Source organism: Melanotaenia boesemani, chromosome 24 (genome assembly GCF_017639745.1).
Source record: "Melanotaenia boesemani isolate fMelBoe1 chromosome 24, fMelBoe1.pri, whole genome shotgun sequence".
Classification (NCBI taxonomy): domain Eukaryota; kingdom Metazoa; phylum Chordata; class Actinopteri; order Atheriniformes; family Melanotaeniidae; genus Melanotaenia; species Melanotaenia boesemani.
The window spans coordinates 14,272,384-14,494,406 of NC_055705.1; the positions used below are offsets into that span (position 1 = coordinate 14,272,384).

The 222,023-nt window shown below is 39.1% G+C and overlaps 8 protein-coding genes across 17 annotated transcripts; 4 read left to right on the forward strand and 4 right to left on the reverse strand.

Moving 5' to 3' along the window:
* Positions 1–2,737: 2,737 nt before the first annotated feature.
* On the forward strand, positions 2,738–112,331 carry LOC121635772. Its single transcript, XM_041979097.1, has 5 exons — positions 2,738–2,832; positions 110,704–110,984; positions 111,467–111,733; positions 111,812–111,964; positions 112,044–112,331. The coding sequence occupies exons 2-5, from the start codon at positions 110,723–110,725 to the stop codon at positions 112,208–112,210; spliced, it is 849 nt and encodes a 282-aa protein (XP_041835031.1). The 5' UTR covers positions 2,738–2,832; positions 110,704–110,722; the 3' UTR covers positions 112,211–112,331.
* A 1,458-nt stretch (positions 112,332–113,789) lies between these two features.
* On the forward strand, positions 113,790–125,191 carry gart (phosphoribosylglycinamide formyltransferase). 3 transcript variants are annotated; one of them, XM_041979033.1, is made up of 23 exons: positions 113,791–113,839; positions 114,019–114,132; positions 115,471–115,620; positions 117,478–117,573; positions 117,649–117,823; positions 118,298–118,409; positions 119,389–119,457; positions 119,577–119,702; positions 119,805–119,892; positions 119,979–120,064; positions 120,144–120,312; positions 120,429–120,660; positions 120,760–120,854; positions 121,112–121,221; positions 121,318–121,516; positions 121,606–121,857; positions 122,050–122,202; positions 122,408–122,611; positions 122,698–122,856; positions 123,023–123,153; positions 124,425–124,566; positions 124,652–124,767; positions 124,838–125,191. In XM_041979033.1, exons 3-23 carry the CDS (start codon positions 115,476–115,478, stop codon positions 125,018–125,020), a joined length of 3,042 nt encoding a protein of 1,013 aa, XP_041834967.1. In that variant the 5' UTR covers positions 113,791–113,839; positions 114,019–114,132; positions 115,471–115,475; the 3' UTR covers positions 125,021–125,191. The 3 variants fall into 3 exon arrangements, with proteins under 3 accessions (XP_041834965.1, XP_041834967.1, XP_041834966.1); XM_041979031.1 differs by having other exon boundaries at positions 113,790–113,839; positions 124,652–125,191; XM_041979032.1 differs by lacking the exon at positions 113,791–113,839 and having other exon boundaries at positions 113,873–114,132; positions 124,652–125,191.
* On the reverse strand, positions 124,593–129,333 carry n6amt1 (N-6 adenine-specific DNA methyltransferase 1). Its single transcript, XM_041979035.1, has 8 exons — positions 128,975–129,333; positions 127,692–127,888; positions 127,508–127,594; positions 126,092–126,182; positions 125,929–126,012; positions 125,700–125,841; positions 125,477–125,623; positions 124,593–125,010 (listed from the first exon to the last, which is right to left on the reverse strand). Exons 2-7 carry the CDS (start codon positions 127,826–127,828, stop codon positions 125,508–125,510), a joined length of 657 nt encoding a protein of 218 aa, XP_041834969.1. The 5' UTR covers positions 127,829–127,888; positions 128,975–129,333; the 3' UTR covers positions 124,593–125,010; positions 125,477–125,507.
* A 10,827-nt stretch (positions 129,334–140,160) lies between these two features.
* On the forward strand, positions 140,161–161,878 carry LOC121635907 (vascular endothelial growth factor C-like). Its single transcript, XM_041979320.1, has 8 exons — positions 140,161–141,085; positions 148,301–148,553; positions 150,017–150,207; positions 150,564–150,694; positions 150,781–150,884; positions 155,727–155,861; positions 157,368–157,569; positions 160,449–161,878. The coding sequence occupies exons 1-8, from the start codon at positions 140,984–140,986 to the stop codon at positions 160,552–160,554; spliced, it is 1,224 nt and encodes a 407-aa protein (XP_041835254.1). The 5' UTR covers positions 140,161–140,983; the 3' UTR covers positions 160,555–161,878.
* A 2,583-nt stretch (positions 161,879–164,461) lies between these two features.
* LOC121635687 lies at positions 164,462–176,507 on the reverse strand. Of its 2 annotated transcripts, XM_041978967.1 has the most exons (11): positions 176,319–176,507; positions 174,531–174,676; positions 173,372–173,453; positions 173,024–173,159; positions 172,728–172,930; positions 172,481–172,617; positions 172,155–172,296; positions 171,788–172,069; positions 168,892–171,329; positions 166,028–168,861; positions 164,462–165,841 (listed from the first exon to the last, which is right to left on the reverse strand). In XM_041978967.1, exons 1-11 carry the CDS (start codon positions 176,442–176,444, stop codon positions 165,831–165,833), a joined length of 6,537 nt encoding a protein of 2,178 aa, XP_041834901.1. In that variant the 5' UTR covers positions 176,445–176,507; the 3' UTR covers positions 164,462–165,830. The 2 variants fall into 2 exon arrangements, with proteins under 2 accessions (XP_041834901.1, XP_041834900.1); XM_041978966.1 differs by having other exon boundaries at positions 166,028–171,329.
* Positions 176,508–180,258: 3,751 nt separating this feature from the next.
* LOC121635460 (cystathionine beta-synthase-like) lies at positions 180,259–189,894 on the reverse strand. Its single transcript, XM_041978609.1, has 15 exons — positions 189,796–189,894; positions 185,728–186,031; positions 185,377–185,483; positions 184,993–185,127; positions 184,813–184,892; positions 184,034–184,238; positions 183,776–183,867; positions 183,521–183,646; positions 183,357–183,441; positions 183,147–183,252; positions 182,951–183,028; positions 182,696–182,830; positions 182,448–182,556; positions 181,897–181,981; positions 180,259–181,076 (listed from the first exon to the last, which is right to left on the reverse strand). The coding sequence occupies exons 2-15, from the start codon at positions 186,021–186,023 to the stop codon at positions 180,946–180,948; spliced, it is 1,770 nt and encodes a 589-aa protein (XP_041834543.1). The 5' UTR covers positions 186,024–186,031; positions 189,796–189,894; the 3' UTR covers positions 180,259–180,945.
* A 1,431-nt stretch (positions 189,895–191,325) lies between these two features.
* Positions 191,326–200,800, reverse strand: LOC121635840 (splicing factor U2AF 35 kDa subunit). The gene is made up of 8 exons (XM_041979197.1): positions 200,713–200,800; positions 196,663–196,750; positions 195,979–196,045; positions 194,512–194,561; positions 193,896–193,994; positions 193,675–193,808; positions 191,702–191,794; positions 191,326–191,621 (listed from the first exon to the last, which is right to left on the reverse strand). Exons 1-8 carry the CDS (start codon positions 200,754–200,756, stop codon positions 191,513–191,515), a joined length of 684 nt encoding a protein of 227 aa, XP_041835131.1. The 5' UTR covers positions 200,757–200,800; the 3' UTR covers positions 191,326–191,512.
* An 828-nt stretch (positions 200,801–201,628) lies between these two features.
* On the forward strand, positions 201,629–212,487 carry LOC121635903 (B- and T-lymphocyte attenuator-like). 7 transcript variants are annotated; one of them, XR_006009566.1, is made up of 9 exons: positions 201,629–201,981; positions 205,264–205,584; positions 205,683–205,733; positions 205,822–205,944; positions 206,067–206,101; positions 206,183–208,775; positions 209,929–210,249; positions 210,506–210,577; positions 211,082–211,145. XR_006009566.1 is itself a non-coding variant. In XM_041979307.1 (6 exons), exons 1-6 carry the CDS (start codon positions 201,906–201,908, stop codon positions 206,495–206,497), a joined length of 921 nt encoding a protein of 306 aa, XP_041835241.1. In that variant the 5' UTR covers positions 201,629–201,905; the 3' UTR covers positions 206,498–209,867. The 7 variants fall into 7 exon arrangements, 2 of the variants coding, with proteins under 2 accessions (XP_041835241.1, XP_041835242.1); XR_006009563.1 differs by adding an exon at positions 211,347–211,380 and having other exon boundaries at positions 209,929–211,195; XR_006009565.1 differs by having other exon boundaries at positions 209,929–210,577; positions 211,082–211,152.
* Positions 212,488–222,023: the final 9,536 nt, after the last annotated feature.

Genomic DNA, 222,023 nt, shown 5'->3' on the forward strand with positions numbered 1-222,023 from the left:
ATTACCCAACTTTCCAACCTTAACTCTGCATTCTGGGCTCGTTTGATGGCCTGGGGATATCTATAAATGAATGAATGAATGAAAGTTTGTCTTTGCATCAGGTGCAACAATTTTTTTTTTAGTACAAACCCGTCCAAGAGTAGACAGCAACAACATATAGAACAAACAGGATCAGGCAGACTGAGGCAGCAGCCGCCGTGCAGCACGCCATCTATTATATGCATTTCCAGAGCATCTCTGATCAGCACTGCTCTATATAACTTTTTCTTGTGAGATGCCTCTTAACTGCAGCCAAATTTTGCTTTATGCACTCCATCACATGCTAGCTAGTGGATATAAAAACACGGGCCACTTTGAACAGGCATTGTGGCCCATTTAGCAAAGAAATCAGACATATCAGAGGAAGAGAGAGAAAGAGACAGAGGACAATTTAAAAGAAGAGTTAAAGACTGACTTTTACTGGCTGGAAAGGGCACACAGTACAGGAAGGATGCAAGACAGATGCCGGCTCAGTCGTTGATGGGAGGCGCATCACGGAGAAAATCTGCAAAAGTTCTACTGTGCATCTTTTAGAAGCCTCAGGAAGTTTTAGAAAAATAGTATAAATATAACCTTAAAGTCGACTTTTTTTTTTTTTTTAAACTCCTCCCTTAAGACTCATTTATGCTCATTTATACGTAAGTAAACGTGTACATCTGTTTCAAACGTTGCTGCCCTCATGGATTCTTTATGAACCATGGTTGTTAGGCATCCACCATCCACCAGAGGTCAGGGCAGAGCTCAAAGTTCACCTCTGAGTTCCGACATAAGTTTCAGACAATTGCTAATACGGTGATGGTGGAAGAGATAATGTACATTAGAAAGCGGCATGAAAGGAGGCAGTGCCCTAATCAATGGTTTGTGCAGACAGTAAATGCATCACAGCTGCTGCTCCTTTGGTCCTTTTAAGCTGGTTGCGCATCTGCTATTCTAACACTGCCAACATGGCTTCCAGTGGTACTACTTCAGTTGGCCTTGTTGGGGGACACATATGAAAAAAGCCCAAGAAATGGACCAAGTTGCAGACAAAAACGACGCAGGAGATGGACGAATGGCTCCAGCAGTGTTTTTCAGAGGAACTCATCTGCCTTTCAGGGGCACATATTTCCCTGTAATCCGAAATGACAATGGTTGCCACTTCAGGGCAGCAAAGGTCGGCGAATCCTGCTCCCCCAGTCAGTCTGTGATTGTGTCCTTGGGCAAGACATCGGCATCGCTGGTGTACGAGTATGTATGAATGTTTGGTGGTGCTCTGAGACTCCGTTGCTTCGGATTGGCTGCCATGTTTTCGTCGGTCAGCCTCAGGGCAGCTGTGGTTGCACATGTAGCTGACATCAAGTATAAGTGAGGAGTGAATGAATACAATGTAAAGCTTTTTGGGTACCCAATATAAATCTAATCATAATAAATATATCTATTAGCAACACTGAAACTGAGGAAAGGCATCAAATCAATGAGATGGCCAGCAAACAATCTAGATCTCGTCCTGTTGAAAATCTATGGCTGACATTTAAAACGTCCACCATTGGACCCTGATTCATCTGTCAGGAGGTGCAACAAAGGAATATATATACATAAAAATGAAATTATTCCATACATGAGGAAAAAAATCACAATTGCAACAGTTTCATATTTCTATATTTTGGTCATGTTTTTAAAAAGCCCAAAGATCAGGCTATTTTGCAAAATAGCTTGTAGTTTGTAATGTTTGATACCATTGATTTATAATGCGTCATTTTTAAATAACAAGTGCAACTCATCTATTTAGGATTCAGATATCACGATATTTGGCACCTGAAGGTTGGGGATCTTTTACCATTACATCCTGACTGAGGATGACGGGACACTACATTTAAATCTGAAGTGAAGGGACAGAACCGTTTCAGTGTCCACACCAATGACCTTCCTCAAATGATGATTGATACTGCTCCACTTATCTCATTGTCTCCTTCCTCTGCTGTATCAATCACTTACAAGAAATAATATGAAAAGATGTTCTTTTTGTTGGATAGAGGTTAAATGGAGGAATATGCATCAAGCTGTCTGGAAACCAAAACACACAAGTCTGAGATTAATGGTCAGCTGTAGAAAATGTTTCAACTAAGAATATTTATAGTTTAAAAATGTATGTAATCTAAAGCATCCTAGGCCTGATATCACACAACGTACCATTTAACTATATAAGAGGAGAAATGGGAGTTATATCAGCTGTGAGTAGTCTGACCGGATCATCTCTTCAAAGGAGAAGTTTTCTGTTCTTTGATAGATGAAGGGTTTAGAAATCAGGGCTGCACCCTGCGCTCCAGTATGCTGCGAAGGTTCAGTGATATTTTGATGTGAGGATCAGGAAGGCCATAGACTGCTTCTTTCCTTTATCCTCCTTCCTTCCTTTACTTCTGAGGTTCAAATGCAGAATGGAGGATTGAGTCTAAGATCATCCAACAAAAGTCCTGGTAAGATTTTCACTGACAAACTGGTCTGTGCAGAGGGAGCTAGATCTCTGTATTATCATAAATATTCAAGACTGATTTTAGAAAAATCAGTTTTTGTTAATGCATGCTTCTGTCGGAGGGTAAAAACATCTCCAGCTACCAAAGTCTCAGCAGCACTCCAAGCTTGAATGCTGGTGACAGGGCAAAGCAAACACAACCAAAAGGAGACAGATTCCAGCACCATTTCCGGCATCAACTGAGGAATTTTGACAGTTTTAACACAAGAACTTGTAAGGAGCAGCAATCTCAGCATAAGTTTCACTATTGCAAGGAAGGAGGATGGAAATGCATCAGTATGCAGGTATGTAAAACGCTTTCAGCAAAACTTAATGGAAACAGAGAATATTGTTTGAGGATAGTTTTAAAAAAGCATAAAACAAAATTAAAACGGGGATTAAAGCCCTTACCCCATTAAGGCCCGACCCATGAAAAAATGGTAAGAAAAGTCCCAAAAATTTTTTAATGAGGTCTTTATTTGGCCCTTCAACAAAATGTAACAAAAATTTAACATTCTTTTGGGAGGGATATCTACCATTTATTACCATGTGATATATTAAAAATATTGGGATTTTCCACTTCTGGGTATCTATTAGGGGACAGAAGACAAGTATCGGGTTGTGTTCAACAGGATTTTGAGCAAAGTTTAAACCATAAGTTAAAACAATGTCTCAAACTGTATGTAACATTGTTACGGCCGCTGCTTATTGCAGGCAGCTGCGGCTCGTTCTGCAGGTAAGTGCCTGGCTCAGGAGTGGCTGGCTCCAACGCATCCCTGTCTCCTCCCCTCTGATTGGCTGCACGTTCGGCCAACCAGGCTGCAGTTCTGTGGAAGCCAGGACAGAAAAGGCTTCCACAGTGCTCAGTCGGGAGGGGAAGCTAGAATGGCACAGGCTGCTTCCCCTCACCTTAGTTACTGTGTGTTTGTATTGTAGGAGTGAGGCTGGTCAGCGCAGTTGGCCTCAGCTCCGAGTTTGGCAGACGTTTTGGTGGCATAGCTTACTGGGTGTCTGCTGTGCTATTTGGTGGTCTTGTGTGTGTTGGACTGATCGAGTGTGTGTTCCCCGTGGGGGACGGTAGAGCAGTCCGTTTAGTTTGAACGCACCTTTGTTATACACTCAGTTTAGTTAAAGCTTTGCTACACTTCGGTTTGTGTTCTGCCATTTTGGTTATCTTTTGTTTAGTTTGGTGTTGGGCTAGTTTGGTGTTTTGTTTGTGACAGGCGTCACATTAGTTTATGGAACTGCTGCTCTTTTGTTTGGTTTGGTTTTCACACCGAGTTCTGTATTTTCATTTTGGTTTCACTCGGTGGGTTTTATATAGGGTTTTGTTAATTCCTTTGTGTATTTATTTCAGCAGTTTCACTAACCCCAACACATGTTTTTCCTTTGTTCCAGGTTTTATTCTGTGTTCCATGTTTGTGTAAATAAAATGTGCTGTATTCCCCTTTTACATCCAGACGTAACTTTGTTGCACCCAGTCACACCCCAGATTTGGGTCGTAACAAACATATGTCACGTCGGGCTCTTATGGGTTAAGTCATGTTTTTTTCTGGTGTAGGTGGTAGGTGGTGTACAATTTGTTTTCCACTGTCATCTCTGAAACTAGCCACTCCCCCCCCCCCCCCCCCCCCCCCTCAGTTTGGGCTAATACACAATTAGTTGCAAAACATCTTATCGACTAGTTTTCTCTGTCTTTAGCTTTCTTTTCTTGCATCAGGCGAGTGGTTCACTTCATTTGACCACGTGCAGTGTGAAAGTAAACTCAGTGATTGAATGTTGAATGCTGAAAAAAAAGTGTTAAGATAACAAGGGCTGTCCAGTGCAGCTGTTTTTGCTATTAATCTTGTTTTTATTTGTTTGTTCTTTTGGTGCTTTGTCATGAAATCACTAGTTAGCCAAGCTTAAGTTTTATGGGAAACTAAAATTTAGTAATATGTACGACATGGGTGAAAAAGAACTAGACAACTGGTTTCCTTTTTTCCTTCAATTTTTAGCAAATTTTATGTAATTTCTCCAAGATGCTGTGGCTGCCATGCATTGATTAGGTTAATGGTGATTTTATCTTTATTTATACAAGTTACAATTTTGCAGTTCTTTTAACAGTATTAAAATGTTCATGAAAGGCAGATTTGCAGGTGTCGTTTCACTGCTGATACTTGAGCTGTTGGACTAACGATATAACTACATTATCCCATCATTACATGAATTTACCTTCAGATATACTCCAGTCGTACACAGCACATGTAAAGGGAGATTTTTCTTACATCATTTGTAGAACAGACACTGGTGTCACCGAATCCTCGCTCACAGCCGACCTGCATATGCGGCAAGATGAATGTAGCCCATCACCTTTTAGTGTGCGGCGAAGGTAAAATGACATTTGAGTGCTGTGCCAAATGTGAGTGCAGTCTCCACTCATGTGCCGCTGTCAGGAGTGATCACTGTTATTTCAGTCGCCTGTCCAAATAGGGTTCCGATGGCTTACCTCTGTCATTGCGTTCAGGTAGTCGAGATAGGAGCCCTGCATTTGGCTGCACTCAGTAAATCTGATTAGAGAGGCTGTAATAGCAGGTGGTGTCAGAGAAAGCACTATGGAGTATTAGGAGAGGACAAAACAAACACCAGCCCCCCTCCACTCTTTGCTGGTCTCTATTCAAAACAACATAAAAGTGTATCATGGAGTTTCTTGCTGTCACCTTGGGATGTGACGAAAAATAAACTGGACTACTCAACAGACCACTAAATTAACTCACTTTAATTTAGGGCAGAAGGACACACACACATCACTTCATATGTTGGATGGATCCTGCTTCAAAATGGCATGTCCACCCTCTGAAGGAGGTGACAGATGCTATTTGAGAGTAATTGCTGATGCGCTACACAAACAGTGGTTGTGTATGTTTAAATTCCCACGAATCATTCGAGTGCAGCCAAATCAGAACAGATGGAGCCAGTTCTTCTATGCCTCACAGGTCTCTAAAGCTACTTATCATTTCCATTTTTACATTTAAATCCTAATGAAATCCTCCTTTGCTATAGTTGAATAACATCCACAAATACGACAGCAAATCAGCCGAAGCTGAACGTGTTAAATCTGCCATCATTTTTAGCTTCAATCACAAAAACAAGTCATTTTGCTAAAATGCTGTAAAGCTTAAACTCCTTACCTCTTAAATAAAATCTTCCATAAGAAAACTAACCTCAGTCTTTCATGTGGTGGTGAACATAACTCTACTAGAGCTGAGTGTGCTTTCCAGATGAGCTGCTGCTGTGTGAAACATCTGTCATACCTTTCCCACTTTATTTCAGAGACCCCTCAGGGTAATGACACAAGTGGTATTTCTAATACATTTTTTAATATGACAGAATTCAGAAGAAATAATGGCTGTTGAGTCACTTAAGCCTTTAAAGCACCTATGGATATATGAGACAATGGCAGCTTTTTATAATGTAGATTGAATCCGCCTGGTTAACTTTATAGAATTGGCCCCTCATACTTCTTGAAACCATATAAGACCTGCTGCCTACAAATGTGAAATAGCTCATCTCCAACTTTCTGCTTGTATCATATTTTAAGACTACCAGGTCTCACATAAACTGCCACCAATCAAAAACATGGCTGACATTACAAAGGTCATAAAAACAAGCCAAAATGGCCTTTTTTTCTGACAGCGGACTCTCCCTTTGGGATTCAGTGGGAAGCTCACTCAGAGGGAAAGGGTTCAACGTAGAGGAGCTACTCTGATGCATCATGCAGCCCAGTCAGGACGCTTTCCAGGTGCCTTCTAGGGAAGGTGTTAGACATGTTCCACTAGCCTTGGGACAGACCTGGAAAACGCTGGAGAGACAACGTTTGACTGGTGTGAGAATAGTTTAGGCACCTTGGAAATATTGGAGGTTATTTCTAAGGAAATGGAGGTCTGAGGATCTCTGACTGTCGGCCCTGCAAGCCATTCCTGGAAAGGCAGCGGAAAATGGATGGATAGAGATTTTAGCATTTCCTGGCCCTCTCCCCATTGTTATGCTTTGTCAGATCTGTAATATAAAACCATTACCTCCTTGAAATGTTAATATAATAATGTAAATTCAACACCGCTCTGCTTCCACAAAGCATGTGTGCAGCCCTCTGGAGCACATCCATCAGTTCAAGACATCTCCATGATGCAAAGGAAAAAAAGACATGCTCTTTTTGGAGCATGGTTAAAGGCACAGTTTGGCATTCTGGGAAATATTTGTCTTTTAGTCAGAAGGTTGAAGATTACTTCTACCATCAGAGAAGCAGCCGGTCAGCACAGAAGGTACAAAACAGTAACTCAATGAAAAACAGCAACAGTCACGGCTTCAATATGCCTGAACTTGATTAGTTCAAATGCTGGTATAATAAAGCTACGTGTGTGTGTCCAGTTCTTTGCTGAAATGGAAGCTTAGTGGATATAATGGAAATAAAGCTTTGTGGATATAAGGCTCCTCTGTTCTTTATTTTGGTAATTGCTAGATTACTTGTTGATGCTGGACCTGACAAGAAGAGACAAAGGAAGGGGAGCTTGAGGAGCATGATCAGGGACAAAATGGATTAAAATTTTCCCAAAAAATATTCAAATTATTCCTAAAGCCTATGTATACAAATCTGTCATAAGATTTTGGAAACGGAAACATGTTAAAGTTCAGGCTCCTAGGTGCATATTTTTTGTTTTATAATTGCATCTTTAGTGGACCTGAACTAGAAATTTTTGAACACCATCAGCACAAAGAAATGAGTATGAAATCATTTTTAATTTATCTTCTTACCCGTTTCTTAGTACTTTCAGTTGTGTATGATTTTTGAAATTAATATGACTACCTTTTTAAAGTTCAGTTCAGTTTTTACAGAATAACCAATAAGACCTTGGAGGTTTTCTTTAGAAATTACCATTGTTACACTATAAACTTCAACAGCAGGTCTTATGTGGCAAATAGGTCCGACTGGCTCTGAATTCCAGATCTAAACATTTTTATTTAGGCTGAAATAAAAATGTTTGTCCTGTATTCTCATTTGAAATGTAGATTTCACAACTCTCATCAGTCCCCACAAGGGAATCAAGGTGTCATTAAGTATTCATTTGCTGTAAACACAGATTTCTTCTACCTGCCCACCACATTGCTAAAATCACATTTAACCATGAGACCTTTTCTAAATAACCTCTTGTGAGAGCAAGTCATCAAATCAGCGTACAACATCTGCTTCAGCTGGCTGCCAACCAGCGCTTGCTGAGGAAGATGCATGCTTCAAACCCCTCTTTCCTTGCTGTCCAGTAGTGTCTTGTCATGAATGCCATCCTCTCCGGCTCATTTCCCACCCCGATCTCCACGCCAAACGCTTCTCAGGCCTCTTGGTACAGACAGCAGTCTGCCATGCCACCCTGGGGTCACCCATGTTCACGGCTAATGTGACAAAGCCAGCTGCTCATCGCTGCCTAACCAGCCTCTCACCAGCTGTGATTGGATGTAAGGGGTCGCTCAACTGGTCCGCCGGGGCCCTTTTATAGAGCAGATCATCCATGTCCTCTACACAGATAAATGAGCTGAACTATGTAGCTGATGAGGAATCTGTACTGAAAGCTTTGCACAGAAAAGTGAAGTCCATGTGATCTGTCTCTGCCGCATGAAAGCAGATCAGAGAATAAAAAAAATATGATAAGGAGTAGAGACTAAAAAGGAAAGGTCAGCTCTTTGCAAGCAGCTAAAGAATTGCAAGGTAGTAAAAGGATAACATCTTAGAAATGGGAAAAAAAGATCTTTCAAAGAAGACATCTGATTACTGCCTTATTATTTGAGTACATTTTTTTTCCTTTTGAACCTCTAAATGACAAAATGAAGTCATGCAATAAAGCTCCACAAGTTCTATCTGCTGAAAGCATGAATATTACAATAAAATACATTCAATTTTAAAGTTACAAAGAACGTATATTTGTTCTCATTGCTTCAGTAGCTCCTTTCACATACCTTTTCTGTCAAGGAGTGATGCGCCTTCATTTAGAGAGCAAAAGCAGAAAATTAACACACCTCCTGATATGCCTTTGAGCCAGTACGGGAGGTAGTAACAGAGGCAAGACCAACATACATACTAACACGGGCAGAAACCATACAGTAAAGTGTTATGAAGGATCCTAAACCCAACTGCTTTTACCCATTCACATATGAAGTTGTTTTCCATGCTTTCATCTGCTTGGCCATGGAGAAGCTCAATGGAAGAACCAAATTGTTGGAGATACTGGGTAAATGAACTCATGGATAAATGAATCTATGCCATTATTGCTGTTTTTTTTAAATAAAGTACTAGTTTGGATGCATTTTTCTGATAAATATATTAAGAAAATGTGTCAACTTTTCGCTGGTACTATATTTAATTTGAGAACTTGTGTCCAAACTTTAAATATATACTCATTATACTCAAAATAACAGATGGTTTTAGAGGAAAAAATAGCCTAAATAAACATAAATATATACAATGATGCATAGTTTATGTTTAGAGCACAAAGAGAACATAAGAGTTCCAGATCTAGCCCAAGTCCAGTAGTACCAGTACCTCAAAATCACACCATAGAACTGTAAGAAAAGATAAAATCCTATTAAATTAACAAAGCTACATTTGCATTAACAATGCCAACAAACATTAAATAGATAAACAAAATAAACATGAAATTACATCAAATATAATAATAAAGAAAAAAGCCATGTGTAATATCTGAACATCATTTTCTGTCAAACTTGAGCTTGGGGCAAAATTTAACACAACAAACGACCAGAACATTGGTGGGTGGTAATTATGTTCATCATAATAAATATTAGTTTTGTATTATTTTAAACGGGAAAACTTCGTTCCTATTGTAACAGACTGACATGTTACATGTAACTATCATGCTAAGATTGTAACCATGCTCACAACTTCTGTTCAGCTAAGATAAAAATATAGTGTCGTCATTGTTCTTGAACATGTCAAAAGCTTAACCAAGGCAGTGAACGAGGACGTGTCTAATTTAAAATCTCTGGCTGCTAGTCAAGGGGGCTGGTTCTCTTCATGCTTTTTCTGTGTGTAAAGAAAAAGGAAGGTGTGAGCCGGTACTCCATCCTGATGTGACAGCTGTTGGTGGCTAGTAGCAGAGCTCTTTTGTTTTTTTTTGTTTTTGGTGTAGTTTTGGTCTACAGTAGTCTGTCTTCCTGTTAATAAATTGTCAACGACACTGGATCACACTTTCCCATTCAGAAGGTTGTAAAGTTTGTAACTTATGCCGCGATAACGATTAATCATGAGCCTGATTTGTGTGCCCTACATTGTGTGTGATGCATGTGGTGGGAGCCGAATGACTATTAGTGTGTTCAGTTTGAAGGAGGTCCGTTTTTAGAATGACCTCATATTCTAGCTAAAAGTATTCTTGTTGACTAAAGGCCCATTTATGCCCCCTTACATGCATAAATAGTGACGTCCGTTTTAAACTTTGTCATGTGTTGCAGTCCTCATACTTCCATGCGGGTAGTGTTATGTTCAGAGTTCCCTCCCATGCATTGACGTCTGTTTCAGACACGTTAGGCAGCGGTAATGCGTCGCTATAAAGTTGTTCCCAACCGCCCAACACACCCTAAACATTTGCATATAATCTTTTTTTTTTTTTTCCAAAAGCTTGTGCAATTTCTACAGTTGTTCTCATCTTCATTCTGCTTTTTGGTTCCCTTCCTGATTCTTTTCTTCTTCTCTGATTATTCTCTGGTTATTCTGCTCAGCACTGCCCCCACGACTTCCAGTGGTATTGCTCCATGTTCTACGTCATGCGGCGGATGGCTAAGCTCCCTGAAAATCAACCAAATTATGTGTGTAAGCGATGCAGAGGACGGATAGTTTCATCCATCTTCTGCGTAGAGCATAAATGGACATTAAATCGTAAAATTTGCAAAACCAATATGGAAACTTTGTTTTGTTTGCATTGTCTCTTTACAGATTTATTGAACCAGTATGTGAAAAATATCACATAATATGAAAGACATCAAAGGTGAACCTTGACTTCATTGTATTCTGTGAGGAAAATTGTGAACGTGTGCTATGATATTTTGATGTAGTTTCTCACGTGTGTAACTTGTTTTTGTTTAGTGTAGATCGTTTATGCAGGTATAAACTGTTTTGATGGGCAGACACCTTTTACTGGATGAAGTCGGGTCGGCGAGTTTGCCCCGACTTTCCGAGTCATGTATCCAACTTCAAGGGGCATTCAGTTTGTATTTCTGATGGGGGAACTCAGAAAATCTGACTTCAAACGCATCATATGAGCCTGAAAAAGTCATGTGAATGAACACAAACATTTGAAATGAAGGATTTATGAACAACTGTTTTTTGTTATTTGTTTTTTTGTTGTGGTTTTTTTACATTTCAAAATAACAATATTTTTTAGTTTGGATGTCATTTCTTTTCATATATACCAATAGTTTTAGTTTGTCTCCTTGGAAAACTTGCAGACCTAGACACTACTTTGGCCCAGATTTCCCTTCTAGCAGTAACAATCAGTATAAAAGACAACAGATAAACAACCTCAGCTGCCTGGGATTGAAGCTCAAAACAACCCCAACAACAAAAGCAAAAGAAAGGCCCCTCACCAGCACTAATTGTTAATAAGGGGTTTTGGCATAATTAATTTTTCTTTCATTCAGTTCCCAATTTGCTCCTGCTGAGATGGCATTTGTGTCCTACGGGTCTAATCTAATATTTCTGTTTGAACCTACAAACTGTTGCCTTGGGGAGGAGGAGGGGGTAAACTATAGTTGCTTGTCAGCCTTGATAAACCAGATGTAATCCATATGGAAATGTCAGGGAGCCTCCGAGTCACATGGTGAAGATGGAAATGTCGACTGCTGTGGAGGCTTGTTGTCTTGGCTCAGCATGGGTTCAGCTGTCATCCTGTACTCGCTGTTTAAAATTAAATAGTACTACAGGTAGTCACTTAAAAAATTAGGTTAGGATCAGTTAGCAGCAGTCATAGATATCAGCCGCCTGGGGTTGCTTCAAGTTTTTAAAAGCCCATGATATGCATAATATGTGCTTATCAGCTGCTTGTTCTTATATTTTACCTTAATGGTGTGCAGCGGGAAATTTTATTTTTGCATTAATGAGCTTCTCCAAACAGCCTTTGAATGCAATGAAATCAAATTCAAAGGAATATTTAATCTGGAAACAAATGTGCAAGTTGCACTGATGTTGACATCTTTGACTGCAAAATGCTTTTACAGTTTCACATCCTCACTCAGAATCAGATGAGATAGATCTGTTAATGCCAATTATTTTTCTTTCTAAGGCCATTGTAGTTTTTGGTATAACAGATTTCTTCTTTTTTTATCATTTCCCCTCGGTATAAAAAGGCTAAAAAAAAAGTCCCAAATGTTTTTTATTAGAGTTTGAGGGTAAAATGTAGCCGAATGCATCTTTAAACCTGGGCTGGATTGCGCTTGAATTCTTTGATAGCACCACAACAGATAAGGCTACTTATCTCAGAGCTGCCACACATAAACAAGCCCAGCTGTGCCATCTGGCCTTGCTTTGGTTTATCTGAGTATCACATGAGTGAGTTATTTGGAAATTAAACTGCGCAAACCTCATTTTTTCCCCCCATCATTTCAGCTATGTTTATCCTGCACCGTTTCCTTACATCTGTTGTTCAAAAATATTTAAAAAGCATATGCTGTTGGAAGAGAAAATATGGGATTTAGTTACTGATACATAAGTGTGTATCCCTGAGCTGCAAGTTTTAACACCTGCTGTGGTGTAAGCATGCTGAATTGCAGTGCATGTATTTGAAATATATCATTACCCTGCAGCTTAACCTGCACTTGAATAGCCTGAATTATTTGAGTAATTTAACTGAATCATGCCTTGTAATTACAATAAACGCTAATTACCATTGCAATTATCACACTATCAGATAATGTAATTGGGTCCTGGAATTAAAGGAATTACTCATGGTGTTGTGACTTAAATGAGCATATGAACACTTCGGGTCTCAACAGTGACTTTAATGTCCTGAATGGATTTTTATTTCCGGCGAGACAAGGACACAGACATGGATGTCAGCTCTGATGCTGATGTTTTTGCCTTGACAAATTGCAGCTTAGAAACATACTGACGAGACTGTTACTAATAAAAAGAAGCCCTTCATATTCAATTTTTAAATCCACCAAGTATTATTGGAATCAAGACAACAGGATAACTCATTGTGAGTTATCACTTAATAAAAGGCTTTCATATTCAGTGGTTTTTGGGGGGCTTTTTAATGGCACGGACGAATACACCATCCAGCACATTATAGGTTGAACAGAGGGGAAAGTGTCCATGGAGATCTTGTCTCTCAAACACCAAATACAATGTGTACTTCTAACTGAAATCTCATTTAGTTGTACAGGAATAATAACAAATTTTCAATGTATTTAAAGAGAACCAGGATACTTATGGCTTTGCACCTTTTATTCCTCAATACTTTGTAAGTGGGCTGCTCTAGTGGGGAAGTGGTGTCCTGAAAATGAGGATTTAGGGGAGGTGTTGTTCTGATAAATCAAAGTCAGGGGCAGGACAGGGGGGGTGATGGTGACAGATGAATATGCATTACCCCAGCTGTCAGTCGGGAAGCTACAACCACTCAAAAAGGAAAAATTTTGCCAAACTTATTCCCCTGTTCAATACCTGAAATCCAGCTGTGTATTTAAGGCAGAAGTGGCTCCAGAATATGAAGGTGGACAGCAAGATGAACCCTGAGCTGCAGACTACCTGGACAAAGTGGGGTGGGTGAACAGCAGATGGTAGCCAGGAATTGGCCTGAGCACCCATAGCTGCTGCTGCCTACTTGCTGGCAGCCATGTCTGGGCAGATTTCGACTAGCGCCCACTCAGTAGGACCCGGTCCTGGCAACTGTTAGCACCTGCTTGTTCAGCCCACTGCTGTCCACCGGTTGCCATCGTTCATGGCTTCTCATATTCAGTCATTTCATCAATTTTCTCACAGCACACGCTAAATAGCCATACAGACCCACCCTGCAATAGTCAGGACTCATCCATAAAACTACTAAAATTGTTTTAAATATTACCTATTTCTAAAAGTTGATACATTTTTACTATAATCTCAAATTTTAATTTGTTCCAAAGTTGTTTAAAGGTCCCATTCTATGCAAAATTCACTTTTTTAAGGTTTTCTAACAGTCATATGTCAATGACAAAATTCTATCTCCTCTCCCACTTGCTTGCTCCACTTTTTAGCGAATATGTGCTCAAACGGGTGAGTCTGAGATCTTTCTCTTTGTGACCTCACAAAGGGAAATAACCACTGCCCCCGGTAGTGGATACTGTCATTGAACCGCCACCCCAGCTAGCTGAGCCTGCCCTCCAAAATCACAGAGCGGGCATCAGCAAAAGCCAGATCCTCTCCCAGAGAGGGGCGTGGACAGACACCACTAATGAACATTTAAAGGTTCAGACACAGAAACAGCCAATTCTCAGTAGAGCTCACTAGAGCCACATTTGGAATGACTGAAATCAATGACAAAAGTTGAATTTGAGCTAATACACTTTAAAAAAAAGTTGTTGGACCTCTGACACCCATATGAAATTGTTGAAACAATGTATAATATGGGACCTTTAAAACCTTGAGGTTTTAGTGATTTGAGAAATGCAACAGCAACATGTAGTAGTTCTAAATGAAACTGAGAAAACAGAGCAGCAGCTTTAAACACTGTCGTGGGAGGAAGAATAAGAGATGGAACTGTCAATTTAATGCAAAAGAAAAAAATGACCTGACGTGACATAGCAGTGCAAGTGACCAGTTCACTTCAAATAAAGATGGTGCAGTGTGAGTACACGCAGGAGGAAATGGAAATCTTTTTTAAAATAAAGTAAAAAATATTGTCGATAGCAAACAACGGCAAAATGCAGAGTTTTACAAAGATTTAGGAATCCCTATCCTCAAAGTGGAGTCTTGTGAGATGAGATTTTTACGAGAATAATGGCTAATGTGCTAAACACCGTTTGAATGGAAACACCTGCAAGTCGCAACTGCACTTTTTCAAAATGTTAGAAATATCGCTTTTATTTTGTTAAAAACTGTAGTGAAAATGCAGCTACTGTTAATGACCAGAAGCAGCTATTAAAAACAAGAGCAAGATTACTCATTAAGACAAATGTTTAACATTATTGTGGTCTTGATTTCAGAGTTTTAGATAAAAAGCTTCAGAAGTCATCTTAAAAATGGTTCTAAATGTATTATTGGCATCTGTAATGCACCGTGGTGGGAGTTTTATGGTTTTGGGTTGGTTTGGATCCCACTGGCCATCTCTAACTACACATTTCAGCCTAGAGGAGTTTTGTTCCCTTTTAGTTTGACTTCTCCGCTCTTTCATTTGTCTTCAATGAGTCCACATTGAATAACTGAATCTGTTCATTGTAAATGTTTAATAAACCTGATTAGCACTTATTCATGAACACGGGAGCACAGTGTTTTTCAGACATATATTTTAGTTGAATTAATACCAAGTCAAAGTGCAAATGATTCCAGTACTGTTGAAATGAATGAATAATCATTAAAGAGAATAAAAAAGGGGGGCAGAATCTGACGCTCTTCCTGCCTGTGAAGATATAAAACATAACAAAACAAAATAAAAACAAATGCTTCCCTCATGAGCTGATCTCCAGGGAGCTCGTTACTCACCTGCACCCTGTAAAATGAAGGTCAACAACCAGTTTAGGAAGACTGAGCACCCTGTTGTGAGCTCATGTTGCCAGAACGCCTAACTTGATTTTCTTTCCCTTTTTTTCCCCTTATTATTCTACCAACCTTTACAATAAATAATAAGAAGTCTCATAGGATAAAACAAATCACCATTACTAGTCAGTTTGCAAATCTTTGATCTATTTACATTTAATTACACGATTAATTCAAAGGAATCAACCAGAAAGGACATAATGTTGACAACTGACACAATCAGAAAAACAGCCGTTGACATGTACAGTCATGGACAAAATTGTTGGTACCCTTCGGTTAATGAAAGAAAATATCACAATGGTCACAGAAATAACTTGAATCTGACAAAAGTAATAATAAATAAAAATTCTATGAAATTTAACCAATGAAAATCAGGCACTGCTTTTCAACCATGTTTCAACAGAATTATTTAAAAAAATAAACTCATGAAACAGGCCTGGACAAAAATGATGGTACCCTTAACTTAATATTTTGTTGCACAACCTTTTGAGGCAATCACTGGAATCAAACAATTCCTGTAACTGTCAGTGAGACTTCTGCACCTCTCAGCAGGTATTTTGGTCCACTCCTCATAAGCAAACTGCTCCAGTTGTCTCAGGTTTGAAGGGAGCCTTTTCCAGACGGCATGTTTCAGCTCCTCCCAAAGATGCTCAATACGATTTAGGTCAGGGCTCATAGAAGGCCACTTTAGAATAGTCCAATGTTTCGTTCTTAGCCATTCTTGGGTGATTTTAGCTGTGTTTTGGGTCATTGTCCTGTTGCAAGACCCATAACCTGCGACTGAGACCAAGCTTTCTGACACTGGCCAGCACATTTCTCTCTAGAATCTCTTGATAGTCTTGAGATTTCATTGTACCGGCACAGATTCAAGACACCCTGTGCCAGATGCAGCAAAGCAGCCCCAGAACATAACAGAGCCTCCTCCATGTTTCAAAGTAGGGACGGTGTTCTTTTCTTCATATGCTTCATTTTTCCATCTGTAAACATAGAGCTGATGAGCCTTGGCAAAAAGTTCCATTTTTGTCTCATCTGTCCATAGGACATTCTCCCAGAAGCTTTGTGGCTTGTCAACATGTAGTTTGGCTTTTTTATGATTTGTTTTCAACAATGGTGTCCTCCTTGGTCGTCTCCCATTAAGTCCACTTTGGCTCAAACGACGACGGATGGTGCGATCTGACACTGATGTTCCTTGAGCTTGAAGTTGACCTTTATTCTCTTTAAAAGTTTTTCTGGGCTCTTTTGTTACCGTTCGTATTATCCGTCTGTTTGATTTGTCATCAGTTTTCCTCCTGCGGCCACGTCCAGGGAGGTTGGCTACAGTCCCATGGATCTTAAATTTCTGAATAATATGTACAACTGTAGTCACAGGAACATCAAGCTGCTTGGAGATGGTCTTATAGCCTTTACCTTTAACATGCTTATCTATAATTTTCTTTCTAATCTCCTGAGACAACTCTTTCCTTTGCTTCCTCTGGTCCATATTGAGTGTGGTACACACCATGTCACCAAACAGCACAGTGACTACCTGTAGCTTATATATAGGCCCATTGACTGGTTACAAGATCGTAGACACCTGTAATGCTAATTAGTGGACACACCTTGGATTAACACGTCCCTTTGGTCACATTATTTTCAGTCTTTTGTAGGGGTACCATCATTTTTGTCCAGGCCTGTTTCATGAGTTTATTTTTTTAAATAATTCTGTTGAAACATGGTTGAAAAGCAATGTCTGACTTTCATTGGTTAAATTTCATAGAATTTTTATTTATTATTACTTTTGTCAGATTCAAGTTATTTCTGTGACCATTGTGATATTTTCTTTCATTAACCGAAGGGTACCAACAATTTTGTCCATGACTGTATGTAAATGAGGAAACGGATTTAAAGGAGCAACCTCTGATGCCCTTTTCTTCACAAGTCATTTTAATAATACATAATGCATTTACTTTACATGCAGTCGAAGTTTTTAAGAGCATGACTTAGCAGCATGTTGTCAATTTAAATAATTTTTAAGGAATAAAATTGCCTCTTTTTCTTTCTCATACCTGTAATTAAAAGCTGCTTCTGATTACCAAAACTAACCTGACACAGCAGATGGTTTATTACTCAGACCCATCTAGCATGTCCACTCTAGAAACTGGTTTTAAAAGAGCAGGCATGCTTAAAAAATATTCGGTGGGCTATTGGTAGAATAAGAGATCACCCAGTTGAACCAATCTACCAACAGAAGCCACCATTGACAGCACATAAAACTCAACCCGTAGCTGATGGTGTGGTGCACCGATTGCTCTATACGTTTGATTTTTAGCAACATACTGATACCTTGCAGCCTGTGAAGATGGATTCTCTCATGAGTGAACTCACAAATCTTGTAAGAGTGCAGCCATATTTGGAAAGCTAACTGTGAGAGAGCATGTATAAATTTGATCAATGCATATTTAAAGTTAAAATCACTTAAGTTTTAATTATTTTGCTAAACTCGATTTGACAATCCATTTACTTTCTCTCATAAATTATTCATATCTCACCACCTTATCATTTTGGATTTTTTATTTAACCATCTGCAAGACAATCTGAGGTCCCATCTGCTGTCATGACAGCTGACATTTCTTGGCTGTGCTCCTTACAGTCACTCTGTGATTCAGTGTTCCTGTTTATGTCCACAATCCTTGCTTGTACCTGTTTCATGAGCAGATGTGTGGGCTGGTGAGGGTTTGTCCTTTCTGCAGAAATGTATGCTACTTTACATTTTGTGGGCATGTGCAGCTCTTCCTCACATTTCTAACCCTCCTGCCATGATGTGCCTCAGAAGTAAAGCTGAAGAAAAAGACTGAAAACTGGGGTATTGTCCTTCCACTTGAAGCAAACCTTAGGCTGAAAAGGTTTAAGATTGTTGCATGCTAAGGCTAGTAATTTATTTATATATTTTTTATTTTTTTTGTTAAGCTGTTAGAAACGTGTACAAGTCTGGGAGACTATAGTTCTGGGGGTGGTCAACAATTTCCCCGAGAGCCATACTGACTTGGCTAATAGCCACAAAATGAGTTTAAATTAAACATACAATGTGTAATCTGCCTCTAGTCTTTCAATGATTCATAATTGGAGAAAAGACTTACTTGTTTTGCTTGTATGACAGCATGGAGCTAACCTTTGCTTAGATGGTTGACTGCTTTGTCAAACAGTACTGCCTTGTGGCTTTGTTAGAAGAAAGTTTGAGGGTTTTTACTTCCAATTCTGACAAGATTGTAAAACACTTAACATGCTTGGGAACAAAATGGTCTCATGATGTTGTACTCCTTTTATTAAAGCAATACTTTCTCATCAAATAAAATGAGAGAACACATTCCACTTTTGGCTTAAAAGATGCAGCATGTAGTCATTTTATTATCTTTTCTGAAGTATTCATCATTAAGCTGGTTCTGTTAGCGTTGCTGCTGATCTTGCTAACCTGGCAGAGGAAAACCCTTATAGTTCAAAATGTAGAGTTCTGCTGGAACTTATTAGCTTGCAATTGATCAGTGTTCTGACATGGATTATGTTAAATTGTAAAACATTGAGACTGTGGTCTTTCTGTTAAATAATATGAATATTGCTTTTGAGTATTTGGGGAAAAGACAAATGTTTCCAATTTGGTGAAATATGGAGGGGTAAATTTTTGAACTTTAGAACTTTCGCTCTTCAAATCTTCTTTGTATCGTCCCGTCTAGCACTGAAGTAAAACATCTCTTCATGCTCAGTTATCTCAAACAGCAACCTGGACCTGTTGAAGTCCCACACGTTCCCTCTCCAACTGCTGTAATGTATCTTGTGCTGTTAGCCAACAGCTGTTTAACTAAAAAAAAAAAAAAAAACTACTTCTGGTCACCAGCGCTGCCAAATGTGCTTCTCTAATTTGGTCCAAGAAACATTTATGTCCACACTGCTGCCATATGTCTCCCAGACCACTTCTAATTGTTGTTTAAACGACTGGATCTGAAAGCATCCTGAATGTAATGAAGTCGAATTGCACCTGCACTTCATGCACCTGGGAGCACTTCAACCATGATTCATGTCAGTATTGTTGTTAAGCTTTAAAGTTTAAAAGAGATGGATTTGTTTGACTCATTAGGAATTAATTGACTAAACAAAACTTCTTTTTGTCAGACAGCATCTCCAGTTGTCTTCCCTCTTGAACAATATGCTTTGTACTTGTTCCTTTTCTCTCACGGTTCCTGTCTTGGTGATTGATTCTTGTCGTCATAAATAAAAAATGATCAAAAGGTGACTGCTAACAAATTGTGGTAAATGCTGTCTCTTACTGTAATGCTGTGATAGGAGTGATGTTTCTGCATAAAGTGTGAATAAAAAATGTGCGTACATTACTCATCAAATGGTTTTGAATTTCTGCAAATATGCAGAATTTTGTGCTCCTTGATTAACCAAAACAGATTTTTTTATTCCAATCTGCGAAATTAAACTGTTAATAGATTACACTAAATGCAATGCAAAATCTATATAGAAAATTAATTCAACAACTTCTCATGAAGTATTCATTCTTATGTTAAAGTATTTAATCAAGGCAAGTTTATTTTTATGTCATTTCATGTTCAAGACAATTTAAAGTTCTTTACATAAATTATTAAAAGCATCACAACATGGTGCAGAACAAGCCTTAAAGTACATTAAAAACAAACTTTAAAAAGAAAAGAAAGAGAAAAAGCTTAAATAGAGTAAGATAAAATGCAGAATAATATAAGCTGCTGTGAGGAATTAATGGTTATGATAAAAGGCAGAAAATAAAAAAGTTTTTAACCCTGATGTAAAACTGCTGAGTCAGCAGACCTGCAGTTTTCTGGGAGTTTGTTTCACATGTGAGGAGCGTAAAAACTAAACACTGCCTCTCCACGTTTAGTTCGAGCTCTGGGAACAGAAAGTAGACTTGACAAATAGGAAGCCAGTGTAAACATCTGAGGACTGCAGTTATATGATCCACTTTCCTGGTCTTAGTGAGGACCCAAGCAGCAGCGTTCTGGACTAACTGCAGCTGTCTGGACTTTTTAGGGAGGCCTGTAAGGACGGTGTTACAGTGTTCTACTACTTTTGTAAATCCTGCTGAGACACAAGTCCATGACTATTTACAGATAGTTTGGTTGTTGTTTTTTAATATCACTGTTTGAAGCTGAGTGCTGACTTTTAATTCTTCTTTTGTAGCTCCAAAGATTATTTCAGTTTTGTCTTCATTTAACTGAAGGACATTCTGGCACATCCAAACTTTAACTTGATCAATGCGATTATATCAGTGTTTGCATTGGGCTATGGTCTTCTGGTGAAATGAAATGGTTACATAGATTTGCGTATCAGCAGTTTTTTTATAATTTGAGCAACTGGCAGCATGTAGATGTTGAACAGCAGTGGGCCCAAGATGGAGCCTTGGGGAACTTCACTGGTTATTTTTGTTCTGTCAGATTCATACTTACCTAGATACAAAGTAGTCCCTGCCTTTCAAATAGGACTCAAACCAATTAATAGCAATGCAGGAAAGTCCAACCCAGTATTTTAGTTGGTCTGGTAAGATGTTGTGGTTGGCGCTGTCAAATGCAGCGCTGAGATTCAGTAGTACCATAACAGTAAAGTTGCTGCTACCTGTCTTTAGGCAGATGTCATTGAAGACCTTAACTACAGCAGTCTGTGCTGTGGTTTGGCCAAAACTTTGATCACCTTCGTGTGATGGTATATGAGAGGCTGGTTTCAGCCGACCTGAGCTGGTGTGTTGATATCCAGTGGCCTGTGTGTAACGCAGGGCTGTAAAGCAAAATTCAGCCGTCATGATGCTCTGGAGTGGAAAAAAGTTGTGATATGCAGTTTCTCAGCCTTTGGGTGCTGCAGGGGCCCAGGAATGTTTATAATGAATGTCAGTATGTCATCAAAATGAGTCAGAAGCACAGAATTTAAAGGTTGGAAACTTATCTAGCATAGCATTGCTGGATGATGGTATACGTTTCAACACCCACATACAAAGAATTGCAATAATTAGTTGATGTAATAATGAATTTTTTTCTTTCTTAATTTGTGAAACACATGGAGTTTTACCTTCCCTGCTATACCTAACTAAAGAAGTGTAACAGGGTCATGGGGTGAATTCACATCAGGATGGTTTAAGGGACTCAGTTTGATTGGGCAATGAATTCCCCTAAAAAAAATTACACCTTCCTTTGATTTGGTTTGTGTTTACTTTAAGTAAACAATGGAACAACATCAAGTTTGTGCAGTTTTGGAGTTTCTGTTTTTACTTTGGTATTAAAACGGACTTTCCACAATAATCTGTCCCGTATGAGTAGCAGGTGAGGCAGCAATCTTATCCAAATGCTGCAGTACGATGCACTCTGTCACTTCAGAGTTTGTTTAAAGAATAAGAATAATAAGAAATAAAGTAGTGTTGTAATCAAATAGTTGTGGAGCTAAGCAGCTGACCATGACCCAGATCAAGACTCTTTCCTGCTTCATTCTTTGCTTTCAGACTCACTCTTTCATCGCTACCAAAGTAAAGACGGTCAACAATTCTGGGATTTTCCTGCGATTAATTTAGGATATAGGCATCAAATGGAATTAACTGCTGGAAGCATCAGCTGGATGAGGATGCAATGTTTGTACAATTCTTCCCATTTCTAGAAATAATGGGAAGTGAATGGATTAGATGTGGATAATGTAGCTCTTGACTTTATCTTTCAGCACCCTCCAAGTTTCATTAACACCCCCGAAACATATCAGCACTGGTGCAGACTGTAGTGCCTGAGGATTTATTAAGAAGAAATCCAAATGCTGTTCTCTGGAAAATCACCAGAACAGACGTCACCGTTTATCATGTTTGATAACAAGTTTTTATTTTTTATTTATTTTTGTATGTTTGTTTTTTTGTTTGGTTTTTTTCTAGCAACATTCATTTTAAATGTTTTGTCCTTCAGTGATGTCTCAGGCAGCTTTTAGATTTTTATATTTAATTTATTTTTCTGATGAATGAAAAGAGGTTGCTATAGAAACTTGGCAGACAGGTGGCATGTTGAATGGTCAAAGTAGGTTTAACCTGGAGTAGCATCAATAAAGAGCCATTAGTCTTGTTTTAGCTTTAGCAAGATGACTCAACAGTCAGTGAGTTTGTTTTTTTTTTTTTCTTCTTCTTCTTCTTTTGTAACTGCCTCTAAAAACCAGGCATGCTGAAGCCAAACATCTGTTGATGAGAAATTTGAAGTGGGGTGTTTTCTGCATCTGGATAAAGTTAGTTTTTATTATAAAGGAGACATCAGCAGCAATCTAACAGCACCATGTGCTTTTCAATACAGCTGCTCCTTTTTCTCTGAATGTGCATCATCAGTTTGCAAATGAGCCAATTATACAACATAACATGCTGCTGTTGTAAAAACGAAGCCAGCCAAAGCCCTCCTATTGCAGTCTATTCACCTCTCGTTAAGGCTCAGCAGGGGTCTTTGCAGCTCCGAAGTGTTGCCCCATTCGTGGAGCTGATCATCCACTGTGTGGATTTTCTCACAGCTAAACGCAGCTAAGCCCCTTCGTCTGAGCAGAGAAAGACTGGGCTTTATAATTTCTTCTTTTTTTTTTTTTTTCCTGTTGCCTTGCTTGTGATCTGGGGTGCTAGTAAGACCCAAGCCAGGGCTTAGCCTTTCTGTGTTCTATTACAGAAAATGTAATCACACTTGGGCCAGATGGGGCAAAAGGGAGATCCCATCCATCCCTTCATCAGGGGCCAAGGGGTGCAAGCAATGCCCACTGACCTTCTGGAGTCCATTTCCCATTGGTGGACTCACTCCTATGATCATTTTCTTTTTAAGTTACCATGGTGCACTGACCAGACCACACAGCTGATGTTGTTACCTGCCATGAATAAATAAAATGACCAGATGTGACACATAAACAGAAGCAGTGATAGAAAGTAATTAAGTAAACTTGGGATGCATTGAGAACGAAATATCTCCACTATCGCCAGTCTTGATTGCTGTGTAAACTGTATGACCACATTATGACAGCCTGCTTATTGAGTTGTCACAGTTCAGCATAACTTCATTACCTTTTTTAAAACATATGAGTGTTTAGTATCTTGAAAAGGAAAAGAATTTAGCTATTCAGTGCTCTGCTTTAGTTGGGTTCCACCCCTCATGTCTTTGTATTTTTTGTCTGCAGCTAGACTTTCTGTAATCTTACAAAATGCAGGCTTTTTTCTTTGTTTTTCTTTAGATGTTTGGTGCTTTTCTACTCATTTTCAGACTAGTCTAGTGAATCATTCAATCTTCAAACACCTAATCTCAAGAGATGCATTAATTTTCTGTCTACACAGGAGACATCTTTGTGAAGAACATTTTGTAAATTCCAAGATTGCAACAAAATCTAATAAAACAATGACAAAACATAAAATGTATAATTTAAAAATGGTTTATATTGGTATTTAATCACGTTACTAAAAAAAAGTTGTTTTATTTTCTTAGAATGAGCCATTTACAGTATAGCTACTTGCTGTGGGTCCATGGCAGCTGCCATGTGCTACCATTTTACTACGGTGTCTCAGAATGGACAAACTGTGTGTAAAGTGACAACCTTTAGCTTTAAAACTGCAGTACCAGCCTTCTTTGATAGATACTAGAGCACCATTCGGTAGAGGGCAGTACACGTACACAATTTTGAAGTAATTAGTGCAGTCATCCCTGCACCTGTGGAGACTGGATTCACTCAGATGATAACATGTTTGTCTAAAAGAAGTTTGGCCACTGTCTGTGGTTTGCATTTTAAGTCATTAATTCTTGCACACTGAACTTTTAAACTATACCTTTAGAGCACTATTAGCCTAAAACTTGGCATAACGTTGCGTCCAGTGTCCTTAAAACATTTGAGGAAGTGTCTAATCAGAAATTGTCTCCATTGAAAAATTAAACATGCCAAATGACTCAAACTAGGTTTAATATCAGTGTCAACAGGTTGTATGAAGTGATGAATCCTCCTAGATCTCAGAATTACAGAATCAGTGTGGGATCGTGCTGACAGAAGAAAAGGCAGCCAAATCCAAAAATGAGTTTTTGAAATGTCCTTCAAGAAGTCTGAGTCATTCCTGAAGACTTCTTAAAAAATTCAAGAAAGTTTGTCTGTCTTATATCATATTTCCCTTTATGACTGCACTTGCCTGTAAATTTTTAAGGTATTTGGTGGTGTCTCAAGACTATTACACAGCCTCAGTAACTTTGTCTCATTCTCTGTGGCAGGCAGGATTAGAGCCTCCAAGGAATGAATTTATCTCTCAGTAATCTGCGTTCAACCCCACGAATGGTACTGATAGAACATTTAGCCACATTTTTTTGTCATTTATCTTGTTAGCATCTCAGCTAGCAATGCAGCTGGCAGCATCAGTGAGATATATTTTTACATTTGAACTCCATTTCTGTTGCAGCAATGTAGTAATTAGGCTCTAACTACTATCTGTGGATGACCTATAGATCAGTGCCTGAATGACTCATGAACACAAACACTAGAGCTGCTGCATGGTTGTCTCTGCAGGTGCCTCCATCTAGATAGATAGATAGATAGATAGATACTTTATTGATCCCGAGGGAAATTCAAGCATCCAGTAGCATATACATACATTAAAGGTTAGTACTTGACATTAGGGGTTAGTACTTAAGCATAACTAGACTAATTTAAAATTAAATAGAGGCAACGGTAGATAAAGAAGACCATTATTATGGTCTATGTACATATATACTGTACAGGTGATCAAGTATGTACATATGTTGACGGTGGTAGCCAAACAAGGTGCATGAGTGAAAAAGTGCAGGATGTGCAAAAACTGCTGAGACAGTGTTAACAGAATGGGATAAGAGCAAATGTGCTTCCAAATGAGAAAAAGGCACATGTCCATAAAAACTATTCAGACTATGGTTGTGGTTGTGACCCCTGCGCCCTCAGCGAGATGTTGTACAGCCGGATGGCCCGGGGTACGAAAGAGTTTTTGAGTCTGTTGGTGGAGCAGGTCAGGGACAGTAGTCTGGGGCTGAACACACTCCTCTGCCTGCTCAGAGTTCTATGCAGAGGGTGAGAGGAGGAGTCCAGGATGGTCAGGATCTTGTCCAAGGTCCTTTTTTCTGCCACTGAGACCAAAGAGTCCAGCTCTGTGCCCACCACAGATCCTGCCCTTCGGATCACTCTATCCAGCCGTGCTGCGTCCCTTTTCTTTATGCTGCCTCCCCAACACACCACAGCATAGAAAAGGACACTGGCCACCACAGTCTGGTAGAACATCAGCAGCAGTTTCTTGCAGATGTTGAAGGACCTCAGCCTCCTTAGAAAGTACAGACGGCTCTGTCCTTTCTTGTGGATGGCGTTGATGGTCTCTGACCAGTCCAGTCTGTCATCAAGCTGCAGTCCCAGGTACTTATATGAACTGACCGACTCCACCTCCACACCCTCTATGGAGACGGGCCTCAGGTCTGATCTGTTCCTCCTGAAGTCCACCACCAGCTCCTTGGTTTTGGAAGTGTTCAGCTTCAGGTGGTTCGCCCTGCACCAGCCAACAAAGTCTTCCACCAAACTCCTGTACTCCTCCTCCTGTCCATCCTTAATACATCCAACTATGGCAGTGTCGTCTGAGTACTTCTGCATGTGGCAGAGCTCAGACTCATACTGGAAGTCTGATGTGTAGATTGTGAACAGGACAGGGGAGAGCACAGTGCCCTGTGGTGCTCCGGTGCTGCTGACCACAGTGTCAGATGTGCAGCCACCCAGCCTAACGTACTGTGGTCTCTCTGAGAGGTAGTCCACAATCCAGGAGACCAGATGTGAGTCCGCTCCCATGTTATGCAGCTTGTCTCTCAGAAGAGTGGGCTGGATGGTGTTGAAGGCGCTGGAGAAGTCGAAGAACATGACCCTCACAGCGCCGCTGCCACTGTCCAAGTGAGTGTGTGCCCGGTGAAGGAGGTACAGGATGGCGTCATCCACCCCCACCTTTGCCTGGTAGGCAAACTGCAGGGGGTCCTGGGCGTGTTGAACCTGGGGTCTGAGGTGGTGGAGCATCAGCCGTTCCAGGGTCTTCATCACATGTGATGTTAGAGCCACCGGCCTGAAGTCTGGTTGACTCGCGTGTGGCTTCTTGGGGACTGGGACGAGACAGGATGTCTTCCACAGGGTTGGAACTTTCCCCAGACTGATGCTCATGTTGAAGACCCGCTGGAGGGGATCCCCCAGCTCAGCAGCACAGGCCTTGAGTAATCTCGGGCACACCTTGTCCGGACCTGCTGCCTTACCAGGGCGAAGCCGCTTCATCTCTCTGCTGACTTGCTGACCCGTGATGGTGATGGGTGCTGTGGCGCTGCCTGTGTCCTCCTGCTGGCTGATGATGATAGGTGGTGGGCGGGTTGGGAGAGAGGGGGCGTTGTTGAAGAACTGGTTGAACTGATTTGCTCTCTCTGTGTCCCCTTCTGCTGTGCTGCGGTTCTTCTTGCAGCCTGTGATGGTCTTCATCCCTTCCCAGACCTCCCTCATGTTGTTCTGCTGCAGCTTCTGCTCCACCTTCCTGCTGTAGGACTCCTTGGCCTCCCGCAGGCGAATCTTGAGCTCCCTCTGTACCTGCTTCATCTCCTCCCTGTTTCCATCTTTGAACGCCCTCTTCTTTCTGTTGAGGACCTCCTTGATGTCGCTGGTAATCCAGGGCTTGTTGTTGGGGAAACAGCGCACAGTCTTAATAGGGAGAACAGTATCCCTGCAGAAGTTCACATAGTCTGTGAAACAGTGAGTAACCCCCTCAATGTCCTCACTGTGTGGCTCAATGAGTACATTCCAATCTGTGGAGTTGAAACAGTCCCTCAGAGCCTCCTCTGCCTCAGGGGTCCACTTCCTGAAGGAGCGGGTGGTTGTAGGCTGCCTCTGTACTTTTGGCTTGTACTGAGACTGGAGATAGACCAAGTTGTGGTCGGACTTTCCCAGTGGGGGGAGGGGTATGGCGGTGTATGCATCCTTAGTGTTTGCATACAGGAGGTCTATTGTCCGGTTCTGCCTGGTGGGGCAGTTTACAAACTGATAAAAGTCCTGCAATGTATTGTCCAGTGTGACATGGTTAAAGTCCCCAGATATTAGGACGAACGCGTCTGGATGTTGTGTTTGCAGCCTGGCAACGACGGACTGAATGACGTCACACGCGGTGTCAGCGTGTGCCCGTGGAGGAACGTAAACAACAATGGCGATGGTGTGGGAGAACTCCCGTGGCATGTAGTATGGTCGGAGACTCACCGCTAAAAGCTCCGTGTCCTGGTTGCAGACAGTCTCCTTCACCGTAACATGCCCAGGGTGGCACCATCTGTTGTTCACATACAGTGCGAGTCCCCCTCCTTTCCTCTTGCCACTGAGCTTACAGTCCCGGTCCGCTCTCACCAGGTAAAATCCAGGTAGTTCCACGGTGGTATCGGGCGTGCTGCTGCTCAGCCATGTTTCAGAGAAACACACTACACTGCACTCTCTGTAGGTCCTCTGGGTCTTAACGAGGGCGGCCAGCTCGTCGATCTTGTTTGACACAGAGTTTACGTTCCCCATAACTATCGAAGGAACTGCGGGCTTGTATTTCCACCGCTTTGCCTGTAGCTTGGCCTTTAGCTTCGCTCCAGCTCGGCAGCCGCGATACGGGCGGCGCAGCTCTGCAGGTATGGGGTGAACAATGCCGGCTCGCCCTATTGTCCATAGTTCGAGTAGCTTCTCCTTAGAATAAACAAGGATTCTACTACAACTTTGCCTCTCCAAATACTCCATATCCTTAGGATATAATATAAATACACAGCAGACGCGTGTAGAAAGAAAAGGAAAGGGTAGAAAAGTGCAAAAAAACACTTAAATAAGGAGAAAGAAGACGGAGCTACTGGCGAGGCCGCCGACTTCCGTCAGCGCCATTTTAACATTTTAACATCTATAGCAGAGATCAACAACTGCGGTCCTCGAGGGCCGGTGTCCTGCAGGTATCGGATGTTTCCCTTCAGCAACACACCTGATTTAAATGAAAAAAGCCTTAACAGACTTGTGCAGAACTTGACAACAAGCTGTTGAAGATTTTTTTATTTAATCAGGTGTGTTGCAATGAGAAACATTGAACACATGCAGGACACCGGCCCTCGAGGACCGGAGTTAGTGATCCCTGATCAAGAGAATCTACCTTTTTATCTGTAATGTCATCAAAATGAGTTCTTCTTCAACCTGAAAAACCAGTAAAATCCTGCTTATATATTATTATACTGGTCTAATGCTACTTACGGAGAGCATTGCAGTGGGAGTAATCTTTTCTTTAATGTTGTGCATGCATTACTATAATTTTTAATGCAGTGTCCAAGGGGTGTATCAATATGTTTAACACTTTGTGAACCTAAAGCGATAATCATCCTTTAGGCCTGCTTGTTGTTAAGCATCTTGATTATCTTCAAAGCCAGAAATATGTTGGATTTCTTTTTTCTTCTTTTCTTTTTTTTTTTTCTTCCCCCTGTTTATATCTTGAATCGCCGTGCATTCAGACAACAGATGGGCATGAAGCAGGAAAAATAAAACAGCCTTTAAAATTTCCTTTTTTGGCAGCTTCAGAACATGAGCCAGACCTTGAGATCTTATCAGGATTAAATTCATTTTACGTGATGTTCTAATTACTATACAGTTTGTCTCTTTTTAAGCCATGATTCCACTCCAATCCAAGCAAAAATAACATTTCCAATTAGATGCTGTTGTGTCTTTGCAGTTTGATCTGATTCAATTTGAGAGTGTTTAGTTTTTGAGGAATTATCCTCACATGCTGAAAAGAAGAGGCTTAGAAAATTATTAATCAAAGAAAGCGCCTCTGAATGTCTCATGAGGGGGAACTGAGCCTTGTTTGTTCAGTTTTAAACTCCTCAGGCACATTTAAATTATTGATAGTATGTGCTTTAACATCGTGATTTAATTGTTGGTTGTTTCCAAAATGTAAGATATAATCCTTAAGCAAATTGTAAGAAAGAAATTGGTGCTTTTTTTTCCATATCTTGGATTTTCTCATTACTCAAGCATCAGTAATTTGTAATCTTCCAATCAGGCTGGCAGGCTTGGTTCATTCAGTTGGATTTCTTCTGTAATTATTATCCCATCTTGTCCGACAAGACGCCTCGTGCCTGTCACCCTTCTTGATCTGTGATTACTGGGTGCATTTGTGTGCAGCAGTATCGAATGTCATAATATCAGGGTAAGAAATCAGTAGCCAGTTGCTGCATCGTAGATTTGAATCTTGGCATGTGTGCATTGAGCTTTCTTAGAGATATGAGACGAATGAACAGCAACTGGAGCAAATGGGTACGGTTCAAACTTCCAGAACAGTGTGTAAAGTTGGTCTTGCTTCATCACAGTCATCACATCATGCAGCCCAGCTCTTTAGGGAATCAATTAGAAAGCCTTTGGGAGGCTTTGATACTATGGAAGATAGAAATCCCCGACTCAGCCACAGTGTTTATGATGTATAGTCGAAAACGGCACTTAGAAGCCTGCACATCCTTCCCAGTGGATCAACGTCACAGAAGTTGGTTTGGTTTAAAAAAAAAAAGAAGAAAATTAACAATTTGTGCTGCAAATATTAGCTATTTCCAAAGGAGTAGTTTGTCTGACAACATTCACTGTGAAATTGATTTAGATGGAGAACCTAAGTGACGCCGAGTGTTTGGCCTCCCTCATGTAAGTCATATTATTAGCCAGTTCAGTGGACTGGTTAATGACATAGAGCTCTGTTACACTCATGTCTGTAAACAGAGGCGCATGTTGCTGGTTCCAAAGATCTGTCCATCATAAGTTTCAGTTAATGTCAGTTTCCTTAAAAAGCTGTGAGCTTGTTTCCATTAATGGATGGTTTGGTTTATCAAAGCCCAGCTTTATAAAACTGTTTAAATTTCATGCAAATCCAAATGTTCAGTTTCTGTAAAAACGCCTGATTGTTTCACTGAAAGCAAACAAAAAGTTGTACACACTTTCATGGCAGCAAACTTGAATAAAACAGATTTTTCTTAAGTTCTGTTTTCTTCTTTCTGCTTTTTTATTTTGAACATGTGCAAATAACATAAAGGAGTAAACTGAAAAAAACAAGACAATCAAAACATGAATAAATATATAACACAAAGAAGATAATACAATAATCAATTATATATAAAACCAACATGTCCGAAAAGGAGTAGGTTGAAGCATAAGCTTATTTATACATATCCCAAAGTTTGTGTAAAGTTTATTTAGCTGGAAATTTTAGACTTATTCCTTGTCATAGGAAACTCTTCAAACTTTCTCAAAGGTTTTACTGCAGGGCTAAAAGCTGCTGTAACACGTAAAAAGTTATTCTGCTTTAAAAGATTTCTAGAAGGTGGATGAAATGGAGCCATCCTCTTGATTTGTAGAGGTTTTATAAAAAATTATGGATAAATTTTTCATCATGCTGATCATGTTAGGAAATGTATTGAAACACATCAGTGGTGTGACCTGCCCTCTCAATCAGTTCAAACTGCAATTAGCCATTCAAATGGTTTTGATTTTCAAGGTTTCACACAGTGATAAAGTTCACCACAGCTGTCACGACCTGGCTCGGCTAGGGGTGAAAGGAAGTAACATAGAGGTGCTCAGATGTAAAGATGAGTAACAGTGAGTTAATTGTCCCAAGTTCAATTTAAACCATGTAACAGGAGGGATGGGTGGGTGGCTCAAATCTGGGAAACAAAGTAGAAGGGACTTACTATGTGAAAAAACAAAGTTAAAGAAAGAAAACCTGACTGAGCTGTCAAACACAGCTGCCACTGAACAAAGGGATGTCACGCCCTTTTATCCCAGCACAGCAGCAGCTTTAGCAATGATTGGTCCAGAGGGCAGCAAACCAGGGAGCAGGTGTAGAAGGTGTGGCGATGTGGAGTCAATCCCAGCCAGGTGATGAAACATGGCAATGTCCATACAACATGAGAGGGAACAATAAGGCCAATGGGTGAAAGCCATATGGTACAATAAAGTGTCATATCTAAGTCCTTAGAGTCCATTTTTATTAAAGAAAAACATTGCCATAAAAATGCATATTGGTCATTTGAGATGTTAGTGGTGAAAATGTTGCTTTTCTGCTTGTTTCAGCTGGCTGATCAGTTGGAGTGGCAAAGAACTTTTACTGCTTATGTATAATTTGTTGCACTAACAGAAAGGAACCCAACTGTTGTCGGCTCCTAGAATAAAACATTAATTTTAATCTATTAATTTTCTTCACATCTGAGTGCGTCAGCAAAGCTGCACCTGTAGCTTGACCTGAAGTGTTGAATAAGCATTAAGAGGTTTCCACAGAAACAGAGAAAAAATATTCCACAGAAACAGAGAAAAAATACTCCATGGTTTAGCCAGCCACAAGCCTCATAAGGAAGGAGTGGGGTGGAAAAGTGCCGCAATTTCACCCTTAACATCCAGTTGCTCTCATGACCACTAGAGGTTGCATATTCTTTAGATGTAATTATAATCTGTATTGGGCTGTTTACAGCAGATCTGGACATTTTGACTTCGATCTATGACAGCATCAACACAACTCAGCAGTTAATGCATCACCAAGACTGCCCCCAAGTGGCAACAAAACACTTAAACGTAGACATGCAGCTGCAGGACCTGCTTAAAAAAAAAACAACCTCTGAAAGATAGTTGGGTCTTTGGGCGCTGCATCTGATAATAGTAAGGAAGGTTGCTATGAGGCTTGGACATGATTATTCATTGGCATGGTCCATCAGATTTCCCTGAAAAGCAGGATTTACTCATGTTCATTTCTAAAAGCAGTAAAAGGTAAAATGTCTGATCAAGTCACAACTTATTATAGAGGTGATGGGGATGCTGACTCAGACGAAGTCAAGACGTTCAGTTAACCAAAAGCTCTGTGTGTGTGTGTGTGTGTGAGAACATGGCTGTTATCAACTGACTGCAAGATTGAGGTCATCGTGGTGTCTCAGTTCGTACTGTAAAGACCTGATCCTCAACATCTGAATTAAAACAACTGCTTTAGAGGTTTTAGAATTGCAGCTGTCCATCTAGTTTTGTAAGTGGTATCTCCTTATTTGTAAATGTAACAACTATACGTGTACAAATTAAATCCACAAGTATGGATTAATTCTGCAAGTCAGAAAATACAGGTAAACAAGCAAATACATCACAAGTACATTTACTTGTATTTTCAAACTTGCAAAATTGATCTGTATTTGTAGATTTGATTAATACCTTTTTAAACATTAGCTTCAAATATGATGTTGCAAAACGTATGCCCCTCTACCTCCATCCATAAAGGCATAAAATGCCAAAGCATCCCTAAATGTACATCTACTATGTGATTATGTGTAGAAACTAAAAAAGATTTTCCATTTTGAAAAGATTAAACATTGACTTTCTGGAAAAGCAAAGACAGTGTTTTGATAAGCTCCACATTTTCAGTTTATTCTGTTCCAAGATGCAATTTTCTTTCTGTATTTGCAGTTGAACATCATTGTGAGGGAAGAGGCAGAAATTAAAGCCTAATGCTTCTGTTCTCTGCAAGGGCATGCATGCTGTTTTGTACCAAAACCCAACAAGAAAGCTGCTTTTAAAAGCAGATTCTCAGCAAGTTTTCCTTAAACAGAACACTGTGCTCTAAAGTGTTCCAGAATAAATGACTTTGGAAAGACTATTATCATGCTGTTTCTGCTTTATTAGATAGTTCACAGTGAAAGGAGGATGAAAAGACCAAAAGTAACAACCAGTAAAGGTCTTCGCTGGTTTAAAAGCGGAAAATGTAATTTATGTGCTTGTTTCAGAATGACAAAACTCTCCTTGAAGGTCTCATTTTGCAGAAAGTGTCTGAAATCATAAAGGAATAGCCTCGTGAAATGCACCACAAGTCATGGGCCTGTTAAGCTCTTTTGTAGTTGGACCCTCTCTAAAAGCTACATAATGTAAAATCTCTCCAGCTGCTCTTAATTTACAGTAAATTTTATTGTGGTTTGCTTGCCGTTTGCGATTCGTTGAGCCATTTTAAAAACTGTATCTTTCACAATGCTGGTGATCTATCACTTTAGCCTCATTTTTTAATCCCAGGTGACTGAAACATCAGTCAGGATGACTGAATGTCGATAGAGCAGTACAGCAGGGAGAGGGGAAGTGGAGAGAAAGGAGGAGGGGATGCAGATCCAGCCAGGACTGATGACTGGGAGACAGCCAGAACGTCATTTAGATACGATGAGCATCACTCAACAGCAAGCTTGTGTGTGTGGAAGACAGGAGGACATAAACTTCATACAACATAAATAGATACTCATTTTTCTGTCAAAGGGATGTTTTTGTCATGCTGCATGTATCCGAGTGGCACCAACAACCCTTCTGGGGATGGTGTGGGATAAAGAAATGGTCAACTTAAAGCTGTAGGACAGAAAAACCCTCCATGGTGCATTTAAGAGCAGCTGTACAAGACATTCCTCTCCTTTTAACAGAGGTTATCAGATAGTCATGGACTTAATTAAACAAAGGCAGGCTGTGTTCAGTCCCACAGTACTTCTAAGCTCTCTAATTCATTACCTGTCCTCTTTACTGCAGCAGGCTGAAGAATGATTATGTGGTTTTATCTGTTTGAACCGCATGCTGAGGTAAGAATTTTTAAATTTTAACCAGAGCAAAGGTTACAAAGAAGATGGGAATGTGCCCCTTCTCATGGACAAGACAATCCAAACACGGTTGTAACCAGGGTTTATCTGCCTCCTCCTGTACCAGCTAGCAGTTGTTTCCTACGTTTTGTTCTGCTCTCCCTTTTTCTGTCTAGTCTTTCCCCATTTCTCCTCTACCCACCTTTTCCTATTTCTCCGCTGTGGTCCAGCAGTTATGAGAAGAACTTGCAAGAAATATATTTATGAAATTCAATAATAAGAAGAAGAAATTAATGATAATAAAGAATTAAAAGTAATAATAAAATAATAATAATAATAATAATAATAATAATAATAATAATAATAATAATAATAATAATAATAATAATAATAAAGAATAAAATTTAAGATTCAAGGGAAGCCCTATATCCAAAAAGTGGCTCTTCAGTACAACACGACAGTCAGATCCTCATTCTGCTTTCACAATGCTGGATATGATGGGTTAAAAGGAAGAAAAAAAGTTGTCTTGACCATGTCTACATGCATAATGCATGTGATTGACTGTTTAGCTAGTTGTGTTATCAAGCAACTGAGCAGGTTACCTCTCTGAATGTACACCAATCAGCTATAACACCATGGCCTATGCTGAGTAGGATTTCATCATACCCTCAAGGGTTCATGTCAAATTTCAATGCAATAAATTGTATTTATTAATATGTACACTGATCCATAGTAAAATATGCAGCAATGTGGCAAAAATATTATTCTATTAATGACATTTATCTGGCAACAAAATATTGATGGTCATGACTAGAAATACAATTCTAGGCATGTAAAGGCTGAATTATACCAGGTGTGTGTGCATCACGTTATGGCTGCACTGCGGCCTCCGCTGCTATTCGCAGCCATTTTAGTCAATGGTTTGTTTTATGCGCCGCGGCACAAATCCGCTGCGTCCCAGAAACACTTTGTCGCGGCACGCCGCTAAATTTACACGGTGTGTCTATTTTTGATGCTTCATGCCCCGAGAATGCGTCAGTTCTGCTGTTCAAATAGGGCAGACAGGTAATCAGACACGGGAGCAGTGTAAAAGCTTCTGGTATTTTTCAAAATAAAAGCCCCTGTGCAGATTTGCGCTGCTGAACCATGAAAATATTACGTGTTTAACAGGTCTGGGGGTCGTTTTTTTTTTTTTTTTTTTGTCATTATAGACGACGAGACGTTTATCCTGGAAGTGGAAAATGACAAGATTCTCCACTTCTCCTGTGATTTCGTGATCTCGAGGATCCTGCTTGGTAGACTGCACTCAACTGGCGTCCTTTTTGTCATATCCCACACAGATGAATTTATACTGGTCACAGTTCCTCATACATGACCTGATACATCGCCTGACATAAAGCTACCTACCAAAGCATTATTTCATCATTTCTAAGCCAGGATTATTAAACTACTACATGTTACTCAACCTCTTCTGTTTAGCTCTTCCTGTTGAGGCTGGGCCGGACCTAGACTCTCTGATTCTTAATGTTAACAATAGGTCTGCTGGTTCCTGTGAGTTTTGTTATTGTGTTTGCTACCAGTCAGATGGGATCTGAATTAAGCAGAGTTTTGAGGTTAGATGAATACAGACTGTTTTGTTTGCAGGTTTGACTGCTGTCCTGCCCAGAAATGCTGTCACGTGAGGTGTTTGTCCACAATAACTTAAGTTTTTTTTGTTTGTTTTTGGTCAGTGTTGTCAGAACTCTTGCCCAGTCAGATTAGGATTTGGATTATGAATCTACTTCTCTCTAATGTTCAAAGCAGGTTGACTTTTAATAGTAAAATAGGAAGCGTTTCTGTGGAGGTCCTAGTGATAGTGAAGGCTTTTTACCTTCAGTTATTACATAGAGATTATAACTTTTGCACCTGTAAATACCTGTGTAAAGTGTTTTCTTTTGACAGTTTTGAACTTTTTTTTTTCAGTTTGCATCAGTTTCAAGGTGAACAAGCACATTTTCACAGCAGAGGTATTTCAGTTCTTTGAGGCTGGAAATTTAGAGGTCCAACTGTCGGATTTCTCTAAGAATGCAGTAACAGCTGTAAAACGAGTTCATTTCCTCTTGAAGAGTGATAATATGCAGTCAGTTGGTGCATAAAGACCCACATACAATAAACCTGTGTATGTGCAACTACAGCTTCATCCTCATTACAAACTATTGGAGACCTGCTAGGGGTTTGGTGACCACTACCCTGAATGGTTAAGGAAACTAATTAACCTACAATATATGATTTATTTTTTTGTGATGCATATTTTCAATAAAACATGACTTGGATGATTAATAGTTTTGAACTATCTGTTCCTGTAATATAAAAACCTTTTAACTTGAGGTACGTCTTCCTATCTGACCTGGTACAAGCTGAGCTGCACTTTTTTAGATTCATTTCTAATTGATGCTTGCACACCTGTGTGTGTCTGGTACATAATTTTTCGGTAAAACGGAATCAACTCGAGTCAAACTGTTGAATAGAAGTGTCACAAAACCAATTTGCTTTGTCAAAATGAAAAAACACCCAAAGAGAAAAACTGAAATTACACAGTCTGACATTGCAATAACCTGCTCGCCCTCACTATATCTGTGTAAATGCTTGCATAATTGATAAATATCCATAATTGCTAATACATAATAGATCATAATTGGCTACACGGAGGCCTTTAGCAGTCTTTGTAACTTGACTGTTGGATTGTACAGGCTTCAAATGCAAAGAATCAGAGCACTGAAGCCATAGTTAAAGAGGAAAAAATGACATTTCAAAGGTGCCAATTCCTATTATCAGTGCACTGGATTTTTTTTTTTATCTCATAGCTCCGATTAATAAAAAAAAAAAAAAAAAAAAACACTAATACAGCATAAAAAAATCACAGATCTGTACACAAGCATTTATTTTTGCTCCAAATTTAGAGAAATGCAAAAATCTACAAATGTTCAATGAGCACGTTCATATTAATTTATCTAAGAAAAATGTATAAGGTATAGGTACAGTGTTTAAATCTGAGCAGCATGTGCTACATTAGCGATGGAAGAAATCTTTGTTTACATGGCTGCACGCTGATCTCACGGGGTGAAAGGGTCAGTATCGTGAGGGCAAGGATTTAAAAAACGAAGCCTTTTGGAGGTTTAGGTATCAAAAAACTCAAGACTGCATTATTCTTTTGGGTCACTTTCCAGTAAAAATCCCAATAAACCAGAGTAGCAGTTTTACTGGTTTTAGCAAAACCAAACGGGCTGCTGCTCACGGCCCCATGCAGCTTACAAGAGTTGTTAAAAATCCTAATAAAGGTGAGAGATATATGCCGCCTGGGTGTTTAAGCAGCCAACCTGGACAGCCACCTGCATCTATTCCTGTCTTCTTTTGCTTAATTAAGATACAGATGTCAGTTAATGAGAGAGGACGCCACTAATGAGTGATGCTAAATTCAGAGGGTCACAGTTGGCAGGACCACATGTGCAGCTTTTGATCATGCTGGCTGGCATCTTTGTGCCTCTGGAATTGTACTGATATTATTCTTGGCTTAGGCTAATTATTTACTGATTTCTATTTTCTGTTTGTCTTGTTGCATTTGCCTCCATGTCTTTTTTTTCTCATATTTCCTACATTTTATGCTCTTAAATCACAGCTATTTGCCATTTTCAGATTTTTAAGACCATTTAAAGTAATTATGTCTTCACCAGAACTCCTCTCCCTGCACAGCCACAGTGGAGCAGCTTCCTATGACAGGATGGAAAACTCATTTCACCTCTCACACTCATCAGAATTAAATGATTTTTTCTCTTTTAGAGCGTGGCACAGCACTTTTTCCCTGCTGCTTCCTCTTTCACTTGTGTATTACCTTCTTTTGAATGGAGCACAGTAAAGATGATGCAAGTATTGCATTAAATTGCCTGTAAATAAATGTGGAACTGCGGGAGGCCAAGTCCCATGCCATTCGAAGGTGAGCAGATGATGAATACATTTATGAGAAGGGGGAGAGCTGACCGTCTGCAAACTTCTCTGCATTCCAGCCACATCCATGCAAGATGGCATCACTTTTCACATTCACCACAACACAAAAATACACACAACTCTCTCTAGGATAAAGAGTTCTGGCTAATCCAAGACCTTCATAAAGCATGTGTTGGGCCTTAGCGACACATCTGTCATTCTGACGTCTGCTAGCATGGTCTGGACTGCCGGCGTCTAATCCATCTGTGCTCTGCAGAGACAGTCTGCTGCCAACTGGATCTTTGCTAAGCCTTTAGAGAAGCTGACCAAATGGCACCTCCTGCCAGCTTCCTGAAAGTTTTCATTCTTATACCACCATTTATTTCAAGACTGGATTTCCTTGTTTTCAAGGCTTTCCGATTTAAATATACAATATATGTTGACAAATGTTTTTCTCTGATTTTAGATGTTTGTGCTTTTTGCTTTAATGCTGCCATGCGATCAGGAGTCCATGGAAAAAGGGTAACTTTAATCCCAAGCACCAAAGGCAGAATAAGGCCAATGACTTTGATCTTCATGCAAAAAAAAAACAGTAATTTTTCGGTGCAGTGCCACCATGCTGGTAATATTGGATTAAAAATTCCCCTCTTCTGCTGTCCACTCATGTATGGCCTTAGGTGTGGACGAGGTCTGTGAGTGACGCTTCGACAAACTGCACAAAAGAGATAAAGAGCGGAGGGGAAACAGGCAGCTCGGTGCAGCCAAACCTTTTCACAAGGGTGAAAGAACTGCAGTTTACTGATGGACAGCCACTTTAAGCTCTACCTGTTTGCATGCATCAGGCTACTGGTAAATAATAAAATAGCAAGCCAAATGTAACAATTCATGTGTTCCCTCAGGCACAAGTGCAGCATATTCAAGCTGGGTTTCTAAAAGGGCAATACTGGCGGTTTGCTCAAGCAATCAGAGGTCAGCATGCTCGTCACAGCCACTCGGATTCATGTGAAATGGCTGCATCAATTATGCAGCAGGGAAGTTGTCAGCTGGAGTAGTGTGAAGTTCAGATAATGAGTCATTACCAAACATTAACAGCCGTGCAGATGGGCGATTTAATAGCAGATGATAGAGCCATTAATGGGGTTTCAAAAGTGTTAATATTGTTAAAAACTAAAAGTTTTTCTGTTTCTAAACCTCAAAACTGATCTTCCAGTAAACAAGTTTTCTAGCTCTTTTCTGATTGTATGGATAAATAAACATTGGATGTTGTTGCCAGATGGCAAAGTTTCTAACTACAAATTGTTTTTCTTTTGTACTCCGCTCATGTTGACAGAAAATGCTGAAAACACTTAGTCTTTTTTGCATATGTACCGATGTAAAAAGAGAGTAAATAAATTGGATATATGGGTTTAAACATTGCAGTACTTGGGGAGAAAATAGCAGACCACTACCATTATCCGATGAAGTGGATCATATTATGCTGTCTACATGATTGCTTGAATTGTCTGATAACTCCAGAAATCAGATTTTTGGTGTGTATGTTAACTGGAAACTGGGTGTACCAGGAAACTGCTTGAGGGGGGACCTTTTTCATTGCTTCTCTGCTAAACATGCAGCATAGCACTTGTTACTGGAAATACCGACCGACAAAAATGGACAAAGTTCCGAGAAGTGAAGCTGAAATTCAACATAACTTTTCCTGAAAAAAGGAGCCATGTGTTTCCTGGAGATACTTTGATTTTAAAGGTTAGAGTGGACCAAACAACTATTTATTGCAAATGCTATTGAGATAAAATTGTCACCGAAGATGGCAACAGAAGCAAATGTGCTGCAGCACCTTAAGGCCTGTACATGTAGAACAGAGAAATGTGTTCTCCCTCCCAGGCCTGCAAGAACAGAGTGGCATGTTTTTTCCCTCACAGTCCCGGTTTGGGAGTTCCAGCAGTCTGTTATTGACACATCACCTGAACAGAAGGTTTTTCTACTGTGGTGTCTGGCAAACGTTATGTGATTGGTCAGCAATTTGCGGTGGATGTTGTCATTTCTGAAAGGTTCAACAAAGTTGGATAGTTTTAAGGGACAGCTGGCCGAGTCAGCGAGGAATTATGAGAATATACAAGATGTGTAAGGCATATGAAGACATGGAAACCACCCCATACTAACCACAGATGTTTCTCATGCAGTATAAAATAAGTGCGCCAGAACAAACTTCGTTCCTGTTCCCTTAAGAAATTAAATTTCTCTTCTATTGTGGAGGATATAACAAGTTTTTACTACAAATGTTCTTTGGATTAACAAGAATGTATGAAACTACTATAAAATCAGCATACTGTACATCCTAAGGAAAAAACTGGAAGACTCTAGAGTCAAATGTCAATTTTAGACACGTTTGCTAGAGGTACTAGTAAGGGTAAAGGTACAAAGTACTTAGAACAAAAGAAACAAGCAGAAGACATGGTTCCACTAATTACTGTGGAGAACTATGGAATTATGAGCAAGACATTGTGGATATCTACAGTCACTCTACATATCTACATATCAAAATTAGTTTTTTTTTGTTTTTATTTTTGTGCAACTCAAATTATACAATATAATTACAATAATTCTTCTCTCAATCAAGAGAAAATGTGATTAAAATCCAGTCATACATGGAAAACCCAGCAGTTACAATTACACCTAGTTTTTGTTTTTGTCCATTCAGACACCGTAATGCAAAAGGTGGCACAAATATGGCAGCTGCCATGTATGTGGACCCACGGAAAGTAAAAAAAAAAGTACTCATTTTAAGAGAATAACACAAGTTATTTTAGTAAAATGATTAGAAACTTTTAGAAGTCTTTTGATATTTATGAATTTTTCTGTTACTGACCATTGATTTTGTGTCTAGCTGCACCTTTAAGATTCAGTTCTGTTTAATTTGTACATGTCAACTCACAACAAAGTCATCTTAAGGCACTTTAGACATAATCGGTTCAATGATCCAATTTATAATAACTATGTTGATACAAGTCAATTTATAAAAGGCTAACTAAACAGCTGAGGAAAACCAACAGATTGCATCGAATCTTGTCTTTGATTCAATCCCCCAGCTTGAGCGTATAGTGGGCGGTAGGTTCAGCTGACGGCTGACAGGTTCAGCCTGGTTGCAGGCGTTGAGGACAGGACCTGCAGCCCAAAAGCAAAGTGCTCTGCTGGGAAAAGTATGGAACTATGAGATCTTCGATATACAATAGAGCTTGGTCATGTAGACGTTTACGTCTGTTTCCATGAGGTTTCCTTTGGGTCTTTCAGAATCTCAATGCAGACCTATAATACTGAGGCTTTTCTGTGTTTTTAAGCTGTTTGTTTTGGTTTTTAAACCACAAATTCCCTGCTCTGATTCGGTGCTACTCTCATCTGGATTTTCTTCAGTTAGAGACCAAAAAGGAGCTAAAGAGTTTTGAAAGAAGCTGCAATAAAATGTCCTGAACTTAGAATTTTGCTTTTGGGAGCATCAGTTTAATCTTGTAAACAATGAGTAAAGAAAATAAAAAAAAACTGGAGAATAAAAATGCCCAGTTCCAGATTTTCATAACTAAAGGAAATCACACAGAAATCTCTTTAAAAAAATGTCAAATGGATTAGAATTAATTCAATTATGTATCAGACACATTAGACAAACAGCAGGTATTCAGTAGCCGAAATAACCTTCTCTCTGTAAAAGCTTAAAGTTGGAGATTGAAGAAACCATCCCCACACAAAATAAATCAACATATAAAAAAAGATCAAGAATAAAATGCTCCCTGCTGCATGCTGAGTTTATGAAATGATTTGTTTCACTCATTTCCTTTTTACACCACCCCCTTACCTTAGCATGTGATTTCCTTCATGTTTTTCAACATTAACTCTTTGAAGACAGGAATCTGCAAATGTTAAGACTTTTCCCCTGAATGAAGGTTGTAGGTATCATTCAAGTCCAATTTTTATCATCGTCTCATTTCCTAGAATTAGATGGGTCTAGATCAGATTTTGGTATCAAAACCACAAACATGCACACACACAACAAGGTAAATAATAATAATAAAAATAACATCATGCATGCACGTTCCAGCAGGAGCAGATGGAGATCCAGCAGAAGAAAGTTCTTTGTGTTTACGTAACGAGGCACAAATGTACATACTTCTGGTGAAATAAAACTTAGCTTCAAGATCAGGAATTCAAAGCATGTCTTGTACTTTTGAATTTCTCCCAAAGAGAGTGTTGCAGCATCAGGAGGAGCTGAGCAATCTCTGGTTTTTAGATTAAATTTAGAAAAAACAAGTGCAAAGAGGGAATTAGTGGGAAAATATCTGTAGAGATATAGCAGGAAAAGATGGAAAGGAAATTTGAAATGAGATCAGATCCTATTTTTATATGTGTGGACAGTGCAAAGGCCACAAAGAGACATGAAGGATGTTACTCCACAACCTAAATGAGATGTTAGTTTGTGAACACTATATTCCCTGTGTGGTGGCAAAGCATCACCTTACACTCTCATCATCATCACTGTGCATGTGCTTACGCGTGTATAGCATCCATTAGTATGTGTGTTAACAAATTAGTTGACCTCATTCACAGTTCTACGTATGACAGTGTAAGAGGATATTTGTTTACCGTGAGTCTGTGTGGGATTAATTATAAGAAGTAAAGAGAAGTTAATGAAAGTGGAAATGCTGCAGAAAGCAGCTCTCATATTTGGTTCACATCTATAAATCTAAACATTGCAGCAAATAATTAAAACAATGGGCATTTTATTCATGAATTCATGCATTAAACAGAAAGCTTTCCCTCATTAAGGAAAAGGTTCTTCGCAAATGATTGAAAATGTTTGTGCACTTTGATCGTCTTCTCTGATCTTAGACCAGAAAATAATTTGCACACTTGTACGTGATTTTCTTTTATATAACATTAGCTTCAACTGTCATGCATGCAAATTCTTTTTCATTCATTGTTTTTAATTATTTCTTCTTGAATCCTTTTGTGTTGTGCAAAATTTCTGACTTTGTTTCCACCTATTTGTTTAATCACAAAAAGCATCCTGTCAGAGTTGTGTGCCGGGATGGGATGTATCTCACTGCTGCAGCCTCATCTGTGTCATGCAAAAATGTTTTCAATGGCTGGAGAGGTTGTTCCCAAAATAACAAAAAAATCACACACTGTTGAAACAATATTAATAAAAATTATTAAAATCTCCCCTCTATTGTACAGCATGTCACTGCCCTGGTTACATGATCACATTTACTATTACCCTCATACCATTATTATATTAGGTTATACCACTCTACACTACAATTAATTGTAAGCACATATGTGTCCATAAAACAGTCACAGTTCATCATATTAATATAATATATAATATATATGGATATAGTAAATGTATAGTTTAGTAGATAAAAGTGTTGGCTTACTAATGTGGAATTTGGGGGTTGAATATCTCCATGCAGGCATTATGATTTTTGTCAATTTCCTCCTGGGGATTAATAAATTATCTCTGATCTAATGTTATGATACAATGTAGTTACAATATAATCTCTAGAGAAAACACTACATTGTTAAACTAATTCTATGGTCACATTTTTTTTGTCAGACAGCCACAGTGACAAATTACATGGTTTAGGTAAAAGCTGTCCGTTTTAAACACTGTGGTTAGCAGGTGGCTTCTTGTGCACATGAAGCCTCAAGAAATTAACTATCATCTGACCATTGCTAGGTGTGTACTTTTGGACCAAAATTATACATCACAAATTTATACATTTCCATAAGAAAATACTTGATAAAGATAGTGTTTTTAACAGTGTTTTCATAGTGCTTTAATATAAGCTTAGCTAACTTGGTTGATGCTGTAGCTGACCCAATGGCACAGCTAAAATGGATGGAATTTGTGCTTTGGTGCCCTGTTAAATTTAGCAGGTTATGTATTACATATTCTTTATATCAGCATGCACTGAATTCTAACATTCATACCACCACCATTTGGGACATGTGCTGTAAAGCTTTAATGAGAACTAGATGTCCACCAGTCCAGATAGCCATTCAGTCCATGTGTACTGTCCAATGGAACAATGTTCTTTTAGTTTTTAAAGGTTACAAAGAATCATGCTAAGCAAAGGACAAATTGGTTTCAGTCTACCGTCATGTTGTATTAAAACATTGACTGTTTGACATGTAGACATAGATAAGTCTTTTAAAACAGAGTTAGCACATTATTGCTACTGAATTGGCCATATGCATTAAACAGATGGTTTGTTAGCCTGTTAGCTAATTTGTTTCTTCAACTTCTTGACATGCATACATCACAAGGGTTGACATTTTTTTTTTAATTGAAGCTAATTGTGGAGCAAAAAATAGGAAGAGTTTTTTGGATTCCTTTACCAAACTGTTAGATTACTAGCATTTGTATTATCTTGTCTCATAGAGGATGTTCTTATGTTTCCTTCACTGAAAGAGATCGGCTCCCATCATCACTGCAGTTTGGGCACTTCTGGATTCTTCTTCTCAGTTTAGAACCATTTTAAGCTCTCATACATATCCCGTTAGGACAATAAAAACTGCCACTTTCTTTAGGAGGTCAATATTTTCTCTGTAGCTTCAACCAGATGGGCATAAATGACATGCAACCTGACAAGATTTGCAAAGGCCATAATAACATGAAATGTCCTCATGTTTGTCAGTATTTTCCTGCAAATCTTGAAAGTTTCTACAACTACTTCAGAACTCAGCAGCACAACGACGTGCTGTCCTTTTATAAATCTCTTAGTGGTCTTGGGCTTTCTTATTTACCTGACCTACTTTTAAATTATGAGCCCCTGTGTACCCTAAGGTTCTCAGGCTGTTCTTAAAGTCAGGGCTAAAACTTACAGTGCGGCCTCTGTCCACCCCTATGGCCCTCGTCTATACTTATTCATGTACTTACAGGGATTGATAACCTAGTGGTTCTAGAGGTGGGCTTGGGTCTGGAGAACCTGGGTTCGAGTCCCCGTGCTGTCCCCGAAGAAACCACTGTGGGTCCCCGAGCAAGACCCTTAGCCCCCAACTGCTGGGTGCTGAATCTGGCAGCCCACTGCTCCTAGTGTAACTAGTGATGAGTTAAAAGCAGAGGAAGAATTTCTGTGTGTTTCACAAGATATGTACTGACAAATAAAGTTAACTTTATTTAAAAACCACCTGTTTTTGGCCCCAGCTTGCCTGGGCCTGGTCTGTCCCTGTGGTGGCAGCCTCTGTGGTCATGGTGGCTCTTGGTGTGGACTGATCCCCAAGAGATTGTTTTTGTGTGCATTTTATTATCTAAAAGCTTTGTGCTACTTGTGTATGAAAAGTGCTTTATAAATAAAATTTGAATTATATGCAACAACACATCTGTCCCCATCAATCATTGGATTATGTCCACATCCTGACTTAAAGATGAATTAATTCACTGTCCTTGGACCCTTTGGGATTTGGTATGGTCCTTACCACATGTAAGAAAATGACTGTTATGGCGTGTTCACACAGGTATCCCTACTTCATGTCTCTTCTTTCAATGAATCTTTATAATGCTCTGCAGTCCTGTGCATCCTGAGGAGAAAAGACGGTGTTGATAGTTTTCTGAGCAGTGTCTTGATGCTTTAACTTGGCTGCCTTTCTTCTTCGCTGCAGCCGGATTGGCAACAACGAGAGGCAATTTGCTGGTGAGCAGCAGGTGGTTGGGTTAATTGCCCGCAGTCCTGGCTGGAGAGAAAGTGTCTTGCTGAGAATGGAGTGCCTTCTGCAAAGGCAGAGCTCAAGTCCGGATAGAGAACAGCAGTAAGCATATTGTCATCTCCCACCTTGCCACCCTAATCAGTACTGCTATGCACTCCCATTGTTCAACTGAACTGGCTCGCTTCCTGGAAGATTTCGTTCTTTCTCTTGATGTTTTCTTCTTTGCCACTGCCACCCACCATGCACATCGTCTTCTTTTCACTGCCTTTCATTATCGAATTCTCTTCCTTTGCTTTCTCTTTGCTAATTCCGCTCGATCTTTTTCCCTCCCTCATGTTTAGCATCAAATTCATTTCTCTGGATCAATCCTCCCCATCTGCCCCTCAGCATAATGCCTCTCCTCCTTCATTCTGCCTCTCTATGCAACCTTTTCTAATTTCCTGATATGTATACCCCACCTGATGGTTTCCCTTTCTTCCTCCATCTCTCCTCCCTCTCCTTTATCAGTCCCTTCTTTCATTTTTCTCTTGTAGTAGCTGTATTGATGTAAACACACACAGAGCTTTGAGTGGTTCCTAAGCTGCTCTGACCGATCTGCAGGCCTCTTTCCATTGTCCCAGCTACTGTAGGAAGAGACTTGATTTCCAATAGGCTTATCCCACCAGTCCTCCTAGTGCCATGTCCATAAAGACATTGTGAGCGGTTTGATTAGATTGCTGTGGGGCTTGGATGGACTGAGCATGCCTGGTTGTCAGTGCTGTGGTTCCACCGTGGTAACGGATCAAAGAGATGTGGGTGTCGGGTGAGAGGCAGAGCTGTAATTAAGTATTTGAGACCATGCTGGCAAAAATAGGACTGTAACTAACAAGTTGGTTATGGAACTGAAGGCTGAAGAAAGCAGCAGGCTGTAGCCTTGCAGAATATGATAAATTAAAGTCAGACTTTGAAAGCTGATTTTATACTGAGGACATAAATAAAGTGGCGGCAAAATGATTATCTGAGAACCTGAAGCAGAGACAATTCTCATATTTCAATCTTAAAAATAGAGGATGTCCTCACAAAAGAAAACGGTCCCTTTGGTGATGAGTTAAAGCTTTTATAGAAAACAATATCCTCCTAGCTTTTTTTTTTTAAACTATGAAACTGCACCAGAAATATTGACAAGCCACTTGGCAGATAGGCTTGCAACAAAATATACTTTCCACTTTACATTTCTGGAAAAAAGTCTATTTTTCACATTTTAAAACCTCCATGATGTCTACAAGATGTTTCTATGTAACACTTTTGGTGCACTGGTAATCTGTTCAATTGAGTCAAGCGTGACATTATTTTTTTTTTTTTTTTTTTTTGGGACACCACATTTAGTCAGTCTCACAGTTTCAAGTCTTGTTTTGAATGCAGAGAATACCCCCAAGCAATATTATATTAGCTTGGAAGCCAGTATAAAAGCTGCAGGGTGCATCACCATGGCAATGTGGAAAGATTTTTTTAGTTTTTTTGCAACTTGTTCATTTGTGCATTTTAGTACTTATCTTTGAAATACAATTTTAAGTACTTTTCCTTCAACAGTAGAAGGCCACAGAGTGACAAAAAAAGAAAAAAAATGAACATGGAAAAATATTGTTGTAGTTGGACTGAAACGCAGGCTTTTTTTAATGCACTTCTGCCTGAGGGTCTGAAGATCATGAGCATTCAGTTTTGACCTTCAGACTTGTCCCATGTGTGGCAGGACGAGGTTAGATACCTTGTCCCCTCTCCTCCCTTAATTGCACCTTCCAGGTATAAGTTATCAGCGTTGATTTGGGGGGCGAATGCCAGTATATTGGACAGGATCTTGTTGAATCAGGGTGCATTCCCTCTTTCTGGGTGGCCCTGATGGACCACTAAGCCGTCATGGCGGGGGTGACTGAACATTCTGCCTGAATATGCCATGCCATGCCTACTTCCCTTTCAGATTTTCTGTTTTTAGAGGTTCATGTGGCTCAATCTTTTGCAACGTTGTGTGCAGCGGATCCCTGCGTACATGTTGCTGTCATTGGCAGCAATGTTTGGGTCAGTTTCTGAGTAGTTCAGTAGCTGATCGAGCTGAAGCCATGGTGGGATTACAAAAGCCTTCTGGCAGTATCCTGTGGCAGTTCAGTTTCTCCCCCTGTGGACAAGGCAGGTATGGATAAAACTGCTGTCTCACTAAGTTATTTTGAGCCCATTGAGGGAACATGATGTGAATTTGTGTGTGTATGTGTGTGTGTTCCCAGTCAAGTTACTGACCTGTTGCCAATTAATGAAATTAGTTGTCAAATGCTCCTTCAGTATTTTTTTTTTTTTTTTAACGTTTACTTTTCCAGCCTTTTGCTGCCCCTCTTGATTCAAAATAAGGAAATATTTTCCATCAACTGGTAGAATATCTCAGTTTCATCATCTGAAACGTTATTTATGTTCTAAACGGGTTAAAATGTGGGTTTGTGAGATTTGCAAATTTTTGCAATAACCTTTTAAACAGTGTCCCAACTTTTTTGGAATTGGGGTTCAAAAAGATGCAGAATATGAGTCTAAAAGAGATTAGGATTAGGTATCATGCAGTAGTAAATGTAAGGTGTAGTTTGGAAACAACCGTCCAGCGCTCCAAGTGTAAGTTACAGGATTCATTTAACAAAGTAAGCTAGTAATGGTGTTATGCATCTTTTCTTGACAGTGAAATGACAATCAAATGAAATTTAATGAAATGTTGCATAATGTATAAAACAAAGAACCGAACATTAAATTATCATTCATTTTAGAAATGTTCAGACACAACACCTACATAGGTTATATATATATTTTGAGACACTGGTACAACTGCCAATTGTTTTGTCTATTAGAATAGTTTAGTTTTTTCTTAAGCGGCATCAGTCAAAGAGACGCTAAGCATACCTTCCTTTTTTAAGGTTTGTAGTCTTAATCATAGTTTTTTATAGCTGTACAGCTGCCTTCTGTAGAAGTTCATTATGATATTTCATCTTCAAACCAGAATTATTTGGTTTGAATAACTTTTGGACCTTTTATCTGAATGTACAATAAAATATTGCGAGTATGAGAGTCGGGGACTTGCAGCCTGCATTTGTAACATTAGCACAAAGAGCAGCAGGTAGCTTCAAGAACTTCACAGTGGTTATTCACTTTTGTATTAAAAGACCCATAAAAGGCCACATCCTGCTAAAAACTATATAGTGTAGACCGGAAATTTATTTCAGCACACCTCCATGGTGACATTACTTTTCACCGCAGATGGAGGTCCATGTCTGTAGTGATGCTTGTGTGTCTGTGATTTCTTTTTCTTTCTTTTTTTTTTTTTCCTTTTTTTTAAGCTCCAACTTGGTATTTTTCTTCCTAACCTTTCTCTTCAAAGTGGCATGAAAGGCACCCGTCATGGCTTGGCGATCAAAGACCAGCAACCAAAGCTCCGTCTCTCTGTTGTGCTGCTGTCGTTTTCACTCTTTTAAACAACAGAACAACGGAGCCCTTCAAAACTCGTGGCTACTCTTGATGAACACACTATAACAATACGGTAGTCTCGGGAGATCTCGACCTTTCTTCATTCTTTCCTTTTAGTGCTTTGTTGGGAACGTGTCACAAAGTTTGACTTGACATCATTTGATGGATAATTTCTTTTAATATGTTTATTTATAATTTCCCCTGAATTTTGAATTGTCTCAGGATGCCATGTCTATTATGAGTTGACAGCAGCTGCAGAATAATATAATAATAATGGAACCTAAATCTTTTTTTTTACTATTTTCGAGAGCTTGAAGGATCCCCACATACATTTAGCTGTGTTACTTAGTCCATAGAAGGACAATTCTTACTATTTATACCTTGTCATAAAGTGGACTAATCAGGCTTCCCATTGATGCATAATACAATACCAGTTGGTAATATTAAAAAGGAGAGATAAACTAAACAGATTTCTTTACTTTCTTTGCAAAGTTTACATATAATTGTATGGGGTGTTTTGTTTTTATGTATACATCTCATTTTTAAAACAAATCTGTCACTTTATGTAATGTTGTGCATGCACAATTTTTAGTTTTGTCTCACATTGTTGCTGTCTTGCACCTCAGGGCCACCATACTCTAGGTCAGCTCAAGAGGCGCTGTGCTGTGGCAATGCAACTCATTACAGGTTGTGGATTAGGCGTGGACAAGGTTGTCAGAAGTGACTCTGTCACTGCAGATGTGGATTTTTGCCTTGGTGAACATGAGTTTTCCATACAGCGAGAACCTAGCCTGTCAGAGACTCATCAGAGAGGGATTGTGTGGCTCTGACGGGGACACAGAAGATAGAGACATGCTTGAAAGGTTGAGGTATTGAATTTTACTTCCTGGCAGCTGAGTGACCTTTCAGCTCTCGAGGGGGACAAGACAGAGATGGATTTTGCAGTCGTCTGCCACTGCTCCTCCCACAGGGTTAAGAATTAATGCTCCTTTCTGCCTTAGTGCAAGAAAACTCAAGTGAACTGCATCACCAAGCACTCAAGCACAGTTTGGTGATACACAAAGAAAAAGGTTATTCTCATGTTAACATCTCAAGAATTTAAAGGAGGATGGTATGAATTAGCTGTACATAAAAGGGAACTGTCTTGTTCATTTGCATTGCACCAGCCTGTGTGAGGATCTTTGCACACCCATTGAACCCAGCAGCATCTGGACAGTTTGAGAAAGAGGGCAGTGCACCCACACAGTAAATTGCACCATATTCCCACCCATGACCTGTTTCTCTCTTTACACCTCAGCAGAACTTCTGTTCATAAATATATGCAGCATGGCTGGTCCAGGTCCCATGCTAATGTGCTGAATTCCAATGAGACCCATCTTGACTCTGACTGCGAGACAGTTCTCTTCTTCTGTGGTGCCTCTAGGCAGAATTCAGTCTCTCATCGCCTTAAGGTGAAAGTTACAAATCAGTTTCATCTGGCGGCCTCTCCAAATCTCAACAGGATTGCTTGCTGTCTGTAGGAGATACAAGATAAGAACACACCTCAATGAGCTATCTCGGATTTAATGCATCTCTTCTTTAAAATGATAGAATGGGCTCCAAGCATGACCCACCCCCTCGCCTTAAAGTTCACTGACTCTCAGCTGTGTTGGTGCTGTTTTGTTCCTGCAGAGTGTGTGTGTGTGTGGGGTGTGTGTGTGTGTGTGTGTGTGTGGGGGGGGGGGGGGGGGGGGGTTCTAGCAGTGCAGAGCTGCTTAAGCGTCACAGTCACGTCCCTCTAGTCTTCTTGGCAAAGTGACCAAGTGCTGAGGATGATGGAGTTAAAATGATGGCGAGTGATTTCATTCCCCATCTGTCTTACAGGGAAACGCATGCAGTGGGCAGTGGCATGGTGACTCTCTATGCCCCATTACTCCAACCAGCTGATGAACCATCTACATGAAGAGCCTCATTGATCCCTCTTTACCCTTGCTTTGTGAAAATATACTGTCAAGTTGAGGTTAAATGCAGATACATCAACAAGGGCTTCTCTGGACAAAGTCAAAAACCAGCTTGTAGAACATCTGCAGAAAATCTCCAATCATGTACTTGCACATTTTCAAGGAGGATTTAATTGGCTGATCATCAGGGTCTAGCTCAGGGACACTTCAGTAGGATGGATGCTTGGCAGCAAAAGCAACTTAGCCCAGATCATTTAGCTGAAAAAAGCAGCTTAAGCTCCACCGAGGCTCCACGCTGTTGCAGTATTTCCTATTCACAGCATTCAGAGCATTTGCTATAAATTCTTTGAGCATGTAAAACATATTGCCATGAAAACGCAGTTCTGTACCACATAGTTTATCTTTCTTTGAAGATCTTGCCTGCTAGAATAAAATAGATGCTACTGGTTTGCTTAGCAACAAACAAATAGTTCAGGAAGTCCTCTGCCTCATTCATATATCAAAAGCTGTGACTTTTGAACTTTTCAGTAATAATGTTTGAGATGCAAAGCATTCATTAGTCGTCATTTCTTTAAAAGCAATTACTGTATGACATTGCTTTTAATTAAGAAATACTACATTAATATATTTCTTTTAGAAATTGTGCTTATTCCTTGGCAAACCATGACTGGATGATGAGTTGGATGGATTCTAAAATCAATGTCATAGATCTTTCACTCTACAAATAAATCACCTATCCAAAGGCAGAGATACTTTTTCCTCATCTTTACTATAGACTGTATAAAAAAAAAGATGGAAGTAGCCACTGTGACATCATCCATCGAGTAGGAAACTAAAGTTCCTACAGTTTTTTTATTTAACTATTACCATGTTAATAACCCTTGTGATCTGTCTTGTACAATTCATTGCCTAACCATCAATATCTGACTCAGTAGAGGGGGGAAAATATTGTTTTAGGTATTTAGAATGGTATTTTTGATATTTAAATACGTTTGTCAGGTATTTAAAAGCAGTAATGACTTCTCCCACCAAGATGCATATTGAAGGTTTCCAGCGAAACACTTGACTGTCTAGGCAGTGACTAAACAGGCGGGTAAAACTGAGCAGAAAGTTCAGGAAACACTGCAGCTGATCATACTTAGTCTTCCCGTGGGAATTTAACACATAACCATAAACTGACAAGTTAAGCCTCATTTATGCTCCTAAAATGTCTGATCCTCAGCATTGCATAGGTTTATAATTGGATTCCCTTAACATTGCATAGGTTATGACTATTGTTGCTGCTGTAAGCAGACTGCCATTTGCTAAGAGTCAGTGAATTCTAGACTCCATGTATAGACAAGGTTATAGGTTCCTAGTAGGGGTCCATATATAGTGTTTTATATTTCCATTTGTAATCCATATATAAGGAGGGTTAATACAGACAGCGACAACCAGGGGGACTCTCGACACTGGCTTACATGGCAAGACAAGAAAATTAATTGGCCTGTTCAGGTACTGCCTATCATTTTAGGTTCGGACAAAAATTTATAACCCCCACCCACCCACTACATTTGTCATAAAAACACTACCTTTTCCAAATCACACTCAAGTACTTTCAGGATTTAAAGAGTTGTAGCATTTGTTCTGTTTCTTTTCTCATTTAATGATTGATGTGATGCTGCTGATCTACTTGTTTAAGTTTTTGGGTAAAGCCAAAGTAGAAGTTAAACCTTTTGCAGGAGTTTTTCCCAGCTTTCACTTCTGGTGATAGAGATAAGGGAACTAGCTGCTTTTCAAAAGTCTGCCCAGGGCACTTCAGTTAGGACTGTGGAGCTTGTGGAGCTTTTATAGCTTTGTTGCAGGTCTTATATTGCACTGCAGTGCCATCATTCTTTTTTGGCAATTGGCAGAAATATCTTTTACCTGCTGTTAAGATATCAACAATTGACAAGAGTAAATAGTACATTCATTGAGGACTGTTGTGCTCAGGATAGTACACATTTGGTAGTACAGAACAGTCATTTTAAACCATTTTGGCTGGTATCTACAACAGTGGCTTTCAAACTTTTTTCAACATGGTACCCCCTGAAGAATAATTTTGCAGCCAAATACGCCCCTAGAGCAGGGCTGTGACTTTACTTTTTTGTTCAAGAGCCATTTACAGAACATTTTTATCTCAAGTGAGCCAGACCAGTAAAATAACATAACCTGTAAATAATGAAAACTGAAAATATTAGGGTGAGTTGTGTTAAGTGATCATGCAAATGCAACAGTACCTCCTCCAAGGATCAGAAGCAAATCGAGAGGGCTCCAAGCCACCACAGAACTGAGACAGGGACAGCCATGCTCCCACCCAGGAGGAAGCAGATGAAAGCCGCAGTCCTCATGACCATGGAGCATGGGCCCCAGGGGACCAGGGACACTAACCCCACCCTACAAGCTTTGACCTACAAGCAGTTCAGTCAGAGAGTAGGAAAAATGCTTCTTTTTTATCAGACTGTTAAAATTGATTCTCACAAAGAAAAAATAAAGAAAAAATTTCTTATTTGGGTAAAATGTTGATGTTGTGATCCCTCAGTTGTATTGGGGTCCGTCATTAGAAAGCAGAATATATGGGACTTAGTGAAAATGAACTGCTGTGCAGTGTGTGTAATGTTAATGAAAGAACGTCCCATCTATTACAATGTTGTCACTCACTGATATGTTTTTAATTGTTTTGTGTTCAGTAATTGAGCTCTGTGGCTCAGAGGAATGAAATATACAAGTTTTAAGCCAAACACACATTGCTGAACACCTAGCAGCACAACGAAGATGGAAAGATGGTGTTAAAGTAAAACATTAAAATGTAATTGAGAAATGTACTGTAGCTTGATTTCAAAGGCAAGAAGATACATCTGGACAACGACTACGCACCAGAAATACAGCGCAGAAGAAGAGAATATGCGGCAGCGAAGACGGTGCTTAAGGAAAATAACATCCGTTTTCAGTCACCGTTTCCGGCCAGGCTGAGGGTGCACTACATCGAGGGAACGGTGACGTACAACACAGCGCATGAGGCAACGGCAGACATGGCGACGCGGGGATTGTCGGTAAACATCGTGAAGGACCGGACCACTCTCTTGGACCAAATCAAACAACAGACTTGGCAAACTGACGTCAACCCAAGAAAGAAGAACCAAGGGAGCACGACTCAAAAGCAGGGCTTCAAGGAACGGCTTCAAGCATTTAGGCACCAGGGTGACTGTGAGTAAAAAGCGTGCAGCTTGCGACGGGACACTATTTTGTAGGTAAACTCAATAATACTTCGGTCTCTACCTCTAAAGGTAATGAAGAACACTGGCTTTGTTTAACTTAGATACATTTTTCTTTTTGATATATTTTTAAGGGCGTATAAGAATAGATGACAGTTAGTCGGGTTATATGCAAAAAAAAAAAAAAAAAAAAAAAGTGAATTGGACGTTAACAGACCAATGTATCTTCGGCCTGCGGGCTGAAGAGGGCGCTCCTCCACAAATTGACAGAGGAGCCCTTCCCTCACCAACCACAGTTAACATAGTGGTCATGTTTTTGGAAGTCAACATGATTATTTGTATTTGTTCTACATTATTCGTTCTAACAAATGTTTATGGTTTTGTCTCCAGGGGTGTACCTTTTTATTTGTTCTTGAAATGTAAAAAGAAACTGTACAAAATAGAATATTTATACAATGCAGAGTGATAAGTCAACCAGAGTAGTATCCTATAATGTGAATGGGTTGGGGAATCCTATTAAGAGGAGCAAAATAATGTCTAAATTAAAAAAAGAAGGAATAGAAGTTGCCCTTTTGCAGGAAACCCATCTATCACAGTTAGAACACGAAAAGCTCAAGAAATGGAAATTTATCCAGTTCTCATCCTCTTGTACTGAGGGCACAAAAAGGGGTGTGGCAATTCTAATCTCAAGCAGGCTTAATTTTGAATGTATTCAAGAGAAAAAGGATAAGGAGGGGAGGTTTGTGCTAGTTAAGGGATATCTGGAGGGTATTTTGACAACATTTTTTAATGTATATGCTCCCCCAGGTTCAGAGTTGAAATTCTATAAACATATTTTTGAACTAATTGCGGTAGAAGCACAAGGCATTCTGATAATGGCAGGTGATTTAAACATTCGACTTAATCCATCCTTGGATTCGTCGAATCCACACAGCTTGGGGCTAAATAAAACAACCAAAAATATTAAAATAATTATAAAGGACTTAGGGCTCCTGGATGTTTGGAGAGAGATGAATCCAACAAAAAGGGACTATACATTTTTCTCTCACCCACATTCATTTTATTCTAGATTGGACTACTTTTTCATATTTCAGAAAGACTTTTACAGAGTGGTTAACTGTAAGTTAGGGGTGATGGACTTATCAGATCACACCCCAGTATACTTAGAAGTGGTATTGAGTAATGAAAAAAGAGATACATTTTGGAGACTAAACACAAGTATTCTACATCCTTTGAGAAAGCAAATTAGAGAGGATATAACAAATTATTTAACTGAAAATGATAATGAAGAAGTTCCCCCAACTGTTCTATGGGACGCTATGAAAGCAGTCCTACGAGGGAAGTTAATAGGCTACAGTTCAAATTTAAAAAAGAAAAGAAATGAGCAACTGAAGACACTCCAGTCACAATTACAAACTTTGGAAGATGCCCATAAAATTGATACAAATGAGAATCTGATGTCAGAAATACTAAAGAAAAAGAACGAAATCAATGAAATTTACTCAAGTGAAATTAAGAAAAACTTGGTATATTTAAAGCAAAGGTATTATGAGGCGGGAGGTAAATCAGCTAAACTATTGGCCTATAAGCTAAAAAAACAACAATTAGAAAATACTATTTACAAAATAAAAGACCCTCAGACAAATAACACTCTTAACAAATTAGAAGATATTCAACAAGCTTTTTTAACATTCTACGAAGAACTATACACACAACCAAAAATAGATGAGGAAAGTATGGTCTCTTTCTTAAATAAATTAACTTTACCTAAAGTGAGCGAGAACCAAAATACAAGTCTGATGACTGAAATTTCTGAACTTGAAATTAAAAAAGCCATTTCAAATTTAAAACCGAACAAAGCACCAGGACCGGACGGATTTCCATCGGAGTGGTATAAGGAAATGAAAGACCTCTTGATTCCTTTAATGAAAACAGTGTTAAACTACATTTTAAAAAACGGAATAATTCCCCCATCATGGAATGAAGCATCTATTTCCCTAATTGCCAAAGAGGGGAAGGATAGGCTTGATTGTGGAAATTATCGTCCCATTAGTGTACTCAATCAAGACTATAAAATATTTACACACATCCTTGCTAAAAGAATTGAAAATATTCTCGCTCAGATAATTAGTTTGGATCAGACTGGCTTCATTAAACAGAGACAGACGCAAGATAATATTCGCCGAACGCTACATATAATTGATCACGTAGTTAAAAATAAGATCTCAATGGTATTGCTAAGTCTTGACGCCGAAAAGGCTTTTGATCGGGTTAATTGGGAATTTTTGTACAAAGTTTTGGGGAAAGTCGGATTTCATCAATCATTTATCGCAGTCATTCAAGAATTATATAAATGCCCAAAGGCGAGAATTAAAGTCAATGGAGCTCTTTCTAAATCCTTTGATCTGAAAAGAGGGACCCGTCAGGGGTGCCCGATAAGTCCTTTACTATTCGCCCTTTTTATCGAGGCTTTGAGCCGAAGCGTAATCCAGAATAATAATATCAGAGGAGTCAAAATTTTTGGTCAGGAACACAAAATCTCTCTATTTGCCGATGACGTTTTGATTTATTTGACAAATCCAAGTACTTCATTTCCTAAATTGCTATCATTTTTGGAGACATTCAGCTCAATATCAGGTTATAAACTTAATATCCCGAAAACTCAGATTTTAACCTTAAATTTCAAACCGACTCAGGAACTGAAATCTTTAGCCAATTTAAGTTGGGAGTTGGAGCAAGTGAAATATCTCGGAATAAACATCCCTTCAGATCTCTCAAAATTATTCGATGTAAATTTTAAACCTTTGTACCTTAAGTTAAATGAAGATATTAAGAGATGGAATTCATTACCAATTTTCAGCTTCGAATCACGTATTGATACAGTTAAGATGAATATTTTGCCTAGGATGCTTTACTTGTTCCAAACACTTCCAGTTGAAATAACCGATAAACAATTTAATGAATGGGACAAATTAATTTCTAGGTTTATTTGGCAGGGAAAAAGACCTAGGGTAAGGTACCAAACTTTACAGCTAGCAAAGGATAAAGGGGGGTTGGCCCTGCCGTGTTTGAAAGATTATTATGTCTCTGCTCAATTTAGGGCTCTAGTGTGTTGTGTAATGAAGATTACCAAGCAAGATGGAAAGAAATAGAATCAGGGGCTTCCAGGGATTGTCCGATTCAGGCAAGATTAGGGGACAAAATACTCATTAAAAAACAAATTGAACTGGGTAATCCATGGATTAACTTACCACTACAGCTTTGGTTACAATATCTAAACAAAAATGATTGGCATGAAGAGGTTAAGATTCTGAGGTGGTGTGCTCATGATCTTGATTTCACTCCTAATAAGTTGGATGGGAAATTTAAAAGCTGGGCAGGACAAGGCTTAACTGCATATTGCACTTTTTATGATAAAGGAACGCTAAGAGATTTTCAATCACTTAAGGGGCAGTATCAGCTTAGTAATACTGACTTTTTTAGGTTTCTTCAAATTCGGCATCATTTACAGAAATCTATACTTCGGTGCAAAGATACTTTTGAAATTCCTTTATTGAAAATTTGTATTATGGCATACCATGCAGACCCTGGTTCTAAGCTAATCTCAAGAATATACAAGGGTATTCAGGAAGTTAAAAATTTTAATACATTTCACATTAAACAAAAATGGGACAGGGAAACAAATGTGGTACTCTCTAATAATATCTGGCTACAACAATGTGCATTTCAGTGGAAAATCTCTAGTTCTAATATATGGAGATGTTTTGGCTGGAAGAGTATATGTAGATACTTTATTACCCCTGCACTATCGTATAAGATAGCTGTCAAAAAGACGTATGCATGATTCTAAGATTTGTAGTCGTATTTTTGTGTTAATAAAAGTTTTGTACACAAATCAAGGCTGTCATATATGTGCGTCTGGTCAATTTTGTGGATTAGGAGTTGTTTTATGTGAGTATGAATCTTAAAGCTGTGAGTGCAAAATCTTGTGAATACAACTCCAATTTCTACGAAGACAAAGTCTCCTATTCTGTGTGGACACGAATTCACGTTTTTGGGTACGAGTAGAAAAGTATTCAGATGACGTCACAAGGGAGGAGTAATCGATCTGCCGATTGTACAAAACACAACAAGCTCCAATTTCAAAGATGGCTGAAGAAATTGCAGCGGGAGGAGCTACCGGCTCAAGTGAAGCATCACAGGTAAGATGTTCAAGCGGTCTTTATTTATATATTAAAGAAAAACATACTATTTTCAATAATATTCTTTGATTTAAAGACGTACTGCTATAGTTTGCCATGTCGGGTAGTGCTAGCATTAGAAGCTGGCTTGTGCTATTAGCATTGATGTAGCGTGGAAACTATAAAATGTTTATTCTTAGACAATGTCGATTGAAATGCGACTTTTATGGATTTATTAATTACGCTATTTAGTCGATCAGTCTGTCCTCGCCAATCCTCTTTTCCATTTACCCCACTCCCTTCGCCCGCCGAAGCTGAGGATAAATCAATCCATGTACCGGTGAATAACCGTATTTATTATATATGTCATGATATGCATATTTATGTAATCTTCTCTGCCATAAACACGATATTGCGGGGGTTGCGGGGGCGTTTGAGTGACGTGACCTGGGACGCCGATGGAGTGAAGAGACTTAATTCCTCCCAGTAGAAAGTTGCAATGGATTTCTTTAACCATCACTATTACTCTGAAGTTGGTTAAGTACCGCGTAAAACCTCATAGGGCAAATATCTGGCATATTTCCTCCCTGAGCATCATCTTTGTCATCTGATCAATCAGCGGAGCACCGTTGCTAGGGACGCCAATGCCCCTAGCAACGGTGCTCCGCTGGTTGAGGAATTAAGTCTTTTCACTCCATCGGCGTCCCAGGTCACGTCACTCAAACGCCCCCGCAACCCCCGCAATATCGTGTTTATGGCAGAGAAGATTACATAAATATGCATATCATGACATATATAATAAATACGGTTATTCACCGGTACATGGATTGATTTATCCTCAGCTTCGGCGGGCGAAGGGAGTGGGGTAAATGGAAAAGAGGATTGGCGAGGACAGACTGATCGACTAAATAGCGTAATTAATAAATCCATAAAAGTCGCATTTCAATCGACATTGTCTAAGAATAAACATTTTATAGTTTCCACGCTACATCAATGCTAATAGCACAAGCCAGCTTCTAATGCTAGCACTACCCGACATGGCAAACTATAGCAGTACGTCTTTAAATCAAAGAATATTATTGAAAATAGTATGTTTTTCTTTAATATATAAATAAAGACCGCTTGAACATCTTACCTGTGATGCTTCACTTGAGCCGGTAGCTCCTCCCGCTGCAATTTCTTCAGCCATCTTTGAAATTGGAGCTTGTTGTGTTTTGTACAATCGGCAGATCGATTACTCCTCCCTTGTGACTTCATCTGAATACTTTTCTACTCGTACCCAAAAACGTGAATTCGTGTCCACACAGAATAGGAGACTTTGTCTTCGTAGAAATTGGAGTTGTATTCACAAGATTTTGCACTCACAGCTTTAAGATTCATACTCACATAAAACAACTCCTAATCCACAAAATTGACCAGACGCACATATATGACAGCCTTGATTTGTGCACAAAACTTTTATTAACACAAAAATACGACTACAAATCTTAGAATCATGCATACGTCTTTTTGACAGCTATCTTATACGATACTGCACAAAGTAAACATTATTCAGGTTTTTCCAGCTGTTGGAGAAACTGTGGGACCCTAGGAGTAAAACATCACCACCTGTTTTGGTCATGTCCTTTGATCAATAATTTTTGGATTTTAATTCAGTCTGAGTTGGAAGCCATGCTAAACATGCAAATCCCTTTTAACTGGGATGAACTTTTCTTTGGACTGTTACATTCAGTGGACACGGACAGAGATACCAGATGCTTGTTTGGTATTCTGAGTCTGGCTGCCCGAAAAGCTATCACGAAGAAATGGTTAAGCTCAAATGCTCCGACTCTTGACGACTGGCACCAGATTGTGTACGGGTTGTTTACTATGGAAAGAATCACATTTGCTAGTAGATTTCAATCTGATAAATTTGACAAGATCTGGGATAAATGGAAAAAATATATTTTGTCAAAGCATCCCGAATTTATATAACCCTCTATACTACTTTGTCTTATATGTAATTTTCTTATTATTATTATGTATATACATCTTTTTCTTTCTATTATTATTATTTATGGAACTGTAGGTACACCCCTTGTCATTTGTTTATTTGTTTATTGTTTTTTTTATTGTCTTGTTTATTTTGTTCTCTGTTTATATTATTGTCTATTTGATTTTATTTTACTTTTGTAATGTCCTTTGAAAAATAAAAAATAAAAAAAAAAAAGAGAAATGTACTGTAGCATGTCATCACTTTATGCTTTTACACCTTAAGTTTTTGATTTATGCGTCAAGCCTACTGTAGGAGGATGTACACTGAGGCTTCACCACTACAGTGGGACAGATGGAGGCACGGCTGCTGCTTGCGTCAAGTAAAACCTTTAAGTAACAGCTCGTCCTCAAAGTAACCTGGCAACCCCTCTGTGACCCGTTTCTTTCCGCACCTTTGACAGCCTCCTTACTCACACCATGAAACATGTCCGATCAAAGGTTAAAAGGACTTGGCAGAAAGATTGACCGTCTGTCCTGGCGAGGGAGGAAAGAAGAGGCGCGAGTGAAAACGTTTAATGGTTGTGTGGGCATAGTAGTGGTCATTAGTTCACTGGGAGCTTGGTTTCCCACAGGTTCAGACATTCGGTGTCATAACCCTGTCTTTGTCACCATTCATGTTGCACTGGCCCTCTGCTGTTCGCCATGTTAAAGCTTTTTTATCATCAGCTCCTGGAACGCTACTGTTATTCTTTAGTCTGATAGGAAAATTCTAAATTTAAGTTTCTCTTCTTATTTAAGTCATAATACAGTCAAGCTTGATGCTCTTGTTTTGTCACTTTTTTGGAGGATTCTACAAAATCAAGACTAAATCTTTGAAAATACGTGAATCCTCTGAAATACATTAATGATCTAGTCTTATAGACAAATGTCATATATTATAAACAGAGCAGTAATGATCAAGAATAATGTGGTGACCTCATGCATGTATTTTGTTTGAGGTAGTGGTGTTCTCACTGTCAGTGGGACCTCATTGTGACAGGAAAGAAAAGTGGAGTAAAACCTTGATAAATATTTGCTTTGTAACACATGGTTTAAATCTATGAAAGCATCCATTTTATCCTACACCACCAGTTATTCCAACACCTAATAAAGTACTAATGTTGCATAACAGTTTAGTCGATCAGACAAAGTACAGAGTTTGCTTCTGAGGCCAGAAATGCACTCACCAGCCCCCTTTTCACTTCAGAACTACTTTAATTCTCAGTGGCAAAGATTCAACAAGGTGTTGGAAACATTCCTCAGAGGTTTTCTCCATATTGACATGACAGCATCACACAGTTGCTGCAGGTTTGTCGGCTGCATCCATGATGAGAATCTCCCGTTCCACCACATCCCAAAGCTGCTCTACTGGACTGAGATCTGGTGGCTGTGGAGGCCGTTGGAGTCCAGTGAACTCATCGTCATGTTCTAGAAAGCAGGTGGAGATGATCTGAGCTTTGTGACATGGTGCATTATCCTGCTGGAAGTAGCATCAGAAGATGCTCCAATGTGGTCATAATGGGATGGACATGGTCAGCAGCAACACTCAGGCAGGCTGTGCTGGTTAAACTATGCTCAACTGGTACTAAGGGGTGAAAAGTGTGCCAAGAAAATATCCTGCACAGCATAACACTCAAAACAATGATACAAGGTATGGATGGATAGATGCTTTAAAGTTAGTTAAATTCTGACCCTACCATCTAAATATTGCAGTTGAAATGGAGACTCATCAGCTCAGGCAACATTTTTCAAATCATCTATTGTCCACTTTTGGTGAGTCTGTCTAAACTGCAGCTGTAGTTTCCTGTTCTTAGCTGACAGCCCTGACCAATTTGGTGCCCTAGGCAAGATTTTAGCTACCACCCCCTTGTGTCGCAATAAATTTCACAATCAGTCTTTATACCCTTACACAGAAGCTTCAAATGTAAATAAAAACGGAATGCAGTGATTTGCAAATCTCATAAACCCATATTTATCCATCCATCCATTATCATGACCGCTTATTCCAATACGGGTCGCCGGTGAGCTGGAGCCTATCCCAGCATTTTAGCAGGTGAGAGGCAGGGTACACCCTGGACAGGTCACCAGTCTGTCGCAAAACCCATATTTATTCCAAATAAAACATGAACAACATATCAGGTATTCCATTTCATGGAAAATATTGACTCATTTCAAATTCAATGGCAGCAAGTTTCAAAAGACTTGGAACAGAGGCAACAACAGGCTGGAAAATTAATTAAAACCAATGAAAAACTGGAGGAACATTTGACAGCTAATCATGTTATTTGGCACCGGATCAGTAACATGACTGGGGTAAAAAAAAAAGGGAGTATTTCAGAGAGGCAGAGTCCCTCAGATGTAAGCTAGGTCAAAGATAGGTGGAGGATTGCCAGTCTGTGGCAAACTATGTCTAAAGTTGAGAAACAATTTCAGAAAAATGTTCCTAAACATAAAATTGTCAAGATTTTCAAGATCTCGCTATCTACACTATATAATATCAAAATGTTTAGAGAACCAGAAGGAATCTCTGTGCACTGGGGAGAATGCTGAAGATCAAAACTGGATGCTCATGATCTTTGGGCCCTCAGGCATCACTACATTAAAACAATGTATGATTCTCTTCTGGAAATCACTGAATGGGAAGACTTCCAGAAATGTGTCTGTGAACACAGTTCACCATGAAATCCATAAATGCAGGTTTATTCTATAATGCAAAAAAGAAGCCACATATAAACACAATCCAGAAACACCACCATCTTCTCTCTAAACTGAAGAAACAAGTGACTTAATTGTACCCATTTACTGTGATTCCAACAGAATAAGTTGCATGTTGATTGTAATATAAAGGCCTCAACAACCCCTCAACTAATTCACTTAACCATATTACTCTTCTAGATTTTCCTCATGCAAAGTTTTTAATGTCATATAACAGCTGTTTTGCAACAATATGGTTGCTGCTTATGATGGAAAGTCCACCAGCTCAGTCTGCTGGTGAATCTCTAAGTCCTGATGCTGTGACTGGGCTGTGCTGAGGTACAGGAGCAAATGATGCTGGGGGTGATGGAAGTATTTCTAAATTATATCTGAAGAAAGAGGAGAAGTAAATAAACTCTTGTAGGCTACATTTTAATAGAGAGGGAGAAAAAAAAGGTCATATAAACTATCAATCAATTATCCATCCAATCATCGAATGAAAGAGTGACTGATAATGTAGATACAACGTATGAATTATATAAGAAAGTTAAGGTGTGAATGAATAACAATAATACACTTTCACACAATCAACCAAAGGCTTACAACAAACCTGTTACTTATAAAGAGGATGGAAAACGGCTAGCATTTTAACTAACAGGGAAAACACAGCCAACAAGTTTAAGGTGAGAGTAACATTAACTTAAGTCGACTCTTGCAATTTGATTATTAATGATGCTACTAGTCCGAAGTAAGCTAGCACATTAGCATTGCTCCAACTACAGTAACTATGAGATCCAGAAACAATTATCTCATTCTTTTCACCACATGGACATTACTCTACCTCTGTCCTTTTCTTCTTCTTTGCTTGTTTAACTTTCCTGGGGGCAGGACTGTTTTACCCTTTTAGACATTTTTCCATCTGGAGAATCCATCAATCTCCAGGTGTTGGGATCGCGTCCGTTCAGATTCTGACAACTCTCCTCTTGACTCACACCCTACCCTCACAGAGGGCAGATAGAGAGCGGCAAGCCAGCCAGCAACCCAGAAAAAAGACCTCCATTATATGACTACAACAGACTACTGCTATTAGGCTTTGTTGATGAATGAATGCTTATTTTGGACACATTAAAAAAATGAAGCAACAGCAAAATGTGTATAAGTCACAAAAAACTCAATTCAACATGCTCAAAAAGAAGTAGGAAGAAGTCTAATTTATTTAATCCTACCCCTTTTAAATATACAAAATCATAAATTGGTTTCCACTGTTTTGTTATAAATACAAATGTGTATATACAGCATATACACATACATTTCTACATCCTATGTACTGTATGTATGTATGTATGTGTGTGTGTACATACATATATATATATATATATATATATATATATATATATATATATATATGTGTGTGTGTGTGTATGTATGTATATGTATGTATATATATGTATATGTATATGTGTGTACATATATATATATATATATATATATATATATATATATATATATATATATATATATATATATATAATTGTTTCTGACCCTAAACATTCTTTGTGCTGTTTGATAGTGCACCATATCTGGATATTTTAGTAAGTAGTAGTAGTAGTAGTTGTTTTGTTTGTTTGTTTGTTTTTAAAGAATAATCAATGCAATGAACTTTTGTAGTTATTACCCCAGACCTCTATGATGAAAAATATGGTGAAAACTGTGGACAGTAAAGAACATGGAAGAACTTACAATTCAAAAGTTGCTTATATGTTTATAATACTAAATTACTCCGTTTAGCATTTACATGTTAAATATGTGGCTTCCAGTTTATTTTGTCATCAGTTATTACTCTAAGACATTTATGGTCATATACTTTTTCAATCTCATCACATTCTATCTGTAACTTAACTTCTATATTTTGAATGCAGTTTCCATATAGCGACATCTTAATGACTGTTCAGAGATGGTATTCTGCTTATATTTGTTGTAACCAGGGATTATTTGAATTAACGTTGGCTTTCTAACTTTTCCCAACCAGTCTGTCCATTCTCCTCTCACCTTGGACATTAAGAAGGCATTTTTGTCCGGACTGGTTATTTTGTCTTCTTCAGATCATTTCTTGGAAATCTTAGAGATGGTTGTGTGTGAAAATCGTAGTAGACCAGCAGTTTCTGAAATACTCAGACCAAACCCTTTGGCATCAAAGAAGATGTCACATTTAGTCTCTGAGTTCCCTTTTCTTCTCCATTGTGATGCTGAGTTTGACCTTGAGTAAGTCATCTTCACCATGTCCACATTACTAAATGCATTGAGTTTCTAACGTGTTGGCTGAGTTATTTGTGTTAACTAGCAATTGAACAGGTATCCAGGTATAGTATAGTGACCAGCCAGAACTGAATCTGATGTTTGTGGCAACACAGAGATTCAAAGGCTCCAAACTAAAAATAAAACTACTAAAAACAGAAACACTGCTGCAGAGGCTTTTTGTATTTTATTTTTTTTTCCTCTACTGTAGGAATTACATTATTTACAGATCATGATTTTCAGTAATCTTTCAATATTAACATAAAATTACACAAAGCTATGTTATGCAAACTTTCTATTGTGCTGAAGGAGAAATGCAATTTTTGGAGAAAGTGGTTAAAAAAATCCCATGATTAAATTTTCTGACTATTGTCTCGCATGACGAATGGTGCTGTCTTTGTTTCTTGAACTCTCCTTTGTGACAAGTTTTCTTTTCTCCCCGAAGCCTTGAAACATCCATAATTACATTTCCCCATCTGTTTCCGAGCACGATCCCCATACATCACCATCACAACAATTCCATTAACTCCCTCTGCGTTAAAGAGGAGGAAAAAGTGGGATGCATTCATAAACAAAATATGATGTTCAGTAGTTTGGAGGAAACATCTGATGAGGTTAATCCCTCACAGCCATTTTGTTGGGAGATGTTTTGAAGGGGGTTTTCAAGAAGGAAAGAATCAGCATTTTAACCTCTACTCCCTCCTCCTCCTCCTTCCTCTGTCTTTGTCTCCATGCCCTTGGCACCAGCAAAATTCCCCCACAAGATGGTGAAGTGTGAAGCAACAGCCACAGGGGAAGTAATTACGGTGAGTTTAAGGCAGGGAAGTGTTCAAATGAGGGAGAAAAAATAAGTTGATTGAGCGACAGAACCAATAATGACCACATTGCTCTAGACACTGATGGGAATCTCTTGACAAATTACCGTCAGGGTTTGTGAGCAGGCAGAGACACTCGCACATAAATATTCACAAGCTGAAAGTAAACAAGCTGTACAGGTCTAGATAAGTGTCTTCGCTTTGCAGATGCCCTGAATCGTAACATCAGAATAACTTAAATGTTAATTTAGCTTTGTTTTAAACCGAGTGAAATTAGGGGAAAAAGATTGGAAATCAAATATTTTCTGCATTTCTGCTTGGATTTACTGAATTGCACAACTTTCTTTAAACTCCCACTGTGGTTTCAGAACTTCTGTTTAGACTTAAAGCATGGTTTGCTTGAATAAGATTATTTTATTGGTTATGATTATGTGCCTGAATGGTGCAGTCATTGCTCATGTGCAAGAGTAGCTGTCTGCAAATCAGAAGGTCTGTGCTTAATACCAAGACATGTCAAATCATTCAAGGCACTGAATATCGTATTTTCGGGACTGTAAGTCACTTCGGAGTATAAGTTGAATCAGTCATAAAATGTGTCATGAAGACAAAAAAACATAAGTCACACTAGACTCAAAGTCACATTCATTTAGAAAATTCATTTCACAAAATCCAAGACCAACGACAACATTTAATCTGGAAAGGCAAGTTATTCAACTACACAACAGCACACGGAACAACAGGTTAAATATATGTCCAATATGTTAAAGTAACACTAGGGTTTCTCCAGGATTTCTTTAAACTGTGAGGGAGAACTAGTCTCCTTATTACACTTAATGAACAGCTAATTAATAAACTGCTGAGAAAGTACAAAAATGTATACATCACCATTTAAAGACACAAATACTGTTGCATGCAGAACTCCGCCCTGCCACCGACAAAGTTTCCATTAAATATCAAACTTCAGCCTACTCACAACAGAGGACACACCCTGGTCTGGTTAAAACCTATGGTCTGTCCATTGGTGTGTCCTCTGTTATTGACCTGGCTGTGTCATCCCACTACTGTTTTTTTTTTTTTTTTAAATATCACCAGTTTTATCAATCAGGAGCCCCCAGTCAGAACTCTGAGGAAGTGACATATAACTCCTGAAGTGGCTGCAAATTTTATTGACATTTTAAACCAAACTTTTGCTCAGATTTTACCTGCTTCATGTTTATGGTAGACTATTTTAACAGCAAACGGAAGTCAGCCATTGATGCTGCAGCTCCACTTAAAACAAAAACTATAAGATCCAAACTCAGACCATCGTGGAGAAATGAAGAAATCAGAAACCTCAAAAGAAATTCCAGGAGAGCAGAGAGGATTAAATTTAACCGTTCATTTTAAGGAACAACTCAAAATTTACAATAAAACAGTTAAACAGGCCAGAACACTCCACTTTTCCAATCATATTTCAGGTAATACAATAATCCCAAATTCCGTTTTAAAACAATACATCTTTTAAGTCCTCTATGACAGCATCAGACGATGTGTGCAAGGACTTTGCAGACTACTTCAGAAGTAAATTCATGCTAATATATTCAGCCTTTTATTGCAACGACATGTTGATTTTAACATACCTGACGCTTTGTTTTTACCCGAGGGAAAACTGGGGGGTTTTGTCCTGGTTGATGCAAAGATGCTTGGTCAAGTTTTCTCCCAACTAAACCCAAAAACTTGCCTTTTAGAGCCAATTCCCACATCACGTTTAAAAACAATTTGTGGTTTCATTGAGCATGAGCTTTTAGACATGGTAAATTACCCCCTTCAGATGGGCATCTTCCCATCTGCCTGTGAAACAGCAGTGGTGAGGCCCCTTCTGAAAAAGAGTAATTGAGACCCAAACATTTATGATAACTACTGACCTGTATCCAACTTATTGTTTTTAAGTAAAATTATAGAGAAAGTTTTTATTCAGTTACACAAGTTTTTTGTGTAACTGAGCTCCTTTAGTTAAACTTTCATATTTGTCATTATTTGTTATTGTTTTTAGGTTTTTTAAATTATCTTCTTTAAAGATTTTTAACTCCAGTGTATTCCTCATGGGAACCCTCCACACTGAAATCATTACCTGCTTGGTCTGCAGGATTGTTGCCATCGGCATGGCTGTGGCTAAGGACCCTGCATTGCTGCCAAAATGGCTGCGGTGTGGGCCCTGGCCCTGCCCTGCCTGTCCCCGTTGTGGCAGCCTCTGTGGTCATGGTGGCTCCTGGTGTGGACGGTTACCCAAGATATTGTTTCCTCACAGTAGTGTCAAGCCAATGATAGTCTTATTATGTTAAGAAATATGTGTGTGTGTGTGTGTGACAGAGAGAGGGAGAGGGAGAGAGAATTGTTTTTGAGAGCATTTTAAAGTAAGCACTTTGTTCTATTTATGTATGAAAAGTGCTTTATAATAAAAAAAATAAAATAAAAAAATGATAAGTGAGTCACTTGTTCATTGAACATAAAGACATAGACTATTATCAATGTCATTCTTTTGGGGGTGATTTTGCTTGTGTTCAGTCTTTCCCAGTTGTCTTAAAGTTGATGTTTTAGTTCATTTCTTCAGTGGTACAGGGGCAGCAAATACTGTCGTTATCACAAGCCCAGAGTGCGCTCTCGCAGTTGTACATGGTAATGTTTACTCCCTGGTTCATGTCAGTCGGTATGAATTAACATTTAAAATCATGTAAAATTTTACATGGCTATAAGTTGCTGGACCAGCCAAACTATGAAAAAAAGTGCAAATTATAGTCCAGAAAATAAAGTACCCTACTTATTCCATTGCATTCATCAGCACTTTCAGTGTTCAACTAGTTTAAAAAAAAGCATTATAATAGTACTCTGCTACTATTCAGACTAGCTGGAATTGTCTACCAATCACCAAGGGCTGTTGCAATTAAGTAAAATCTGGTCTGCCAGCTGCCAATGCTTCACTTCAATGCAGCTAACAATGCAATATCTCTTGGTCTCTACATCCTTCATTTTGTCATGGTCCATTTGTGAAACCCTCAGCAAATCATCTGAGACTGTTTAAGCTTTTTATTTTTGTTATTTAAAAAAAAATAAATGCAGTATAAACAATGACTGATGCACATAAGCACTGATCAGCTGGTTTCACTAAAAGCATTGGTCATAGCTCTCTGTGATGTAGTGTTAAAAGTACAGCATGTAACAAAATGAAAGTTCAACAACAGAATAATTTTAATACAACATTCAAAAACTGCAATAAAAACTGTTTCTATTGGCATCTGATCACTTTACTGGAATAACTGTCATATTTCAGCATGGCTCAGTGGTTAGAGGGGTTGTCCTGTAGCCTAAGGGTTGCCCGTTCGATCCCTGGCTGGAGAGCTCATATCAAGTTGCCCCTGAGCAAGACACCCCTAATTGCTCTTGATGGGTCGTGGTTGAACGCTTTGCATGGCAGCTTCCACCACATAATGTAAAGCGCGTTGGGTAAAAGTGCTATATAAGTACAGACCATTGACTTTGAATGAGCCATTTACATGTACTTGGAATATGGAATATTTGTGCTACCATTTCTACTACGGTGTCTTGGAATGGACAAACAACTCTGTGTGACATGAGAACCCTCTGAGCTGTAAAACTGCAGTACTGGCTTTGTTTGATAGGTGCTAGAGCAATGTTTGGGATAAGTAACACCTTAAAATGCACTTAGAACAAGACAGTACACATGTACCAAAATTTGAAGTAATTACCTGCAGTGTAGTGATCACTGCACCTGAAGCAACTGAACCCTCTTGCAGATAAAGCATCTATATGTCTGGACAAATTTTGGCCACTGATGGCCACTGTCCACTCACAGCTGTGATTAGCATTTGAAGTAATATCCAGACCTGTTTTTTCCTCTAGATGTCAGTCATTGTTACACACAATTCCTAAAAATGTTGCGGTAGTTCTGCAGATTGCTGGGAGACTACACTGACCTCTTGTATTCATGTTTCCTCTTTGAAATAATTAGTATTTTAACCCTTGTTAAAGATTTTTGAGGCTAATTGTGTCTCCAAATTACAAAGTAAGAGCTGACTAACTCAGTTTAGTATAAAAAGGGGAATCCTTTGTTTAAATCTTCATGATTAAATTTTCTCATTTTTGGATCCAATGCATATCTTTACTAAAGCTGACCAACCAAGCAATGCAGAGTTCAGCCACAATTTCTGTAATTTGTCATCCCTTTACTAATTTTGTGACATACTCACCCCATCCTCTGGGTTTTATCACTCCACATGAGCCCCAGCTAAGAAGTCTAACAACTTCGAAGTGTAAAAATCACATCAGTAGGTGCTGCCTAATTAACCGTTGAGTGTAATTTACAATGGCAGAACAGACGTTTAACGCAATAGCTCTGTGTATAAAAATACCCCAATTATGACCCTTCTGTGGTAAATAGTAAATGAAATCTAGGTTTTATACTTTTATAATCCATAACCAAGTTATATAAAATTAAATTCATGGCTGAGTAATGCTTAATTTAAAAAAAAAGAAAAATTGTAGACCCAACCCTAACCCGAGGTGGTCAGCTATTTCTATTTTATATGTTGGAAAATTGTTTATCGTTGTTTTGTACCCATGGGAACATTAACACTTAAAATCAGAGGTAAAATAAATAAATAAATGCATCACACCCACTCAGCCACCCACACACACTCACATGCACAAATGGTGCGTACAGCCTGAAGATGGATAGTTGACTTAACAGAGTGTGCTTTGGACAAGGAGGGATGGGGTACAAATTGGAGACGGATGTACATTCAGAGCCAAAATCAATAATGAAGACTTTCATTTCCAAACAAGATGAGGCGCCTGTAGTTGATGTATAGACATGGAGCTGATGTGTGGACCAGACTCCTAAATGTCTATCATAGAGACAGCAAACCTGACCCGCTGCCAATGCATGACAAATGACTGGGCAAAGCCAATGCTATATTAGATCCATACTGGTTATAAGATAAGATCAGAACTGAGCAAGAGAAATAGTAAACAAAGCGTCTGTAGGAGACTAGCTCAGTGTTTCCTTTATTGTTCAAACGTGACAACTTTCTTTCAGAGATGCTTGCAAAGTTGGTATAATGAAAGTTCAGTCACAGTCGTTTCATAATGTCGCGTATAGCAGACAGGATGATCCCATCTATCCTTGTAGAGTTGCTTTTCTTGGTAGTGATAAAGTAGGCAGTTTAAAAACAGTTTATGACAGCTTTAAGCACACCTTATTGCAGACTGCAGTCTGAGAGTCAGAATGGATGTCTTCCACTGCTTTAACAAGGCCAGGAGCTCATCATCAGCGGTTCTATGCAACTCTGTCACGGCAGCTTGTCATACCATTATGAAATCAGATCAGTCTACAACTTTTCCATTTCACTATTCTGCTCCATGCACATTGTGGTGGTTACCACTGTTGCCTCACAGCAGGAAGGTTCCTGGTTTGGATCTCTAATTTGTCTCTGTGTTGGTCCTGTGGAGGAATGGTGGCCAGTCCATGGTGTATACTACCTCATACCCTCTGGTGGCTGGAATAGGCTCCACCCACCCTCACAAATCCAATACAGTAGATGTGGAAAATTAGTTTATATTTTTTAAAGGTGACTGTAGAAATGCCATTAGTTGTTTTGCTGTGTGGTTATGTTCAGATAGTGAACAGTATGTTTAGGTTTAGGAATGGTAAATTACTTGGTCGTCTTTTTATTTTTTTATTTAATTAAATTTTTTTTCCCCCTCAAGTCAGCAGACTGTTTTGTTGTTGTTGTTGCTGCTGTTGTTTTTTTGGCTTACATTTCTGTCAATTCATTGATGTACTGTAGTCCTGTAGTACTGTAGTGTAGATATAGATACCAACAACAATTCAAATAAACTTACTACTTTGTCTTATTTGGTTTAAATATTTTGCTTGAGATTATGGGATGTTGTATGTCATGTTCACAGGCTACAATGCAGAAATGTGCATGCAAAGGACGCAGAAAATGACAGAAGGTTCTGTCCACATGCATATGCATATTTGATGTAGAGCCTTAACGTTGATGGCTTGCTTGACACAGTCGCAAACATGTGAACATTACTGTTGGGATGCGGGTAAAACACCCTCAGGAATATAGTTTTTTGGGCTTGGTAAGGCATAAGGCCTTTATATTTACTCCATTTACCACTATAAGCTATACAAAGTTATTTAACCATATCAGGTTTACATGTTCCAGTCCATCTGCAAACTGAACAAAAGCCTTCACCTGAAATTTGAATAGTTTTTATTGATGAAACTAAAGATGTCAAATTTGTCCACTGGCGAGAGGACAGAGACTGGGCTGGATTGGCACGGCTCTATACAGCTTCATCTTGTATCAATAAACAATGTACAATAGTTCTCAACACTGCAATCCTCCCCTCAGTAGCTCTTGTACTTTCAGGAAGTATTACCCCCTCTGTGGGGACATTTTAGTGAGAAAAACCACCAGAAAACTTCATTAGCTTCTCTGCTGCATGAAGTGAGCGCCTTAAAAAGCTCGTAGCCCCTGGAGACAGTTTCTGTTGAAGAATCAAGTTCTTCCGCTCCCTTCATTGAAGCTGTGACAGCTGTAACTTTTCATATTGACAGTTGCTGAGTCAGAGTTCTGTTTAGTTGAACTTTGCCTGTGCAGCCTGACAGAAAACTGACGTAATGCGCCGCATCGACTAGTAATGCTGATGCATGACTACAGCTGAAGGTGTGAAAACTCTGTTCATCTGGTTTATACGATAAGCATCTCCAATCAATGCATCACATTATTTCCACAATGCTAGCCTCTTCATACACTCTGTCTCACTGCCTCTGACAGTATGCTTTACTGTCAATTAGCAGGTAAGAAGTCAAAAATGACTTTTAATAAATTAACTGAAGCAATTTGATTCTATAGATGTTAAAACTTCCATTAAAGTAGATAAAAAACTTTTAAGTTATTTGAATTTTTCAGTTATTTTGCAAATGAAAATTAGTTCAGACAAACAATTCATACTCATCTTAATGGGGAATATTCTCAATACTTAATGTAACTGGACTCCAAAACACATTGCAGTCCTCACTTATGGCTGTGAAGTTGCAAAGTGGTTCAAACTTGGTCACGCAGGCTGTCATTTTGCAGGTGTTGGAGTGATTATACACACACACAGGTTAGGCCACAGTTAATAAAGATTAATAAGAATTTCTGCAATTTATGCATTAATTTTCTGCCCAAGAAAATTGGACTCCATTCTATGCATACATCTGTACAAATGCAGCTGCAACCTTTGACCTTCACTGTTTGCAAAGTTTCTCCAGAAATTTTTTATTTGTTGATGAAATTGCCTTTTTATTCAGTTTTTTATCTGGCTTATGATGATTAATTGTTGTGCTTTGCACTTGATTTAAAAACTTAAAGTGGCTCTTCACAATTTAAACACTGGGAATATGAAATTAGATATAAAGAGAGTCCAAGATAAAATGATTGTTGATTAGGTTTTATAGCCATAAGTAGTTGGTTTATGTTACATCTCTTGATTTTATGGAATCATTTTTTACAAAACCACTAAGATGCATACTGTTACGTCCCCCTTTACGTCCAGGGGTCAAAAGGACTGTAACACAGGAATGGCCGGACCAAGGGTAAATGAAATACAATAATGTTTATTAACAAAAATGGGTTCCAAAACACAAACAACCCTTAACCGGCAAATAATACAAAATAAACAACTCAAAGTGTCCCTGTCGGGTATTTAACAATTAGTCTTAACTCTACTTAGTAACAAAACAAACAAACAAACCAAAAATGTCCCCAAAACGGGCTACACGCACACAGGCGGACTAATTAACAAACAAAATGAACACACGCTCTCAGGCGGACTTCTATCAAAACAAAACCAAACTCCTAATAAACTAAACACAAAAACCTCCTTCTTTCAGGCAGGGACGGCACTAAAGCTCAGAACACAAAAAGGTATTTATCACTAAACCAAATCGCTAACTCGCACAGAGAAGTCTCTCAAACCACACAATCCACAATCTTTCTCAAACTGGCAGGCATGTGTCCCACAATCCACAGCTGCCCCGAATGATGGTGATGACTCTGTCTTAAAGGAGGCCTCTTCTCCGGATTGGACAGCTTGTTTGGGAAATGAGTGGTAAGGCGGCCAATCAGGGATCAGGGGAGGCGGGTGCTGGGCATCCTCCACTGTCAGCGCCTCCAGCACGTCCTGCAACTCTCTCCTGGCAGGCTGATAAGCCGGCGGGCGTCACACTCCCCCCCTTAAGACATGGCTTCTTAGACATGTCAGTCTTCACCACCTGCATACACCATTCTTTTTTTTCACACAATGCAAAGTTTAAAGCACACATTTTTCACATTTCTCTAAACCCTGGAGAGGGCATCAGCAAAGAGATTCTCTACTCCCTTTTTGTGATGAATCTCAATGTTGTATTCTTGTACAATCAGTGCCCAGCGCATCAGCCGCTGGTTGTGATTGTACATGCGACTCAGGAAGGTAAGCGGGTTATGATCGGAGAATACGCGGACCGGCACAGGAGAAGATCCCACATAAACCTCGAAGTGCTGAAGCGCCAACACCAATGACAACGTCTCCTTCTCTATTGTAGAATAATGGAGCTGGTGCCGGTTGAACTTCCTCGAGTAGTAACTCACGGGATGGTCAATGCCATCAGGACCGGTCTGAAGAAGCACGGCACCCGCCCCCACAGCACTAGCATCTACATCCAACTTGAAGGGCCGGCCCAAATCCGGCGCCCTTAACACAGGAGCGTGTACTAATAACGCCTTTACACTTTCGAATGCATGTTGACATTCTGGAGTCCACTGGAATTTGCGTTTGGGACTCATCAGCGTGGTTAACGGATCAACCACTGTGGCGTAATTTCTGCAAAACGAGCGGTAATACCCGGTGACACCCAAAAACCTGCGCAACGCTTTACGAGAGTCAGGGACAGGGTAAGCTGCCATAGCTGCTATTTTTGCGGCTATCGGTCGGACCTCCCCTTGTCCCACCTGGCGACCCAAATATGTGACAGTGGCTTTCCCAAATTCACATTTAGCTAAATTCAGGGTCAAAGACGCATCTTGTAACCGTGAAAATATGTCAGTCAGCGTAGCCATATGTTCCTCCCAGGTATCCGTATGAACGACCACGTCGTCTAAATAAGCACTACAATGGGGAACATCTCCAAATAGGGTGTCAACTAAACGCTGAAAGGTGGCTGGGGCGTTGCACATACCGAACGCCATCACAGTGTACTGAAGAAACTGATCCGGGGTCACGAAGGCAGATATCTCCGATGCCCTGTCTGTAAGGGGAACCTGCCAATAACCCTTCAGTAAATCTAACTTGCTCACAAATTGTGCTGAACCTACAGCATCAATACAATCATCTACCCGCGGAAGGGGGTACGCGTCAGGTACGGTTACCGAGTTCACTTTACGGTAATCCGTGATGAACCGGGGTGATCCATCGGGCTTCATCTCTACTAAACAGGGGGAACTCCAAGCGCTATGACTGCGCTTCGCCAAACCGTGTCTTAACAAATACTCAGTTTCATTTTTCATTAATGCGCGTTTAGTTGGATTGGCACGGTACGGATGTTGCTTGATGGGGACAGCACCTTGCACATCAATGTCGTGTTTGACAATGGTGGTTTGTGTTGGTACGTCATTGAACAAACCCGAGTAGTTAGAAACTAGACTTAACACATCGGCCTTTTGTTCTTTAGACAGATGCTGCAGCGCTGCCGGCAAGGCTTTCAGCATCTGGGAATTTGGCAGACGAGGTGTCAACACGGCCTCTACTCGCGAGGGTAGTCCAGCATCCGTTTTAGTTGAACCAGTTACCACTAACGCAACACTATCCGAAATATCACCAGAGTTTCGGTCGCTCACCACTTCTATTTCACGGGACCGGTACGGCTTAAGCATGTTGACATGGCAGACTCTCGTCTTCCGTTTCCGATCGGGAGTCGCTATTATGTAATCAGTGTCACTTAGCTGCTTGCGAATAACATACGGCCCTGAAAAGCGAGCAGACAGGGCAGTACTGGAGAGAGGGAGCAACGCCAAAACCTTCTCCCCTTCTCTTAAATGTCTAGTGACAGCTGTTTTGTCATACTTGCGTTTCATGGTACTTTGTGACTCTTTCAGCGTAGCTGCTGCGAACTCACGAGCGTGAATAAGACGATTGCGGAAGGTTGTCACAAAGTCTAGAACGTTACGGTTCGGAGTTGTTCGTAGATCCAACAACTCCTCCTTGAGGAGTTTGAGGGGTCCACGAAGGCTGTGCCCGAAAACTAACTCGGCAGGACTGAACCCTAAAGATTCCTGCGGGGCCTGACGAGAGGCGAACAACGCGTAAGGGACTCCTTCATCCCAATGTTTGTGGTCGGCACAACAATATTTACGTAACATCGCCTTTAATGTTTGATGCCACCTCTCCAGAGCTCCCTGGCTCTGCGGGTGGTATGCACTAGAGGTTACGTGACGAATGTTTAGCTCACGCAGCACCTGAGTAAACACTTTAGACGTGAAATTAGTCCCCTGGTCGGTCTGGATTACACGCGGGAGCCCAAATGATGAAAAGAACTTTACCAAAGTTTTAGTCACTGATCTAGCAGTTATTCGGCGTAGTGGGATGGCTTCTGGATATCGCGTGGCTGTACACATCAGTGTCAACAGGAAAACATTCCCAGAGCGAGTTTTTGGCAATGGCCCTACACAGTCGATTATCAGTCTTTCAAACGGCTCTCCTATAGCCGGAATCGGGTGCAATGGAGCTCGAGGAACTGGCTGATTAGGTTTACCTGCCACCTGACAGAGGTGACAGCTGTTTATAAATCGCACTACGTCTGCCTTCATGCCCGGCCAGAAGAAATGCTTCAGAACCTTCTGATGGGTCTTACGGATGCCTAAATGCCCCGACCATAGTTCATCATGAGCTAACTGCAAAACACGTTGCCGATACGCCTGCGGAATCACAATCTGTGTTTCTACATTCCAGTCCGCACCAGGAAGCACAACAGGACACCACCGCCTCATTAATATTCCTTCATGCACGTAGAAGGAAACAGTGTCCGCCTCAGCACTCTCAGCACTCACCACCTTGGAGTAGTACGAGCGCAGTGTGGGATCCTCCTCCTGCGCGGTCCTCAGCTGATCACGAGAGAGCGGCAACAGAGGGACAGCAGGGGAGATCAGGGCTTTCCGAGCTTTTATGTCGGGGTCCCTGCTCTCCTCCACTGGCTCTGTCACGGCTTCGTCCGTATCTGTTGGAACAAGAAAGCTGTCAGCGAGATGAATTTCATCATCACGATGGTTACGTTTCTTACGTGATCTTCTCGCTTGTGCGCGTGTTACCACACCAGTCGGTGCTTCCCCCGTTACGGCATGAATTTCCCCTGGATTGCTGATCACCTCTAGGGAAGGCATCACTTGTCCACCTGCAATGTCGTTCCCTAAAAGCAATGTCACATTAGCAACGGGAAGTTCATCACACACTGCCATGGGGAAAACTCCGGTGATTAGATCAGTACTCAAATGTACTCGGTGCACTTCACGGGGAACATAACCCATTTCCACACCTCTCAGCATAACACAATAGCCTTCGGATGAGGCTTCAGAAAACGGCAAAGCACTCGCCAAAATGAGGGTTTGTGACGCTCCAGTGTCACGCAACACCTGCACTTCATTCTCCTCCTCACTCCTGCCATTCAGTGATATTTTTCCGGCCATTATAAATGGCTTAAAACAAGGATCTATGTGGTTACTCCCCCTTTTCACCACTGATTCAGCTTGTTTTATAAAACCAACTTCTTTCTGTACCACGGGGTTTTGTTCTTTCTTAGCCAACAGTCGACAGTTGGCTATTAAATGACCCGGCTTCTGACAGTAAAAGCATTTTCTGTCGTCAGGTTTTCTCACTTTCTCAGTTTCAGTGGTTTTTCTAAATGTGGGTTTGGTTGGAGCCGAAAACACCACTTTGTGAGTGAGCACGTATTCATCGGCTAACGTGGCCGCAGAAGTTATGTTATCCACTCGGTGCTCATTAAGGTGTACCACCAACCCTTCTGGTAAGCGGTTCTTAAACTCTTCAACCAGTATAAGTTCTCTGAGCTTTTCAAAAGTCGTCACATCACAAGACGCACACCAGCGATCGAAGAGCGTGCTCTTCTCTCGCGCATATTCTACAAAAGTTTGAGAAGATTCCTTCTTGTGGGCACGAAACTTCTGTCGGTATGCCTCCGGAACTAGCGCATACGCTTTCAGAACCGTGGCTTTCACGATATCATAATTCTGGCTGGCTGCAAGAGGGAGCGCTGCTACCACCTCCTGAGCTTTACCAGTCAACCGGCATTGTACCAATAATGGCCAGCATTCTTTCGGCCACCGCAGCGCAAGCGCAATGCGCTCAAACGCCGGAAAATAGCAGTCCACATCAGACTCACCAAACACCGGAACAAAAGGAATAAACTTTGCTATGTCATAGGGGGCCGCGGGACTCTGAGACCCTGACGGGGCAGCAGAGATCCACGGCGGGGTGGCCTTGGCCTGGGCATCCAGCTCAACCTGCCGCAAGCGCACAGCTTTGTCGGCTTCAATTTCCAGCTTTCTGATCTCAAACTGGAATTGTCGCTGCTGGGCCTTCTCCTGGGCTTCCATGCGAAGTCTGGCCAGCTTAAGCCTGTGCCGTGCCCCCAACGGGGAAGCACCAGAGCTGCTGTCGAGTGGAAGAGGCTCAAAACGGGGAAGCGTGACAGGTGTCGCAGGCCTATCACCGTCCTCGCTATCCTCCTCCATATCAACCAGATCCAGCTGAGTGCTCTGCTCAGCTTCCTCTCCACCCCCACTGGTGGAGGGAACAGCCTCATCAGGAGAATCCTCCGATTTCCCAGCAACTGCAGGCACCTGAAGCACCTGCCGTTCCACCAAGCCTGCCACCACTAATGACATTAACTCCTTTTTCCGCATTTGTTTCGGCCTTGGAATGTCGTAGTGGTCAGCTACTAAGGCTAAATCATCCTTCCGACACGCCTCCAGACAATCCAGAGTCGGTTCCACTATGAACCGATCCAGATCAAACGGAGTGCGCCGCATAGCCATATCACAAAACTACAATTAACCTTACCTGTACAATGCCAACAAAACTGAGTTCAAAATTACCTACCGTGCCTGAAAAGAGCCACACAAACACGCAGCAGTAAGAGCAACCACTCTCACCACGAGGGGTACTCAAACCACGCGCCACACACACGTATCTAAATCTAATAAAGTGGTATACAATAATATATACTATAATATTACAAAAAAATCTCCCGGACGAGCCCCCACTATGTTACGTCCCCCTTTACGTCCAGGGGTCAAAAGGACTGTAACACAGGAATGGCCGGACCAAGGGTAAATGAAATACAATAATGTTTATTAACAAAAATGGGTTCCAAAACACAAACAACCCTTAACCGGCAAATAATACAAAATAAACAACTCAAAGTGTCCCTGTCGGGTATTTAACAATTAGTCTTAACTCTACTTAGTAACAAAACAAACAAACAAACCAAAAATGTCCCCAAAACGGGCTACACGCACACAGGCGGACTAATTAACAAACAAAATGAACACACGCTCTCAGGCGGACTTCTATCAAAACAAAACCAAACTCCTAATAAACTAAACACAAAAACCTCCTTCTTTCAGGCAGGGACGGCACTAAAGCTCAGAACACAAAAAGGTATTTATCACTAAACCAAATCGCTAACTCGCACAGAGAAGTCTCTCAAACCACACAATCCACAATCTTTCTCAAACTGGCAGGCATGTGTCCCACAATCCACAGCTGCCCCGAATGATGGTGATGACTCTGTCTTAAAGGAGGCCTCTTCTCCGGATTGGACAGCTTGTTTGGGAAATGAGTGGTAAGGCGGCCAATCAGGGATCAGGGGAGGCGGGTGCTGGGCATCCTCCACTGTCAGCGCCTCCAGCACGTCCTGCAACTCTCTCCTGGCAGGCTGATAAGCCGGCGGGCGTCACACATACCATGAATAAATAATTAGTACTGTAAACTAAGACTTAATTATTTTCTAGGGAAGTTTAGTGACATCTAGTGGTAGAGTTGTAGATTGCAACTGATGGGCTAACCCATGCCTCAACTACCCCTACAGCCTTAACTTTTTTGTTTAGCTTTTATGTTTGGAAAGTGAAAAGGATTAAAAGAGCAAACAGAACCAAGTGCACAGAAAAATGATTAAAATGCAACAGCTCCCAGTTTACATTTATCACTCTAGTGAACTCCAATAATCATTTCCAATAACTAAGCTGCTGATTGTAGGAAGTGATGGTTTAGATTCTGTGTCTTGAGATATAGATAGAAGGGGAAGTGCTGAAGGAGAGATAGAGGGAGCTGAATTAGCTGTCAGGAAAAAGAAAGGGAGAAGGTGAGAGTTCGGTGAAAGATGGGAGACAACCTCCCAGAGGTAACAGAGAGCATCGCTGTTATTTTTTGCATACAGACTGTTGTTTTTCAGGCTAACTTTTTTTAATATTTGTTTTATTATAACTTTATATTACAGCACAGTAGTAATATGGTAATAGTGTGGTAACATGATGGTAATACATGAGTAATAACTAGGTAATACCTGTAATTATCAAAGTAATAACCGGGTTATAAATAAAGTTACAGGCTAATAGGAGGCATTGAACCTTAAGCAATGAGAGGGAAACAAATTTAACAATAAAGTAAAACTATTTGGTAGCAGTATGGTAATATTGTTGTAATTATGTGCTAACTGCCTGGAAATGTCCACCAAATGTAAATATATATTTAAAAAAAAGATGTATAATGTGACAGAACTGTCATAATTACCTAATAATAATTAATTCACAAATAGCATTTTTTTTAAAAACTTACAAATCACAATACTTAATAAGCAATTAATATTTCAAGATGCAATTCCCCTTTGATATTTCAACTTAAAACATTTGTCATTTAAAAACACTTTGCAAGTTGATGTTTTTGTATTTGTAAATTAATTGTTCAATATGAAATTATATTTAGCAATCTATATTTTATTTCATGATTAATTACACATCAAAATGCTGTATTGCTATTTTAAAGACCTGTAACTTTAGTTTTAGTGTTTTGTTACCATGATGTACCCAGTGTTACTACCACGATATAACCTGGTTATTAATTTGGTAATTACTTTGTAGTACCCATTTATTGCCTCTGTATTATCATAAATTACTAAATTATGTTGCAATGTAAAGCGTTACGGCTACAAAATAAATAAAAAAGATTAATATCCTGCATTTTACCTCCAACAATTGTTTTAGTTTTAGCAGCAGCTGTATGGCAGTGTCAGGAATACTAGGCTTTGCACATGTAACAAATTCAGTTATACATTTTGTACGTTTGCATACATTAACTCTAAAAAAATAAATAAAAGACAAGCAGCTGTGTCCATGTAGAGCTCTTGGACCTCCATAATAGAAAAAAATTATTTGTTCTCTGTCATATAAATGTTTATTTTCAAAGAAGCTATAATATGGTAAATTATATTGTCATGAGATTTTTATTCTTCATTGTTCTTCTCAGGGAGGCCGACTTTCCACCTACTTCACACTTTAAAATCAACAAGAGAGACGGTGTCTTTATAGTGCAACCGCCTCACTTTCAATCCTTGCATGAACCCGAATCCCCCACAGAGTAGCTTTTTATGCTTTAACAAGTATGATTTTTAAACTTTCGCTCCAACATTCAGACCTGGTAGAACAGCATCCTGCACCGTGGAAAAAATAATTTCTAGTGGATGTTCTTCTGTAATTGCTGCCACCATTTGGCAGTGGTTAGGTTAAGTGCTGTCAGCTACATCTAACTACCTATAATCATGGCCAAGAGCCTCTTGAAGGTGCCCAAGACTTTTATATAGGGAAATTGGGTACACATTATAATAAAGGGAAGCTTAAATGCAACAGGGAAAAGCAGCAAGAGAAAAGGAAGTTAAAACATTATCTGAAAGTGTTGTAGAATAATAAGGATTATAAAGCCAAAACCAGTCTTTGTATCTGTTATTGCCTAATGAACACACCAAGAATTCAAGAAGTTAAAGATATGGAGTCCTAATATTTTTCTCATTTGTATTATTACCATATGAGAAATAGACTTAATTCTGGTTCACGGTGGATTTGGTGATATTAAATGGGGGGGGCTAATTTCTTTGACAAGGATCATAACATAAAAATTCAAAGTTGGAAATAGAAAGTACCTGGAGGAAAAGTGATTACAGCATGGCAATGAGGTAATTTTTCTATTATCTACCACTCTTAAAGTGAGATGTGGGTGTCTTCTCTGCAGAATGAATGAGTTGTTTTGCTGTTTGAGGTAAATTGCATGATCTGCTTATTTGCAGGCTGTTTGCTTTTGTAATCTGCTTCTGACAAAAGCTGTGATTACTACAATTTAGTGAGCATTCATGTTGTGTGCATGACTTTTTGTGCATTCTACCTCACCCCAGCCAATACATATATTCATATAGACACCATATTACTTCCATAATGGTCCCTAACCCTTTGCTCTTTTTCCATTTCAATCTGCACTCACTTTAATAGAGTTTCATATCACCCCATCCCAGTGGGGCAACTTCACCTCCCAGCCAGTGTCTTTAGCTGTATGTTTTTACGTTATTCCTTGGTGTGAGTCATGGGTCAATAGTAAAAGTGCGAGTACACGTACACAAACAGGTCCCCCCCTCCTCAATGTGCTTCATTTGCACTCCAACACCGAGTGATCTCTGAGCACTGGCTGCCCCATGTTGGATCGCTGGAGCGCTACAGTGTCAACAACCTCTTCATGCTTCGTGGAGGGGTGAATAACTCAGGCCATCCTGGCTGAGATGTGTTTTCCTCAGCTGTACTCTGCTACTTCACCCAGAGTGTATCCTGTAATGATAGAGGAGCAGTGCTGTAAACAAAACAGCTTTGGTGGCACTGAGGTGTATAAAATCTGTAGAGTGCATAAATCAAAATGACAACATTATGGATGTTGACCATTCAAAACATTGTTATCTTCAACCTCTGAAAAGTTGAAAATATTTTCTGTTAGTGTTTGTGAAAAGTTATTTAAGAGATATAAACAGTAATTTCCTGCAATCAAATAGCAAATATTAAATGTTCTCAATATCCACTTACCAAATCTTTTTCTTCCTAATTCAGAATGTTATCTGAATGGTTCAGGATTTAGTGACATCTAGGCAAGGCAAATTTATTTTTGTATAGCACATTTCATGTACAAGACAATTCAAAGTGCTTTACATAAAACATTAAAAGTATTACAGGTGGTGCAAATAAAGTATTTAAAAGGCGTAAAAGGCAGTAACAAATAGTAAAAATCGGCAAAAAAAAATCGTAAATAAATGAAAAACAAGATAAATAAAAAGTTACCGTGCAGATTTCATGCATAGGCGCATAAGAAAAGAAATGTTTTCAACCTGGGAATCTCCACTGGCAGTTTGTTCCACTTGTTTGCAGCATAACAGCTAAATACTGCTTCTCCATGTTTAGTCTGGACTCTGGTCTGGACTAGTTGACCAGTGTCTTTGAATCTAAGAGCTCTGCTAGGTTTGTATTCTCTGAACATATCACAGATGTATTCTGGGCCCAAACCGTTCTGGGATTTGTAAACGGTCAGAAGGGTTTTTAAAATCTATTCTGTGACTGACTGGACGCCAGTGTAAAGATTTCAAAACTGGTGTGATGTGTTCAGATCTCTTAGTCCTGGTCAGAACTCTAGCAACAGCATTTTGGATGAGCTGTAGATGTTTCATACTCTTTTTAGGAAGTTCTGTTAAGAGACCAGAGATGAATGCATGGATGAGTTTCTCCTGGTCTTTCTGGGAGACTAAACTTTTAATTCTCTTGATGTTTCTGAGCTGGTAAAAAGCTTCTTGGTGACAGCTTTAATGTGGCTGCTGAAAGCCAGGTCTGAGTCTATCAACACTCCAAGATTACAAACTTGATTGGTGTTTTTAAGATCCTGAGTTTCCAGGTGTTTGCCAATGCTGACCCTCTTCTCTTTGGTACCAAACAGAATAATTTCAATTTTATCTTCAATTAATTGTAAAACATTCTCTCTCATCCAGGTGTTTATTTGCTCCAGACACTGACACAGTAAGTCATTTGGGCTGCAGTCATCTGGTGACAAAGACACATAAAGTTGTGTATCATCTGCATAACTGTGATAATTGATGTTAAAGTTCTGTAATATTTTACCCAAAGGGAGCAGATACAAGTTAAACAGAAGAGGTCCAAGGAGGTCTAGAAGTGTAGAAGTTGCAGATTGAAGTCAACTGAAATGGCTTGCCATTCCTCTTTAGTTTTTGTTGTGCTACACTGCAGGTATTTAGAATTTGAATTTCACCCATTGATATCATTAAGTCAGAATGCACATAACATAAATCAAAATTCTTCATTTTTTTCAACTGCTTACTTTGTCGGCAATATCTACAGTTTCAGCCTCACCTTAAGTCTTCCTCTTCACTTTGAGGAGTGTGTGCATGTAAGTTGCAAAGATGTTGCAGAAAAAAATCAACTGGCCACATCATGGCATGAAATGAAAATATCAAAGGCTGGTTTGTGGATTTGGACCTAGGTACAGATCATGGTAGCAGGAAGCTACTCGAACAGTATTTTCTAGCTGCAAACTTCTCATGACAAAGTCTAAGCAATCTCTAATTTATGTGTGAATCTGTTTTTGTCCTCTCACAAACAATCCCCAGTTTCATAATCAAGCAAAACTGATGGGAGTCTTTTTGGGGGGTGTGTCGGTGTGAAAGCAGCAGTGTGTGCTGATTGAAGCGATTTATTGTTGTTTGGCGAGGCGTGCTGATCAAAACCAGAGGCCATGCTGTGAAGCATTAATCAAACCCTGCGGGTAGTGAGGCCTGTCGCTGATCAAAAAGACACTGATAGGTGAGTTCAAAATGTAAAACAAAACTAAAATAAATACAATCAACAGGATTAAATGCAGCCCTTGTTTGGCAGGGCTTTCATCAAATATTTTGATATAAATTATTACTGCAACAACAGTTTAGCTGCTTGCAAATGGATACTTTAGTGATATTTCATTGTGCACAACATACTTATACTCCATATAACAAACTTCCATATAAACCAAGCATACACCAGCTCCTTCTGATATTTTCAGAATTGCATTACTTGACACAGGCAAAGCTTTAAGGTGACACCAGCATATGATAGTTCTTTGTTCTCTGGCTCCTCCTACAGTTGCTGCATTTAACACGACTGTCACAAACACACATTTGTGAACCTTCACATGTACCACCATACCAACGAAATCCACCAAAATTGTTGAAAAACAATGTAATGTTACTAAACCTAACAAGGATAAGGATGAAAATATACTTGCGTTTTATTGATTATCATAGCTGCTTCATGTATTTTGCTCTTGCTTGAAGTGTCATTTATTATATGCTATGCATTTGCAAACTGCAATATGCAAATAACCACTAGGGGCAGTGTAGGGACCAATTTGACCAGATGTAAGATGTAAAGACATCAGTGGTGGTAAAAATGATGGAAACTTTCGAAGAAAAGACGTGGCATGCTTGTTTTAAATATTATATACTGTCAGAAACTGTTCTATCAGATACATGTTCAATGTAATTTATACTGTCAGTGTTACAGTGACTTGTACAGCAAGATAGAAAAGAACCGTGTAAACTTCGAGACTGGTGTGAGATTTACAAAATTCTTCAGTACAAGTCTGAAGTAGTTTTTTGGAGTACATTAACATGATGTGTTGCTGTTTATGCACAACCAATGGAGAATATGAGTTTAACAAAAGATAAAGATATTGTGGTACACCAGTTGAAAACGATAAGCTGCAACATAGCTATTAAATTAGTCATTGTGACTTCTGTATTTTATTAAAAATGGCTGGAAGGAAGAGGGGGGTATAGAGAAAGGAGACAAAAATAGAAAACAGCAACAACTGTACAATCAACTCTTCAGGCACCAGGCACCCAAACAGAAGACAGTGTAGGAAGGCTCCATCCCGAGCCCCCATGGTGATGGAACACATGCCCCAGAGTGGCAGAGATGATGGCTCCGCCAGGCATCGACCACCCAACATGAGTCCAACACAGGAAAAAAGAGTAGGCAACAATCAATGCAGACCTGACAAATATCCTAACAAAATTAAAGGATCAGTGGAGAAGAATTAAAAAGATTAAAAAGGCCAGCTCAGTGGTGGGGGTGAGCTTGGACTCTGTGGACATTATTGTGGACAAGAGGATGAGGACCAAACTAAGAACTGTTCTGTCTTTCACAGACCATCCTCTCCACAGTGTTCTAAGTGAACTTAAGAGCTCTTTTAGTGGGCGAATGGTGATGCCTCGTTGCTCAACTGAACTTGTAAGGAAGTCTTTTGTTCCTGCTGCTGTACGCTTTTATAATGAGCACTTTTTATGATTTTCATTGTATTTGTATGTTTTAATGGTTGTGTTCTGTGTTGCAATGATGTTGTAATGGTGTGTAGCGGAGTCTATTAATGTAGTGTTGATGTTGTATGTTTTTGTGTTAAGCGTCCTTGGCAATGTAGTTTCCCCCCTCGGGATTAATAAAGTTATCTTATCTTATCTTATCTTAAAGTGGAGAAAATGGGTAAGCTGATCTACTCCTACAAACTGGAGAGAAACAGCTGAGAAAGAAGGAAACATCGACCCCAGTAACGTGCAGTCAGGAGAGGCAGGCGAGGCAGTGCCTCACCTGTCATGATAAAGAAAAAAAATAGATAAAATAAATAATATTTTCCACTGATCTGTGTTAAAAAATGCATTTTCAATATGACTCTAACATGTTTTTGACAGTTTATTAAGTAAAAATTGAGCTGTGGCTCAACTCTGACTGGTGATCCAATACAAACTGGGTTGCAAGACACATGCCCTTTTCTGTTTCTCAGCATATCGCCAATATGAACTTTACAGAACTATTTGTGATACACCATGACGCTCTACAGTCTGTGTAATGTCTTTAGTGTATTTGTGAGAGAATTATTCCTGTTTATCGTACTATAAAGTGCAGAAAAAGTCAGCAGGTGAGGCAAACAGTACTCTGCCTCACCTCAAGAGGGCACACTCATACTAACACATATGTGCAGTGTTGCCAACTTAGGGACCTTGTCACCATATTTGGCAAGTTTCAGACCCCTCCAGCTTTTTTTCTTTTTTTTTTTTTTAAAGGGACTAGCGACAAATCTAGCGACTTTTTCTGGTATTATTGGAGACTTTTGGAGAAAGACGTCAATGAATGTAGTTTATTCTTCTCAATGAGGAATGGGTGCTGCGCAGGCCCCTCCCCTGTCCAAAAGCAATCAGAAGAGTCTTGGTCCTCACGCAGCAGCAGCTGCATTCAGAGCATCCCCCCTGTTTCATCACCAGGCTGAAAATGAAACGTGCAAAACTGCTGCTGGCTGATCCCACTCTGGCTTACCATCAGATATTAATGTTTATTAATGAAGAGTGTGGAGGAAAACATTTAGAAAATTAAGTGTTGTGAAATGTTGCAGACTCCTAAATTAGAAAACAGTCTACACTTTATAAAATTAAACTACAAAAAAAGAGAATTTTAACCAATTTTTTTTTTATTATTATTATTGTTTATGCCTTTTTAAACATTGTTAGATTGTCTTTTCATCAATTTTTGCCTTTCCCATGACATTCTTCTCCACGGCAGCCTCCACTACAACTATATGTAAATTTTATGCACATTATATGATGACGTCATTTAGCGACTTTTAGGACAGCCAATAGCTACTTTTCTTATGGAAGAGTTGGTAACAGTGGGTGTGTGAGTGTAATTGAAAGAGGAATGCTGATGGGATGTGAAGCATTACCAGTAGTTCCATGCTGTTGGATGAATACTGAAATAAGATGTGTTGTAAAAAAATTACCAAGAGTCTGGAATGAGTAAAAGTATATAAGGTTTATTTACAGGAGAATTACTGAATACAGAATTACTTGCAAGTAATGAGAGCGGTCGTCCCGACTCGTGTGAAGTCGAGAGAGACTCTGAGGAGGCAAGAGGAAAAACAATAGTTATACATTTCTGTAGAAAGAATCCTCCTTCCTGAAGACCTTGGGTGGACACACAACTCCAAGAGCTGGCTTTAAAACAACCTCACATAGTTGTGTCTCCACCAGAACCAGTCTAAGGGTCTGAGGAAGGACCTGATAAAGGTCATCTTACCCTCGTAGTGAACTTTTCACAGAGCATTTATATGAAGAGAATAAACCTTAAAAGTGAATTAAAGCATGATGAGTAAAAATGTACAATGTAAAAAGTGTAATATAGTAACAATCAGTGTAAATACAATTTATAAATGAATATAGTAAAGGAAGTAATTATAGGTGTGATTATAATATCATATATAGAGCATAATAAGTAAAATTTCTTCCACAGATGCTCTTTTCAGTTCGTACAATTGTAAATCTGACTCCAGAGGAGTCAGTGCCTCACCAGCCATGAACCTCACTGCACATCACTGATCTACCCCAACCAAATCCAGGAGACAACGAGAGATTGAGTAACTTGTCAAGGACAGACAACAACTGAGGAAGCAATGGGAAAAGCCAGAGTGGAGGAGAGAACAGCCATCGATCTCTTGTATGCAGATCTTAGGGACCGGCTGGCAAGCTTGAAGAGAGCTGAAAACCTCAGAGCTCAACGCAAGAGTAAAAAACAGGTCTTTGCAGCAGCTGGCGATCACTCTAGAGGGAAGGAGAACCACCATCAAAATCCTTCTTTCATATTATGCACAAACCCCAGAGCATCACTCCTTTTCTCAAAGCAGGTTAGCATCCAGGCAATACATTGCTAAAAGATAACGTGACCCTCCTTGACCCCACCCGCAACTGGGAAATGCGGGTCGGCCTTGACCAGAAACTTTTCTTTCCAACAGAGATACTAACAATTTCAGACCAGACCTCATCCTGTGGTCAACTTCTAAGAAACTCCTGTACATCTTGGAAGTAACCGTACCATGGGAAAACTGCTACTGAAGAGGCACACAAATGGAAATGGTTAAAGTACACGAAAATAGCAGCCCAGGCAGAACAAACACGGCTGGAGTACTAAGGTTTACCCTGTAGAAGTTGGATGCAGAGAGTTTGTTGCCAAGACCACAACCAAGCTCCTGAAAAGAATGGGGGTCAAAGGACGGACCTTACAACAAGCAGTGAAGTCACTTTCTGAAGCTGCGGAACAAAGCAGAAACTGGCTGTGGCTCAAGAGAAGGACTCCAGCTTGACTGCGAGATGACCACGGAGGCTAGAAACAGAGGGAGGCATTCCTGGAATGCCAGGTGCTGCCGTTGAGCCCTCTGGAGGTGTCGTGGGCCTATATCAGCGGAACACTGAGGACAGAGGGTCCCCACCTGATGACTCCAACAAAGTTACTACCAAGAAAACACCAAGAAAGAAGTTATGCTGATTATTCCAGGGATTGTACCATCAAGTCCTATACGCTCTACATAGTTTTCTTTCTTTCTTTTTTTTTTTTTTTTTTTTTGTAGTATAAAATTGATAATAATTAAAAAATTGGAATGTCACTTCAAAGTGAAAAGTGAACTTTCAGGTTTTAGAACTTAAAAAAAAAAGCCATAAGTCTGAATAGACCAAGAAACTTCTTTTCATGGTAGCAACTTCAAAATGAGAAGTGTTAGGATCACCGAGTTTTTAGGGAATTGCTAACTGCTGTAGAGGGACTTAACACACACCTGAATGCTTCAGACCAGCAAACTGCTGAAACGTCTGCTTTTATGGAGGTATAGAGAGCAGCTCTCTTTCCTTGCCTCTAAATTCCTATGGAAGCAGTCTGGATGTTTTGTTTTTTTTTTGTTTGTTTTTATTGTGTTTTGTTTTTTAATGTTTCTGCAATTTCCATTAGTTTTGTCATGTCCTGTTGTCTATATGAGGTTATGCTGCCTAATTGTAAAACTTGATAACCAACAGATTCGGTTCAAACAAGAAGATCTTATGCCTGTGCCATAAATATGAAGCTAACACAGTTTTTATGACTATTAGTCTGTGCACAGATCATAAAAACCCTGAATGACAAATTAATTAATGTGCTTTGGAGGTGCGCTGATGATTTCCCAATATGAAAATTTCTTTCGTGCAACAGATCCATAAAGTTTAGCTGCAGTGGAAAAATTTTATTAGCTTCCTCCCAGAAGTGAGCACTCTGTGTTTGGAACAAAACCCCTCAAATACCCATGGCTGTATTACCTCATCTCGCAGCTCATGGCGAATAAACTCTATTTATCCTTCTGTGTCTCTGAAAGCCTCTCCCATTATAAAACACACTGCAGTCTCTTGGTAGCAGATGCATTATTCTATTAGACACTTCAGGATTAATAATTATGGGGTTTAATCTGAAGCATGGCTGGTGTCCAGACTGGCTCTCACTGCGCCGAGATGCTGCATTGAGGTCTCAAGCAGATGAAGAAGTCAGTCAAGTTTCCAATGAAACTTTTATAGAATGTTAGTACCTGAAAAAAAACAATAAGGATTCTTGCAGAGACTCCAAATAAAACAATTTACACACCACCAGAGATCTCGACTCAAATCCTCCCAGAGCTAAATAGGAGCTAATTAAAAACGTAACCTTACTGAGAGGGGATCATAAACTATTTTTATCCCCTTTTCTTATTTCTTTCTTTATCTGCCTCTTTGTCTCTACACACATTGTCATCCATTTACAGCACGAGTCTCAGAGGAGTCCAACTCAGAGAAATGAATTACTGATTCCACTCTTGGCTAAGTGGCTTACAGTTGCAGCTGCGCTCTTTAGGCTGTGGCTGCAGGGTTGTCAGTGGCTGGGTTCTCGCCGAGCATTTACAAGTTTCAGAATTGGGGCTTTCTGGATATGCATGAATTGCTGTATTTACCACACACATGCTGAGAAGAAGAAGAAAGGCTCTGCCACATAATACCTATTTCTGAAGTTCCATTGTGGGTTTGTGATGCTTTGAAGAAAATTAATCACCAAGCGGGAGCATAAGAATGGGTCAGTTAATAAAACATTGACCAGCAGCTTTGGGGTAAAATATTGGAATTTGTCTTTCTAAATAATTCAAAGCGCAGGTGTTTACCTTTTGTAAAAAGCAGCTGACAGATGATGGAAAACCTTTAATCAAGCAAGTCGATCAGAGACTGAAGAGACTATGCACTCTGAGAACCCCCAGATACTATGGGAATAGCACATACTACAGGGCACTGCATTCATATTCTTTAATGTTTAGCTAGAGATGAGTAGCCTATATCTGTATAGGTCACAGGTGATGTTTAATTGTTTACCTCTAGGATATGGTGCTGTCAGAGTGGCTGTGGGTGAACAGGAAGCACTTCAATGTGTAGCTGGAGGACATTTAATGAGGATCAGCAGCTTTTGATGGATGCTCAGTCACCGTCGGCTGAGTTAGACACTGTGACCTTTTCGATAAAGGAAGGTCTCTGGACCCACTAGCCACCTTATTTCTTTTTCTTTTTTCATTGTGTGTTATGGATGCATTCTGTTAACATGACGTAATGTAGGATTTTGATGCTGAACCTCTCATAAACCGCAGGGTTGACTGTTACAAGTAAATTTCCAATTACTCACTTTAATTTAATGTTTATTTCATATTCTTTCATTTTTGGGTACATTACTATGTCTTGTTCTTGTTTTGAACACAGTGTTGAACTTTTGAGAAGTGAAAAGAGCTTCATGATGGATCTTCCACCTGACTTGAGTGTGTTTACAGAGCATTGTGGGAATGAATAGATATATTACCATTACTGCTTATATCAGGATTTTGCCTTGAGTTGCTCTCACATTCTGGGTGAAAGGAAACCCACAGTCCCAAGGCCGGCTTTACGCAGGGGCAAGAGGGGGCAGTGCCCCCTCAAACAAACATTCTGCCCCCTCAATCAAATGCGCCGAAATGGGCAAATCTCTCCAAACGCTCTCTCCCCTCTGTACTGAACTCTGTGTGTCGGAGCTTCACAGGATCCATTGTACTGTCTTCAACAAGTCCTTCCCACCACCACAGAAAACAACCAATCAGTGTTTAGTATGCAAATGAGTTGACATACAGCCTGATCTTGCGGTGTCATATTTCTCCCCCTCATAGAGAGAGCGGCTGCTGAGCTCCAGCGGTAAAACTTATAGAGTAAAGCTCTGTTAAATGTGTTGTAGCGATACTGAATAAATACTTATAATAACAGACGTATTTATTGCATCTATTCTGTCAGCTGGGGTTTGTTTCTGTTCTATTTAAACGTGTCTACGCCTGTTAGTAGGAGCAGTGATCAATCACGCACGGGCCATAGATGTGACTGCCTCCTCGGTACTAGACTGAGGGAAAACGAGCTGCGCGTATGAGACCCCTCAAGCTCCGCCCAGCCTTTAGTTCAGCATGCTAGTTTGAAGAAAAAAATAACAGAAAGTTTCACTCTACATTCCCGCTGCTTTCAGCAGTTCAGCTCAGAGCTTCATGTATGCCTTGTTGGTTCTTAAAATTTTGATGAAGGATCATTTAGTTTTTACTCATTTTCATTTATTATTATCATTATTTCCCCCTGAAGGTTCACTGCCTTATTTTGGTAGGGGGTTTAATTTTTTGCTCTGTTATTGTTGTGCTTGATAGTTATGATTCTTTAATCATTATGGTCTATATACAGACAGAAACAAACACACAGATAGTTGAGTTTATTGTTATTAGTTTCAAATTTATTCAAAATGCTTAGACATCTAATGGCTGTCCAATAGGGCAATTGTTATTTTGTTGGTTGTTAAAGCTTTGATAATGGATCATTCTTTTCTTTTTTCTTACTTCATTTTGTTATTGATATTTTCTGTTCCCCCCCTGAGGGATTGCCACCTTATTGTGGTCAGGGGGTTTGCGTGCCTCAGTGACTCTAAGAGCTATACCAGCAGGAGCTTTGGTTTCAGGTGGGACACCCAAGCTGGACAGGTCTTAGAGTAGAGGCCTGACAAAGTGCAATCCATTTCTTTGAAGTTGGATTCCACTAACAGCACAGTTCCGTTAAAGAAACACTTAAAAAACAACAACAAGAAAATGCTGAAGTATGTACTCATAATGCCCCCTTCAAATTTATGCCTGCCCCCTCATGTATGCATTCCTAGAACCGGCCCTGCACAGTCCTCTCATTGATTTAAATGGACACTATGGGTCGATGCAGCAGAGGTCTCAACACAGTAAAACAGTGCAGGGTGCAGCTGAAGAGTTGTTCCAAACTGAGCATCCCATAAGCTTTTTGGGATGACAAAACAACTTGAGACTGTTCTAAAAAACAAAATCTTTCTTTCTCTGATTCAGTAGTGTTGGGGGTATATTGTATCAGAAAATGGTTTTTTTGTGTGTGTGATATGAATTTGTCTTCTAGTGCACACACTAATTCAAACAGCATCTTAAACAACATTTGGAGCAAAGTGCAGCAGAAACTGTTTGGGGGGGGGGGGGCTTTTCACTGCTGCTCTGGTAAACATGCATGCAGCAGAGCACCTGTGTTATTGGAGATGTAGAGTGCTAAAAATGAACTGAAGGAAGTGTGAAGTGAAGGTGTGGCAGATGTCAAAGCTGTGACTTGGCACAGGAGGTGTTGATTCTTTCTACCAATCAACGGATTGCAGAGTGTCTAGTTCCAAATTTTGGGTTCATTCAGTACGATTGGGGCCCCAACAGAAGGGTCCCAAAAAAAAAAAATAGAACAGGACTGATTGGACTGATTGGAAATGCTGGCAACTTTCCCATTACTTGGCTGCAGTAACGCAAAAAACTTTGTACCAACCTGACCTGTTGCTGAAAACGGGACTTTTAGTCAAACAAACTGAAGCTTTTGAATAACATATTTCCTTCCTTGCCTGAGGTTGGGCTGCATCAAGCATTGCTGGATACAGGTTTCAAGCTTTACATTTAGAGAATGGTCATAGGATGATATATTTGTTGTATCACACAATTAACCACTCAGTCGTCGCATCTGACATTCTGGTCCACACTACTCACCAGTTGGTAATACATCAAATTGCTGCATGCCCATCGCCGAGAAAGTAGTAGTAGTTTCATCTATGTAATGTCTGACTGTGACCAGAGCAGGATGAAAGAATTCATAAAACCTGTAGACCCTTTAGACGAGAAGGTTGAGAAAAAAAAACAAATATGGAAGTTTTTGTTTCACTGAAAACACCTCTGTCTCAACGTCAACCATGCATTTGTTGAGTATACAATGTTGCAAACCAGGTGTTTACATTTTGAAATGTGATTAACCGCGAGGAGCTAGATGAGGTGGCTCAGCCATCTGGTTAGGATGCTCCCTGGTGAGGTTTTCTGGGCAACAGGAGACAGGAGGAAGACAGGAGGTAGACCCAGGACTCACTGCATCTCCCAGCTGGCCTGGATGGATGGATCTGATTAGAAATTTTAATCGTTTGACATCCCCTATGTGTGTGTGTGTGTGTGTGTGTGTATATATATATATATATATATATATATATATATATATATATATATATATATATATATATATATATATATATATATATATTCATTTTTATTTGTTAAACAGTAATAAGTCAGCATTAGGAACTTCAATGCTCCTTGTTTCCTTCCAAACACAGGAATTAATGCCTGATTCCTGGCCATCAGGTGGGAAGAGCGGGATTTGAATTTTAACACTTCTAGATTGTGAGGGAAACCCTGGGTTGTCCGTGTTAAGGTTAATAAAGTGTTAACATGACTGGCCCAAAGAAAGTAACTTAAAACACTTCAGATGGAAATGTAAAGCAGCAGAAAGGTCATAAGATAGGCTAAACTACATTGTTTCTTGTCAGGAAATTACTGAAAATAAAAGCCCAACCTCAATGAAACACAGTGTTAATCGTCAGTTTTACAAAAATTTGGCCAATGTAAGCACTGTTGATGTTATTAAAAGCTCAATAATCACCTGTTATTTCATGCTTTCCTCTAAATTGCTCTGACTAATGTATCAACCTTTGATGTCCTCTGTATTTAAAGCAGTTATTTAACAACTGGCTCCAAACTCAAGCAGCTCATATTATTGGTGAAGTCAAAATACAATGTTCATACTGGGGTTGAATTACATACTAATCATATCTGTATATAGTAAATAATAATGTTGGGCTTTCAGAGGAAATGGCTGCTGATTTTGTATTAGATCCAACATCTCAAGCAACATGCCCACATTATTTATTCTAGCCTTTGCTCAGACAAATATTGTCTATTCATATTTATAAAGCACATTCAAAACAATTTCCCATTACCAACGTGCTGTGCATTAGAAAGCAAAGCATCACAAATGTTGACAAACACTTACCAAATTGTGCAAATAAAAGCAGTTGATTTCATAATTTTGGGGTTACAAAACACCTCCTCTGTGCACATTAGATTCCACCATTTCACCACACCCCAAAGGTTGGACTGAAATCTGGTGACTATGGAGGCCATTGGAGTGCAGTGAACTTACATACATCCTCAAACCAGGTAAACATGATTTGAGCTTTGTGACATGGTGCATTAGCCTGCTGGAAGTGGCCATCAGAAGATGGTACGCTGTGGTCGTAAAATGATGGACCTGGTCAGCAACAATTTAGGATCTAGAATTTAATCCATACTCAGATGGTTTTAAGGATCCCAAATTATGGCAGTAAAATATCCCCCCACACCTTTACAACATCACCATCAGCCTAAACTGTTGATACAAGGCAGGATGGATTCATGCTTTTATGTTGTTTACTAATTCTGATCCTACCACCTGAATCACACCAGGCCATGTTTTTTCTGTCTTTAATTGTCTAATTTTGTTGTGTCTGTGTGAATTGTAGCATCAATTTCCTGTTCTTAGCTGATAGTAATGGCACCTGGTGTGGTCTTAAGCTGCTGTAGCTCATCTGCTTCTAGATTGGACATTTTCAGAGATAATATTCTGCATACTTTGTGGTTATTTGAGCTATTGTTGCTCTTTTATTTCTACCCAGTCTGCCCATTCTCCTTCAATCTCTGACACTAACAAGGTGTTTTTGTCCAGACATCGGTCACTTACTGAATTTTTTTCTATTTTTTCATTGTCTTTTATTGCCTAAAAACTATCCCAAACAACAAGTACTGAGGAGATGTGTCTACGCTTAAGTGCTCATGTTGAACTGTAGCATTGTTGACCAGCTGCAGCTGTGAAAGGGAAGCCTGACCAAGACAAACATATACAGCTTTACTGTGGTCCAGCTTGGATGCGATAAAAGCAAGAATAAGTCTTTAAAAATTTTAACAGGCATTCAAACCTTAATCTGAGAGATATAGCAGTAGTTTTAGTGAAACACGGCTGTCACATCAGCATAACTAAGGAAGGCGATACCATATTAACTGATAGGGGAAAAAAACACAGTGGCCCTAGTATGGAACCCTGGGGAACTCTGCAAGAAAAAGGGGCTGAAGAAATCACAGATTCATCACAACAGCAAAGTTTCTATAAGACAAAGAAGACTTAAATCATTCCAGTGCAGAACAGTGATCAAAGTGCTGAATAGTAAGACAAAAGGATGCTGTGGGCAAATGTCTCTGATGCAAAAAAAAGGACTAAGTCACCTGGATTTTTGGCCAAGAAAAGATCATTAAAACCTTTTCAAATTTACAGTTTTAGTGCTATGAATATTGATAAAACAAGACAAGATGATACAGTCACTAAAATCAATAAATAGGTTTAAAAGTGTCACTAAAACTAAAACCTAAGCTAAAATCCTCAAAATATAACATAAAATGTAGGAATTTTTCACAAATTTCATAGTAATTATCATGACAAACAGATTTGGGGAGATTCAGAGCACTCGTACTTGTACTCGTACTCGTACTACAGAAACGAGCATGGGACTTGTGAGAATCAGTATTTAGCTTTTACTTTTATATATTTATAAGCATTTAGCTTTTTATAGCTTGATCGTGGTCTGATAATTATTGATTAGCATATTTGTTGGCGAGGATCACAGTTAATAGTGGAACCTTGTAATGACTTCATAGCCAAGAGAGTATTTTCAGGACAAGATCTGCATGGTGCTAAATCACATCATTCACACAAGCCGTCTCACCTGCCGGCGCTAATTATCTAGAAGCAATATGATGCAGTATCTATGTCTAGATAGAGGCCAATAAAAGTCAGACTTTTAATGAGATTTTCATTGAAATGGCCTCATTGTCTGCTGTGATGTCAGTCCTCAAGTAGAGAGAGTGAGTTTTAAAATGACCCGAGGTGGATATTCCCTCAGATTCACCCCCTACGTAGTCCCTGTAATGAGACACCCAGTGAGAAGAAGGGGAGGCAGAGCTTTCTGCCACTGAGCTGAAGATCTCGGCTGCAAAGTGGGAGGCTTCGTTCTTCAGATGCTTATTAATCCTGAGACTGAAATGAGGTTAACAGCACTGAGTGGTTCAGAAATGGCAATCAGCGGGGTGGTGTGATTTCTGATCCGCGGATAGAGGAAACTTGAGTTTGTGAGATTCTGGCAGGTGAGATGAGTGGAGTCTTGAGAGGGGAGATAGCTGTGGATTTATGAGAAATTGGTGTGTATTCTTCAGAGATGACTGATGTAGCTTGTAAAGAACTTTCATCACAGTGAAAGGTTGGATTTTGTGCTTCTGCAGATGATATTTCCCTTTCTTTTTTTTTATTATTGAAATATATCTACAGTCCAGATACAAAAAGACAACAGATAACTAATAACTCAAGCTCAGGTGCAGCATCACACAGCATTCTGGTTTTTACAGCTTTTGAATCTGAGAAAAAATTTAAGGATTTCTTTTAAGAAAACTGATGTATTTGCTTTTGGTTGTGCAAATTTGCTAGTGTAGATTAATTTGGCAAGGAAGACCAAAAGGTTAATAACATATCTAATTTTGTAATGAAGTTTTTAATTAAAACAGCCAATTAAAATATATTCATATTCTTGACAAAAGTTTTAGAAAAGTTCAGATTAGCATCTACTTGTGAGCCTTCAGTTTAACTGCCTACTGAATTGGGGTTATATGCAGAAGCCCAAAAATATAACAAGACAACACCAAATATAACAATTTTATAAGCGAAGCTAAAGATTATAAGCATGTTCCTCATTACTTTTAGTTTACTAAATGTGTCATCGAATCTCATCCTGCCCACTATAGTTGTCTCTGTTAATCCAGTCTGCTTGTCATGGACAACTCATGTATAAATTCACATTCAAACTGTCATAGTACATTTCATGCTTTACTTTAATGCTCTAATACTTCTTGGTTATTTGTTTTATGTTTCTTAACGCATGACATTAAATGGAATTGTGCTCATCCAGGCGTCCCTAACACAGCTCCAATAATTTTCCTTTAATCCTTTTTGGATTTCTGTCCGCAGAACAAAAACGAAGGCCTATAATTGAACTTTTTTTTATCAGATTGTATAAATGGAACATGATGAAACAAATATTTGATGGTAATCTAATATTTTTATACCTGCATATTTATAATGAAAGCCTTGCATTCAATATGAGTACACTGGCTTTACATTAAATGACTACAGAGTTACGGAGCTTTCAGGAATCTCTACGTCTTTGAATAAATGTAGGCCAAAACAAAATAAAGTCCTAAAAGAAGAACTATTATACTGTATTAGTTAAAGAAGATTATCCAGTATAACTGTGGAAGTATTAATACATCAGAGTTGAAAAACAACAGGTGCAGTGGCCCTGGTCACTAACATGTTAGTGAAAGGCAAATCCTTGCTTTGAGTGAAACTATTGACTGTTCACAAGTCTTTCCACAACATTTCAGTTAAATTAAGGTCAAAGCGTTTTTTAAATATTTTTATTATTCTTTAATTGTTCTTGGCTAAAACTATTTTGTATTTAAGCTTGTTGTTTTGCAGCTTTACTCAATTTCTCTTGAGAAACAGATCATAATTTTGAATTCACAGCTCAGTGTAAGAAGGAAAGTCGTTCATAGCCATACCATGACAATACCACCACCATGCTTCACAGATAGGACAAGGTTCTCACTGGAATTCAAGCTATCTTTTTTTTTTTTTTAATCTTGTCCTATCCAGCATAAAAGCAAGCAGAATGATGGTCTGGTTGCCATGTTGAGCCGAATAGATTTGCTTTGCCAATAACATCTTCATGGATAAAGCATTTAGTAGATTTTAAGCGCCCTCTGATGCTCAAGAGACTGAAAAGAAGAAAAAGCAGACAAGGATACAATCGAAAGCAACAGTTGTTTAACCAAAACAGAAAAACCAGACATCAAGTTCCGACTCCTGTAGAGAGAAAAAAAAGAGAGATTTGCAGATGGTCTGGAAGAAAACAAAGCTGACCATCATCAAGAGCACCAACAAAAGACAAACTCAGAGAAACTATGAAAAAACAAACACATATTTGTCATGATTCATGGTTTTTGTTCTGGCTTCTTGTGTTTGGTTTTTCTCATGTTTTGGTTTGATATTGGTTTCTTGTATTTAGGGTCATGTTCTGTGTTTTTTGGTGTCTGCTCATAGTTCATCTGGTCTGATTTGTTCATTCACCTCACCTGTGTCTCGTTAGTTTCTCAGTGTATTTAAGCCTTTGGTTTCGGTTCCTCCTTTGCCCGTTCATTGTTTGACCTCTGCTTTCTGTTAGTGCTGTAAGTTTAGTGTGTCCATGCCATGTCCAGGTTTTTGCCACTCAAGTCTTATGTTCTGTAAGTTAAGTTCTACTTAATTAAAACCTTTAACTGCATCGGTCTGCCTCCCCCCGATCAGCCTGCACTTGGGTCCTCACATCCATGGCTCTCCTGACACTTATGCATTCATTTCAACTGAAAATTTTTGTTAAATTTTTACCAAAAGTCTTCTGGCCTGTCCATGCAATGTTTAACAACTTTAACTTTAAACAGTGTGCTCTAAAAAAAAAGAGAGAGCTCAAATTGACTAAAAGAATGTCAAGAAATGTTATGTGTAGCGGTGAAGGTGAGGCAGTTCAGGCAGGAGGCAGAAAGGTGCTGATAACCAAGGTTTTAATCTAGAAACTCAGGAACAGAAGACCACACATTACAGAGATGAACCAAAAGGATCTGACGAGGAGTAACTGAAAACCCAGCACACAGGTGACGTGCATGAGCAATCAGACAAGGAGCACTAACGAACAGAGCCAAAGAAACGCAAAACAAAGCTCTGAACACCAAAAACCAAGAACAAAAACTAGAAACATGACCAAAACTAAACACATGAAGTCAGGGCAGAAACCATAAACCATGACAAGAAATATCATCAACATTAAAATTCATTACATTTAATGAAAGAGGTTTGCTCTTCATGAGGTTTCTTCTAATACATTACTTAGCTTGTTTATTAGGTGTTTTTTTTCTTTATGTAATTGATCAACTCTAGAATATGGAACATAGAAGGAAAACAGATAATGCAGTACCATGTGTATCCTGGACTCTTGTTTATATGCTCCTTTTAGACTCTACAAACAGATTGAGACAACAAAGTTAGCGAAATGCTAAAGGGAGAAGGTTCTGAAACTCAGTTTGTGCTGCCATGTTCAACACAATGAAACATGTAACAGCTGAACAGCAATCCCCACAGCTCATGTCAAAGCTGTTGCTTTAGCTCCAACAATATTTTTTTCTCTTAAGAAATATATCCATATAAAGGTTTGAGAGCAAACGGTATATTTAATGGCTTCTTTTTGTGCAATCATTATCAAACAGCAGAAAACAAAAATGTGTTCAAATAATAATGTGGTGGAGTAGTCATTGAACTGCAGATGAGGTTATTAGACATTAATAATGGATCCCGTCGTCCTAATGAAAGAGAGGCTGGAACAGCAGCCCACGATTGCCGTCTTTCACACTGAAAAATGTTCAAGGGCCACTCAGAAGTCTTTCACTGGCTTCAAGTGGCCTCTGAGCGGGACTTGGGAGTACCACTGATCTACAGCACCATGTGTCGGTAAGACCGTCTAAGCACGTAATTAGCTGGAGGAGTTGGCCCCTCTCCCTCCCCTTGATGGCAGCAGTACAAAACTTTTCTTCTGTGCATGTTTGCATATTGATAAGGAATGTTTTATTGAAGGTGTGATACGGCCTTCTCCACAGAGGATGTTAGTAGTTTCAGCTTGAATCAAAATGCAGGGCAGGGGATTGTAGGTGGCGAAGGCGAGATTACCAACGCTGCCTTTAATGTCTGAGCTCTTCCAGAATGTCATCGCAGCCCTCTGCAATCGTGAAATTCTCTTTGTAAGTGAGTGGCCATGTGTGTATAAAGGATGGACATGAAACCGGCTATTGGCTGTTTGTTTTCTTTTGGTGCTGACTCAGCTGCTTCTTACTGTGCAAAAGTCTTAAACCACTAATTATTTTGTATATTATGCTTAAAGAGGCATTGAGCAATGGGTTTTGTCATCTTTGGCTGCTTTTTCACTGGATTTTTAGTACCTTCAGTACCTGAACCTTAATTTGATCCATCTACTGCTCCTCAGAGCCTCATCAGAAATGGTCTTCAAGGAAGAGTGGCTGTTAAGAGGCTTTTCTTAAGGACAGGAAACAAGGAAGCAATGGCTGAGGCGTGCCAAATGATTTAAGAACTGGACTGAAAAATTCTTCAGATCTCAAACAGAGTAACTAATCAGATGCCACAGTCTGAACCAGCAGTGACAGTTCATTCATGATGCATTGCAGCTAAGGAAAACATGAAATAGATAATAAAAGGGTGAATTAATTATCTGTTTTTACATCAAATGAACTGATATTTTAATGCTTCTGATTTTATCAGGAATCACTTAAATTATGCATCTAAAATTTCACTTCATGACACAATGAAATAAATATTCATTGCTGTATTTATTTATTTATTGAATTGTGGCACTTTTCTTTCTCCATAGCTCAAGACTTTTGCACAGCACTGTAGATGGATGATAATAACAGCTAACCACTGTTGTCAACACTGTTAACAGCAGTGGCACGCTTATCTTTTTGTTCTGTCTTCTGTAGCACTTCGATGATGAAGCGTGCCACCCCACTGCTGCTCAAGAACAGTGCAACAAGCAGGTGGTGATGTGTGTTACCTGCATGATGCTTCAGGGTTTGATGTAGTGGCTGGGAAATATGAGCACCAAGGTTTCTGCCCCATTGGGTAAGCGGAACATTTCCCTGCAGTCTCTCGATTAGTTTGCTGCCCTCCTCCACCCGTGAGGTGCAATTCTCTCCTGTAGCTGTTTGTCAGGGACGTATAAAGTATCGCCCTCCAGCCGCAAGCTGCTGCGCTAAAATGCATCACACAGCCAGTTTGTCAGTTTGGGAAATATGAGCGTGCGCAGCACTTTACTCATCGGCCTGCTGAGTGTTACAAGACCTTAAGCCAGCTGTGCATGTCCACGCCGAACAGTGGAGGCTTTGTCCAAATCAAGTCATAGCATTTGCATAGAAATTGCTTCTAGATCAGGAGATAGACTCTGTTCTCATGTTCCTCTCTCTTTTTGTGTCAAAAACTGGCACACACACAAATAAAAAGTCACACTTCTCCTCTAAGACCCAATCACTTAAGAACAATGAGCCCTCCTCAAGGAAGTCTGAGGGGATAACATGATGAGGAAAAGATCTAAAGCTTCATGTTTACCAACAGGGTGACCGAGGAGGATGCAGACCCATCATGCAAAAATGCACATTTTAAAATATATAGAAATTACAAGCCTCTTTTCCTACAAACTCCATTCTTAGATGTTCGATATTCATATGATGACTATATGCGCAGGTCCTCCAAGAGCACATAACAGCTTCAGCTGCAAGGCCTTTCCAAATCAGCTTATTATCAGTGTGTAAAATCATCCCTTTGAGTGTTTTCTTATCAGCTGCCTCAATCAGGAAGGTAATAACGTCTGTCAGCGCTGATGAATATAATTAAAATGATTTTAAAAAATCAAACTGTTTTCAGGTTTGTGACAGTGAGGCTGAAGGTTTGTTTTGACTTAAACAAGATGAGCCAAAGTAAAAGGGTGATATAGATATAGATGTTTCCCGAAATGGATGATCAATTAAAAGTACAGTAAAAGAATAAAACTTACCAGCACAGTGGCAGTGGCATATCCAGAAAATTTTTATTGTTATATGGTACGTTACAATGCTTATGGTTGTTGGAGTTGGTATAATAATAGTTTAATTCCACTGGTTTCTTCAGTTAGAGGAAAAATATGAGCATGTATCAGAAGCATAATTTACAATCATCTTTAATCTTAAGTAAACTGAGGAAACATGACATGAGATTATTGTGTTTTGGTGGGACACTCCATTTTAAGTCCATTGCATCCTCTCTCTTGCCCTTATGCAGGTTCTCAGTCCTCCATAAGCCTTTCTGAAACCATATTTCTGTAACACCAACCACCTCTTTCTGCTGGTGAAAAGGTGATAGCTGACAAATTTCAGAGGTTGATGGCTAAAATGCGGTAAAACAAAACAGAGAATTAAGCCGTGGAAAAACTCTGCTTTAGTGACAGCTAGCACAGTAGGCTTCATAAGTTAATGGCAGGCTGCCTGGTGCAGGTGTCTGCACCTAAAGAGCACCTTTCAGTCACATCTGCCAGATCCGTCTGCAAGAGCTCGGCCGTGTTACAGTCGCAGGCAGCGTTGCAGGGGCACACAGATGGAAAGTTTTCTTGTCGCGCTCTGAATGTCGTGTGTGTGATTTGGAATGTCAGGGCAGCTATTTAGCACTGGCAGCTCCAGAAAAGAGCTCATCACCTTTATGCTGTGATGTACGAGCACGGAGCAGAAATTATCCTGGTGTCAGAGACGCCTGACAAATGTCTCGCAGAGAGGAAAATCAGCCGGCTCCAGCAACTTGATGGAGCATTATCTGCCAAGGACAGTTTGTTCTTGCAGTTAGCTGGTGATGTACAACGTTTGTTTATTCACTCGTAAGGCTGCGTGGGATCAGATCCTGGTTAAATGCGATAATAGGCCATAAACCATCTTTTGCAACGTTGCACTGAACACTTTTGTGACTGACATTCATAAATTTGTTCTTGAACTGTACGTGATATGTGATGTAATGATGAAACTTCTTCCTTTGTGATTTCTTAGTCACAAATATTTCTTGTAACTTAATTAGAAGTGGCATGTGTTTTTATTTGTATCTATGAATGAGTTGTGCAGCTGTTGCAGAGCTTCTGGCAAGCTGTTGCTCATGCAAACTTCATGAAAAGTGTGTAACTGGGCAGCAGTTTACAATAATCTGTTAAGCTAGATAAATCAAACTGATTCTGTGAATGCATATGTAACAGCACTAAATACATAATATGTGAAAGAGTCAATTTCATTGAGTTATTAAATTTCATTCACAGGATAGTGACTCCAAATGCCCCATCTGGTTGAATGCCTATTATAGGTTCTGAAATAAAGGAACAGTAAGATAAAGGAAGCCAATGAAAGAACAGCCTGTGCTTTCCATTGTTCCATGGAAAGAATTGGCTTTTGAATTATTCTTTTTAAAAAAGAAATCATGGTTTTTGACAAGTGAGCTTGCAGGTACAGGACTTCTATCATTTTAATTACTGGCAAAATTATGATTTATGTGACTTGAATACAGCCCTGTAGAGGTCCCACTTAAGTGTTTCCTGGAGTGCAAAATTCACTATGTGTTTGACAGAAGACAAAAGTGCTGTTCTCGCCAAGACTAAATGTTCTCTTATTATTTATGCACCTGCCTTTTGGAATTCAGAGGATTTTTATTGCAGGAAAAGAGACTACATGCTGGATAGGTTTTCTGCTATAATGGCTTACATAAAGATAAGTTAACAGCAGGAGATGTTTTACAGCCAGCTGAAAGGAAGAATGTCAGATGCATGGACCTCATGGCCTGGTGTGGACTCTTAAATTTTACAGCATATGAGGAGGAGTGTTGAGGTGAATTCTCTCCAAAATCCCTGCTCCTCTGCAAACGAGCCCGCACATTAGCGCTGTTGACATTAGCCATGTGGCTGTTCAGAGGACACACAAGTGTGTTGAAGTCCCCCGGCAGTATTAAGCATTTGTCTCCATGACCCAGAACTACCTTCTGACAAACTGCTACCTAATTTCAATGCTAATGTGCTGTTATGGGTGTTTTCAAAGTGTTGCTGCTGTTTGTAATGATTCAGCTTACCTTAGAGGCGCCCGGTTAATCCTGCAGATCCCTGCAGAGCTGCTGTGCACCAAGAGGTCATGGAGATAGTGTTTAAATAGACTCTGCCTCCCGTATTATTCCAAGGGGACAGCCACAAGTCTGCAAAGAGCTGACAGATTCATGATTTTCTCCAGGACATCCACCATGCAGCAGGGTTAAGATGACGGGATTAGCTAAACCGCTGCTGCTCTGATTGTTGTGTCTTTATGAACTCTTAACCTCGAGGCACGCACAAAGCTATCACCAGCAATGGCTCGCTCTTTCTGGTTTTGAATAGATAACAGCAAATGAAATGTATGGGAAATGTGGGCACTGTGTAATGAAAGGAAAACCATCTCAAAGGGCCTCAAGCAGCTCACTTTAATAGACATTTAGCTTTTGGAAAATGTATGTAGCTGCAGACATGGCATCAGAAGAAACAACACGGGGAGCAGGTTGGAAAACTTAAAGCGCAGATTCTGAGGATGTGTCATGAATTTTACAAACCACCTGGAATAGGGTCATTCCAGCAGGATTAGTTCTGGATGTCCAGCGAATGAGGCTCTGTCACATCTCCTTCACAATTCAAATGTCTGGAAATTGGAAGTTACGCTGGGTTCCATTTGAACTCGGAAATGGGATTTTCCAAGTTCCCAGTAGGGAAAAATCAGCTGGATCAACCCAGTGAAGTTCAATTTCTTCATCTGAAAGTCAAAGGAGCCTCTTCAGTCTCATCTTCAAAAACCCATCATGGCTGCCTCCTCATGGCTGCAGGAATAAGGAGTTTATTAGCACATCTGTTAGTTTGCCTCATTAAATCAGTTGCACACCTACTCTATAAGTAAACACTGTTTATATTAATGCATTACCAGCTCATCCTCATAACAACAGCTATCTGGGTCAGTGATTATGTCTTACTGGTTTTCTAACTTCCAGAACAACATATAAACATGAGGTTTTACATCCTGTTAATTCCACAACATAAAAATCTTTATTTAGTGAACAATGTGCAATTTATTGTCTGATAAATATGGTTTTATCCAAGTTTTGGGACCTTTCTTTAACTGTAGAATTTCTTGGTTATATGGTAGTAATAATGGCCTTTTTTCTTTCTTTTTTTCTAATTTGTGCATAAATGAGGAAAGTGTTATATTTACATTTTTATTCTATAAAAGATTACATCTAATGCTGAAAGCTTGCATTTAAAATTTTGTACTATCATTTTAAAGATGTTTTAATGTTTATTAGAAGAAAAGCATTTCTTTTCTAGCTAATGCTGTTTGATTTCAACAAAGTCAACATAAAAAATCCAGAGTTGAATTTTAATGTTGTATCAGTAGGTGCAAGCTTTGGTACTATGTTAAAGGAATTTAAGCTTCAAAAACAGGAAGAAAAAAAAAGAAATGGAAGAAATTCATGAAGCAGGAAGGAGGTCATCAGGCTTAAAAACTTAAAAATTAAAAGGAGGACAACACATCTCTTAATGAGGGTTTCAGCTCAGTCCTTTGCTACATCTGACAGATTAAGTAACCCCCTAATATTTAGGGGTTTTATGGTTTTCCCTAAAAATTTTTTGCACAAATTAAGTTTGATCATGCGGTGGTTGCACAAACATTGTGCATAACAGAGCAGAGATATGTCAACAAAAAGGCTGCAGATTCCATAACACATCCCAAATTTCAAGCAGCAGCCATGCCCATATTATTCACAACCCTCTTCAGACAAATATTTATCTTTATATTTGTTGACAAGCATTATAGCTGAACCTTGAGATCACTTCATATGAAGGAAACCACAGAAAAGTGCTTTTTTTCCAGCCTTTCTGAAAATTAAAATGGAGCAAACAGTAATGCTGAGGAGAAGGAAGACCAGCCTCTCTGTTTCCATCTTTCATCTCGGACACGGGAAGATTTTTTTCCTCCTCCTCCCTCATCTCTTCTGCTGGTTTGCTTCATATCAGCTGCCAAATCATGCTCTGAGAGCACAGTCAGTTTTAATTACACTTTGTTCGAGGTGTTTCCAGCAGCCATCGCTGTAACCAAGGGGGAAAAAAACAGAGGGAGAGTGAAGGTGAGGCGAATAGCAACCGGGATGCTGGAGTTTAGTCTTACACATCTTGGATCAGAACTGATAACGTTACAGTAGGAGAGATCAAAGAGAGATGGTCAGAGGCATAAAAATAAGACTTTTGACTAAAAATGAGCCTTGACACCTTGTTTTGTGTAAAGATCATTTTGGTCCATATCCTTTTGTCCCTTTTTTTCCACCACCAGATGGCATTGAGCAACTCATTTAAGCTCCTTGTGTTTCTCCTGGTCTTCGAATAAAAAAACAGCAGTGCCATTTGTACAATTTATCTCCAAACTAATTGGGAGGAAACAGCTGTCCTGTGGGTGTCTTGTATGGATGACTGTGAGATCTAAATGCTGGTAATTTAATTTAAACTGAATGAAGCCATGTTGGTGTAAATTTGAATCAACTGCATGAGCACAAATATTTTTACTTGTTAACAAGCATTGTTAGAGTTCAGGAACAAACTCCTGATCTTATGGCTGGAAAAGAAAATAGAAGTGAAATGCACACAAGGGAAAATCCTACATCCTCATCATTATATCCTCCTCAGAATCTCTCATGAGGAGCTCACATGCCTGAGGAAAACTAAAAGAGATCGAGGTCTAACAGAGTGTAGACGTGCTCCACACCTTTATTTTTTTCACCAGCATCAAACGCCTCATGGCTGCAGTTAATCTACTGCTGCATTCACGTGTAGCTACACTGACACCTACTGGTAGGACAGGAAACTGCAACAGAGCCACGGAGAGAAAACGATACATTTTGCAGTTTAATATTAATGTTGATCTATTGGGTGTTTTTCAGTTTATATTTATATTACATTTGTATCTCCAAAGAGCAGTTCTTGTTTTATTTTTCTTCCTGCTGCGTGGACGATATCTACATTAACATTGTAAAAATAATGTACATTATTCATGGATAAACTAATAGATTTTAACTTGATTGTAATAAAAAAAAACTATAATAAATAAATAAATAGGTTTTTACAGTAAAGTCAGCCTCTCCAGTTTTTGGTTGTTTCTTGTTTTTAACTGAGGCATACAGATTCATCTGTGGGTCAGCCTTAATGTCTTTGCTATACTATAAATTATGCTTATCCTGCTTAAAGGATTTATATAAAGCATCACATTATATTATTTTTACAGCCAAATATAATGCAGCATACATTAGTAAAGTTTATATAATACATTTCTAGATCAGAAACATTTTAAACTGCTCTTTTTAAGTGTAAGTTTAACTGTGGTGGCAGAACTTAAAATGAGAGTTAAGAGAGCAAAAGTTCAGGAACCACTCCGTGTACCATAGTTCTTTTTTTGTTTGTTTTGTTTTGCTTTTTTTGTTGTTGTTTGTTTTGTTTTTTTTTTAATAGGAACATTTTATTATAAACCAACTCTGACAGTATTTTTTAATCTGCAATGCATTCTCATGGCTGCTAAAAGATGAGCTCAAACCTAGAAAATTTGGGGAAAGTTGCAAAAACATTTGTGAAATTCTACAGATTTGTAAGAAAAACGAACTTCTGTCACTGAATAATTTGACATTAGTGGCTTGGCTCAGTTGTGGTGCACCACAGGGCTCGGCCCTTGGTCCCCTTCTGTTATCTATTAACATGCTACTCTTGGCCAACTCATTCAGGCCCATAAGTTACCATTTCTTTTTAGCTGTACATGCTAATGAAATCCACAGATTCTGCCAGACGAATGAATCTCTCAGCTTGTCTTTCTAATATTAAATTCTGGACGGCTTTAAAATTATATTATTTTAGGAGCCAAAAAAATCAGAGGTCATTCTGATTGTCCCTCAAATTAAGTCCCTTTGATTGTTTTAGTAATCTTTTAGATAATTTCATCCAAACTGCTAAAAATCTAGGTGTAAAATTTGATTCTTACCTTAGTTTTAATGCTCAGTCAAAATTGTTCACGTTTTTTTTTTATAGTGTGTAAAAACTACTGACATCTAGCAATAGAGATGGACATAGAAATTACTTCAAATTCCAAACATAGTTGTGAATGGACAGTGGCTGTCAGTACCTAAAAGTCTTCCAACAATAAACTAAAATAAAAATAGATCCGTTGGCCTCAGGAGCAGCAATGATGGCACCACAGGTAACCACTTCAAAATTGTGTACATGTGTCTTCTTCTATGTGCCTTTTAAGGTGTTACTTATCCCTAATGATGCCCTTACACCTGTCAAACAAAGCCAGCGTTGCAGTTTTAAGGCTCAGAGGGTTCTCACTTCACACAGACTTGATTTTCCATTCAGGGACACCGTAGTAAAACTGGTGGCATAAATATGGCAGCTGTCATGTAGACAGTCATGTTGACCATGGCTAGTAGAAATACAGTTTTAGTGAAGTGATTACATACCATTAGTTTTTAATAATATTTTTAAATTTTCTGTCATTAACCTTTGATTTTGTAACACGCTGCACCTTTAAGAAAACTGCTAAAAATGAAGTTATTTCAACATGGATGCGTTTATCTATTTTCACTTTGACTACAGTAATTCACTGTTATGTAGATAATACCTTGTTTTTATTGTTACTGTTATGGTTGTTCATACTAATATAGTTACAGCAACCATTGCTTTTTTAATTTCCTTATTTGTTTATTGAAATAAATTTTGCGTGTGTGCGTTCTTGTTTGATATCACTTGTGTGCCTCTGCTTACTGCACCTGTACTGTTGCAACAAATCAATTTCCTACTGAGAAACAAATAAAGGGTTTCTAATTCTTATTCTTAGTCCTATTGCCAGAAAACTGTTAAACTGTGAAGATGCAGCTGTAATATCTAAGTGTTGTGCCTAAAATCGGCCAGCAGAGGGCGCTGGTTGTCTGGTTCTCTCGCCTGCTTAGGAAGAAAGTAGAATATTAAACCACGTGAAGCCTGGGCATGCGCACGGTGCATTGTTGTTTCTGTCGGCTCGTGGTAGCTCCTTTTAGCAATGGTGAGAAAATATCAGAAAATCAGCTGTTGTAACTCCACATGTGCAACATAAAGGCGAGCTAAAGCATGTTTTTAATTGAAAACTAGTATCTCTGACAGTAAGCCTCTTTGTGCTGATTTTTAAACGGATCCTTTACATTTTGGCGGCTGCAGAAATGTTTAAAGAGTTGCATTTTCTGTCTATTTTCATGCAACATGTTATTGCTGCTTTCAGGTGCATTTCAGGCTGTCAGATGGAGGCAGTGTGTGAGCAGTTCAATGAGGAGGAGGAGGCAGGAGTTGATGCTGCAGCCATGCTGTGGTCCATTCAGGAGGCTGTAGAGAGGCAGACGCTGCAGATTGGAGTGTCCGCCTGTGGGGCCACGGCGGTGGTAGATGTTCTGAAGGCCCTCGGCGTGGATGTGGCACCAGAGGAGGCTGACCGCTGCGTCCAAACGCGCCTGAGGAGGAACGAGTCACCGCTGCCTGACTACCTGCTGTCCCGCAGTGAAGCTGGTAAATGTCCTGACCTCTGTGCTGTGAAACCATGGACACCTATATTCTAAACAGTTGGCAGTGAGCTCATGCTTTTCTTCGCCAGCATGTGACATTTAAGGAAATTACATATTCATGCATGAAGTACGGTCAAAGCTTAAATGTTGCTCCACAGGCGGTCATATTTCATGTGTCACAGATGCTCACAGGGACAATAACTTTAGCTGAATGAAGCTCAGTAATGTCTTGAATGCATTAAAGGCTGTGGACAACTGGCTGCACTGCCAACCAGGCTCATTCAGAAGTACCCTTTCAGACAAAGAGTTTTATGTCTTAGAGGAGAGGCTGTAATTGGCTTTTTCAGCTCTCACAGTTTATTCATTGACATTTGAAGCATTTAGCTCGAGCTGTCATCACACATGAGGTGCTGATTTGTAAAGAGGCGCACTTGGATGCTTCAGGACACATTAAACATCTAGTTCTGCATGTCTGCAACCTAATAGGTGCAACTCACGCTCAGCTAATTCAAGGAGCACAGGATGCCAGTGATGGGAAAGTGATTGGCCGGTTCTTCCACCTTCATCCTCGTCGACAGATCAGATTGATACCTTGGCTCGCACACTGGATCAGAAAGGGTGCTATCCCTGTGGCAACCATGAACATGCAGCGAGCTGTGCCAGAAGGCGAGGAGGTGCCTGACGCCTGGCACCATCAGCTCATATTTGGAGTTGCACCGAAAGCTGTTTTTATGACCAACCCTTTAGATGTAGGTGAGTAAATGCAAGAATTAACAACTCTGTTTTTGTGTCAGGCGAGTCAGATTCTCTCACTTTATTTTTGTGTTGTAGTAAGCGAGGATGAGGTGCACCAGCGCCTCTGCAGCGACTCGGTGCTGCTGGTTCGTAGAGAAGATGTGCTGCAGCGAGTAACGCCTCATTGCTCGTTATCCGACCTCCCGGAGAGCCGGTCAGACCTGCGGTGGCAGGCCCTGGATGTCGAAGGTAAAGCAGCTACTCCTGTACACACAAATCCTTCACATTTGTGTCCAGATTTTATAGTTTATTTATTTTTTTTTTTTAGGCCAAGTCAGGCGGATGGTTCTAGAGGAAGAACAGGAACAAGATCAACCCAAGTTGGTGCACATCACCATCCCTGCAGCATACAGTTCGGGCATCACGCTCTTTGCTCTCCAAGAGTCAGAGCTGGGGCGAGAACTACTTGATGCTCCTGAACTCCCTTTGTTGTGACAAAAAATGGACACAATACTTCAAACTTGAAGACTTATTGATCATACTGAAGGGACTGCATGGCTCACACTGGAAGTTTTAAATGAAGGTGGATGAAAAAACAATTAAACAAATGATCCAACAAACACTCCTGCTTGTACTCCTTGCAGCATCGAGGCCCTTACCCTGAACTTAAAAAGCAAATCCCAACACATTAATCGGTCATATCCCACCAGCTTTTGTTTAACTTTACTGGGAATTTATTGATTTCTTTCAAAAGCAATACATGGCCCAGTTTATATTTAAGAGCTGTATCAGCAGACTAATCCTCTGCTTTAAAGGTCTCATAGAAGATGATGGCGTCACTGTAGTCAGGGTGTCTTTCATAGCTCATTAGGAACTGTAGGAACGTATGTTCTGTGTGGTCTATACGGTTTGAAAATATTGACGATCTTTTGGGTAAAGTCCTTAATTTACCACAAAAAGTTTATGCTCTTAAATGGTTTTCATGCCATGTTTCCAGTTTCTTCAGAGGTTGAGAGACACAGTGTTGTGTTAGACTATTTTAATTTTTTGAGAAAACCTTAAGGTGTTAGATTATAAAGCTGTTTTGCACAAAGTGTAGGTCTGTTTAACCATACCTGGATCAAAGGTTGACATTTATTCTTAAGGCCTAGACAGTTTTCTGTTACCGGTAAGACAATTTGACAAATTCTATTTTTAAAATTATTTGTGACAGTCGTTGGGCGGGGCCAGAGGGGCGCCCTGTGGGGCTACAGGTCACCCCTAAAATCTGACACTGTATGCACTTCACAAAACATTTGGGAGATATGTCTTTTTGTGTGATGTGCCAATGTACCTGAAATGCACCATAACATTTACAGCTGAACATAATTTACCTTCTCTAAACCTTTGAATGAATTGCATAACATGCTATTCTCTAACATGGTGATCAAAAGAAAAAAAAGTGTCTGAACCATGAATTGACACATTACATGTTTCGCTGACAACCTGTCAATAAATGGTCCTCTTCATCATACTGTTTTGACATCTTCAGACTAAGACAGCACCTAAAACATGCCAAATTATTGAGACATTAACATTTTTATGACATATAGCCACTGCAGTCGTTAGCTTTTTAATAAATTGTTTGAAATAAAAGAATTTCCACTGCACCACTCTATTTAAATGCACTACATTTGTGATATAAAATCATTGTGAAAGTGTCACTTGTATAATATTTATGATTTATATATAAATTTATATAAAGTAATGTAAAAATAAGTCCTGTCTATTTTTACAAATTCGCCTTTATATTTGCATTAGATAATTATTTTAGTTGTCAGTAAATCAGTTAAATATTTCAAATTATCTAGACACTTTAAAAAAAAAAAAAAAAAAAACTTTGCCACCCTTTTCCCGGTTTGTAACCTGCCTAGGTCAATTTTAAGTCATTTATTAATTTACTGTGAACGTGTTAAGTGTATTTTACCTGAACTGGGCGTTTTTTTTTTAAGTTGGTTTGAAAGCAGAGGCTAGCAGCCCGATGCGGCTAGTTGACTACATTTCCCATGATGCACTCTACTGTCACTCCCCGAGGAAGTTGCGGAATACCACCAAAAAAGTATCCCAAATCAGTTCATCTGTAAGGTAAGTTAAACAAACACACATATATAAATTAGTCATTTTTTTTTTACCATGCTTTGAAGTCTTTAACATTAAGTTACGCACACCAACTTGTAGTTTCTGTGTGCATCACTCAGTCATATTAGATCCACGTGGTGTGTGTTTTATTAGTGTGTGTGGTGTGTGATAACATTACTTTGCAGCCTCGCGGACGGTCAGTCAGTCGCCAGGTTGAGAGCTGAGGCGTTTCATCAAACTTCGGTCCTGAACTGGGCTCCGGCTAATTCCTGCTTGTCGTTTATACGCTAACTTGCACGGTGAGTGTTGAAACGCACGCGGACAACTCACTTCAGTGCAGCTTTTTGTGTGGTGTTGTTTTCTAAATTATTCAGAAGTCATAACAATGAATATTTATGTGAAAACGACTTGCTGCTTTACTAGCTTCCAGCCACAAACAGTTACTTTGCTATAAATGCATGAGTTATTGGCTTTAAACTGCAGAAAAGTTCATGCACGTCGATGCACAAATCACTGACAACAGCAACTAATGCATTTTGTGTTGGGTTTAGTTTCTTTAAATGAGCATTTAAGCCACGCTCTCTGGCATGTGAGTCACATGAGTGGAGTGATTTCAATTAAAGCCATTGATTTGACTAATTGTGGGACTTCCACCCACTGTCCAACACTTACTCCTTACGGGTATTTGCAAAAAACAGTAATTTTACTGTATTTAGTTGCACAACTCATTTTTTTAAAGTAATGGCCTTCAGATCTAGAGAGGTTGGAACTGTTTGAACTCTGACCTCAGTTTGTTTGACTTGTTGGGGGAACAGAAGTCTTTGTAGTGTCTGATAAATCTTTAGACATCCTGCAAACTAAAAGCAGTCGTGTTTTGAATTATTGATTAAATCCAGGATGAAAATCAGCTCACTGTTTTTTATCTCACTGTTGTGATTAAATTGATCCAAATGTGAGTCATGTGGAGACATTGTTTACACTTCGTAACAAGTAGCCTGTCCCTAAGAGATTCCTTAACACACACACTTCCATTTATATTTGCACGTTTCAATAAATTTATACACTGTTGTGTAAATAAATGAGGAGCAGCTTAATATATTTGCATAATGATAGATTTATTAAAGTCATAAACATTCTTTTTTTGCAGCTAATGCCAAAAAACACACTGTAATCAACATATTGCAGCGATGAAATGTTGCTTTAACAGAACACTGGTTTGCTTTAGAAGGAAGGGGATCCAGTTATTACAGTCGGTGTATTAAAAAGCCCAAAGTGGGGCTATAGACCGGGTCATTTACTGTATATCAGCCTGATAATGGCTTTGCTTTTCTATGCAAATGAGCTCCTGTCCTCAGTAGTTGGTGATTTAGGCTTGCCTGGCGACCGTGCTGCGTAATTGTTAACTTGTGTTTTTGTTCCGGCTGATTGGATCCTTGTTAGTGTGACATTACAAGATAATATAAGACCCAAGGCCTGAGAAAAAGGTCAGTGCTTCTTCACAGCTTGGCAAACCCCTTTGCTATAGGTCAGTCTTTGCATGCAATTAAATGCCGACTTCACAAGCGATGGAATTTGGATGAGCTGCTCTGACTGTTTGGTGGAAAACCTGCTTGCTGAGAGTTGTTTTTCTCACCCAGGTGTCATGGCAGAGCGAGTACTGGTGGTTGGCGGTGGTGGACGGGAGCACGCTTTGGCCTGGAAGTTGGCCCAGTCGCCACAGATTCAGCAGGTCCTGGTGGCTCCGGGTAACGCAGGCACAGCCAGCTGTGGGAAGATCAGCAACTCTGGTAAATCTGAACACCTATTTGTTTCTTTCAAAGCAAGTATTTATTTTCTTTATTACGCTAAAATGCAGTAAACTACAAAATATTTGTATTTTAGTTGTAGACGAGTATCTTTCCTCTTTGAGAATGTGGATGGGAGAATCTGTGGCTCAGTCTCAACCGGTTTTTACACACAGCTGTTGAATTCTCCATCATCGGCATCAAAGTAATGATGCACTGAAAGTCCGAAAAATGTCTGCAAGCCAGTGTGTGAACAGAGTGAGTGTGTGTGTTGATGTCCTGCCTCCTGGGGCCAAATGCATAAATGATGCATGGGGGAAAAAAGATTTAGTAGATTAATTAATATGAAATAAAAATGCTCTATTAATCCCAAAGTTAAATTATAATATATAGATCATTTACGGGGAAAACATAGCTTGGATTTAATGTTTTGTACAAGTGTATTTGTATATTTTAGCTTTTTGTTTGCAAGTTGGCAACATTTATGTTTACTTTTTATCCAGTAGTTTAAAACAAAACCATTGACAATGAACATGAAATATTAAACTTGTAGTTCTGAGCGTTTCAGATAAAACAGACCAGAAATTTTCTGACTTTTTTTTATTTATTTATTTTTTTTTCTTTGGTTGGTCATCGTTTAATTAATAAGCCCCAAAATAACTGTTTTAATTTGGTTCTGATCCCTTTTATTGATTCGATCAGATTTCTTTGATCCTTTTTAACTCAGTCTGTGATTTAGGCTTACTATATAAAAACAGAAATCTGATTGGTCCTCAAGTCATGAAGGCAGTCTGTGATTGGTAGACCGGATAACAGAAAGCTTGCAGGTGACTCTGCACTCCCCCAGACACAAAGTTTAGTCCCCTGAGGTGCTGATGTTGGGCTCTTTACATCTGCAAGACTTTTATAAAGGATAAATGTGCACTGAGACCTTATGCACCTCACACGATAACAGTTAAAGCCTGATATAATTATCAGAACACATTTTTTCACTTCACTTGATCTCACTTGGTCTTCTGGTTCATGCTTTTTGTTTCCAAAGGCACACTGAGAAAAAGGCCAACATGTACATTGATTTCTTCCTCCCAATCATCTCCACACATAACTATGCTATACAGGAAATGTGGTTATGTGTTGCAGGTAGAGCAGGAGATGTCAGCATCCCGTCTGTCTGCAACTTCATGCACATTTTCTCTCATTCATAGTTCAAGCTTTTCATATTTATGTGCAAATGTAGGAGAGTTTCTGCCTCCATTTATGGCTAACTTAGAATTATTTTAAATTGTGGCATTTGAGGTCTGAGAGAACAGAGAAATAATCATTAAAAAAACACACACACAGCTTGGTAATTAGGAACAGCTAAAGTGGACTATAATCTGTGTCCAATCAGTAAACGCTCTCACTTGGCCTGTTTTCAGAAAATAATAAAGCACTTCTGTTCCTCTACAATCCCTGATTTCTTTAAGACAAGAAATTGGCAGCAGAGAGCTCCTCTTTGTAAAAGACATGGCTCCTGCCGTGATATCGCAGAGATAAAAAGTGCCTCTGCTCCAATGTGACGTGCTGCCAACACAGCTTTGCCAACCAGAGTTCAAACACAAATCATGATGCACGATGTGTGCAGGGATGCATTTCACAGACAGGAATCTACTGATATGGCCCACAGTTTTCTAAAGAATGAAGAAGATGGTGGAAAAGGTTTAACCTGAAGCCCTGACTCTGGTAACGCGTGCTGTGTGTGGGGTTATCATTTCTTGAGGCATAAGCACACAGAAATTTGATGTATTTTTCACACTGAGACACAACATGCTGTTACAAGCTATATATGATCTCTAAGTGCTGACATGTGTCTCCTTGCAGAGGTCTCTGTGAGCAACCACACCATCTTGGCTCAGTTCTGTAAGGACCACCATGTGGGACTGGTTGTGGTTGGACCTGAGGCCCCGCTGGCAGAAGGTTAGTATCCCCATCATCCTTTCTCTGCAGTTCAGATTTATTTCACTTGGTCTTCACCTGTAACATCACTTCCAGGTATTGTAGATGACCTGACGGCTGCAGGAGTGCCCTGTTTTGGTCCCTCAGCCAAAGCGGCTCAGCTGGAGGCCAGTAAGAGTTTTTCCAAGGCCTTCATGGAGCGTCACGGCATCCCTACGGCTCGTTACGGCTCCTTCACCGACCCGGAAGAGGCCTGCAACTACATCCGCACGTATGTTTGTGTGTTTGGATTTAACTGTACCGAAAGTCTCACAGAAGAAAAGCTATTTTTTTTTTTTTTTTTTTTAGTTTTGATTTCCAGAGTCACTAAAGCCACCGCACCATGACGGAGAATGTAATCTTCACAGGAATGGTGTTTCCCAGATGGTTTCATGATTTAATGATCTAAGACATCCTCAAAGACTTGTTCATGCTGGATCACTTCAGAGTTGCATGTTTGTTCTGACAAGGAAGCATTCATTTGTCCTCTTTAAAGTAATTTCTGTGGTCATTTGAACCATTTTAACAGCTGTTATAAGCTGACGGAATAAATCCATAAGGATCCATTTTTACTGCTAATGTTCAGCCATCCATGAAAAATCTGGTGATGCTCTGTATCGGCTTCTGTTCAGATCCGTTTCTCTGTTAGAAGATGTCACTTTTTACTGGTCGTTTGAGTTGGTTTTAATCATTTTGGACTCTCCAGGGCTGACTTCCCTGCTCTGGTGGTGAAGGCCAGCGGTCTGGCAGCTGGGAAGGGTGTGATCGTGGCAAAAGATCAAGATGAGGCCTGTCGAGCTGTAATAGACATTATGAAGGTAACCATTAATATTTACCCTAATATCAGCAAAAATGTCCTCTGAAAAGCTTCCAGAAGGAACACTGAGTCACAGCTTAGCGAGGAGAAAGGTGATGGTAACAGAATGGAAGTCAGCCTCTCTGAGCTGGGATCCATAGCTGGATCATGAAGGTCTGTAGACTTGATATGAGAATTTATTTGAACAGAAGGAAATCAAAAATGGAAATATAACTAAAAATACCAACACAACAAAATGTCCTTGTTCAAAAGGAGCGGGAAAAAGCCAAAGTTTATCTAATCCCACCCCTTCTCCATATCAACAATTATCAGTCTTTACACAGATAAGCGTCACATTCATTAACATGAGGCAAAACCATATATTGCATATGATAATGAAACAATAATAGTAATAATAATACTGCTTGTAAATCAACATATTCTTAAACAGCAGTTCATGTTTATATTGGAGCTGTGCAGTAATATTACTAATAACAGCAACAATATAATATTACAGTAAAAATGGCAGCAGTAATACTACAGTAAAAATAATAATAGGTATATGTTTAATGTATATAACACCCTACTTAAATACAACAGGATATATGTAGTAACAATAGTCAAAATAGTAACGATGATAATAGTACTCAGTTGATATCGACTTATTAATCAGGTGGAGACATTTCAAGCTAAGCGGGTAAACTTTTTCTTTAATTGGGGGACCTCTGACATTCAGTTTAATGTGTTTTTTTTTTTTTCTTCTTCTTTTACCTCCTCAGTCAATATTTGATTGTTCTCCACATAAATTTTCTGCTATTTATGTACTTAAAAAATGTCTTTCTTAATCTTCACCTTGCATACATGCTTTCTACACTGTTGTGTCACCATGTTGCAAACAAAGTTTGCATTTATAAAGGCGTCAGGACTGGATGAAGAGGTTGTTTTTGGGGGCCTGATGTATTTGTCCAGTGTCAACAGTTTCCTGTTTGTCTGCATTAAAGGACAGAGCTTTTGGATCTGCCGGGGAGACGGTGGTGGTGGAGGAACTTCTAGAGGGAGAGGAAGTATCTGTGAGTACTGCTGCAGGTCCAGAGCTCCAGCTTCACTTTTTAAAAAAATCATTTTCAGCTAAATCAAATGCAGTTTATTATTCCTCACCCCTTCCTCCCTCCCTCTCTCTGTTTTTAAGTGTTTGTGTTTCAGTGATGGTGCCTCTGTATCGCCGATGCCTCCAGCCCAGGATCACAAGCGGCTGCAGGACGGGGATCTTGGGCCAAACACAGGCGGCATGGGAGCCTACTGCCCCACGCCTCAGGTACGGTGGAGTAAAATCATGCTGCACCAGAAGGTTATGATCAGAGTCTGCTCCTCTTTCCTCAGATGTTTAAAGCTGTTTGTTCTTGTTGATGCTGTGCAGGTGAGCCAGGAGCTGCAGCAGCAGATCAGAGAGACAATCCTGCAGAGGACTGTGGACGGGATGAGGGAGGAGGGAACCCCTTATGTTGGTACGTGCTGTTTCTGCCTCGTAGCATTTGCAATAAAATAAGCATTTTGCATTTAAATTTTTTCCCACTTCTACCTTGTTTTCCAGGCGTGTTGTACGCGGGGCTGATGCTGACGAACCAGGGGCCGAAGGTTCTGGAGTTCAACTGTCGCTTCGGAGATCCGGAGTGTCAGGTGAGCCTCGCTGCTGCCATCTTGCCACCAAAGCCTCTGCGTTTTAAATTAAATGTGCTTTGTGTTGTTGCTTGCTCAGGTGCTACTTCCTCTTCTAAAAAGCGACCTGTATGATCTGATCTTAAACACAATGAATGGCAAACTGGCCTCTAGTGCCCCCCAGTGGCACCAGGACAGCTCTGCAGTCACTGTGGTCATGGCCAGCGCCGGCTACCCAGGCTCCTACAAGAAAGGAGTCGAGATTACAGGTACAGTTGTAGTTTTTACTGAGCACTTGCATGGATTTTTATCTGATTGGTTTAATTAAAATTAAATAAAATATTTCTCTTTACACACCTTGAACTCAACACGCTGTCCCGCTCAGGCTTGTCACTGGTTGAGGACACGGGACTGCAGGTTTTCCATGCTGGCACTGCGCTGAAAGAAGGGGGCGTGGTCTCCAGCGGTGGGCGAGTCCTGACAGTTACAGCGGTCAGGTCGTCCCTAGAAACGGCCCTGCAAGCAGCCAATCAGGGCGTGGCAGCTGTTGGCTTCCCAGGGGCCGTGTACCGGCATGACATCGGTCATCGTGCGATTGCCCACCTGAACAGACACAGGTGAGTGTAAATATGACAACAAAAGAAAAGTCTACTATTTATTGTAATTTTTATTATCAGTAGACAGTCGAGTCGTGGCTCATCACCGTATCTCTACAGAGGTCTGACCTATAAGGACAGCGGCGTGGACATTGCTGCTGGTAACAAGCTGGTGGACCTGATTAAACCTCTGGCCAAGGCTACATCTCGCTCTGGTAACTTCATTCTCACCTCATCAAATCTGAGGCAGAAATCCTCTGTAGGAAATCTGAATGATGGCATGTTTTAGTTGTGTGTCTGCTATCAGACATGGAACCGTTTTCCTGTCAGAAAAAGTCAGCATTAACCTTTTTTTTTCACACTAGGAAACAATAGTCTTGTGATAAGTTTGGGGTCAAGTCATGCAAGCCAAGTGGAATTGGAGATTGGATGAGGTGGTAGCTGACTGACTTTCATTTCTTTTTTCCATCAGGGTGTAATGCAGAGCTCGGAGGCTTTGCTGGGCTGTTTGATTTGAAAGCTGCAGGATTTATAGACCCAATCTTGGTGTCTGGGACAGATGGAGTTGGGACCAAACTAAAGGTGTGAAATGATGACTTGAAAGAATGTTTGTGTTGAATGATTTTGGCTTTTTAAAATGTTTTCTCCATCTGTGAAATTTTGCTTCTCCATCATCAGATTGCCCAGGCATGCGGGCAGCATGGCAGTCTCGGTCAGGACCTGGTGGCCATGTGTGTGAATGATGTGTTGGCTCAGGGTGCCGAGCCGCTGTTCTTTCTCGATTACTTCTCCTGCGGCCGCCTGGACGTGGACGTGGCAGCCTCAGTAGTTGGTGGCATCGCTAAGGCCTGCGAGATGGCCGGCTGTGCTCTGCTGGGTATGAAAAGATGTTAGATTTTAGGATGAGATTTATATTTTATTTATCACTGCATCTCAGCTTCATGAGTTCCACTTTTTTACTATCAGGAGGCGAGACAGCGGAAATGCCGGGCGTTTACGCTCCAGGCGAGTACGACCTGGCGGGGTTCTGCGTCGGTGCTGTGGAGCGAGGGGCTCTGCTGCCCCAGCTGGAGGACGTTGCAGAGGGGGACCTGCTGATTGGAGTGGCTTCCTCTGGGGTTCACAGTAACGGCTTCAGTCTGGTCCGCAAAGTTTTGGAGAGTGCAGACATCAGTTACAGCTCCCCAGCTCCCTTTGGCAGGCAGGGAGAGACAGTTGGTGAGTGTGGTGGAAATCCATGATTTCATATGGATGTTCAGTGAAAATATCCAGATATGCAAAAAAAAGGGTAATTTCCTCAGGAGAAAAAAGTCACACTTTTTTTTTTAAAAGCATTTTTGTTGACTAAACGATTCACTCATGAAATAACAAGCCATCTCAGCAACGATGTCAATCTAATTTTGCTTGCAGGTGAGGTGTTGCTTACTCCCACAAAGATCTACAGTCGCCTGCTGCTGCCGATCCTTCGCCACGGTGCTGTCAAAGCCTACGCTCACATCACAGGCGGGGGGCTCCTGGAGAACATCCCTCGGGTGCTGCCTCAGGACCTGGCTGCGGATTTAGGTAATGTGAATCCAGACATTTAATTTGCATTGCAAATGAATTAAGTTTAGCGTAAAATGTTATCAACACTATAGAAAGAGGATTTACAGATGTATTCATTTGGATTTTGAACATTTAATTCACACTTCATGGGTGATGAAAAATGTAACACAGCTTTTTATTTGTTAGTTGACATGTGAATATTTACGCTTTATGCATGACTCAGATGCCTCCCGATGGAGCATCCCGCCAGTGTTTTCCTGGCTCCACAAGGAAGGGAGTCTGAGCGAAGAGGAGATGGCCCGCACCTTCAACTGTGGTCTGGGGGCAGTGCTGGTAGTCGCCCCCCTGGATGCTCAGAGTGTCCTACACCAGCTTCAAGCCCATGAAGATGCCTGGATCGTGGGTTCACTGGTTCCTAAGCAGCCAGGTGAGGCTGTAGAGTTTATTAACCAGCTGAACAGGAAGAAGAGAAAAACAATGGAAACATACATAATGTTGCTGCTTTTCATGCAGGAGGAGAACGGGTGGTGGTCCGCAATCTAAAACAAAGCCTGCAGAATGCAGGAGCAGCCTCCAGCGGAGAGTCTGGGCTTGAACAGAATGGTAGTTGCCATGGGAACACTGTCACACCACACAAGAGGACAAGAGTAGGGGTTCTCATCTCTGGCACAGGTGAGTTTCACAGCTGCACTCAAAATATCTTATAAAAAAAATATCAATGTAAACATTTCTGTTTTAGAGTTGACAGTGATGCTGATTTTCTTATCCAACTTTGCAACACAAAGAAAACACATTTCTCTCATTTTCATTGGTTTTATTTAATCTTTCTGTATATCAGGTACAAATCTGCAGGCCCTCATAGAGCAGGCCAAGCGTCCATCCAGCTCAGCAGAGATTGTGGTGGTCATCTCCAACAGACCCGGAGTTCAGGGCCTGAAGAGAGCATCGCTGGCTGGCATCCAGACAAGGGTTAGTCTCATTTTGTAGATGTTTTTAAATCTGACACCTCTTTAAAGGAAACTCAACTAATATTATTTTTACCCCAAGAATGTTTTCCGTTTACCAATGGTGAGTTAGCTTTGCCCTCACAAAGGCTTAACACACACCGCAGAAATGCAATGGCTCATATTAGTTGGGGTTCATTTTAAAGGGGAGTTTTGTGATCTCAGGAAGGAAAGACAACCGCACTTATAGCTGCGAAGTTCTTTCTCTTGAAATAGAGGCCAAAATAAGTGAGGTATTGTAAGAGACTGCTTTAATAATAATTAGCACAATTGGTTTTAAATACATGCCAGTAAGTGGAGAAACAATTCCTTTGCATTAAAACTGTACCCTGTCTTACTAGCAGCAGTCAGAGCCCACTGTGCACAAAGGAAAGATGGCTGTGTGAGCAGCTATTAGCTTAGCTAGCCTGTCAGGAATCCTTTGTGCTCAGTGGGCTCTGACTGCTGCCGGTAAGATAGAGTACAGTCTCACTGGCTGGCATCAGGGCGTGTGAAGTCTGATGCAATACAGATGTGGTGTGACAATTTACTCTTGTGGCTCCAGTATGAGCAGCTGTTAGCTTACCTCACCCACCAACTGCTGCAGGAAATAAAGAATTTTATACAGCCATGCTCCAGAAAAAGCAGACTATCCCTTCCAGTAATTAGAATGGTAAAGTTCTTGACTTGTTAAAACACCTCCAGCAGTTGTGTTCATTTCAAACCACTTTGATTTCATCCAAACTGTTTTCTTTTTACATAATTTATCTTTAGATTTGTTGTCAGTCCTTCCGGAGCCAATATTCACCCCCATGCATTGTCAATTTCTAGGGTTTTTGGGGCAGACCATCTGGCTTACTGCCTTAAATCCTGCACCCTGCGTGCTTCTTAATAATCATGTCCTATATAGAGTAAACCAGTGCACATAGGCCTTTAGTGACGATGCATAATAAGTTTGATTTGGGAAGGGCCAACCACAAATTTCATTTCAAGGAGGAATGTGTGAAAAGCATAGATAACAGCTGTTAACACTTCCTTTTCACTCCAGCACAAACGCCTCAGATTGTTCTCTGTATTTCCGTGATGTTCCCCAAGCGGCAGCTAAGCACTTCAGCATGTGTTTGCAGGTTGTGCAACTTAATGATGCACAAATATGTGGAATAATCTGACATGTGGTTGCTTTTTAGGGAACCTTAAGTGTAGAATACTGTCCAGTGCAAAATCATTTTTACTTGAGAAATGTTTTGCCCCAACAAGGTGGTGGACCATAAACTGTATGGGAGCCGTGCAGAGTTTGATGGCACCATCGACCGTGTGCTGGAAGAATTTGGAGTGGAGCTGGTTTGTCTGGCTGGATTCATGAGGATCCTCACAGGAAACTTCGTCAGGAAATGGAACGGTGTGAAAATGGGCCACGTTTTTTTCTACCATTATGGTGGGGTTGCAGTCCAGTTTGTGACACTGTCCGCATGCATCTGTTTCAGGGAAACTACTGAACATCCACCCATCACTGCTGCCCTCATTCAAGGGTGTGAATGCCCAGAAGCAGGCTCTGCAGGCTGGAGTCCGGGTCAGCGGCTGCACCGTCCACTTTGTGGCTGTAAGTCGGACTTTCAAGGTCAAAGCAGGAGGTTGCTTAGAGTTTAGTTCCAACTCTGTTTCTTCTGCAGGAAGAGGTGGATGCAGGAGCCATCATTGTGCAGGAAGCAGTGCCTGTGCTGAGCGGGGACACAGAAGAGAGTCTGTCCGACCGGATCAGAGGGGCAGAGCACCGAGCCTTCCCTGCTGCTCTGGAGCTGGTGGCCAGTGGTGCTGTGAGACTGGGAGAAGACGGACAGATCACCTGGAAGTGATGGGAGATCAGGATATAAAGTAGCACTGTGACTGTACAAGACACTACATGCATTCCAGTTGTACGTGTTAGATTTGCACTGGACCACTTTAGATTAAGCCCGTGAATGGAAATAAGTCATGACTTTTGTCTACAGTGTAATTTAACTACATTAAACGTTCATTGTGCTCTACTTTAAAATGACCATTTTAGTTTTTTTTACATGGTTTTGTGAAATTACAAATGCAGAAGTATTCCCATCCCTCTTTCATTTTTAAGTTAAACAAAAACTGGGTCAATACTTTTACAAGCTACTGTACAAATGGAGCACTCAGATTGGATAATCTGAAGGATGCCTTGAGTGGTAGTCTGAACTGTAATATGATGTAAATATTACAACTACTGTTATCAGTGGGTCAAGATAGCAGCCTAATCTCCCTTTGCATGTCCTGATTTCCCAGAGTAAGAACACACATACCTTTGACAGGACTGGTTAGCCACTGCTGCCCTCATGTTGGTTGAATCCTGTTGAATCGCAGGACCGACAACCGTTCATTTCCAGCTCTTGCAGATAAGAAGGACTCTCCCTTCAGACCACGCTGACCCAATATCCGGATTATGTCCTCTGATTTAAAAAAAATAAACAATCAAACTTCTAAATCAGATGATTTGCTTCTATGGACATAACTGAAAAGACAAACCTGGGTCGTTCTCAGCTATAGTGATGAGATAAAACACGCCTTTATTGGACAGCAGCTGTGCAACCATAGGAAGAAACCGGTCAGTCACCTCTCTGCCTCGCTCCCCACCTGCCCAGGCAGCTTCTATCCCAGTGCTGCCAACCTGGAAGAGAAATGTAATACCCACTGAGAACATGTGGTCATGTTTCATGATTGAACTTTACAGACGAGTTGAACTGAGCCAATCTACCTCTTCTGAAGGTGTGACCACATAGGGCGGGTTAAAGAGGAGGACATCCACCTTCCCACTCAGCTGAGGCAGTAGACACTCCACCTTAACAAAAAAAACAACCAGCGTTGAGATGTGTATTGCAATTATAAATTACACACACTTATGAATGTTGTGGTTTTACCAGGTCGGTGATGACGGGCTGCAGTGAAACATTATTACAGGAAGCTGTCTTTGCTGTGCATTGTGCTGCTGCAGGGTTCACATCAGTGCAGCTAAAAGAGAAAGACAAGCAAGAAAATAGCTGTAAATGATCTGAATTGTAAGATTTAATCTTCAAGATTACAGTGTCAGGTTTAGTGAGCGTGATATTTTCCAAGCTGGTTTGGCAACTACAGAGTATTTGACTTTTTTCTTTTTACAGATAATGCTAATCACATGGCAGCAACTCAATACATTTGGGCATGTAGACATGGGTTAAATGACTTGTTTAAACATCAGAATGTGTAAGAAAGAGGATTTAAGAGACTTTGAACATCCTATAACTTAGTGCCAGAGAGGATGCTGAGTAGTTTAGAAACAGCTGATCTACTGGGATTTTCAGACACGCCCATCTTTAGGGTTTGCAGAGAACAGTCCAAAAAAAAGAGACAATATTCACTGAGCAGCCTTAGTTTTAACCAAAATGTCTTGTTGATCTAAGAAGCCAATTAACTGGTTGGAAATGATAAAGAAAGGAAACCATAACTCGTACAACTGCTGGTTACAACGCAGAAGACCATCTCTGAATGTACAAACGTACCAAACTTGAAGCTGATGGGTTACAGCAGCAGTTGATGGCATTGGGCCACTCCTGGCAGTAAAGAACAGGAAACTGAGGCTACAATTCACACACGCTCACTGAAATTGGACAAGAAAAACGTTGCCTGGTCTAATGAGTCTCCATTTCAGCTGCAACATTTAGATGGCTGAAACAACAGGAAAGCATCTATCCATCCTGCCTCGTGTCAACAGTTCAAGCTGCTGGTGGTGTAATGCTGTTGAGAATATTTTTATGGCACACTATGGGAAGCATTGTTTAAACACCACAGTTTGCCTGAATATTGGTGCTGACCATGTCCACCCCATCTTCTGAAAATCCAGCAGGATAATGCACCATGTCATATGACAACTGTACTCCAATTGCCACCTCAGTCACCAGGAGCCTCATTTATAAAACTACAGGCTGCGTCTGCTGCACAAAAAGCAAATGCTGCGCACTTCTACTTTAAGATTTATAAAAGCCTGCGCACGCACGTCCTACACCTGCTTCCTTATGTAATTCAGAATCAACTCAAAAATAGGCCCACGTGAGGGAACAAACAAATCACCCCTAGCGGATGAGAGGTGAACTGCAATTTTTTTTTTTTTTTTTTTTGCACTTCCACATCGGCTTCACATTTTAGTGGTGGAGGTTGCTGCTTGGTCAAAACACTGCAACAGCGAATGCCTCATCAAAGCTACACAAAGAAATAGTGTGTGACCTTTTCTGTGACTGATTGATTTATTCATTCATTCCAGGCAGCGTATGTATGTGTATATGTAAGTTTAGATAGCTCACAAGTAGACAGCTGAAGGTCCAACTACTGATGCCAGAAATGCAGACACCACTCCTGAGCCAGCACCCACCTCCAAGCACACACGTGGACTGTAAACAGTTAAGAAAATCCACATTTTAATGTTTAGAAAAAGCTATTTTAACAATACGACAACGTGATTGATAACAGGAGGGAGATATTTGACACCTCATCTGCTGCAGCGTCTCTGCATCTTTCTCCAGCGCGTCAATCAGGAGAAAAGAGTCCTCTGCCGGTTCGTACACATCCTGGAAGTCTCCCCGTCCAGCGTGGGAGTAAACTGGTGTGGGAAAACTGCTGCACATGTTCCGGTCGATTCTCGTTATCCACCCGCACGCGCTCCCAACCCGTCACTATTAAAAAGTCTGTAATGTAAAAAGAAAGCTGATATGTTCCTGCAGTGTTATTTAACAATGCTCAGTCACTTGTACTAAAACTAGCCACGTTAGCTAGGTGGAACGTTTACTTCCTTTTTTACAACGTCATGGTGACGACGCACATTAACTCCTTACGTCCTGCCCGACGTCAAGTCCCTTCATTGTAAATTCAGCTCCCTATTTATTTGTTTATTTATTTATTTATTTGATTAAAATGCGTTATTAATTTGCTTATTATTGCGTCTAAATTATTAATTATGTCAGAATATGAACAGTTTGATGAAGAGGGTTGTTGAGATAGAAGTTGAAGTCATTGAATCAGCATTTAGGGATCGATTCATGGTTCAGACACTTCCTTTGGATTTGTTTTTTTGTTTGTTTGTTTTGTTTTTACATTAAATCGCCTAGATAGAGAACAACCAGCTATGCAATGAGCACTTCAGAACATTTTTTACATGTGTTTAAAAGTTTAGAGATGGTAAATTTAAGGTTTTTAAGCATTAAACATTTTAAATCTGGTGTGCCCACGTCTAGTCCTCAAGAGCTTCTATCTTGCGACTTTTAGATCCAACCCTTTTCCAACACACCTGAATCAAATGGTAGAATTCCTTCATCAACATGTCATTCATTCATCTTGGCTATTGGTTAAAGACAGATTATTATACTCGCTACTCACACCATCAGGCACAGAGCTGAGAATAAATTATAAATATTATCTCGTTACCTCAAGAACCTCCACCATGTTATTTGGCTATCTAGCTAAAATGCTAGCTAAAAATTTTAGTCGGAAAAGTTGTTAGTTATTTTAAACACCAGCTATTTAATATTCCTTTTTTCACAAATAACATATTTCTGACAAAGTTAAAATATTTTGTCTTTGAGACATAGTTGCAGGGGAACAGTAGAGGCTCTGGATAAATTGTGACTGACCAACTTGTAATGAAAGCACAGCTGGCGTTAATAAACGTGACCGAAGGAGTTTTTTTTTAAGTAAGCAATGCTCTTATGTTTCCAAGTGTGCTAATGAACTTTTACACACACTCATTGTAAAACTGTGGAACTACTTGGACATACCTTTAATTTGGGTAAAATGGTAACTTGAGTTACGTTGTGCAGAACTACCCGCTGACTCCTCTCAAGTTGTAGACCAATCCGGTGTTGTGTTGAGACCAGTTTCCCCGTACAGATTCGTTCCCCTCCAGCTCCGCGGAAGCCTCGTCCCATCCAAGCGTGAAGAGAAGCGCGTTCTCGAAAAAAGACTTTCTTTATGTTTATATTCTCAAAAAACTAATGTAGTTAACAGTAAAAGATTCTACAATGCACAAAAACACTTGAGAATGGTTACGAGTTTTCAATCTGAATACAGTTTTTAGGTGAAAATGATTGCTCCATAAATTACATGTAATTTATTTTAAAATAAAATATATTAATAACAACAACAACAACACTAATAATATTTACCTATACCTATACTCCCTACCTGGACTAATAGTTGCTGCTTTACAGTTTCCTTAACCTGTGTTGCATCTGTATATTCCAACATTTATGTAGTGAAGTATGTTTACAGTGCAAAGATCCCAAACCCAACAGCATCCCATTCCTTTCCCCTCTCACTTTTCTTCCACACCTCAATCAACCATTGTTCTATTTTACTTTAGTTCAGTAGCTGATAAAACCTATTCTATTGCAGTTTAGCTACTTCTTTGCCCTTGTATCTGGTTGTTTTTAATGAAGGCACTACATTAATTTCTCATGCACCAGTGTGTCACCATTAAGGTGTGCATCTTCCTTTCAGTAACTGTCTAAGGTTGTTTGTTGGCATGTCTGCTAGTCCATCCTGCAAATTTAGACAGTTGCTGAAGAGGGAATTTAAAGTTGTGCATGTTACATCCTGCTACTCATGTTTAGTAGCAGGACATCCAGTCTTTCATGGTGCCAGTAAAATTCCAGCCTGTTTTAGTTTTCTGATTCATAACCCCTACTTGTTACCTCCCCAGAGTACGGGGAGGGGACACGGCCCCCTCCCCAACCCACCGGAGCAGGATGGATTTGTGATGCAGGATTCGAACTAGATACTGCACCACTGGCAACTTAGGGTTCTCTGCCAACCCCACCACGCCACCAAGGACCCTTCACACTCAAACTAGTTCTCGTGGCGCTTTTATCTTCTCATTTTGGCCATTGGACATGAAAATTGAAGTGGTGAACAAGGACCTTTGAACCTACAACTTATTGAACTTGAGTCAGGTCTCCATCCCCCTGAGCTATCCTCTCATACACAGTTACAGCCTCTGCAGTTTTCTAACTCGGCATAACTTGGCATCCAAAGGGTAAAAAGAAGTCAGTCAGAGGTTTTGATCACAGTTCTACTGATCTTCCAGGGCTTTACCCATCAGGGTGAGCCACTCTCCCACACACTCTGAGAGACTTTGTTAAAGTTGTTCACTCTTTATTTTTGGCTGTTAAAATTAAAATTGGCTCCCCCTTGCCGTAGACTTTAGTGGCCTCACAACCAGATTTGAACCCTGGTCTCCCGAGTGAGAGGCAGAAGCCCCGCCAGCTGAGGTAGTCCACAACTCAGTGTCATGGGTTGATAGTTCCAATAAATTCTTCTTTGCAAGTTCCAATTAGGAATTACAGAACCTTTCTGAGTGATTCATCTCTGATGGTATGATAGGGAATTGAACCCAGGTTTCCTGGACCAAAAACCACAGAGGTAACCACTACACTACTAATTGTAAAGATCCCACAGTAAAGATGGGAGGGCCTCTCCCTCCCATCAGAGGAGCAGTAGAGAGATTCAGTAAGCTGTTTAGTTTGAATACATGGCTGTCGGCTGCATGTACCACACATCCAGTTCATTTCAACTTCAACTTCTGGGACCGCAGGCACTTTTTTAAGATGGATGGATTCTGCCTGAACAGGTCAAGAGTGAAGCTGTTCGCCTCCAACCTGTTTTATTTTCTGAACAGACTCTGTTCCCTCGGATGAGGACAACAGACAAGAGAGACCAAAACAACGTGATAACAAAGAGCCTAGAGGAAACCTTAAAAAAAAAAAATACCTCAGCCCCCTCCTGAAGAAAGCCCCAAAGCTCTCAGCGAGGACCCACCCCCTTCATCTCATCATACTCCATCCAAGTCACCCTCCCACTCCCCATCCTCCACACCCCTCCTGGACTTCACCTTCCAGATGAAGGAGCTGGTCACTATTGCGACCAAACTAACCCCATGCCCAGTAAGCTTTTGTCCCCCATAAACCCCCCATCAGTGGCCAAAGGGAGGGCACCCAGCCCCTCCTGTATGCCAGCTTCATGTTTGGGTTGTATGATGTGTGGAGGGTCCAGGCTGTGTGGATAACGGCAGTTGTGATTTTTCCCAGGACCAGCTGGATCCCTGTTTATTAGAAGGCTCAAAAATATCTGTAGTGTTTGGTAACAGAAAGAGAAATGCAGCTCGGTCAGAACACAGAGAGCTGCTTTCTAAAAGGTTTCCAACAGTGACGTGTAGTCAGGGGAGGCAGGTGAGGCACTGCCTCACCTGTCATAATAAAGGAAAAAATTTACATTTAGAAACATTTTAAACATTTAGAGGATTTGAACTGGAAGTTTCTGCTTCCACATCATCCTGAGCTGCCCAGTCACAGCTTCCTCAGAGTTTCTGAGCAGGTTTGACTCTTTAACTCAGGAGCTGAATTCAGAGCTTAGAGCACATCTTCAGCAACGAGAGTCTGTCCTCTTACCAGCTGAGCTGCTCAGACTTCAGATTGATCCGTCTTTTCATGGTTCATGGATAATTAAAATGGAAATGCGTTAAAAGATATATAGAAGTGTCAATAAATAAAAATACCAGTGAAGAATGTACCTTTATGCTATGCATGATATCAATACTTTAAATTTCCAGATTCTGTTTTGAATCCTTTTTTTTCTGTTTTTTTCACCATGCCATAAACAGTGCACTCTAAACATTGTCACAATTTGCAACTACATTTTCTTTTATTTCATTGGTACATTTGTTTATTGAATAAAATATTAATTTTCAGTATTTCTATATTTAACTATAAATTAAACGGCTCTTCATACATAACAACTTCACAATGGGTCTACAAAATCCCAAAACCTTTATTCACTGCTATCTGGAACTGAAAAATCCAGTATTTCACATGATTAAATTGTCAAGAGCTAAGAGTTATCTTTAAATTAACATACGTGTACATTTCCACATGTGTGTAGTAATCCTAACCACCTGAACTGACTCACCTTATAATACGTACAGAAGTCAGATTTATTAAATAAGAAATATATAACAGATAAAACAAGTTCTCCCTCTGCCTTGAAAATGTTTAAACTTCCGACCTTGAGGAACTTTATGGATATAATGTGACAGGACAGCAGAGGTGAAGACCCAAACGCAGACTGATGAGGCAGGAGACAAACCAACGCCACTATCCAGGATTTAATATCAAGGAACAAGGAAACCAATACAGACTGAACAGACTAACAGAACAGGTGAATTAACGAGCCGGAAACAGAAACCACTAAACACACAAGGGAACGAATAAAACTGGAAACTAAACTAAACATGACAAAACTAATAACATCACCTATGACCATGACATATAAGGTTCCTCTGATACTGCAGTATTATTCATTATTTTAAATGAGTTTTATCCTGAAAATAGATTTTAAAGCTGGACCTGACACAGGATATGAAAGAAAGGAGCCCTGAGAGGACCCCATGTTGCAAAGTGCTGCTATACAAATAAAGTTGGATTGAATTAAACAAGAGAAAAGGAGAGTAAAAAGTGGAGAGAGGACTAAGTTAGAAAAAAACAGAAACAATAGGACAACCAGCTGCAACACCGGTAGAGAAACAAAAAATGTCCTACGGCCTCTATATGAAAACACAGCAGACAATCATCAGGAGCACCTGCAGAAAGACACACTGTGAAAACCACGAATACAGCAGCAAAAAGTATCCGTGTTCTACTATTCATACACTTCTGTTTGCACACTCGACAAGGCTCAGCTTACATGTGGCATAATGGAGTCAATAAAGAAGATTTACTGTCCTGTTAACAGTTATTGGCAGAGATTGGTCACCACCATACACCTCTGGACCATGCAGCTCTTCAGGTGTGTCAGGTATGCCAGCTTGAAGACAAAGTATGTGCAGAAGGCAGAGATGATCCCTTCCTCAACATCATCTGCTTTCACAACGTTTGGAGCTCTGACTGTATGCACACAAGTGGTGCTCATACAACATAGAAAGCAGCATTTTACCACAAAGAATCCGCATGACGTCTAAGATGCACTTGATCTTCCAGAAAAGTGGGACTGCTTCTGAATGTACTAAATCTATCACACATATATGAGATTGTGTACTTAACACTGTTGAGCGTTACTTTAGATACACGCTGGATAGTTTTGTTACTGAAATCCACATTAGAGGCTCTGACTGTTTGGGCTCTCTGTAGTTCCAAAGGATAAAAATGAAGTGACTGCACTTTTTTCAGGCACCTTCTCAAAATCACCCAGAATATTCTATTCAGGAAAAAAAACTCCCAGTACTGTTTAAACTGTCTGTAGCTCACAATCGTTTCGATGTTCACAAAGTTTCAGCAGTTATGTCAAGTCAGCTTTATTTATGAGCACATTTAAAAACCACATGTGTTGATCAAAGTGCTGTACAACTAAGTCGAAAATAGAAACAACATTTTGGGGGCATAAATAATAAAACAGAATAAAACAGAAATAAAAGACTATGAAAACACAAGCATGAAAGAAATAATCAGCCAAAATGCCAAAACGCTGTTTGGTTTAAAAGCAAGAGAATAAAAATAAATCTTTAAACGAGATTTAAAAATGTTCACAGTTGGTGAGATCCTTATATTAATGGGGAGGCTGTTCCACAATTTGGGGCTGACAACAAAAAAAAAAAAGCTCTGTCACCTCTTCAATTCAACCTGGACCTCGGGACAACAGGACGTGACTAGTCAGCAGACCTCAGCCAGAGCCCTCGATATACTCAGAGTTGCGACACTCTCATTGACTCCCTTGTACAAAAAATGGTGGCGCACTTCCGGGTTACTGTAGACATTCAATAGTTTCAAACACCGGATCAGACTGCGTTTCTCCCCAATGCTTCCATTAGTTTTCAGAGAAGTCGATGCAATAACAGTCTTATAAATCAAAAACATACATGTACATTCTGTCGGACGTCCTGCATTAAAATAATCGTGTCTGTTAAATGTGATACGTTTTTGTTTAAATGTACTTTGTCTTTGCATGTTATAGATATATGGCCTCCCAGCTTTTTTGTTTAGTTTGAATAAGTGTGGTCACTGTCTTATATTATTTATTTCAGTGTACTGATCAAGTGCATTGTTATTCATAGATTAATAGAATTGGATGTTCAATATGACTTAGGTTAGTGGAAACGTATTAAAAAATTAATAAAAAGGTATTGTTCTGTCACCTCTGTAGACATAACATACCTTACACAGTTTCTTATTGTTGTTATATGTGCAGCCATATTAAAATCCTTCCTGCCCACCATTACAAGCCACCTCTTCCTCCGTTCTAGGTACATTGGGAAGCCCCTCTCAGACCGGTTGGAGTATCCAAATACTGCACAGTTCACAATGATTGTTTTCTTGTCTGTAACATGTTCTATATAACCATTACATACAATAGTAAATCACAGAGTGGTTGACCTGTTAGGTAATTATCCAGAGCCTACTGACTTTTTCACATTAAATTTTATTTAAATTGTTTAAATATTTATTAAAACTGCCTTGTCCCCTTTTGCTTTCCATGTTTTAGCAATAACTAATAATCACCTAAATTTATTCCTAATTAATAATAAACATATTTCCCCTCTGCATCTCTATTCACTGACTATCACTCTTATCTTCCTTCTTTACTCTTTCATTACTTTTCCACACATACTTGTTTACCTATCTGGTAACACTCATTGATATTAGCTCATGTTACAGCTGTTCTACATTTACGTTCTGCCATTACTGTCATTTTTAAAAAAAATAATTTATTCAGGAGCAGCAGGCAGGAACACCGACATCCATGAGTTTGTCATTTTTCCTTCCCCAAGGTTTATTTTTATCATTTCATTATGCACACTGAAACTGATTTATTTACTTTATTGTCTTGCCCTGTTGTCTTATGTCATTAAAAGTTTTTTTCCTTTTACATTCAAAGCAAAGCAACTTTATTTGTACAGCACAATTCAACAACATGATGATTCAAAGGACTTTACAAAGACATTAAAAACATAAGAATATATGAAGCATAATTTTAAAAAAAATGACAAAAAGGGAAGAACATAAACTAAGCATGATCAAGTTTTTTAAAAAGAATCCAGCTTAACAGTGCAGATTTGGACTTTTAAATACAAACCACTGAAATGCAGCTGAGAGACACAGTCCTGTCTGAAGGGGATCTTCGGTGTTTTCTGCATTGTGTCTTTTGACTTTTAAGTCCATACTGCTGGGACATTACATGCTACCACACTGCTGGCTTTAATAGATGGAAATAAGCCCTAACAAGCTAATCATTTAAACTTACAAAAGTGAATTGTAAGGACGGTTAGCAGTAAGAAATATAGAGGCTAATGAGGACCATCATGTCTGATCTTTAATAAATGCTAGCTTGTTGGTTGAGAGGTTACACTTATTTAATCTGTTAAATCAACATTAACATAAAGCGTTCAGTGACAAACGTGTATGTGCAGCAATAATATGTTTATTTAGTTTCCACCCTCAGTAAATCCCATCGCTGCTGTCTGTTCGCAGTAGAGTCCAGCAGCGCGGGCTTTGTTTGGAACTATTGGAGATCCATGACCCACGTGAGCGCTCTTACAGCGAAGTCAACGGGTGTCGCAACTATGAGTATATCGAGGGCTCTGGCTACTAACACATAACACACATAACATATCCGGAAGTTGTTTAGCCACTAATATCTGCTTAAGTCTCTTGTTACAATTCAGTGGTCTCTTGAGAAATTTTGCTATTTGGGTGGATGTTGATATAAACCACCCACTTAACATTGCTGCAGAACAAACACAACTTGAATTCTGGGAAGAAAATTTGTTTACCAATCCTCCATGCTACCCATTACAAGAGAAGACCCTACCCAACCTCCAGATTGCTGTTAGCATGCCTTGATGGGTCAGCGCTGTTTTGAAAACTCAAGTGGAATCTAATATACAATATTCTGTAAGAAGTTTTAATGTGGCTGATCAGCATTACAGGTTTGTTTAGATAAATGCATCTGTATCCCAACTTTGTTGGTCTGTTTTGTTTTTTTTGTTGTTGTTGTTTTTTTTTTTTTGTTGTTGTTTTTTTTTACTAAGGTTAAACCTACTTACTGTACGTTACCATAGTTATGTGCAAAGCCTTAAGAAAATTATTAAGATTTCTGAGCAGACTGCTGTATCAATAGGTTAGACTTTGTCTTATCTTACTATAAACCTTTGTGATCATTTGTTGTTGAATGACCACTTATTTCTTGATCTTCACACAAACAATGTGATGCTGCAAATTGATGAAATCCTTCACCAAAGCATCTTTATATCCTTCTAAGGCGTGCCATTAAGAATTTGATCCAGCAGGTGGCACCAGGTCTTTGTCTTCTTTGTGAAATTATTTTATGAAATATCCTCTTCTAAGTCTCATCCCTTGTGCCTTTCCAGGCCAGTTATTGTGTCAAAGATTCAGAATATGCAGTGACTCAACTTGCAGAAACCATTATGTGTTTTAATAAAGTATTCGTGGTAAGAAATGGAGCACGGCTCTGTGTTAATCAAATAAGTTAGGTAACTTGACGGTCTTTGGTATTCAAGGTGAGGGAGTCTCTTAATTCAAACATCATCCTCTCCATCAACCAGGCGTCAGACAGGTGGGGAAGCCACTGCCTCCATTACAAAATCAAACATACAAGGTTCACCTCGTGTTAAAGAGTCCACCTCCCATGTCATCTTGTTACATTAGCTTGTATATACAAAGATAAATAGAAAGTTACAACACTTAGGAGATCCTAGAGATTACGAAAACTATTACACCCAACTACAGGGTGATTTCAGGATTATTTAGTCTCCATGGAGCGAAATATTTCAAACGAGTTCCTTGTGTAGGTGGAAGCCAAGCGCTGAGTCTAAAGTCCTCATTTCAGGGGGAGAGTAGGCCAAGCAGACAAATAAAGAGGCCAGTTGGTGCCTTTCACATCTGACTTAAAGAAACAACCCTTAAACTGGGAGTTTTCCTTCAGCTTGGTTACATGCTTGAATCAATTACGTAATTGAAGGTCTTAAGCTGTTATTACACTGAATCCACAAAGCATTTAATTACTGTATGTGCCTGCAGATTGTTACAACACTATACAAGGATCTCACGTAAAACAAATCTGGCAGGGTTACATCCATTAAATCCTTAGGGATGTTGAGAAAAGGGTCTTTAAGACCTGCAGTTTAACACAAATCCCCAAAAATATATATTCTTGATGTTAGTTCACATGCTGTATTGTCTCTAGGTTAGGCCCAAGCTGTGTTAGCCAAAGCAGAAGCCTAATCCAAAGCCATCCGTTTGCTGTCAGAGGCTCTGGCTGAGCAGGTATGAAGTGCATTTTAATGCATAATTTCTCATGAAAAGATTAGAAGTGATCCTAAAGCCTGTGTGAGTTGCTTCCAAGTATTCCCAGTAACCAGAGTTTCTTTGAAAGAACGTTAATGCTGCAGCCTCTGTACTGTACGTCTCTGCTTTTATCCAACCTCGTCAATTAATCCAATACAGCATTTCTGCCCTTCAACACTGGAGATATCAGCAGGATGGTAACACAGGTAGCCTCATCTGGTTCACCCCCACTACCAATCCCTTTCTGCCCTAAAATTAAAATCACCAGCTGAATTACAGCTGCATGTAAGTCTTTCCACCCTGTTTTCCTGCCTTCAGGCCAAGACCATTTATAGCACGTTATCCATACATTAGTATGAAAACAAAGGCAGAAGAACCTCCAGTCCAGAGAACATCAGCTCAATAAAAGAGGATGCTGTTACTGTCACATGTGAAGTACAATGTCAGTACTGTGTGGAGTCTTTGGCTGTCTGGTGCAAAGGGCACTCTATCTACTGACGAGCACAGGATATCGAGAGAGACCAGCGGCGCTCAATAAACAAAGACGTAGCTGAGCAAGGACAGCTGGGAAAAGACAGAAAGTGTTGTGTGAATTACATGTTAAACCCAAGCTGCATTTATGTCCTGTGATAGACATTTCCTCTGTGATTTACAGTTTCTTTATCACCTCATTGCTAATGAAGTCACATTTGGTGGAGGGGAAATTACACTAGTGTGAGCTGGCTGTTAAGGAATCTCTTTCAGTTACATTTCTATGTAAGTCTTGCTTATAGTTGAATTATTATTTATTACAAATTAGTAAGATGAACATATCTAACTCAGGAAAATAAATTTTACTTTGTGAATGTCTTTATATGGGCAGCTTAGCTCCAGGTTTATGCTGACAGATGTTTGCATTTTTCACTTCAGTATTCAACAAATACAAGCAAAATTTTAGGCAAATTTTCAAGCTTAATTGTTTGGGGAAATAAATCTTTGTTGTGGTTTCCCTGCTGTGTACAAACTGACGTAGGCTGATCGTATGTTCATCATTCACCTCAAATATTTCAGCCAGATGAGACCTGCGTGTCTCAGCTAGATTTGATTGATCACGAAGAGGTTCATGAAGTTCATCTGTCTCAGACAGTCTGGGCAGCTGTTTTAAAAAAAGAGATTTCAAGAGGAAAAGCATCTTGATTTATTATGAGTTTCTTACACAAGTTAAAGAGTTATAATAAAGTAATTACATGTCAAAAATGCTGCATTCAGGTGCATTAATACTGGAAAATGGTTTATCCTTAGATACCACATATTTTACTGATTCATTTTTAACACATAATAATTTATCTTGACATTATATTAAAATTTGAGCCCAATAATCGATAAGATGAACCCCCATACTGATACACTTCCTTCTATGTCATCTCAAGCTATAAGCTCCAAGCTCCCATGATGAAATGGAGAAAGCAATGACTGGAATGTGGAATTTGGTTGCACGGATTTCGACACATAAAGCGCACTGCAAGCAGACACTTGCCAGCGTGAGTGTGTGTGTGTGTGTGTGTCTGAGTGCGTCTTTAATCTTGAAGAGGCTGGCAGTGACTGGCCCAGAAATCGGATGTTTTCTCATACGGGCTTTTCCCAGGCACACCTCTTTCTCCTTCCTCCTCCTCGTCGGCCTCCTGTTTCTCTTCTACCTCCTCTTTTCCAGCCCGTGCCCCCCGTAATTTATTTTACAATTGTCGGTAACTGCTTTGCCCTGAGAGAAGAAAAGATTTTATAATTTAGACAAAAGATATAAGCTGCTTTTGCAGCTTTCTCCCCCTCCTCCTCCTCTGCTGTGATACACAGCCTTAGGGCAGAATAGTTAAGAAGGTATGTGAAGTTTGTCTTTTTAGCACTTTGAATGGACAAAACTAGAGGAAGAAAGTGGGGGTAGAAAAAGACAAAGATAGAGCCTGGTGAAGTATAAAGAAAAAAAAAACAGAAAAGCCTGAGCTGCAGGTGTGAGAACAGTTTTATGGCTTCATTTATGTCTCTATCACACACACAGGCTTGTCTTCACAATGAAGCATTGCTCACGGGCTTGAAAGAAAATCAGCAGGAGTTGGAGGCTACTGACATAAAGCAGAAACAGCAGAAAAGAGACAGCAAAGGTATTAGCTGCTCATGAAAAGGCACTGAAATTCATCACGACTGGCTGCTGGTGAACACAGGCATTTTTCAAAGACTTAGCAGCTGCTCCCATTAAGCAGAATTACAGAGACGGAGCGATGTCAAGATGATAAATGTGCGAGAAAACGAAGAATGATGAGGAGGATAATCTGGTTTTCTATGTGACGGATCAGCCTGTTCTCTGTGTGTGAGAATCAAATCAAGAAGAGCACAAAAAAAAAAGCTTCTCCAGTAAATTTAAAACCTCCAAAAACAGAGGAATGGGAGAGTTTGAGTGCTGAAATGCTGCATGCTTCTGCAGACACTGCAAAGCCTGCAATTTTAAGAGAGAGAGGTAAAAAGTGAGCCAGTATAATCAGATGAAATGCACGAACCATCTCTCAGATCCATCTCCCCGCCCACAAGATACAAGCCTTCCATTCTTGTTTTTTTTTCCCCCTCATTCACTCCAGCGAGACGCCTGTGAGCAGGACGCACACTCACTCTGTTTGAACAAGAACTTAATACCAAAAGCTGGACTTCTTTTAGAAACTTCATTTGGGAGCAGGATTTGAAATAAGCTCTTAGTTCCTCTTTGATGCTTTTCTAAGGATCTGAAAGCCTGACAGAAAAGTTGTAACAGATTTTGAAGGCAGCAAAAAAGGAAAGACTAAAGACAAAGATTTGCCCTGAAAGTTTTTAAAGAGGAAACAGAAGATAGATGAAGAGACGGCAATAATCTGCACAGCTGTTGTACGAAGACCCTTAAAAATTATACAGATAACGAAAACAAGGAGGTGCACAAGTGTGAAGGGCGAGGAGAGGAGACTGACGAGGGCAACCAAGGCTGTAGGGAGAAGGAGATAAATGGGACACTGAAGGATTATTCAAGTCGAAGGACAAGTAAGATATAAAGGCAGAGGGAAGACAAAACCCAAGCAGAGACACCTGACATGAAATTAACAGCAAGAATGGAGGCGTGGCAAGACAAGAGGAGAGACCTCCTCTGAAAAGAAAAGAAGAAAGAGTTGTGCTCGACACAAAGAAGAGGAAAAGAGATCCTCATCATGATTTATTCAGCTGATTTCCCAAATTTCAACAGCCTGTGTGGGAAGAGCAACTTCGTTCCAGGATAGTATGAAGAGAGGAGCACAGAGATACCTGCCAAATCTGCCATAATCCTCCTGCTCCTCCTTTTCCTCTCAAGACTCCTCCACCTTGCTGTCTTCACATCAAGCTATAAAATCACAGACTTCCTCCCAGCCTGTCCTGATATCTCCTCTCCCCCTTCTCCATCCCCTCACTATGTGGATACCAGCTGTGCTCCTATGGATGCTTAATATCAGCAATTTGTGCTCAGGACAAGAATATACAGACTTTTACCAAACTGGAGACATGGGTACAGAGGTAAGACATCTAATTTCTCCTCGTCTCATCTATAAATATTTATAATTATGCCAAAATGTCTGTAATTAACTACATACCATTGAAACATTAACAGAAAAGGTTGAATAATTTACTATAGTGACATAGTGAATGTACACGCCTTCATAAATGGCATAAGTGGTCACTACACAATCATTTCAGTTGTGGAAATCACATGTTTTGGGTCTTAATAAGGAATGACTTAAACCCCAAAATATCGCTGTAAACAACAAATTCCATCATCAGAGAACAAATCCAACATTTCTTTTGGTTTTCTAAATTTTCACACATATGGGCCTAAATCATTGTCAGATTTTCTTGCAGAGTTCTTTCAAACAAGTGCAACAAACATGCGTTGCCTTTGCTGCACATTTGTGGAAGTGCATTATGGGACTAGCTCAGGTGCTGATGCTGTTTAGCCTAGAACAGGTTGCAGAATCATCTCTGGAGACTTACAAGCTGTGTGAAAATGGAAATTCAAGCTCTTTGTTACCATCTTCAGGGGTGGTCCATCAACAAAGATCATGCATGATAGTTCATGAGGTCACAAAGGATAACTTCCGGGGTAACTAAAGGCATCCGTCATTTACTGGCTGATGATAATGATTAAGTCCATCATCAGGCTGTAAGAAGAGCACAGCTGTTCTGTCATGGCAACCTTCCTGAACTTTGCTAAAGATATTATGAGTCAGATATGGATCTAAATGTTCAACTGAAGGAAAGCAGATTGGCAGGTAGCAAGAAAGACTGATTCCAATTACATTTAGCGAAACAAACATATGGCTGGAGATTAAAAAAAAACTACCTACATTGAAGTCATCTCTGAAGCATGGCGGAGGTAGTTTCATGATTTGGACCTGTTTTGGTCCTGGAATTACCAGAAAAAAAAAGTGAAACACACTCATTTGAAACTGTGCAAATGTTTTAGATAATATTTTTGCAACAGTTTTAAAGGCTTAAAAAAAAATTTACATAGAAGTGAACATGGCTGCTTCTTGTACAATCTGAAGTTTTCTGTGTTCCTGTTCAAGCACAACAAAAGCAATATAAGGTTAGGTTACATCAGGTGCTACTTATGGGCCAGGCAAGAAAAACAAATTTAAATCTGTGCTTAGTTTCAAGTACTTTTGAAATTTTGGAATCGTCATAAGCAGGGATGGGTGATACCAAATTCCATTAGTTTATGGTTCTTTTTCATTAATACTGATATCGATACTTCTTGTCCCATAAACCAAAATCTCAAATGTACATTGTACAAACATATCTTTAATGCAAGGGGAAAATGGAATATAAATAAAACTCTAGAACATCAATACTTAAAAGAAGTTCTTTTAAAACAACATAACTTATTCTGATAAGTAAATTAAACTAAAATAAGATAAAATACATAATTTTAAAGTTATAAAATAATTAAACTACAGATTAATATAAGATTATTCACATTCAATAACTAGAAAAAAGATTCATTTAATATATAAAAATCAATAGGATAAATATTATAAAACATAATGCACAATAACCTGCATTAAACCAGTATAATATCAAAACAAAACCTCATCATCACTAACAGTAGTAGCATCATCATGACATTATGACATCTGATAGGCTACCATAATCATGTGACCCAGATGAAATACATTATATGCAAGTATCAATTCCAGAGTATTGAAGTGCCCATCCCTACTTAGTAGGAAGTCAGTCTGTTCTTAAGAAAAAAAGTTTTAAAACATCAACAATGATTTAAACTGTGACGTCTACTAGTGCTGTAAAAAGTTTTAAAAACTGAGATTAATTAATTATGATATGTAATTAATTAATTCAATTAATCTCTTTTTTAATCTTACCTAAAAACTGATGAGAAAAGCCCTCAACTTCAGGAATTTTCATTTAAATTCATTGCATTATTGTGGCAGATCAAAAGATTGACATATAACTAGTCTTAATATTTTACCAGAACAGATGCAGTCCTAGCCATTTACATTCTGCTGTCTTTGGGACTAGTCCCAAGTGCTGCCGGCAACCTTTAGTTTCGACCACCATGGGGGAATGTCCCTGTGTTCTTTTGTCAGTGCACATAAAAATAAAACACCAGGTCCATATAAAGTGCTGTAAGTTAACAAATTTACCTGTTCCCTCTTCTCTATTGGAAGACACTTTAAATCCTTAAATGGACATTGTGTAAGAATTACTGCCATCTAACGTTGGAATCGTGTATCCCATTCTAGTGCACTCTAGTGTCTCACTTTCTTAAACACGTATCACAACAACAGAAGCCCAAAAGTCTCAACAACACCGATAAAAGCATGTCAGCCGATAGGTAATAGAGTGTTCACTCTGTTACACACAAAGAGCTCAATTCTGAAGTTGAACGTTAACTTTATTTACCACCACCATGTTCACAACAATGCAGTTCGCCTATTTCCATTTACTTCAAATACCAGCAACCAGACTTTTGTCCCTATCACAAAAACAGTATGCATATGTGACCACCAAGAAACAAATACAGAGGTATGTATTAACCAGTAACATAGTTACTGTATTTCAAACTTAACACACTGGCCTCGACACAGCAGCGGCTTTTTGTCACAGTAAAAGCCAGCTTACAGCCTTCCCACCGCCTTTTAGCCCGGCTTTACCACAACTAAAAGCCATTGTTTACCATGACTATGAAACCAACTGAAACAAAGTAAGCAAACACTTCTGTACCAATGAGGCTGGTGTATTTTAGCAGGATCTACTGTTATGTTGCCCATGGTAACCATGGTAACAAGCAACACTGTCTAACAAAACCAAATGAAAAAAGTTAGTTTTAGGATCATTTAGGCAGTACCATTGACTTAATTCAGCATCCCTTTAAAAATCTTTCTCCTTCTTGAGCCCCCTCTACCTGGGGAAGGTTAGCCCAATGTTTTTCCCATTTTGTTTTTGTCCATTTTTGTATCGTCTGGTCATGCTGCCTTTTAAGTCCCCTTTTTCGCTTTCTTGGTGATGGTGAAAACAGCTCCTGTGCTACTGTTGCATATGCATGGTTCTGCATTTTTGTGAATAACAATTTAACAGATTTTCCAACTTAAGCCTATGTCGTTTATCTTCTCCTCTCGGGTCTCACTGTGCGCTGGCCCGTAGGGAAAATGCATAGTTGGTGCTACTTGTCCCTTGCCGGTGGCTGTAGTTCCAAGGTGTTTTTTTGGGCTTAACTGCATGGTTCAAGCAGAACCTCCAGCCTCTGCAGTTTTCCCCACGCAGCTTCGGTTGTCATTACCAATCTGTGGTTGTTTTGTTGGTCCAATGTAGTCTGGACAGCCTTTCAGTTGCATAGGAGCCGTGAGATAATTATAAGTGTCGAATTCCACCTGGTCAGTACATTTTTCCAAGAGCTTTTGTTGTTGGTTAAGTTCTGTGGCGCTCGCTGGGCTTTGTTTAAAATGGCCAACAATCTTGGAGAACTTTGCTAGTACACTGGTAAACCCACTGCTATCGAGGCAAACCTGATGGTCCTCTGGAGAATGTGAGCATTGCAGGCGATGTGCTCATATGGAAGGTCTCTCATAGCAGCTAGCATGTTTGCTGCACTGTGGATATCTTGTTTTTAATTCCCCTGTCATTTGCCACCTCAAGGAATTGTTTGTAGCATTTATCAGCAAAGTACCTGGCGTTTGTTTTCATGACGATCAGTGCAAACGAGTCGACTTTCCACTGACCATCAATAAAGTGTCCGGTCACCCTCAGCTAGCTGTGGAAACCTGCTGAGAGCCAGTGATCTCCAGTTAAAGCAACATAGTTGTGCGAATCTTCTACCACAATCTCAAGTTAATTTTTCTTTTCGCTGTTGTACATCTTGCACTCTTGTACATTTTCCACTATGTTCATCAGTCTACAGTTCATCTCGATCCACTTGGCAAGAACATTTGTCAGCCTGTCGGTTGCAGACTTACTCATATGCGAGGTGTTCTCCAGTTTAGTTTGGTGAAGAGCTTTTCTGTGGCTCACTAAATTGCTAACGTCTTCACTGCTAACATTAGCTGTGGTAGCACTCGCAACTGGGTGCTTTGCACTTATGTGGTATGTTAAACTTGAGCTGCTTCGATGGCTGCTTCACGTCTCCTCTCCACTATTTACCGCCTCTCACCTTGCCCTCCCAACCACAATGTGAGCCCATCAGTTTTTGCTAAATACACCACAACAGCCAATCAATGTCCACTTAACTGACCATTGTTTTCCACCCCAAAAACTCAAGCACAAGAAATATGGTGCATAAAAACAAATTTTCATAAAAAGGCAACTCACATATAGAAACAGTAAAGTTAGAGAGTAAAAATTTGATTAACGCGATTAAAAACATAACGCACTAAATATGACTAATTATTTAATTGGGCTGTTAAGTAATGCCCAAACAGTTAAAACTGAAATGTAAGTTTATAAAAGTATAGCTTCAGGCATGTAACGTTAGAAGTCAGACTGAGTGATAAATGCATGGGTGTGTGTACATATTCACATCTATGCTAGCAGTTTGTTATGCTGGACACACCCAAGAGTGGGGCATAAATGGTCATTAGTCCATGATGACCTCAGTCCCTTAGCAATGACCTCATGAGATGTGATTTCTCATCACCACAAAGAACAAATAAGGATCAAGAAAAAGAGCAAAGTTGAGAAGGCTTTAAAAGAAAGAAATAGAAGGATTGAGCCATCAATTTTCTGCAGGGATTTTCCAAGAAAACTGAGTAATATTAGTTATTGGTATATATTTCATTAGTCTTGTCATCTGTGATTTCTATTGCTTTGGCTCTGCAGTCATGTCTGGCAAATATATGAAGGTATTTGGTGAAATCAAAGCAACCCAGAACTTTGGGAATAAATATTGCCAACAATGCAGGAGAAAGCCATTAGGCGGTAAAGAATTGGGAGGTATTATTTCCTCAGTAATTCTAAATATTTAAGAACTGTAAACTGTAATTGTTGATTGGTTGAAAAAAAATTAAGCTCCATGTGTGACCTGATATACAAACAAATCCTTGTTTGGGCTCCTTGTTTACAAAAACAGATTTTCTTTTCGCTAATTAAATCTCTGTTTAAAATGCCGTTACAAAGCACCACCAAAAACAAAGAACGCAAACTGTTGGATGACTGCCATTCTCCTCCTTTGTTTCTGAGTTGTGTTGAGGCGTTGCACTGGTGTCATCCTGTTATGTAGCTCTGGCATTTATCGCTATCCAGCTGATACTCCGCCTCTCAGGTAAGGTCACGATTTGCTGTGAGAACGCAACGAGATTACAGTTTACAAACCATGGCCACACCCTAACCATCCCGTTCAGGGAATCTGCACCCGTTGGTGGAAATGAGGCTTATGAGTGAATGAATAGGTAAATAGTAAACACCTTGTAATCACACTTTGTAGAACCTAAAAAGCACTTTACATGTATTTACTGTTCCTCAGGGATGGTAAAACCGGAGTCTCACGAAACACTGAGTCACTTTGACACGACTGTAGTGAGATCAACTCACTGTGTCAACACATTTATAAAGACCTCAGCTTGCTACCTGTGTCTGATGTATTTCAGGGGAAGCACTGACAATGATTCATGACCGCATTACTGTTACACAGCTCCTTTACTCATCTGTGACTAAGTGTTTATTAAAGAATGTGTTCTCAACCCTGGCATTTCTTTTGTGGCTTTTTAATAACGAAACACCCAGCAGATTAATTGTCTGTTAGTAAACTAAACTATCCCCTTTAGAATAGCTAGCATGGCCTGAGCCTCAGTCTGGTGCCCTTTGCTGCAGGTCATTCCTTGTTCTCTTTAACCCCCTCTCCTGTCCAGCTACCGTTAAATCAAGGCCACTAAAGCTGAAAAATCCTTTAAAAAACAGAGAGAGAGAATAGCTAGCATAGTCAGTCAGTTTCTTCACATACTTAGCTTTTAGCTAAGTAGAGCCTCAGAGTGCTGCTAGCATGTCTGCAGTCCTGTGCTCCATATGTTTAGAGTGAAGATTTATTAATGTTACAGTAAATAAATCCTGTCATATTTCTCAGATAAATAACGACAGTAAAATATGTTGCTACAGATGTGATGGGAGGGGGAGGTGGAACTAGACACTAGATAAATAGAGAGACTGATAGCAGTTTAGGGATCTGGTTTCTGTTTAGGTAATGCCAGCTGTGCCATTCTGTCCCTTCCCAGCCTGGGAAACTAAACATACACCAAACAAACACTCTCCTTCCCACTAGAAAGAATTAAGTGCCACTTGAGAACAACTGCTGATACTTAATAACCCAAGGATAATCTACCAGCTTTTATTAGCCATTCAGTTACCCAATTAACCTCTTAGCTTTCATGTACTGTAGCTTGACAGAGCTATTTGTCACGCTAACAGAAAAATCATTATGATGGTAACTCACAGCAGGTGGAGTTTATAAAATGTCTACTGTAAGCTGAGATTTCCCATGTGGGCTCGGTCTACTACAAGATAATAATGTGAGCTGACAGTCTCCAGTCTGTTTAGTCCATTTAAGCAGAGTAAAGCTGAATTAATGGACACGTCGAGAGCTATTAAACAGGAGGCTGTAAGCTGACATCTTAATTTGATAGAGTTTCCACATTTAGATCAGACTCTAACTTAAGGGTACTGCAGTGGCCAAACAGCTATTCTTAGTTTTTGCCTTAGTTTTTTAATTGTCCAGCTTGTTTATCATGGAGCAACAAAAAGCCAAACATAAGCTTAGATAAATATCAACATTTGCTAAATATTTGATGGTTCAAAGCAACAATGAAAGAGCATAGGTGAAAGGAGGACACACATGCTGTTAATAACTAACAGTAGCCAACACCAACATGTTACAACACATTGGTAGCTGAGGTATTCGCTGTTTATCCAACACAAACTAAAGCTGAAACTGTAAACTCTACAGTTATCTAATTTCCAACATAAACAAGAACATTGTGCCAAATTTTCCAAGTGGATTTTTCTAATGGTTTACTCTTTAAATATGTTGAATATAAATAAATGTGTGGGAAAAATGTGAGTTTGTTTGTATTTTTAATGGTCTATTGTCTCCTTAACTTCTATTTTTCCTATTTTTATTATTTTATCTGCACAAATAATGCTTTACAGCAACACAGAAAGAAATTGAACTGCAAAATTATGTCCTGTATTCCATATAAAACAAGACCTGTATTCTCTTCTTCCATTATTCAGGCCCCAATGCAATCAGATGACCAACCCAGCTTGGATACAGTGACAAGTGTGGATCAGCTCGTACAGTACCTCTACCCTGAATATGGTTTGATTCACCACTGCATGAGGAAGAAATCATGGCATTCCTCATCTTCCCCATCTTCCTCATCAGTTTCAGCATCCTCAGTGAGCCCGTTAGTCCACTCTAACAACAATGATATGTGGATTCAGCTGAGAGAGGAAGCGCTTTATAAAGTGGACGGAACTTTAGGAGGTAAACGACTTAAAGAAGAGTTTAATTTTTTTGTTTGTTTGTTTGTTTTTTATGAATTAAAGCAAATAATGTAACGTCCTGCACACATAAAAGGTATTTTTAAAACGTTTTTTTTAAATATTAGCCTCTTCATAAAAGTATAAAACTCACATCCAGAAAATTTTACATTTTCTTAAATATAAGATCGTTATTTGTTGATTAATTTGAGCCTTTATTTAATGAATAAATGATAAATAATGGTCTAATAAATCTAGAATATCATTGCAGCAACAAATTTTATAAAAATATTGGGGGAAAAAAACAAAGAAAGGCTCAAGCTTGTAGAATACATAAGTTACTGTTCATTTATGACAGGTGAGGGTGTCAGGATTGGGTATAACAGGATTATCTACCAAAGACTTTCCAAGCATGGATAGATAGTGACTCACTCTTTGTGTCAAATTCTGTCAGAAAATCATGAATAAGTCCCAAAAAAGCATTTTCAATCCGAGACTGTAAAAAAACTGGTGTTTTAACATCTAGTGTATAATTATTATGTAAAGATTCAGAAAATCTGAGAAAATACCAGCTCATTCCTGCATCCAGAAAATGCAATACAATATCACAACTCAGATTAAAAACACCACCAAGATCTCTGGACACCACATTCTCAGATGGACAAGAAGACAGAGAACGTGTTTTGTGGCCGGGTGAGTTTATGTTTAAGCTATTTTTAAAACCCAACTAAGGATGACCTCTGGGTAAGAAAAACCATCCAGGCTCAAAGGTGTAAAAACCAGCATCTGTGATGTGCATCTTCACATGGTGTGGATAATTTGCATAATATCTGAAATTAACATTAATGCAGAGGTGCATATTGAAATTTTAAAAACATACCTGTATGTCACCATCAAGGTAACCACTTTTCCTGGGACATCTTTTTGCATGACTTAGGACTGGCATGGCCACAATTCAGATCTGTCTTTTATTGAAAATGTATGGAAAATCATGACGAGGAGAATCAGATAATAACTACCCCAAACTGTCGGGCAGCTGGAATTTTGTATTAAGCAGGAAAGAACAGATTCATTTGAAAAATGTTAAATGCTGAAAATCTAATCTTTTACTTTTTTCTCTTGTTGCTGGCATCAAATTCTATAATTGTTTATATTGTGTAGATATAATAAAGTCGGACAGTGAAGAGACTGACAATGAAGTAAAGTTTTAAAATAATTGAATGACTTGAGATCTAAGTTTTTTTATTACATTTAAGAAATTTCCCTCATTTTTCTGAAAGTGGGATTTGTTTAGTTGGTGATGTAACCAGGAAAATCAGGTTTTTATGACATGCCATATAGACGTAGTTACACAGGAGACGGATAAAAGTGGGTGGTATTGGACAAGTTAATGATTTCCTGCCCAAAAGCCTCTCTTGTATTTATGTTCTCTGGAAAAAAAATCCAATAACTTATTCCTGTTTTCAGTCATCCTCGAGGAAATCCAGCGAACCTCATGCCAGCCCAGGGAGGTGTGTGTCGAGGTCGCCAAAGAATACCCAGAATCCACCAGTCATTTCTACCTCCCTCGCTGTGTGGCGCTACATCGCTGCGGTGGATGCTGCACCAACGAGGCTTTTTACTGCACCAACACTAGTCATACATTTGTCAACAAAACAGTAAGTGACCCAGTTGAATTCTCTTCTCCATCTCATGTATTTACGATAGTGCTGGCATTTTCCTCCTCTCACACCTCAAACTGACTCTGGATGTGGGACAGAAACCAATCTGCCCAGTTATGTAACTGGCTCAGTTCTAACACAACACACCCTACTCCAGTGGGAGTAGGCTGCAACTGGACATCTAATAAATACAGTATACACAGTGCTCAGCTGCACAACCTCTCAACAATTACATCAACAACCACTGAAGCAATCATGCTGTTAAGTGAGCCACAGCAGAAGGAAAAGATGTTTTCTTTCACAATATACCATTTCACACATGCATATGTAACTTTTATCTTCTTCACTGCCAGCTGATGGAACTGTCTCCACCCAGGATGGATCGCTCGGTCGTCATGGTTACATTCATCAACCATACTTCATGTGAATGTCTGTCCAAGCGGCCGCTCCACTCCATTATAAGACGAGCAGCAGCAGACCACCTGTGAGTTAGCGTGAGGAATGACAAACATTCTTGATTTGCTCCTCCTGTTTGCATCATTACTAACCTTTGTATGCATGTGTGTGTAGTTGTTCCCCTCCTGAACATCCCTGTGCCCTGGGGTCATTATGGGATCCAGTGAACTGTGTTTGTGTCTCTACAGACATGATCAACTACTCCCAGAGAGAGACAGGTAGGTGTGGAAAAGGCATATTGATTGACTTCAGATTGCTCTGTGGTTAGACTGAACTTGATCAGTGTTTCTTGATCTGGGATCAAGACACTGAGAAGACACCCCCCATCCCACCCAAAAAAAAAAAAAAAAAAAAATCCAAGGCATGTTATATTCAAGCTAGTGGTTTAAAACAGAGGTCCCCAACCCTGGTCCTCAAGGCCCACTATCCTGCAGGTCTTAGATGTCTCCCTGCTGCAACACACCTGATTCAAATTAAACGGCTCTCTGACAGGCTCTGCACAAGTCTGCAACTGAGCCATTCATTTGAATCAGGTGTGTTGCAGCAGGGAGACATCTAAGACCTGCAGGATAGTGGGCCTTGAGGACCAGGGTTGGGGACCTCTGGTTTAAAAGTCTCTACTATGAAACACATGCTAGCTTTGCATTGTTTACTATGGAGGGAGAAAAGTGCCACTATGAAGAAAATAAATACAGTATTGAATCATTAATTAAATATAAAAAATGTATTAAAATTATAAAAAAAAACACACACACATTACATGAATAAATAGATTTATCATTTACTAAATGTATAATTAATTCAGCAGTTCCAAAAATTTAAAACATTTTTTAAATTAATTAATAATTTATTCAATTCATAAATAACTAGATGTGTTTTTAAGTAATTTAAATTACTTAAATTGAAAAAAAAGGACAAATTATTTTGATGTCTAATTATTTCTTGTTTCCTGAGCTGCAAAGCATCATGAAATAATTTAAACTCTCACTGCAGCCCACTGACATCATGACATGTGATTGGTTATCATGCTCGCAGGTCACTACATGTCGATACCAAATAAAAGATTCCTGCAGAGCCAGTCAAAACACATCGACCCAATAGGTGGCAGTATTTCTCTATACAATTAATGGCTATACCTGTTAGTTATCATGGCAATTAAAAGAAATTAAGAAGAACGTCATCTCAGTTGTAGCCTTATCTTCAGACCAAAGTAATCAAAGCCACTCGCTCAACATTAGCCCCGCCCACCAGGGTTGATGGGTGAGGCTGACAGTTAAAATGAAGTCTTGGTGTACTGCAACATGGAGACCATGTGAAAAAAAAGAATTATATGTATAATGAAACTATATTTTAATTTCATTCAACATATATTTAATGGTTTATTAATGTTTTATCTCCAATTTATATAAATTAATGGCACATTTAAGAATTATTCAATGCTGTATTTATGTTTCCATTGTGGCTTGTTTGTCCCGCCATAGTTTACTAGAAATAATGAGAATTTTGTGAGCTTTTATGTTTTAAAGTTGATTAATGCATCACAGTTACATTTCCATCATCATCATCATCAAAAATGAGGAAATCTAAACTCTAGCTCTACTTTCTGCTTTGCTATTAACAACAAATTGTCATCAGCAGTCAACAGTTCACTAAACCTAAGAAAGAAATGAACAAATAATGCTCTGCCGGTAGTTTGTTTAATGTTTTATATTTCAATTAGGAAATCAGATTTTTAGCTGGCAATCTTGTGTTGTTGTTTTTTTTTTTTTTATTTGTGATTGAATACAAAAATAATTTCAGTTTGATGGAGCCCATATAAGAAAATTTTCTTAACATTAGGTTCTAAAACTGTAAAAAGAAAACATGGAGAAATGAAGTGATGGTGTATCCCAGGGTTTATCGAAACAACATGAGAAATTATTTTTGACAAGTTTATGTACTAAAAGAGGGATCACTGCCAACTGCATGAGTTTGATTTGGGTGTGCCTATTAGCTGTCAGGCTGTTTACTCTATGTTCTCCTGTACATCTTTAAATGTTATTGAAAGTAAATTATGTCCAAATTTCACTTTGCACAATAACTCAAATCTGCAGGGCTAGTCTCACACAACACACATTCCCAGATAAGAGAGTTAGAGTGGAATAAAGGGTCTTACTTCACCTCTTAAAGCAATACTACAAAAATTTCTGACCTTAAAGTGTAATTCCACCCCCTACTTATTGTGTAACTTCACCCACTGCCAAATTTTAAAAATGCCTGAAACTGCAAGGGTTGGGGTGGAAGGTGTGCAGTGATCATGAAGCAGAGAGTGGGCGGGTCGGGATACACAGGCAAAAGTGATTGACAGACAGCAGCTCAGCTCACTGGCAAGACTGAAAGCCAGATTCACAAAACATCTACGCCACAGAGCGTCTTTAGGGTGGAAGACTTTCCCTCCTGAATCTCCTCAGCTACACATGAACCAGGTGGTCCTGAAGCATATCAGTTTGAACCGTTAGCGCTGTTAGCTGGCCTGTCAGCAGCTCCAGCAGCTCTGGAAAGCTGTGGAGACTCGCGGCAGGTTGTGGCAGCAGCAGGAAGTGCTGCTACAATTTGAGCTGCTGTCTGTCACCAAATGAGGATCACCAGGTAAAGAATAAAGTCCAGTGTTACTTTTACACCCCTCAAAAAAACATATCCGTCTCATTGCAGGAACATTAGTCAGAAACTGTGAAAGAACAAATGTCTGAAAGTAGCTAATTTTACACTATATAAGTTCAAATCCCTTCATATGCGTTGGTGGGTGTGGTTTTCTATGCCTGCAGGGCGAGGACTGTAATCCTGAGGCTAAAAAATTTCCACCTCACAACTTCTCTTTCCAGCCAGGAGCAACACGTTACAGTTGTGTTTTGCTTTGTAGCACCATGTCACATGCTAGTAACTGGATATCAACACATTGACCGTTTTGAACAAACTCCATACCTGATTCAGCAAAGACATACAAGTACACATTTAGGGAGGGAGTGTAGAAAGGAAAGGAAAGGAAAAGAAAGGAAAGAGATAACGTTATAGAACAAGGGGGGACATCAGACTGACTTTTACTCCCTGGAAAGAGTTCAGAGAAGAGACAGGACGCAAAACGGATGCTGAATAACCCCCATTTTACACCAGGTGTGTGTGCACCGCATTTTGGCTGTGCCGCGGTTTCGTTCTGCTATCTGTGGTGGGTCAGTCCACATCAGGAGCATGTCAGGTGCAGTGCGCCCTCGAATGCAATGTGCCTAGCTGGATCGCAAGATCACAAAATCACAGGAGAATTGGAGAACCTTGTGATTCTCCACTTCCAGGATAAACATCTCATCCTCCATGATGAAAAAAATAAAAATAAAAAAAAATAACATTGAGATACCCTGACCAATTAATGTGTAAGGTTTTCATGGTTCAGTGAGTGCAAATCTGCACAGGGGCTTTTATTTTGAAAATTAACAGAAGATTTTACTTAATTGGGACTTATCCCAATTTACACCTGGTGTGTGTGCGCCATATTACGGCTATGTCGTGGCCTCTGCAGCTATTCGCAGCCATTTTGGTTAATGGTCTAGTTCACACTGGGCGCATCCCAGAGCTTGTTAGCATAGTGCCTTGTCACAACTCTCTGCTAAAGCACGCGTCCAGAACAAGTCAAACTCAGCAGTTCAGATAGAGGCAGACAGGAAATCCGACACGAGAGCAGTGTAAAAACTTCCGGTAATTTTCAAAATAAAAGCACCCATGCAGCTTTGCGCTCACTTAATCGTTCATTGATGCTGCTTTAAAACCCACTGCGCATTCATGGTTGAAAACTGAAACTCTTTCTCTGAGGTAATTTCCTAATTGTCATCTTTTGGGGAAAAAATGCATCATATATCTCCTTTAAAATTTCTAGTTTCAATAATATTTTGAAGCGTTGTTTAGTAATGCCGCAGGGACAAAAACAACTTGCAGTGTTAAGACAGCAAATGCGATACTAACACGATGATTAGATAATGTGTGTTTTTAACAAGTGGATACAGCCTTTTAAATGGTCCACATCTTCGATAGGGAGTGAAGAATTATGGAAAGTATCCCCACTACCTTAATTTAGAAATCTGACAGGTTTTAATATTTTCTTCTACTAAACTCAACAAATACAGACAAGTAATGATGACATTGCCTGAGAATAAAATAAAATTTTTTAAAGCAAAATTTCCTCCTACACAATGTTGATTCAGTTGTAGGAGGAATGGCTTTGTGGAATTTTACTTGTACAGTCATGTACAGCAGCTCCCATCTTTAACTACTTTGAATTTTTCCAATGCTAAACTAAAATGCATAACAAATGACATTGTTTCAAAGAGAATATGAAACCCTGCATATTTGTAAGCTATTCAAATATACCCCCTTTGGACATAGCAGTTTAAACATGTCCAGCTGATCTTTCTTGTCAATACTGCCTAAAAGCAAAGATTTCAAACGCAAATCCAGTGCTATAAATGTGAAATGAGAAGTTTTCTGTTCTTTGGATTTACCACAGTTATGTGACAAGCTCCACTGACAGCTTAGAAAAGGAAAATAGCAGCCTCTGCTATACTCTGCAACTTTTACCACAGTTACTGCAGCTGCTTGCCTTGCTGGCATCCACAAAACAATAATTAGCCCTGCCAGCTTGTGACCAAACATTGTCATCAAGATGCTTTAGATTAGCAGGTACAAGTTTTATAAAATTCTTCTGAGTTCAGCCTATTATCATACTTACATCTGCTAATTAGCGCCATCCCAATGTACATATGTGGCAGTTGGAAATAAACTAAACTACAACATGAATCTAATATGTGACCAGATGACTAGAATTCATCTCCCACAGGCCTTGCATATCTCTACTAAATCTGATTAAAATCAATTAGAAGTCGGGACATTTAGGTAAAACTATCAACCTCACAGTCGCAACAGAAATCACAAAAGTTATCAGGACTCATCCTCTGTGGACCATAAATGGGAAGTGTTATATAAAGCTCCAAAAAGACAGCTAAATAACATTTTTCATCTCTTCTTATGTCTTCCAGAGGCGCTGGACTCAAGTCTGCTTGCTCTCTGTGGGCCCAACAGGGTTCTAGAGGAGTCCACCTGCGAGTGCGTCTGTCAAAACGGACTCACAGAAGCCAGCTGTGATCCAGGCTGGAAACTGGACCACAACACCTGTAAGCAGGACTTCAGTTAAGGCACTTTGAAACATATTGTTTCAGCTGATCCAAGAAATAATAATATGATGATGTTTAAAAAAAGAAGTAATGTGCCTGAAAAAGCATGGCAATGTTCTCTACTTAAGCATTAAAACATGTTTTATATATACGTATTTTTCAGAAGCTTTCCCTGCTTTGCCAGCAGATGTAAATATGCAGAAAAATAGGCCCCGTATGGATTTGTAAGTGAAGACTGAAAACTAGGTGTTTCCTCATTCATTTATTTAAATTCAAATGGATTCTATTAGTGTTGATCATTTTAAGATCATATTTCTTGTGTTTCCCATTTTTCATCCTGCTGGGATCCACATGAAAATCATACACAGGTTAACCCACACATAACGATATTTGGGCTGTTTTTGTCCCGATTTTGCCTCTTCCCTACCTCTGACGGCAAATGCCCGATCATCGTGATAATTCCCTGTCCAATCATCATTTGGTCTGTGGTGTGTTACGAGCCGATTTGTCCCGATAATCCGCTCCAAAACGGGTCGTAGCCGACAATTGGGAACATTGAAAATGTTTAATATTTCAGAGGCGATTTCTGAAGAACGCCGATGACTCGTGCATTGTGACTGCGTGGGTGGTGACGTGGCACGGAATGTAGCCAATCAGAGAGCGAGCTGGCTGGGGAACAAGGAAGTAAATAAAGTCTGTGTTCACGCCGTCTCCAGTCAGTTATTTTTTTTTCAGTTCTGGCTATTTCTGTTAACAATAGTCCCAAGACCACCATCATTCCCTCGTCCTATATATCCCCTTCCATGCTGTGTGTTGTGTTTTCCGATTGTTCCTATGTTTCTTGTTCTTTGTTTTTTGCCGGTTGTTGCTATGTTTTTTACTTCTACGTTTTTTGCCGGTTGTTGCTATGGTTCTTCTAAGTTTCAACGTTTGTCCGGCTCGGAGGACTAGATTGTAGATGAGTTGCTTGACAGCATTATCATGTGTGTGTTGTTCCGTGATTAAATTTTCGGAGCACACCACACACAGTACGATAAAAACTGATTTTTTTTTTTATCTTCACGTGTGAGGTCTCGACCAGATAAAAAATCTCACAAGATTAAAAAAAATTGTGTGTACCAGGCTTTAGGTAACATGTCAGTTGACTAAGCATAATCAAAGTGGGCAAATATAAATGATGCCAATATTGAACCTGTGAATGCTATTTTTAGCTAATTTGTGACCTTCATAAGCTACAACTTTGCATATTTATGTTTCATTAAAACCAGTTTACTGTAAATACTCCAACGTAACTGATCAAGATCAAGATATGAAAAGATGAAAGGAGTTTTTGGGAAGAAGGTTTTCTTGCAAATTTCTAACAAGTCCTAACATGATCATCAGATAGTCAACAAAACTGTGTTGGCACCTCATGTGGTGTGCAATATGTGATATATTTGTATTTCCTTTTGGCAATGGCTTCCCATTATGTGTTACCTAGTGATGTTAATCTGAATCTTGTCTCAGGTGAGTGCCAGTGTGAAGGAAAAGGTGAGGGGAAGTCTTGTCCTGCTGGCCAGCGGTGGGATGACGAGCTGTGTGGCTGTGTGTGTGCAGCACAGTGTCCTGGGAATCAGCCCCTGAACCCTGACACCTGCCTGTGTCAGTGCAGGGAGAGTCCACAGTCGTGTCTGCGGCAGGGCAAGAGGTTCATCGCTAACACCTGCAGGTAGGGGCACAAGAAGGCAACAAGTCTGCTCCTGGTTCTTGCTCAACCAATTTCAAAGACAGACAGCCTTCTATTGGGTGAGATAAATTCAAAAAACTACAGACACAAATATAAGTTCCTCTTTGTTTTTTTTTCTTAGGTTGCATAAAACAAAATTCTTTGGTTCAGGTTTGCTGTGGTGCATTTGTCTGTAAAATGAACACAAAAACAGAGCAAAAACAAATGTTAGCAACAAAGAAGGTGATGCTATGTGGATCAAAGGGAGAAAGACTGATTTATAAAAAGGGATGGATCAATACTTTGCCTCAAAATGAACAATTTTGCCATAGAATTTAGGTAGAAATGTAGTTATAAAGACACAGTAACTTTATTCATATATGAAACTGTTCAGTTTACCTTCACATAGTCTCTGATAAAATGCAGAACATTTGTTGGCTTCTTAGATAACTGATAAGGAGAGAACCGCTCCTGTATATGGAGTTCCAGATGACTGATGGGCCTTTGGGAAGTCATCACAAGTCATCACTCTGAGAGCTCCCGGATGATTAACCAGAGCTTCAGCAGAACAAACTCTCAATGGACATGTCAAACATTCCATGCAACTTTCTCTCTTCATACCCTTTCGTTCACATGTTTCAGTGTGACCTTTTATGGACATCAGTGGTCTTAAAGCTTGTATTTTGCATGCATGTTGTGGTTCCCACAGCCAGCATGCAAAGTCTCAACCTTTCTCTGACCCGAGAGGCCTACAGAGAGAAAGAGACTCGGTGAACTTGATGACAGCAAGTAAAGCAGACAGGAGGGTAGTTCAGCGGCAGATGAAGCGGCAGGCATTACATAAACAAATCAGCAGACATGAGCTTTGATGTAACTAATTCATACGTTATTTGTGGGAAAGGTCTTGAATTTACAGAGAAATGACCTTTAATAGTAGTTTCCTACATTTTCTAAACCTAATGATAGCCAAATTATCCCTAAATGCTGCATACTGATATCTCTACTTTCATTCATAGAATGAATAAATGTGTTTGGTTTTAAATCAATAATTTAAAGATACCCTGGTTAAAAATATGTTGGCATGCAATGGTTTGAGTCTTTGACCTTTTTGTCAATATGAATAAAGTAAGTATAAGATTAATGTTTTCCATGCAGAGTAATGTTTGTTACCATAAATTAAATTTATTTTTTCTTTTATAAGGACAATGATATCACTGTCTGCTAAACAAGCCCCAAGCAAGATTAATCAACCTCCATGCTATGCAGTTTGAAGGTGTGGCATCACAGTAGCACACCAAGCCAGATAAATTGTCCTGCTGGTTTTTCCCCATAAAACGGGAAAATCAGTCTTGTTTTTCCAGACCTTAACTTCTGTCAGTACCGCTGCTGTTTAATATGAATACCAACTGAATAAAAAAGTTACCAGAAATCAAATATTCTATTGATCTCTCTGACAATGTTTGATTAGCAAAGTCTTAATAAATCTGCATCACAAATCCTACGCCCTATCTTAGGCCGAAACTTTAGCACATCACTTTAATTTTTTGCTATGTTTACATACACAAACCAAAATTCAAAATTAATATAAACCACCCCACACAACTTAGTTGGCAAGTTGTTGCAAACAAATAGCTAACCAACTAAGCTATTTGCTGTTGTTTGTAAGGAAAATCTAACTGGCTAGCAAGGCTAGCATACATTTGCTAATAACTTAACTTTAAGAAAGGATAAAAGAGGCACACTGAAATAAGATCAGTTCTAAACAGACAGTTTTAATCAATGAAAAGGTAAATTGATATATTAATCTTTTCAGGAAAATGCACACTGAATTGTAAGTTTTTGCACTACAGATGCCAACAGACGCTCGCTAGGTTAGCTTAATCATGTAATCACCTATGTAAACTTATGCTAACTCTGAAAAATACATTTCTGTGTTTGTGAATATAAAGAAAAACTTGAATTTTATTGAAATACTTATTTATTAAACAATATTTAGAAATAATAATATTAACTATTTTTGCCCCCTTAAAACCAAGATCTCCAAGTTATCCCACATAGAAAAAACACACATTTCACATGGGACTTAGTGTGGTTTTTCACATGTGAAACACATGCTAGACATATGTAAAACACATATTTTGCACATGGCAAATGTGGTTTTGGAATATTTTTATGGTAATAGCATGTGGAACCCATGTGGCTTTGATTGTCATATTAAATGTTATTTTTAACATGTAAAACATGGGTTTCACATGAGATTAAACACTCTTTCATGTTGGAATTTACATGGTTTTCACATAATTATATGGGTTTCAGATGTGACCCATGTGGTTTTGCACATGTGAAACACATGTGAGACATATAGAAAACATGATTCAGGATGTAATTCAAACAGAAACCTTGCCTTACAAATCACTAATGCAACCAAATCCAGTTTTCTTCAACACACAGGGCATTTATTGTTCTTTTCCATCAGTCTTTTTATTGTTTTGTCTCTTTTGTTTGACTCAACATCTGGTCACAGGAGGTAGTCTACAGGCAACCATACACCTGCTGAGATTTTGAAGAAGAGTTCCCAGAATCCTCTCCTTCCTAGAAAAACACTTCTTTTTTCTCAGACACAGAATCTTTTGATGCACATGCAAATAAAACTTGGAGCAGGCTTTATCCAAAAGGGATGTGGTGATGTGAATAATCCATACTATGCATGTCAAGAGAATATCTTTTCCCCTGTGTCTGCATTTTATTTCTCCTCAGTTCCTCCTTTCAACCTCACCCATCTCAAAAATTTGTTTCTTCCCTCCTGCCTTTTTTTTTTTTTTTGGTCCATTTCGTCTTCTTATCTAAATTTTTTTTGTTTATCTTGTCTTTTCTGTGTCTAGTTGTTACAGGCTCCCTTGCAGAAAGCCCAGACCTGTGTGCCAGGATGGATTTTACTACAGCTACCAGGTCTGCCAGTGCATCCCCAACTACATGAAGTGGAATTAACAGGCAAAACAGCAGGTAAACGAGAAGGACTAAAGACATAGCCCTCAAACTTTATAGCCTGAACAAAATGAAAAGAGTGGGAGTGCTTCCTGACAAGAAGGCAGGAAAGGGAGCTACATTTACATGTGTTGACAGCACATTACAAAGCAGCACACAGGGGAGTTTTATGCTGCGTTTTGTCACTTCTCCAAACAAACATCACATTCAGAGAACTTCTCAGTAAAATGAAAAGTTAAAGTCTCCTTTAGGAGACAGGAAATAAAGACTGATAATTGACTCTATGGAAGTGGAAGTGACTCTGTGGAATTGACAACACAATTCTGACAAGAAAAGACCAAAAGAATCTGGAGACTACCTTACATGACAGCGAGACAGGACGGACCAATCAGAAGCAGAGCCAGCGTTCATCCAAGTCGCAACATGTTGGAGAAAGAGTGCCAACCAGCCGCCGGGGCACTGGTCATGCCTCTGTGAAATGGAATGTGGAATAAGATAATAACAAAACAGGCTCCATGCTTTAAAAAAAATTACATAAACATCGGGCAACTTCATACTCTGGCAAAAAAAAGATGACACATACCTGAGGCTGGAGGAGGAGTTGGCTGAGGAGTTATTCCGCAGAAATATATTTCCTTTATTCCATCTTTTAGCTGTTTGGTGTTACAACACTGCATTGTATTCACTGTCTCTATTCTGAGGAATTAAGTGAGATCTCTTAGGTTACCGTTTTGTTTTGTTTTGTTTTATTTAAGGGGGAATGGGGGTTTACAAAAAGGTCTGGTACAGTTTCCATCATAATTTTAAATTTATCTTGAACATCCCCCAATTTCTATCTTTTATTGCATTGCTTCGATTTCACTCATACATTATTGATGCATCCAATTAAAAACTTGGGACCAGTTCCAGGTCTTCTATTAATTTATCTTCACATGTTCCAAGTTAATATTATTTGTAAATACTTAATGTTTTCATATTTAAAACCATAAAACTTTTGAGATAGAATCAGTAGTTGTACAATACTGTATTTAAGTTGCTAAAATGAAAATTATTTTGAAGTAAAACAATTCATGCATTTGTACTCAATTTAAATTTCACAGAGAATCTGAATTATGACTGCATGCACTGTTGCATTTTCATTCATTTTTTTCATTTAGACCCAAAACAAACTTTAAGCAATTGTTTAAGGTCTAAGGAAATAAAATGTTGAGATGACGAGGTTTTGCAGTGTAGATGATGATTGTAGTGTTTGTACTATGTGGATGTAGAGAAAAACTAAAATTCCTTTTCCTTACTTAAATTATTAAGTACTGATTAAAAGCTTTTTCTGACCGAAATGTCTCTACTTTCTTTTTTTTTTTTTTTAATCAATGCAATAGTAGTAAGGTGTATAAAATTTTTGTGTCATAAATACTATGGTTAAGCAGCAGCAAGTTCATGCTTTGACAGTTTGCTGGTATGGAGTATTCAGGTGTGTGTTAACATAATGCCATGGAGAATAATTATATATTATCATTCTGTAGAGAAAAAGATGATTCACAAGTAGAAAACATTTAAGACAGAAGTGGATGTCTTAGCAAGTTCATAGCAATGCTAAAAGAAAGAGCAAAAAGAGCAACATTTCCTACTTATTTAGAATATAAATTACATTTTAGTTAAAAAAAAAAGCACTACGAAGCAGCAATCCTAACATGTAGCATACGAAAATAATGAGGAGAAACTCTGCCAAGCTTTACCATCCAAACAAGACAGTTAAAACCTCAAGCAGTTAAATTAGCATGTAACAAAAACATGAGAACAGCACTGTCCACTTTAGAGCTTCTGTTAATTTCTCCACTTCTAGCAAACCACACAGGTGTTATGAGAAAGCAGAGATTACAAAGATGTCTGTCTCATCACTGTGGGACAAAAACTATGCCAGGTATTAGCTTGAGTAGCAAGAAAATAAAATAAAAATAAATATCTAATAATCATAACTCATGTCTTCACTTTTGCTGTTTTTGGAATTTTGGATTTGGAAAAGTTTTATTCTAGCTCAAGAAATCTCTGCTAATGTGTTTTCTTATGACTGCTTTTGTTTGAAATGAAACATGAAGGTCTTGGTAGCTCACATGAAGATAGAGGTTTTATTGTGAAGTATTTACTCTTCCTATTATATATTATTGGATTCACTTCTTGGTGTTTTTAAAGTGAATTTGGGGGCTATCCCTCAATTTTCCTACTGACAATTGATAGAGGTGTCAATCATCTACACTGGCTGATGGGTTCCTGAGATATTACATTAACACCTGCATGAAAACATCAGTAAAACAGCTCTGGTTCACTTTATTTTCTTCACTAATTCCTAGGCTATTCTCTGGTTTTCTTTTAGGAGAAGATAACCACTAAAATTTTCCACTTCCACATTAATTTACTCTGACACAGTAACACATATAATTCTGACACTAACATAGTAATCTCAAATGTCTTGGCTTTTTTTTAAAGACCAAGATTATACATACTGCCCTTGTAGTTCTGAAGATGTACTTTATTTGCTTTGGGTTTGTCATTTCAGACAGGAGTAAAAAAAAAAAGGCTTTGTGAAGAAGAGGTTAACAAGTAGGGCTTGTTTAAAGGGGTTGCCAGGAAAAAACATCTTCTCTCCAAAGACAAAACAAAGACTTGTCGGTATGACATAACCATGTCATGTAGCAGCACATACACTGTCAAACACAGAGGGGTAAGGCTGATGATATGGGCTTATCTTTGCACCTCACAGCCATTAAGTTCACCATGGACTTTTCTGAATACATACAGTAAGTATGGTAGAGTCAAATGTGAGTCCATCTGACCAACAGCTAAAACTCAGCTGACACTGGATAATGATCCCAAACAGCGAAAAATCTATAACAGAATGACTGGAAAAAGAACTATCATAATGTTCAATGGTCCAGTCAGACATTAAATGAGCTGTGCATGAGGAAAGCAAATACCAGAGTGGGCCAAATTTTATCCACAATATAAAAGATTAATATAATACAGAAATCATGACTTCAAATTGTTTATGCCAAAAGCGGTTTAACAAGCAAATGAGTCATGGGATGGACTTCGTTCCCCCCCAACTCTGCAACTCTGCCTCTGGACTTTAGATTTTGTAGCATAATGTGATTTCATATATATGAAGTCATGTTACATCATTTTAAGAGCTCATAAGGATCAAGATATTTCTTTTATCATATACTGAGCCTTATAATTGACAGTGTGTACTTTTTTCCTTGATGTGATTTTTAACACGAGTTTTAAAAAGTGTCATTGTTCCTTTAAAACACCTCCTGCATGGAGTTCTCAGGTGGCTACAGGGTGAATATCACATGTTCCTTATGTTACAAATCACAATTAAGTGAAAAAGAACTCAGCCTCTCAAGCACATACACAAACATGAGGGTGAAAACTTGACTCGTGGTCTCCTGTTTCTTCTTCTCCTTCCTCTAAAGCCGTCTACCTCAACAATATCGACTCAGATGGAAAACAAAGAGATCGTCTTTCTGTCTGGCCTTTGTGACAGTCTGGCTGCAGACCTTATCTGATCACTGCATCTGTTTCTGGTAAATTCAGTCTGATGACTAGTTAAGATCTTCTTTGGTGGCTGTGCAACCAGGATTTTAATTAATAGTATTGCTGTATGCCACAAAACATTAAAATTATCTTGTGATATGCTGGGTTTCAGGTTTCAAACGCTGGCAACATGACACACGCAAAAAGGTTGGTGAAGGTCAAGTCTTGATCTGCCAGTTCAGGATTGAATCTTTTTCATCCTCTGCAGCTGTTCAACACTACCTCGTCTTATCTCAAGCCAAAGCAGTGAAGCAGTTCTTTCCTGTGACGAGAACCCTTCTGTTATGAGACCATTACAAGACCAAAACTAATGGGAGCCATTTGAAGCAACTTTATTTTTTTTTTCTTCAAGAACAAAATATAAACCCACCTCCAGCATCCCCTTTATATAAGCCATTGAAACTCTTTAAATATTTACAAAAGATAGAAAACAAAAATAAATAAAACCTGCTGCAGCTCATGAAAAACACATGCGACCTCCTAACACTTATAAACTGCGGTAGCTTCCATACACCACGCTTCAGCTTGAATCGATCCTGAAAGACTAGACAGAGGTCTAATTCATGTTATCTTGTCGGTTCTCCGTTTACCAATAGCTGCTGATGGTAATGTTTCTAGAGTTTTTCCCAACTCACCTGCATTATGCTTATTAAAAGTCTACATTTATGCAGTTTACATGAGAAAAGCCAGAATACCAGGTGATCACTGATGGTGTATAACTAAAAGAAAATCAAAAGCAAAATAGTCATAAATTAGTGGGATACTGGCACAATTTCTAGCTTGTGTTATTGCTAATAAGCTGCAGCTTGGTGGATGTGAATCAAAATTAAACTTTTCATGTCATTACAGCAGTAAAGTGGGTCAGATTTTTATGTTAGAAAAAAGAAAGAAAAGGCCTGCCAATAGGAAACAGGAGGGATTTATCTTGGTGCACACTGACCCCTACTGGTTCCTCATTGTGAGGACAAGCAGCATAGAGATAATGAGATCCGTGGGGAATTTTCTTTTTAATAAGAAATACAATTAGTATTTAAACCGGAATTATACATTAAAAAATCCTTAAAGACGACTCTGATACAGTAATCTTACAACTTTAGAGTTTAGACTTAGTCTAAATTATATCTGTAACCTCAGAACGATAAAACAGTATTAACTTGATGTTCCTTTCATTCTGCCCCACAACTCAAGAACCAAACTAAAAATCTTTTGACAAGAGTGCAAAAGCAAACAACATCATTGTATGGCTTACTGGTGTGAAAAAGATGTAGGCTTGTGTTGAATCAGTGTGTGTATGTTTTTTTTTTTTCCAGCTTTCAACTGTCAGTCTATAAGCCACAATGATTCGCCTCCATACCAGGTGAAGCGGCTGAAATACAGCACAGCGCTTCCAGAGCAGGCACTTCAGTACTAACTGTCCTTCGAACTATCTGACTAGGAATAGTCAGTTCGTAATCAGTAGGTTTCTTTTCTTTTTTTGTTGGCTATCGTCATGTGATCTGCCTGCTCCTGGGGCTTGTTTGACAGACACATGCTGCAGCTAAGTCTGATAACCCTTTCACTTCTGGGTCCATCCATGGATGTGCAAGTCTTGGCCCCCAGTAAGGAACAAGCCATCTACAGAGTGTTGATCCATCATCGGGCTCCATGCAGGTCCACAAGTCTGTTAAGCTCCCAAAACATCACGTTCAGCTGTTCCCTGTAACACAAATATCACAATGCTGTGACAACAGACTATAGTAACTACAGCTTGTATACATCAACAGATAGTTTACTTCTAACTCCTGCACAATGTCACATGTATTAGCTTGTTCTGAACGGCACTGAAGGCCCATTTTCAAACGTTGCATACCTAGCGTTTTGAAGCTCAAGCCTTCAAACTCACCCTCATCATCAGAATCGAATCCAAACAGGTTTGAGCACTTCTTCAGCTGGAGATGGTTCTGCAGCTCCTCCGTACTGTCGAACGTTGCGAAGCAGTTGGCACATCGTTGTCTCTGCAGAGCTGCGGCCTTCCAGGCGTTTCCATAAAGCAGCACGGAGACCGGCATCTCCTTCCTTTTCTTTGGCATGGTGATGAACTTCTCGTCCAGGTATGCAGTGGGTGGCGGACGCATGTACGGCCGCTTCCTGTAATCTTTACTCAGCGTGGATTTGGATTCTTCACTTGATGCTGGTCCGTTCTCCATTTGAAAGTAATCGATAGCTGCTGATGGTAAAGTTTTTCCCGACTCACCTGCAGAACTTTCTTCTGCTGCTGGTTGAACTTTTGCAGACTTTGCAGACTTCTTAGTTGCTGTTTGATGATCTTTTAATTTCTTCTTTACAAGCTGTTTTGCATCATCTTTGTGACTATCCCTGCGCTTCTTACTTGCTTTGTTTGCCTCTGACTTACTCGTCACATTTGCCTTTTTAGATTTTTCCTTTTTGTGTACTTTCTGCTCATTTATTTCAGGGGCAGCAGGCAGACAAGTCTTATTAAACATGTGAGCCGGCTCTGATGGAGCAGGACTGTTAAGTGTTGCATCTGAGGCCTTTTCTTTTGTTGTCCCCTCCTCAAAAGTGGTCTTTCCTTTGGCCTCATCCTGTTGTTGGACTTCACATTTGAACTCTGCCATCTTTTTCAAGGCCAAGCTTTTGACTTGACTTTTGCTTTGACCCTTTTTCTTGACTAACTTTTTGTCCACCTGTTTCTTTGACCACTCCATATTCCTCTTCTTCACCTTGCCTAAGTCTGAAGATGCAGTACACCGACTGTTCCCTTGTTTCGCAACAGATTTCTTCAACTTATCCACTCTTTTCACCTTCTGTGGTTTTTCAGAAGAGGATGGCAGGTTCAAGCCTTTGCTTGGAATAGAGAGCACAGAGTGATGTGATGAACCTGTGTTTTCTTCTTTAGCTTTTCTCTCTTCATCAGCAGAACTTTCTACCGCTGCAACTTTGGCCTTCACTTGAGATTTGGGCTTGGACGGTTTTTTCGAAGCCGACGGCATGGCCGGATCTTGGTTGTGACATTTTTTCTCGACAGCATTTTTGTTCACTTTACTTTTCACAATCTTGTACTTCTTTGCCTTGCTGGAATCTGAGGTTGTGTAATGTTTTTTAAACATATGCAAATTCTTTGCTTTAACAGCATTTGGCTTTTGTGTTTTGAGGTCTGAGGTCAGACGCTGGTTTGAACTGTTAGCGAGAGATATATTGTGTTTCCTTGTAGTCTGCTTTCCCTCTGTTGTTTCCGTCTTTAAATCCACTGCTGACTTCTCTGTAGCTTTAACTTCGTTCTGGACCTCCTGCTTTTTGTCTACTTTTAACTTGTTACTCACGCTTGAAATCTTCACTGATTCTGAAGAAAGCTTTTGACCAGCTGTAATGTTTTCATCATGCACAGCTTTATTCAACTTAGGAGGACGGCCTTTTCTTTTCAGGCCTTTTTCGTTTCCTTTTACCTGCTTTTCCTCCAGTTTCAGCTTCACTTTTCTATTGTGCTTCAACAACGATGACGAGATGACTTTATGAACTTTGGAAGCTGGAGGAACTGTACTTCTTGCTTTAACTTTCCGTAATATTTGTCTTAATCTAAGATTACGAACGGCAGGCTGTGCAGATGTGTCCTTATTAGAGAGATTTGTCAACACGTTTGAACCCTTGTGCTCATTTTTTATCACAGGTGAAGTCTTTCTTGCCTCCAAGTCATGTGTTGCCTGTTGTCCTAACATATGAGCAGCCTTGACACTCTCAGTGCTTTTCCCAGCAGTAGAGGCAGTAGTATCTTCTGAACTCTGAGGTTTCTTCTCAATCGGTGCTTTACTAGGTTTGTCACCTTTCTGCACACTGGTGTTCTTGTCAGGTTTAACTGACTTGGAAGCATAGTGGTCCCTTTCGTGAAGGTTCAGTGCCCAAAGACAAATAAATAGCTTGGAACATCCTGGAAGACAGCACACTGCCTGCAGTGGACTATGCTTCCTGGCATGCCGTCTCATTTCCATCCCGGTTTTGAACCTGGCCATACAACCCTGATGAAGGCAAGGATGCCGTGGAATGAGTTTGTGTCTTTCAACATGGTGCTGAAAATGTTCAAAACTCCAACACACCCTCATGCAAATACTGCATTTACTATTTCCGACACGGAAAGCCAGTTCCAAAGGTTTGATATCACCGTAGTGATCTTCAAGAGCATGGTACAAGAGAGCAACTCGATTCTTTGACAGGTCTGTGCACCAAGAGCAGCCATCCACAGGACAGAAAACTTTCTCTTGTGGCTCAACATTTTTCTCTTCAGGAACATTCCCATTTTGTTTTGAAGCCATCTTCAGGACCTGCAGAGATTCTGTCTTTTTCTTTTTGTCTTCTGTGGAATGAGTAAACTCATCTCTCTGTGGTGAAACTGCAGAAGAATCAATCTCAATATCGTTGTTTTCTTCCAAACTTGAACTCGCAGCTCCATCACGTGTTCTTTTTTGGGGGGTCTCTTGCAGTCCAGGCTTCTGGTTGGCATCCAAGTTGCTTTTCAGTCTTGTCAGCTCCCTCTTTTTGCCAATGTGTCCATTTACCTTGTGAACAGCAGTTTTGTTATTGAGATCCTTTGCCCTGCTTGGCTTTTCTTGTGGAAATGTACCACAAACCTGTTTGTCTTTAGATCTTAATGTTCTGGATTCAGACGGACCCGATTTTGGAGAGACTGTCAATTTCCTCTGTTTCCCCTTGCTTCCACAGCCAGGGGACATTTTTGTGGTCTTTGCTTTGGCAGAGGTTTTAGCCGTGGTGGTACAGACAGTGTCTGAGACCCCATTTTTTTGGTCTTTGATCCTCTTTAGCTTCTCTATGTGATCGGACAGGTGCATCATGGCCAACAGGTCATCTTTAAATGTCATCCTACAAAACATGCACTCGTCTTTACGAAAATGGAACATTGCGTGCTCTACAACTCGACTTCCCTTAAATTCCTTGCTGCAGAAGGTACAACAAAAGTCCAACTTTGATTCCTCTGATTCTGGTACCATTTCCATAAGCTCACTGTTTTCAGGTGAATCTGAACTATCATCCGGATCATTTGCTTTCCCTTTTTCCCCTTGAGTGTCTTCTACAGAGGCATCCTGTTCTGATGTAGAGCAGCTGGAGGTAGTCCGTGTCTTGTGATGCACTTTAGACTTTCTTCCATCTCTTGAATCTTTAGATGTACTACTGTCTGGCGTTTGCAGTTTGTCAGTCTCCTGTTTTTGAGAAAGCTGCTCAGGTGAAAGTTCAGTGACCATTTCTGTTACTAGTGTCAGAGCAGATATGTCACTTGGACTTGTCTGGTCTATAAGAACATAAGAAGCCTCTGTTTCTGATGGCTTATTTTGCCTAATAACACTTGTTCCAGGGCTTGTGTCATTTTTACAAGGCACGTGTCCTTTTGAGTTTTTAGGTAAAGCATCTGTGACATCCATTGTGGAAATACTGGCAGTGACAGAATTGCTACCACTTTCACCCTGAGATGGAAGTGACATGAGCTCTTCTTCCCCAACTCTCAGGGCAACATTTTGAGAGTATAAGGGAGCAGGATCTGCAGATTCACTGCTTGAAACATCAGCATGAAGCGAGACTGAATGGTTTTCACCAGTAGCTTTCCTCTTAATCTTGACTGTTGTTGTGGTTTTTGAAACCCGAGCTTTGGAGACCTGTTCCACAGCTGGAGCCTTGGAGACTTTTTCTAAAATTGTTGACTGTGAGGCAATGGTGACTTTCATCTCAACAGCAGGCTCCTCGCAGGGCTCTTTAGCCGAAGCAACAGTCTGAATTTGAGGGAGCTCGCACAAATCGGGGACTTCTACTACTTCAGCGGCTGATGAAGTCTGTGACAATGTGGTATCTCTCAGCTTAACAGAAGAGTTTTCAGGGTGAGCTCTGACATAATTGATGCTTTGTGAGACTTTCGCTGTGCTCTGAGCTTTAGAGATCCTATTTGAATCCGGGGGGTTAGTCACTTTGTCTGCCCCAGTTGTCTGTGAGGCAACTTTCAACTCAACAGACGTTTCAGAAAGCTCTCTAGTTGATGCTTTTTGTGACAATGGTTTTGTACTTTGAATTTTAGGGACTTTCTCTAAGACTCCCATGTCTTTAGCAGTTACTGTTGTCTTAGACATGGTTACCTCTTTCATCTCAGCCTTTTCTGATGGATCCTTTGGAGGGCTACCCTGTACTGATGAGCGTGTGATTGTTGATACAGAGCTGTGAACATTCGGCCCATTGCCTTTTCCTTTTTGTCTGCGAGCATAGCAGTGCAACAGCTGTATGAACATAGTTGCATCTCGTGCTCTGAGAACCACCTCTTTGCGATGTATAGGCTTGGCAGGTTGTGCAGCTGCAGGAAGTTTTAATGTAGGTTTGTAAAGAAGCACTTGAGGGAACCCTCTGGGTCTGCTGCAAGCATCTTCAGCAAAGCTGCCCAACAGTTCATTATCTGGTAGGGAAAGCTCCAGGATAACTTGAGGAGGGCTAGCTTGTAAAGACTGGTCTGCCGAAAACCCATTCTGGACTTTGTCGTTTTCCTTCGCCTTTAAATGAGAGTTTATCAAAGGTTTGAGTTTGGTGTTCTTGTTCTGACCATGTTCAGACCTTTTCATGACACATGAGCGAATGTGCTTTGTCCGTTTCAATCCATTCTTTTTAACCTTCAGAGAAACATTCTCTTCAAGAGTTCCTGAGTCTTGCAGGAGCCACTTGGGTTGTCTAATCCTTCGTTTGGGTGGGTTCTTCTCCGAGAGTCTTGTAGTGCGTCTGTGTTCCTCATACCTGAAAGCTAAACTGCTGTGCATTCTGTCTAGCTGCCAAAATGAGCGCCTCAAAGCACCAGAAGATTGCTTCAAGACTTGTGATCCTTGGTTGCCTTTCCTTCTTACAGCATGGTCATTAAGCCGCATTTTATTTGCACCCATCTTAAGTCTTTTGGATACAACGTCCACATCCTCTTTATGATGCCGCTTCTTAGCTACAGCATGAAGTTCATTTCTATCTCCTTTACGACATGCTGCTGCTCTTGATTGGAGAGATGGCTCTTTGGCGCAGTACTTGGAAATCCATTTGTCTTCCATGATTTCTTCAAGAGCAGCACTAACCACCTTCTCACTCATCAACTTTAAACAGCTTGTCCGTAGAGCAATGAGGTTCCAAAACTCTGGATCGAAATACAGATCCTTCTTCAAGACCTAAGAAAAAGAAAAACATACAAATATTATAGGAACATCACTTACATACTACTGCATTTGCAGCTGTTAGACACACATGATGTGGTTATGTTTAAATCTCAGTTATGAGGTTTGTGCAATCTGCCTGTTTCACTGGTAACAAAACAGCTGGATGAGAATGATACTACCACCCCCATGCTTAACAGCTGGACACTTTAATATCTGCATTTACTCAGCCTCTCACACACACTTGCATATTTGTATTGCAGAAAAACAAGACATGCTCTTATAACTTTCCCTGAAGACAAAAAAGAAACTATACAAAAGACTGAACAGTGACACCATGAGTTTAGAAGTCAAACCAACATTTTCATGTCTACTTTACAAGAATGAGTCTTTTCTGTTTGTAAAAACCGAGCCTACACGAGGTAAATTTTATACCTTTCCTCAATCATTAAATGTATGAAAAGATGCTCTACCTGCAGGGTTTCAAAGCGAACATTATTTCTGATGGGGCCATCATCCATGTGGTACTCCTGATCGGGATGCATGTAAAGAAGGTACACCATCTTGTAGGATTCAACAGACCGCTCCAGGAAGAAGACAAGAAGAGCACACGTCCGGCAAACCTCCAGATCGTTGGAAAGCAGACCAGCAATGGTTTTGTAGATTAGGGACTTGGTAACAACATCACAGGGAAGACAAGCCTGCAAGGCGTGAGCACAAAGTTCCACACAGAACTGGATTCCTTCTGCACCCACCTAGAGAGACACAAAGTTAAACATTTAATAAATACATATCTTAACAAATCTCAAAAACAGATTTTAAAACATATTTCTTTCTCACTTCTTGAAGTATTGCTCTGATGAATGGGAAGATTGATTTGACATTTGTAGCAGACAGCATCAGCCGATGACACTCCTCTTGAAGAGCCTGCTTGGATGTTTTCAGTCTTCTATGAAGATTGACCCATACTAGGACCAGATCGCTACAAGGTGGTTAGGAGGAGGGGAATATATGAACAGTTCTTAATGTTCATGTAAAGGGGAATAAATACTGAATTAAAATTACTTCACTGTTGCATTTTAGTAGAAATTACAAACCATTAAATTGGATTCAACTAATGTCAAATACATTTCTCGTTACAGCAGCATGAAATTCAATTTACTCACCACAAATAGTACATGTCTCCCCTACAGAGCTGCTGTGACAAGAAGGCTGTGCTGAGACCCAAAAGCAGCTCATCCTTTTCTTCACACTCCAAGCTACAGATAATGTGTACCGCATCTTTACCATTAACCTCAGCCACCTGAAAACAGTTCAAGGCATTTAGACAATAGAAAGGCACAAACTGCAGCAAAGCTGTCACAATATGACTAAAGTACAGGCTAGCTTCTAGCATCAAGTTACTCCACGTACCTCTTTATGTAGCAGGGCATGCTGTGAAGTTTTGTAAAGCCATGAGAGGTAGACCTGGAGGAAGAACAAGTGTTGTCCTGCTGTGGGATGGTCAGCACAACATTTAGCCAGGGCCATGGCTTCGCTAACACGCTCACATGATAAAAGGTAGCGAACCCGCAGCTCGAAGAACACTGGAAGCTCAGAATTGATGCATCCTTCCACTGAACGAAGGCCAAGCAAGAGAGACAGTTTCATTTATTCTGATACTTGAACAACTGAGAACACATCTTTTTACATTGAATAACTTTGCTGACCTTCATTCTGAGGTAAACTGGACCTGCTGAGGATTCCCTGTAAGGCTGGGCTGGCCCAGGGCCCATCACCCTGAACCAGGTGCTCCACCTGAAGTAAGTGAACATTCTGATACTCTGCTAGAACCAAATGACATTCCTGAAAGAGCATGGGGACAAGAACAGTGTCTTAATGTGCTTGTATTTCAAACAGTATCTTAAACATCATCTTTAGACATGTTCAAAGATATTCAAAACCAATAAGAAAGCCATTAATATGACTTTACAGCTCATGTGCAGGATTAACATAATTGTTTCTGCAAGCATACTTTCATCATCTTATGTGGTAGATGGCTTGAATTTTATTCTCACCTGGAATGTAGCAGTGAAATTTTTCAGTGGCTCCTGATTGAAGTCCTTCTGGTCAAAAAACAGCAGCAACTCAAAAATGCTCCTGGGACAAGATCAAATAATCACAGAAATATAGTCATTTGGTGGCTCTCAAGAAAGCAACTGTGATAGAGAGGCTGTGAAAAGCGGGTTGTTGTGAAAGTGAGGAAAATTCTGGGAGGGATTGTGAGGCATGGAGGCTTTGGAGACTGGGGACACTAATTGGCAGCATGCAGCCATTTTTTCTGGCTCACCAAAAATATTTTTGTGACTTAGCAAAATACAAATCATATTTCAGATTAATAAAAATCGCCACCAACAGCCCACAATATAATGGATAGGTCAAAATTAAGCGCAACCAAAAGAAATTTTTTCTGTATGAAGCTACGTGAAGCTAGATGGTTTTTTCTGATTTCTTTTCATATAATGTTTTTTTTTAATGGGGGAGTGTGAAATGTTTGTGCTTTTTCCAAGTCCAACTACCTTTGTAGTTTAAAATATTAGATCATTCCTTTTCTAGAGAAAAGTGCCAATATTTTTATTTATTAGTCTGCATTTAATAACAGGAGGGCTTTCACAGCTTCACTGACTCCAGTAAACTGAACTGTCCAGGAGTATATCACAATTAAGATGTTTTATTACACGGGATTACTGTTCTTCCCTCCCAGGCATCATTATAATCTGGCTGCATGTGGCTTCTAACATCTACTTTACAAAGTCGTAACCTCAGTGATTATTTATTAAATGTTACTGTGTTAGACTTTTCAGCTGTGCTTTGGACCATTTCTGGTTTCTGGCTTTCAAGTGAAGACATCCAGCAGTAGCATATTATTCTGCCATTACCCACTCCTACATAAAGCAAGTCATCTTAAAAGGTGTTATCACAAATGACATGATCTGGAAGATCATTTTCCTGACTGATGATCCAAATTTTGCATGCAATATCCTCTGTACTTGCAAATGGATGAAAAGTATGAAAAGCACTGAAAACGCACATCTTTATTAAAATACACAGCCTAAGAAATAATGTTACTGGAAAATGATGTTACTGGAAACAGTTGTCACTTTAAAGCAGCTAGAAGCAAAAATCCAGCTCTCCAAAGAATGAATGCAACCCGTCCAGTGAAGGTGGTGTACTTACAAAGCCAGACTACTGATTGTTTGGTGCACATGATCACAGTTTGATGTGAAGAAAGTTGAGGCTCGCGCAAAATAGCGCAAAGCTATCTCAAGGATCCTGAGCTGGGGTAGTGGCACCTGCCAGTGAGAGGCATACTCCTCCACCAACTGTACAGAGCAAAGGCAAAACAAAGACAAATCAAAAACACAACATTACAAAGTTTGGACTAGAAATCATGTTTAGGTCTGTGGCAGGATTGTAGTTTTGACTTTAAATCCAGATACAATGGAGACTCAATAAGTAGTAGTCCATTAATAATGTTCGATTACAATACAAAATAATTAGAAATGCAGTTATCAGACAATCAGGAAATATTCTGATACCCATTTGATTCCTATAAGGATATTTAAAAAAAAAAACAGACTGCAACCTACAAATAGCACATTTTAGTCTTATAGAAGATAAATCAAGCCGATGGAAAGTGGATAACTAAATAAAGAAAGTAAATGCAACCTTCATTCTTTGTTCTTGAAATTCAACCGTGACAATCAGGCTGCTACAGTATCTAATACAATAACCCTCCTTGCATCGATTAATGCATTTATTATAACCAATATGGCAGAGACACGCCTGCTTTTCAATTGCTAAAATTCAAAAACATACTTGCAGAGAACTATCTCAACCATCATGTTTGACTGAGTCTAGTCTGCAGCTTTCCACTGAACATGCTTTCCCTGCAGTGCAAAGTGATAAATCTACTTAATTGCCAGAAACTAAACGAAACGTGGTTCTTCCTGGTGTCTCCCCCTGTAAGGACCCCCCAAAAAAAAAAATTTTAAATTACCATCTGATGGGGAGGGTCACTTAAAGTTAAATCAATTAAATGAGCACATTCCTGAATTAAAATGAATGTTGTAGGACTGAATAGGTCAGTCAAAATTCTCACACAATTGCCCAATAGCAATTACTTGACTTGTCACTTGGTATGACAGCTGGAATAACATCTATTCACCTGTGTAGACAGGATGACGCTAAGAGATATGCCTCATTTAAGTCATTATATCCACATCCTGTTCTATTGGTCAACTAATGTTTTTATATACACTGATTATATATATATATATATATATATATTTACAGCAATTGATTGATAACTACAATTTCATGGTTATAACACTTAAGTATCTTCCTGCAACCCCAAATAATTTACCTTTTAAGAGGCAAAAGGCACGTATCTGTGTATTATCATCATTCACTGTGACCATCGTCTAACGTTTTCAGGTTATGAGAAAATGTAACAAGTCATGAAGTCTAAAAGGGAAAATTGGCTTTACTGCATATTACAGGATAGAAAGGATTAGATTGAAACAAGTTAGGTAACTGTTATCTAGTAACAAACATAACTATTATTCGTGCTAAACAATTTTCACTTAGCAGTTGGGTAAACACTGAACGTGCTTACAGCAGACGTACATTCTGGGCTAGCCAGGCAGCTAACTCAAACGACAAGCCGCCTTAGCCATCTAGCTGAACAATGACCAATAATTGTCAAGCTATGACTGACTTCCAGCCTCGAATGTTTTCACATTTTCATCTATATACGAGTCTGCGCCGTCAGAAATGCCGTTTAACATGTGTTACATGGACTGATACACTTGTTTGCACCACGACTGGTTGGATAGATGCTAACGAGTTCCACTGCTAATGCTAGCCAAGTAACTATCACTTCTGGGGGAGGGGAGTCGGCTAACATAAATGTTCGCATCTTCGACAATAAACTTGTCACCAACTTCAGCAAGGCCTCCTTACCTTGCAAAAGTCAGAGCAGAACGGTTCACTGTCGACTTGGAATTCGTCACCTGAGTAACGGCTTAGAAGACACTGTATTTGTTTTTCTAGCCCCTCTAACTCGTTTGTACTGCTCTCCTCCGCCATACTGCCTGTCTAGCCTTGCTCGTAGCAGCCAGCTACCACACAACACATATCGCCATTATTGACAGCGCTGATTGGATGCCACTGTCGTAAAGGGGCGCGCTCCTTTATTACACCACTGTAAGCCGAAAGGGAGCAAGTTGAGGTGGAGTTTTTGTGCTGCGTTAAAATCAAAGGCAACTAATAATGACCCGACGACACGGTATTCCCGGTACATCATTACATGTACCACAAACCACATGGCAGACACAAACACAGTGCGTTAAAATTAGCGTTTATGTCCCATTGTCGAAATTTAGATTAATCACTTTTAAAGGGGTATTGCACCCAAAATGTGTTTTTGAGCTGTAAACAACACGCCATTACTTAATTGTGATGAAACCACATATACTGTTGATAAAATTTGTATTTTTTATTTTTTTTTAACGGGATTTTGTGGGTAAGAAATTAACGCCCTCTACAGGGTGAAACCAGCTTATGTTTTTCGTGACACAGAGAGGTTCTCTATTTCAAGAGAAAATTTTAAAAACCTTACAGGCCCTCCCTCATATGCAAACAAATAGGTCCTGGTCAGGTCCCGGTCCTGCCTTGCAGGCACAGAAAACCACGCCCACCAACACATATGAAGGGATGTGAACTTATATAGTGTAGATTGCTTATTTACTTATTTATTTGAGTTATTTGACAGGGACATTGCATTTGTACATAGTCACAAAATATTGTAGCTGATGCCATGCAGAGTTTTTAGCCAAAGCTAGTTCTCAACTCTTGTCCCTGGTTGGGCTAGTTTCATACTTCCATTCTTTCACAGAGTTTCTGATGAAATGTTCCTGCAGTGGGATGGATTTGTGCTTCTGAGGGGTGTATAAGTAACACCGGACTTGATTCTTTACCTGCTGATTCTCATCTGGTGACAGACAGCAGCTTAAATCGTAGCAGCAGCAAATTCCAGCAGCACTTCTTGCAGCTGCCACAACCTGCCGCGAGTCTCCACAGCTTTCCAGAGCTGCTGGAGCTGCTGACAGGCCAGCTAACAGCGCTAACGGCTCAGACTGATTCAGGACCACCTGGTTTGTGTGTAGCTGAGAAGATTCAGGAGGGAAAGTCTTCCACCTCAAAGGCCGCTCTGTGGCGTAGATGCTTTGTGAATCTGGCTTTGCATCTTGCCAGTGAGCTGGTCTGCTGTCTGTCAATCATTTCTGCCTGTGTATCCCGACCCGCCCACTCTCCTCTCCCTGATCACCCCACACCTCCCACTCCAACCCTTGAAGTTTTAGGCATTTTTCAAATTTGGCAGTGGGTGGACGCAAAAAGTAGGGGGTGTAGTTACACTTTAACTCATTGTTCTAATAAACTGAAGCAATATTTGAATATTAATAAAGGTAAATGCCACTACTGTGATATTTTGTACTAATTGATCTGCATTTATATACTTTTGCACTAAGTGCACCCTATATCTAGATAATATATTTCATAAATTGTGTTAGGATATGATCAACAGTGACTCTACAATGACATTTTTACTGTGTTGGCAGCATCTTTTACTTCATGCCTGTTCAAATTTAAACAGTTGTGAATCTTTTATAATATAAAAAATACCAGTTCTGCACATGTTGTAATTCTCTGTGTTAGAAGAGCAACGTATTAACAGTAAAAGAGAAACAGATTTTCAACACATCACAAAAATTTCAGACTATAAGCTGTAAGAAATAAAGAAAAGAAAGAAAGAACATTAAAAGAAGACATTTTGCAGTTTATGGTTTATGCAAGTCAGAGTGATTTAAAGGATGTACATAAAATGAACTTTATCAAACACCTAGTTGCACATTTGAAGTGTCAACTTCTTTTATAAGTTACTAAATCAATAAACCTTTTCCACAGCACTATGGAAAAAATACCCCTTCTGATAAGTGTGCTGGTGGCCCTTCTACAAATAATTCAAATATAAGGTAAATATCAACCATGAGGCATTTTTCTCCAACTAGCTCCCCCATCTTGTCCAAATAAGGTCACGACTGGCTCCAAGAAAACCAAAATGGCAACAGCCAAATGCCAAACTCAGGGGCCAGTTGTTCACACTTAATCTGGTGGGATTTTGATTATGGGATTGGATCAAATCTTGAAAATGGGTTGTTGCAAAGGGAAAGAAATCGGATTGGATTACACAATCCAATCCTAGATGTGATCTTGATAAACTCTTCAGTTTGTGTTGTTCAAAACCTTTGAGTAGGACTTGATAAACTTTGATCCTAAAACAGGATTATCTTGATCCCAACAAGGGATAGGATTTCAAGGTGGATTTCAGAAAGAAAATGTGGTCAAACTTCAAATTTGATCAAATAATAGTATCTTTTTAGTCAGTGCACATGCTAATATTTACATGTTGCGCTTGACTTGTTCAACAGTTTAAGTGATAAAGTAGATAAAGTAGCATAGGCTGCCTATTAAGCCTTTCAGCATAGTAAAGCAGAAAAAAATCACAACATGGTCATGAACAAAGATTAAACCCCCAAACAAATTTCAAATACAAACACAAATAAAATATTCTATTTTCCTGTTATTCATCGCTGCATAATCAGAGAAGAACCCATCAAAAAAATCATTTCTAACAATTGCATCCCTTCCTACACATCCAGTCAGACCCTCGTTCTGACAGAAAGCAAGAGGTTGGTTTGGTTTGTCAACATGGGCCTCAGGTGCATCATTAACGTCATTACAGAGAGGGACATTGAGCCTTTTTTATGTTTCCAAAATATCCACCATGTAGTTGTTAATGAATTTGTTTTATATTTGTTGTGGCTTAGATGAGAAGTCATAAAAGTATCAATAGATAAAGACTTAAAGTGACCCTATATTGGCTCTTCTGTCTGTTGTTCTTTACATAGCTGGTAACCCACATTGTTTTAAGTTCTGGTAATCTTGACAATAGTGATTCTGGATCAGGGTGATTCAATCGAATGCTGCTTTGAGCAAGCGAGATAAAAGTTTGATGGATTACGTGATCCTCCATCGGGAAAAATGGGATTCCCAAATCCATATTGCTTTTATCCGGATTAAATCTTTTGAACAACTGGCCCCTGAGGATCAAAAGTAATCCAAAAACCAGTGGGTGATACATCCATCCTCAATATAATGTGTATTGGTCACCTCAGTGCCACCTCCACAGGTAGCCTCATACACCCTCTGGTCATGTTTACATCAGATTGACCGCATGGCGGCTGACATGGGAGTAATTTCAAAATTTGAGAGTGGACAGAATGGACTCAGACCTCAACTCAACTGACTATGCCATCGCACAGCAAAATGTGCTGAAATGAAGCTCTTTATGTATAGAACAGCAGCAGGGTCAAAACATCTATACTTAGCATAAAAAGTAAGGATATTTGTGTTTGGCTGATTATTTATCCTCTTTAAGCCATTTTCATGGCCAGTCTCCTCCAGTCAGAGGAAGTTTTTTTCTTTTAAAGCAGCCTTTAAGCCAAATGAGTTGTAAAACTCTTGTGTGGAAACGAAGTAGCACTGGTTTTTCAGTTTTTGGATCCTTTCTAATAATACGAATCTACTTCCTTACATCCAAGCGTACTTCAAGACTTCTGTAAAGTAAAATTACTTTTACCAACATTCAGTTGCTTAAACTGATCATTTTGTTTACCCTTTCCTTTTTCTACTGTTGCTATGAAGCAGAGTCTTAATGATGGGACTTTAATGATCAGGATTACTAATAGAAATTCAATAAGAACCAGTCATGGAAAGATTTAATACTTGGAAAATGCATTGGAATTTTACAGGCAGGAAAAGAAAAATGTATGAGAGTTTGTAAGATTTGCAGCATTCTTTAAACTTTATTTAGTCATTTACATTCCTTAAAGAGCAAACATTGCAATAAAAAATGTTTTATCCTAGGCAAAGCTAAGATTAAATATTCAAAACCTCTTCATAGTTACATTGCAGGCATGTGCTGAAACAGGAGCAGGTAAAAACAGTGGATAATTCCAAAAAAGAAGAAAAAAAAAAACCCTGCAAACAGTAAACAACACAACATGTGACTATATACAGCAGCACTGATTTTCTTTTTATAATTACGATCAATGTGGCATTTGTACTATCCTGTCTTATTACTCATGATTGATGCACAAGGTAGTAGAGATACAATCAAGTTTTATTTTAAACCGAGAGTGACAGAAAAGCCTTATAAAAACATAAAGCTGTCCACAAATTACAATCTTACAAAAGATTTGCTGTAAACTTTACAAATACAGACAATCACTGCTAGATGTAAACAGTATGCAAACCTACAAGCTGACAAAATTTCATTATGCACTTTCCTAATTAAATCATCAGACTTGGGTTCAAAACACAAAAAATAAGAAAAACCGAAAATAACAATCAACCTAAACCCAAAGATCACCTCAACCCCCTGTCATTAAGACTTGTTTACTAAGTCAGTCACCGTTTATTGTAGAGTGAGAAATGTTTGAGTCTATGCTTTGCTTCATTTAGCCAATCACATCTCGTCAGTGGACTCTGATATGGAGCGCTCTCTCTTTTCCCGGCCTGTGACGAAGTTGAGCAGGTCGACGGCCGTCACCACGCCAAAAACCATCTGCTTCAGTACAGGAGAGCCATCTGTCAGGTCTGAAGGAGGAACAGGAGGGAAGATACAGGTTAAAACCAGATTTCCACTCAAGAGATCAGACTTAATTTATGTTTTAGTCACTAGGGGGCAGCAAAAGGAAACACCAAAGGGTGCATTCCAGGGACGGATAAGGTGGATAAGGCTGAAAGGGAGAAGGAAATCAGAGGGACATCACATGTTAGATGTTTTGGAAACAAAGCTATATAGGCTAGTTTAATATGGTTTGGGCATGCATGCATGAGGAATAGTGAATATGTTTGCAGAAGGATGCTGAGTTTGGAGCTCGATGGTGGGAGGCCAGGAGAAAGACCAAAGAGGAGATTTAAGGATGTAGTAAAAGAGGACATAAAGTTGGTGTAAAAAAGGATGCAGAGGACAGGGTTAGCTGGAATCAAAAGACCCCAGGAGAGAAAAGCTAATCAGAAGCAGCAGAGCAAGCTTATAGCTCCCACACCCCAAAGAAAAGGTCAAGGTTGTCTAAACTCCATTTCTACTTGTATGTTCGCTCCATTGCTGGACTTTGACACTTAAATGGAGATTATCAGTGGAAAGTTGACCCACTGAGCTCAACCAATGTTGTCTTACAAATGTGGGTGTGACAGAACGAGAGGTTTAACAGCAGTCAGCTGGATGTGTGTCGATGCAGCACAAACTCCAACAGTTAAAAATCATGTTCTTGCTTTAATGACAAAATAACCAAATGGTTTCAAAGTAGTCTCACTATTTAGAAAAAGTGATAGAAGAGCAAGGGAATTCAAGAAAATGCAAAAAATAAAAAAAAAAGGATGACACGTTTGAGAAAATGTGCTGCAAACTTACATTGGATCTGTTCATGCACCACCAGGGCAAAGTGGTCGGTTTCCAGAATGCGGGATAACTTTCCCAAGTTATCAGTCAGACGGATCTGTGGATGAAAATGAGACAGAAGGGGAAGAGATTCATTAATACAACATCAAAAGTCTAATACAATATGCACAAAGGGAGTTGTTCACAGGGTAAGCTTAGTATGCACCAAATATTACATTAATGTTAAAATAGTGAACTGATATTAAAACCTCAGTTAGTTTAAATGTCTCAGAACAGCTTTAGTGCCACATGATGGCGCTAAAGTGTAAAAGGTTGGGGTTATTTCATGACGATCTAAGTTAAAAATACAATGTTATCTTTAAAATGTCTACTTTTGACAAACTCCAACACAGGTGCCACGTTTGAACCTGCTTTCCTGGCCACACCGTGACTCTATAGTCAAGATGGTTTAAAGCATTTTCACCTGGAGAGCCTCCCCTGAATCAGACTGCCTCACTGGTACCTACTATGGGGTCTTAAAATGGATCATATTGCACATATTTCCACAATCAGAGATGTCTGACCTGTTTGAACTGCTTGTAGAGCACTTTGCTGACTGGGTCAGAGAGCCTGATCTTTCCTGCAAGAATTGATGATAACATGTTCCCCAAAGTCACCATGCCCAGGATCAACCTACACACACACAGACACACACAGGTAAAAATGAATACCTTCATCATGCTTAACAAGAAGCTGAGTATATAATCACATTATGTTCTAACAATGGTAAAATATAAATATATATGTGTATATATAAGAGAAAGATTCTCACCCTGCCTCATCCACTACAGGTGCTTGGTCAAATCCCTTCTCCTTGAGGATTTTGATGGTCTTCTGACAGGTGACGGTGGGAAGGACAGTGAGAGGGGCTGACATGTTCAAGCCCTGCAGCTTCAAGTTCCACCACCTGTCAGCCAGAGACATGATGGCACATTACAAAAACTGATAGAGGTTGAGACCTGCACCTGAACAGAATAAGCCACACAACCTCTTTGGTTGTGGTAAATACAGATTTAAACTCGCATACCATGGCTTCTTCACCATTATGTCTTCCTCCCTCAGGAAGCCTTTCTGGACCATCCACTTGTCACTCAAGAATTTAGACCTTGAGGGGGAAAAAAAAAAAGACATGACGTTCTGCACAGATTATCTCAATGCTTGTACTTGAACCTGCTCAGATGTCTCAGAAACAGGCTGGTAAATGAAAATAAGAAGCTTCTCACATATAGTTTCGGATGGAGTCTGGCAGGATGACCACACAGCGCTGGCCTTCCTTCAGCTCTCTGGCGACATTCACAGCTGCTGCCATGGCCGTCCCGGAGCTGCCTCCTGTTACAGGAATGAGCAGGAATGAGGCTTAGTTGATTTTAACTGAAAACAAATTCCAGCTTTACAACTTCACATTGTGATCTGAAGACAAAAACATGACTTGCCGCAGAGCAGGCCTTCATCTCTGATAAGCATTCGAGACATGTTGAAGGATTCCTCATCGTTGGACTTGTACCAGGTATCAATAACCTGGAGGGATTAAAGAAAGAACTCGATGTAAGGAATGCACAAAAAATTAGACTGACTTTAAATGAAAGGGGGAACTCACTGATCTGTCGAGGACCGTCGGGATGAAGTCATATCCAATTCCCTCCACCTCATACTGAGTTTTATCGGTTTTGTTCAGCTCATCAGGCTCAGCCAGGATGGAGCCTTCAGGATCAACACCAACAATCTGCACACAACACGCAAACCTAATGACTGAAACTCGGGGACTGCACATCCCACTTCCTTTCAACTACAGCGAGAATTTTTTTTTTTACAATAATCATAACTTCAAACTGAATCTTAGAAAGCCGCTTACTTTAATGTTTGGGCATCTTTCCTTCAGTTTGCGGGCAATTCCTGTGATCGTCCCCCCTGTCCCTGCACCGGCCACCAGCATGTCCACTTTACCTGTTTGGACAGCACAGGCATGACGTCAATGTCTTGAAAAACCAGGGAATCGTAACAAAACGTAAAAAAGAATCTTCTTGAATGACCACATTTCAGTTTGGACTCAACAAATAACTGCACTGAGAGGTTTAAATTCTCACAGTGACGATGTTAAAAATGTTGATACCTTCGCACTGCTCCAGAATTTCCTCGGCTGTGGTGTCATAGTGAGCAAGAGGATTGCTCGGGTTGCGGTACTGGTCCAGGATGTGAGAGTTGGGGATCTCGTTTTTGAGGCGCCAAGCCACGCCCACATGAGACTCTGGGGAATCGAAACGAGCACTAGTGGGTGTACGGACAATCTCTGCACCGAGAGCTCTCAGGACATCCACCTTTGGAGGGAAAAGCAACAACCAAGAATAAAATTGGGGGAGAAACACACACACACATAAACAATAAAAAAAAACAACTTTAATAATCTTCAAAGTTAAATTATTAAGCTATAATGGCTCTAATAATCATTATAATTATTTATTATAAACTACATATACTTATAATGACAAATTATAAGTAAATAATAACGTTGTATTTCTTGTTTAAGGACAAAAGAAATTCTAAAAAAAAAGATGTATGTTCTTCCAAACATGCATGGCTGCCAAAAAATGAGCTGAACTGTGAGGAATAGTGATGGTTTGGATTAAGTTTTAAAGGTCTTGTGTGTAGACTTTAGTGACATCTAGTGGTGAAAATGTAGACTGCAACCAGGTCAGATGGAAAAAAGGAGAATTCCCACAGATTAAAGTAAACAGCGCCAATAATTTAAAGCAAAATTCAGAAAAATGACATTAGCTCTGAGTATCTCCTGCTTCTGGAAATGCTACTCTGTAATTAGCTGAAACAGTCAGGATATACACCTCAAAAAAAAAAAAAAAAAAAAGTGTGGCTTCAGTTTTATGAGGAACTCACCTTCTCCATGCTCATTTTCTCAGGCATTACTATGATGCAACGGTAGCCTTTCACAGCTGCAGCCAGAGCCAGTCCAATACCTGGGGACAAGTTTAAGTAGGTTTTACGACAAACTAGTCATAGCTATAAAAGCATTTCCACACAGCAAGACGTCAGAACAGGTGTGAACGGATGAGTTACCGGTATTTCCAGATGTGGGCTCTATAATAGTGTCTCCAGGTTTGAGAATTCCAGCTCTCTCCGCATCCTCCACCATCCGCAGGCTGATCCTGTCCTTGACACTACCTCCTGCGTTGAAGAACTCGCACTTGGCCACTACAAGCACAAACAAAAAAGGTTTTGTGTTGACATAAAATTAAAAGCTATTATGACAGGACATATATTTCAGAGAGGTTTTCAACCCTGAGCTGTCTTCTTTTGTTCCATAAAAGACAAAAACATAGCAGATTATGAAGTAACACCCCACCCTTTGCATGTTTAAACCCTATCATTTTTAAGTTAAGTCAACAATTACACCTCGTTAGATTTGGGAATCTGTCTTGGCAGCAATGATGAATGACTTACATATTTCGCATTTGAGTCCAAAGGCTTTGGGGATCTTGTTGATGCGTACCATGGGAGTCTCACCAATCCGGTGCAAGATATTTGGAAGGATGGTCTGAGGGACAGTCCTGGGTGGACAGAGTGGGAGAAAAAATGTATGAACACAAAGAAACCACACCCCTGGGAGTGTCCAGTCAGATCCACTGTTGCTACTAGTTTCACTGGTTTGAGAAGTCAAGTGTAACCACTGAAACATCTCGACATTATTTTATTGTTTAAAATGAATAAACAATGGTCTTTTAGTGCTTCTTGGATCCAGATTCTTAACTGCCAACTATTAAAGAGCAGTGGATATCCAAACCTCAGCCTTACCTTTGAACATGTGCATGTGGGGAGTCAGCTTTTGAGTCTCCCAGGCTCCATTTGCAACGGCTGGGAAGGTCAGGCCGGATCCATTTCCTCTCAGGAGAAGTGCTCTTTCTGTCTATCTGAATGGTTCTGCTCGACTCCGCTGGGTCCATTACAACGGTCATTTTTTCAACTCCATGCACTGGAAATGAGCCCTCCCGAAGTTTGGCCTCTCCATTGGTGTGATTGAGCATCTTGGCAGCGTGGGGGCACATGGGGCCCTTAATGGGTGTTTCTTTAGTTGAGGGCACTGACGGCATGGCTTACCCTTGGAGAAAAACAGGAAACATGATTAAGCAACTATGAATGAGGCTTTATCTTGTAGATAAAACTGTGACAGATAAGAGATATGTTGTTTCAATAAAAAGAAGATACTGACAAGTTCATAAATTGTCACATTGGTTTTTTATTTTTTAAACTTGTATTGGGGGGGGGGGGGGGGGGGTGTCAGCACTTACAGCCTCTTTGTAAGGTGCAAAATACCAATTTTGATATGCTAACATGCTTTTAAACAGATTAACATTGGTCTACTAGAGCTAAACACTGAGGCTAATGTGGAGCAACATTAGTGCTGCAGATATTTGACCAAACTTGGAAATCCTTCTAATAGTTGTTGTTTGGGGCTGACTAAGTCAGAAATAATCTTTTAAAGTGAAGAGTTTGAATTTTTATACCAGATTTGCAGGTTAGGGTAGAAATATCCAGCCTCTACATCTTTATCTTGACCCAACTTTAGAGTGAATAATTCTCTATTGGTAATTGTTTTAAATTGGTATAAGCCCCCACTGGGTGATCTGAAGCTGAAGAGTAGATTAAGGAAAAGCATTTGAGAATAAAGCTGCAGATAGGATCATTATTTAGTTTTAGAAAGTTAATCTGAGCTCAGTTTTAGGTCTGTACTAGTATGAGCTCTATGGTAAAGATAATGCATGCCCTCTAATGCAGCAATAACATGCTCCAACTATTATTGAGAGAAATTTGTGTTTAAATTTCCACTTGAATTGTAGCTTGAACCTTTGGATAGATTTTAATACAAACACACCCTGCAGAAAATGGTAGTGGTCATCAAGCTGCTCTCTCTACAGCTTGAAACTAACTGCAACAAAAATAGCTTTAAATTTTTGGTTTTGAAGTGAAGCGTAGTTATGTTTCTCTGCAGTATTTTCATCACAGATATTTTTAATTCCACAGAACATCGTGATAACTTATAAAAAGACCATATGTTTCCATTAAATACCCATGTTAGTTACCTGGCCTGCACTACAAAGAAACTGTAAGTTATCTGATGAAACCGTAACCGCAGTTTCATCAGACAACTAGTCATTTACTTTGGCACAAAAGCAAGGCCCAGTGGAGAATAAACACTAAAACACTCCTTCCTCTTTTTAATGCTGAGTCATGTTGGGAAAAATCTAGCTTTATCATGCTTGGTTTTAGCAAAGTGCTGCCACTCCTCCCTCACAGTTTCCTAATCACACATATCCTTCCAGTTTATGCCTCGTCATAGTGAGCAAGAAAATTTAATGCCAAGACATTTTCAATTTCATCCAAAAACAGAAGTGAAACACAAGAAAAGCTGGCTGATGTTGTTTAGTGAATATTGCATCATTCACTTAGAACAGAAAAAAAGGATTTGATGCATTTACGTAAGAAGTTAATAAGCTTTACACTTTCAAAGAAAAAATCTTGATCACAGTCCAGTAAGTCAAGTTGTTATACCAGATTTACAACCACAGTGCTGGTTACAGCATGTATTTGTCTCTGTGTTTATGACCTGCCAGTTAAAGCATCAACTTACATGAAGTGACTTAGTTGATAATGATTATAAATAATTACATAACTAAATGCTGAAGATTATCTCAAACTTAAGCTTGGTGGAATTGGGAGAGAGGTTTGACAATAAGTCATTGATTGTTAGTTTGGCTAATGAGTTGCATTAATGATTACATACGCTCAATACTTAATGTGATTTCCAATCGTTCCCCCTTATTTACACAATAGTGCACAAATAGATTTAATACACAAGCCATACCGATTTACTTTGCACTGACAGGTTTAATCAGCACTGTGCAAACTCATTTAACAAATGCCTGAATGTGCCTGATGTTCATTTATATTTCCAAAGTTTCACTCTCCAGCAGTTTCCTCCATGACCCAGCTGAACTGGTAGTACGTGAACCTTCACTAATACACAGAATACACAGCAGAGCCAGCTGTCAAAGCTGAGGCCCCTCTTTGACTCCGGTCTGAGTTCAAACGATGTTCACACAGCTAAATGATTACATCTTCTTTAGCAAACAGCTCTGCATGGAAGAGAAAACTGTCCTGTGATCAACAAGACACACTGAATGTTCAGTGATCCATCACTCCTACGTAAAAATAAAAACTGTGCCCTTATGATTTGTTTAACTTTAATCCTGATGGAAGAATTTCCCTTTTAAAGGTGGTAAACCACCTGATTATCATTTGTTCTTGAAAAGGAAATGAAGGTTATGGGTGTGTTTCATGTCTACATGGTACATCTTCTGAACTCTGTGACCACTGCTCCTCATACTGCTAATTAAAGGTTACACTGAATACAACCCCAGTAGTAACTGTGGGAAAGACTATGCGGTATGTGGTGGCCTTACAGGGTTCAACGAGGAAAGATGATCCTCAGTGACATTACACCGAGTTTTGAGCCAGGCTTCCAGGCCAAGAAAGACTTACAAGGGGATTTAACAAGGAAAAATTTCAATTTTGTTTAATAAGCCACCCTCAAGCCGTCAGTCCAATACCCCCAATCACCCACAAAGCTGAAGGAACAGCAAAAGAATCACCTGATCGGTCTGGCAAAATCAAACCCAATCTAACAAAAAATCCCTTATCAGACACTTTTTTCTAATCTACTTAATTTCTAATCACCTCTGGTATGCCCCCTGCCCGGGAAGTCTAGGTGTTAACTATTCAGCAGCACTTGGAGCATTTAAAACTGGCTCAAGTGCAGCTGATACAACTGCACTGTCAGCAAAAACAAAACAAAAAAAGTATCAGCTTTTAAGCAACACAAGAAGAGCAGGCTTTATAAGTATTCACTCAGCCATAACAAATGGATGCCAAATGTTGAACACCAGGAATGCTGAACGTAGAAAGGCAGTATAAAAGTGCAGAGACGTAGGCAACACCTGAGTAGCAAGGTCAGGAAGTCAGTTCATGATCTTTTAGCCAAAATAATGCAAACACCCCTTGACTTATTGTCCAGCTTATTAGAAAACTGGATATAGAAAGCCGTAATAATTAACTAATCATAAGCAAAATAATTGGATATAATTTTACAACCCAATATAAGGCAATTATTGGTTCATGTACTAATGTTTTAGGCAAATTTACACTACTGGATGGTTTCAAGCTCTCAAATAAGAGACTTCTGCGCTATGGATTACTGTTATTGTCTTTTAGACATAAAGAATAACTTCGACAAAATAGTCGACCCCTTTGACACTGACAATTTCACTCTCCGAAGCAATAAATAAATAAATAAATACATTGAAACCCATAATAGATTGGTTATCAATGGCATGTGTGTGGAGAAAAGATGAATGTCAACTCGGGATTTTTTGTAATTGTGGTTATTGACAGTTTTCAAACGACTAATAAAAAGCATCGTTTTAGATTATGTAATTGATTTTTGTGCTAAACCAGAAATGTTACACAAGCTTTTCTTTTCTTTCTTTCTTTCTTTCTTTTTTTGGAAAAAAAAAAGACAGACTAAAAAGGCAAGCAAATAAATAAATGCGGCATGTCATAAATGTAAGCGCAACCGTAAACCTTAAATAGTCACATGAAATTGGAGCCGTATTACTGTATTGAGCACATCTTATTGAAACACACGTCACACCATCCTGGGCTGCGCAGTCAAAATTATTGCATCAGCTCACCGTCCTCGAAGCAGCATTTACTAATAAAACCACCAATACCATAAACCACGAGTAAATACATAAATGTGACACATATTCTTTTTATTGTCCCCCCCTCTCCTCCATTTTCACTTACCTGGAGATTTAAATGTGTCTCAACACTTCAGAAAGTCACCGGTCAGGACACGACGTACAGCACACTGACGAATGTGCCGCTTCCGACGAAGCCTGCGGTTTTCCAGCAGCGTGAGTGTACCTCACGTAGAGGGCGTGCGTGAGTCTGTAACCTGATTGGCTGTGACGGGGGCGTCTGAGTGGACTCGTCGGCCAATCAGAGGAGAGATTTCTCAAAAAGGGGTTTGGGCAAACGCCGAGTTAAAGTTGTCCGCGGAGCATGTTTACCTTTTATCGACCAAACACGCTGCGCAGACTTCGGTGCATGTGACACCTTGAGAACTTCTCATGACTCCTGAATTGAAGCCAAAAACGATAAAACATTCAGGACATTAAAGCTCCTATAGATGTCCCATGATCCCTTAAAATATTTTTCGCAATTTCCACGTAATTTCTTACGAAATCCGCAATTTTAAATTTTAGTTTAAAATATGCACGTGGATTTATAAACTAATGTAAAGTACATGGAAAAAAAATAATACTCATCCGTATGAAGTATTTTCATTTAAATGCTAATTTTTATTCTATTCTTTTTTTATTTATTTATTATGAATAGAATAGAATAGAAATACTTTATTAATCCCTTCAGAGAGCCCTCAGGGAAATTTGGTACTGGATGGTACTGGAAGTAGTCTCAACTTGCCCAAAAGCCAAGACACACCCTTAAAGATCTCAAAAAATCCCCCTTAAGAAAATATAAGTTTGCTTTACTGTGTCTGCAAATTTATTATTTTTTAGTCATCATTTAAATCTCTGTGGTCATTTAGACTTGTTTTTAAAACCCAATTTTGATCAGGTCTTGTCACATTGAGTTATTTGTATACTTGTTACCCTGTGTACAGTTTTCCTCATTGCTCGTCATCTGACATCCTCATTTGGCTCACTCAAATCAATTTGCATGTTTTGCATTAAATGCTTTTTGGAGGATACAGTTTGTTTGGTTTCTAATACAGAAGAGGACCCTGAACCAATGTAGTAGACCTGCTTGGTAATCTGAGCAGGATTCAGAAGGGAATATTAATTTCACTCTATTTTAAACAGCACTGCTGTAGTTTAGGATTCCCAGCAGTATTTAGTGGATAAATTGACCTTTTTAGTTTGTTCTTTTTAACTGGAAATTAAATACTGCATGATGCAGCTTGTATCAGTAGAGGTAAGAGGAAAAACTGCTATTTTAGCACATATCCTTTCATAAAATAGAAATATTCACATATCTGTCATTTACATAAATACATTAAGTATGATTTTAAGCTTTTGTCAGTACCAAACATGCACATTTAGAACAAAATGCAAATTTAAAGCTATACTCTGATATGCAAATATTCATCTTGATGAATTTGCATTTGAAATCTTAGAAGCATTTGCGGAAACAATTATTGGGCCCCTTATGACTATGCCAATTTTATTTAGATAAAACTCACAATGTCACCAACTCTTTAATTAAAACTCTTCATATAAATAAAAATGTGTTCATGTACACAAGTCATGACAGTGCAGTTACAAATCTGTTTTATTGAGAAAGCGACACAAGCTTGTCTTTAAAAAAGGGATTAAAAGAACAGAACAATTTTGACAATTCACCCCAAAAAATAAAAAGAAAAAAACAAAAAAGAAAATAAAGTTTGTCATCACTGCTGGGGTTGAGAAGGAGGGATTTGGTGGGTCCATCTTGGCTACTTTCAGAATCTTCCAGAGCGCTCTCGGTCCCTCGACCTTCGTCTTTCGCGGTCCCGTCGTCGATCCCTAGAGCGGGAGCGTCGTTCTCTGGAACGTGAACGGGAGCGATGTCTGTAGGGAGAGAGAAAGAGATTCAGTTACAAGTTAAAAAACGGATTCCACAGATTCTTCTTCTTTTGGTATTTCTGCACCTTTTCCTGCGGCGGCCGTAGAGCTCTCGTCGAAGTTCCCGTGATATAGGTTTCAGGTGCATGAAGTTGCAGAAACCACCTCGGGTACACTCTCTGTAGAAAAATGGTACATAAAGGGTTAAAAGGTCTGGCTTACATTAGATGGCTACCTGCCACAAAAAAGTTGGTCCTTAGCTACACGTTCAGAGAAGCATGCCAGCCCACCAAGCAGAACACCTAATCTTTATATCCCTCCATGCTCAGGGCGTCCTATCACTGACAGGACAAACAACCCAGAACCTGATGGAAAATCACTGAAGGGCTCAATGAAAGTATCAGAAAGTTCCTCCCACTGGGGAGGCTTATCTTTGTTTTTACATAAAAATGTAGGCATTTACACAGTACCCATGCAGCTGGTAGAGTTTCAGTGTCTTGCTGAAGGACAAACTGAGTACAGCTCAGTGAAGATTCATTATGTACCATGTGGACAGTTCCCTTGGGAACTATTACATCAGTTTACACTGTGCCCAAGTGGTACAGTAATGAAATCATTTAGGTAAACGGATCTTTCAAACTCCCTCGAAAGCAGCAGATTCAGGCTGGTTGCACACACTGGTAATCCAGCCTTAACTGAAGGGTGAACAGGGAAGCTTTGTCATGCTTTGATACAATGCAGGGTGGACTTTCTTTCCATTATCAAACCAACGTGCTGCCAACCTCAGACTACGTCCACATGAACACTGGTACTTTGCAAAATGTAGTTTTTCTTTTCAACATAAATGGCAGCGCTGGATTAACCAAATATCTTCACTTTGGAAGGATTTTTTTTCTAAAACATACACTAACAACTGCATTAACATGAAAAAAAAGACACAAATAGATGAAATTTTAAATAATAATCTGTGTTTGGACCTGGCCTTTAATTCTTCATTTTGCATGTAGCAGACAAAGCACAAAGTACAAATGTTTTTCTTTCTGCATGACTATCAACAACAGCTACATAAAAACCAAACCAAACCTAAATCAAATGACTTCTCCACATAAAACTTCAGATTTATTAAATTTAGTAAATTTTTAAAGTCTATAAAATCTATAAAGACTAGGCACAAAATGTTTCATCCAACAGAAGTGCAAATGAGGACTACTTGTGTTTTTAAAGTGCAAGGTGATTAGATGTCGCATAACCACCCATAAAACAACTTGATAGGTCCAGGCTCCACGATAACGGCTATCTGTTTGTTGTACAACATGTTTACTACCTCTGAAGCGGAAATAAAGTCCTGATTAATACAAAGTTACAGCAGTACAGCTCCTTATCCCTGGAGAGCCCAAAGAGTAATAGCATGGTCAGATGGTCAGGTTAAAAGTAGAGGTCTCTATTATTTTAAATAAAAATGTAGGCGTTTCATTAAAACTAGGAGAGGCACGTCTGGAAGATGGCTTTAACAATATGAAGTCTGTCATATTACCGGGGCTAAAGCCACAATTATGCTTTAACCATGGGTCACTGCACATGTAAAAAGCATCACCAACACATAACTACTGAAAATCATGTTAGTCTAGCACATGACTTCCTGCATCCTTTTCAAAAACTTCACAAGTTACTGTTGTGATAAATACACAAACTGCCCTGCAGTGCAGCAGTAAACAAAATAGAAAGGAGTTCAAAAAGTTCCCCTCAAAGTGCCCAGTGGAACTTCTCAGCTTTTCCAAGTACTGCAAAAAATATCCTCACACAAGTTCAAGGTTTAATCTCAGAATCCCCCTCCATCTGGATGCATGAGCCAGACACATTCTTATGATTATTAAACTGGCTAAAAGTAATCTTTGCCTTTTATGAATCATGATAAAAACCATTTGCCACTAAGCTTTGAACATGTTATAACGGAATTTACTAATGGATACTAGGACCAAGTAAAAACACAATTTCTTTGCAGGGAAACGTAAATACTGAAAATGAAGTCTTAGACATTAGCTTTGCTCCTGGTACTCACCCCATTTCATACTGGCGGCAGCAGGCTTCCCTGAAGTCAGTAACTGGGGAGAGTTCTGCATGGATTGGTTGAGCATTGAACCATCGGTTGTTTAGGTCCATTACCGCTTTCTCTGCATCCTCCTCACGACGAAACTATAAAGAGAGGATGTCACAAGTGGCAGCTTGTTAAACATAAATAAATCTATTTTAATCTTAAATACACAGAGATCCTTCACCTACCTTCACATAAACATTGCCAACAAGATGGTCGCCTAAGTTATCACACACGTTCATCTCCTCCACCTCCCCGTACTTCTCCTCCATCTCTGTGAACACTTCCTGAGTAGGAAATAAAAGAAAAATGACAACTAACCTGTCAAACATGTTTATTATTTAAAAGTAGAAAGTGTTAACCAGGAAATCTGTTACCTGAGTGTAACACATCCTGGGGGGGAAACCCAGAAGAGGTGTTGTTTAAACTTATGGTGAGAACTAAAGAAAACTAATGTTAATTCTGTGTGACAAGTTCAGGCTATTTAAACAGAATGGTGAGTGGTACCGTAAATGCTAAATACTGTAAGACACAAATGCCAAGATATTCACACAGCTTCTGAATGTAGTATGTAACAAAACTGCATTGAAGACCTATAAACAAGATTTATTACTCCAAATTCTCTGTAAGGGACAGACGGTTACAGTTGCTGTTCAAATATGGCCTATTTGCATCGACAAAAAGTGGACACTTTTTCGAAATTACGTGCCGCTCTTGCTGCAGTTTTGACTGCGGCACAGTTCAAAAAGCAGATAAAACACTTTCATCACATTGTGCCATATCTGGAACAAAAAGGTCGCTCACCTCAAAGAACTCATCATAATGCTCCTGCATTTCCACATCGCTGACAGCACCTGGAAAATGCCAAAAATGGGCATTTAAAGATGATGCAAGTCTTCAGAAGAATTTTATTTAGGTAATAATGGCGACATGATGTCTCACTGTTAAAGCTACATTCTGTAAACACTAAGACATGGTTTTTGTTTATTATTAGATGCTCTTTTATATAAATTCGACCCCTTTCACAGAAGTCAAAACTAAAGTTGACCAGAGTTTTTCCCCTGGTTTGTGGGGTTGTGTGGAGTTTCAGCTAACATTTGCCAATGTTTGACCTCCCTTACTAAACTGTTTGTATAACTTTGTACACAGAAATGGGTCATGACATTGAATCAATGATCATATTTGTAAGTTCCAGTCCAATATCCCCAAAAAAAAAAAAAAAAAAAAAAAAAGTCGGGGGTTGCACATGCCTGTTTCAAGTGAACAGATGGACTCAGCTGTGTGAAACAAGGCAATAACTACAGCTTTAAAATCAATCACATCAGTATTAGAGGATGTTAAACAGAAGCTGTTTTCTGAGTGAGTCCAGTCTAGAAAACAACCAAACAGCAGGAGGCCAGCTCCAGGGAACAATCAGCTGTGTTAAACCCGTTACATACTCCGCGAGAAGCAGAGTAGGTAACCCTGCAATAATCCTCACCCAGCCATGGACATGGAGTATGAACTGACCGGACCAAAACAAACTCATACCAAGAACAAAGTTCTCGCTTCTCGCAGAGTATGTAACAGGCTTCAGGTCTATAAAGGACATGTACACTGAATCACATTGATTTTGGCAGGTGTGATGTAATGAATTAAGGGCAGTCTGTGCTGGAGGGTCCTGCAAATCAAGAAAGAACTTACAGTGTAAGCCATCATCAGACTGGGATGTTTTCAAGGTTATGAAGGCAAATGTTCAAGAGAGAAAAGGTCTGAAACACAAAATGTAAGCTTCTGTGATAAAAAATCCGACTAAATACAGAGCCAGGGGAGGAAAAAGGAAGATTAGATATTTGCTGTGCTGAGATCCTGCTATGTAATGAAGCCAGTTTTGAAAGAACATCACTTATTGGAGAAGAATTCTTTTTACATCACTTACTATTCTGTAGGTAGCTAACATTGTTTTGCTTACAGGCAGAAATTAGTACTGCATTAGTACTGCAAGTACTGTTTGCTTTCTATATCTGGTTAGACAATTGTTTAACCCTTGTAGGTAATCTGGGAATCTTTGTCCCGCTATGACCTGAAAGGATAGTAAATTAGTGCTACCTACAAGGGTTAATGACCTGTGAATTTACATCAAGGCTCAGCTATAAGCAGCCATTCTTGGAAGATAATGTGGACCTAGCCAGGTCTCTGATTAACTGGGCTGAAAGAGGACCTAACGACTCTTCATGTAGATGATCTGCTTTCAGCAAACAAAGGGAAGTTGCAGACAAATTTCCCACTTACAACGAGAAGCGTCGGCCGTCTGAGCGCTGTTCTGGGGATTGCGGTAGATGTTCTGAATCAAGATGGTCTGCAGAGCACACACAAACAAGTCAAAAACTCAAAACTGAACACAATTTCTAGTAATCATATTTTAGCTTGTTAAAATATCCTGATGCAGACATAACATTGCAAGTGTTTACTATGAAGCACGAAGACAAAGTGATAACTATGACATATCAATGACTAAATATAAAATCACCTGGCCTGCAGCTTCTGTATTTAAGGGTGTGCATCACTATTTCCCCAATTGTAGACTTACATGAGCAAGAATTCAACATTCTGGGAAATTTAGGTTTTATTGTACTGATGACACATTGCTGAAACAGTAATACTACATACACAGGGTTCTTCGGTTTTATTTAACTGGAAAAACTTCCAGTTAAATAAAGTGTCATGACATGCTCATGAACAGAAAACGGGAAACGAAAGACTACTGGGAACAGGAAGAAAAAGCTAAAACTGTTCATTAAAAATGTGCATGGTAATGACAATTCTGAGCAGGACACTATTAACCTTTCACATGTGATGATTCACTGGACATAATATAGTGAAAGCTGCTGCACAGGAAGCCATGAAATAAGCACAAAGTTGATGGTTGAATGCCAAACTTGTGTAATAATGTCATTTCTAAGGACAGCAACCTACCTGGCTGAAAGTTGGTTTATTGTGCAATCTTGAGCAGCGATCTCCATGTCTGCAAGCTCCAATTTTGAAATAGAAGGAACAATTAACCCTGGAAAAGGAGTAGCACTGTTAACACATGCAATTAACTGATTGATTAGTTTTGTTAAGAGGTACTGCTGGTGATGCTATACTGTTATTTGTCCATGGGAACTAAAACAAAACAAACTGTTTTCAGACATACACCAGAGTTCTGAAACGTTCTAAAGACGATCTGGAGCTTGTATTTCAAATGTCCACAACATTCACTCTGTGGTTGTTACAGATATTTTTGTTCCAAGACCCTAAAGTAAAATCTCCCAAAGAGGGCGAGACGATGTACCGATGTACAATGTACCTATGTAGGAGCAAGTTTTCTGGAGCGGCATCTTCAAACTGCGGTATGCGTACAGGGCTGTGCATCTTCACTGGTCTCACGATTCAATTTGATTACGATTCATTCAACGACGCATCATGATGCACCGCTGTGAGCTGCATCCTCAGTTTTCTTTATCACTTCACATTGCTACTTTCTTCTTCAACCAATACAAACAGTCAGATAATTATGAAGTCCCATTTTATTTATAATTATTTCAGAAATCAACCTGAATGTCCTGATATTGACAACCATAAACATGTAAACAATTGTTATTTTTCAACTTCACTATTGAACTTTTTCCATTGCCAGAAAATCAATAAACATTACTTTACTCTGAGTATATCAAAAATGGTTAAGCTGCCCTCTAGTGGCGAGATTTCATGCAGCACAGTGTTTTGTCCTTTAAGTTTTTTCAGACAGAATATGGAAGTTAACAAGATGTTTTTAATGCTCTCCTTTATGGCCAAAAAACATTTGACAATTTTCCAAGGACAAAATGTAAACTACTTATGGACAAATATTTTTGTATTATCAAATGAAAACCATTACATCTCTGAATTACTGGTGGCTTTCTTTTCTTGCTATGGTGCGGAGAAAAAGTCACATGATCTGATCATACCAGTATGATCACATATCCAAAGATAACGTCTTTAAATGGCAAGACTGTGAATAAGGCTTGTCTTCACTTGCTGTCATAAAAGTGAAAACAGAAACGTGGATGGAGTATCAAATCTAAGACTGAAGCCCACATGATCGATCCAGGTATCAGGTGTGTTCACAGAATCAGGATCATCCTTGTCATCCGGGTCACTGGTAGAAGTTTCCCCACTTACTAACAAGCCGGTCAACTTTAACATGGTTTTGAAGAAACTAGATATTATTCAAATAAATGTGTTTTGTATGCATAATGTTCTTGATTGTTACACAGTCTACTGTTCTAGTGTGAGAAGTCAGACATTATCCTTCAGGGGTCTGTGAACCAGACGGGATGATCAGCTCATGGAACGGTGCTGAAATTCTCACAGTTTATGTTCTGACATTGATAGATATGATCATTTGAATTTCATAATACAATAATCTGAGTGTAAAACTGGAAATGGATGGACAGGCATTACATTTCTTTCCATATATTCATAAATTTGGTCATTTTTCTACAGTGGTGTTTGTGGGATTTAATATAATAAATACTTATTGAACATTTGGATTTGATTATTTTGTGCAATTATGACCTCAATAAGTTAATAAAACAAATAATCAACCAAAATAGTCTCAGACCTCATGGTTATCAGGACTTTTCTGAGAAGTTACCCTTGAGTTGTGTGAGAAAGATAACATGTTAGTTCTGATGATAAAGCCCTCTTCTAATAACAGCGCTCTATTCACAATTCATTGTTGTGGATACATTTACATAAATGTGGTATTGACATAAACACAAATTCATATTGTCTTGTAACCTTGACTCAAGGCCTTTTTCAAGGTGATGCTTCCTTCAGTCAGCAAACATGTTTCCCTCTTTTTAAGACAACACCTCTTTTTGTCAGCACATCATCAGGACACAGAGCAGACTGTGTTAGTTTAACTTTAGCAATGATGAAGAACAGTCTTTGGTCAATAGGTTTTAACTAGTGGGCACAAAAAAGTCAGGTCAATATACTTGAGAGCTGCGGTGTTATGGTGGACATGGAGTCGGTCATCGGGGTGTATGTATGTGTAAGTGTGTGCAGCAGGCGGTGTTCAAACACACTTTTTGAGCTGCCATATTAAATATTCACCTGTATGCTTAATCTGTTGTTCTTCAAAGTCACCTGCTGAGACAATTTTAAAGCTACAAGAAGTATTTGAATTATTCAGCTAAACCTTATTAATTTAAAGTTATTTAAGAGAAGACAGAATGAACAGAACTAATCTGTTTGCATCTCACCGTCTCCAGGGTGATAATATCTGTCATAAAACCCTGTTTAACTCAAGTTAAACAGTCAATATTGAGAAAGAACATCTGATAAAACTGATGAAAAGGCATAAAAACACATTTTTTTTTATTATCAAAATGTAACTCTTTGTGCTGCAGTGACAAAAAAATCCTACAGAGCAGCCTCATCATCCAAAGTAAACAACTGCTGATAAAAATATATCATAGGCTGTTTATTTTAAAAAGATAATCACTTTAGTTGTAAAGATTAATTCAATATTTTATAAAATGTAGACCTTAAATAAAGGTCTTATTTATGCCCCTCTTTTCCTGGTCAGTGCCCCCGCCTGGCCCCACATTAAAAAATTTCAAGACCCACCCCTGAATATCTGAAGTATAAATCCTTTCTACCACCTGTCAGCTACTTTGTTAGGGAAGGGTCCTGACAGTAACTGTACTGTGGGGTTAATACGTGTCGGTGTGAACCACGAACCGCTAGTTTCTTCCTTATCTGCTCAACAGTAGACGCAAAAAGAGAGACAGAACTAACGTCAGAAAAACCGATCGGCTGATCAAGGACACAGTACAGGGAGGGAGAGAGGAGGAGGCAGAGCGCTGCACAGTTTATGCAAAACTCCCGAGAAAAGTTTTTTTTTAGAGGCAGGAGAAGTGCAGGTGTTGAACCCTCTTATCAGGAAAAGAGTGGATGTTAAAAATCATCCTCCACGGGTGTGACGCCCATAGGTTGTTCCACTGATGTTCTTTTTTTATACTCAAATCCATGCATATAGCCAGCCGGCTGATCTTGTTTCATCTCCATGTCCCGCCGTCCTAACAGATAAATGACGGACGGTTTGGGCTTTTCATGCGTTAAATGGGTTAAACATGCTATGGCAATTATTTTATGTAGCGTCTATAACGCGTTATTTTTGACAGCTTTATTATTATTTATTTATTTTTAATGCAAAATCGCGTTCTGGGACGCGAGATCTGATGAGCTTGCTTTATTCTGTGGCGCTGCGCCACACATTGGTCTGTGTGTGGCAACGACTGAATGGTTACATTGCACGTCTTCTGAACATGAACTAAAATACAGATGCACCTTTCACACGTTGATAACCGTCTCCAAACTATTTAATGCAACATTTTTATTTGTTTATTCTTTTATTTTTTAACTCAAACGTCTTGCTAAGCCGTTTTAGTTTACCATTTGAGTCCATAACAAAGTCATAAAGTTACTGTAATGAAAGTACACGAAATAAAAAGTAATGATCATCCACTTAAACTGCCATCGGCTGCGTATCCGGTGAGTGTGATGCATTTTGCTGCTCTCCACCGGCGACACGGAACAAAACACTCCGCCTAAGCAAAACGGCTACTCTGCTAACGTTAGCGTACCAAGCTACAGGATATCTGACTGTTTAATGAACTGCCATGTATACTCAAAACGTTTACAAGTGAAGTATAAAACGGGTAAACAGTTAAAATGACGTATATCTAAATATTTAAGTGCAGACAAAAAAGAAAGGGTAAATTTGCATAAACTAGGTAGACTTCATGAGTTTCATTCAATGCGTTAGCTGACCGTTAGCTTCCTCATGCTAATACAAGCATGACTGGGACATTCAACAGGACTGCAACAACAAACTGAGCGCGAGCTGGCACCAAAAAGTAACCACTGTAAATGCACTATGTGTAAACGTCATAATTTGGGCAACACTTATTGTAAATACTGAATAAAACTTACTTGTCTTTCTCTGTGCCGAAAATGGATGCCAGATACTCCGCCATTTTCGCTCCGTCTTAGACGTTTTCACATACGTCATCACGTAAAAGACAGCGCCTGTGCAGTGGTAGTTGGGAGCTGATTTGCACTTAAACCGCACAATGGCGCTATAGTTCTAGAAAAGATTACTGATATAAAAAAGTACACATGGCTCGAATAATTAAATATCACGCGTCTTTCTTTCTTTCTTTCTTTCTTTCTTTCTTTCTTTCTTTCTTTCTTTCTTTTATCACTTAAAGTGTGGTTTTACAGAACATCTCAGTATTATCTATGACATACCTGTATAATATACTTCCATTATAGGGGAAACCACCATAAAAGATAAAAAAAAGGCTATGATTTCATATTTTCATATTACAAAGTGGGAGAGTTGGAAGTTAAAGATTTAAATTAGCTAAAAGTTTAAGCTGAAGAGCTTGCAATTACTTTTTATTTTAAGTATAGTTAAGTATATACTTAATCAAAAAGTAAACCTGATGACTCATTCAAAACTTAAAAGAAGCTGATTCATTACATAAGCAGTCTTCAGCTGATGGTAGTGCCCTACAGTAATTACACAACACATACCAACATAGTGGGCATTCAGGCCTTTGAGGAGGCCGCAGTATCTTAATCTAATTTCATTTCATCTCATCTTATCAGAGCACTGTATATCCTACAATCAAACCACAGAGCTCTGCTCAAGGTCACACAAGTCTGCAGGAGATGCAGAGAGAAAGATGAAAGGAAAACAGAGAAGAGAGGAAGTCTGCTTGAAGAAGACAAACCACAGATGCTGCCAAGAAGTGATGAAGGTGTTGTCAAGGTGCACAGACCGAAACTTGTCTTGGAAATATAAAAGGTGTGTGAGTGAGGGAGATTTTAGTACAACATTTAATGTTTGTTGATCAAGTGGGAACCCCCTGATTTGAAGTTGCACTCAGTTCCACCAGTCACACTCATCTTCCCTGCTTTTGACGGGGAAACAGGCGGCAGTACTGTGCTGTAGGAAGAGAGCAATGATAGCAGAAAGAGGAAGCAGCGTGTTTTCAGCAGCTTTGATTTCATCGTTTCTCTGTTCAGTTCACCTAAGTAATGATGTATTTCGTGGAGCACTTCTTTCTTGAAATGGTGGCGACTGGACTTTGACAGGAAATTTTCTGAGTCACTGCATCATGAGGCCTAACCATTGCTGGACTGCTTTTCATGTATCCGTCTTGGCAGTCCTTTCTCTCACCGTGAACGCTGACAGTAAGTAAACATTTTTGCACATTTTGCCCTCAGTATTTAACAGGGTTAATTTTCTTTTTGCTGTGCACACTCAGACTGAACAACCAGCTTTTTGTGACCACAGTCTAAATTCTGCAGTAAGGGTTGGACTTGAGCTCTGTAGAAGTCATGAACTCTAGTGTGGTGTTTAAATCGTCAAATTTTGTGATTCACACTGAAAACTGAATAACAGCTAAAGGAGCTTTAATGGCAGAACCAGTTATATTCAAAACTAAATTGTAGTTTTACATAAAAGTTGTATCCGGTTTTGCTTATCAAAGAAAGTTAAACATCAATAAGTGACTGTTTAATTTAAACCATAAATATCTGTTAATTTGGAAAATGGATAAATAAATAATATCTTCCACAAGAAGTGTGCACTGTCATGTGTGGGACCCTTGATGGAAACAGAGATTTTATATAAATGCAAAAGAGGCAGAAATAGTCTGTTATTTAGTAGACCCATACATTTATTTATTTATTTATTTATTTATTTTTACTGAACAATACTGATGTGCTGTGTCCAGATAGGAATGAATGAGGAAATGAAACTTTAAAGGGTCACAGTTAAATGCACAAATATGCCACACAGCAAAACTGAAATATGAAGTGATCCTGAAAATTTACAACCATCTTTCCAAAAGTCTTGTGAAACTGTTAAAATTGAAGATAAGAACCAGTTGCAATTATTTGCCAATCACTTGCATTGGTGATATTGCTGTATAATTCAAACATGCAGATTGTGGATTGTCTTGCTGAAATAAACACAATTGGCTAAAAACAACATTGTTAGATGGCGGCATGTGTTGCTCTATTATCTGCACATCATTGAGGATAAATAGTGGCTTTACACCCCTATTTTTTTATCACTGATGCTAACCTTTTAAACTGTGCAGTCAAAAGCCTCGGTATTCATGTTTTCCAAAAACAATGCCAGATTTGGATCAAAGACTAGTCAGTGGACTAGTGGACCGTCTGATCACTTGTTAATTAACCAGTTTATTCATTAGGTGGTTTATTTTTAGCATCACACAACTTTCTTTGTTGCCCCATCCCATCCCCTTTGTTTGTTTTATATATTTCAGTAGCATTTTTTAAACTGCTATATTATCTATTTTGATGTGTGTGAAGGCTTGTTTTATTTTTAATATGCATGAATTGCTTTTTAATCATGTAAAGCACTTTGTGTTGTCTTCTGCATGAAAAGTGCTTTATAAATAAAGTTTAATTTGATTTGATTCGATTTAATTTAAAATGCTACATTAGTTTCTTAGGTTTTCTTAAGTTTAACTTTATGTTTCTTAATCCTATTTCCAAATCAATGTTGTCTTTAACAACTAAACAGCCAATAATAGCAAAGAAAACGCACAATTTCTACTATATGGGATATACTATACTACCGTATACGGTGTAAAATAATAGAATTAATGTTCCAAAAGAACTTAAACCAAGTCCAAACACCACCCAGTTTAAGAAAAAAAGAAAGAAATGTTATTTGTGAATCAATATAGTTAACCATGTATGTATATGCGTATATGGGCATGTGTGTGTATAGAATAAAAAAGAAATTCAGTAAATACACATAAGAGAAAACATGCATACTGAATAAGTTACTGCTAAAATAATGGTTATTACATATAGTGCAACTTATTTCTATGTATGTTTGTGTATGTGTATACTTGATTGCAAATGTACAGGTATAAGTATGTGTATGTGTACATGCTTATATGTGTGTTTGTATATGTACTTGTAAGCATGTATACTGTACATATGTATACATACAGGTATGTAAGTATGTATGGAAAAGTAGACAGATATACCATATACCTAGCAACTGTAATGAAATAGAGGCAGGGGAGAGGTATGGTAGTAACATGGGGAGAGTTGTAACGAGACTATTTCCACCACTTAAGGATGCGTTGGGAGTCATACGATCATTTCAGTGTTTACGCACTTTCTTCTCAATCTTATATGTTTGTTGTCAGGGCTGAAAAGAGGCATATGCAGATTCTACTGACAAAAAATTATTTTGAGCTGACCAACATTAAACTTTGTCCTTATGTCCTTATGCAATTGAGGATTAAATCATATGACGTACATTAAATCAAATAGTTGTTTTTTAGATAAACTGTGATGCTTTTTCCCGATTCAAATTTCAAACCACTATGCTGATTTAGTTATCTTAACAATGGCTAACAAGGTTTGGGTTTGTTACTTCTTTTTTAACTATCTATTTGTTTACTTCGTAGCAGCATATACTTTGATTTACATGTTTAAAATCAATAAATAACACCTATACTTACAGAGCCTTGCATTAAGAAACAGAAATGACTTGGCAGAAGGGCCGTGCTTATAGACCGGTCATTCAGTCATGCAGAGAACGTAGTGTTAGCACAAAACTCGTAGCTGGATGAACATTAACAGCACATTTTTTTTGTCAAATGAAGCCAAAATATTTATTCTTCTTTCTTCTTGACATCAGTAATAATAAAAATCCACTAGTTGAATTGGAATATGTTTACTTACTGACTGCAACAAGCCTACACCTGTCTTTAAAACACACAGAAAATGTTAAAATGTACATTTGTACAGAATGTTTTAAGAGAATTATTTAATGAAAAGGTCCTGCATGGGTGATGGACTATATTATGAAGTTGTGTGAAATAGTCAACAGTAGTTTAGAAGGTGAGAAAATCCCACATTTTAATGAAAAGTTACACTGTTCTGTGTTGGTGCGCAGACACAAGGTTTAAGGTGTGACGGAGGTCTGTGGCTTTCAATTTCCCTCTTAAACAGTCTGCAATGGGCTGGGTTTATTTTCAGTCCCCCAGCTGCTGGATTTCATGCAAACTGAGTTACTATTTATACTTAAATTAAATCTCTTCACATAACTGTTTTGATTCATTTTACTTCTTTTGTTTACATCTTATTAAACCTGATCAAAGCTGTGCATCTGGTTTACATGTGTTTTGGTTTTGCATTATTTTGGGTGTGAACGTTCTCTTTTGATTTGTTAAGTTGCTTTTAAAGTTTCACTAAGAAGGTTTCAGGATTTGACTGAAAATGCATATGTTTGGTGCAAGAAGGGCCTTTGGCTATTGATTTCAAAGTATTTTATACAAAATGAATGAATAAAAATAAAATCTTGGACCTTGTTAAACTCAGCTGTCATAAACATGAAATAACTGAATTTGTTTTGTTGTATTAATCAAGAATTCATTAATTTCTCATTTGTGTTTTGGTCTTTTTTTTTTTTTTTTTCAGCACTTGAAGACTCTGAGTGTGCTGCAGTTGAAGTACGACGACACACAGCGTACAACGTCTCTCGTGGACAAGAGCTCAGGATTATATGTCCATTTACTTTCTGCAACGACACACCACCAAAAGTCTCCTGGAATAAAATTGAAGGAAGTCTCCCTTTTAATCTCAGCAAGAAAGGCCGCATTAAAACTGAGTGGAAAATGTTAGAACAGTTTAAAGGGGAAGCATATCTGATTTTTAAGAACATACTTTATGATGATGCAGGTGTGTATCGATGTGAGCTTCCAGGCAATGTTGGTCATGGTATCACCGTCTATGTTTCTGGTGAGTGTGACTTTATAAATGATATAATACATAATAAAAAATCTTAATTCATAATAAAGTCCAGACATTTCTAAGATCTGTTGCTCTGTACTTTATAGATCAAGATGAAAGTTCCAGTGTTACACAAATAAGTGACACAACAAAAAAAGGTGGATATAAATCCTGAAACGCTGTTTAATCTTCCATTTCAGAAACTTTCACCTATGTTAATTTCATTGTGTGTCAAACTTCTTGCAGAGAGCCCAAATCCTGATAAAGTCCAAGAAAATATATTGATATACGTGTACTGTGCTGCTGGGATCACCTCATTTGTCATCATAGTGATAATTATATCTATAATAGCTATGAAAGGGTGTAAAGGTAAGATGTTCTTTTATAAAATTAATCATTCTGTTCTTTCTCTACTATTAAGTGTTATATAATACTTGATGTGATAAGTATGCAAAGTGTAATTACTTACTATACAAAACTCTCTGTTGCAGGAAAATCAAATAAAGAAGCAAAGTCTGAAAATCATGTAAGACAAAACACTCCAAGCTGAATTTTATTCCTTCCATTGTTATTCATTCAGTAACATTTATTTTAAAAACTCTTACAGTACATGTCAATGCCCATGGTTGAGCAACCTGTCAACCTCCGTCTCTCGCCAAGAGCAAGCCCCCATGTGCCGCCATCTCGGAGGTCTACCCAGAGGAAGTTGCCATCAAGGCCGCCTGATGAGTTGAGATCATCAAGAGAAGATGAGGAGCTTTATAATCAGACAGAAGAGGACAGAAATAGACTAAGACAAGAGGAGGAGAGTGGTTCTGTTGTGTATGCTGCTCTCAACCATGAGTTGCCACAGAGGCTACCAGCTCGACGACCGAGGCCAGTGGAGGAGCAATCAGAGTACGCAGCTATACGAGTTAAATAAAAAATTAAATCCTGTTGGACTAAATTACACTAGAGGACCACATATGAACATTTCAATGTGGTGGATTTCCTCCAGATGAACTGTGGGTAATTTTTTTTTTTTTTTTAAACAGTTTTGTAAACACTGCTCTTTTGCCACAACATGGATGTACTCAAAGTATATGATTCAACATAAGAGGCCCAAACTAGAACTGATGTGATCCGTGTGGTTTCTGCTCTGTTTCAGTTTTGAATGTAAAAGGTTTTACTTCCAATTTGGGTTTAGTTTCCCATACTTAGTGCTATCTTACAAGCAGTATACCACAGTGGCTTAATGAAATTAAGTCATAGGTAAACATGTTAGTTCCCAACCCCCACACGCTTTAGGTATGAAAAAGAGTGATGTAAAAATCAAACACAATCACTAGTTCATGATGACTAACAATGACCACAATCTGCATGTTTTACATTCACTTTTGAAATTTACTACTTTCCAAACTTAAACTGACACAACACGATGTGGGCAATTAATTAAAGTAATGAGTAATATCTTTAAAAAAAAAAATCTCTGGCTCTTTTATGTTTGTGTTAGAGCTGTCATCGTTTCCATCACGTGTCTCAGGCAAACTTGTGAAAAAAATGCACCAAAAGTAGAATTTTCATAATGTGAAAGATATTTTCCAAACATGTGACATGCTTGAATGAATGGGGAGACTGATCACCTTCAATGAAGTGAGAACTTTTTTCCACTATATTTGTTAACTGATTAGTTAGAATATATTTAGTTAACTTTTCTCATTTGAATCTCTTCCCTTCTTTAGCTCTTTAAGCTCAAGACAAGTAATGTGCTTCTGTTAGCGCTAACATGTCACAAGCATAAACTAAGCCATAAAAAACCAAACAAATATTTACTTTTACAGTATAAATCTGCATTTAATTAATAAATGTAATTTGATTTAACTAGAAACATTGGTACTTTGAAATTAACTGCAAGAATTTGTAAATGATTAGAGGTTGCTAGCACAGTTAGCTCAGTTAGCTTGCGTGTCAGTTAGCTCAACTTCAAAAACTCACAAAAGCCATTTCACATGTTAAATTATAAAGCTGCCAATATTGTGTTTTTTGTATTCTTGACAAATCCCTTGACAGAACAAAGCCCCACAATGATTCAAACCTTGAACCTACAAAACCTTTAAAACATAGTAGTTATACAATTTTAGTGACATGCTCCACCATAAGAATAAACATGTGTGCTGCTGTGTAATTGTAATGTTTTGTTGACATAAATTCTAACTATAATACCAAATATGTACTATTGCTGAAAATATTCCATAAGAAATGTGCCTTTTTCATTTCTGTTTGAACTGTTTTGCCAAAAACTACAAGTCCCAGCTGTTCTAGAAAGCTACTAGCCTTTTAGTCAAATAAATAAAATTGTATTTGTGACAAGTTTATAAAGAGTCATATGTTCTGCCTAAATGGGTGGACTCAGAGTCAGTGACAGACCAAAACTGTTCTGTATTTATATTTGTAGTTATGAAATTTTCATTCAGCCTTACTTATCCTCTAAAACAAGGCTGGACAAAGAACTGAAATCATCCTACAACTTTCTTACACTGTACAAATGAGAGGTCATTACTTAACTATTTTTTTGTGAATAGTTTTTGTTGTTGTGAATGTTTTGTTGCGTTCTACATAATGGGCAAAAACTGTGATGTTGTGCCGTTGCACATCTGTGACTTGAACTTTTTCTTGAAAAACTTTACATCTGATTTCAGTGGTGGTTTAATGTATACCTGTAACAGATCTGCTGTTGACTCATTTTCCGATTTTATGAATGACTGATGAAAAAGGAGAATGTAATATTAATCACTGTGTGCAATCAAAATTTAATGAGCATCTATAACTGTTTAATTATAATAAGCTGTCTCTTGTGTTGCTTTCCTGCTAAACAAAATACTTTAATGGAAGTAGAAGTGTTAAAAATTCTCCAGTGTGTTGAAAATGTATCTTGTAGTTCAGTGATTAGTATGTTGAGTGAGTTAGACCAAACAGGATGTGTAATAGCAGTAAAAACCTACCAAAGCCCCCTATACAGTTATAAAAAAAAGAAAAAAAAAAAAAAAAAAAAAAAACAGGAAGTAGCCAACCACACTTAGACATAAAATGACATACAGAGCACACACAGGTTGAACAGAGGTGAATGGTAACTTATGTACTGAACATGAAACTTTACAGCTGCCAAGTCTGTTTTCTTGTCCTGATCTCAGCCGTACTCATCTGCACTCTGGATGCCGATAGTAAGTTATCACCTATATTACCCTCCATTCACTCTAATTCTCATTGGTTTTTGTGTCTCTGGGCATGAATTATAAAAATATGAAATACATAGTGCTGCTAGTGCCATTAATTGTAATAGAGGTTGATATTTTAAAAGTAGATATAATACCACATACATAAGAGTTTAATTTTTTTTAACATTTTAAATTATTGAACTTAAAACCCATCCCATGACTGTATCCAGTTTTGGTCATTTAACCATTGTTACTATCTAATTAGCTTACATCTCAGCTATTCATTAAAAAAAGCATTGATTCCTATTATTGTCCAAAGGAATCAAAAGATTTTTCTCTTGCTTTGTTAATAATGCAAACATTAAAGGCTTGATAGTTTGAAAGATGTTTCATACATGAGGACTCGCCCAAAGACGCATCGGTAAAACTTAAAATTTGGAACTGAATATGAAAGTAGAAGTCCAAAACCCCAAGTTGGACAATGGGTTTTTATTGCAAATACTAAATTTTAGTTCAGGATTTGCATTTCTATTTGGTAAATTTGTTGTTTGATCCATATTGTGTTCATTAACGGTGAATTAATCTTAATAATTATTCTCATGCAAAAGAAGAATCAAACATGAACATAACCCAATCTGCTTTGCTTGTCTTGTTTTCTGACTTTATGAAGGCAAACTGTGTCTACTTAGTGTGTGCAGTGATTGAATATTTAATTAGGAAAATTAATGTTAATTTATTAATTTTTTTTTTTCTCTGAAGATTGACCCATTCGGACATGATCAGTCTCAGCTGCTTTACTAAAACAGCCACAATCTAACCCTCAATAAACCTCACAGTTTTACATTTGTAAATGTATTTGTATCACATAGCACTGAATGCAAAGTCACACAGTGTTTAATCCACAGATGGGCTGCTGACCTAAATTTGCTGGAGCCCACCTGCAGCATGAAAACCCCGTACAGCTTTGCTTGTAAATGATTTAGGTCAGTCTGCCAGTATAGATAACTATACTGTAGGGAAAATGGTGTCCAGTAATGTTGAATCCTTACATCATGTAATTTTCCTTAAGAATTTTAGATTAAAACTGGATTAAAATGTCTCATCTGAACTTTTGTCTTAATTTCCCTTTTGCACATGAAGACTCTATGTTTTTTTTTAGCACTTGAAGACTCTGAGTGTGATGCAATTGAAGTACGACGACACACAGCGCACAACGTCTCTCGTGGACAAGAGCTCAGGATTAAATGTCCAGTTATTTTCTGCCACGACACACCACCAAAAGTCTCCTGGAGTAAAATTGAAGGAACTCTCCCTTTTAATCTCAGCAAGAAAGGCCGCATTAAAACAGAGTGGAAAATGTTAGGACCATTTAAAGGGGCAGCATATCTGATTTTCAAGAACATACTTTATGATGATGCAGGTGTGTATCGATGTGAGCTTCTAGGCATTGTTAGTCATGGTATCACCGTCTATGTTTTTGGTGAGTAACTTTTAAATTACTCAAAAAAGTAACTGCTTTATTGTTGTTGACTGTGAAAATTTCTAAGTGCTACTGAGAAAAAAGTCAATGACTTAGATCAATTACTCTCATTCTCATTCCAATGCTTGTATAAACACTGTATGCACACTTTCCTTGCAACTTATTGATGACAACAAATTTGCCCAACCGGAATTTACAGAATATTTATCACCTTATCAAAGCAATGGGAATGTTTATAGATGATAATGCTTTTCAGGTCACGCTGAGCTGTCCACAGTTACGACTTTGACTTCTCCGATGTTAGAACAGCAGACAACTCTGACATCAGGTTTGAAAGATTAATTCACTCACACAAAAACAAAAAAAGAAAAGAAAAACCTGTGTCCTTATGCAGCACTGATGTGTGCTGCATCACAACCAAGACAAAAGCATGGTTATTTTTTTTTTTTTTACTTTTTCTGTAGTTTGTAAACAATTATGTTTTGGCATTTTCTAGATTTACTAGATAATGGACACTCGGATCTAAAACTTCAAGATTGAAAAGCCTTTTCCCATGAGCAGTCAAAACCATCATCTAAAGCATTAACCTTGTCTTCACCTCGTCTTATTACGGTGTTTGTGCAAATCTGTGGAGAAAGTGTGGGTGTAAATCCATCTCACCATGAAAACTTTGATGGGCTTTGCATCGCCTACTGACACAAAGCCCATCTGAGACAATGAAGGGAGGAGAGTCGTCCACAGAGGATGTGGTTAAGCTACAAAAACGTTCAAATTTCCAGCTTAAACACTGATTTAAACTGACATGTCTTTCTTTTTCTTTTTCACCTTACAGAAATCCCATCAGCTCAGTACACTTTCTGGCATTATATGTACCGTATTTTTGGAATCTTGGCATTTGTCTTTATAGTGAGCGCTGTCTGTGGTGTTTATAAGCTCTGGTATAAAGGTGAGACTTCTTAATATTTACATGCACACATGATGATTCCACAGACTCAGTCAGTACTTCACTTATAAAACTTTAACCAGGCAAAATAGCAGACATCAGTTCATATCTTTTTGTGAACAATAACAGATCTAACTTTATGTCCACTGTGCAGGAAAAGCAAAGAGCTCATCACATCCAAGTCTCCAGGACTGTCATCACATCTACGACAATGATCTATAATTTTTATATTTCTGTACAGGACAGGAGACAGGAGAAAGTAGTTTTTTTTTTGTTTGTTTGTTTTTTTGTTGTTGTTGTTGTCTGTCCAAAACAGGTCTCTTTTGTAAAAGTTAATGCTGTGATATAATATAGAATTGTGCAATTGTCTGTTTTACTGCATTTTACATTATAGTACATTATTTCAAGTTTGGGATAGTTATAGATTAAAATTTATGTCCCCCCTCACGCTTAAAGGTACAGTGTGTAATAGTTACTGACATCTAGTGGTGAATATAAGCATTGCCTTGACTTCAAATGCCAAGCAAAGTTATGAATGGACAGTGGCCCAAATTCCTCCACACATGAACATGTTTTCATTTGCAAGTGGCTTCAGGTGCAGCAATGACTGCACTACAGGCGACTACTTAAAACTAAGTACGTGTGTACTGTCTTGTTCTATGTGATTTTTAAGGCATCACTTAACCTAAACAGTGCTCTAGCACCTTTTAAACAAAGCTGATATTCTATTCTACAGTCATAGTCATGCAGTGATACTGCACCAGACCCATGCAGAGTCCTCTAAAGGCCCGTTTATGCTCAATGCAGAAGACAAATATGCAGACGGATGGACAGTTTTATCCGTCTCCAGTGACTGGTTATGCAGCGTAATTAAGTCCATTTTCATTGAAACTTATGATAATGGAGCAATACCACTGGATATCACGGGGGCAGTGCTGAGCAGAATAGCTGACATGCGACCAGTGAAAGAAAAAAATCAGACTATAAGAAGAGTAATGTTAAGTTTAAAACAGGTTTGAGTTTGGGCTTCCAATTAAATAATGCAGTGTCACTGTGATGCTATAGTTGAGGCCTAATTAGTCACATTGAAGCCAGAGATGTTAGAAGCAATATGTACATTTTTTTTTCTTATTAAACCTTGTAAATGAAGAACTCACCTCAGTCATGTTTTAAATACTAGTTGCTAGACTGACTTCAAACAGTGGTACAGAAGACAACCCAAACAGAGTGCTGCAACACACCCTTTTGTTTTTGTGCGTGTGTGTTACTGCTACGTATTAAACATCTTTTAACAATCTGTCTCACCCAGCTCTTCTATTTTTTGCTAAATATACTTCTCTTTCCAGGGTATCTTTACACCAAAGAATAAAATATGACTAATAGAAAATGAATTAATGCTATGTAATAAACACCAGTGTTGTGCACATTACTTTAAAAAAGTAATTAATGATAGTTACTAGTTACGTTTCCAAAAAAGTAACTGAGTAAGTAATAGTTACAGCATTATAAAAATAACTACTGTAGAAAGTAGTTATTCATTTACTTTTCTTTAATCTTCAAATATGCTTTCTTTAACAGAACTTAAAATTTATTCATAATAAAAATTGGATCTGACTAATGAATTAAATGGAAACTTAATACTGACTGCATACTGACTTTTCTGAGTGGATTATGGATTTATAATTGCACAGTGTCTGCGTAAGGCCGAGCCTGCCATAACATTTTAATCTTCATCAGTCAATTATCGATCAGACTGTTATCATTTTTCACTGTAAAACCTCAGGTAAGAGGAAGAGATTCAGAGCGCAAAAGACAGTAACATCGTTATCATCATTATTAATGATAATGGTGTTGTAATGATGGAAAGACTAATTAGGCTACTTAGATTACCCATTACTAAAAAAGTAACACCATTATTCCCATCACTGATAAACACACAAACATTGTGTGGCATGGGTACTGACAATATAATTTAATTCATGCACTGACGAGCACTTGCTGGCTAGATGACACATCATTCCAGTTAAATAATAGCTGTGGCAAAAGCAGAAAAGTAAAAAATAAGCATATCATAGTTTTTGCCATAGTTATTTCTCAGCTGACCTTGAATGCAGCACAGCTGCATCTTTAAAACTGAGTTTAATTTTCCTTACTCAGTTACATGGTCGGTTTAATTTGCCTTCTTCTGCAGCTATCTAGTATTCCTTACTACTTCCATGACTGTGAGTAAATACAGAGACCACAAGTCTGGTGGAAATAAACCAGTCAAACGAGCAACCTGTGTGTTACCTTAAATCACTCCACTACCAGCACACCGGAGATCCCAGATCTCATGTACAATTAACTTATTTTACCCATTTACTGATTCTTTGACTTCCTTAACTCATTTGGCTATTCTTAAATAAACTCACAACAACCACTCTCTGTGCTTCTTCTTCTTCTCTTGATTAATAGCGGTCACACACCAACATAAATGAGTGCATACTTACACCCACTGCACCAGCGTGTGTTACATTAGGCCTCATGTGGACGGGCTTCTCTAGAGCTTTCCAGCAGGAAGCAGTCTCTGTAAAAGGAAGGTAAAACAGCTTAAAACTGCCCTCCAAAAACAGGAATCTCTGTTAGAAAAAATCAACAAAGGCTGCTGTATCAGCCAAGCCGTCATTTAAAGTGGTGCACATCCTTTGATTTTGTTGCATGATGCACCTTTAAGGTGCAACCAAAGAAGTACAACATTTACTTTAAGACAAACCACAGTCTGTATGTTGTATAGTAATGACTTTGCAGTCCCAGAATCCAGGTGCTAAACTTCTCTTTTTATTTAGATCTGTCACCCAACGAAAACTTAGAGCATAATGGAACAAAAGAAAAGAAAAGAAAAGAAAAGACAAAAAAAAAACAACAGGGGCTTTTTGCTTTAGATTTAAGGTGACACAAAAAGATAAGGGCTATTACTCTAACAGTACTATGGAGCCACCAAAGACTCATGCAATGAAAAATGGGAGGTAATCAACCACACATTGACATAAAGCTGATTCAGGTAGTATGAATGACCCTGAAATGTGCAAGGCCAGATATTCTAATGTTGCAGACACAACAATCTGGCGCTGAGTGAAGGACAAACCAGGGGAGAGAAACTGCAGGGCTGATGAACCGATGTGGAGCAGCCATGCTTAAAAACACCTGCCCAAGCAGAGAGACAACCCTCCCCCAAACCTCAACACACACATACAGGGGAAAGACAAAAACACATAAAGAAAAAAGAGGGAGGAGAAACAAAAGGGCAAACAACTGAGTCCCAAGACTCATGACAGATACTGTAGGAAAAAATAGCGCCCAGCCATATCTAGTCAAGTTTGTAATGTCCTGTAAGGTTTTCCTGCAGACTGGCACTAAGACAAACTTAAAACATGCATGTTTGGTGCAAGAAGTCCCATCCCTCATTGCTTACAGCACTTTGTGTTGCTGTGTGCATGAAAGGTGTTTATAAATAAAATTTGATTTGATTTAATAAAAAATAAAATCTTGTATGCAAATCTTGTGCACTATGTTATTCAGTTGTCATATATTGCATCAATCAGGAATTAATTAATTTTTCATGTCTTGTGTCTTAATTAAAGTACAATGCAACATAATGTACGAAGCTTTCCTTAGACAAGATCTCAGGATTACATGTCCAATTACTTTCTGCAACAATACACCACCAGAAGTCTCTTGGTTTTAAAACTGAGGGAAATTCCTCTTTTAATATCAGCAGCCAAAATCACATCAAAAAAGCGTAGGAAACATTAAAACAGTCTGAAGTGATGTCTTTATTGATCTTCAGTTAACATCTCTGTTGTTGTCAGACGAGTGTGACTTTTATATTGTAATGATATATTACCCAAAAAAGTAAATATTAAATTTGGTTGCTAACAATTATGAGAGATACCGAGGAAAAAATAAGAATAAATAATCCTGTTCTCATTTTACAGATCATGGTGAGAGTAGAGCTGCTTTCTTGTAGACTTTAAACACTTTCTAATGAGAGATAAATTTCTCTACCCGAATTCACCCACAGTTATAACAGCAGACAACTCTGACATCAGGTTTGAAAGATTAATTCCCTCTTACAATTCAAGTCCTGCTTCCTAGTGTGTGCAAAGATCTTCTTTACTGCACATATCTCTTGTTGCCTCCTGTAGAGGAAGGTCTTGTGAAGAAGCCACAAGACTTCGCATGTGATTTTTCCTGTAAAACAAAATGTTTCTGTAGAACTAGAAGTGTTTTCTAAAAAAATCTCCATAACTTCAGATCAACTGAAGTCGAAAGAGCTCAGTGTGTGTTGAAAATGTTTGTTGTTCAGTAATTTTGACAGAATTTGTCCTTACATGGTAAAGTGGAACAGCAGTAAAAATCCACCAAAGACCCCTGTGATAAAAAAACAGGAAGTAGTCAACCACACATAGACATAGTGTGATGTAAGGCGCACACACAGGTTTAACAGGTTACTTCTGTGCTGAACATCAAACCTTTTTTGTACTGATCTCAGCAGTACTCATCTGTACTCGGGATCGTTAGTTATCACCCATCATCTTATACTTTTCCTTCATTCACTCACATTCTGCCTGGGTCTTTGTGTCTCTGTTCATGAATTATAGAAGGATTAACGAGGCAAATAATGCCTTTAAATTTTATAGACTTTCAAACGTAGTTATAATACCTCTCACATAACTTGGAGCTAAATGTGAAAGCAAAAGTCTAAAATCCCAAGCTGGACACTGGGTCTTTGAAAGCATGTAGTAAATTTTAGTTTTGCATCTCTATTTGATGTATTGAATGTTTCAGTTCTATTGTGTACATCAGTGGGTAATTCTCATGCAAAAGAGAAAGGAGCATAAATAAATATGCTTTGATTGCATTGTGGGCTGACTTCATGAAAGAAAAATTCGGCTACTTACTGCAAAACCAGTGGTGCATTGATTGAATCTTGAATGAGGAAAAAGAATGTGAGTAAAAAAAAAACAAAAAACAAAACAATAAAACTGACTTATTTAGGATTCAACACGTCAACACTATTTGTTGCAAATGTCATCAGTCATACTCTAACCCTTAATAAACCTACAGAGCTTAATTCGTAAGAATGTTTATCAGATAGCAATAAAACCAAAATGCTTATTAAACCACAGATGCTTTGCTGGTCTAAATGTGGTGGAACCCATGTTCAGCATGATAAGCCTGTACAGCTTCGCATGTCTGATTAAGGTCAGTGTGATTTGCCTAGAAGATATAATGATGCTAAAAAAATATTTATATATAAGAAAAATGTCCAGTCATGTTCGATCCCGTGTGTCCTGTCATTTTCCTGCTGCAGTTTAAGATGAAAAACTATTTTAAAACTTGGAATGGGCTGATCAATACTCTGGAATTGATATTGATTTTGGAATTGAAAAGTGTTAAGCTAGTTGGTCACTCTAAATTCTCCCTGAGTGAGGAGTGAATTTGAGCGTGAATGGCCCTGCGATGGGCTGGTGACCTGTCCAGGGTGTACCCTGCCTCTAATCCGCTGGAGGCTTGCCAGTGATGGACGAAGCGGTACAGATAATGAAATATTTATATTATATATATATATATGATATATAAATCAATGACCCACATATACTGTGATATGCTGTGCTAAGACAAAGCATGCATTATCTTTTTATTTCTGAGTTTTAGGCAATAACGTTGAATGTGAAAACCAGACATGGTGTATTCCTTCCATGTCACATGATTATGGTAGCCTATCAGAGGTCATATGTCAGTGATGATGAAGTTATATCAAACTAATGGTATTATATCTACAGGAAACGTTTGGGTATCTCTAAATAAAACATACATTTGGCGCAAAAAGTCCTATCATTTATTATTAGTGTATATAGTGCTTATCCAGGTACTCTAATGGCTTTAAGTTGAATCTTTTATTCATCCACTCCACAGTCATTTATTGGTGGTGATGTAGCCTTAGAACAGACTGATGGAAACCATGACTGCAACACTGGAGGCAGGATGGTGAAATGTCTTAGCCAATGACACAAACAGCCAACCTTGTGGTTATCGGACAACCTGCTTTTCAACCTGAGCCACTGAGCATTACGTTAAACTTCTGGTATAAAAGGTGAGATTTCTTAATATTTACATGCACATATGTTGACTCCTTGGACTCAGAACTTTACTCTCCCTGCTGAAAGGACAAAACTAATAATAATAATAATAATAACTGCAATACACCAATAATAATGATCAAGTTATACATGAATACATATTCATTTATATCATTTTGTGAAAAGAAACATATCTAACTGTGTCCACAGTGCAGGAGAAGAAATCTTCAGGCCTTCCATCATTTCTATGACAATGATCTGTCATTTTTATGTTTCTTTGCTGAAGTCAAATTACTAACTTTTTACACAGCCATAAAAATCTAAAAATTATAAGTAATCTTCCATCCATTCATTATCTATACCGCTTCATCCATTAAGGGTCATGGCGAAGCTGGAGCCTAATCCAGCATTTAGCAGGTGAAAGGTAGGGTACACCCTGGACAGGTCCCCAGTCCATCTCAGTGTAAGTAATATTATTTTAATTAATTAAATTACTTCAATGGTATTGTTAGCTGTCCTGTTGTAGGAGCTAACTGGCCGTTAAAATAGGTGCTGCTGTTTTTTGTTTATACTCCATGGAGGGAAAACAATAGTCATTCATATGGAAAGCATCTGCCCTTGGTCTAGACACGATAAGCACCCCCCACATAAAAATTTCATATGTGGGAAGCTGCTGTTTGATATACAGTGTGTATGTGACACAGTGGAGAACAGAACGTTACTCACTGACTGTTAGTTTTGCTTCCTGTTTAGGTAACACTTACATCACACAAACCCAGTGTAAACATGACCTTTAAAATACAACCATACATGCTGCCCCCCTCTCCCACCTGTCAGGTCATACCCATTCTGTTTAAAGGCATCTCTCCTCTTTCAGTATCTGATGTGCAATTGGGAGTTACAGTGAAAGGAAGCATAATTAAACTTGCAGCATCAGAAACAGCTTTATGGTGGAAAATAAAAATCAAACTCACCTCTCACAATCTCCACCTTCTATTTAGTGATATTTAATGCATTTCAGATAATAACTTGGATTAAAATGACACATAAATAGAAAAAAACTAAATACAGGAAATAAAGTCCTATAGAATATTAGTTTTCCTTAAAAAACATGTAAGCTAATTTAACAAAAAGATTCAAAGAATAAGCCTAAAACATATTTAACTATGTGTGTATAGTTAATCAAATATTAAACAGGTTTGAGAATATATATATTAGTTGAAACTGCAAAGACCCATACTCATGCAACATGTTGCTCCTGAACTGGAACACAGCTGCAGTGGTGCTTTAAGCTAGCCCAACTCATCTTGTTAGCATTAGCTAATTTTAGGCTTTAAAGTGTGGTCAAAGGTGAAAAACACAGCTACTATTATAACATGACTTAAAATAACATTACAATTTTAAAATATGTTTAAAAATGGATTTAAAAAAATGCATTTTTGAGCGTTTAATGAAAAACAATCAGGTATAAAAGCTACTTAGCATTAGTGCCTTCTGGTTACAAGCTACCTCATTTTTCTGACCAATTAGCTTGCTATAGAAAACTAACACATTTAATGTAAATACTGAGTAAATGTGGTGTATTTTAAATTCTGCTAAATTTGTTAGGAAGAAAAAGGATCTGAATAAACCTGCAAACTAAAGTCACTGAATTTGGCTTAGTTCTTTCCAAGATGGCCTCCAGTTTGTGCCTTATGTGAACCAAGAACTATAAACATTACAAATGATGTGAAACACACACAAAGTGTTTACATTATTAATGACTGTAAACCAATCTTAAAGGGAATTAGGGCCAAGTCCAGCACCACAAAGTACTGAAAAACTCATTTCAGTGTGAGCTTCTAGCCTGCAGTTTATGTCAGGTTAAATCTCTAGCACTGAGTAAATCCAGTACATCTTTTGTAAAGCAGTTTGAGGGCTAAATAATAACCTGATAACCATAAACTTTGTAAGGCGTCAGCAAGCTGCACTTTTGCAGTTTTGGGATTAAAAAATACACAAATATTTTTTTTTTTAAATATGGCTTGAAAACAGGATCTAGGTTGTTGCACATGTGAGGGAGACATACAGGGGGAACCATTTCCTTTTAGCTGAAAACATGACCAGTTTTCTCCCACCGAGAATCAAGGATGTGACACCTTTCACTTCAGACTGAAACTCCAGCAGTACAATAAAAGAAAAAAACCTGAACCGAAAAAAGTCCACAACCCCAACTATGAAACTTTAAAGGGCATAAACATCTGAGACAGGAACCACTTAAGAAAAATTACCTAACAGGATTTTCTTTTCCTATAAATTCTTCTACATTAAAGTAAAATTATAAATATTTTGATGCATCATCAAAGGTTTATGACCGTGCAGAAGCCACAGTACAAATTCAGCCTCATCTAAATTAAGACAGCAAACTACCACATCCTTTTACGTGGCATTGCATTTAAATTTATAACATCAGCTAAACTGCACATTGGTTTAGGCTTCAACCACAGTGACTGCCTGATAAAACATCATTAGAAGCTGCTAAATGACAAAAGGCTGTAGTTTTCAACAACTAACCAACTGCAACAGGCTGCTTGTTAAAACAGAAAAACAGTCACAAAACCTCATTTTTAGAATGAGCAGAGTGAGCGACAGAGGGTCTTGAGAATGCTGCAGGGGTGCATGCAGCACGCGCAGCAGCGTGGTCTGTGGGATGTGTTATTCTGTGGTTTTGAAAGCGTTAAAGATTGTACAGTGACGCACTGTTTGCACAGTCTGAGACAGTCTTACTCACACAGACTTACACATACTCTTACATACTGCTCACCAGCAAGTATGTAAATCAATACTCATGCTAATAGAATAGGCATTAGTCCTTTATTACAAAAACAAAGGAAATGTGTATTATTCTGTGTTAGAATTATTATAATGATCATAATATTTTTAGAACAGAGAGTGGAGAAAAAGTGAACAGTGCTTCAAAAGCATGTGTGTGGTGGGGACTTGAGGCAAATTAAACAAGGTTGACATCTAGTGGTGTGAAAATGTATTGCACCTTTCAATAAGCAAATTGCCAGATAAACATTAAAAAAAAAAAAACACACCCCGATGTTAAAAAGAGAGGTGATTAAAATGAAAATGAAAAGCAAAGTGAGTCTATAAATATCACTAGTGTTTTTATTATGAGGCCCACAATGAAAACAGTTTCATTGTTTTCATTAATAGTCAAGTTATTTACTATTATTACATCAAAGCTGTTTAAATAGTAAAAAGTCTGACTAATATCACTCCAGTAACAAACAGGCACCCTTTACCTGAACATGAGGAAAGAATGGTGTACAAGGAGCTTTTGTATTTATTCTGTTTTTTCCAGCGAAAATATCATAAAGAATTAACGAAAACTATTTTTAAAAAAAAAGCAAATATTTGAACAATTATGTGACTTTTGTCCAAGTTAATGAATTCTCAAACCCCTGAGTAGCATTAAACTCAAAGCATGCTGCTTGAGTTTACCAAACTCGTGTTTGGCTAAGTTTAACCCACAGAGTGCATCAATTTTCCAGTTCCACTGAAACAGCAGGTATCTTACTAGACGTGAAACTTGACTCATGTCATTTGAATAATACCAGAAAGAACATATATGAAACTATGCAAATTATTCTTGGAAGCAATTAAAGTATTAGCTTTTTTATTTATTTATTTATTTAATAAAAGGTACAGCAAACAAAGACAGTTTGTGGCATTTTAACTGAAAGTGAATCTATAAAATCACTTTAGTGGGGTGTGGAAGCAATGAGTTTCCTCAAGTTCTAATTTAAAAACCACATATTCCACACCAAATCACTAAATCACTGCCAAAAGAATCTAAGCTAGTTTGGGAAGATCTGCTCAGAGCTCCTTCCATCTAAAAAAAGGTGTACAAAATGTATTAAACAAAAAGCAATGATTTGTAGATAATTTAAACCCTGTAAGCAGTAAAAGCAGCACATTTCAAATGCTGAAAGTAATTACTGATTTTATCTTTTTTTTATATATACTGATTATACGCCACCAACCTGGTGGCACAATTAATATTAATCCAATATTACACTTATTTAACAGGACATCAGTGGTAGAGACAAAGCAATGTGTGTGGACAAATAGCTCAACATTTTCATCTTTCTCTGTGTAAAATTCTAAATTAAATTTTGGGATTTTAGCCATAAAAAAAGTTACATAATCTAATTAAAAGATTCCCAGATCCTGGAGAAATCTCTTCACACGACAAGGCAACAAAACATTCAATGACTGTCAAGTTCTGGCTTAAAAAAATGTTAAAAACCCAAAACATGAAAGATAAAACCAATTTAACAAATAAAATTGGAAAATATATAAGTCAAGATCACCTACTCCTTTAATTTAAAATTGAAAATCTTTTTGGACAAAGTTGGACATCATCTTGGCTCAAAATTAAAGAAAAGTTTTCTGCTAGTCCAAAACTGTCATGTTGGGAGATGCAGCAATGTGAGATGTAGTGTTTATCACTTGCCCAGGCAACAAACCTAAAAGTTGTGGACATGGCAGGGTAGGATAGGACTTGAATTTAGATCCCAGGTGTGACAGTTTACAGTGCATAAGCATCACCTACCTTCTGCTTGGTCATAGATGTGATGGGTGCCAGATTATTTCATACCAGACTTACAAAAGTAAAACTGATTTGAAAAAAAACAAACAAACAAACAAACAAAAAAAAA

Excerpts from the sequence above, each read along its gene's own strand:
- LOC121635772 (XM_041979097.1), top strand. The coding sequence starts at position 110,723 with ATGGAGGCAGTGTGTGAGCAGTTCAATGAGGAGGAGGAGGCAGGAGTT. Across the intron at positions 111,734-111,811 it reads GACCAACCCTTTAGATGTAG|TAAGCGAGGATGAGGTGCAC; the intron begins GTGAGTAAATGC and ends TTTGTGTTGTAG. Across the intron at positions 111,965-112,043 it reads GCAGGCCCTGGATGTCGAAG|GCCAAGTCAGGCGGATGGTT; the intron begins GTAAAGCAGCTA and ends TTTTTTTTTTAG.
- gart (XM_041979031.1), top strand. The coding sequence starts at position 115,476 with ATGGCAGAGCGAGTACTGGTGGTTGGCGGTGGTGGACGGGAGCACGCT. Across the intron at positions 119,703-119,804 it reads CCTACTGCCCCACGCCTCAG|GTGAGCCAGGAGCTGCAGCA; the intron begins GTACGGTGGAGT and ends GATGCTGTGCAG. Across the intron at positions 121,858-122,049 it reads CAGGCAGGGAGAGACAGTTG|GTGAGGTGTTGCTTACTCCC; the intron begins GTGAGTGTGGTG and ends TTTTGCTTGCAG.
- n6amt1 (XM_041979035.1), bottom strand. The coding sequence starts at position 127,828 with ATGTGCAGCAGTTTTCCCACACCAGTTTACTCCCACGCTGGACGGGGA. Across the intron at positions 126,013-126,091 it reads AGCCCGTCATCACCGACCTG|GTGGAGTGTCTACTGCCTCA; the intron begins GTAAAACCACAA and ends TTTTTTGTTAAG. Across the intron at positions 125,842-125,928 it reads TGGTCACACCTTCAGAAGAG|GTTGGCAGCACTGGGATAGA; the intron begins GTAGATTGGCTC and ends TTTCTCTTCCAG.
- LOC121635907 (XM_041979320.1), top strand. The coding sequence starts at position 140,984 with ATGTGGATACCAGCTGTGCTCCTATGGATGCTTAATATCAGCAATTTG. Across the intron at positions 150,885-155,726 it reads CTACTCCCAGAGAGAGACAG|AGGCGCTGGACTCAAGTCTG; the intron begins GTAGGTGTGGAA and ends TATGTCTTCCAG. Across the intron at positions 157,570-160,448 it reads TTCATCGCTAACACCTGCAG|TTGTTACAGGCTCCCTTGCA; the intron begins GTAGGGGCACAA and ends TTCTGTGTCTAG.
- LOC121635687 (XM_041978966.1), bottom strand. The coding sequence starts at position 176,444 with ATGGCGGAGGAGAGCAGTACAAACGAGTTAGAGGGGCTAGAAAAACAA. Across the intron at positions 172,618-172,727 it reads ATGCCCTGCTACATAAAGAG|GTGGCTGAGGTTAATGGTAA; the intron begins GTACGTGGAGTA and ends AACTGTTTTCAG. Across the intron at positions 172,297-172,480 it reads GGAGACATGTACTATTTGTG|CGATCTGGTCCTAGTATGGG; the intron begins GTGAGTAAATTG and ends ACCACCTTGTAG.
- LOC121635460 (XM_041978609.1), bottom strand. The coding sequence starts at position 186,023 with ATGCCGTCAGTGCCCTCAACTAAAGAAACACCCATTAAGGGCCCCATG. Across the intron at positions 185,128-185,376 it reads TGGACTCAAATGCGAAATAT|TGGCCAAGTGCGAGTTCTTC; the intron begins GTAAGTCATTCA and ends TTGTGCTTGTAG. Across the intron at positions 184,893-184,992 it reads GCCCACATCTGGAAATACCG|GTATTGGACTGGCTCTGGCT; the intron begins GTAACTCATCCG and ends ACTTGTCCCCAG.
- LOC121635840 (XM_041979197.1), bottom strand. The coding sequence starts at position 200,756 with ATGGCGGAGTATCTGGCATCCATTTTCGGCACAGAGAAAGACAA. Across the intron at positions 193,995-194,511 it reads ATTATGATGAGTTCTTTGAG|GAAGTGTTCACAGAGATGGA; the intron begins GTGAGCGACCTT and ends TTTCCTACTCAG. Across the intron at positions 191,795-193,674 it reads TGCCGCCAGTATGAAATGGG|AGAGTGTACCCGAGGTGGTT; the intron begins GTGAGTACCAGG and ends ATTTTTCTACAG.
- LOC121635903 (XM_041979307.1), top strand. The coding sequence starts at position 201,906 with ATGAGGCCTAACCATTGCTGGACTGCTTTTCATGTATCCGTCTTGGCA. Across the intron at positions 205,585-205,682 it reads TATCACCGTCTATGTTTCTG|ATCAAGATGAAAGTTCCAGT; the intron begins GTGAGTGTGACT and ends TGTACTTTATAG. Across the intron at positions 205,945-206,066 it reads AGCTATGAAAGGGTGTAAAG|GAAAATCAAATAAAGAAGCA; the intron begins GTAAGATGTTCT and ends TCTCTGTTGCAG.